Genomic DNA, 249,216 nt, shown 5'->3' on the forward strand with positions numbered 1-249,216 from the left:
CCCAGCTTTGCAACCCACTGCAACAGCCTGGGCTGGTTCACCCACTCGCCAGAGTCCAAAGATGGGACAGGGGTCCCCAGAGCTCAGGGATAAACAATAATCTTCCCTCTTCTCTTAATCCAAAGATGGGGTGGTGCTCTCTGTAGGCAAGCTGCAGTCGCTCAGTCCTGTCTGACTCTTTGTGACCCCGTGGACTGCAGCACGCCAGGCCTCCCTGTCCTTCACCATCTCCTGGATCTGTAGGCAAGTAACGCCCTTTAAAAGGATTAGCCCATGAGGAAGTGTGAAGGGCAAGGACAGGGAGGGACAGAAAAAGAAAAAAAAAAAAAAAGATCAACCCACAAAACACCTGGAATCAGTTCTTCTTTACAAGTGGTTTTAAAATCAGTAACAAGACTCAGTTCTCTAGGTATTTTCACCAGAGCAAATCTCAAGACAGATGGTCCCCCTGGCTGACTGGAGAGTAAATAGGTCCAAGGCTACGTTGTAAGTGAAATACTCAGTTCTACAGGAAGACTCGAAAAATACCTCTGAGTGAAGTAAGAGGTTATGCTGAGGCTGTGATTTAGAGTGTGTTTAGTGCCAAGATTTGAGAGGGTGCTCCCCTAGAAAGAAGACATCACTGCCTCCAGGAGGGAAGAGAAGGCTCCTGGAGGCAGGGGCTCCTTTGGGTTGACCCATGTGTGAGCTGCGATTCATGGGGTTGCAAAGAGTTGGACACGATTGAGTGACTGAACTGAACTGAACTGAATGTGTGAGATGAGAAACAAACCCCCAGGCTCAGAATTGCAGGATTCCTGGACCAGCAAAGACTCACAGTGAAGAGGAAAATTGCATATATATGGAATCTATAAAGATGGTACTGATGAACTTATTTGCAGGGTGGGAATGGAGATGCAGACACAGAGAACAGACTCATGGATCTGGGGTGGAGGAGAGGGGAAAGAGAGAGGGGGACAAATGGAGAGAGTAGCATGGAAACGTATACACTACCACATGTGAAATAGCCAGTGGGAATTTGCTGTATGACCCAGGGAACTCAAACCAGAGCTCTGTGACAACCTAGAGGGATGGGACGGGGTGGGAAGTGGGAGGGAGGGGACATACGTATACCTGTGGCTGATTCATGTTGCTGTATGCCAGAAAAACAACACAATATTGTTGGATAATAAAGCTATTATCTTTCAATTAAAAACAATGTTTTAGAAAAAGAGAGAGGGAGAGAGAGCTCACAGATAAATGTTGATAAGACCAGTGACGAGGTCCAGTTTCTCTACTTTATCCCCTCTGAGGTGGTCTCCATCCTTCCTGAGTCCATGCTAGACAAGCACAGCCAGCTTCTGCCCAGATAAACAGGAAGGAGAAAGGAGAGAGAGAAGACAGCTATGGGAGGAAATTAGTACTTACACAGATGAAAATAGCTGGTGATTCCACATTTTCACTGCAGGAGGAAGAACAGCTACTCTTCCCACCCGAGAGCCCAGTGACTTGTGAAAAGCTAAATACAGTGCTGGTTCAGAATCGAGTCTGTGCTGACCTCAGCATGAGCCCCAGAGCCAAGAATTAGACTATTTTTTAATGCAGTTGCCAAAAAACAAAAAAGGTGTAGCTAAAATGGGTGATTTATTCAACAAGGACCTACTATGTATCACAGGGAACTCTACTCAATATTCTGTAGTAATAACCTATATGGGAAAAGAATCTAAAAAGAGTGGATGTATATGTGTAACTGAATCCCTTACTGTAAACCCTAAACCTAGCGCAATGTTGTAAATCGTCTATGCTCTAATATAAAATAAAAACCATATTTCAAAAAGACACTAAAAATAAAATAAAATGGGTGATTTGCATTTTTTATTCCTAACTACAAAATTAAGATATGGTCAAGTGCAGGGAAACATAGAAGAAAAGGCTTAAGATTTTAAATGTTTATGAAAATAAAGTGTATGCATGGAAATAATGCAAACGATACAGAACTACAAACACGGAAAATGAAAGTTCCCTGATAGCCTTCCTGGAACCAACCAGAGCAAATGCTTTAGTGGACAGTTTTCCAGATTTTTCTCTGTATATGTGTAACCAAATATATATATATATTTATGTGGTTTAGTTGCTAAGTCTTCTCCAACTCTTGTGACACCATGGCCTGTAGCCCACGAAGTTCCTCTGCCCATGAGATTTCTTTCCCAGGACAAGAATACTGGAGTGGGTTGCCGTTTCCTTCTCCAGGGGATCTTCCTGACTCAGGGATTGAACCCAGGTCTCCTGCATTGCAGGCAGATTCTTTACCAACTGAGCCACCAGGGAGGGTATACATTTGTGCAGTGGGGGGAGTTTTACAAAAATCTGATCATGATTTAATACTTTCTTTTGGGAGTTCACTTTCTTTTTTCTCATAACTATATCTTGGACATCCTTCCATGCTACTTCTTTATAGACAAACTGTATACTACATAACTGTTACACAAGGCTTCACTGAGTAGGTATGATTGCAGGTGAATACTTTCACTTTAAATTTATCTAATAGCTTTATAGTCACACCAAAAGGCAATTTCAGGGGCTTCAATGTCATCGTACTCTCATTGCACAAATACAGTGTTTGCCCTTTATTCATGTTTCCTGCCTGCCTTTGTCCATCTGCACACTCTTCTCATCACTTGTTCATTTAACCCAGAACTTCCCATGGAATCCCTGCTACTGAGGGCTGCTGGGGGCTGCCAGGTCCTAGGAAATGGGCATGACTAAACAGCAAATGTGTCAAGACAACCTGTCATTGCAAAACCCTCTGGTCGCTTTGTCATTTACAGTTAAATGTAAGTAGGCCTTTTGTACACATTTTAAATACCTTCCTGAAAAAGCAAAAGGCTTTCATTCTGTCAGATACTTTTATAAAGGGCAGAATTCCCTGTCCCTGTCCCGGGTCTGTTTTGCCACAGCATCTGGGAATCCCAGGGGCAGGGTGTGGAGGGCTCTGCTGGGTGTGGTGTCCATTGGTTTGTGACAGCATTTAGCCAACTGGTAACTTTACTTCAGGGCTTCTTGGTGGCTCACTGGTAAAGATTTTGCCTGCAAATGCAGGAGACATAAATTCAGTCCCTGGATTGGGAAGATCCCCTGGAGAAGAGCATGACAACCCACTCCAGTATTCTTGCCTGGAGAATGGACTCCATGGACAGAGGAGCCTGGTGGGGTACAGTCCATGGGGCTGCAAAGCGTTGGACACAATTGAGCAACTAAACATTACCTCACTGTGCTCTCAATTCCTCTGGGGCCCGACAGGAAGTGGACTGTTTTTTCCTGCAGGTCATCCGGGATACTGCTACCCTACAAGACTTGTCTGGTGTATATGCTACAAACACATCACTATTTAAAAATAAAGATGGAGTGAAGAATTGGAAGACTGGGATCAACACACATATGCTACTGATACTATGTATAAAATAGATAACTGGTGAGAACCTACTGAACAGCACAGGAAACTCTGCTCAGTGCTCTGTGATGACCTAGATGGGAAAGAAATCCCCAAAGGAGGTGATATATGTACACATAGCTGATTCACTTTGCTAAATGCAGTAGAAACAAATACAATATTATAAAGCACCTATGTTGTTGTTGTTTGCTCACTAATTTGTGCCTGACTCTCTGTGACCCCATGGACTGTAGCCTGCCAGGCTCCTCTGTCCATGTGATTTCCCAGAACAAGAATACTGGAGTGGGTTGCCATTCCCTTCTCCAGGGAATCTGCCCAACCCAGAGATCAAACCTGTGTCTCCTGCATTGGCAGGCAGATTCTTGCCTGCTGAGGCATCAGGGAAGCCCCCAAAGCAACTATACCCCAGTAAAAATTAATTTAAAAAATAAATAAATAAAAATAAAGATAGAATCAGGAACTTGGAGTATTATGAGAGCAGAGATGTGAAACTCCTAGCAGGTAATAAGTTTCATTCTTTTGTGGGAAAGTATGTGTCCTATGTTAAGGAATTAAATAGTTTATATATTTAGAAAACTCAAGAACAGATTGATAAAAGAAATGTTCATCTGCTGGGGTATGGGGAAGTCATTCTGGCTTATCCCTGAATTAACTCAAATTTTATGCTAACTAAAATAGCCTGCGTATGGCCTATCAAACATACATTGTACATCTGCTTTAGTTATTAAAGAAAAGAACGCACTGATCAGAAGTAAAGACAACCCATGATAAAAATAATGATTAAATGCCCATCTTCCTGGGACTAATGCTGGCCCTTCTTTGATGTTAAGACTCCCTTCTCCGGTGCCATGGCTATCCCGAATCGCTGAGTACCTGCTGGTCTGTTCTTTTTTTTTCCTGAAACCTCCTCCCCATAGAAAATACACACCCAAATACCTCCCATCTCTCTGCAAACACACTGTTGCTACTGCAAAAATCTCATTTTTACTCTGTTGAGACATTATGTCATTTAGGAGGGTCATTTCTCATTATATGACATTATATGTCACTTAATGATGTTATACGTCATTTCTTCAATAACTGGTTTATAGGAGCGGGCAGTTTATTAACATTAAATTTAGACCCAGCAGATCTGAGCGAGGGGGTGTGGAGGCAGCAAGGCAGGAGGGAATGAAGAGCCCTCTGGTCAAGCTCGCTGTTTCCAGACACGGTTGCTGGCCAAAGGAGGCCCCACTGGTCCTTCTTAGAATCCTTCACCGAGCCTTCATCATCCTGTGTGACACCCGGGCCATGGTCCTCCACTTCGTCTCCATCCGTGGCGGCAATGGCTCCTGGCCGATGACCTCCTCTTTAGACTGTGGTACTTCTGCACTGGCTCCAACTAGACTGGGCTGCATTTCCTCTGAGACTCAAGTCAGGCCCATGTGCCCCAGGCATGCTGGTGGCTTGCAGCATGGCCACCTTGGCAGTGGTGGTCATCATCACTATGAGGAGCCTGGAGCTCCTCATAGTGTCCCAGGTGTGCAGGGACCCCCCCCTCACAGCACAAGTGGGCCGTGGGCTCCACCCTCTTTCTCGTCTCGTTCGCCCACTCCTTCATGGGGCTCCTGAGTTTCCTGACCTTCTCAGGAGCCAGGTCACACTCATGGGCCTCACCCTGATGTTCTGGAGTGACTCCATGGCCTCCTTCCTCCTCTTCCTGAGCCCTTGCATGTCAATAGCATCACCCACATCAACAGCATCATGCATCCCTGGGGCCTGCCTGCAAAAGTTTAGGGTCCCCTCCAAGGACATCAAGTTCTACGAGAAAGTGTGGTCAAGATGAGATTTTCCCAGACTTTCCTGCTGGTCCAGGGGTTAAGACTCTCTGTGCTTTCAATGCAGGGGGCATGGGTTCAATCCGTGGTTGGGGAACTTAGATCCCACATGCCACATGGTGCAGGAAAAAAGATTAGACTTTGCCAACATGTGACATTCAAATCGCTGCCTCTTGGCCTTGGGGTGGTTGGGCCAGTGGCCCATGGGCCTTTGTAGTTGGTCTGCAGCCCAGAGGTTAGGTGGTACCTCCAGCAGCACCAGCTTAGTCATGGCCATGTTACTAGGGTGTTGATTTTATTTAACATGTATTAAAATCTAAAAAATAAATAAATTTAAAGTATGGAGCCTTTGACTGTATAGATCACAACAAACTGTGGAAAATTCTTCAAGAGATGGGAATACCAGACCATCTGACTTTCCTCCTGAGAAATCTGTGTGCAGGTCAAGAAGCAACAGTTAGAACTGGACATGGAACAACAGACTGGTTCCAAATCAGGAAAGGAGTACGTCAAGGCTATATATCATCACCCAGCTTATTTAACTTATATTCAAAGTACATCATTCTAAATGCCAGGCTGGGTGAAGCAGAAGCTAGAATCAAGATTGCCAGGAGAAATATCAATAACCTCAGATACCCAGATGACATCACCCTTATGGCAGAAAGCAAAGAAGAACTAAAGAGCCTCCTGATGAAAGTGAAAGAGGAGAGTGAAAAAGTTGGCTTGAAACTCAACTTTCAAAATACTAAGATCATGGCATCCAGTCCCATCACTTCATGGCAAATACATGGGGAAACAATGGAAACAGTGAGAGACTTTATTTTGGGGGGCTCCAAAATCACTGCAGATGGTGACTGTAGCCATGAAATTAAAAGACACTTACTCCTTGGAAGAAAAGCTATGACCAACCTAGACAGCATATTGAAAAGCAGATGTTACTTTACCAAAAAAGGTCCATCTAGTCAAAGCTATGGTTTTTCCAGTATAGTTTATATATAGTTTTTCTTGAACTATAAAGAAAGCTGAGCACCAAAGAATTGATGCTTTTGAACTGTGGTGTTGGAGAAGACTCTTGAGAGTCCCCTGGACAACAGGGAGATCCAACCAGTCCATCCTAAAGGAAATCAGTTCTGAATATTCACTGGAGCTGAAACTCCAATACTTTGGCTACGTGATGGAAAGAACTGACTCATTGGAAAAGACCCTGATGCTGGGAAAGATTGAAGGCAGGAGGAGAAAGGGACGACAGAGGATGAGGTGGTTGGATGGCATCACCGACTCGATGGACATGAGTTTGAGTAAGTTCCTGGAGTTGGTGATGAACAGGGAGGCCTGGCGTGCTGCAGTCCATGGGGTTGCAAAGAGTCAGACACAACTGAGTGGCTGTACTGAATTGAACTGATGAATCCTATCCTGTCACTAACCAGGTGTTTACCTTGGCCAAATACCAATCTCCCTGAGTCTATTTCCTTATTGGTACAGCAGACCTAGTAATTCCTGCGTTATGTAGTAATTATGAGAGCTAAATGGATCAGCTTATGGTGAGTACGGAGAAGGCGATGGCACCCCACTCCAGTACTCTTGCTTGGAAAATCCCATGGACGGAGGAGCCCGGTAGGCTGCAGTCCATGGGGTCGCTCAGAGTTGGACAGGACTGAGTGACCTCACTTTCACTTTTCACCTTCATGCATTGGAGAAAGAAATGGCAACCCACTCCAGTATTCTTGCCTGGAGAATCCCAGGGACAGGGGATCCTGGTGGGCTGCCGTCTATGGGGTCGCAAAGAGTCGGACATGACTGAAGCGACTTAGCAGCAGTAGCAGCAGCATGGTGAGTATTGGCCAGTGCCCAGCCAAAACAGAAGCACAAAGCAGTGGCTTGAATCTTTGTCAGACACCTTGAAAGAATGGACAGGTGGAAGAGGATTCATGGGGAAGAGAAGCAGGGGTCTGCTATTAATTAAAGGAAAGATCTGGTTGGCATGGGGGCTTCTCCAATGGTTCAGCGGGAAAAGAATCTGCATGCAATGCAGGAGACACAGGCGATGTGGGTTCAATTCCTGGGTCGGAAAGATCCCCTGTAGCAGTAAATGGCAACCCAGTCCAGTATTCTTGCCTGGAGAATCCCATGGACAGAGGAGCCTGGCAGGCTGAAGTCCATGAGCATATGGCACTGCTTGGCCTCAGAAAGGGTCTTTAATGGGTAGGAAAGCCTAACACAAGGGGAAATGGGGGGGGTGCCGATGCCTTACCTTTTTGTAAGTGTTCTGAACCTTCATAGAGCACACCTGCGTTAACTCCTGGGCCACACCTGCCATCAAGTTCTGCTTGATTCCATTGTCAGGGACATCCAGGGAGCAGCCCCTCGCCTCCCCCGTCTCCACCCTCCACAGTGCTCAGCCCAGGCCTGATGGGCAGGACTGCCCAGGGACCCTCAGACACAAAATGAGGTGCTCTGTTCAATGGATAGAAACCTCGTGCCTTATAGGGTGGCAGTTCACCCCCAGAGGAGAATGTACTTTGTACACTCTGCTTCACCCACACAAGGGTGGCTTTGTCCTGCCCAGGAATCGCACTGCCTCCCCTGATGCTGTGCAACCTCCCTGATGGGGCAGGGGACATGGGGTCCTTGGAGCACAGCCCCGCCTCCTGCCTCCAAACAAGCAAGCTCTAAACAACTCCAGCAACACGGCTGGCCCTGCAGTGAAGGCCTGTCTGCCTGGTGAGCAGCACTAGCCTTCTTGTAAACTGGAAGGAAATGGAACCATGGGTCCCTGCACACAGCTGTGCTCGGCTCCATTGCTCAGACAAAGCATTTATCTCCCCAGAGGAAATCTGTGCCCAGACGGCTCTCCAGACCCTACCTGGCACTTAATCACCCCTCCTCCTCCGCTGGCCTGACTTCTCTACGTGTTGTTTAACTTACCTACAATTTCATAGGCATTTTTGTTTTGTTTTTCACAGAGGTGAAATTCACATTATGTGAAATTAAGCATCTTATTTATTTATATATATTTATTTATTTGGCTGTGCCAGGTCTTAGTTGCAGCACATGGGATCTTTAGTTGCAGCAGATGAAACCTAGTTCCCTGACCAGGGATCAAACCCGGGAGCAGAATTGCTGGGTTTACATTTTGAGGACCTGCCAAGCTGTTTTCCACAGTGGGTGCACCATCTAACATTTCTGCCAGTGACACATGAGGGCTCCTGTGTCTCCACCGCCTTTGTTTCACTTTTCAATGCGGCAACCATCCTCATGGGTGTATTCTGGTATCTCATGATTTTGATTTGCATTGCCCTCATGACTAGTGATGCTGAGCATCTTTTCATGGGCTTGTTAGCCCCATGTATATCTTCTTTGGAAGAATGTCTATTCAAGTCCTTTGCTCATTTTTTAAAAACTGAGTCTTCTTTTTATTGTTGAGTGGAGAGAATTCTTTACACACCCTGGAGGCATTTGTATGTCTTTATTGCTGCTCTTAACACATTTCAATCTCTTACCTGTTTGCCTCCTCTGCCAGGTAGACAGAACCTGAAGAGGTTCTCTATAGGCAGGGCCTATGCCTTATAAAAAAAAAATCCTCTAATTCCCAGGCCTTAAATAAGCTACCATGAACATATAACATGAGTTTATGCCTGTATATATAGAGAATGTTTCTGGAAAGATGCACAAGAAAGTTAAGAGAGGGGCGTGGAGGTCTGGAGCAGAAAGAACAGATGCTACTTTCCACTGTATACTCAAGTCTTATATGACTATTTTTTAAACTATGTGTGTTATCTTTAAATCAAAAATTAATAAAAATATATACCACTGGCTTTTTAAGGGTGAACTGCAGTGTAAGTGTTCTGACACCATAGAAACTCTGGGCTCTAAGGTCCACACCCGAGGAGTTCTCCTGCCTACCAGCTGAGCTGCAGAGTTGGTCAAAGCCAGGTCCACGTGTCATAGGAAGAGAGGGACAGTCCTTATGCAACACAGGGTCCCCACACGCCTCCTACCTGGGGACTGGTGCCTGTGACCTCAATGTGCACATAAAGCTATCTGACCAACATGCTCATCTTCAGAGCAGTTTTCCAGGATGCAGCTGGGTGAGCAACAGGAAGGGGGTCCCTCGCTGTGTCCATGGCCTCTTTCCACATCCCAGGCCCTGGTACTCTGCATCTTGAAGTGAACGAAGACCCCAAAGAGAAAGAGCCCTGAGAAACCCACCACCTGATAGTGCTAGGAGTACAGAGACAGAGCGAGAAACAGAGAGACAGAGAGATAGAGAAAGAAATAGAAATATAAACAGGGAGACACAGAGAGACAGTTAATCATAGTTCAAAAAAAGAAAAACTTAAAACACACAGATCCCCTGTAGGCCAAGCACTGCCTCTCTAGTTTGCCTTAACCTTCATCATTCCCTATTTTTAATATCCCAACACACTTCGCTTATTACTTGCAGCTCTACAAACTTCCACCATGTTACTCCTGAAATCTGAAAAACAATAAACTTGGAGATACACATCAATATTCATAAGCTAAGAAAATAATACTATTTTTGTTTCATGGGAAAAAATTTAACACACACACATACAATGTTAATGGGATTCCACTGCCAGAGAAATTTAACTTAACTAACTGACAGATGGTGGTTAGAGGTGCAAGCTACCTAGACTTTCTTAGGCGTGGGTTTCTTCATCCATAAAATGGGGAGCTTTCGTGGGCCCTCCCAAGTCTTTTCCCATCTGTTCTAGAAGGCAGAGACTCTATAATGTTTGAAGAAGGTGGGGCCATCAGCATCAGAGACCTGAAAGCTTTATGGCTGAACAGAAATGAGATAAACATGATGACAAGCTCATCTGAGTGTGAAAGATGGCAAGGATGAAATGACTTCAGCTCAGATCCACAGATAGACACATCAACACAGACCCCTGTCCTTGTCTGGAAGCTGCTTTTATTTCCACAGAAGAGGAAAGGTCCAGTTTTTTTTTTTGATGTGCACGCATAGCCAGTAAACCCCTGTGGCCATAAAAACCAGAGGAACCAGTGAGACCACTGTAGGCCCCATTGCTGCCAGGACGTGTAACCAGGGGTCACTTAGAACCAGCAGTGTGTGTGGAGAAGGGGAGGGGCCCAGGAAGCGTCTACCATCCCCCCAGAGCATCAGCCAAGAGACAGTCCTCCCTGAATCGCAGTTTTCTCAGCCGACAAATGCCATTCAAATTCTATGTTCTAAAGTGAAAATGCTACATTTTATTTTTGTAAAATGATACTCTATCCCAAAGCACTTGAAAAACTTTTTATTTACTATTATTACTATTGTTTTTAGTGTACTTTATGTTTTAGAGCAGTTTCAGGTTCACAGCAAAACTGGGTGGAAGAGGACTTCCCTGATTGTCCGGTGGCTAAGACTCCACACTCCCAGTGCAGGGGGCTCAGGTTTGATTCCTGGTCAAGGGACTAGATCCCACATGCCACAGCTAAGACCCAGAACAGCCAAATAAATAAAATAATTAATTTTAAAAAATTGGGTGGAAGATACAGGGATTTCCCATACACCCCTCACCTCCGCCACTCTGGGCACCCTGCCCAGAATCCCTTTTGTTTGATTGTGGCATGTTTGTATGCCTGGTGTGCCAGAATCAGGGCCTTTCTGACTCAACTGCCTGCCTTTGTGCAACAGAGCGGGGAGACCTCCAGCCAGCTCTGTTTTCACCCCTGCTCACAACCTGGCCTTTGAGGTTCCCCTAACTTCTTGTCTTTTCTGGAGTCTTCTAGCCTGAATGAATTTGCTTCTTAATGCCTTACCTCTGTGCAGGCTCTGACATTTTGGCTTCCTCTGGTCTGTTAAGTCAGTCAGGTTTGCCCATCTGCTTTCCATTCTTCAAAATTCCATCAGCTTCTTTCAACGGCTGATCTATTTTTCTATTCTCTTTGAACTTATGGGTTTATATCCTTTTTTATTCCTTTAATGCCCTTTTAGCAAACTTTGAGGAAGGAGTCAAATTAAAGGCATGTGTTCAATCTGTGAAATCTCATCTCAGGTTCCTCCTTCTATTTTATTATTGTGTCCCCCACTCTGCTCCCCTGTAACAGAGAACAAACCTGACTCCATATTGGATCTATTCCTTTAGCTCCAGCTCTGTGCTTTGTTGCCTGAACTTAGTCATGTTAGCTCTGCATCTTGGTAAAAGAACATTGCCTGTTGTTGCTCATTTGCTAAGTCTGTCTGACTCTGCAACTCCATGGACTGCAGCATGCCAGGCTCCTCTGTCCTCCACTGTCTCCCAGGATTTGCTCAAAATTCATGTCCATTGAGTCCCTGATGCTAAGAGGATGTTGCCTGTAGCCAGAAATTTATAGGATAGCTCATTCTCAAGGTCCTAACATTTAAAAGTGTAACACTTTCCTTTCATAGATAAGAAGTTGCAGAACAGACAATAACATTTGTCTTGTTGGAGGTTTATAGCAACATTGTGACCAAGACCATACATGGACAGCTGCAAGAACAAAGGATTCTGCCACTAAGATGTTAGCAACAACCAGTCACAGCAACTCCCCTGCCCTTTTTAGTATAAAAGGAGCCCTGTGACTGCAGCCATGAAATTAAAAGAAGCTTGCTCCTTGGAAGGAAAGTTATGACCAACCTAGACAGCATATGGCACCCCACTCCAGTACTCTTGCCTGGAAAATCCCATGGACGGAGGAGCCTGGTAGGCTGCAGTCCATGGGGTCGCTAAGAGTCGGACATGACTGAGCGACTTCACTTTCACTTTTCACCTTCATGCATTGGAGAAGGAAATGGCAACCTACTCCAGTGTTCTTGCCTGGAGAATCCCAGGGACGGGGGAGCCTGGTAGGCGGCTGTCTATGGGGTCACACAGAGTCAGACACGACTGAAGTGACTTAGCAGCAGCAGACAGCATATTAAAAAGCAGAGACATTACTTTGCCAACAAAGTTTCGTCTAGTCAAGGAAATGGCAACCCACTCCAGTGTTCTTGCCTGGAGAATCCCAGGGATGTGGGAGCCTGGTGGGCTGCCGTCTATGGGGTCGCACAGAGTCGGACATGACTGAAGCGACTTAGCAGCAGCAGCAGCAGCACTCAAGGCTATGGTTTTTCCAGTAGTCGTGTATGGATGTGAGAGTTGGACTATAAACTTGACCGTTGAAGAATTGATGCTTTTGAACTGTGGTGTTGGAGAAGACGCATAAGAATCCCTTGGACTGCAAGGAGATCCAACCAGTCCATCCTAAAGGAGATCAATCCTGGGTGTTCATTGGAGGGACTGATGCTGAAGCTGAAACTCCAATACTTTGGCCACCTGATGCGGAGAGCTGACTCATTTGAAAAGACTCTGATGCTGGGAAAGATCTTGAGGGCAGGAGGAGACGGGGACGACAGAGGATGAGACGGTTTGATGGCATCACCGACACAATGGACATAGGCTTGGGTGGACTCCAGGAGTTGGTGATGGACAGGGAAGCCTGGCGTGCTGCGGTTCATGGGGTTGCAAAGAGTCAGACACAACTTAGCGACTGAAAAACAACAAGAAGATGATTCTTTGGGATGCTAGCCTACCATTTTCTCTGTCAGCTGGCTTTCCGAATAAAGTCGCTGTTCCTCGCCCCAAAACGTTGTCTCTCTTGTCTTGGCTTCTTATGTGGTGAGAAGCGTGAGATTGGATTGGGTGACATCTCTGACATGTACCTGCTCTCCAATGAATGCAATTGCAACTCAAGTATTTAAACCCAAGTATATTTGGAACAATGTATAAGATGCATGTGTTCTACAATTTTACAATACAGTCATGGGATGCTCATTCTGTCTTCAGCCTCCCTGGCTTGGCTACATTGTAGTTTAATCCTTCCGATTGCTGCTGGGAGCTTACTTTTAGCTCTTTGTTGCCACATATTAGAATCCAAGGAACATTTTGACACATACACCAGAAGATTTCTTTTTGATATCTACTCAGGAGTAGAGAGGGAGAAGGCAATGGCACCCCACTCCAGTACTCTTGCCTGGAAAATCCCATGGACGGAGGAGCCTGGAAGGCTGCAGTCCATGGGGTCGCTGAGGGTCGGACACGACTGAGCGACTTCACTTTCACTTTTCACTTGCATGCATTGGAGAAGGAAATGGCAACCCACTCCAGTGTTCTTGCCTGGAGAATCCCAGGGACAGCGGAGCCTGATGGGCTCCTGTCCATGGGGCCGCACAGAGTCGGACATGACTGAAGCGACTTAGCAGCAGCAGCAACAGGAGCAGAGAGCTGGGACATAGGGTTTCCGCATGTTGAATTTATTAAGTACTGTTGTATTCTCTCCTAAATGGCTATGGCAGTGAGAACTTCTCAGAGCCCTCCTGAAAGAGGGTATGAAGGCAGTGCTTCTCTAACTTACAAGGACCTCTCTCCGGGGAAGGCATCTTGAGTTGCCAGCATCACTGGGAGATGCTGATGTAGATTGGGAGGGACTGGGGGAGCAGTACACTGTTTGGGAGATGGGGAGAGATTAATAACTGTAAGCTCAGCTCACTTTCGGAGAAGGCAATGGCACCCCACTCCAATACTCTTGCCTGGAGAATCCCATGGATGGAGGAGCCTGGTGGGCTGCGGTCCATGGAGTCACTGGGAGTCGGACACAACCGAGCAACTTCACTTTCACTTTTCAATTTCATGCATTGGAGAAGGAAATGGCAACCCACTCCAGTGTTCTTGCCTGGAGAATCCCAGGGACGGAGGAGCCTGGTAGTCTGCCGTCTATGGGGTCACACAGAGTCGGACACGACTGAAGCGACTTAGCAGCAGCAGCAGCTCACTTTTAATCTTAACAGAGTTACTCTACATAGCTATCACTGCATAGTGGATGTTTATTTCCTAGATAACCCAATAATTTCTTTTTCTGTTATTTAAGAAAAAACAAGATGTTCTTCCTAACAGTTTTTTTAATTTTTTCCTTTTGGTAGCAGTCAAGACTGACTTCACAATTTTTTCCCAGGACCATGGGCATCTGAGGGTCAGTGATCAATCTGTGACAAACTGTGAGTATTCCAGTAAAACATAGGCATCTGCTCGTGAATGCCTGGTGAGAAGACCCAGTCCATTGTTCCGGTCTGACATACAGATAACCCTTAGTCATACAAAGAAGAGAAGTGATTTTAAAACATTAACATTTAAAATCATTAGATATCAAAGGTTAAATGGCTTTGAAAACAAAGCAATACTAATCCAAAGTAGGACTATACTATTACTATTATAACTATTACATCAGCCTGGAATTAAAATATACCTCTGTGTAGACAGGACCAATCTAAGCTTACTGAGGCCTCACACAGCGCCTGCCTCAGAGGAGAAAATTGAAAACAATTAAGGTATTTTTATTTCAAAGGCCTTCTAGTAGAAGATTTGGGGTTAATATGAAAGGTATAGAGATATCATAAACATATCCCTGAGAAAAATTCCCCCTAAACCTCCTACAAATACAGTACAGAGAGTCAGACCAGGACAGCTCACTGGGGTTAAGGAAGTGGAAGGGCCCTCCTAGAATATCTGTCCATCCCTCTTCTCTGGGAGCAGGATGTGCCCCCTCCTTCTGGCAGCCAGATTCTGCCATGTGACCTGAAGCCCTGGCTATAGTTAATTGGATCGAATTGGACCCAGACCCAAGCTGAGCCAACTAGATTCTCTCCTCTGGAAATCTGATACTGAGTTATGAGAAACTAGATGGTCTGGTTTGGAGGTTCTCACTCACATCGGTTTTTTGCCCCCTGGGAACAATGACAATATCTGGAGACATTCTAATGTCACAGCTGGGGTGGGGGGAGAGGGTGGGTCTTGCCAGCATCAAGGGCATAGAGGCCAGGGATGCAGCTAAACATGCCCAGAACCACCCCCAACGCAAAGAATCAGCTGCCTACAGTCCGCACCGTGTGGCGGAGAACTCTTGCTGCTGTGACCCCTGAACAGGCAGCAGGTAACTGAGGAGACCGGGGCTGCCAGCCAGCATCTCTCTTGCACATCCCAGGGGAGAGGTGACCCACCAGGAGAGGACAGCAGAGAGGCTGGACAGAGAGCAGCTGAGCTCAGAGACAGCCTTCCAGTTACTGATTCCTGCTCCTTCCAGACCCCTAACTACATTTTTGTCCCTTTGTCCTTCTAACATATTCTCCTTAAAAAAAAAAAAAAAAAAAAAAAAAAAATATATATATATATATATATATATATATATATATATATATATATATATTTGGCCATGCTGCGTGGCATGTGGGATCATAATTCCCTGAGCAGGGACTGAACCTGAATCCCCTTTCATTGGAAACTCGGTCTTAATCACTGGACCACCATAGAAGTCCCAATATATTCTCCTTTTATATGTAAGGTAGCCTGACATGGTTTTTGATACTTGAAGTCAAAGTAACTTAATACAAGAAACATTCAAGTGAATGGTTTTATTTATTTATTTATTTTAATGGCCAGAAAAATTGACAATATATTTTTCATTGATTGAATTTTGTATGTATAAAACATGTCAGTAAAATAAATAACAAAACAAAGATTACATACCCACAAATATAATGAATTCATCCTGTTTAACTACATTAATTTTAAGGGAAAAAATTACACCAACATGTTGGCCTTTCATAGTAATGAATGATAACATTATGTTACTCAAAACCTAGATTCATTTCTTGGTGGGTGTCAGGCCAAAAGACACAACCAAGCCAAAGGTCAGGAAAAAGAAGGACGGGGCTTCTCCAAGGGGTTCAGGCAGTCTACAGAGTCCAAGCTTTAATGAATTGAAATCCAAAGGGTCAGAAAAGATCAAAATTGTCACCCCTTAGGTTGCAGTTGATGTGATTCAGCACTTCAAGCTAATCTTTACCATTGAATAGAACTGGGAACCTTTACAACTAACAATATTGTTTTTACTGTTGTTACTTCTCTTGCCTTATAACAGAAGCTTGTTTCTTCACTCTTTTATCCCCTTAAGATCATTAACTACTGAGACGTGTTCAAGGGCAAGCATTGCAGCTAGACTTAGTCACAGAATGATTTAGGCCCAAAATAGCTTCACTTATGTCAAGAAAGCCATGCCTGGTTTTCTTTCCCCAGGAACCTCCTACCTTATCCACTTACAATTAGAATTTAATTGCATTTAAACAAGAATAATTCCAACTAAAATAAAGGTATTATACAAGGTAACTGAGATATTTCATGTATGAATTAAAACTTGTCAGCTGTCTGCTCAGGGATTCCAACCTGCTCCAAGTCACAGGTTTTAGTGTTTGTCCCAAATCCTGGTAAGTCTTTATGAAATCAGGTCTAGCTCATATCTGAAGTCTGTCCACAAAACTAAAAGTTGTTTTGGCATTAGAAAATGTAAAACTATCAAACAAAAATATTTCACCTTGCATTCAAACTGTTTCACTGTTTTAAATTTTAAACCCAAATAACAAATCCAAGTGGTCACACAGAATAATGGAATTGAAGTATTCAAGTTCTCTTTACCTTGACCATTATTATGCCATCATTGTTCATCTATTGTCTAGATGCAGGAGTATTAGTACCCTTGGGGCCTCAAATACAAACGGTGTCTCTGTAACCTCCCATCCAACCAATGTAGTTCAACAATGCAAAACCTTTAGGAACTTAAGAAATGAATGTTTGTAGTTCAGCCCAGATGCTTATAAGTTCAGGGCCAATTGTGTCACAAGAATTCTCTGCCATTAGAATATAGTGTTTATTTAAATACAAGCAGTAAGAGGTGCTAATTTGAAGTCTATGTATTATTCAATACTATGCTGCCGCTGCTAAGTCGCTTCAGTCGTGTCTGACTGTGCGACCCCATAGATGGCAGCCCACCAGGCTCCCCCGCCCCTGGGATTCTCCAGGCAAGAACACTGGAGTGGGTTGCCATTTCCTTCTCCAATGCATGAAAGTGAAAACTGAAAGTGAAGTCGCTCAGTCATGTCCGACTCTTAGCGACCCCATGGACTGCAGCCCACCAGGCTCCTGCGTCCATGGGATTCTCCAGGCAAGAGTACTGGAGTGGGTTGCCATTGCCTTCTCCAAAGTGAATGGTTTTAAAGTGCTCTAAGCAACACTGAAGCTTGGGCAGCTTAGACATCTTTTTAGTCTTTTAGAATGAAACAAATATGTAAAATGAAATGGCTAACTGTCGTTACTTCATCCCACGAGGTTTCTACAATTAGATGCTAGAATGAGTCTTTCTGAAGGGCGATGGTGTCTAGAACATGCCTTCCCTGTGCTTGTGAGTCTTTTGAGAACCAGGACACCTGGCTTACCTGCTCTGCCACCACACCTGAGCCCCACCCTGAGCCCCACCCAGTTCCACCAACTCCCAGTCACTGTACCCGAAGCAGCTCCATAGAGCTGCTACTGATTACACTCGCTAATGAGCTCTATTTTGCATATTATTTTGTTATCTCCATGCCCATCATCAGTCTTGGGACTTACTTTTACTTCTCTATCTACAGAAATTCAATAACAATTGTGATTTAGGTTAAATCACTGAAATGGTCTTTGAAACTTTCTTCCTGGAAGCTGTATTTTTCTTTATGTTTTAGGAAAGCTGTGAATTCATTCATTTATCCACATATACAGTTTCTTAGGAGTCACTGACCCCTGTGGAAATCTGATGGTGGATCCTCTTTCTGGAGGAGACCTGGGTTCGATCCCTGGGTTGGGAAGATCCCCTGGAGAAGGGAAAGGCTATCCACTCCAGTATTCTGGCCTGGAGAATTCCATGGATTATACAGTCCATGGGGTCGCAAAGAGTCAGACACGACTGAGTGACTTCCACTATGATACCATCCATGAGGTTGCAAAGAGTTGGACATGACTGAGCGACTAACACACACACACGCACACACACACGATTCAGTTGTAAGGAATCAAAGGATGAAAAGAGAGAGTTGTACTCTTGAGAGGAACACAACGTGGACCACAGAGCAGTAAACACCCATCTATGACCAGGTGACAAGTGCCAAGAGAAAGCGATAACACCATGGTAGCTCAGATAAAGGAGTTTAACCCAGAGGAGCATTAAGAAAGGATTCCTGGAGCAGGTGACATCAAGTAGGAGAAGGGAGGAACATTCTAGACAGGGGGAATGTCTGGATGTGTGTCCAGAAGGGAAAAAGCCTGATGAGCTCACAAAACGCAGAAGTGTTTAGAGCAGCTCTGATGCCTATCTCTCAGCTCCGGGCTGTATGTCTGTTTTTCTCTGTGTTGCCAAAGGCTGAGTCAGCTGATCACACCAACCAGATCCCTGTGCCAGCTCACTTCTGGTGCTTCTGGGGAGGTGCTTGGGGAAGACTGGAGGCAAGAGGAGGGAGGAGCCATGCTCCCTGCCCTTAGAGCCTCTCTGGCTGCAGGGAGGGCAGCAGCAGCACCAGCCAGTGGAGAGGACTCCTGGGCTCCTGGGGCAGAGGGGACAAAGTGGCTCTGCAGTGGCTGTAACCAGTAACTGCGGCGGGTCAGCCAGACGGCCTGGCCACTGTAAGCCAGGCTCAGGTGACACGTTCTCCTCCTGCTCCCGCCTGGAGCTCCAGGCGCTTCTTCACCTCTGGGTAACCCTTTTTTGCCCCTTCAGTCTGTATACGTTTTGAAACTAGTTCTCTATATTTAACTGCCTCTGTTCAAAATACCTAGAGCAACTCTGTTTTTGTGACTGGAAACTGACCTATACAGCCGTGGGTCAGAAAAGATGGTGGAGGAGGGCTGGGGTGATGACTTGGTTGACCAGGTAATTGAGGGCCAGGTTATTCAGGCTCCTCTTAAGAAATGACCAGGCGTTTGAACTTTATGCTAAGAGCCATGGAGACTTGTGAGAGATTTTAAAGTCATGGTTGACTCAGTCACTTTCTATGAGGATCACTTGGGTTATAACATAGAAACCACTAAACTGAAGGAAGCTTTTGCAGTTATCTAGGAGAGAATTTGATGGTGGCTCGTACTAACGTAGTGGCCCTGAGGATGAAGAGAAGGGACTGGAAGGCTTTGTTTTTTCTAAAAATTTATTTGGGGGGCTTCCCTGGTGGCTTGGTGGTAAAGAATCTGCCTGCCAAAGTAGGAGACAGGGGTTCGATCCCTGATCTGGGAAGATCTCACAGGCCATGGAGAAACTAAGCCCATGCATCATAACTATTGAGCCTGTGCTCTAGAGCCTACATGTCACAACTACTGAAGCCTGTGTGCCCAGAGCCTGTGTTCTGCAACAAAAGAAGCCGCTGCAATGAGAAGTCCATGAACTACAACTAGAGAGGAGCCTCTGCTTGCCACAACTAGAGTAAAGCCCGTGCAGCAAGGAAGACCCAGCACAGCTAAAATAAATAAATTACTTTAAACAATTATTTGGCTGTGCCGGGTCTCAGATGCCAAGGGCAGGTTCTTGGTTACAGCACGTGGGATCTGGCTCCCTTATCAGGGATTGAACCCAGGTCCTCTGCAATGGGAGCAGGGAGTCTTAACCACTAAGACACCACGGAAGTTCCTGGAAGGCTCTTTATGAGGCGGAATGGCCAGAACATAATGGGGCACTGTGCCAACTAAAGGTGGCTGCAGATTCATTGACACTTACAGCTGGGTTCTAGCTGCTCCTCTTGAATTTGGGTGTGCTCCGTAACAGCTGTGACCAAAGAATTCAGCAGAAGGAACACGGTGGCAGCTTCCAAGTCCAGATCTTATGAGGCCGGCAGCTTCTACTTTAAAATTTCTAGCTTCTTGGAATTTCTACTCTTGGAATGCAACTGCCATACTTTGAGACATGCAAGCCAAATGGAGAAGTCACACATACGATGCTCCTCTGGTTGACAGCTCCAGCTAAGCCCCCAGCCAGCAGCTGGCGTCAACAGTCAGTCACACATGTGCCATCATGGATGTCCAGGACGCTCGAGCCTTCAGATGACCCCAGCCCCAGGCCCAAACAACTCCCACACATCTGAGCCCATTCAACCCACAGAACCATAAGAGATAACAGTATCAATACATTGCTGCTTTAAGCCACTAGGTTTATTCGTTTATAGCCACTGAATTTTAGGGTGGTTTGTTACACAGCCAAAGAAAAGAGGAGTAGATGTGGAAGCAGAGAAAGAAGACAGAATGAGGATAAAATCTAGAATTCTGGTTTGGGGCCAAGCTGGAGGCATCACTGCTGAGATGGAGACCAGGGGCAGATGAACAGTTTGGGGGTAGGGGAGTAAAGGATCTCTCATATACTAGAAAATATATATTTTAGGAAATTCTTTTTTTCTAGACCCTGACGTGTTTTATCTTCACCATTAGCCATCCAGACTTCAAACAGATTTATATTTTATTGATCCCTGCCTTTAAGACCCTCCAAAACATGAATTGCAGTATCTTCTGCTGCAAGAAAAGCTGTGCTTCTCAGAAGTCTCAAGAGGAACTCGTACCTATTTCATCACACTTAGTCCTTGTAGATGTAGTAATCGACTTCCAGGTCTCTATTCATTCACCAAATATTTACCTATCACCTGCCAGGGACTCAGCACTATTCTCTTGCGCATGAGACAGATAACGTCCCCATCCTCATGGAGTTTACATTCTGAGCGACAGGCAGACAAAAAACAAGAAAATGGTCACCAATTTGATTTTTAAAAAGGAATGAAAGAAATAAGCAGGGTGACAATAGAGAATAAAAGTTGAGGGGAACCTGCTTTAAATAAAGTGGTGAGGGAAGATTTTGAAGCTGAAACTTAAGGAAGTGGGAAGAATGAGCCGTGGGAAGAGGTGCAGGAGGGGGAAGCCAGGGTCGGTAGCCGCAGGACCGCCGAGGGTGCAAGGCCCTCGGGTGGTTAAAAGCTACTCCAGGTTCTAGGAACTGAAAGACAAGTGTGTTTGGAGTGAAGTGAGCCTGAAGTACAGCAACATGCAGTGGGGCAGAGGTGAGAGGCAGATTAAAGGATACCTTTTAGTCCGATTCAAGGATGTGCATTTTATTCTAAGTACAAAAGACAGGCAGAAATATGGACACGCTCTGACTCATGTCTTAAGAAGGTAAAGGTCAGAATATGCGGGAGCGGGAAAAGTGAGTGAGAAACTGTTGTGGTTTTGGACAGAACCTGGACTAAGGTTCATCCTATAATTTTCTTTTCCTCGGACTCTTGTCTCTTCCTTTGCGAAGTGCAGGCAGGGGCTTGGAGAAACAGATGATGAAAATGTTTCTGTTTCTTGGAGAAACAGAACCAGAAATCAGCAAACAATGATTCCCAAGCACCAAGTATAAATAAGACTCTCTCTGGACTCCTCTTGCTTTGGGTAAAGATTTGAAAACAACTTTCAAGGTTGATGGTGTTTTCCACTCCTCTCCACCAACCTGCTTCTCCCAACCTAAGGTTTCCTGCCATCAGGAACTGCAAACTGTGGTCTCTGAGACACTGAACCAATTAGTGGCTTTTAAGCCACTTCACCATTTCAAGATCTTTCTGTGTTGTTGGGTGTTGTCATTATAGACATGCCTGAACCGGCTAAGTCTGCTCCTGCCCCTAAAAAGGGCTCTAAAAAAAGCTGTGACCAAGGCCCAGAAGAAGGACGGCAAGAAGCGCAAGTGCAGCCGCAAGGAGAGCTACTCTGTGTACGTGTACAGGTGCTGAAGCAAGTCCATCTGGACACTGGCATCTTGTACAAGGCCTTGGGAATCATGAACTTCTTCGTCAACGACATTTTCGAGCGCATCAGTGGCGAGGCATTGCACCTGGCGCATTACAACAAGCGCTCGACTATCACATCCAGGGAGATCCAGACCGCCTTGCGCTTGCTGCTACCTGGGGAGCTGGCCAAGCACACCGTGTCCGAGGGCACTAAGGCTGTCACCAAGTATACCAGCTCCAAGTAAATATAATATGCCTAGCCGCTGTTAACGGAGAAGGCAATGGCACCCCACTCCAGTATTCTTGCCTGGAAAATCCCATGGACGGAGGGCCTGGTGGGCTGTAGTCCATGGGGTTGCTAAGAGTCGGACACGACTGAGTGACTTCACTCACTTAAGCCACTTCACCATAGGTATTTGTTGTCTTCCAAATTCCTCGGCAACTGGATTAGGTGGGGTGGAATCTGAATGGACTTAGTCTGTTGAAGGTTAGCATTTTTTTCTTTTTCTTTTTGTCTGGGCCACAGAACTTATCTGCCAACAAAACTAAAGTGTAAGGGATCAGACTGAGGAACTATATTAGCCTTAAATACTGTTTCCTTCGCCAATACCTTTGAGTCTTTCAATAACTCCACATGAATATCAATAAACTTTCCTTCACATAAGGCATGGCAACATAAGTCAGCAGATGTATGTAAAATCTTCTTCAATATGCAGAGGCTGATGGCAATATGTGAAAAAGGTTCCAGGGGGCTTCCCTGGTGGCTCAGAGGATAAAGCATCTGCCTGCAATGCAGGAGACCAGGGGTTCGATCCCTGGGTTGGGAAGATGCCCTGGAGAAGGAAATGGCAACCTACTCCAGTATTCTTGCCTGGTGAATCCCATGGACAGAGGAGCCTGGCGGGCTACAGTCCACGGGGTCACAGAGTCAGACACGATTGAGCGACTTCACTTTCTTTTATTATTATTATTATTATTATTTTTTCACTTTCTTTTTTTAAAATGAGTTTTTTAATGAGTCAGTATTTTTGGTCAGTTCAAAAACATGGTGGCGGTGGTGGTTTAGTCACTCAGTTGTGTCCGACTCTTGCGACCGCATGGACTGGTGTCCCTCAGCTTTCTCTGAACATGGGCTTCTCCAGATGAGAATACTGGAGTGGGTTGCCATTTCCTTCTCCAGAGGATCTTCCTAACTCAGGAATCCAACTCAGGTCTCCTGCATTGCAGGCAAATTCTTTACAGACTGATAAAAGCAGCCCCAGAGAGATCCCTGTCTCCTTCCCAATGTGAGGGCACAGTGAAAAGACAGGGTGAACCAGGAAGTTTGTCCTCAACAGACAAATTTGACCTTATGTTTTCTAGATTCCAGAACTGTAAGACACATATTTCTGTTGTTTGTAAACATGTTAGATATATATGGCACTGGATTACTCAGCAACAGCAGGACTTTCTTAAGGCATCACCTGTTTAGCCAAAGTCAGTTAACATGGTTATACAATCTGTTCAATAGTCTAGTAACTTTGCACTTGACTTTTGTCTACTTGTAAAAATTCATTCTGGAGATGAATTTAAGCAAACTCTAGGAGATAGTGGAAGACACAGGAGCCTGGAGTGCTGCAGTCCCTGGGGTCACAAAAAGACCTAGGCAACTTACCCACTGAACAACAGAAATTCATTTAGCCACTAATGTATACAAATCCAGTTAAGACTGATGTACATTCAAAGAGTTTTCTTCTCCCCTCCCCACAAAAGGCCCATTGTCTTATATAATATACCCTCTTAAACTCTACGTAGGGATGAAGAAACATTGTAAAAAACTTGCATTCTGTCATGAATCAGAGTAATTTAAACGTGAAGGAAGGTAGGTCTGTCTCCCAAGATTCACTTTAAACAGCTCTTATTTGAGAATAAATCTTCAAGGAAACACCAACTCTTTTGTCTGCATACTCAGGCTGAAAACACCAGATCTGCTCTCTTCGGTTGAGAACATAAGCCACCAGGGCTGGAGATGCCAAATAGAAACCTGAAAAAGCGTGTGTTTGCAGGGCTGGGCCGGCTCGGATATGGAAGACAAAAAACAGGGAATCTTTTTCTTTTCCTACACTCTGTGGCCTAAATCCATTCACGTGCTGGTCAGCTATCTTTACAGCTGGTTTAGATTATAGCTCTCAGTAGGCGCAGACCTGCTTTCCATCAAATCTGCCCTTCCCCTTTATGCTAAAGTTTCCTTTTCAAAAGTAGAGTGTTTTTTTTTTTTTAATTCTTATTTCCTAAGGCTGCACATGGGGCAATGCATCAAGCAAGAATGACATTGGGAGGGAAGTTTAAAAAAAAAAGTGATTTCTGAACTCCTTAAAATTCATTGGGTCCTTGTTTCCTTCAGGAAATGGAGGTAGGATAAAAAGAAAAGCAAGACAAGTTGCAGAGGACCAGCTAGGCGCGCAGAGGGCCGAATCGCAGCCGGAATCGGGCCGCATGGCGTCAGTTCCCGGTGTGCTGGGCTGCGGGAGGCCGCCCGCGGTCCCGGGGGCGGGGGCTGCCAGCCCCAGCCACGTGGTCGCGGCGGGCCCAAAGTCCAAGGGCAGCTGCGGGCGCGGGGCCGAGTGCGCCCCGGCGCCCGATGGGGAGCGAGCGTGAAGAACCGGACAGCTGCCCCCCGGCCACAGGCTCATCCCCGCCCCGCCCTCGAAGGCCCGCGCGCGGCCGCCCCCGCCGCCCCCGACCAAGGCGGCAGCGCTTTGGGAATGGATCCGAAATCCACCAGGGCCTCGGCCCGCCCTTTTCTCGCGAGAGGTGGGAGAGGAAGCGGGTCGGGTGGGCGACGGAGACGTAGCCAATGAGCGAGCGGGAAGGGCGTGATCGACGGCTTCCTCCCGGCCTCGCCCCGGCTGCGGAGGCCGCGGTCGCAGCCCGCCTCTCTCTCCCTCGCAGCCTTCCCTACCCTCCCCGCCCCGTTCTTCTCTTCCCGTCTGAGGTGGCGGCCGGCTCCCCGCTCCCCAGCTCCGTGTAGTCTCTGCCTCCGCTTCCCTTTTCCCTCGGGCCCCGTCCGGCTTGAGTGCTCGTCCCCCCCGTCCGCCGCCTCCTCGGGGCAGCCGCAGCCCCAGACCCCTAGAGCTCTGAGCCTTCTCTGGGTCTCCGTCCGCGCCCGGCCCCGCCATGAATGAGGAGTACGACGTGATCGTGCTGGGCACTGGCCTGACGGTGAGAAGGGGCGGCGGCCCGGGGCCGGCCGCAAGCCCTGCTCAGCCCTGTTCTCCCCGCCTCCCGCGCCGCGAGGCCGGGGGTCTCTTACCGGGGCGGGGGGGATCTCTCCGGGCGGGCCGGGCCTGCAGCGGGGCATGCGGGGAGGGGACACCGCGGTGTGCAAAAGCCCGGCCCGGGCAGGTGCCTGGACGGGTTGGGGCGGTCGAGCAAGGGTCTCTGGGGAGGGCAAGGCCGAGAAAGCCCCGGTTGCGGCGTCGCTGCGCCTCCCTTGCTGGTCGAGGGCCTCTCGCTCCTGGAGACGGAAAGGAGTGGGGGAGGGTGAAGCCTAGCCCGGTGGCGTTTCCTCCTCAGCTTCCAGGCCCCGCTGCTAGTCAGTTTCGGTGAACAGTCACAGGTAACCGCTGTTGGGTAGATAATTCAGGTCCGTGAACTTACTTTTTTTTTTTTTTTTTGAGAAAACTGGTTTTTTTAGCCTCCTCTCCCACCCCAGCTGAGAAGCATTGTCCATTCCTGTGTAACCACCCTCCCAATCTCACTTGAACGACCATGGGATTGGAAATGATTTTTCCTTCAAATGGGTCTCACTTGGCTTTCGCCAGCCTTATGTGTGGTCTGTCCTTGACCGCCTCAACGCTGCTGAACCTTTTCCCCTGAGAAAAGGAATTGATGATGAGTTGGTTGGTTGCTAGAGGCCAGGTGTTCCTGTCACCGTGGTAAATGTATTTTCCTAGCTGTCTGCTCAGAGGACTTCAGGTGATATTCCGCAGATAACGCAGGCAGGAGTTGTACTTCTTTTCTGTGCTTTTAAAAAGAAAATGAAGACAGCTCATCTTGCAAAAGAATTCTGTTTGAAGATAGGACCGTTTCCATTTATCAAAAGTTTTTTGGAAATTTGAAATTCTGACATGGGGCCGGCTGCTTCGTTTTAGAGGATGAACCCTGATTTTGATCTTGTGTTTTCCATATGAACTGATCTCAAAGTCCTGAGTCATTTGATGTAAATGTGTTGAAATGCATTGTAATCTCTCAAGATTTAAAATTTTTTTTTCAAGTAGCATTCCAGAATAACTATTTTAGATTTCTCTGGACAAGAGAAAACTGAAACTTGCATTTGGCTAATATTCTTAGGAAAAAATTGTTGGAAACTTACAGTGTTACTTTGCTGGCATGTTGTTTTCTGTTTATGGTGATTTATGATGATTGTTGGGTAATACTCATTTCTGAATGTTTCACTATGTTTGACCAGTCCAGAAAAAGACGGGACTGGCTGGGAAATTGTACAAAATAGATGAGAATGATGGAATGTGAGAGATTGGGTTGAATTTCTTTGGTGGGCTGGTGGATGATGAGTAGGCCTACCCACTGCAGGGTTGGTTTTTTTTTTTTTTTTCTTTCCATTTCCTAAATGCTTAATTGGGATTCTGAGCTGAGCTTAGTAGTTTAGTTTGCCCATTGGAATGGGCACTGTTGCCACCAGCCTTTTGTTAGAGCCAGTTAGTTCCACTGTGTTTCTGCCGTTATTGCTGGTCTTTCAGATTTGCTCTTGATTAGGTCAGTTAAACATGGGCAAATGAGTGCATATCCTTCCTCACGCAGGTTTCTTTTTTTTTTCCCCTCTTTCCTTTTTTCCCTCTCATGCTGGTTTCTACATGCCTAGCTCAGAAGGATCACTTTGTATCAAAGCGGGCAGTCTTAACTGTATAACAACCAAGTTGCACCTTATTTACATTTTCATTTGGATTAATTGTGACCTTTTTGATGAATGGTAGGTGCATACTTAGAAATCAGAGCAATTTCTGCTGTCATTTGTATAGTTGTGATAACTGTTTGCTGTGAACCTTCCTAGAGTGTTGTTGCGAGATATTCTTTAAGAATTATATCAATTCGGAGCAGTCATATTATTACTGTTGTATTACAGTCGTTGGTAGTAGTGATGATGGGATGCTTTTAATAATGGTAAATCTTTTACCCTCATTTTTATTGATAGGAGAACTTTGATTACTTAAGACCACCAACGTTAAAAACCCTCAATTTATAATTTGAGTATTTGATGTGAACATACCATTTACTTAATTTTTAACTTACAAATATTTAGTGCCTGAGATTTAAGAACCTGAAAACAGGCATATGTTGTCAGTTATGGATACCAAACATTACGTGATTCTTGTGTGTTAATTTTAGTGCAATTAACTTGTTATTTTTAAAGTGTAAGGAAGTTTTGGGGTTTCTCTGTTTTCTAATGTGGCCATTGTTTTTTATGGATTATTATGTCTAAAATACGGTCATATTAGTGCACCAATATTGATAGTAACTTTAAAGAAGGATTAAAACAGTTTGCTATAAACTAGAGCAAAATATTCATTCTGTCTATGAGAAGTGCAATGTTCTATATAGTTGAATATTTTAAGGAATTGATGGTTTTCCCTTTAAAGACCTCTAACATTTTTTTGAGGTATAGTAAGGGAGGAATGTATTTTTAAATGTACTGAATCATAGAAGCGCCTTTTCAGAACCAGAGTCCATAAAACATAGTTGGGAAATACCACTTTCCCCAGTCCGCCGAAGCAGTTTAAAGACAGCACCGTGGAAAAGTTGAATTGATCTGTGGATTAAAGATTAATCAAAAGAATCATAATTTTTAGAAAAAAGCTTTCAAATGGTATCACAGCTTCCTTAACGGACTAAGGAATGTTATGAACACCTGATAACAAGATTTCACAAAGGAAGGGTTAATTACTGAGTACTGCTGTAACACAATGGAGCCATTGAGGCCTCCTGAGCTCTGTGGGAACTTTGGCCTTCTTACTAAGTCCTCTTAGACGCCTGGGCTTTGGTAGGTAGTTCTACAGTCTACTTTTCCTTTTTTCCCTCTTTGCTGACTTTGATGAGTAGACTGGGGACCATGGACATCCTCTGACCACTAATTTACTGTATCTGATTGACTTTGGCCTTGGCAGTGAATTCATGAATCTTAGAAATTGTGTGCTTAGTCTTGGAAATAGTAATACATAATAAAACAAGGGCAGCTAGCTCCACAGCTGCTTGTGCTTCCCAGCGGTATTTTGTGTTTTTTTCTGCATGGTAATTTTCGTAAGGAGCTGTGAATCAAAAAAGACACTTTAGTGATCTCTAACCAGGTTATTCTCAGCATTATTTGTTTAAAACGTTGTTTTACATCCCAGACATACTTTTCCTCTTTTCTCTGTATTAAAACTTGTGACGCCGAAGAGGTTTTGTACCTGATTTTAAAAAAATCTTGAATTGCCTTTTGTATTTGCTCCTTGAAAATCTTTGCCATTGCTGTTAGAGTTCTGTGGACAAAGGACATTTTGTCCAGTGTAGTAGTGATCACAGGACCAATATATACAGTTGTCTTATTTTTGAAAGGTATAAATACTGTGTAGGCAGTCTGTATTTTAAATCAGCCTCAAGTATACTGGTCCAGTAGAGTAGAAGTAAATCAGACATACATCAGCATTTCAAGGCAGTAGTGAGACATTGGTTGGAAAGACCACAAGGTAAACCTGTGGCTCACATGTCTATGGCCATTGTGCTCGTTTATGGTCGGTATAAAGGCAAACACACCTGTCTGTGAGTAGCTTCTTGTCATACGAGGGGTAGCTATAATACGAGTTAATGTGAGAAAGTGCTGTTAAGAGAGAGTTCAATTCTCAGGGGGAATTCTGATACTGGAATCAAAAACTTTCATAAAGAAGGAGGTATTTAAGTTGGCTTTAAAACATAATAAGCAGGGTAGGGGAGGGGGTTTAGATGAAGGTAATCATAAGGTACAAACTTAAGTTATAAGATAATTAAGTACTAGGGATGTAATGTGTAACATGATAAAGAGACCACTGCTGTACATTATAAGTGAAAGCTGTTAGAGTAAATCTTTAAGTATTCTAATCACAAGGAAACATTTTTTCTATTTGATGTTGTATCTTCATGAGGTGATGGATGTTCACTAAACTACTGTGATATTCAAGATGTTTATAATTCAAAGCATTATGCTTTACATCTTTACAGTGCTATAAATCAATGAGATCAATACTGGAAAAGATTAAAAAATACTGGTAAGCTTTGAATGCAAGGAATGATTTTTCTAGGCAGAGAGAGCAGTGTAAGTCAGTATTAGAAGAGAACCTATGTTTAGGGGATGAGGGAGTTGGGAAGAAGGCATGTCACCAAGGATGTTGACGACAGTAGGCTCAGAAGTTTGAATTTCATCTTCTAGCCAGTAAGAGAGGATTTGAGCAGGAATGATATAATTAGAACCAAATTTCAAGATAAATTGACTTTTGACAAACATTTGAAGAAACATTCTGTTGAACACTGGCATTCATTTTTGTTATGTTATTGCTGTAAGATACGTACCGCTGAGATGAACTGATTTAAGTTTTCTGGTTAGTATATTTTTCTCATATTTCTAGACAAGTAGCTTTCAAAAGGCACTTTTCTTTAACATGAATTGTTAGGTACCTTGTTTTCTGGATCACATTTTTGTGTGGTTTTACTTGCTGTTTTTTTTTTCCGCTTTAATTATACCAGAAATTTAAAATGCAGGAGAATTTAGAGTGTCTGGCTCTCTTCAAGCCTATGTTGCCCTTAAGTAGGAAGCGGCCGGGGTCAGGGGTTGGGTGGAGTATAGCTCATTGGTTCTTCCTGACCATTACCACACCCACACATCTACAGAGACTAGAATTTTGCTGCAGCTGAACTTTAACCATTTTGTTTAATCTGGTTACTTCTTTTTGTAGGACAGCATGAAGATGCCATTATCATAAAGAACTTGGATTCTGGGCCTGAGCCCAGTTTGGTGAATGACCCACCTGAGATTGCTTGAGATTACCTAGTGCATCTCATTAGTGCATGCATGCATTCATTCATTCACTTATGCATACATTCATTCATTCACTTATGCATATTGAGTACCTGACATGCTCTCAGCCCTAAAAGTAAAAGATAAACAAGGCATAATAGCAAAAAATAAATAAACCGAAAAAACAAAAACTTGGATTCTGAAGATAGTTTTTAGTTCTGATTATTTTGGTTGAGTCTCTGTATATTCTCCTGGTTCAATCCCTGAGTGGGGAAGATCCCCTGGAGAAGGGAAAGGCTACCCACTCCAGTATTCTGGCCTGGAGAATTTCATGGACTGTATAGTTCATGGGGTCGCAAAGAGTTGGACACGACTGAGCAACTTTCACGTTCACTTTTCAGGTCACTTTTGGGTGAGTTTGAAATTAAATGTGGAGCATTTTAGTTTTAAAACTGTGTTGGTTAACATCCATTCATATATGTTTCCTGGTAAAAGTTATCAGTATTCTTGACATAGATGTTGAATGGTCTTGGTTTTCTAGTGTGAAAAAAGGAAATTCATTTGGAGTAGTTTCTCTGACTTTGTACTTTGCTTGTTATTCTGTATTCACCAGGTGGTAGTAGTGAATTTTAATTTTGAATTGTTAACTTGCTGCTGCTGCTAAGTCGCTTCAGTCATGTCCGACTCTGGCGACCCCATAGACGGCAGCCCACGAGGCTCCCCCGTCCCTGGGATTCTCCAGGCAAGAACACTGGAGTGGGTTGCCATTTCCTTCTCCACCGCATGAAAGTGAAAAGTGAAAGTGAAGTTGCTCAGTCGTGTCCGACTCTTAGCGACCCCATGGACTGCAGCCTACCAGGCCCCTCAGTCCATGGGATTCTCCAGGCAAGAGGACTGGAGTGGGGTATTAAAATTTTGGGATCATTAATATATACCCTATACTCAGATATGATTCATGTTTTATCAGTGAGTTAATGACTTCATGTTGTAAAATTTAAAGTATTACATTTGTGCTACTATGTATTCTCTTGGCAGTGTAAAGCAATCTTTTATTGATAGTTTAGTAGAATCAGTGAACCTGCAAATTTATTAATTAGCTTTTATCGTGTTTGCTCCAAGGCTCTTTAAAGGTAATTAGTATCAGCTCTTTGGACTGCGGAATCTTTATATTATTGGGTCCTTTATTAGGCCTCAGTCTCCGGAGGTTGTTTTAGAGCCGTGGTCCAGGGAGTGGGTCATGCTTACTTGCAGTGGAGTGTGAAAAGTTATATATAGAAGTTCTGTAACACTCAAAGTTGCTGCTGTGATCTTGCTTCTGAAAGTTGAACCATGAAGTCTGCTTTTGTCAACTGGAAATACGACTGTTTGGTTTTCCTCTGTTGATGCTATTATCTGTTTCTGAGATTGTAAATATTACATCTACTTTCATATAATACGTTGAATCACATGTTAATGCTTCTTTTGATTTTTAAGCAAGGGATTTGCTTTGGATAATACTGGAGTTAAATTTTACAGTTAAAATACCTTCAGTTCTGTTTATCAAGTTAAAAGTCAATCTGTGGATGAAGATACCTGCAGTACATGTAGCCACTAAAGCATTTAAAAATATCTAGAGTATATAAGGAATTTTTATATAACAGTAAAAAAGAGCCCATTTTAAAAATGAGCAAATAATATGAATAGACACTTAACACAAGTGTTGGGCAAGATATGAAACAACAGGAACTTTCATGTGTTGTTTGCACAAGTATAAATTGGTAGAACCATTTTGAAAAACTGGCAGTATTTTTACTCTCCTTGATACATATCCAACAAGTGCATGCATAAGAAAGACACACTGAGAATGTTGATAGAGCATTATTTGTAAGAGCCCCAAACGGGAAACTGTCCCAGTGTCCATCAGTAGTAGCATGGATGAGTAAGTGTGGCATATCTGTAAGGAGTAGTCATTCAGTAGATTCCTATGACTTTGTTACCGTAGTGTGGTCCATGCTGCAACCCCTGAGAACTTACTAGAAATGCAGAAGGTTAGGCCTCACCTGAGATACATGGATTCAAAGTCTATAGTTTAACATGATCCCTGGGTGTTTGATAATAAAGTTTGAGCAGCACTGCTTTCCTCGGGATTCTTGAAATTGATCCTGGAGCAGCGGTATTAATGTTACCTGGGAGCTGGTGAGAAATGCAGATTCTCAGGCTCCATGAGGACCTGCTGGCTCAGGAGCTATGTGGGAGTGGGGGGCCTTGCTGTCTTTAAACAAGTGTCAGGGTGATGTGGGTGCAAAGTGAACTTTTAGAATCTACTTTAAATTTACATTTGTAACAAATTCAGGGGTGATGACCAAGCCAGGAGCTCGCTGTGAGATCCTCTGTTGGTGGAGTTAGGCAAACCTGTGTAAGTCCACAAAGTCAGATTGTAGGTTATCAGGCCCTGTGGTTTTTGACAGTACAGTGCTGTTGTGGTACACTGAAAGCAACCGGTGTGTAACGGAATGGCCGCGGGTGTAAGGAAGACTTCACTTATAAATACAGCCTGCAGACTGGATTTGGCTCCTATACTTGGGGACCCCTGCTGTATAGCAAGAGTAAGAAAATTTAGACTGCAGGTAAATCATGGATGTTGACTAAAAGTTGTATACTACAAGATTCCATTTATTCAGAGTTCAGAAACTCTGGAAAAACAAATCTTTGCTCTTAAAAGTCATGAGCGTGGCTGAGGCTGAGAAGTGATTGTGGCTAGAGGTGGCCTACTGGGGTACTCAAAATGTGTTGTTTCTTGATCCAAATATAAAAAGATGCACCCTCCTGGAGTAAAATTTGAACCTGATAGTAACTAATTTAAAATATTTAAAAATATTAAAATGAATAGTACATTATGGAGGAAAATTTGAAATGTGTATGAATTTTTTAAGATAAAGATTTCAGAGTCAGGCTTTTAGGGGGAAGAGATTGTTCCCTGTGTGTGGAGTCTTGGATAAATTTGAGAAGCACTAGGATTTATAAAGTCACAGGGGATTACCTTTGTCCTTTAAAAAAAAAAAAAAAAGCTATTATCACCTAAACTCTGGTATAGTGGTTTTGAGTGAATGTGTATCCCATCTCTGTTTCTTTTCATTAATTCATTAATTGGATTCTTTCTTAACCTCTCTCCCCATCTTGATTTAATATGTCTCAGTATACTCATTCTTTATTTACCTTTTTTTCTGAGAGTGATCGTTTAATCAATTGGATGGTTCCTGGATGCTTCATTTAGGGCTCTAGTTTTCAAACTCTTGGTCTCAGGATCTACTTCCTGTTAAAAATTGAGGACCCTGATGAGCTTTTGTTTGTAAGAGTATCTCTCAATATTTATCCTATTAGAAATCAGCGCTGAGAAGTTAAAAATTTTTTATTAATTCACTTAAAGGTAACAAAGATAAACTCATTATATATTAATGTGAAAAACAATATTTTGAAGTATGTTTTCTAAAACAAAAAAATGCCTTACCTGCTTCAGCGTTCAGTCTTTCATGGTTTTTGTCTTAGCTAAAGTATATGAAGAAAATTTGGCCTCCCCAGTGGCTCAGTGGTAAAGAATCTGCCTGCAGTGCAGGGAGACACAGGTTCAGTCCCTGGGTCAGGAAGATCCCCTGGAGGAGGGCATGGCAACCCACTTCAGTATTCTTGCCTGGAGAATCCCATGGACAGAGGAGCCTGGTGGGCTATAGTCCATGGGGTCACAAAGAGTCTGACACAACAGAAGTGACTTAAGCATTCACACACATGAACAAAATCAGGCTTTAAACAGATGTGTAGTTGGAAGGAGGAGGAGTATTTTAATAGCCTTTCAGATTGTTGTGCCTATGCTTTGATTTATACCAAAACACAAGTGGCAAGTTTTCTTAAAGATTAATTTGCAATATGAAATTTGAAACCACATCACTGAACATTGTATACTCTATTAGATTAAAATACATTAATCTAGCTTGAACTTTGAATTCCACTTTTAGCCCACTGTATGATTTTGTAGCATCATTGGTCATTTGGAAAGTACTAGTTTACTAAGTTGCAGATCTTCTGAATTGTTGACACATTTCATTATGCAATATCAAAAACTCATATTTGTTAATGTCACTGACCCTGAAGAAGGGCATGGCAACCCACTCCAGTATTCTTGCTTGGAGAATCCCATGGACAGAGGAGCTTTGTGGGCTACAGTCCGTGGGGTCGCAAAGAGTCAGACGTGGTTGAAGTGACTTAGCATGGATGCATGCAGTATCACTGATGTTGTCTGAAAGGATCTGACGTGCGCGTGGTATGGATATAAGTTTCCTCAAATTCAGATTTTCAATAAAGATTTTTGACTTTTGTTATTGGCAGCAAACACTATCAGTTAATTTTCCTTGACATTCATTTTTTGTGAAAATGTCTGCCCAGTACTTAAGTCTGAGTAAGCATAGTTTGTCTGTCATTACTTGTCCAAGTAAAAATGGTGATCCATGAAAAACACAGCTAGTTCAGCTTATTAGTTAGTCACCCAAAAGGCTTTTCTAGACCCAGCATTGCTTTATATATACTTCCCATTTTGCTACACAGGATATTTAAAAGATGGGTGTTTGAGGGTGTTGTTTAAGAGAGGTGACTTTTTATGCTTCATCAAGGACAGTTTTAAGTGAAACAGACCTTGTTTTTTTTAAACTATGAGTGTCTTGTGGTGAAGAATATAATGACTAGTGCAGTTGGAGCCACTGCCTTCGTTTTATCCACCATTGCTCTTGCAAATGTAACACAGTGGGAAAAAATGAATAATGTCTTAGTGTTGTTAAGAAAATAGTTTTAACCTTGGGACCCAGAGGAGTCCACTGACCACACTTTGAACTCTGGTTGTTTTAGGGGTTTGTCCTTAAAGTTACATCATACATTGCCTGTACAAAAAGCATTAATTACTAAAAGAATGTTTAATGACAGGCTTATTAAAAAATATGGGTTTGAAACATGCTACAGCACTTTTCCTTCCTTTGAAGATGTTTATCCTTTCCCTGTAGGAATGTATCCTGTCAGGTATAATGTCAGTGAATGGGAAGAAAGTTCTTCACATGGATAGAAACCCGTATTATGGAGGAGAGAGTGCATCTATAACACCGCTGGAAGATGTAAGTACTGGAGGGGATGAAGGTGCCTTTTGTGCTTTGAGTCTTTTCCTTGTGAATCTCTACTTTTTACGGATGGTTTCAGTTCTGTTTTTTTAAATAGATTATCAGTAGCATCTTAATTTTTGGGACCTCCTCCTTTAGAGCTTTTAGAAGAAATGTTCCATAGTCACCTCTGTTGCCATTCGGAGCAGGTACCTGTTGTCTCTTGGAGGTAATAGAGTGTAGACTGGATGGGTGCTTGGGGGCCACACCAGTGCTGATCACAGCCACTCAAAGATTTTATCCCTGTTTTTTTCAGATGGCAAATAGTTTCTGTGGGCTTTCAATCACAGAGATGGGCTAAGAGAACACAGGTTATATGACTCCAAAGCTTAGTGCCCTTTTATTTTATTGAAATATAGTTGATTTACAATGTTGTGTTAAGTTATGCTGTACAGCAGAGTGATTCAGTTACACATATGTATATATCCATGTGCAGACATTCTTTTTTGTATTTTCTTTATTTTTTGGCTGATCCCATATTGTTGCAAATTTCATTAAATTTCAGCTGAGCTATTTAAAATCCTAAAAGATGATGCTGTTAAAATGCTGCACTCCGTATGCCAGCAATTTGGAAAACTTAGCAGTGGCCGCGGGACTGGAAAACGTCAGTTTTCAGTCCAGTCCCAGTGAAAGGCAATGACAAAGAATATTCAAACTACTGTATAATTGCCCTCATTTCACATGCTAGCAAGGTAATGCTCAAAATCCTTCAAGCTATGCTTCAATAGTATGAGAATCAAGAGCTTCCAGATGTACAAGCTAGATTTAGAAAAGGCAAAGAAACCAGAGATCAAATCGCAAACATCCATTGGATCATAGAAAAAGCACGAGAATTCCAGAAAAATATCTATTTCTGCTTCCTTGACTATGCTAAAACCTTTGACTGTGTGCTTTGCAACAAACTGTGGAAAATTCTTAAGAGATGGGAATACCAGACCACTTTACCTGCCTCCTGAGAAACCTGTATGCAGGACAAGAAACAACAGTTAGAACTGGACACAGAACAACATTCCAAATTGGGAAAGGAGTACATCAAGGCTGTATGTTATTACCCGCCTTATTTAACTTATGTACAGAGTATATCATGCAAAATGCGGGGCTAGATGAAGCACAAGCTGGAATCAAGATTTCTGGGAGAAATATCAATAACCTTAGATTACGCAGATGACATCACTTTGATGGCAGAAAGCAAAGAGGCCCTAAAGAACCTCTTGATGAAGGTGAAAGAGGAGAATGAAAATGCTGACTTAATACTCAACATGCAGAAACTGAGGTCATGGCATCTGGTCCCAACTTCATGGCAAATAGATGGGGAAAAAGTGGAAATAATGACCGATTTTATTTTCTTGAGCTCCAAAATCACTGGGGACGGTGACTGCAGCCACAAAATTAAGATGCTTGCTCCTTGGAAGAAAAGCTGTGATGAACCTAGACAGCATATTAAAATCAGAGCCATCACTTTGCTGATAAAGGACCCTATAGTCAAAGCTATAGTTTTTCCAGTAGTCATGTATGGATGTGAGAGTTGGACCGTAAAGAAGGCTGAGTGCCAAAGAATTGATGCTTTTTGAATTGTGATGCTATAGAGTCCTTTGGACAGCAGGGAGATCAAACCAGTAATCCTAAAGGAAATCAACTCTGAAAGAACGGATGCTGAAGCTGAAGCTCCTGATGAAGCCACTTTGGCCACCTGATGAAGAGCTGACTCGTTGGAAAAGACCCTGATGCTGGAAAAGATTGAGGGCAAGAGCAGAAGCAGGTGGCAGAATATGAGATGGTTCAGTAGCATCTCTTACTCATTGGACATGAGTTTGAGCAAACTCTGGGAGATAGTGAAGAACAGGGAAGCCTGGCTTACTGCAGTTCATAGGGTTGCAAAGAGTCAGATATGACTTAAGGACTGAACAATTAACAACAACATTTTTTATGGCTGCATAATACTCCATCATGTATATGTAAAGCATCTTCTTTATCCTTTCCTCTGTCGATGGACATTTGTTTCCATGTCCTGGCTGTTGTAAGTCATGGTATAAGGAACTTTGGGGTGAATGTTTTCTTTCTAACCGCGTTTTTCTGTGCTTCAATAGTATGAGAATCTAGAACTTCAGATGTACAAGCTGTATTTAGAAAAAGCAGGAATGGGATTGCTGAACTTTATGGTAGTTATTTTTAGTTTTTTAAGGAACTTCCATACTGTTCTCCATAGTGGCCTTACCAATTTACATTCCCACCAGCAGTGTAGGAGGAATCCCTTTTCTCCACACCCTCTCCAGCATTTATTGTTTGTAGACTTACTGATAATGGCTATTCTGACCAGTGTGAGATGGTACCTCATGTAGTTTTGATTTGCATTTCTCTGGTTGTTGAACATCTTATCATGTGCATTTTGGCCATCTGTATGTCTTTGGAGAAATGTCTGTTCATATCCTCTGTCCATTTTTTGATTGAGTTGTCCTCTTTTGTAATACATGTGAGAACTTGGGTCCCCCCCGCCCCCTCCACCACCCTCGATTGGTGTTTTTATTGAATGAATATATGCAAACTTTGTTTATTTTGTTCCACCTTAGCAATAGGATTCATGAGTTTGAGTGAATATTAAATTTTAAGTTGCAAGCTGCTTTTTATCTAGAGTCTCAAACTTTGCAGAATTAGTACTTCAGTAACAGTTTGTTCTGCATTCTTGCTAGTAAAGAGCAGACACGCACCACCTCTGCGATGTTTATTTTACCATTTATTAGTTGAGTAATGTATTTAATTTGTGGATGTGTTAGAATATTGCTAAGTGGCCTGATTAAAAATGAAATGCCCTTATTGTCCTTTACCTCATGTTGGTGGTATTTTGCTATATCAGAATCACTTCATCAAAAGTAGTTGCATAATGAAAGTTAAATTTTGACACATTATGGGTGTTTTTGTTTTGGTTTTAGTTATACAAAAGATTTAAGATACCTGGAGCTCCACCAGCATCCATGGGCAGAGGAAGAGACTGGAATGTTGACTTAATCCCCAAGTTCCTTATGGCAAATGGTAAAGAATTCCAACTTAACTTTGTAACAGGACATTGACTCTGATTTGAAAGTAGAAAGTAGCTGTTGACTCTTAATAGAGTATTATTCCATGTAGGTGGAAGTGGATTTTGTTGAATGGAACAGTATGGTGAGTAATAGGGTCCGTTAAAGGCTTCAAGGGTCAGTACGTTAAGAATGGAGGGAGGAGGCACTGACTTACCACTAATTTGTTTTGGAGAAACAAAATTATGCTCTGGCATCATACACGTCAAAATTGTGTTTGTAACAGACTTCCTCTTGATACTTGGTGACAATCTTAGATAACTGGGCCTTCAGAAACATCCATTTTAATATTTTTCTAGTTTGTAGGCTTTCACTGTTATTTTTTCATTTTGATTGTTGATATTTTCAATTAGAGCAGCTAAGTATCTATAAATTGCTGTGATTTTAGCATCTTTTTCTAAGAGGTTGAAAAACTAAATTGTAGTCTATGTCCCATGAAAATGTTTGTGCCACCCCTTCCCCCTTGGAATTTGTGTTCTATAGTTTGTTTCGGTGGAAAGATCTTATTTGAATTTAATCCTGGATTTAAATAAGTGAATTTTCTTGAGGTTAATTGTAAATACAAAAAGTTTATTACTTAAATAATTAAAATTAGAAAACACAGATAAGCAGAAAGGAAATAAAATTTGCATAACCAAAATCTTATCATCTTGAAACATGGTTAATATTTTGGTGTATAGTCTACCAGTTCCCCCCCCCACCTCCCAGTTAACATCTTTTTCAATCATTATACTGTGAATGTTTGAGAGAGAGGGAGGGAGGGAGGGAGGGATGGAAGTGGGGTGGGGTGGTGGGGGATGGAAGAGATAAGTTTCATTGTCCACTCCAAGAAGTATAGTATGGGGATTCAGGCCGGGCTCTTTAAGACATTTCCTTTATATTGCCAGATTTTACTTTTGCCAGTAAACTGTGTCGCTTCCCCAATACCTTTACCATGCCCAGATATGATTCATTTTAGGTTTTGTGAATTTTGTCATACTAAAAGATGGAATAATGGATTTTTAATATATATATCTGCTTACTGGAGGGTGAAATTTCTAGAGTTCATTGGCTTTCATGCCCTTTATTGCTTTCTGCTTTTCACATTTTTCTGTAGACATTTTTGTGTTTTTCTTTATTAATGTAAAATAGCTCATTATAAAGGCTGTTAAATGCCCTTTTAAAGTATGTTGAAAGTATCTTCAGAAAAGGCAGTGGCATCCCACTCCAGTACTCTTGCCTGGAAAATCCCATGGATCGAGGAGCCTGGTAGGCTGCAGTCCATGGGGTCACGAAGAGTCAGACACGACTGAGCGACTTCACTTTCACTTTTCGCTTTCATGCATTGGAAGGAAATGGCAACCCACTCCAGTGTTCTTGCCTGGAGAATCCCAGGGACGGGGGAGCCTGGTAGGCTGCCGTCTATGGGGTCACACAGAGTCGGACACGACTGAAGCGACTTAGCAGAAGCAGCAGAAAGTATCTTTTCCAGTTTGTCATTGGCCTTACATGTAATTCTTGTGTTTTATTTCTGTACAAAAGCGTTTAGTTTTCATGAAGTCATTGGTTGATCATTCTGTTACTGGTTTTGATTTGAAAGGCTATCTTTAAAATTTCAAATTCTGATAGCTACTTCTAATGGTATTATGGTTTCTTTTTTCCACTGTATAAATAAGTTCATCTATTTTACCAAATGAATAAATTTATTTTATTACCCCGTTATTTGAGAAGTAGGGATAGAAATTTATTTTCAAATTAATCAGTTGTCCCTCAGCATCATAAAATCTTTTCTACTCTGATTAGGAAACTTTCATCATATATTAAATTCTTATATGTGTGTCTCTGTTTTACACTGATTTATGGACTAATTAATTTGCAGTATATTGAAACATCTGACTGCATAAAGGTTTCCTCATTACTTTTTTATTCTCAAAAAGTTTTTTTGGATTGTCCTTATATGTTTATCCTTTCAAATGAGTTTTAAAATAATTTTGTTTGGTTTCTCAAAGAAGTTTCTAGTATACTAAAATTTCTTTTGGTTTATCCTAGATTTTTCTTGATCCAAAACTAGTGTTCATTTTAATAAATATAAATTGACTTAGAAACTGAAAAACACAAATTCCTGGAAAACTTTGCCTGAGTTGCCTCTCTTTAATATGCAGTAGGAACCTTAAAGAAACCCAGACCTATTTGTAATAGTACTGTAATTCTAAACCTCATACTTCTAATAATTATTGTATAATTTTTACAAAAGCAAGTTGATAAAGTTATTCACCTTGAAGTTGTAACATTTGAAAAAAAGGCTAAATTTGCCAAACAATACGTCTGCATTCTGATTGTCCTATTAGAAATGGCTTTGGGGACTTTTGTAGGAGCTAATGGATGATGCGAAGAAAAAATTGGAAAGCCATTAGTATCAGTAAACTACTTTTCTTCTAACTTTTGAAAGTAGTAAGATGTAAGTAACAGTTTGAATTATGTGACTCCTACAGGTCAGCTGGTTAAGATGCTGCTTTTTACAGAGGTTACTCGCTATCTGGATTTCAAAGTGACTGAAGGGAGCTTTGTTTATAAGGGAGGAAAGATCTACAAGGTTCCTTCCACTGAAGCAGAAGCCCTGGCATCTAGTAAGTAATTTTATATTCACAGAATATTAAAACTTTATAATGGAAAGGGATCTTAGGGATAAAATTCAAAGTCCCCTGCATTGGCCACGCCCCCACTCACCCCCTCAACATAGTCATTGGATGTCTGTTATGTGCCAGACGTTATTCTCTGCAGTTGACAATATGTCCGTAAACAAGATGTTCAAAAGTGCCTCCCCCTCTGACGCCTGGAGAGCTTTTATCTGGGATCTTGTTGCTGGTGAAGCTGGGCCTTCCTGGGTCTAGTGTCTCTTTTCAGATGAATAATTCATACGCATTGCTGTCTCGTGGAGTGTTTCCCGGGTGCTAGGTTCTGTGGGAGATGCTTCACGTTCTTACTGATTTGCGAAGCCTTCGTGAGGTAGGGTTTCCAGTTTATAGGTGAGAAATCTCAGGCCTGAAATGATGTAGGAAGTGAGAGGCACGAAGGCACAGGAACCCTGGTAGGCTGCTGCAGAGCCCGTGAGCTGATCGCCGTCTGCGCTAACTGCCAGTGCCTCTGTCCCGCCTGCTGTCCTGGGGCCATGTCCGGTCCCTGGTACTGTGCCCACTCTCCAGCATCTCTGTTCCTAGGAGTTCCCAATGAGGATGGAGTGATTTTATTTCGAGTTAATGTCTTCTGTTCTGAGTCTTACTAAATAGCAAACACCCCTAGAAAGGACCTTCCTTCCGTTTAAGGTGATTTTGTTGCCATGAGGAATGAGCAGTTTGAGGAAGGATCAATGTGTATAACTGAAGGCAGATAAATTTTCTCCGCTTCCTCCGGCGCAAGTGGCTGCGCTCGCCACTGTCCTTGGTCGTGGGGTCGTTGTTGGCTCCGAGGCCGCAGCATTCATGATGAACTTACTTCAGGTTGTGCGTGACCACTGGTTACATGTACTTGTCCCTGTGGGATTTGTCTTTGGATATTATCTAGATAGGAAGAATGATGAAGAGCTAACTGCCTTCTGGAGCAAGAGTCTTATATAAAAGGGAATTGAAACCTAATGAAGAAGTCACCTGGAAGTAATGGCTACAGCTGAATTACAGAATGTTCACGTTTTTTAAATTATAAGAGAAATAACACTCATCATTTAATTTGAAAAAAAAATTTAAAAAAAAAGCAAATGTATTTAATCTATATATTTTTAAGGTTAGATTTATTGAGGTTTAATTTACATACAAGTAGGATTTACCTGTTTTAACATACATTATTATGAATTTTTGCTAAATTGCTGCCTTGTTGTCAACTGTACTGATGGGTAGGATTTTGAAGGTGGAATGACAGGCAGGACAGTTCAGGGCAGAATGAATAAACAGGATAGGAAATGTGTAGAGGGTGGGAAGTTCAAGAGAAAGATAAAACCATTGTTTTATACTTAAATAATAGCCAACATTATGTACAGGCATTTGTGCACAATTATTTGTGTGTATTGTCTAAGTTGATTTTACATAGCCTTTCACAACAGCCCTCTGAGATGGGCTATTCTTGGCATGTACATGAGGGAACATTGAGGTATACAGGTATGAAAGAGCCCATGAATCTCATAGCTCATGACTAGTGAGAATAGTTTGAAGCCACATTTGTCTGACTCAAGAACCCCACACTTAACCACTGAACTATGTAGTATGTAAATATATAGCTTCTCAGATATTTTAACAGCTGCCACTCAGCCTCTAATTCTTTTTTTCCTCTGTGTTGCACCCCATGGACTGTACGACCCCATGGACTGTAGCACTCCAGGCTCCTCTGTCCATGGAATTCTCCAGGCCAGAATACTGGAGTAGGTAGCCATGTCCTTTTCCAGGGGATCTTCTTGATCCAGGGATTGAACCTAGGTCTCCCACATTGCAGGCAGATTCTTTACCATCTGAGCCACCAGGGAAGTCCATGTAGTATATAAATATATAGTTCCTCAGATATTTTAATGACTGGCACACACCCTTGAATTCTTTTTTTCTCTGTGCTGCACATTTCCAGTGCCTGTGGTTGTTTCTCATATAATATGTTGTCTAGGTCTCTTGGCCACTTTTCTTTGAAAATTCTGACTTGCCAAGATTACCATAGATAAGATAGAATTCAGCCAGACCAGACCTGATGCTTCAAATGTTGTATTCCGACTCAGTTTCAGTGGAACTTTTACTTTCCTTGGCCAATATATTTTTATTAACATAGCCTAAGTGGAGATAATGGAGGACGGAGTCTCGTGTGCTGTAGTCCATGGGGTTGCAGAGAGTCAGGCAGGACTGAGCAACTGAACAATGACAAGAAGCCTAAGTTTTTGTTGGGTTTTTAAGGAGCTGTATATAATGTTGGTTCTTGTGGTAGGTCATAATGCCAACTAAAACCTCAAGGTTTCAATAAGTATTTGTTCATTGGTCAAATGTTATTTTAGTCAAGTAAACGAGAAAGATATTTGGCCTCTAGAGTAATGTTGAACACAGATACTTAGAAAAGTTTGAGACATTTTCCTGAATAGCTTTGAAATGTGCCCAGCAAAATCTTGTGTCCTCAGTTGAATCTTTAGCTTGCTTGTTCTCACTCTTCTGCTGTGAGGCATCTGTTTGTCGGGGGCACCTTTGACAGTGCAGAGCCGAGTGACTGGGGGCTCCTGGTGGTGGTAGGTATGCCCGCTGCGGGGCCAGCTGCAACCTGGGGTGAGGCTGTTGAGGTCCACCATTGGAATGCCGCATTGCGTGCCGTGTCTCTGCTTTTCCTGTGACATTCCTTCTGCTTCATTTTTTAATTCTCTTCTCAAATCTTACACCTGTTAATTGGAATGCTTTTTCCTTTTCTCTTACTGAAACTGCTCTAGATTTTTGTAGCTTTTGTCTTGACATAGGTGTCTGTTTTGGCAAATAAATCTCAATGTGCAAGTGCATGAAAGAAGGTAAAGCTATTTGAAATGAAGTGAAGGCACAACTCAATGGACTAATTGTGAAAAAGAGTTTTTGTAGTCCCTTTATCATATAATTTGAGTATTTTCTTTGTATATTGTGTGTCCAGTATATGAATGTCAACTTCTTTTATATTCACTCCCATTGGATATTAATTAGTTGGAGTGGATATTTATTGGGCACTTGTTATATGGCAGGGACCCATCTAAGAAGGTCTGGGGTAGGGAGGGTGCAGCAGAGGAGAAAAAAGTAAACAGAAGTGCTTTTCCTGTTTGTGCTTCCATTAGTGGGAGGCTGGCTGTGCATGATAAGGAAAAGCATTTCAGCTGGTAATATAATCAGATATAAAAGTGTATCAGATGGTGGTGGAGATGAAAGGAGAGGGTGTGGGCGGCGCTGCTGTTTTAAATAGGGTGACCAGCAAAGGCGTCATCATATAGAAGTAGCTGTTATAAAAATTACACTGTAGAAAATCGTACATGAATCTTTTAAATTACGACCTTTTCAGAGCCTCAGGTCTCAGATGTTGGTGATCACACAGGGATTTGGTTCTGACATAAGGACTGGAGGAGCAGCTTAGAGAGTCTCCTTTGTGTTGGGAGAGGCTCCTGTCAGTCTCAAGGCTTGGAGGAGGCGGGGAGAGGAATCAAGAGGAAAGAAGAGAAAAGAAAAGAATGGGGAACTGAAGGAAACACAGTAGATTTTCATTTTTATTTTAAAAGATGCTATGCGTTAACTCCATAGCTATTGGTAAGAGCTCTAGGTTCCAACAGACGCGTCCACCAGAGTGACTCCTGAGTTGTAAGTGCGTTGGTGTGGTGACTTGTGTTTTCTTTGGCTCTCACGCCTTCCCCTGACGGCTGTACTTGTGTCTTAAGTAGCATAATAGAATATTTCTTTTTAGCCTTATGCTTTTTATTGTGTATGCATTCTGTCCATTTTTTTTTAATTTAAAAGCTAAGTTATATAAGTATTGATTTAAAAGGTTAAATGTAGTCAGGTGTCATGAATCGTCTCATCATTTTAATTTTCAGTTTTGTTGATTTCAGCTGTTGTCTTGGGGGGAAAATGTTTAAAGTATCAAAATATTCAACTGTCAATGGATGTAAAAGAAATGGTTAAGAATTTTTATGTAAAGCTCCAGTTGTTTTTTAAAGTAGCTGTATGGTTTAAGAAAGGGGCAGCAGGAGAGGGACCCAGGAAACTTTCTTCTGTTTTGACCTTGTCTTTCTACCTGCTGTTCACAGCAGTGGGAATCCTGACTGGTAGGAGGAGCTGAGAGCTTCTTACATGGTGGTTCATAGCTTTCTCCTCACCTCTTTTTGAGTGTAAAAAGCAGTGAGCTGCCTATCTATCTAGGACTTCATTAAAGTGACTGGAAGCGTAACCAGCATCTAAATTTCTTTGAGGACACTTTGTTCTTGGTATCTAAGCTGCTTTTCCATTAAATGCTAGAGTGTATCTTAGCATACAGAAAAAGAAAAAAAATGAGCATTTCGAATTTTAGGCAGTTGGAATACAGATCAGAGTTGTGGAAAGAACATTCAGATAGATGCCTTCATGAGTAATAGTTTTTCACAGTTGTATTTGTACCTAATATAATTAAACTTGTTATATTTAATTAATTATTGGTTATAATTACTTGTAATTGTATTGTAGAATTGAAGACTTAATAGCTGATCTGTTGTAATTATGGGAAGCCCAGTTGTCTCAGTGGTGGAGTCCACCCACCGATGTAGGAGACTCTAGTTCTATCCCTGGGTCGGGAAGATTCCCTAGAGGAGGAAATGGCTACCCACTCCAGTATTCTTTCCTGAAGAATCCCTTGGACAGAGGAGCCCAGGGGGCTACAGTCAATGGGGTCACAAAAGAGTTGGACAGTTTAGGGACTACATAATTATGACAGTGTATTTCAAAATGTTACGAAACTCAGTTTATTTTAAAGAAATGGTTAAGAAAGAAAGAAATTTCATTTATTTTAAAACTCCTGTATTTTAAATTGCACATTGCATTGTAAGAGCCTAAGATAGCAACATGGGATATTTAGACTTTGCTCTCACACTTAGGTTTCCTCAGTGTCCTTTTGTGAGTGTGTCTTTTTGAAAAATTCTTTTTTTTAGGCCTAATGGGGTTGTTTGAAAAACGTCGATTCAGAAAATTCCTGGTATATGTCGCCAACTTTGATGAGAACGATCCTCGAACTTTTGAGGGCATTGATCCTAAGAAGACATCAATGCGAGAGGTGTATAAGAAATTTGACTTGGGCCAAGATGTTATAGATTTTACTGGTCATGCCCTGGCACTTTACAGAACTGATGAGTAAGTCTTCTGGTTTTTAGATTTGTATTTTTCTTGGAATTGTCACTGAATTTCCCAATTCTGCAGAGTGGAAATTCTAACAAAACAAATACATAGCTATATTATACTATGAAAAAGAAGTTCTAGCTTCAGTTTAGTGTTAGAGCCTTGTAAGTAAAATATGGAAGGATTGAATTGAAATCCTTTCAGAAAACAATTTTAAATTGAGCAGAGGAATGCAAACCAGAGTGCTTTTCTAATGTTCATTTCCTTTTGTCTAGCTATTTAGATCAGCCATGTTGTGAAACCATTAATAGGATTAAACTTTACAGCGAATCTTTGGCAAGATATGGCAAAAGCCCATACCTTTATCCACTCTACGGCCTTGGAGAACTGCCACAGGGATTTGCACGGTGAGAGCCCATCTTTAACCTTGTCCTGAAACCCCTCTGATCCTGAGCTGCATCTTAAATGGTAGCTTATGAGACGTGGTTGTGAATAATGAGACAAGGTGTCTGGGTAGGGAGGTGCCTTTTATTTTTAGTGCAGTAAAACTTATATATACAATGAAACCACAGATCTATAGTTTTAAAAAAATGAGTTGGACATATATGTAGACCTGTGTAACCAAAACTCCCGTCAAGGTGTGGGACTCCAGGAAGTTCCTTTGTATCTCCTCACAGTCACCCCAACCCCCACTGTAACAGCTGCATTTGTAATTTTTATCACCAAGGATCACTTTTGTCTCCTTTTAGTTTATGTAAAAGGAATATGTGCTCACTTTTGCTTAACAGTATTTTTGAGATTCCTCCATATTAATGCACGTGCTGGTAGTTTAAAAAACAGTAGTATTCCACCGTGTAAACCGTGTGAATGTGCCACATTGTCCTGTCCATGGGCATTTGTGTAGTTTTCAAAAAGTTTTGGGGTGTTACGAATGAAACTACTATGAACTTTTGTGTAACAGTGTGTATGGACCTCAGTTGCCACTTCTTCTGGGCACATACATGTCCAGGTGTGGAATTGCTGGTGATAATGGCATGTATATGTTTCATTTGATGAGACGCTGCTCAACAACTTTCCAGAGGGGTCGTAGCATTTTGCTTACACTTAGCAGTGTGAGAGTCCTGGTTGCTCCACACCCCTGCCAGCATTCATTATTGTCGGTCTTTTTCAGCAGGTGTGAAATGCTATCTTATTATAATTTTAATTTCCATTTTCTGAGGACTAATGTTGATCACCTTTTCATGAGCTTGTTTTGTGAAATTTTGTGGTGTGTTTATTTGTTGTGCACATTTTGTTATTTCCGATTAGCTGTTAATCACATTCAGTGAGTTTTAAAATTTTTTAAAAAGTTTTTCCAATAGATCTAGAATTTCCATGTTTAAAATATAGCTTTCATTTTTATGGTGAGGTTTTCTGTTTATTAATTTTGACTCTTATGAATATGTAATATTCTTGAACATAGATCTTTGAACAAGCATATTTATCCCTGTACATTTTTATAGTAGCTGCATTTAACTCCTCGCATGTTTTAACATCAGTAATTGGGACATCTGCTTTTCTTTTTTCCCTGTGTATAGTAATCTTTATATAAAAAAGTTATATTTTATAACATGTATATTGCATACTGATTGGTATACATTGTAGAGATGCTGGATTCTTTCTGCGATGAGTGTTGATTTTGAGTTGCAGTTAAATTATTGACCATTCATCTTGAACTTTTGGAGGCTTGATTTTATGCTTTGGTGGTGGGGGGATCTTTTGTCTGGCTGAATCCTTAGTCCTAACATAGTTAGGTATGGTCCTTTCGTGATGTCATTGCAAAGTGCAAGAAATGGACCAAGTTCCTCTAATATGGCATTATCAAACTCATTTATCCTTATGGCCTGTGGTCTCCGCTTAGGTCTTTTTGCTTTTCAGTTGTTGCTTTTAATGGATTCCTTGGGAGTCTCTCATGTGAATAAGCATTTCTGGATTTACTTAAGGATTTGAAGAGATTTTGTAATTTGGCTGCTTCCCATTTTGGAAGATTTTTTTTCCCACAATTTTTATCTCCTTGTGCAGGCCACGTTCTGTCTATGGCAACTTAAATCTTAAGCCTGTGGACTGGGAGGTTGGTTCTTTTAGGGGAAGAGCCATGCAGACCACATGAAGATCTCATGAAGTTGCTTCAAGTCTCTTGTCTAGTTTCTGCCTGTTCTTAGTCAGTATCCATTGCTTCCTGATCGTTTTTTTGGTTGTTCAGAGTTTTATTTATATGCAAGAAGAATAGACTTATAAAGCTGTTCTTTTGTTACTGGTCAGATATTCATAACTGAATGTGAGACGACATTTACATGGTTTTGACTGTTTTAGAATTGATGCTTTAATGACTTAAACTAATGCCGTTTGGAAGGAAATTGAACAAATGTTCTCCACTATTCATGAAAGTCTAAGAAAGGAGACTAGTAGCTTAAACAGTTATAAATTACTAATTGTAAATATTTTTTTTTCCCCCTAGGCTAAGTGCTATATATGGAGGTACCTACATGCTGAATAAACCAATTGAAGAAATCATTATGCAAAATGGAAAGGTGATTGGTGTAAAATCTGAAGGAGAGGTAAGGACCTTTTACAACTTAAAAAAATTATATTCTTGTAAAGAAAACTTTATTGTCTAATAAGTACTTAACTTGGTATGGATGTTGATCCCGGATTTCAGATCAGACATGTTTTCTTTATGGTAACTGGGTGTTCATAATGACTGAAATCTAGTTACAGGTGTGCTTTTGTTTAAAAATTTTTTTTTTCTATTGTGTTGGTTGTTGCTTAATACTAAAACAGAAATTACGAATGCGCTCTAAATGGTAAGTTTTATTTATATGGTCCAAATTTTCATTTAAATTTAGCTTTATTTGTGCCACTTACAATTTATTGGTTGAAATGGGGCTTGGGCAATACCGTTTTATTGTTTTATTATTAATACAGTTAATAATGTCAATAATAATAACCATGAACATTTATTATTTGGGGTTTAGCCATGGAACTGGCCAGGAGTTTTGAACAGTGTTTCTCAAATTTGAATATAAATTGTTAATTTTGTTAAAGTACATTTTTTTTTTCAGTAGTTCTGTGGTGGGTTTTCATTTTCTTCCAAGTTCTCAGGGGGTGCCATTGGTGTTGATCTGCAAACCAGACCATATTTCACGAACCCATCAACTTTTACAAATAGAACTGTTAAAAAAACTCAAAAACTATGTTAAAAAAAATATTTTGGGATTCCTGATTGCATTCCATGGGTTCAGACCGTATAATCGACACTCAGTAGTTGACCCTCTTACCCTTTATTGTTGTAGATCTTTTGTAACTATCTTGTGCTTTCAGCATACACATAATAGATGTTTAGGAAATAGGGGTGAATATTTTAATCTGATATCTCAAGGTTCTTTTTATTCATTCTTTGTTTTAGGCAACTGCTTCCTCTTAGGACATTTCAGTGCTTTGATATAAAGAGGAAAACTATAATAATACATAAGTTATCTTGCAGCTTAAATTTTGCTTAGGAAGTACAGACTTAAAATGAGAGTGATTATGGTCTATTTGTAATATTAGTACCATTTATAAAGCGTTTATTTCTCACTGGGTCCATTCACATATAATGACATTTCTTGAACAGTTTCATTTAATTCTAGCAGTATGTGAGCTCTCTTCTGCCCAGTTCTAAAGCTTATACATCTAAACACCATGCAACACATTTTCTCTATTTGAATAAGATTTAAAATTCATAGATTTGCTCCAGGAGAACTTACAGGGATTGTTGGCAAAGCTAGTTTTAATAGTTATCTCTAATTCACTAATTATCTGTGGTTAACTTGATGAAGATAACAGATGATGATCAGGGAACAGTGGCATCATTATACCTTCTAAAAACATTGTGATGAACACTGAGTATTAGAAAGTCTTCAATGTTTTGTTGCAGATTGCTCGCTGTAAGCAGCTCATCTGCGATCCCAGCTATGTGAAAGATCGAGTAGAAAAAGTGGGCCAGGTGATCAGAGTCATCTGTATCCTCAGCCACCCCATCAAAAACACCAACGACGCCAACTCCTGCCAGATCATTATTCCACAGAACCAAGTCAACCGGAAGTCAGGTATGTTACGGAGGTCAGGCAATGTCTGCATAAATTGCAGCTTTTATCTGTTCTATTAGAGTGAAGAAACTTTAGTTTTACACATGGAAAATGTGATGGATCCCTTTTAGCTCATAGAACTCCTAAATCATCACTTTGAAATGGACACGTTAGGCCAGGAGCCCCGCCTTGACTTCGACACACCTCTTGGGGCCTCCCTGCCCTCCTCTGTAGAACCGAGAGCTGGACCCTATGAGTCCGCTGTCTCTCTCGTCTGAACGTTGTATGCTTGTGGGAGTTTATGCTTATTAGTTGACCTGATTACAGTGTAACTTTTAGGCTGATGACAGCACTACTTTTATGTCATGATTTGTCAATATCTATACTTGTGTTTGCCTTTAGCAGTGTGCTAGAAAACAACTTTGATTTCTCTGATTAAGATCACAACTTATCTCTGAAATCATAATTCTGTTTGCTTTAACCATTTGTTTTCATCTAGTAGCGTTTCCCATCTTCCTGTTTCAGTTAGAGCCCTGAAGGTTTTATTTATAAAAACTTCAACTTAAAAGGAACTATTAATCTTTAAATGGCCAACTGTGTATTTTTTTCCATATAAGAAATCATTTCACAGAAGGTTATTACTAAAACAAGGGGACTTTGACTAAAGTAATCTTTCAAGGGTTCCCAGTAGATCTCAGGGTCTGGGAGAGTCAAGGGGAGGCCTTCCCTGGTGGTGGTTCAGTGGTTAAGAATCCCCCTGCCAATGTAGGGGCATGGGTTTGATCCCTGGTCTGGGAATATTCCACATACTGCAGAGCAACTGAGCCCATGCTCAGAAACAAGAGAAGCCTCTGAGAAGGCTGAGCACAGCATTGAAGATCCAGCACAGCCAAAAGAATAAATAAGAAAATAGAGTAAGGGGAGCCTAGTAATTGTTTTCTGTATTGGAAATTATGTAGTTACTTTAGTGTTACACAGACAAGTATGGAATTATTATGAGCTTATGTCAACATAAGAGTAGCTTCTGCTGTTTGCAATTTTATATTGCTTAAAAAAATGAGAAATCAGTAGTTAGTTAAACCCCATCTTAGGTAGTCAGAACCTTTCTAAGTGCAGGGTTCAGAGAGGAGAGACAGGTTTCCACATTTAGCTGTGGCAGCCGGGCAGATGTGGCAGCCGGGCAGACTCATGTCCACGTCCACCACTCACCGCCACGTGACCCCTTCCTTCATCTCCAGTGGGCTCAAAGTGGCTGAGTATTTGCAACTCTTATGTATGACTGACTGTGTTTGCCTCCATATAGAACTTGTCTCAGAAGATAGTCTGTTCCAAGTAATGTTAACTCATAGCTCCCTGAAGTTGGGGTGAAACCAAGTGCGCACCTAGGCCCCATGTCCACAAGGCCTGGCAGTAGTGGCTTTGCTTGCTTCCAGATATCTACGTCTGCATGATCTCCTCTGCACACAATGTGGCCGCACAAGGCAAGTACATCGCCATCGCCAGCACAACGGTGGAGACCAAGGAGCCCGAGAAGGAAATCAGACCAGCCCTGGAGCTCTTGGAACCAATTGAGCAGAAGTAAGTGCTGGGTTTGTTTATGCCAGCTCATACCCAGGACCGACTGACTCCGTGGTGAACTGAACCCTTGAGAACAGTGAGCGCAGCCATCGGCTCTTCCCAGCCTCCTTGCCTGGGATTTGAGTATCAGGCCCAGCAGTGAGGGGCATGTCAGCTCCCTTGCTGACTGAGTTCTCTCTCTCCTCCAGATTCGTTAGCATCAGTGACCTCCTTGTACCAAAAGACTTGGGAACAGAAAGCCAGGTGAGTGGCTGTCTGAAAAGGGTAATTACCAGGCTTCATTGGGCGATGTCACCAGATAAGTTTCAAGTCTTTGTGATTTTCATTTCCAGATCTTTATATCCCGTACCTATGATGCAACAACTCACTTTGAGACGACCTGTGATGACATTAAGGACATCTATAAGAGGATGATGGGATCCGAGTTTGACTTTGAGGAAATGAAGCGCAAGAAAAATGACATCTATGGGGAAGACTAACAGCAGTACATGTTATCATCTAATTAGGACAAACTTAAAATTTGGCAAATGATGCATATTGTATGAAATCAGTATTGTAAGGCCTGCTTTTGTAATCAAAATTGAGAGATTGCAGAGCACTGTACCAGTAAATATTCCTCCCCTTTCTAATATCATGTATTAACTTGTTTTCATGGAGTGGCTCTTCCGAATTGGCAGGTTCCCACATTCTGTTCAATTTAACCAATACTGGCTTGTGTTTTCTAGTGAAGGATGAGTTTTAAAACCTTGTGATACTGATACAGAGAACTTGATACAGTATTTGTATCTTTTAATCAGTGTAGCCTTTGCAGTTATGAGCTTCCGCTGTTCAAGAGCTGGGTCAGTGCAGCTTGCGTGCCATCTTGTCCTCTTGACGGTGAGGAGGTTCAGAACTGAATGTCTGTAGCCGGGGACAGCGTCCCTTACTCCTCCCCACCCCTTTCCGTTCATGTCATGTGTCAGGACAGTGCCCACCCATCCCAGCCACAAGCTTGGTTTACATGGGCCTCCAGTTCTAACCAAACTCCAGACTTGGATAGTCTTTTGGAGGAAGCCTGTATGCGGTGTTTTAACCTATTAAAACTGATGAGCGCAGAGGGGAAAGAAACCCATCATAAAGCAGGTAAACGTAGGAGCTTCTTCTGTATCCCAGATGTGGCTTCTTCAACGGACCAAGCTGCAGCACAGTATTGATTTGACAGAACCTCTGCTTCAGTGATGTCTCCAAATGATTTCTGTACTGCAAATAAAGCCAAACTCTGGAAACCAGCTCCCTCTTGTCAGTCTTTTGTGTCCTGACAACTCAGAGCTAGCGAGTACTGCACTGGCCTGACAAGCTGCTCATCTCCTTCACTAGAACTGGAATCAGACATGGGGATGAGCGCTGAAGACCCCCATGGACGGTGGAGCACCGCCATCAGGCTGCACTGTGAGTAGACCCTGAATTACGTCCTGACACAATGTTTATTAGACCCTCCTAGGAATCCCGAGTAGTGGTTTAGAAACAGACTCTTTCATGAGAGAGTAGAGGACCCTGCCAAGTGGAGTAGGTGCTTTAATATTTCCATTTATTTCAGATTGTAGCTGCACATAGTTTCAATGGTACCCGCTTTCCCCTGGATAGTTTGAGCCTCACTTTATGCTGTTACTACATCAGAGGAATGAGGACATTGTGACTATTCTCTTGGTCTGAGTGTTGATTCTTACAGATGAAGGACATAGACTAAGGTAGGTGCTCTGCTGTTAAAGGATTTAGGGTAATAACAACTTAGATTACCCAGGTGGTTACTTTAGCTCAGTTTTTCAGTCTCACACTACCCACTTTTGGGGGGCTTGTCTTGCACATAGTATGCACCTCCCTGGATGACATCCCCGATCACCCCAGTTGAAACCTCTGCCCTTTCTAAACAGTTACCTAAAATTCCCACAGGCTGCCCCCTCGTCATACAGTAATTCACACCAAACTGTTAACGCAGCAGAGGTGCCCGCAGGCCTAGTGATAAGACAGAGAGCACCAGCATGTCTTCATGTTATGCATTCAGCATATTTATTGAACAGTAATATGTTTGTGCCAGGCCAGTGGGTACAGGGTTGCCGAGGGCAGAGTCCATACCGGAGCTCAGCCTGGTGTGCCCACCCTCTCGGCGTGACTCTGCCCTCAGTCATAGGACAGATGGCTTGGCAGGCGCCTGCAGGCGGCTCTCCGTCTTCAGCAGAGGTGGCAGGGCAGGTGCCATGCTGGGCAGGTGGCAGGTGTGTCGGCCATGTGCTCTCCTTTTCTGTAGTGATTTCTGATTAATTCAGGGTACCTAATTCACTTATGGTTCTCTTACTAGATTCTTGTCCCTGGGGTAAAAATGAACTGGTTGGTTTTCTAAGAGCTAGGGTAAAGACAGTTAAAATTCAACTGTATTCCTCCTCCTAGGAAGACAACAAGTGAAGTTATTAGCACGTTGGGTTCAGTACGGGCAGGATATGAAGCAGGTAAATGACTTCCTGAGGGACAGGCCTAGCGTGACCCCAAGAAGGCCAGGCCTGGGGGTGGGGGGTGGTCCCGAGCTGTCCCCTGCTGGATCCTGCTGCTCTGGCCGGCTACATCTGGGATAGGGGAGCACCAGGCAGGTCTGTGGGGACAAGGCCAAAGGAGTGAGGCTACAGTGAGGTAAGTGGGAGCATTCCTCTGGAACCAGTTTATTCTAAGTGGCCTGAAAAATTCAAACTGCTATAAATCTTCCCTAACATTTAATTTTTACTATAAAGTCATTGCAGAAGCAATTGAATGATTTTTAGTTGTCTTTATTAAAAAAAAAAATTAGTTACAAAAATCTTTGTTCCAAATAGATACCATGTATCGTACAAATGTTTTTTTGCTTGGTTTTGAGTTTTAAGGATTATTGTAGAAATTATTTCTAACATAAATAAATGATTATTTCTTCCTCAGGATTGATTTTGTAGTGCAGTATTTACATAAACTGAGTAAGTGAAAAATGATGGTTCATAAATTTGTACCATTTAGGAGGAAAATAATTTCATGTAGTGTAGCATGAATAATAGGAAATATAACCACTTAAGATTCTACGTGGTAAAACCTTTAAAACAGACTGTCACATGCATTACAGATGCATTTTTGACCCTAACATGCAAAAACAGAGCTACTGGTTAAAATAGGTGTATTTTTTGCTACAATTCAGTATACTTGTAAAATTCTTATTTTTAATGTTAAGGTCAATTAATAGCTCTGAAAACATTCTGTTCAAAATGAAAATATTATTGAACACTGCAGTCCAAAGCTAATGAAAAAGTACAGTGCTGCTGTGAACAAAGTCATTCTAGCAATGTGTAAAACATGAAGGAAAACATTTCCCCAGGTTGCAAAACACTGATTTGAGATTTCAAAGATTTTCAAAGAAAAGGGAAAATACTAATTCATTGTTGGCATCATTGATGTCTAGGTAAGCTGTAGTTGAGCCACCTGGATAAATACAAAATTGATAATTCTGTCTTTAAAACAAAATAACCAAGAACTGTTGCATAAGTAGGATGATATCTACTGGGGAAAATATCCAGGAGTCTACGTTACATTGTCTTCTGTCTGCAAGTGAAAACGTTTATCATTCAGAAAGTAGTTATTCATTAGTGATACTTGAGAAAGTCCCCTTTATGCCAAACCAGCAGCAATTCCACCCCTAAATAAACACTTTAAATTTACAGCATGATGTGTAACATACAAAACAGTTGCCGAGCAACTTGGTTTCTCATAGACACAGATGTCGGTATCTACCCGTCAATTCCAGCTCATATGGGAGTGTTTGGGAAGTGTTCTTACCAGTAGCTACCCCGAAATGGAGCCGCTACTTTCTGTATATTTTCAATAAAGTCATTTACATCTGTCACAAGGATGCCACTATTTTCAAAGACTTCTCTGGAGACCACAGGCTTTTCTGTAAAAAGAAAAATAACTATTTTGGTGAATAATTCATTATTTGTATACAGCTTTTAAAAGGTGTATACACCTTTTATTACTACATTACATTACTACCTTTTAAAACTACATTACATATGAGGGGAAGAAGGAGCCTGTGTCAAATGAAGAACAAGACTGGAAACTTTGGGGTCAGCTGCCTCAGGGATGGGGTGCTGAAACCACTGATGGGCCTTCATTCCTTAAGTCTTGTTTAAAACCGTGGATGGTTTCACTTAACAGACCTTTATCTAAGGAAATAAAATCTGCTCTACTCGCCCCAGCCTTGTGTGTGTGCAGGCTGCCAATGATTCCACCTGGAAGGCCATTTCCTGGCTGATGACAATCAGGTAGCACTAAGGGTGTGAATTACCTGTCAGGAAGACGGCAAACCTGGCGTGGATGTGCTGAACCTGCAGGTTCACCAGACATTTCAGATGCTCAGCTTTGGTTGATGGTCGAGAGTCACACTGGTGATAGTGAAGCAGCTCAATGATGTTTGCACTCTGATATGATTTCAATATTAAGTTCTTTTTATGTGCAATTGAATCCACTCTGAAAAATACAATATTAAATTTAGATTAGTCTAAGTTTGTGAAAGGTATTATTTTCCTGTATCTTAATTTTCAGTTTTATTCCAAGACTTTTTGTCTTCACTAGAGTCAGTCATACTCCTTCCCCTTTCATCTGGTCTCCACTTACTCCTGATCTTGAACCTTCCTCACCTCCCCTCTGAAGTGCTCTGGTAATGAAGCCCTGTGAGGGCTCTGCCCCTCCCTGGCAGTGCTGGCTCTCAGGTCTGCTCCCTTGGTTCCTCTCCTAAGTACACACCTTTCCCCAGCCTCCGTGCTCAGCCATTTCCCCTCAAGATCTTATGTAAGTCCATGACCTTGGGGCAGCACTTGACCGATGCTGGTCTAGAGCTCAGGGAGCACTTCCAGGTGAACTTGGGGGTTCCCCACCCCTCCCAGGCCTCACCTTCCATGAAGGTCTTACCTTACATCTTCCTTTAGCTTTTTATTTTCCCTGTAGTGAAGCAACCACTTCCATCTTCCATTTTCATTTAGTTTCTCGAGGATTTTGACAATTTCCTTCAGTTGAACTAGGGATAGAACAAGTTTAACAAGAGAAGATGTGTTTTAGGATTGCTGGCTCATCAAAGCCCAGTGATTACCTGTGAGAAACAAGGCCCCGTGCTTGTGTGTGCACCATCACTGCCCCCTCTTTTGCAGGGCGGGCTTCTCAACCCAGCCCTGCCCACTCATGCTCCCGCAGGGGAGGAGTGAGTAGAGGCAGCGCTGCAGTCATATAGACCATGGACATGGAGAAGTGGGTCCTGCTGCAGCAGGCTTAACACAGAATCTATAAATACTTGCAACATTCATGATACAAGTTAAAGTTCAGTGCAGAAGTGGTATCCATATTTCTCATGAGGCATCGGAGCTGCAGAGACTTCGACTATATAAAGGTGCTGCCCTGTGATCTGACATCCTTCTGTGTCAGTCACTGCTCCGAGAGAAAGCAGATATGAGTGTTCAAGCAGGTAACTGAGCCGACTGAGTAGTGGTTTTTAGATTTCTGTGGTATTGATGGGAGCATTGATATGGCAACAGAAATGGAGGAAAGAGGGCTGATGCTAAACAAATACGTAGCTGACGATTTGCCAAAGGGAGAAATTGAATATAACAATCTAATGCATATGAATAGTTTAGCTGCATTACTGAGCGGTCTGATGGGGGAGGTGACTGGTTAATGCAAAAGACGTTAAGAGCACAGTGCTTAGCGCAGCATATGGCAGAAATTAAGCCCTCAGTATATGGTGACTGATGTGTAAGTTGACAGTTTCTATTTGATTAAATATTTGGGTCACTGGGCAAGGAGAAACTGATTTGACTATATAAGAAAGGAAAATAAGAGACCAACCTAATGTTAAGATCTCTAGTAGTTTGTCATCTGATACCACAAAGCCTCCTGTCCGAAAAAGCTCTTGGTAGGTGTTATTGAGGACATCTTCAGGGCTGTCGACTCCGGCAAAGACGACCCTGGGAAAGTGCTTCAGCTTCAGCAGAGAAGGGATCTGTAACATAAGAGGTTCCCAGTGAAGACAGGGTCATGGGGTCACTTCTGTCACTTTTACCCAAGGGCGTCCGGACTCAAGAACAGCTGGAAATACCTTTAACCCTGACGACTGACCCGTTAATTACACAGTGGTCTCAACTCCAGAGGTGGGGGATGGAGTTTGGGATTCCTGAGGTTTGGGACGTGAATCAGGTGGCAGGCTCACCACTGTCTCCAGCTCAGTGCAGTCTGCTGTGGGTTCAGTTAGCGTCCTGATGCAGGACTGTGCTTGTCCCCAAAAGGGGCTTGACCTGGCACAATTATTCAGTTAAAAGGTAACCATGGTAACAAAGAGTTAAGAAAATTTTCACAAGTCCTTTTAAAGCAAGACTTGTTTCTGTTAGATAGCCAGAGGTACAGATTGATATTTCAGGTGGAAAAACGGTGTCTTTTCGTTGAAGTTCTCCCTTAGTTACTGTGAAGAGATTCTTAACTCGCAGACATAATCTGCAGATCAATACCTTGGTAAATGACAACATTAGTATCGGCAGCACAGTATCTCAAACCCATTATCTTCCCACTTAGGTTCAACCGTATTGGGTTTTAACCTCTCCCCTAAATAAAAAGGCAGTGATGAGGCTAATTTCAGAACAACATAAAAAATGCTCAGAATACGTTTCTCTGTAAGAAGGTGATCTCCAAACCTACCTGATGCAGGTGGGATGCTATATCTTCATTTCTGATGATGACTAAGAGTGCACCTTTCTCTCTGTGAAATACTTGACAGAAATGCTGAGGTTCGATTTCTGTGTGGCCTCCTTTCCTCAGGATATTCTGAAAGATTTACAGAAAGCTATTATTTAAGAAAGGATACTTGCACAGAACTGTTATAAAACTGCTGACAGAAGATATATAAGAAAGCACATTTACTAAATTATGTCCTAATAAGGCACATAAATGGCAGTTTGTCTTTACTACTAGATGAGCTCTTTATAATGAATCTTTTATGTCCATATCAAAGGCTGATTCTTCGGAAACATCAAACACACATACTCCCTCTGAAGGGAGTCACCCTGGGGATGAAGATATTTACTTTAAAACTGCCGCCTCGGTCAGTTTTTCCAGGACTTTGACCATCCCCGATGCCTGTGCACTGCTCTGAGTATGACTAGCGAGGGTGAATGATGGAGAAGCTGGCAGAAGTTGGACAGTGTAGGCTCTGGGGTGTGGCAGGTGCTGGGGTTATACTGGGCCTGGTTACCAGGGGTGAGGGGCACGGCTGTATCCCACAGAATGGCACTGCAGTAAGCTTTGTTGGGAGGATAAGCTCGTGTAGTTAAAGAAGTTCCTCAACCTTGTCCTCTGATTTTGATGCTGTTCCGGTATGGAGGATTCTGGAGGGTTGCCAGTAACACTGTCCATCATTTGTTATTTCTTTTATAAAAATAAGGTTACTTTGGTCAATCTCCCTTGGATCACAAGTCAACCTGAATTCTGACTTTCAGTTCTTCATTCAAAATGTATGGTGATGCTAATACAACACTGTAAATCAACCACGTGCTAAGTCACTCAGTTGTGTCTGACTCTGCGACCCGATGAACTGTAGCATGCCAGGCTCCTCTGTTCATGGGATTCTCCAGGCAAGGATAACTGGAGTGGGTTGCCATGCCCTCCCTCCAGGTAAATCAACTATACACCAATAAAAATCTAAAATGAAAAAAGTATGGTGATGTATTTTCAAAAATACTCCTACTGGGGAAATTTCTTGTAATAAAGAGCTCACTAAAATATCTAATATCGTTCATCACTTCATGAGTAAACGGGGCTTGACACCCGATCAGCACTCTTGGACAGACAAATTTCCCAGGAGAACTTTCAGAGCTACAAACACTGCTCCTGATTGCACTTTATTCTCCAATGTATTTTACAAGGTGTCCACTTGCTCACTTGAGTAACACACAATTTGTTATTTTCTGTTGTAAATAGAGGTCATCTGACAAAGTATTACCATGAAACAATAGTCACTGTTGAAACGTGTGTGTTATCTACAAATAAATAAATGCGTGTGTTTTAAATCCAGATTACTTTTGGAGGCAAAGCACCTTCCAAAAAAGACTGAAGGCCATTTCATGCTGTATTTTTTTCAACAAAACTGCTTCCCAAAATGGCGTGAAATGGGAGCAATGATGGTGGTGGAGGAGACCACATCTGGCAGCCATCTGTGAAAAACCATGGACAGCAAAAGAAACCTTGGTTGGGAAAAACACCAGTTAACACAGAACAGATTTCACAAATTTGGAAAAAGTAAATACTTAGAAATCATATTTAAATGATACAAAATTGGAGCCCTCAGCGTCTCCCAGGAGACCATCTCTGGCTCAGCCACCTGGGGAGCTTCGTGAGGCTGCTCTTCCTCACTTAGCCACCCTCCGGGCGGTGGCGGTGGGAAAATGCTCTCTACAGCACAGCTGCTCTTTCAGAAGCACTTTTCAGCGCCTTCCAGGGGCCTAGGGTGGTCGTCTCAGTGCTGCTGTGTGATCCTTTGACCCGATGGTGACCACTATGCTCTGGGAGGCCCTCTCTACTCTTTGGGGAGCCTCCTCAGGTCTGGAGCTGCTCAGTGACCAGGGCAACACGGGGAGGACCCCCAAGAGGCAGGCACATAGGACCTTGCCCTGCTCTGTAGCGGCCTCGGGGACAGGGAAAGACTGAGCTGAGAAGGTATACCACCATATCGTGGCTTCTTTCTGAAGCTGAGAATGCTGTATTATTATTAAAAAAAAAAAACTTGGACCTGCAATCAAAGTAATAAAAACTGTAGGAAAAATCTGGCACCTTACCTTTGTTCTGACAAAGAAGGACTTGTCTTCAGTCTCCATGAGGTAGAAGAGGAAGGTGCTGGAACACGCCTCCCTCACCACTCGCTCCAGCTTGAGGCGCAGGCTGGAGCACAGGTCGGCCACCAGGTCCTCGTAGGAGGCGGGCTGTGGGCCGCAGACACACAGCTCGTGGGTCATGGCCGCTCCCAAAGCCACAGGTGGTTCCGTGTCCTGGACCACCTGGCGGCTGCTCAGCATCACCTTGTTGAACTCGGCATACTCGCTGAGAATGACAGCGATGTCATTGCGCGAGTCTTTCAATGTACTGTTGTATTTCAGCTTGTGGAGGTGGAAGGAGGCGGTCTGATTCTGGTCTGAGTTTGTGAGGTGATTTCTACCGTGGCCACACCTCTTTTTCCAGGAGGAGGAGCGGTCCACATGGTTGGGCATCTGATGCACGACTGTCACCACAAGAGGACTCCTGCTTCGGGAGGTGGAAGGCAGCCCCGGGCATGCGGGCATTGGGGTCCCAGGAAAAGCCCCGGTGGTGACCTGGGATGGGGGCTGCTTTGGAAAGGCACCAGGGAAAAGGGCAGAATGCTGAGCAGCGCCCATCTTCACAATTTGTTTCAGTTTGTGTGCAAAACGCAGGTGCTCCAAGTCTAAAGTGTTCTGGGTGAGGTCGTCGGTTCTCTGCCAGGTGTCCACCCAGGAGCTGAGCAAGCCACATGGGGCCATGCCCCTGGGGCGCCGCCTCAAGCCATGCAGGGTTCTTGGGGTGTCTCTGAGCTCTCTGGTCACGGTGAAGTTGGCGTAGCTCCTGGGGACCCCGCAGACATCTCGGATTTGGACGTAACAGGGCACACACGTAGCTTCCTTCTTCAGTCCACCCAGCCAACTTCTGGGAAGAGTGCTGGTCTCCAGCCCTGGAACCTGGCTCGCATAGCCCCAGTCGTGGTGATCACTGGTGTTCAGGCTCAGGAAAGAGTCGTGACTGTCTTTGGATGCACCTTCTCTTTTCCCAGTGTGGCCATATTGTGAAGCACGGGACTCTTCTGTGTTGTATCTGGGGTGTCCATATTCACCCAGAGAGTCCTGATCTGAGTCTCCAGAAAGGGGTTCATAGTATATGTCAGAAAGCACGCCCACACCCATGCCTCTGCCTGTGCTTGCCTCACCCGCACTCACACCTTGCAGCTGCTCTTCAGAGACCCCACCAGTGGAAGGTGTACCAGATTGGGGAGCAAAGGACGCATTGGGCTCTGGACTGGCACTCTCGCCATGGGCTACAGTACCTGGGTGAGCATCATCAGCCTGCAGGTACGTGGGGAGAAGTCCGCCATGGAGCAGATCCCATACTGCACATGGCGACCCCTCCTGCAGCACACAGGCTGGCTCCTGTCTGCCTTGTGGGGAGGTGGTGAGCAGCTGGGGGCCGGCACCTCCTGGATCCACGGCTCTTCCCTGTAACTCGGCTCCACTATCCTCACTGTCGAGCAGATGGGTCATCCTGACAACCGGGACTTCCTGTGTCGGGAACCCTGTCCCTGTGTTGCTGGGGCCTGTGCTGTGGGCTGCGGTGGCCCCGCCTGAGGGGAGTGCAGGCTTGGGGAGCTCTGGGTGCCTGTGGGTCTGCACACCCTCAGCTCCAGCAACTGGGTCGGAGCGCAAGGACTTAACCAGGATGTAACAGCATTCGTGTGTTTTCACATCACTGCTCAAAACATCTTCAGGAAGGCTCTGAGTGCTGGTCACCACAGCACCTGGTGTGGCTGTAGAAGCAAACATGTCAGCAGACTTGTTTTCAGGGATCTCTGCAGGACTGAAAGGCTCACTGGTCTCCAGGACATGATGATGTGTGTGGGGGCTGCAAGTCTCCACACCTGTGGGCTGCAGTGGGTATCCTGACGATGCTAGGTTTTCAAGAGAACCTCCGTACGTGACAGTGCAGGCAGGCTGGGTTACTGTGCCATTGCAGTCTGGCTCCTTTCCTGAGAGGGAGAAGCCCTCCCCACATTTACTCTGGCCAGTTTCCTGAGTGACGTCACCAGGAAGGATTAAGAATCTACCTTTTCTTCCTGCGCGGTTCTGTAATTGTAGAGGTGTTTCAGCAGAAAGCTGCATCTGCTGTACCTGAGCTGAGTTATCCTGTTCCACTGGATGGGTGGCAGTAACAAGAGAACTTTCCTTTTCTGTTATGGCCAAATCTCCTGACTCGACCTTGGAGAGGCTGGTGCTTTTCTCACCAAGCGCGTCACACTGTTTCAGACCACATGGAGATGTGGCCTGAGCTGGTGGTGCTTCTTCCACTGGTGCCTGGGGGTCAGGGCTGGAAGCTGGTGACACTTCTTCAATCAAGGAACCAAATGGGAAGTCAGAGGCAAGGTGAACTTCCTCCGCAACCTCCAGGGTACACGTTTCTTTAGAAAGTATGAAAGCCACTGTCTGTAAATGATCACCTTTTCCCCCTTTGTTTTCTGCTGGTTTCACAGACATGTTAGCAGCAGAGTTCACGTCTCTGTTTTCTATGAAAGGAACCTCTTCGGGCACGAGTATTTCCTCTGCCATCTCCTGAAGGTCTATGCAGGGTAGCGGGGCCTCCCGCAGTTGCTCCACTTCACCAGTGGGCGCTTCTTCCCTAGGGCTCATGGGTGGTGATAGGGTGAGAGTGAGGTCAAGGTTGGAATCCTCCTCTGATACCTTGAGGCTGACCACCTCTCTATTCACAGACAGGCCTGCTTCTTTGGTAAATGTGGAATTAAATGATTGAATACTAATATTTTCACTGTTCAGACCACTCTTGTCCTTCTTTAGTTCTGAAGAGCCATACAGAGTATTCCTTATTGATGTGATGCAGTTAAGGGAATCCTTTTTTCCCAAGGGGGCAGAGGCTGACGATGGAACCACTTCAACCTGGGACGACTCTATTATTTCTTCCGAAGAGATGCTCAAGAGATTCTGTGTTGGGAGAAGGAATTCTTGAGAGAGTTTCATTTCTTCTCTGGGTAACAAGTAATTTGGACTTTTAGCCAATGGTAATGCTTCCATTACCATGGGATTATCAGATGGTGAAGGTGAGCCTGCCACAGCCTGTCCCTTCTGTAAGGAACATGTTTCTTCAGCAAGTGTCTCTCTACACACTGAGGAGGCATGGAGGTACTGAGTGCCCTTTGGTCCTGACACTGCCAGTGAGGGGTTTTCCCCAAGGCCCTGCATCTGTGACTTTTCAAATGTGGACACAGGATGTCTAAGGCTTGCAGCAGGTGACACCTGTTTAGTCAACTCCACGTTAAAGGCTGTTGGTTTGTCAGCTCTGTTGACAGCTTCTGTCTGTACTGGCATGTAGGCACTTTTTTCCAAAGTGAGTGTAACTGGTTCCAGATTAATCATCACATACCCCATATCACCCTTCCCCTCCAACAATGGCTGACATTCTTTGTTTATGGGGCTGCTACACTGGGTAAGGCCCTGCAGAGCATCTGCTTCTGTTTCTCTTTGTGCATGAAAAATATCAACTTTGCTCTCAAGGGTGCTGTACACAGACTTCTGACGAATCATTGATGGACTGTTGATCTCATCATAAGTCTTGGCAAATGTGGTTTGTGGGGCAGTATCATTATAAGAGGTCACTTGTGTGTTATCAAGAGGCTCAAAGGTTTCATCTTCACCAGGAATAGAAGGTCCGTTAGCTTGAGTGTTTCCAATGCTAGGAAGCACAAGATTGGAAGTCTCCAGTTTACCTGATGACTCTTGTTCAGCTTTCCCCCTAATTATCTGAAATGATTAAAGCAAAATAAATAAAAAAAAAAACACAAGAGTCTAAAATACATAATTTTTAAAAAATTTACATATGGGAAGAACAGACAACGATTTTAGCTAGCTCTGTCCTTTTGAATCTTCACAGGGCAGAGACCAAGCAAATCCCTCTCTTCTTACATAGGCTTAAAATACACCCAAGAGAGAGATTTTTTTAAAATACACACACAAAAGCTTCAATAAACAATATTCTAGGTAAGACACAATAAGTATTATTCAGCTCAGAGAGAATAAGTAATTGGCCCCAAATCACACTACTAAAAAGCTACATAATTATGGCTGGCTCCTAGATCATCTGACCCTTACGATTCTTTTCCTATTTTCATTTCTTCAATCAGGATGGTAGATAAGCTCCAACAGCAGACAATGTGGAGTTTGAAAACTTAAGTTTCTGGCATTTTAATCCTGTACAAAGAAAATCCACTTTCCTAATAGAAATCAGTGCCTTGTTTTGAAAGTGATTTTATGTACAAAAAAATTTCTTCAAAAGTAATACCAGCATTTTTAGTATTCAGCTTTACTGACCTCATTATTATAAGAACAGATGAAATTCTGGCTTTCTGGGCTTTCCTGGTGACCCACTGTTGCAAACATTTCTTTCTGTTCATTCTGCACCCAGAGCTCCAGGCCTCTCATAGGAGACGGCTTTGTGAAAGGACGCAGGGGGTCAGCGCCAGGGCAAGACACCTCAGCTACATGGCCTCCGGGAGCCTCATTGGCCTCCAGCAGAGGGTCTACGGAGTACCTCTCTACTCTGGAGGGCTCCTCGATTTCACCGAATTCAAATGACTCTAGTGTGCTATTTATGGACACGTATTTTGCTGGGTTGCTGTGTTCAACGACTTTCCGGGATGACCGCACAACTTTGTTCTGTCTGCTATAAAACAGAGCCACCCACATATGCAGCAGAAGCTTCACCTCTTCCACGTTATCCGGTAAATCAGTATTCCAGGGCCTGAGGGTTTAAAGAAGGAACAAATGAAAATAGTTGAAGATGACTCTTTTAGATGACTGTCATATCATAAAGCAAATGCCTTCATCATTAACCTTAGTTTTTATGTTCAGTTTTCTTTTAAAAATTACATGCTGCTGCTGCTAAATTGCTTCAGTTGTGTCCGACCTCTGCGACCCCATAGACAGCAGCCTACCAGGCTCCTCCGCCCATGGGATTTTCCAGGCAAGAGTATTGGAGTGGATTGCCATTGCCTTCTCCAAAAATTACATGAGCATGAAATAAAAATAAGACAAAAATGAAGTTAATTAACAAATAATTACAATGCATCTCATCCCTTCTTTTTACAGAGACAGAGCAAGGAGCTGGAAATCAGAGTTTTAAGTGACTTCTTTCCAAACACAAACTCTGTGAGTGGAAGAACCATGATCAGAACACAGGCCTTTCCGTTCTGAGCCTGGGGCTCTCCCCAAATTCAATGCGAGCTCTCCTGGGAGAAAACAGATACCTTATGTGAATAATGGCTTCAGTGACTTCCCAAATCCTCATCTCTTGGCTTCTGGAAAGTCTGGCCAACTCATTTCTTTTCTAATTCTACATGTCTAACAGTTGGGAAGTCTGAAGATGAAAGTAGTCAGGCAGTTCAACAGAACTGCACTATTTTCAGATCTGAGCTTTGAAGACTCTCCTGAAACCAGAAGGGAGACAGAACACACTTCTGGCCATGTGCCAGGCCAAAGAACAGCAGAGCAAGTGCAGTGAGTCAGAGGGGTTACAGAGTGGGGCTTCAGTGAAGCAGGGTTCAGGGGAAGGAAGTGACCCTCCTGAGCAAATGCAGGCTCTTAGGTGTGAGCTGGTCCTGGAGCGAGAGGAGTCTGAAGGAATTCAGGGCCGCACACAAGCATCATCCCTCTGCTAGGAGCTGAGGTCACAGGGCAATGATTACTGCTAACAGCGATAGTCATTGTTCAATACCAGCCTGTCACCATGCAAACCCTCATACATGGCTATTATTAAACTCATGTTAAAAACATTGCCCACAGACTGTCACCCTTCGCAGGTGTCATCTGGACACTGGTGAGAAATGTAGACTCTCAGGCCCTACCCCAAACAGAGTCAGAACCCACAGTTCAGTGAGCTCCCAGGTTGAGTATCAGGAACGGCCAGAAGTGCTGTTCTGAGAGCTGGGGGAGCCTTGACTCCACACCGAGGCTGGTCCATGCTCCAAAGCCAGTGCTCTTAGCTCTCCACTATTCTGCCTTAGTCCCTAAGGAAGATTTCTAGAAAAACTCCATGTAAACATGCTCACTCACAGCAATGTGACCAACTTGACAAGCTAAAAGTTTTGTTTTTTAAATTATTTACTTATGTGGCTGCACTGGGTCTTAGTTGAAGCACATGGGATCTAGTTCCCTGACTAGGGATTGAACCTAATCCTAATCCTGCTTGGGGAAGGAGGAGTCTCAGCCACTGGACCACCAGGGAAGTCCCCAGGTAATTCTTTAAATGTTTCTTCTGGGATTCAGTCTGCAAAGCATTATTCCTTTACCTCACTATTTTCCAAGATCTTATTTACAGATTACAATTCAAGGACCAGAAAGACTCATGAAGGAGCATCTCAATGATCCACTGCTCAGTATTACTCCCCATTTACTGGATTTTACACCCTTCTTTCTCCCTCCTCAGAATGAGCACAGCATCCCTTCTCCCTACATCGAGGTATCTACCCAATGTCGCCCGTACTCACCCATGCAGTGCTCTAACCACAGTCTTCTCCAGCGGGTTGTTGGTGTACTTGCTGTCTAAGCTGAAAGAGTAATCTGCTTCACACGTGAACGTGACCTTAAAGGAGCCGTCACAGCAGAATACGGTGTGTGAGGAGCAGCGGAAGTCCTGCGGGCCAGTGGGCACCAAACTGCCCCTGTGCCTGAAGGCCAGGGCCATGGAGAGCTTCTGTAGCGGGGACTTCATCTTCGTGCGCAGGAAGGGTATCACCTTTCCCACAGGGGTCCCCATGTCAGAGCCTTTGGTGCTGCTCTTGGCAAAGGCCAGGCCTGGGCTCCCCCTCTTTGAATGTTCTGCGAGGAGCAGGGCGTAGGAATGCTCTGCAGCCACGAAAGAGCTCTGGCTTGCATCGGAACTCTCGTGGGTCTCCTTGGGAAGTGCTGGCTGGGCTTCTGCAGGGGCCCAACTGCCAGGACCCATGCTCTCTTCCTCTGGGCTGACTGTGGGGTCTGAGGACGGCCTACTCTGGTCAGAGGACGGCTTGGGTGACGGCCCACCTTTCTGACTTTTAACTCCTCTGTGGTATTCGTGGTCTGATGTCCCACGCAAAGGCTGTTCTTTAGAAAGCAGAACACTGTTTTGCGGCGGCTCCAGGGAGCAGGAGAGGTTTCTGGGCTCGGGGGATGTCGTGCTGGAGGTAGCAGCACTCAGAGCCAGGTCGGCCAGCATGTTAAGGGCCTGGGAGTCACAGCCGACAACGGAGGTTTCAGTCGGGGCTTTTGGGGCCACCGTGACATGTTCTGGTTGGGCTGTATTTATGCTAATAACATCTTGACCACTGGAAATTTCTGATTGAAGCTGTAAAGCAGTTTCTCCTTTGGCTTCAGTGTAAAAGAAAAAAAGATATATAACATTTGATTTCCATAGAACTAATTCTTTGTTGTATTACTATGGCTCAATGAAAGTCAACAGTTAAGGGGATGTATTCAAGAAAAACCTCTTGGTATGTTGCAAAGTTTGTATTAAGTTTTTATTATCAGACTGAGGTCTTGTCCAGTTCCCTGAGGCTTTATAATGTGTTTACCAGAAGAACCAGTCCTAAGGAGTATGCATATTAATTAAAAAAAAAATCACCCTTTGAAACTGCGTGTACTGATCTACACACAAGGCATATTGCTCAGCTAGAGAAATAGACAAAGACCAAAAAAAAAAAAAAAAAAAAAAAAAACAACCACCCCCAAAACAAGAAAACAAGACTTCTGCCTTCAGAGGGCTTACAGTCTAGTGAGAATCTAAGAGTTTCTAAGTTTAAAGTGTATATTATAGAATGTTAATATACTTCCTTAGAAAACATTTTACAAGTTATTACAAAAATCACCTAAGTTCAAAATAGAGATGATTTTAACCATACTGATGTTAAAATATAATGTTATGATAAGAATAAAACATGAGAACTGTTTTAAGAATATTCTGAATGGCCAATTAACTTCAAGTTTTAAAACTTTAGTTTTTACTTTGAAAACATTTCCTCTCTACTCTGCAAAAAAGCAAATCTCCTCATCTACTGATAATTCTTTCAGCAGGTAGTCAAATCTCCCCATGTGCCTTTGGTCAGAAAACACACGCTCAGGTGGTTTACTTGCCTTCTCAGCCTTCTTAAAAGTGGTTACCACGAAGGACAAAGCTCACAACAGTACCAGGCAGTGAGTCCCTGTAGCAGGTGGCTAGATGGACAGAAAAGCCAACTGTGCCCCTCTTTATAATTAGAAATAGCAGGTCTGATATGAATTACCAACCTGTCTCCAAAGGCCAGTGACAATACGTTTATAGAGGAAACTCTGGCTTATGAGGTCATCAAACAAAAAGATGAGAGTGTGTGTATGGTAAGGAGGGTGGAATTAATCAAGCGCTGCCCAGTTTTTATTTAACATATAAAGCTCCAAGGGAGTGAGGTGGGAGAAAGTGACCCAGAGAGCTGTCTCATGAACCCCCTGGGTGTACTGGAAACACGAAATCCATTTTAGGATCAATGTATGTGCTGACAGTTCATTCTACCCTTTAATACCATGGCTCTTATACCGAGTGTCATTCTGGATAGAATCAAGCGAAAGAGTCCATTTTAATAAATATGTGTCATTTCAGGTAACAGAGAAGGCACTGGCAACCACTCCAGTACTCTTGCCTGGAAAATCCCATGGACGGAAGGCTGTAGTCCATGGGGTTGCTAAGAGTCATGTCACTTTCCCTTTTCCCTTTCATGCACTGGAGAAGGAAATGGCAACTCACTCCAGTGTTCTTGCCTGGAGAATCCCAGGGACGGGGGAGCCTGGTGGGCTGCCGTCTATGGGGTCGCACAGAGTCGGACACTACTGAAGCGACTTAGCAGCAGCATTTCAAGTAAATCACTTAAGTACTGACTTGTTAGAGGTTTTCAATTCATTAAAAATACAATACTGTTTAGCTCTTTTAAGAAATATAGATAAGAAGATGCCAAATGAATTATAAAAATAGAGATTTCAATAAATAAAAACTATATTGAAAACTTTAAAAAGGACAGAAAACTATTAGTTTCAGTAACAAAATGACTGAGCCTTCTTAAACTCTAATATTTCAAGTAAAAGAAATGAAGCAGATTAAGACATAAAAGAAAAATTAAGACATTATTTAAAAGGTGGTAATCTTAACAGTTTTAACTTGGAATATGGCTGCACAATGTATACAGACATTTGCAATACAAGTCAGCCTTTTCCTTATTGCACATTGTGAAAACTTTGGATTTTCTGCCAATGACATCATATACCTCCTCCCACTAATGGACTAGCCTGCAAATACTGGAGGCCAGTTCAGCACAAGGAATTCTAATGACATGGCAAAGAATACAATGCATTACGTATGTGTCTATGTTCATCCTGTTTACAAACTAATTGGAAAGACAGGACCAAGTCACACTAGATAACTGGAAGAGTATGAATGCAATTCTTTAATGTTCTCAAAAGCCCAAAAGGAACTGAAAGAACGGAGAGATGAGTGCAGATCAGAGCCCCAGAAAACGCCTCCATGTGACTGAGCCGAGCACAGGCGACGCACAGCAGTGACCCCAGGTGCGGAGTGTGGGAGCCCGGCACAGGGAAACAGCAGGGGAGAGACGTGGAGCCCTGGGGAGACTACCTTGTGACCGCCTGGGGCGACAAGCAGACTCTCTATAGGCTGTACAGTGATGAGATTTCAGAACATCTTCAGTCATAAACAACTTTGAACAAACTGAGGAAAGGGACTTCCCTATAGGTCCAGTGGTTAAGACTCTGTGCCTCCAATGTGGGGGGCATGGGTTTTGCTGCAGTGAGGTGCACTTGAAAACTAAAAGAAAAAAAAAAGAGGAAAGAAAAAACCAAGCTCATTGGTAATACCATCACATCAACAAAAGTTTCTTTCCCTGAATTCCACCTAAGATTTTTTAAAAATCTAAAGAGAGATAAGAGAGAAAGCAGAATCATGAGATTAGACAGAAAACTGATAGGATTACAAAGGTATGAGGAAATGAAGGTTTTTCTAAACAAGAAACAGCACCACGTAGCACAACAGACTCAAAACTGAAGACCCTGTAAATGGCGCAGGTCTTGCCAAGTGGTGGGGGCTGCACTGCACTCAGAGAGCATGGGCATGAGATCGGTGTGGAGCGAGGTGAAGAGCCAAGGCCACGGTGATTGAGAACTTTCCAGTGATGAGGAGCTTCCAGCAGGTGGAACACAGAAGCTCACATAAAGAGATTCCGTTATCCTCTTCCACAAATGCAGAACTAAATAAACTTAATGCCTTTTAAGACCAAATACAGCATTCTGGATTCCTGACTGCTTTGAACCACCTCTTTACAGTTCCCTCTGGGCAGACTTAAAACCGTCTCCTTTTGATAACTGATTATGGTCCAGGAAAGTACTGCCATATGCTACCTGCTTGTGAATTTAGTCACTTAAAAAGACCATTTATACTTTAACTCTGGTAAACCGTTCCTGTTCAGGCTTTCTGGAAACTGAAAAGTAGGTTTTACTTAGTAAAGGCAAGAATCTTCACACTTTCCTAATTTATTCACAATAGGAAACCAAGTTACTCATCCTGTCCGAGTCTGAACTACAGAAGACAGCAAGAACCTAACAGACTTCAGCTGATCTCATACTAGTCAATATACTATCTTGCAATCTTGATTAGTCTGTATTGTGGTGCTGAAATACATAGGAAGTGTGTTTCTTACCAGGTTGTGGCTGTTTTCTGAGTCTTGGATTCTGATTGCCTTTTACTATATTTACCCTCTGCTTCTGTGGAGGTTTCTTCATGGGTGGCTTAGCCGTTGGAACAGGTGTGTCTGGAGAGGTTGCTCGTTTCCTTGCCCTTTTAGCATTCGTTGCCACTGGAACATCTTTAGAACTAGGAGCTTCCTGGGCTTTCCTATCCAGTTTGGGTATCTGTACGAACTGTGTAGTCAGCACCTCAGCACCTTATGCAGAAAAGACACCATTTTTTAAGGGGTGGGGGCTCACATATTTATCAGCATAGCTTTCTCCTTTGATTTCTTTTGTTGTGTGGGGAATAACTTTAGTAATGGGGAATAAAATATAAAATTTGGGATAGTTCATTAATTTTTTTTAAACAAAGCAAGAGTTAAAAACCTCTCACATAAGTATAAAAATATGAACTTGTTAAGTCTGGTCTATCTATCCAGATTAGAAGAAAATATCAGAGTAATAACTTTATAAAAATAAAACAACAATTAAAAAAAATTCCATAATCTTTGCTGACTGATGTAACAGGTAAGGCTGAATATTCTAGTTCACAGCACTGGGACAAATAATTCAATTTATCCAAAAGCGACAGAGGTCCCATGAAGTGATGTGGTTGAAACCGTAAGCACACTGCAGAGATGAGACTGCAGATTCACAAAGACCTTACATGTTTTTCTTCACTACACCTAAATATTAATACCAAAGCCTTAACACCCGCCTGAAAAAAATCACCTCTTAAGAGAAGATGCAGGAAGGTACACTGAAAAAAATCCTCAACCTACTCCCCTTATGGCAGAAAGTGAAGAAAAACTAAAAAGCCTCTTGATGAAAGCAAAAGAGGAGAGTGAAAAAGTTGGCTTAAAACTGAACATTCAGAAAACTAAGATCATGGCATCCAGTCCCATCACTTCATGGCAAATAAATGGGGAAACAATGAAAACACTGAGAGACTTTATTTTTTTGGGCTCCCAACCACTGCAGATGGTGACTGCAGTCATGAAATTAAAAAACGCTTGCTCCTTGGAAGAAAAGCTATGGTTTTTCCAGTATTCGTGTATGGATGTGAGAGTTGGACTATAAAGAAAGCTGAGCACTGAAGAATTGATGCTTTTGAACTGTGGTGTAGGAGAAGAATTGAGAGTCCCTTGGACTGCAAGGAGATCCAACCAGTCCATCCTAAAGGAAATCAGTCCTGAATATTCATTGGAAGGACTGAAGCTGAAGCTCCAATACTTTGGTGGCCACCTGATGTGAAGAACTGAATCATTGGAAAAGACCCCAATGCTGGGAAAGATTGAAGGTGGGAGGAGAAGGGACGACAGAGGATGAGACAGTTGGATGGCATCACTGACTCAATGGATATAAGTTTAAGCAAGCTCCAGGAGTTGGTGATGGACAGGGAAGCCTGGCGTGTTGCAGTCCATGGGGTTGCAAAGAGTCGGACACAACTGAGCAACTAAACTGAACTGAACTTACAAAATGCTCAGCTTTACTTCTCAGGGAAAGAGCTAAAGGTGGAGGGAGATGAGAAAAAAACTATTTATGACCTGCTCGTATCACACATAGCAAGTGTTTCAATGCTTTAAGAGTTGAAAAAAATGTTAATAAATGTTCCCTGTGAAAACTGTTTTCCACATTGTTTCCTGTGAAAACTATTTTCCATACTGACTATATAAAATTATCATACCTGTGAATGTTTGTAAACATTTTAAATTCACATCATATAGAAAATACTATTTCTAATTGCAAACAGAAAAATGGTACTAAACAGTGTAAGAATGTGATAGTTATTAGTGAAATATAAAAAAGAGACCAATTTCATTTTATGTTTTTGAAAATTAGAGGAATAAGTGGTTTTTTAAAAAGCTTTTAGGGCTCTCTTAATGTTGGACATTTCCCTGGGTTCAATTATTTTCTTCCCTACTAAACTAATAAAGGCAACAGAGCAGCATAGTTTTGTTTGTTCCAGAATAAGACTTCTGATTCTACATCAGTTACAATTTTAAAAAATTTTGCCATTAAAAAAGGCAAAATATAAATCAAACAGGAAAATCAAAGTGAAACTGAAAGTCACTCAATCATGTCCGACTTTTTGCGACCCCATGGACTATACAGTCCATGGAATTCTCCAGGCCAGAATACTGGAGTGGGTAGCCTTACCTTTCTCCAGGGGATCTTCCCAACCCAGGGATCTAACCCAGGTCTCCTGCATAAAAGTGGAAAATGATTAATACTAAATTGAGAAGAGAAAGGAAACAAGATGATCAAGACGAGGGGACATTTAAGATCTGCACGGGCAGGAAGTGAACACCTCTCATGACCCAGGTCCTGGGAAGAAAAGGGGAAACATGACCCTGCAGGGACCACCCTGCTTATCTGCATCACTCAACAGCATGTTTCTCAAACTGCGCACAATAACCCATGGGTGGACTGTCAAATAAACCTAGTGGGCTGCAACCAGAATTCTTTATTAAATGAAACAGAATATATCAGATTATACTGCACAAAGTTAGGGTAAATGTTTTCTGAAATTTCTGTTTCAGTATGTATGCATTTGTGTATACTGGACTAAAACATAAAACACATTTCTTATAGTGGATGAAATTTAAAATGTTTTGAGAAATAGTGACAACATATATGTTGAATTACAGATAATGTATTTAATACCTTTAAGTAAATTCATATAGAGAAGAAAGCCAATACGGCCTGGAATATGTGCGGGAACAGTGTGTGTCTGCTTCATGCTGCCCTTCTTTCCACCACCTTCCTAAACACACACACCATTTCTCAAACTATAACTGGTCAGAAATAACTATTTGTTAAACCAAAGGGTAAAATCTTAATTATCTAGGATCCTAGGGGATCCACACATCTCCAGTATTTCTTCTTTAGGCATCAAAAGTGCTAAATTCACAACATTACAGACAGGGCCGGCTAAGACACATGCTCACAAGCAGCCTCCCGCTTTGCCTGCGATCAAGTACAGAGATGATGGGGAAATGCCTAAGGGGCTCTGGCCACAGTTTGCTCGCCCTTCTCAAAGAGAACATGGAGCGTAAGTTCCCTTAGTTCAGTTCAGTTCAGTCACTCACTCGTGTCTGACTCTTTGTGACCCCATGGACTGCAGCACGCTAGGACTCCCTGTCCATCACCAACTCCCGGAGCTTACTCAAACTCATGTCCATTGAGTCGGTGATGCCATCCAACCATCTCATCCTCTGTCATCCCCTTCTCCTCCCACCTTCAATCTTTCCCAGCATCAGAGTCTTTTCCAATGAGTCAGTTCTTTCCATCAAGTGGCCAAAGTATTAGAGTTTCAGCTTTGGCATCAGTCCTTCCAATGAATATTCAGGACTAATTTCCTTTAAGTTCCCTATTTTTAAACAAATACACTACACATATCTGAGGGGGCTCTAAGCCAGAGTTGTGCTGTCTGCTATGCTCTGCTGGCTAAAGTGCACTTGACTGACACTAAATGGCTCTGGATGCGGGCTCCTACTCAGTTTTCAGGGACAACAAAACCACTTGTGAAGTGTTTCTTTACATACGTCTCCAGGCCACTGGACACTGGTTTCAGTAGGTCCGTACCAGACAGCAGGTCCAGGTGACCACCTTTAGAACACACCAAGGGTTAGAACTCTGCCCCAGGGTGCTCTGGTTGTGGAGGCCCAGGTGGACCCTCTTTAGATGTGCTCCGGCTGTCACTCAAAACTTTCTACCAGTTGCTCTTAGTGTGCCTGATGTTAGGAGATCCTGTCCAATCTGTCCCAGGGCAGTTCAGAAGCTGAAAGACCTTATTTCTTAGAGAGGTAAGTAAATAACTAAGTGGCAACTGGAGCAGTTTTACAAGTGAATAAGAGCTTCTGGTGGGCAGGCTTTTGTCCTGTTGACTTTCACCTGTCACCTAGATCAGTGCTCCCCAGCTCTAGTGTGCATACAAGCCATCGGGAGAGAACTCCTCACAGATGCCACCAAGCTATGGCCCAGGACTGTCACACAGGGTGGGGACACAACGTTTGAAAACCCACATGATGTGCTTACCTCTTTTTCTCCTCTGAGGAAACTGTCCTTTGACTAGCTTGAGAGTCGTGGAAGAGGCGGGACCCTTGTTTTCTCTAGCAGGAGTCCTTTTGGGGAAGGGTCGGTACAAGCTCACCCTTTTACTCTGTACCATGGGCAGCTTGCTTGCCTTTCTCTTGGGCTGCACTCTCAGATTTGGTGCTAGGCTCAATGGGACCAGAGCTCCCTGTCTTGCTTGAAACACATCTTCAGAGTTATTTCCAGTTTCTGTATCTTTTCTTCCTTCTGCCTCTGAGTTGTGAAATTCAGGATCTGGAGTCATCACTAAAGAAAAGCCTGCATCGCATATCCCATCTGAAATAGATGGAGACTGAGGACGCTCTGCCAATAGACCTAACACAGTAGACACTCCCAAAATGTACCCGCTCGCATTTGAAAAGTAAGACTTCAGCTGAGTTAAAGACTGTAAAGGGCACTTTTCAGCTGGAGGAGTCAAGTCAAAACCACTGCACACTTGGCCAGAGAAGCCAGTTTCTTTAAATCCGTCCTGGGAAGCAGCAGTCAGTGGAGGGCTTTTGTTCACTTTGGACAAGTCTTGGAAATTATGCTTTACTAATGTGTTTAGAGAGATTCCTTTTTCAGAAAATGATTTCTTTGCTTCTAGCAGGGCACAATTGAGGGCAGGCAAAACGGGCACCACCTTCAATGAGATGTTGTCTTCAACTTTCAAGTCTGTAAGACCTAAAATATATATGCATGTATTAAAAACCTGAACTTTTTTTTTCCCAAAAATCATGCAGGAAAAAAAATGCTTTATATTACAAAATTATAGGATGGTTAAATATGATGAGTGTTTCAAATGGTAATCTAAATAGCAATTAATAGAAGGCTTATGAATGCACTTAATGAACATAAATATGAAAATACACACAGAATCAAAACAGAGTCATTCAGGAGGGATGACAAGGTGAGAATTAAGAAGGCAGGCCTGCCTCCAGCTCCGAAAAGTAGCACCGGCTCTTAGAGTTGGCGGAGTTGCTTTTCTGTTCTTATCTGTACCTTATATGACCTACTTCAAACTCTCTTAACAAGGTGTTCAAAGGTGAAAACGTCCTTTGGTTCACATTTTGACTTTCCTTTTTCTTCTAGCTTTATTGAGATATAATTGAAATACAGCACTGTGTACATTCAGAATTTACAGCATAATGATTTGACTTACATACATCATTAAACAGTTACCTCAGTAAGTCTAGTGAACAACCATCATACCATATAGATACAAAATTAAAGAAATAAAGTTTTTTTCCTTGTGATGGGAACCAACTGAACTCAAACAAAGTAAACCCCTAAGTAACCCTCAAGTTAATATTATGTAACTAGATTGACTGGAAAATCCCATGGACGGAGGAGCTTGGTAAGCTGCAGTCCATGGGGTCGCAAAGAGTCGGACACGACTGAGCGACTTTACTTTCACTTTTCACTTTCCTGCATTGGAGAAGGAAATGGCAACCCACTCCAATGTTCTTGCCTGGAGAATCCCAGGGATGGGGGAGCCTGGTGGGGTGCCATCTACGGGGTTGCACAGAGTTGGACACAACTGAAGCGACATAGCAGCAGCAGCAGCAGACTGACTAGTCTGTGTTCCTCAATGAAGGAAGAGTGGTGATGGACTCATTAAAGTGATAATCAGGCTTACATCTGACAGCTCTGTGTCAGAGGTTAGACCATGCTTACTCTCCAGTTTTATTCATTAGCTCCCCTGACCAGAGCCTTTCTGGACTTTGTTTTCTAACTACCCTCTGAAATTCTAATACCACCGATCTACTGTATATCTATTTATACTAGATAAATAGATGAGTAATACTTTTTGCCCCTAATAGACAATTCCTTGTCCTGGGGAAGGAGACTAGCAGTCCAGATAAAGGCAAGTGCTTCTGTGAAGACCTTAAGTCCTACTGACGGGGAGACTACAATGAAACTACTTCCTGGCTATTGCTCTTCAAGAACAAATGAATCCAGTTTTGGACATGCTGAATGTGAGGAATATCTGAGACACCTAAGTGAAAAGAGATGTCAATAGGCAGGTGGATACTGAGTGGGGAGTAGACAAGCCAAGGATAAGCCTGCAGAGATGAAGGACTGACCAGGCAGAGTAAAGGGGGTAAGTTATTTCAGAGAAGAAAACAGTTGCCAGAGTCATGTGCTGCTGGGGGTTTAAGATGAGGACTGAAACGTGGCCCACAGCTGTCATGGACTGCCTGTGCCCTTACCTGCTGCTGGTGGAGGTGAGTGGAATAAATGCAACCCATGTACACCTGTCTGCTCCTCTCTAAAACCTACACATAATGAGAATCAGAAGAAAATTAGGTTGCTGATTTGATACTAGTAAACATATTGGAAAACATTTTTTCAAAAAAGTTGTCCTTACCTGTTTCGGACATAAAGGCTGATGACGTAAGTAAAATGAAAAATTCTCGATCTTCTAAGCATTTGATGATTGCCTTAAACATAAAAAAGCAAGAAAGAAGATTCAATTCCCTTCTCCTTCTACCACATTCTTCAGTGATTTTTAACCTTATGAAAAGTTAAGGAAAAAGATTCTTGAAATGTTAGTATTTATGGGAAGCAGAACAATTTTGTCCCCTAGTATCAGAAATTTCAAGTCCCTTACTGCTCAAATAATCTTTGCCTTGTTAGGGCTACATATAATAAATAACTGGAATATCAAGGGTTAGTTTTTGCATAGTGTTCAACTATGTAACAAATCTATCAGAAACTTTTCTCACTGTCATGTTTGACATTTGCTGTGTAAGTATCTGCTTTGTTTCCCGTTAGCCACTACAAATTCAAGGTCATTCAGACCTATGATTAACATCAATAAGCTCAAGTTAACACAAAACATATCACAGAATCCTGGAACTAGAAAAACTGGAAGATATCATCCGTTAAAGGAATCCTTTCCACAGCATACTAGGAGACGGGGACAGGGAGGCCTGGTGTGCTGCGATTCATGGGGTTGTGAAGAGTCGGACATGACTGAGCGACTGAACTGAACTGAACTGAATAACAGGCAATAACATCATTAGGTCCCTGGTAATAAGAAATGCAGACAGAAAATGCAGCTCTTCTTTCCCATTATTCACCATTTCAAAAGCCTATATACATATAACAAAGACAAAATCCAATGTTCATATAATAATCATTGAGTTAAAAAAAAAGAATAAAATATACCACTTCATGAAGAGATAAAATACTGTATTTCAAAAATTGACAGGTCATAAGCCTACAAATCTGATACATTAATAAATCATTCACTAACAACTCAAGTATGAAAAAAAGACTTCTAATTCTTTACTAGAACGCTACCCACAGGAACCATCACTATGGTGCTTCTCCATATGTTTCTCCCACAGTCCCTGTGTATCAAGTTCTCAATTTCAGGGAAAATAATAATTATATGTTAAATGGATGACTCTTACCAACTGTTCCCTTTTAATGTATTCTATTAGTTTATCTACTTTCTCCCCCCGTTTGTTTGAGAGCTCCACTTCATACATATTGAAGCACATGTCTTGGCAACAGACTGTGGAAAAAAATCAGAAACACAGAACATTTCTTATTTTTAAATACTATGATGCTTTTTTTTTTTTTACAACCGGTTTATTCATTTTATATTTTAAAAGAAGAAATAGGAATACTATTCAAAAAACATGGATCATTCAATGTTCTTGGTTATAAAACCCCTTAATAAAAAGTGACTGTATACAGTATTTAAAAACAATGCTTTTATTTATACTACACTAATATAAAGTTAACAAGACAAATAAATATAAATAAAAACATCAATGTTGTCATGAATTAATCTAAATGACTAAGAACTTTCCTTCTCATGTTTTCTGCTTTATTTCATTTAAAAGTACAGGTGACCCTTGAATGCCTCTCCCTCAACCCCCTGTGCAGTCAGTATTTCCAATATATGATTACCCTGGGTAATCATGATTCCACATCCAAGGATTGGGTGGTACTGTAATATGTACTACTGAAAAAAAACTGTTTATAAGTGGACTTAAGCAATTCAAATCTGTGTTGTTCCAGAGTCAGTGGTAATAAATAAAAACAACCACAAAACCTCTGTTCTCCTTAAAAGTAATGATTATGAGTTACCAACTGTTTGTAAGCGTATCTCTGCTTAATTCCCTCAGTGTTCTATATTAAAGCTAGTCTCTGCCATATTAAATGAAGCTACCATTCATCACTTTGAGCTGGCCTCCCAGGAACTGAATCACATGGTTACTCTATCCCTTTCACAAAAGACCCTTTTAAGAATCACTTAAGGGAAAAACAGAAGTAAGGAGGGAGAGAAAGTGTGTCTGCACGCATGTGTGTGTATGAAAGAGTGGAAAACAACTGGAACAAAGCTCAGGACACACAGTGTACCATGACATCTGAACAGACCTTTGTGCTCCATGTAATTCTGTTTTTTAAAAGCAGCTTCTGGTAGTCTCTCTTTCAAAGATGACACTTTCATTACATACTTAAAATCTAGTTCATGTGGTCTAAAAAACAAAACAATATCATGTAATGTAATAAACACTAAAACTAGAGCTTCAAAACTTTCGATTTTCTAATATAAATGAAAACAAAACTATTAAAATCACAAAAATTTTTAAATCTATAAACTCTAAATCAAATAATGTATATACTCATAAATACTAGAGATTTTTGGGTATATGACCTTATAAATTGGCTTCCCTGGTGGCTCAGACAATAAAAAATCTGCCTGCAACGCAGGAGATCTGTGTTCAATCCCTGGGTCAGGAAGATACCCTGAAGAAGGGAATGGCAATCCACTCCAGTACTCTTGTCTGGAGAATCCTATGCACCAAGAAGCCTGGCAGGCTATAGTCCACGGGGTCACAAAGAGTCATGCATGACTGAGGACTAACACCTCATAAACCATGGTTTGCAAATATATTCACATTAACTGAATGCATGCATTTTCGTTATAACCAAAATATCCGTAAGTGTGGAATAATTATGTATTCTGGAATGGAGTGAGAATCTTCTAGAAATTATACCACATAAGAGTTGAAAGCTTTCGACAATACAGGACTGCCTACCATGCAGGGCCACATAAAGAACCACATCTAGACTAGCACCATTTCCTTCTTTAAAACTTAGTTCAAAATACTTGTACACTTACGGATACCTCCTTTTCCCCCTAAATACTTCTCTGTGTGCACTTTTAAGAAAAACATTTCCTTCTATAACCACACACACACACACACACACACACACACAAAAGATATACCCATCTGAATGCAGAGATCCAAAGAATAGCAAGGAGAGATAAGAAGGCCTTCCTAAGTGATCAATGCAAAGAAATAGAGGTAAACAATAGAATGGGAAAGACTAGAGATCTTTTCTAGAAAATTAGAGATACCAAGGGAACATTTCATGCAAAGATGGGCACATTAAAGGACAGAAATGGTATGGACCTAACAGAAGCAGAAGATATTAAGAAGGCGTGGCACTAATACACAGAAGAACTATACAAAAAAAGATCTTAATGACCCAGATAACCATGAGGGTTTGATCACTCACCTGGAGCCAGACATCCTGGAGTGCGAAGTCAAGTAGGCCTTAGGAAGCATCACTAGGAACAAAGCTAGTGGAGGTGATGGAATTCCAGCTGAGTTATTTCAAATCCTAAAAGATGATGCTGCACTCAATATGCCAGCAAATTTGGAAAACTTCAGCAGTGGCCACAAGACAAGGAAAGGCCAGATTTCATTCCAATCCCAAAGAAAGGCAATGCCAGAGAATGCTCAAACTACAGAACAATCACACTCATCTCACACGCTAGCAAGTAATGCTCAAAATTCTCCAAGCGAGATTGCTATGTGAATCATTCAATAGTATGTGAACTGAGAACTTCCAAATGTTCAAGTTGGATTTAGAAAAGGCAGAGGAACCAGAGAACAAATTGCCAACATCCATTGCATCATCGAAAAGCAAGAAAGTTTCAGAAAAAACATCTATTTCTGCTTTATCGACTACTCCAAAGCCTTTGACTGTGTGGAACACAACAAACTGTGGAAAATTCTTAAAGAGCTGGGAATACCAGACCACCTTACCTGCCTCCTGAGAAATCTGTATGCAGGTCAAGAAGCAACAGTTAGAACTGGACAAGGAACAATAGACTGGTTCCAAATTGGGAAAGGAGTATGTCAAGGCTGTATATTGTCACCCTGCTTATTTAACTTATATGCAGTGTTCATCATGCAAAATGCCAGGCTGAATGAATCCCAAGCTGAAATCAAGATTGCCAGGAGAATTATCAATAACCTCAGATACACAGATGACACCACCCTTATGGCAGAAAGCAAAGAAGAGCTAAAGAGCCTCTTGATGAAAGTATAAAGTAGAAAGTAGAAAGGAGAGTGAAAAAGTTGTCTTAAAACTTAACATTCAGAAAACTAAGATCATGGAATCTGGTCCCATCACTTCATGGCAAATAGATGGGGAAACAATGTCAGACTTTATTTTTTGGGGCTCCAAAATCACTGCAGATGTTGACTGCAGCCATGAAATTAAAAGATGCTTGCTCCTTGGAAGAAAAGCTATGACCAACCTAGACAACATATTAAAAAGCAGAGATATTACTTAGCCAACAAAGGTCCATCAAGTATGGTTTTTCCAGTAGTCATGTATGGATGTGAGAGTTGGACTATAAAGAAAGCTGAGCACCACCGAAAATTGATGCTTTTGAATTATGGTGCTGGAGAAGACTGTTGGGAATCCCTTGGACTGCAGAGATCCAACTAGTCCATCCTAAAGGAAGGACTGAAGCTGAAGCTCCAATATTTTGGCCACCTGATGCGAAGAACTTATTTACTGGGAAAGACCTTGATGCTGGGAAAGACTGAAGGCGGAGGGAGAAGGGGACAACAGAGGATGAGATGGTTGGGTGGCATCACCGACTCAATGGACCAGCTCTGGGAGTTGGTGATGGACAGGGAAGCCTTGCGTGCTGTAGTCCATGGAGTCGTGAAGAGTCAGACACGACTGAGCGAATTGAACTGACTGAACTGATATAACCACAAAACAATTAGCAAACTCAAGACATCAATGACACAGTACAGTTCTTTAATCTACAGCACTCACTAAGGTACCTGGTAACAAGAGAAGGCACTGCTTTTTTCTGGTTCAGAATTCAATCCAGCATGACACATGACACTTATGTCTCTCTCATCTCCTTCAACCTGCAACAGTCTTCATCTTCACTGACCTTGATATTTCTGAATAATACAGGCCATTTACTTTGCAGACTGTCCCTCAATCTGGGCATGTCTGATGTTTCCTCCTGATTAAAGACTGGCAGGAACACCACAGACATGATATCGTGTTATTCTCTGTGCATCGTGTCATTCTCTGTGCGTCATGTCAGGAAGCTCCTGATGTTTATTTCTTTCCTGGTGATGTTACCTTATCCACTGACTTAAAATGTGCCCGAGGTCAGGGGCGGCAGCCGAGAGGAGCAACCCCACGTCCAAGGAGCGGTGGCTGCGCAGGTGCAGGAGGGCCGAGAGGAGCTACTCCACGTTCAAGGTCAGGAGGGGCAGCCCTGAGTAGATACCCCACGTCCAAGGTAAGAGAAACCCAAGTAAGATGGTAGGTGTTGCAAGAGGGCATCAGAGGGCAGACACACTCAAACCATAATCACAGAAAACTAGCCAATCTGATCACACAGACCACAGCCTAACTCAATGAAACTAAGCCATGCCCTGTGGGGCCACCCAAGACGGACGGGTCTTGGTGGAAAGGTCTGACAGAATGTGGTCCACTGGAGAAGGGAATGGCAAACCACTTCAGTATTCTTGCCTTGAGAACCCCATGAACAGTATGAAAAGGCAAAATGGTAGGATACTGAAAGAGGAACTCCCCAGGTCAGTAGGTGCCCAATATGCTACTGGAGATCAGTGGAGAAATAACTCCAGAAAGAGTGAAGGGATGGAGCCAAAGCAAAAACAATACCCAGTTGTGGATGTGACTGGTGATAGAAGCAAAGTCTGATGCTGTAAAGAGCAATATTGCATAGGAACCTGGAATGTTAGGTCCATGAATCAAGGCAAATTGGAAGTGGTCAAACAAGAGATGGCAAGAGTGAACGTCGACATTCTAGGAATCAGTGAACTAAAATGGACTGGAATGGGTGAATTTAACTCAGATGACCATTATATCTACTACTGTGGGCAAGAATCCCTTAGAAGAAATGCAGTAGCCATCATAGTCAACAAGAGAGTCCGAAATGCAGTACTTGGATGCAATCTGAAAAACAGAATGATCTCTGTTCATTTCCAAGGCAAACCATTCAATATCACGGTAATCCAAGCTTATGCTCCAACCAGTAATGCTGAAGAAGCTGAAGTTGAATGGCTCTATGAAAACCTACAAGACCTTTTAGAACTAACATGCAAAAAACAGATGTCCTTTTCATCATAGGGGACTGGAATGCAAAAGTAGGAAGTCAAGAAACACCTGGAGTAACAGGCAAATTTGGCCTTGGAGTACGGAATGAAACAGGGCAAAGGCTAATAAGAGTTTTGCCAAGAGAACGCAATGGTCATAGCAAACACCCTCTTCCAACAACACAAGAGAATACACGTGGACATCACCAGATGGTCAACACCGAAATCAGATTGATTATATTCTTTGCAGCCAAAGATGGAGAAGCTCTTTACAGTCAGCAAAAACAAGACTGGGAGCTGACTGTGGCTCAGATCATGAACTCCTTATTGCCAAATTCAGACTTAAATTGAAGAAAGTGGGGAAAACCACTAGACCATTCAGGTATGACCTAAATCAAGTCCCTTATGATTATACAGTGGAAGTGAGAAATAGATTTAAGGGACTAGATCTGATACAGTGCCTGATGAACTATGGACGGAGGTTCGTGACATTGTACAGGAGACAGGGATCAAGACCATCCCTATGGAAAACAAATGCAAAAAAGCAAAATGGCTGTCTGAGGAGGCCTTACAAATAGGTGTAAAAAGAAGAGAAGTGAAAAGCAAAGGAGAAAAGGAAAGATATTCCCACTTGAATGCAGAGTTCCAAAGAATAGCAAGGAGAGATAAGAAAGCCTTCCTTAGTGATCAATGCAAAGAAACAGAGGAAAACAATAGAATGGGAAAGACTAGAGATCTCTTCAAGAAAATTAGAGATATCACGGGAACATTTCATGCAAAGATGGGCACATTAAAGGACAGAAATGGTATGGACCTAACAGAAGCAGAAGATATTAAGAAAAGGTGGCAAGAATACACAGAAGAACAGTACAAAAAAGATTCTCACGACCCAGATAATCATGATGGTGTGATCACTCACCTAGAGCCAGACATCCTGGAATGTAAAGTCAAGTGGGCCTTAGGAAGCATCACTAGAACAAAGCGAGTGAAGGTGATGGAATTCCAGTTGAGCTATTTCAAATCCTGAAAGATGATGCTGTGAAAGTGCTGCACTCAATATGCCAGCAGATTTGGAAAACTCAGCAGTGGTCACAGGACTAGAAAAGGTCAGTTTTCATTCCAATCCCAAAGAAAGGCAATGCCAAAGAATGCTCAAACTACCACACAATTGCACTCATCTCACACGCTAGTAAAGTAATGCTCAAAATTCTCCAAGCCAGGCTTTAGCAATACGTGAACCGTGAACTTCCAGATGTTCAAGCTGGTTTTAGAAAAGGCAGAGGAACCAGAGATCAAATTGCCAGCATCCGCTGGATCATCGAAAAAGCAAGAGAGTTTCAGAAAAACATCTATTTCTGCTTTATTGACTATGCCAAAGCCTTTAACTGTGTGGATCACAATAAACTGGAAAATTCTGGAAGAGATGGGAATACAGACCACCTGACCTGCCTCTTGAGAAACCTGTATGCAGGTCAGGAAGCAACAGTTAGAACAGGACATGGAACAACAGACTGGTTCCAAATAGGAAAAGGAGTATGTCAAGGCTGTATATTGTCACCCTCCTTATTTAGCTTATATGCAGAGTACATCATGAGAAAAGCTGGGCTGGAAGAAGCACAGGCTGGAATCAAGATTGCCTGGAGAAATATCAGTAACCTCAGATATGCAGATGACACCACCCTTATGGCAGAAAGTGAAGAGGAACTAAAAAGCCTCTTGATGAAAGTGAAAGAGGAGAGTGAAAAGTTGGCTTAAAGCTCAACATTCAGAACACTAAGATCAGGGCATCTGGTCCCATCACTTCATGGGAAATAGATGGGGAAACAGTGGAAACAGTGTCAGACTTTATTTTTTGGGGCTCCAAAATCACTGCAGATGGTGATTGCAGCCATGAAATTAAAAGACGCTTACTCCTTGGAAGGAAAGTTATGACCAACCTAGATAGCATATTAAAAAACAGAGATATTACTTTGCCAACAAAGGTCCATCTAGTCAAGGCTATGGTTTTTCCAGTGGTCATGTATAGACGTGAGAGTTGGACTGTGAAAAAAGCTCAGTGCTGAAGAATTGATGCTTTTGAACTGTGGTGTTGGAGAAGACTCTTGAGAGTCCCTTGGACTGCAAGGTGATCCAACCAGTCCATCCTAAAGGAGATCAGTCCTGGGTGTTCATTGGAAGGACTGATGCTAAAGCTGAAACTCCAATACTTTGGCCACCTCATGCGAATAGCTGACTCAGTGGAAAACACCCTGATGCTGGGAGGGATTGGGGGCAGGAGGAGAAGGGGACGACAGAGGATGAGATGGCTGGATGGCATCACCGACTTGATGCACATGAGTTTGAGTAGACTCCTGGAGTTGGTGATGGACAGGGCGGCCTGGCGTGCTGTAGTTCATGGGGTCGCAAAGAGTCGGACACGGCCGAGCAACTGAACTGAACTGAACTGAGTTAAAATGCTATGTGCAGCTTCTTCTATTATAAGGTCTGCGTTTTTTCCTTTGTGAAATATGTAAATTCCATCAAACTTCCACCTACTTTATCAAGCCTCCATTGATCATTATGATGTTGCCAAAATGTGATTTCCTAATTTCATCACTCTTTCTACACTTACTGCTGCTGCTGCTAACTCGCTTGTCGTGTCCGACTCTGTGCAACCCTATAGACAGCAGCCTACTAGGCTCCCCCGTCCTTGGGATTCTCCAGGCAAGAACACTGGAGTGGCTTCTACACTTACTAGTTGTACTCTGTACAACTACTGAGCCTGTGTGCTGCAGCTCCTGAAGCCTGCACTCCTAAAGCCTGTGCTCCTCAACAAGAGAAGCCACCACTATGAGATGTCCCAGTACTGCAACTAGAGAGTAGCCCCCTGCTCACCATAACTAGAGAAAGTTGCACAAAGCAATGAAGGCTCATGCAATCTAAATAAACAAACAAACATAAAACTTTTAAAAAGAGCCAATGAAAAGAAAATTATTTCTAATAGAACACTACCTTTCACTTTCTATTTCAGTTAAAGCATATCTAACTTTCAAGGGGTTTGGGGGCAAACTAAATAGATTAAACAAAAAAGTTTCACAAGATACCCAGGAAAAAAATACTGTAATTCATTATCATATAAATACATGTAACAGCTCCTCTAATACTACCTTAGGAAAATCATGTGAAAATTAGATTCTGCATATCTTAATAAAAACTATAATAGAATTAAGCGGCTATAATCTGTATCTGTTATCTAGGCAAGTACAATTTGTTTCTCACAGAAAGTCAAACTTCTAGCATTAAGTAAATTAATTTAGCCTGAGAGTTTATTTTTCCACAAATGGATTAAGATACTAAAAATTTAAAAGTGATTTATCAAAGTTTATAAAACTAAAAAGTAGGGACTTCACTTTGCCAACAAAGGTCCATATAGCCAAAGCTATGTTTTTTTTAGCAGTCATGTATAGACGTGAGAGCTGGACCGTAATGAAGGCTGAGCACCAAAGAACTGAAGCTTTTCAACTACGGTGTTGGAGAAGACTCTTGAGACTTCCTTGGATAGCAAGGAGATCAAACCAGTCAATCCTCAAGGAAATCAACCCTGAATATTCAATGGAAGGACTGATGCTGAAGCTCCAATACTGTGGCCACCTGATATAAAGAGCCAACTCATTGGAAAAGACCCTGATGCTGGGAAAGATTGAGGGCAGGAGGAGAAGGGGACGATAGAGGATGAGATGGTTGGATGGAATCACTGACTCAATGGACTTGAGTTTGAGCAAATTCCAGGAGATAGTGAAGGACAGGGAAGCCTGGCTTGCTACAGTCCATGGGGTTACAGAGTCAGACACAGCTTAGCAACTGAGCAACAATAAAACTAACTTATTCCAAAGCAAAGGTCAGATTTAAATTTGAATTTAGGTCTCTTGTGTCATGGCCCTGTACTCTATACATCTCCTGAAGAATAACCTAAAACCAAGTATAGCTGGTATATTTCATACCAGTGCCAACAAGCAGGACCTCAAAATGAGAACTGAAAACTTAGAGAAGCATTAGTAAAGGGCATTAATTCAACACTTACAGTTGTTTTGGAACTGCTGTACCATAGGAAGACCAAAGAGTTATATCACACAGCAGACAGCCTTGTATAATTAATTTCCCTTTCCATGGAGAGATGAGAACTGTAAGAAATGAGGTTAAGAAAGAAACTGATTATTTTATTTTTGAACAAAACATTTACTTAAAGAAAAAACTAAAAAAAAAATTAAATAATTTCTTACCATTTTCTCTGAGTTCAAGTCTGGGGGGGAAAAAGAAGCATTTTTATAAGAGCAAAGAAAACAAATCCAGTAAAACAAAGTATGCACATAATTACTTACATGCTTTTATGATCATGGGCTGGTGCTGCCATCTTTTTAGGTTCCCTGTACTGAAAAGCTACAATCAGGTAAGGACAGATCTGTCTGGGTCGCTCAGTAACAGTGCTGCCTGAAAGTTCATAGAGGTAATACTGAAAGAAGAGAAGTATTATGAGGATAGCACTACAGAATTTCTCATGTATCAAGTTTACTTCAACCCTACCCAACCTCCAAATTTAACTCATTAGATTCAGAAAAGTATCTTGCAAATGATTTTTTCCCAGGTGACTATACCTGACTCAGTTCAAAGGTGCGAAAATGACTTGTCTTGTGAGAAATCTTGTTAGTATTTGCAGCCACATGGCAATCATAGCCAGAAGATGGGCTAGTATAGTTAGCTGTATAATTCTCAGACACAAACTTGACTTTTCCCTAGAATGAAAATATTAAGACTAATCAAATATCTTCAAATAGGAATAATTTTACTCTAGGATTTATTTTAAAATAGTCTAAATAAAGATGGGGATGTGTTTTGACTAACAGTATACTGTGTTAAGAACTATGGCTCTTAAAAAATTATCTTAAGACCAACAATAGTTTTAATTTTCCATAAACCCCATTACATTTGTATTTAGCCCTTCAAGTTTTTTGTTTTTTCACAAACTCTGATATAATTTGGTATCTTTCTTAGGCAAACATCCACAGCTTTTTTCATAGTATTAAAGGAGTACATGAATTAGCCCAATTTAGGAGAACCATTCCTTTCAACTAGAGAAGGAAATGGCAACCCACTCCCGTATTCTTGCCTGGGAAATTCCATGGACGGAGGAGCCTGGTGGGTTATAGTCCATGGGGTCGCAAAGAGTTGGACACAATTGACTAACACTTTAACTTAACTTTATTTCTTTAAAAGAGAAATTACATAGTCCACCAAACAGACTCGCTATTCAATATATATTGAATATATATACTGAATATATTCAGACTATATCATAAAAGATGAAAAAAACTAAAATGTCAAAAGATGAGTCCCAAACTGAAGTATTAAATTAATAAACTGTAAATTGCTGCTGCTGCTGCTAAGTCACTTCAATCGTGTCTGACTCTGTGCGACCCCATAGACAGCAGCACACCAGGGTCCCCCGTCCCTGGGATTTTTTCAGGCAAAAACACTGGAGTGGGTTGCCATTTCCTTCTCTGATGCATGCAAATGAAAAGTGAAAGTGAAGTCGTTTAGTCGTGTCCGACTCTTCATGACCCCATGGACTGCAGCCCACCAGGCTCCTCCATCCATGGGATTTTTCCAGGCAAGACTACTGGAGTGGGGTGCTATTGCCTTCTCTGTAAACTGTAAATTAGAGACCAAGATACTCCTTTCCAGCAGCACCCAGTAAACCAGCAAGGAACAAAAGCCCAGTAAAGCACTTCACAGGCCAATAGCCCTGATTACTCAACAGCTGACAGTATTTTTCACTATGGAATCTCTTCATCAAGGGGTACCTATCTCCCAGAAAAAGGAAAAAGAGAACTGTTGAGTTAGTTTATCATGCAATAAAAGGTCATACAATGATTTTAAAAGCTATCTTGAATAACACAATGACATAACATGAAAAAAATGAAAATACACAAAATAGGTACCAAAATGAGGTACAAAATAATATGCAACTTTTATTTTTATGTTTACTAGATGCACTATTTAAATATATATATATGCTTGCTGTTAAGGTCCCTCCTCTTCAGCACTTGGACCACCAACGACAATCCTCAGAAGACTAATCACATGAGCGGTGCTCCAGTGAGCAGTCAGAACCTGCATCGTCTCCCCATCAAACTGGGCAGGGCTGGCTTCTGACCAGTGAAGTAAGGAGGACTGAGAGGACATAGCCAGAAACTCAAAACTAAACAGCAGGGTCCGCCAGACAGGGTAGGGGCATGAAACCAATGGCGAGGCACAATCTGACATAAAAACTTGATATCTGAGCTGACAGGCATGTGGGCTGCAGCAGAACTGCAGTACTTATCACAGAGCAGGAGGGGGAAACATTAAAGGGGGAAGCAGCGGCTGGGAGCCAATAAATGCTACCTTCCCTTCAGTTCTTGGGGACAAATTTTGGAATATGGAGAATTCACACTCTTAAAAAATCAGTAGTGTTAGGTTTATAACCGAAGAACTTAGTAGGAATGCTAAAACAAAAGCACAAACAAAACAAGACCACAGAATATGTCCTCAAAAAATCCCCCGACCTCTAAAATTAGTTTTCCTACTATTTGAGTGAAAATTCTAATTGTGTGATTCACTTATACTGCATTATTTAAGGGAACTAAAAAATTTCTGAGATTATTAGTTATAGGTATCACATGAAGCTATGAACAAGATCTCAATGTTTTAGGGATACAAAAATGCATAAAGATTTCTCATTTTGACAATTTAAACCAGAATGCTGCTTTCTAAATTCATCTCTTAGAGCTGTATTATTTTGAAGCTTTAAGAAAAAAAATTCACAGATTTTCTATTAAGAGAGTAAAAAAAAGCTTTGTCCTTAAAGGAAAGCAAAGGGAGCAGTTATTTTTTCTGATTCTGAACAGCTGTCTTTGGCTGCTAAGTCACGTCAGTTGTGTCCGACTCTGTGCGACCCCATAGATGGCAGCCCACCAGGCTGCCCCCTCCCTGGGATTCTCCAGGCAAGAACACTGGAGTGGGTTGTCATTTCCTTCTCCAATGCAGGAAAGTGAAAAGTGAAAGTGAAGTCGCTCAGTCGTGCCCGACCCTCAGTGACCCCATGGACTGCAGCCTTCCAGGCTCCTCCGTCCATGGGATTTTCCAGGCAAGAGTACTGGAGTGGTGTGCCATTGCCTTCTCCATAACTGTCTTTGGCAAGGACTATGTTTAGCAAATGATCTGCAAAAAACATGATCACAGACTGACAAACTTTCATTAAAAAAAAAATTACACAGAAGCAAATTTAGGCTTTACCTTAATTAGATTAAAAATTACAACATAACCAGACTTCCCATGATACCAAGGTCTTGCGTGAAGATAGTCTGAGTATTTGGAAATGTACACACCTATAAAAGTATAAAAATAGATTAATTTACACTTTAAAAAGACTGTTTACACATGGGTTACTTAAACTGAACAAGATGACACAAGGGACAAATAAAAGGTAACTTTAAAAAACTATTTTGAAAATGCTTACCTTTTAAAATCTATTTGAGATATTCTACAGGTATGGAAACATCAGAGCTAAGATAAAATATATCAGTTTGACAACCAATTTTCTATTTGGGTACAGTAACTGAAAAGGGATGAATGCATTACAATTTTGGAAAAGTCTGTTTTATTCTCCATGCAATCTTTCAGTGAAAAGGCCTGTGGTAATCTGATTCTCAAGTTATTTTTTCCAGAAAATCTCAGTAAATGTTCTTATTTAAGAATGTGTGCTGAGGTTTACTACACAGCAGGTCTGTGCCAGGCAGCAGTGATACAAAGGGAAACAGAACAAGATCCCTGTCTTTAAGCAGCATGCTCTACTGGACTGTGAATTCTAGTCAGCAGAGGTTAGATATTTTTTGTTCACCACTGCAGCCTCATTACAGACCATTGCTGCTTAAAAGAGAAGTTGAGTCTCAAGCAGGGAGAGACTCCTGTACGTTGAGGCAGGAGAGGATGATCCCTACACAGAAGCAGCAGTGAGAAAACAGAGGAAAGAACCCATTTCAGGGATATTCCTGAACTGAGGCATTGCTTGTGAAATAGAAAAGACAGCGGTGAGAACACAGATAGAATGAACCGAGTTACAGACATGTTGTCAGAAGACTGGATTCCAGTTCCAAGTTCTTCACTTACTACTACTCCTAAGCACATGACTGAGTAGTGAGAGGATGGGTGTGGGTCAGAAATCACAGGTTTTCAGGAAGATTTAAAAAGATCCATAAACCTTTAAAACTGTAATATACTATAGTAATATAAAGGCTTACTTTCATATATTTCATTATTTTACTTGAGCCAAAAACTATAAACATACATATCCAGTAGTGCTTTCTTATCATCACCCCCAGCATGTGAAGAAGAAAAATGTGTATTTGTAGGAACAATGCAGCCTCTACTCCACCTCCTACTGAAACCAGGCTCTCAAAACATCAACAATAAACTCATGCAACTCTCACATAGAAAAATGGCCTTGATTTTTAGAGGTATAAGCTGAGGCATTTGCTTGTAACTTACTTCCACATTTTTCAGGAAAAAAAAAATATTTTTAGACAAATGAAGAGAATTAATGCAAAACATTATCTGGTAAATGTAGGTGATGGGTATATCATGCCATGCTACTTTTTTCTACATTAGCATTTTTCATAATGAAAAGAAGGAGGTGTTAAGGAAGAATAAGGGAAAAGAAAAAAAGGTTTCACGTAAACTGTTATTTGAGTTGTGAACTTATCCTCTTTCATGTCCTTTAGGAGAGCTGAATAGAAGTTTAAAAACATTTCCTACACACAGAGTTACCATACAAGCCAGCAATTCCACTCCTAGGTATAACCCAGCAAAAATGAAAATACTTGTCCACATAAAGACCATATGTACAAGAATATACATACTAGCTTTTTTTAATAATAGCTAAAAAGTAGAAATGAAGTGTCTACCAACTGCTGAATGGATAAAGAAAAAGTGGTACAATGGAATATTATTCAGTCAAAAAGTGAATCAAGTACATGCAACAACATAGAGAATCTCAAAAACACTAAGTAAAAAAACAGTTACTCATAAAAGGTCAGATATGATTCCATTTATATGGAATGTCTGGAATAGGTCAATCCACAGGTGTAAAAAGGAAAGCAGTGGTTACCAAGGCTGGTGAGAGGGGAGGTAACTGATGAAAACGGTCTAAAACTGACCGTGCTGACTGTTGCACAACTCCGAATGCACTAAAAAAAACACTGAACTGTATACTTCAAATGGGTGAATTGTACGGTGAATTTTATCTCAATAAAGCTGTTATTACAAAGGGCCAGCAAGAACCTAGCCATGAAGCCCCATAGTCTTTCTCACCCCTGATCTCCAACTTCTACAGCATCTGACACTGCTAACACCCCTCCGGACACCTTCTGTTTCTTGTGAGACTCCACCTCCAGATTCTTCATTCACTGGACTGCTCTCAGCTCTTCCTCTTCCTGTCCTTGCCCCATGTCCCCATCCCTTGGTCCCATACCATCTAAAAAAAAGTTCCGTTCGTCACCATCTGCGCTGCCCCATGTAACAATATCTTTGGCTTCAACTAACATGCACACTCTGCCACCTTGAGCCCCAACCTCTAGTCCTCATCCCTCTTCCAACTGTTTTCGCCATCAGCAGGATAGCTTCTAGAACACTTATGATGACCTACTGTTTCTCAAACAGCTTACTGGAATAAATGTTCATTTACTGCGAGCTTACTAGGTGTAAGCTCCATGCTAAGCATTTTTCATAGTCTCATAATCCTCACAACAAATCTAGAAGATAGTTTTATTTATTTACAGATGAAGAAAGTGAGGCTTAAAGAAATGAGGGCTAAAGCACATTCTTAATGATAAGACTACCTTTCTCCTGTAACTCATCAGCCTATCTAAAATCTCTCCTCTATTGATGATATCAATGCAGTGTAAATTTAACACTTTATATTTGACTATTTCCTTTCTCTACTCCTCATATCCCACAGTTGCCATCTTTGGTCAGTACCATCTATTCTCTATTCCTACTGCCATAAAGATAGTTAGGAGGAAAGCCTCCTTAGCCCCAGATGATAGCACTGACCTCTTGGCACTGAAAGATATCTTCTAGTCCAATCATCTTTTAAAAGAGAGAACTCTATTAGAAAGCCTTAAGTTCTTAGATTCAAAGCTCATGTATATATCTAAAGTTCTGATTCCAAAGATTATTTATCATCAATGAAACTAGCTTTTAATACAGACTCTTATGTAACTAACTAAATTCCACTTCACCTTGTAAAAGAAATTCTCCTTCCTTATAGACCGTACCTTTCGCTGGGTCTCCCAGAGTGGTGATGGCACTGCTGCCCACACAGAGTCCATGCTGACATACCAACTTCGCCTTAAACAAAAGATTGGACTTTGCTTTTATCATGTTTTGGAGTCAATGAAATAACTATAATTTACATACAAACTTTCAATACAGAATCTGTACACTATATGCATTCATGGCACAAAGCAAGTTTCTATAAGGCAACTGTGTTTCAGTTAATATTAACAGTTTAAACTTTTTCATGAAATTTTACCATTTCTGCTAATGAAAATGTCACTGGCAAAACCAAATTAAACAAGCTCACAGATTAGTCCTCTCTTGAAGATTTCTTTTACGATTACAGCTTGGGAATCACGAAATCTGAAAATGCCTTACCCCCCAGATGACCTTTATTTTTTTTTAAAGTATGAATCCCTAACATATCTTATGTGGAAGTCAACAACTAAGTAAATAAACTCTCTGGTATTACTATGTAACCATAATGTACATGCTAATGTTAACTATCCTTTAGCAAATCTACCCCCATTCTTTAAAAATCATGATCCCAACCAAAATACTACCTGTGAATTACTTTAAGCTGGATCACAGATCTCTGGCACTGATGAAAGTGTATCTAGAAGTGTCTTTGGAGACATACCTGCACACAGCAGTTTCTTTCTCCACAATTTAGGTATAAGCAACAATATATATGTTCAATTTTCAAAACAGCATGAAACAATCCCAAGTAACTAGAATGCTGAAAGTGTTCATCTTATCCCCAAAACCATGTAATTTAAACTTGAAGAAACTTCCACGAGAAATAGAAGATATCTATGTAAACAATGATCCAGAATGGAAAAATATCCATTCACTCCATTAAAAGGCGTTATTAATATTAAGAAGTCTGTATTAATTGAAATCTCACTACAAGCTTACAAATGTATTTAAGATAAAACTAAAGAAAACCTTAAAAAGTTGTAGAAATTAAATCTCTTTCATGAGAAGCTTTCATTGTCATTTACACTGCTACCTAAAAAAGACTGATGAACTGGTAATGTTACAAATTTTATAGAATCAATGTTTAACTTTAATGACATAATTAATTTTGTACCTTAATATCATAAAATTAATTTTCTAAGACCAAATTTCCTTACCTGATTTTCAGTTTCAAACAGAAGAAACCCGTAAGTTTCTTGAAGTTCTTCGTGAGTATAGTTACTAGCTTTTTTTTCTTGGTAAAAAGCTTTGTACTGTATAAAGAGAATAATCAAATGTTATAAACATGTTATTTTGCCTTGCAAATTAATTTTTAAAAAATGCATCAACTGAATTCCTCCTGCTAAAAGACTAATGAAATTTATTATTTTTCTATTCCCTAGAATACATTACAATTACCTTTCAAGTGATTATTACCAAGGATCGTTTATCTTGCTAAAATGTGATAGCTAAAAAGAAGTAGGCTCAAATATAAAAAATGATAGGTCTATTTCTTTAAAACTAAAATAAAACTAACCACAGACACAGTGTGTACCAAGCACCTCACCTCATTTAAGAAAATGTCATTTTTCACCAAAGTCACTTGACTGTACTGAAAACCATGCTCAGATGCAGAGTCCAAGTAAGAAGTATGGAGAATTGAAACTGTCCTCTGGAAGAGAGAGTCTGAACTCAAGGATACTGTCTCAAAAACTGTAAAACACAAAAATAATGCAACTGTTTAAGATAACCAAAGGCTGGGGAAAGTGGCACACTAAATATCAGGGACCAAGTCATTCATTTCCTTCCTGCATAACAAAGACATTTCCATTATGTTCTGGCCACCATATCTGGACTATCTTCAAAGACCTCATACTAGATGAAAATAACCTAAATGGATTATAACAATGGATGAATTACTTTTAATGCAAGAGTAAATCCTTTTAGGTTTAAAGCTGGTGCTGTAATCAAGGCTGTAAAAGCAGATGCATCTATAGTGTCAAGCTGGAGGTCAGCGACTGCTTAAATCAATGCTTCTTGTTCCTAAGTTTTTGTAAATCTAGGCCACATTTTGGAGAAGTCAGTGGCAGCCCACTCCAGTACTCTTGCCTGGAAAATCCCATGGACGGAGGAGCCTGGTAGGCTGCAGTCCATGGGGTTGCTAGGAGTTGGATGCGACTGAGCGACTTCACTTTCACTTTTCACTTTCATGCACTGGAGAAGGAAATGGCCACTCACTCCAGTGTTCTTGCCTGGAGAATCCCAGGGACAGAGGAGCCTGGTGGGCTGCCGTCTATAGGGTCACACAGACTCGGACACAACTGAAGCGACTTTGCAGCAGCAGCAGGCCACATTTTGATAAACTTAACCTTCCCAGTGGCTCACCAAATCTAGAGAGAAGTCTGTGAGGTTCCATGGAAAGGGGCTACTACTGCATACTCATTTGACCCTGGAGTACAGAATGAAAGGAGCAAAGGCTATAAAGAGTTTTGCCAAGAGAGCACACAGGTCATAGCAAACACCCTCTTCCAACAACACAAGAGAAGACTCTACACATGGACATCACCAGATGGTCAATATGAAAATCAGATTTATTATATTCTTTGCAGCCAAAGATGGAGAAGCTCTATACAGTCAGCAAAAACAAGACTGGGAGCTGACTGTGGCTCAGATCATGAACTCCTTATTGCCAAATTCAGACTTAAATTGAGAAAAGTAGGGAAAAACCATTAGACCATTCAGGTATGACCTAAATCAAATCCCTTATGAGTATACAGTGGAAGTGACAAATAGATTCAAGGGATCAGATCTGATAGAGTGCCTGAAGAACTATGGATGGAGGTTCGTGACACTGTATAGAAGGCAGGGATCAAGACGATCCCCAAGAAAAAGAAATGCAAAAAGGCAAAATGGTTGTCTGAGGAGGTCTTACAAATAGCTATGAAAAGAAGAGAAGCAAAAGGCAAAAGAGAAAAAGAAAGATATACCCATCTGAAAGCAGAGTTCCAAGGAATAACAAGGAGAGATAAGAAAGGCTTCCTCAGAGATCAATGCAAAAAAATAGAGGAAAACAACAGAATGGAAAAGACTAGAGATCTCTTCAAGAAAATCAGAGACACCAAGGGAACATTTCATGCAAAGATGGGCGCTATAAAGTACAAAAATGGTATGAACATGACAGAAGCAGGAGGTATTAAGAGGTGGCAAGAATACACAGAAGAACTATACAAAAAAGATCTTCATGACCCAGATAATCACGATGGCATGATCACTCACCTAGAGCCAGACATCCTGGAATGTGAAGTCAAGTGGGCCTTAGGAAGCATCACTACGAAGAAAGCTAGTGGAGGTGAAGGAATTCCAACTGAGCTATTTCAAATCCTAAAAGATGATGCTGTGAAAGTGCTGCCCTCAATATGCCAGCAGATTTGGAAAACTCAGCAGTGGCCACAGGACTAGAAAAGGTCAGTTTTCATTCCAATCCCAAAGAAAGGCAATGCCAAAGAATGCTCAAACTACCACACAATTGCACTCATCTCACACACTAGTAAAGTAATACTCAAAATTCTCCAAGCCAGGCTTCAACAGAATGTGAACTGTGAACTTCCAGATGTTCAACCTGGATTTAGAAAAGGCCGAGGAACCAGAGATCAAATTGCCAACATCTGCTGGATCATCGAAAAAGCAAGAGAGGTCAGAAAAACATCTACTTCTGCTCTACTGACTACTCCAAAGCCTTTGACTGTGTGGACCACCATAAACTGTGGAAAATTCTTCGAGAGATGAGAATACCAGACCATCTGACCTGCCTTCTGAGAAATCTGTATGCAGGTCAAGAAGCAACAGATAGAACTGAACAAGGAACAACAGACTGGTTCCAAATTGGGAAAAGAGTATGTCAAGGCTGTGTATTGTCACCCTGCTTATTTAATTTATATGCAGAGTACATCATGAGAAATGCTGGACTGGATGAAGCACAAGCTGGAATCAAGATTGCTGGAGAAATATCAATAACCTCAGATACACAGATGATACCACACTTATGGCAGAAAGCAAAGAACTAAAGAGCCTCTGATGAAAGTAAAGGAGAGTGAAAAAGTTGGCTTAAAACTCGACATTCAGAAACTAAGATCACAGAATCCAATCCCATCACTTTATGGCAAATAGATGGGTAAACAGTGGAAACAGTGACAGACTTTATTTTTTTGGGCTCCAAAATCACTGCAGATGGTGACTGCAGCCATGAAATTAAAAGATGCTTGCTCCTTGGAAGAAAAGTTATGACCAAACTAGACAGTATATTAAAAAGCAGAGACATTACTTTGCCAACAAAGGTCCGTCTAGTCAAGGCTATGGTTTTTCCAGTAGTCATGTATGGCTATGAGAGTTGGACTATAAAGAAAGCTGAGCACAGAACAATTGATGCTTTCGAACTGTGGTGCTGGAGAAGACTCCTGAGAGTCCCTTGAGCAGCAAGGAGATCCAACAAGTCCATCCTAAAGGAAATCAGTCCTGAATATTCACTGGAAGGACTGATGCTGAAGCTGCAACTCCAATACTTTGGCCACCTGATGCGAAGAGCTGACTCATTTGAAAAGACCCTGATCCTGGGAAAGATTGAAGGCAGGAGGAGAAGGGGATGACAGAGGATAAGATGGCTGGATGCCATCACCGATTCAATGGACATGAGTTTGAGTAAACTCTGGGAGAGTTGGTGTTGGACAGGGAGGCCTGGCGTGCTGCAAACCATGGGGTCACAAAGAATCAGACATGACTGAGCAACTGAACTGAACTGCACACTCAGCAAACACATCAGAAATTGTTTTTCTCTGAGCCTTCCTCATCAGCCTGGAAATGTCTACTGAACTTTACTTCTTACGGATTATATTACAAAATTATCATTTTATGAAAATAAAAATTTATTACTTTTTTTGAAAGTGCTTTTTTCAAACCATACCCATGTACCATCTGAGAGATGCTAGGCTACCTCTCCTATGAAAGCCATGTTTCCTATAGTTGAGAATTAATGACCCAATCAAGCAATTTTCCTGGTTGGGCCTTTGTCCTTTTTACAAGTCCTCACTCAGCGAGAACTGAGACTAATGAAGTCTCATAACATTTAACTATTTGCTTTGTTTACTCCTTTCTATATGGATCCTCTATTCTCTTTAACCAAGGTGGGGAAAAGGATACACACAGATTACTTCTAAAGAGAACACAGTAATGTATATAACACTGGAAGTTTTGACCTTACAGTATAAATAAGTATGTTAATATGGTTTTCCTACTTTTATCAGAACTCAGCCAATTACATTAAAATTCAAAAGCTGAAGAGAATATAAGCTTTTTAAATAAAATTAATTTATGAACAACAGATTTAAAAAAAACCCTAAACTATTACATAAATTAAAACAAACATTTCAGTAAAATTAATTTGTACTAAACTGTCCTAACACTTTAATTCACAAGGTAATTTGAAAATGCTTTTAATAACAAAACTTCCTAGAATCAAAAAATAAAAGATTATAAATAGCAAGGAAGGAAGAAAAAGATGAAACATTTATTTTTATTTTTCCTCAGTTTCATCTTCTCTCTTTCAATATTAATATAATGAAGTGAAAGTGAAAGTCACTCAGTTGTGTCCGACTTGCTTTGTGACCCCATGGACTGTAGCCTGCCAGGCTCCTCTGTCCATGGAATTCTCCAGGCAAGAATACTGGATCAATATACCAATGCTATTAAAAAAAAAAGATATTCTAAAGTCCTTCAAATAGCAAAACACCAATGATAGTAATTAAAAATTTGGCTTTTTCAAATTTATTGAAATTTAACTTTTTCAAAGTTATTGACTTTGTTCAGCTAATAAGTCAAAACAAACTGGGAAGCCTACGTACTTCCAAGTTCATTTTACAAATAATCTGTACTGCTAGCTCAAATTAAAATCAAGATTCCCTTAAAAATCATAATTTTTGGAACCCAGTATTAATATTTAATATTTTTAAAAAGACTATATTTTAAAAATCTAAGTATACTCTTAGGCTCCATATCTGTGAAAGATTTTGCTTAAAAAAGTTCTTGTAGTTCTGGAAATGAACAAACTATGATTACCAACTATCTTAAATTGTACACAATGTTAACAGATAGGCACAGATTTTAAATTTCAGAAGTAGTAAAAACTACGTATTTCCCCAATTTTGAGTGTCAATGCACAATAATAAACTTCAAACATGGGAGAAATAATGCAATTAAAAAAAAAAAACCAAAAACCTGTCTAACACAGTGTGGGGAATACAGTTCCCAATAAAGCTATGACTAATGGTAATGATTTAAAATAAACAAGGCAGAACAAGTAAATCACTTATTTTGTACTTTCATATTGTAATTTCTAAGACTATTTACAGTTGAAAATGCTTCTCCTTTTAGGTTAGCACTCAATAGCCATACGTTATTAAAGTAATAATTTTACAGTTGGCAGAAGGAAAAGCATATAAAAATAAAACTTAATGGAAAAAACATGGTAAATTCTGAATCTTTTATGATTTCATAATAAATAACCTCGATTATACTCTCAAGAAAGTACATGTTTCCTGCTCTTTATGTAAGGAGATAGATGAGAATGTTTATTGAGAAGTCTCTGCCCACACAACGCACTCTCATTTAATCACCTAACAAGTGTACAAAACAAGGAGCACTGAATAAAAGGAAAGTTTTATCTTTTTTGCTGAGCAATACACATGCTTTATTTAAACCATTCAAGAGTATCAGAATATTAAGAGAAAGAAGAGGGGGCTATTCCACAAAGAAATTTAAACAACATCTAAGAGGGTAACTTGAAAAATATCTGATTATAAAGTGTAAAAAGTGTCCCCTAAGACTTAAGTGACAAACAGAGTGCACATGGAAAAAATTTAAGTTCAATCGAAATGGCTGTAAAAACTGAGTTAATGCTCTTTACTGTAGCACCTGGCTTTGGGTACATTTCTCTTGCCTGGAAAATCCCATGGACAGAGGAGCCTGGTAGGCTGCAGTCCATGGGGTCACTAAGAGTCAGACACGACTGCGTGACTTCACTTTCACTTTTCACTTTCATGCACTGGAGAAGGAAATGGCAACCCACTCCTTGTTCTTGCCTGGAGAATCCCAGGGACGGGGAGCCTGGTAGGCTGCCGTCTATGGGGTCGCACAGAGTCAGACACAACTGAAATGCCTTAACAGCAGCAGCAGCTCTGCTATTTGTGGATTTTATCTTAAAAGTTAGGTCAAGCTTGACATGAGAAGTTGGACTCTGCTCACAGTGCCCTGAATCATCTCCCCTATCTCAAACTCCATCAGGGATACTGAGTGACTTGACACAAGGGACACTTCTTTCTCTAACTTCTAATAAGAGAGACAAGGAAATTATAAACCAATTTCTCATGCTATGTCACAAGCATCTGTTTTCCATTTTATAAGCATCTGGTCTGTAAGCAAATAATGAGATGAACAAATGGCAACACCTTAGGTGTCACAATAATTCTAACAGAAACTAACCACTTCTACAACTCCCCTGGACATATGCTGCCTGTGATTAAGCAACAGCATTTCCACTCTAGATGCCTATATAGTTTATCTCCTCTAAGTAGGTTATTTGATAGTTGTTGAAGGAACAGCCCAGTCCTTAATCACCTAATCTGAAAAGGTATCTTTGATACCTTTAAGATATCAAAGGACTGCCAGTTTAAGATAAATACAACTTGTTCAGAACACAATTTGTCAGGAAGTAACAAAAACTTAAATGGGCATACTAAATAACCATTTCATTCCTGGGTATCTATTCCTCAAAAATATTAGCAAAGTGCAGAGGTGATACGTACAAGGATGTTCCACACACCAGCAACTATAACACGAAAAACAATGGAGATAACCTAAGTGAAAGTGAAAGTCGCTCAGTCCTGTTGGACTCTTTGTGACTCCATGGACTATACAGTCCATGGAATTCTCCAGGCCAGAATACTGGAGTGGGTAACCATTCCCTTCTCCAGGGGATCTTCCCAACCCGGGGATCAAACCAAGGTATCCCATATTGCAGGCAGGTTCTTTACCAATTAAGACACCAGGGAAGCCTTGGAGATAACCTAAACTGCCATCAACAGGGAAACACCTTGCAACTATTAAATGAAAACAAAGTAAATCTGTATATACTAATGTACGAAGATATCTACTGTATACTACTGAGTGAATAAATGCATTATATAATATTATTTTGGTAAAAAAAATTATGTGTTTGAAAGTATACAGAAAAAGATCTAGAAAGAGATAGGAAATCCAACAGTTATTAACAGTGTTTATGCCAATGGTGACTGGGGAGCAGACAAAAAGGAGACCTTGTACTTTTACCTTACATATGTTACTACAATTTAGATTTTTCTTATATAAGCATGTATTACTTCTACTATTTAACATATCTCAACTTAAAATCAAGTAAAATAAATAATTTCAAAGAAATACAGAGAGTGACAATTTCTCTTGAACAGATACATTTTCTGATGCAATTTGAAAACTTAATTACCTATCAATTTTGGACTAATAATTAAAAACATTTTGCAGCTACTGGAAATTATAATTTTTTTTAAAGTCCTTGCATTTACATGATCTAAATTAAAATTTTAAAAACTGCATTGTTCAACTCTGGATTCATCAGCAATAACTTAGACCATTTGTTTAATACCCACTCTTTTTTGAAATGAACCCTGTCTCAGTCTTCTCTAAGAGGGGATGCAGCTGGGAGGGTGGTCTTAATTCATTTTCACCAAGTATACCCCCAGAATTCTTGACATACTCCTGTTCCCTGTTAATGTCATAAATGCTAAAACAAAAAAAGAGAAAATTAAATCATAAAGTGAGTAGTTCTATTTTGGGCATATCTACTATATAAATAAATGTTTACTGAGCATTAGGTACAATTTTGTAATATTTACTTTGTCAAGTCTCCAGAGCTAAAGGCTAAAGCCCTACTGATTTGCTCTATAAGAAGTAATAACACACATAAACTGAAATGTTGTTTCTCCAATCCTTTAATTTTTAAAGGAAATTTTCTTCACAGAAATAAATAGAAATCACTTTTGCCTTATTGAAAAAAACCTTTCAGACAAGATCAGGGTGGTACAGTCTTAGATGAGGAAAAAAGCCTCTCAAAGTAAACAGATTATAGAACCACACTCATGTTCTACTGATTGGAAATAATAAAATCAAACAGAACACAAATAAAACCTCTCTCTACCCCTAAATTCAGTTCAGTTCAGTCGCTCAGTCGTGTCCGACTCTTTGCGACCCCATGAATCACAGCACGCCAGGCCTCCCTGTCCATCACCAACTCTTGGAGTTCACTCAAACTCATGTGCATCAAGTCGGTGATGCCATCCAGCCATATCATCCTCTGTCGTCCCCTTCTCCTCCTGCCCCCAATCCCTTCCAGCATCAGAGTCTTTTCCACTGAGTCAACTCTTCACATGAAGTAGCCACAGTATTGGAGTTTCAGCCTCAGCATCAGTCCTTCCAATGAACACCCAGGACTGATCTCCTTTAGGATGGACTGGTTGGATCTCCTTGCAGTCCAAGGGATTCGTAAAGGAATTTTCCAGCACCACAGTTCAAACGCATCAATTGTTTGGCGCTCAGCTTTCTTCACAGTCCAACTCTCACATCCATACGTGACTACTGGAAAAACCATAGCCTTGACTAGAGAGACCTTTGTTGGCAAAGTAATGTCTCTGCTTTTCAATATGCTATCTAGGTTGGTCATAACTTTCCTTCCAAGGAGTAAGCGTCTTTTAATTTCATGGCTGCAATCACCATCTGCAGTGATTTTGGAGCCCCAAAAAATAAAGTCTGACACTGTTTCCACTGTTTCCCCATCTATTTCCCATGAAGTGATGGGACCAGATGCCCTGATCTTAGTGTTCTGAATGTTGAGCTTTAAGCCAACTTTTCACTCCCCTCTTTCACTTTCAGCAAGAGGCTTTTTAGTTCCTCTTCACTTTCTGCCATAAGGGTGGTATCATCTGCATATCTGAGGTTACTGATATTTCTCCCGGCAATCTTGATTCCAGCTTGTGCTTCTTCCAGCCCAGCTTTTCTCATGATGTACTCTGCATATAAGCTAAATAGACAGGGTGACAATATACAGCCTTGACATACTCCTTTTCCTATTTGGAACCAGTCTGTTGTTCCATGTCCCGTTCTAACTGTTGCTTCCTGAACTGCATACAGGTTTCTCAAGAGGCAGGACAGGTGGTCTGATATTCCCATCTCTTTCAGAATTTTCCAGTTTATTGTGATCCACACAGTAAAAGGCTTTGGCATAGTCAATAAAGCAGAAATATATGATTTTCTGGAACTCTCTTGCTTTTTCGATGATCCAGCAGATGCTGGCAATTTGATCTCTGGTTCCTCTGCCTTTTCTAAAACAAGCTTGAACATCTGGAAGTTCACGGTTCACGTATTGCTGAAGCCTGGCTTGGAAAATTTTGAGCATTACTTTACTAGCGTGTGAGATGAGTGCAATTGTGTAGTATATGATTCAACCTTCATTAAACGAAACTGTTAGCGCTGACTATTATGTATCTAGTACTATGCTATACCTTGGATTTCATGAGACAAGTGAAACTATCTCATTGAAAAAGTGTTTACAATGAAAGTGCCTGTGAAGCCCAGGGATCTTATAATGTGATCACAAAATATTCCTAGAGTGACCTCTGGGAAGCAAGGGTTGTGTCTTCTGGTGACACTGGTCTCAAAGAGGAAACCAGTTGAGTTGGAAATCTCTTCCACCTCAAAGGAAGTCAAAACCCTCCAAAGCCAGATTACACTTGCAAGTTACAAGAGGAGTAGCAATAAAGGCACCATATTTTTAAAAAACAATCCTTGGATGAAGGAGCAAAGGAGGGAACCCTTAAGACTGAAAATGGCTCTGTTGCATCACTACACTGGACTCAAACACATCTTCAGAGCTAGAATAAGATGAAGGCGGAGAGAGCATCTTTTCCTTTGTCCTTTGTGAGAAAACTTTCTCAGAATTCTCTCTGCAGGTGGCCATTCTCACCTCACTGGCCAGAATTGAGTCACATGTTTTTACTAAAACAGCCACGAACCAAGGAGAGTAGAATTACTGTAATGAGCTTAGAGTAATATTCACATAGCCCCACCACTCTCATCCTCCCATGCCACTCCTGAAGCATGAGATTCTCCCCCAAATCTAGGCAAAATTGTGATCTGGGGGAAGGTAAGAAAAGGGGAGATAATTATTGGAAGGCGGTCATTGACATCATCACACTAAGGTCTTAGAACAAGTCAGTGGTAGGTCTGCACTAGAATCCTGGTTTCCTGACTCACAATTTAATTCTCCTCTCGACATAAATAATGAATGGATACCATCAATACTGCTACTTTTCTAAAGAATTTTAAATAAATCCACACAACTCCACCACAAATCCTTTTTGAAAAAAGGTATATATAACTATACATGTTATTTTTTTGTAAAGCATATTGAATTTCCCAAATAATGAACTGCTTGCAGTTTCTCATGTGTATCATGCTTCTATCTCTGCATTTGCTCCTACTTATATTGCCTTGAAATCGTATACACTAGTACTCCCCCTTTTTTGGCTTCCTTGTCATTTGAATACTTGCTCAGATTTCAAGTATCAGTGCCTCTCTGAAACATTTCATGACACATCCCATCTCAATGACAGTGGCTGTTTGTATCATTATGTATCCACTGTATGTTGTTGCAGATTCTAATAGGTGTGGCTGTTTTTAGGAGAGTTCTTCAGCTTTATTATCTAATCTCTTCCTGTTTTCTGAATAATTCCTCTTTTAAAAAATAGAATCTCTTCTTTCATGTAAGTTACATCTTCTTTTTTCTCTTTAAAGATACTACTGTTTCATTTTGTTAAAGTTTCTCCTCTGTTACCTGCAGTAAATCTAATTTCTATCAAGCTCCTTTTATTTTCTACTTGTTTATTCCTGCTTGGTCTCTTCTGTGTTACAGACTTACAGCAAATGACTGGTGATCCTTGGCTGTCTGTTTAGGTTTAACTGTGAGGCACTTAACGCTGACTGAAAGTCTAACGCATGAGCACCACTTCCTGACCAGCAGCTGCCACTCTTCCAGGAGATCTGATGGTGATGCAGCTGCTGATTTAATCAAGTGAACTCAAAAAGTCCTATCTGTTAAATATTTTGTTGTGGATTGATAAGTTTCCCCAGAAAAGAATCCTTTAATACCCTGTTGAGGGGAAGCATAAGTGGCTCATATGGTAAAGAATCTGCTGGAAATGCAGGAGACCCGGGTTTGATCCCTGGGTAGGGAAGATTCCCTGGAGAAGGAAATGGCTACACACTCCAGTATTCTTGCCTAGAGAATCCCATGGACAGAAAAGCCTGGTGGGCAACAGTCTATGGGGTCACAAAGAGTCTGACATGACTGAGCAATTAACACACTATAACACACAAAAGCTTGACTACTAGTTTTGAGAACTACACAAAAAAAGACAGCTCTGGTTTCACCATTCCATATGCTAACTTTCACTTAATCCTCATCTTTATTTAGGATCTTCACCCCAACCTCAGTTGTCTAGAGCCTGCCTAGTTCATGTCTCCTGACTATAAACCTTCAGTCTTCTGTCAGGGTAGAAGGAAGGTGGCTATCTGGGTGTGTGGAGTGAAGAAGATCAATCACTTCTATTTCTATTCCACCGGTATTTCTACCTTGAGAAAAGCTTGGTACCTCTACATCCCGATCCTTTCCCAGATTCTGTGAAGGAAATCAGCTTGCTTCTCTTGTTAGCTTATTCTCTTCAGCACTGTCTAATCCACTAAATCATTTAGTATTTAACTACCTTCTTTCCATGAGCTTCCCCACAGAAAGTGGCTCAGTGGTAAAGAATCTGCCTGCAATGCAGGAGATATAGGTTCCATCCCTGGGTCAGGAATATCCCCTGGAGGAGGAAATGGCAACTCACTCCAATATTCTTGTCTAGGAAATCCCATGGACAGGAGTACGTGGTGGGTTACAGTCATGGGGCCGCAAAACAGTTGGACACTACTGAGAGACTAAACAACAACATCTTCTTTCTAGTTTCCCAAATACTGATTTCATTTATCTTCTCCTTCCTCATTCTCTTGATCTTTGTGGATTTTTATCTTTATTCTTTTACTATAACCTTAGTGGGATTTCCAGAGGAGTGAACAATTGGACATGTCATATAACTGAAGTGTCTACTTAATATGTCTCAATAAAAATATGCAATATACCATCTATCACAGTGGCTACTACTACCATTATTTTTATTTCCACTTTTATAATTATGAAGACCTCATTTTATTTAAGTATTTACCACAGACCTAATTACATATCAAATCTTCAACAAATATTAATTTAAAAGAATTTTTAGTGCCTATGAACTCAATAACCATTTACTCAAATATACGAAAAGAACAAAGTAGATCATCAATGCTATTATTTTAAAGCACTCTATTTTTCCCCCAGAGTACTTATCATAGTTTATAATTACATAATCATAATTATTTCACCAATGTCTACTACCCTAATAAATCAAGCCCTATGAGGACAGGAATCATGTCTGTTTTATTTACTTCTGATTATCCAGCATCAGCCCAATGCCTGGCACATAGTGGATATTTAGTAAATATGCATTTGATAACTGAAAGGAAAAATTATACTTATGCAATTTAATCTGTTCTAAAATTCAGAAAAAGGAGCACAGCTTCCCAATTTGTTTTTATAAAGCAAACACTAAAATCTGACAAAGAAAATACATAAGAAAGGAAACTATAGATCTAGCTCTTATGAATTGTTGTTGTTTAGTCACTAAGTTGTGTCCAACTCTGTGTGACCCCATGGCTTCCCTGACCTTCACTGTCTCCCAGGATTTGCTCAAACTCATGTCCACTGAGTCAGTGATACCATCTAACCATCTCAACTTCTGCTGCCCTCTTCTCCTTTTGCCTTCAATCTTTCCCAGGATCGTGGACTTCCCTGGTAGCTCAGATGTTAAAGCGTATGCCTACAATGCAGAAGACCCGGGTTCAATCCCTGGGTCAGGAAGATCCTCTGGAGAAGAAAATGGCAACCCACTCCAGTACTCTTGCCTGGAAAATCCCATGGACGGAGGAGCGTGGTAGGCTACAGCCCATGGGGTCGCAAAGAGTTGGACATCGCTAAGAGTTGGACACAACTGAGTGATGTCACTTTCACTTTCATCACTTTCCCAGCATCAGGGTCTTTTTCAATGAGTGGCACTTTGCATCAGGTGGCCAAAGTATTGGAGCTTCAGCTTCAGCATCAGTCCTTCCAATGATGATTTAGGGTTAATTTCCTTTAGGATTGACTCCTTGCAGTCCAAGGGACTCTTAAGAGTCTTCTCCAGTACCACAGTTCAAAAATATCAATTCTTCAGCACTCAGTTTTCTTTATGGTCCAACTCTCAAATCCATATATGACTACTGGAAAAATCATAGCTTTGACTAGATGAACCTTTGTCAGCAAAGTAATGTATGTCTCCGCTTTTTAACCTGCTGTCTAGGTTTGTCACAGCTTTCCTTCCAAGGAGCAGGTATCTTTTAATGTCATGGGTACAGTTACTGTCCACAGTGATTCTGAAGCCCAAGAAAATAAAATCTGTCACTGTTCCAAACTTTTTCCCTATCCATTTGCCATGAAGTGATGGGACTGGATACCATGATCTTAGTTTTTTCAATGTTGAGTTTTAAGCCAGCTTCTTCACTCTCCTCTTTCGCCCTCATCCAGAGGCTCTTTAGTTCCTCTTCACTTTCTGCCATAAGGGTGGTGTCATCTGCATATCTGAGGCTGTTGATATTTCTCCTGGCAATCTTGATTCCAGCTTGGGATTCATCCAGCCTGGCATTTTGCATGATGTACCCTGCAAATCATGAGCACTAGGTCTTTCCTCATGACCCAGACGATAAAGAATCTGCCTGCAATGCAGGAGAGCCATGTTTAATCCCTGGGTTGGGAAGATCCCTTGGAGTAGGAAATGGCAACCCACTCCAGTATTCCTGCATCCAGAATTCCATGGAGAGAAGAACCTGGTGGGCTATAGTCCATGGGGTTAAAAAGAGTTGGACACGACTGAGCAACTAACACTTTCACCCTGCATATAAATTAAATAAGCAGGGTGACAAAATACAGCCTTGACATCCTCTTTTCCCAATTTTGAACCAGTCTGTTGTTCCATGTAAGGTTCTAACTGTTTCTTTCTGATCCACATCCAGGTTTCTAAGGAGACAGGTAAGGTGGTTTGGTATTCCCATCTCTTGAATAATTTTCCAGTTTGTTGTGATCCACATAGTCAAAGGCTTTTCCATAGTCAATGAAGTAGAAGCAGATGTTTTTTGGAATTCCCTTGCTTTTCTATGATCCAATGGATGCTGGCAATTTGATCTGATTCTTCTGTCTTTCTAAACCCAGCTCATACATCTGGAAGTTCTCAGTTCATGGACTGCTGAAGCCTAGCTTCAGGATTTTGAGCATAACCTTATTAGCATGTGAAATGAGTGCAATCATCCAGTAGTTTGAACATAATCTTTGGCACTGCCCTTCTTTGGGAGTGGAAGGAAAACTGACCTTTTCTGGTCCTGTGGCCACTGCTAAGTTTTTCAAATTTGCTGACATTGCTGAGTATAGCACTTTAACAGCATCATCTTTAAGGATTTGAAATAGCTCAGCTGGTATTCCATCACCTCCACTAGCTTTGTTCGTAGTGATGCTTCCTAAGGCCCACTTGACTTCACACTCTAGGATGTCTGACTCTAGGTGAGTGACCACACCATCATGTTTATTTGGGTCATTCAGACATTTTTTGTATAGTTCTCCTGTGTATTCTTGCTACTTCTCTTAATTGCTTCTGCCTCTGTTAGGTCCTTACCATCTCTGTACTTTATCATGCCCATCCTTGCATGAAATGTTGCCTTGGTGGTGGTGGTTTAGTTGCTAAGTTGTGTCCTACTCTTGTGATCCCATGGACCATAGCCTGCCAGGCTCCTCTGTCCATGAGATTTTCCAGGCAAGAATACTGGAGTGGGTTGCCATTTCCTTCTCCAATGTTCCCTTGGTATCTCTAATTTTTTTGAAGAGATCTCTGTCTTTCCCATTCTATTCTTTTCCTCTACTTCCTTGCATTCCTCTTATGAATACTAAAATCCTAAAATATATGTACCGGCAAAGAGAATCCATGAGGAACTAGAATGACAACAGAGGTTAATTAGGGTACATTCTTGAAGTGTATGACAAACCACACTAATAAGTCAAAATTATCACGAGGGGCTGCTGGAACACGGAATGAAGGTGGAGAGCCATAAGTCAGTGTGTCCAAAGGAAGTTACTCCATCAGTTCAGTTCAGTCACTCAGTCGTGTCCGACTCTTTGTGACCCCATGAATTGCAGCACGCAAGGCCTCCCTGTCCATCACCATCTCCCAGAGTTCACTCAAACTCACGTCCATCGAGTCGGTGATGCCATCCAGCCATCTCATCCTCTGTCGTCCCCTTCTCCTCCTGCCCCCAATCCCTCCCAGTATCAGGGTCTTTTCCAATGAGTCAACTCTTTGCATGAGGTGGCCAAAGTACTGGAGTTTCAGCTTTAGCATCAGTCCTTCCAAAGAATACCCAGGACTGATCTCCTTCAGAATGGACTGGTTGGATCTCCTTGCAGTCCAAGGGACTCTCAAGAGTCTTCTCCAACACCACAGTTCAAAAGCATCAATTCTTCGGCGCTCAGCTTTCTTCACAGTCCAACTCTCACATCCATACATGACTACTGGAAAAACCATAGCCTTGACTAGATGGACCTTTGTTGGCAAAGTAATGCCTCTGTTTTTTAATATGCTATCTAGGTTGGTCATAGGTTTCCTTCCAAGGAGTAAGAGTCTTTTAATTTCATGGCTGCAATCACCATCTGCGGTGATTTTGGAGCCCCAAAATATAAAGTCTGACACTGTTTCCACTGTTTCCCATGAAGTGATACTTCTTTCCAAATAGATGACGTACACAAGTTTTTGTTGATGCCCAGTATTTTTTTCATTTATGTAGTATTAATTTGGCCATACTTAGCCTAAAAAAAAAATTGACGCTCTTAAATAAATCTATTCATTTATTGTAACAGAGAAAAATGTCCTACCATAAACTGTTTAGAGGAAAGAAAAGCTGATTACAAAGAAGTACTAATATGTGTGTCACACACACAGATATATATAAAGGCCTTAAGAACATATACTATGAGTTAAATGGTGGTTATCATCTGTATAACACTTACCAATATCTGATCTTTTTCTTGTTTATTTGATTATGTTCCCACCACTAGATTATTATAATAGTTTCGTGAATACAGAGTATCTTTTTCCATGCTGTACCCCAGTGCCCAGAACAGTGCCTGGTACAGTTAGGTTTCAATAAACATTCACATAACCAGTGAATCAATCAGTATTCCAGATCACTTCATTTCCCTACTTAAGCCCTGAGACCCCCCTGCACACACTGCTCAGTGGCGATGTGAAATCCAGCCCTTGCTTACTCCCTCCACCTTACCCTGGCTTTCTACTAAGGTCCAGCTACCCTGGTCTTTGCATTCAAGCTCTTTGCTCTTCTCAGGCCTTTGCACTTGCTGTTATTTCTGACTGGAATGCTGGGTCTTCTTTTATGCCCATGACTTAGCTCCCTCTCTTCTTCTACTGAAATCTAGAAGTTATTTCCTCAGATAAACCTCTGATTATCCCCACCTAAAGTAGGCATTTTCTTTGAAGCATTCACTACTTCAACTATCTTGTCAATTTACTTTTGAGGTGTGTGTCCCTCTTCCCCACCAGAATGTAAGGTGCACACAGGTAGATACTGTCTTGCTCACAAAGTCCCCCAGTACCCAGGAGAGCTCCTGGACCATGGTACCCAATACTCTACCAAGTCAACTTTGAGTGCATCAAATACAGCTAATTTTTGTTTCATTTTTTTTTTTTTACAGCTTTATGTATTACCTGAAATTTTAATGTAAGCATAAATATAATCTGGGGAAATAAAGCTATTTTCATTTTGGAAGAAAAAGATCTCCCATTGCCCTAAGTAGTAGCAAATTAGTTTTAAAAAATGAAGACAAAGCAAACAAATGGATATAGCATTTCCCATAAGCCCAAACAGTAAGAGACCCATAAGACAAAGCTCCTGTATATAAAACAGAAAATACTATAGAATGAGAAACATATGATTTTCATAACAATCTTAAAATATATAAAAAAGTCTGCCATGCACAAAAGTTTAAATGTTTTCTAATGTCAAGATAATCATGCAGATATAGAATAAAAACCAAGGTATTCTTGCTATTATTTGGTATCACTGCTTTAAAGGATGCAGTTCAAAGGACGCCCTAAAATACTACATGTCTACACACACACACACACACACACACACACACACACACGAGATGTGAGGAGTGCTGCCATCTTCTATAGCAGCTTGGCAAGGGTCTCCCCTTTACCATGCTGGCAAAATTCCACCAGTTACAGCAAAGATGTTCCATAAACCTGACTTCCCAGATGGCTCAGTGGTAAAGAATCCACGTGCCTGCCAACGCAGGACACGTGGGTTCGATCCCTGAGTCGGGAAGAGCCCCTGGAGGAGGGAGATGGCAATCCACTCCAGTATTCTTGCCTGGAGAATCCCATGGACACACGAGCCTGGCGGGCTACAGTCCACGGGGGTGGCACAGAGTTGAACAGACTGAGCCCCTGAGCCCTAGCACCTCGGCGGCACCACCAAAGCTTCACTCCCTGAAGCCCCCCGAGGGTGGGACACCTAGAGTGACCCTTCTGCCAGTCCGCTAGGCACCGCAGGCAGGCAGTTCACCAGCCAGGTGGGCGTCGACCCCTCCTCCTCACCTCATGATGCGTGGGGGAGGGGGCTTCCCTCCGCCCCACCGGCCCCGCCTGCCCGCTCCCGCCAGCGAAAGCCAGTGTGGTGGGCGGCGCGCACCGCTCCGCGCCTTTAAAAGTCAACCCCGCGGGGCGGAACCGCCAACCCACACCCGCACAGGCCTCCGAGGAGCGGGTGGGAGTTGCGATCGGGGCCGAGTGCGGACAAGCAAGCAGGGCTCCCTCGGTCCTCTGTCTGACGTCTCCCAGGACTCCTAGGTGGACAGTTTTACTGTCATTTTACAATGATGGCTCCAAGCTTTAACTTCCTCGAAGGTGTCTCGCTCACAGGTTATTCAGTAACTATTCAGGACTGCAGATCGCAGACCTAACCCGAAATCCACATCTTTTCACTACAGTGACCCCAAGTTATTTTAACTCATCGCTGCTATAAAGCTTTCCCGTTACTGCCTACGTAAACTCCCTGATTATGGTTTCACTGGGCTTTGTTGCGTAGTCGATAAAAATAAACGGTCTACTGGATATGGTTTATGGATACTCCATATATGCCCAGGAGATGCTGATTTCAGCACCCAGGGTCGGGATTGGGGGTGCTTGTCCCTCCCACTAAGCCCTAACAACATGGACTAAAAGTAAAATTGGTGTATGTGTGTGTCAAGTGTCTGGCTGGTCTAAGGACACTTTTTACTTTTGGCTGATGTTTTAACCAAGTAATCTAACACAACCGTATGCATTTCCCGGACCATATCTGCATTTGCTAGAGGAAAAACTAACCAAGAGCTCCTAGAGAATCATTGCTGCTATGGTACTGTACAAATAGAAAGCATACAGGGAAACCTTAGCTCACAAAGCAAGTTACTTAAATTCATAAGGAATTATGTAGATTAATTACCATGTAAAATAGCAAAATAACTTTGGGCATTTAGTATATGCAATGAGAGTGCAAGTGCCTTCTTTGTAAAAAAAACTTAAATTATTCCCATTGCAAAAAATGAGTTATGGCTTGGCAATATGGTATTTTCATTTAACTGACTTACTTTTAGACTTAATATTCAATTTTTGAAGATTAGTTTAACCTTTTCAAAATTGAATCCCACAATAAAAAAAGCTTTCTGTGTATCACACAGATACTTATAATCTTATATTTTTCAAATTTTGTTCTCTTCCTTGCTATGCTATGTAAAGTCAACAGATTCTTTGGAGAACACTTTTCCATAGTCAAGATTGTGCACTTTTTATTGGAATCACTTCAAAATTTATATGGTGCCATTTTCAGACATCTGTATAAAGGAAACTGATCTTTGTTCTGGTTATCAAATTAGGCTAAATTTGTGCTTCAGTATTAAGCTATCATCTGCAATGAAATGACTGCATTAAACTCATTACTGTATTTACTACAAGGATACTGTTAAGGAGTTTTGTCCTGACAAGAAAATCCGAAGAATAAATTTCTTTCGGAGTCAATGACATTTTAAGACCCGCTTTGGATTATTTTGATTATTACTTCTAACAAAAGGGAAAGTGATACTTAATTTTGCCATAACAATGTTTTGTTTTGTTTTTTCCTTCCTTAATTGCCACCACCCCTAGATAAATCACATAAAAATGCCCTGGGCAAAGAACAGGACTATTCACTAATGATGTCTCACAGAGAAGTAGGGGATAACCAGAGAGTTGAGCAGGTGCTTTAACTGGTCTAAACAGGTCTCAGGAGTTGGGGTCGTGAACATTCTTTCTCTTAACTAGGGAACAGGTATACCCAAAGGGTTCTAAACAGGGTCTATCTCACCATACCAGGGAAGGCAGAGTCTTCAACACAGAATATTAACAAGGGATTTAGTTACCCAATTAAGTGTTAAAAATCTCATTAAAGAATCTCATTAAGAGAAAACAAAGTATGCACCAGACACTTCTTATAAAATTTGTAAATAAAAAAGAGAAACCAAATTCTAGAAACAAAAGGCCAACTGAGTTAATCAATAAAACCCAAAAGCTGACTCTTTTGGAATAGACAACCTTTAGCAAATATAATCAATGAAAAGAAAAAAAAAAAATCAACAAAAGGAGGCTAACCACAAACATAGGGGAAATGTCTAAAATTATAAATCATCACATGCTATTTACACCACTAAATTTGAAAATCATGAAAATATAATTTACTAACATTGGTCTAAATGGAAGAAACATCCGAATAAACCAATTATGATGAAAAAACAGAAAGAGTAGTTCCAGTCCTACTCCTCTCCAAAGACCAGTTTCCGAGTTTTATTGTCAAGTTCACTTTTCACTATTCAGATTAACAAAAATCCACGAGTGGCAATGCAGTCTGTTGGGGAAACTGTGGAAAACAAAGGGAAAAAGAAGTAAAAGGCCAGGAGAAAATTACTATGAAAGTTATAAAACGTTTATTTATACATTAGATAAATATACCAATAGAATATAAAAATGGAAACCCACAATCTAGAAATTATAAAGCCAATAAACATATTTCAAAACACCTCCAATACAAACTTAAGAAAGGCAAATAAGTCCAAACAAGATAAAATTACAATGAAACAGCAGAAAGCTAAAAAACAAAGAGAAAAATGTCAAAGTAGTCCGAGAAAAGCAACTAAGAGACTGACAGCTGACTTTTCAATAGCAATAAATGAAACCAAAAAACAGAGAAATGAGACCTTTAAAGCGCTAAAAGAAAACAACTGCCAACCTAAACTGCTATATTCAGCAAAGACATCTTAAGTGATGGTAAAACAAAGATATTTTCAGGTAAACACAAACTGAAAAAGTTTATCATCAACAGATTTTTAGTAAGTTATTCTAAAGCAAATAGTTTAAGCAGAAGGAAAAGGCCCTAGATGGATGGTCTAAAAGATAAAATAATCAATGAATAATAGAGAAAGTAGCAAAAATACACTGCCTGCAAAACACAACAATAATTCTAAATGGGTCCTCTTCTGTCTGGTGAGAATATTTTTTATTTTATTTATTTATTTTTTGGCTATACTGCATGGCATATGGGATCTTAGTTCCCTAAGCAGGGATTCAACCCATGCATCCTATATTGGGAGCATGAAGTCTTAACCAATGGACTTCCAGCGAAGTCCCTGGTAATATTTTTTAAAAAATAAAAATACATGATAAAAACATGTAAGTCATGAGGGGTTGAATTAAGTTAAACTTCTAAGATTCTTGTATTATCTAACAGGAAGGTAAAGATATTGGTCACTTTTAGATTTTGAAAAGCCAGGGATGCATATTTCTAGGATAACAATAAAAAAAATATAAAACTTCCAAATTAGTATATCGGAAAAATTAAGTGGTAAAAGATATTAAATAATTGAAATGGTAAAAGATATTAAATAATTATTTTAAAAAATAACAAAAACAGAGAAAAAAGAAATATAAAACAGTCAGGACAACTAGAACAAAGGGCAGCTAAGCAAATATAAATAGACTGTGTATCTCAGCTAAAAATGTTTTAAAATTGCATTAAAATTCCAACAGATGCTCTTTAAAAGAAACATGTCTGAAATACCTGTGTTTACAAATCTACAGTTACCTCAAAATAGTTTAATAAATGAAAAAATGGAAAATAAACAAAAATATATGATAGAGATAATCACAAAGCCATAAAAGGATTCCAGAAAAAGCTAATATAACTGAAAAACTACAGGCAACATGAATTATCAGAGAGGGAGGTGGGGAATTGGGAACAGATATATGCAATGTCCGAAGTAATCAGAGAAATGCAGTTTAAAACTATAGTAATAAATCATTTCCCTCCACCAGACCAGCAAAATTTTAAAATGCTGCACAATGCCAGATGTAGAGAGCCTTGAGAGTAAAGGGAGGTTTCATTCATGGTGGAGTATAAATCAGAGTCATCATTTAGGAAAAGTCTATCTAATGAAATTGAACTTGCACATATCCTCCCAACGGATCTAGCAATTCCACTACTAATATGCCTAAATCACACTACTGTATATATGCACTTGAAAAAATGACCAAGAATGTTTATGGTACCACTAATTATTGTAGCCCAGTGGTGGAACTAACCAGTATGTTCATAAAAAATAAAATGGATAAACATATATTATATTATTATAATAGATTATTATACTTCAACAAAAGTGAATGAATCACAGGAGTGATTCCCAAAGTGGTGATGATAATGTAGGTGATTTTTTTGATATTCTATATTGAAATGTGTCATCATTTGGGGAATCTACATAATTCAGTGAACTAATATCTTTTACACGACCAATGAATGGGTAAAACATCCCTTTAAAATGCAAGCTAGACTAACAGGTTTTACTGTCACAGAGTTTGAGAAGTTATTTGATTTCAAATTCCACACTGTGGCTAACCTTTCAGAAACTGTTAGGATTTGATGAGTATTAAATAATAATATGAGATGGTTGGATGGCATCACTGACTCGATGGACATGAGTTTGGGTAAACTCCAGAAGTTGGTGATGGACAGGGAGGCCTTGCGTGTTGCAGTTCATGGGGTCGCAAAGAATCGGACATGACTGAGCGACTGAACTGAACTGAAAGAATAATATAACTATTTAAAAGATTATCAACATATTCCTCCTTCTTCTCAATATATAGTTCGATGAGGCCAGATTTTCTGCATCTACTTCAACCAAAACAATATATTGCAAGAGATTGACTGTAGAAGCAAACATGAGATTCTGGTCATGAAAGATATTTGGGAAAACTGTAAAACAATGCCACTCTTGCCACTAACTTATTTTGGAAAAATTATTTTTCATTAAAAATGTTGTCTAAGATTTACTATTATTATTAGTATTTTTTAGAGCTATCAATATACCATATGCTTATTGGCATAAGCAAATGTACCAATGTCTATATTTAAAATTGGTTAGTTTTAATATCTAATATGATTTAATCCACATAAGCAAAAGATCTCTAAGATATTCAATACTTTCAATACTTGTAAAGGAGTTCTAAAGTTTCTGAACTGAACTACAGGTATACACTTCAGGGATGAATCTCAGAAACATAATGCTTAACAAAAGTAATTCAAAGAATATGCAATATGATTCTACTTAAAGTTCAAAAACATGTGAAAGTAAACAATATGTTGGGAAAAAATACATACACAGTTGCTAAAACTGTAAAGAAAAGCAAGGGAATAATTAACACCAAATTCAGGATGACCATGGTCATGGGGGCAGAGAATCCTGTTTCTGGGGAAAGGCACACATCAAAAGCTTCCAAGTACTTGTGATGTTCTATCAAGCAGAGTATACAGATACACTTTTCTTTTTAACAGTACATAAAAATGGCATATTTAATTACAAAAAAAATTTAATAGAAGAAATGAGGAGACATACCTATTATCCTAGAAGGAAAAACTCAAAAGAATGTCTCTTCTCAAATTAATCTACAAATTCAATGCAATCACAAACAATATCGCAACCAGATTTTCTAGAACTTGAAAAGATGGTTCTAAATTTCATCTGGAAGAAAAATGCAAAAGAAGAGCCCAAAGCTTTTCTTCAAAAGGAAGTACCAAAATATATCTTAAAGCTACAGTAATTAAAACACTGCAGTAACAGATAAACTGGTCAAATAAGAAAGTCAGAACTTAAAACAGCAAAGGATGTTTGTTGCCCCAAAATGTTTAATATTCTTATTACCCAAGAAAGATAAACACTTAAATGAGATGTTATTTTCAAGTATTAGAAAGTTAGTAAAATATTACCATCTGGCTAGTGGGGAGATAAAACACACCTTTTTAGAGAGTGAATATAAAAGGGTACAATCATTTGAGGGCAATTTAATAGCATTATTATCTATCATCCTCAGAAGGAATCAATTCTATGATTCATAAAAATACTTTGATGAGCACATGAAGCAGTGCTTGTAACTGCAGCATTTAAGTTATAGGGAAAACTTGAAAATAAATGTGCATTAATAGAGGAATGAAAGACTTACTGGATAAATAGATACCGTATCTATCGAATGATAAATAGATATACCACATTGCATTTATTTAACAAACCCTACATCTCAGGCAAACTTTTAGACACTTTGTAGATTTTAAATCGTTTAAGCAACTATTTCTGGGTTACAAGAGATGCCCCTGATATAGTTCTTTTTAAAAGAAAACACAAAATTTCAAATACTGCTCTTTATCTTCCTCAAAACAGTTGTGAACAATCACAGCTTTCTCCAAACTGGGTTAGTTATTTACTGGTGTACTGAACATATATAGAGAGCTATCTGGTTCTATTATAGAAAGCATCTTTTTCAACAAAAAAGTATTCTTATACTGTTAAGGAATAGCAGCTTTGCTATGAACCTCCTGAGTAGGCTTACTACCAATCTCAAAGCCCATAATATTAAATATCATATCTACACTCCTATCCCTTTCTAAAGTGAAGGGGAACACCACGGGCCTTTGGATCCCCAACGTTACTGCAACTAACACCATATGCTAGAGCAACCCTTAAATCTAGAATATATTCTGAAAAACCTTAAACGTTCTCCCTTTGAAGGACAAAAAGGGTAAGAGAGGTGCGTTTAAATTTTTAGATTTCAAATAGACAAGTGGTGATTAAGTGAAATGAGGCTTTTCGAAGGATCTTCCCCACAACCCACTCCAGGATTCTTGCCTGGAGAATCCACGGACAGGGGAGCCTGGCGGGCTACAGTCCACGGGGTCCCACAAAGTCGGACACGACTGAAGCGACTTGGCACGGCATGCCACGTCCCCCACAAATACTGCTTGGTGCCACCTTCAAACTGCTGGGTTGCATGGACCAACCTACGGTGACGCGATACTTCAGTTTTCAGCTAAAGGGGCCTCCCTGGAGAAAGACCTCTTCCTTCTTTTACGTCTACCTTAAAAAGAAGAGGTCACACAGGACCACCAACGGTCCACAGAAAGGAAGCGGGGGAGCGGACTTCACCAGGGTTCCTGAGGAAAGTGCTTCCCAGCCAGTCCCGGCCGGAAGATCAACGCCTCCACTCAGGGCTCTCACGGCGTCCGTGAGGATGCCTCGGTCCTCTGACAGGCAACTCCGAGGAGGCGCCGAAGCCGCCAGAGACGCCTCCTAAAGGGGCGGGAGGAAGTCTGAAGCGCCACACACCAGGGGGACGCCGAGCGCCTGGAGACAGGTGGAGACCCGAGTGTCGGCGGCCGGGAGTCCGCGCAGAGGCAGCCCAACAAAAGCGACTCTGAAACCACCGCCCGGCGCCCCGCTCACCCGAGGAACGCCAACAAGGCAAGAAGGCGTGTGTCAACCCAGCAGCCGCGAGAAACATGCAAAGTGGACAGCAGTTTAATTTTCCAAAAGAACAAAACAGAACGCGACAACGGCGAGCTCTCTTACTGCATATACCTCCACGACCCGAGCGGCCACGCCGGGCAACTCAGCCCCGAAGGGCCCGCACCTGCCGCGTCCCCCGGGGCGGGCGTCCACGAGGGGCGGCCTCACCTGTTCTCTGCGCCGCCGCCGCCCTTGCGGACCTGACCTCAGAGTTCAGTTTCCTCCTCATGCTGAGATGCTGTCCGCGCCTCCACGCGCGTTGCCTCCTCTCCCGGCCACGAGTGGCAGATCTCGTCGGACCCTGAGACCGAGCGGGGCTCAGGCCGCCTCCCGGGCTGGGAGCCGTCCGCCGCCCCTGGCTGGGACTCCCCTCCTCCCGGTTTCCACGCGGCCCGCGTCAGCAAAGGCTCGTCAGCTGCGCGCGGGACCCTCCACGTCGCAGCTCGTCCCGCTTCTCCGCCCCTGTCAGGAGCGCCGCCCGGGCGTCGCGGGGCGGCCGCGACACGCCGGCGGGAGGGACGCGGACCGGGCGTTCCAGGTTTGGAGCCTGCAGGCTCCTCGGCTCTGGTCAGCCAAGAGTCGTCCCTGTCCCCAGAGGGTCAAAAGAAGGCACGGACCCCGAGGCGCCCCACTCCCTGAGGGAACATGTCGACTTTCCCAGTGACGGACGCTGGAACCCGGAAGTAAAACCCCACGCCCACAGGAAGAGGTGATGTGGGGGGACAGAAAGTGAAAACTGAACTGTGGCTGCCCCCTAGGGGGGGCAGGAGCCAATCGCTGAGGAGAAGTCGACGCGCAGGCGCAGACTGCGGCCGGCATCCACGCGGCGCTCGCCTCTCTCTGAGCAGGCGCGAGGCCTCAGCACGGCCCGGGATTGGATGACGGATTCTGGCGGGTGCAGCGGCGTGGCGAGGCATCTTGCGAGGTGGGCGCGTCACCGGAAGCGGAAGGCGCGCAAGGGGAGCCGCGGCATTTTTGTGTCGATGACCCTGCACGCGTTGTGGGGTGTTCGTTCGCCTCAAGGTTGGGAGTCTTTACCTCCTTTAATCTCCCGCTGCAGCTGCCGCACCGACTGTTGTTTTGTCTTACCCTGAATTGACGTTTACGGAATCACACCTTTGTTGCAGTTTAAAAAACGCTGCTCCGTGGAATAGTTCTTTATGTGCTAATTCTCAGGGAAAGCACCTCTGAAAGTTTATAAATCAGTGCAGAGTTAAGGGGCAACAAATAGCGTTCTACCAATGAGAGATACTAAGTGCTGCACACACTTAACCGTGAACCAGGCACTGGACCTCGTGGTGGGAATGGAATGACTCACTCATTCAATAGCACCTTTTAAATTGTGCACTGTGGCCGGCTGCTAAATTAGGCACTAAGATTACAGTTGTAATCTAGGTAAGTAAGCTAGGCAAGGGCCTTGCACATTGTGGTGCTTATTCTAGAGGTGAATGACAAACAGTAACAAGTAAACCACTTCCATCTCAAAAACAGAATTTCGTTTACTAATACTGCTGTGAAAAGAAGCCAGAAATCCTGAGGATAGGGTTGGAGGCTGGAGGCTGGGGCGGAAGAGGGAGAGCTTCAACATTTCACTGTATAAGGGACATTTGGGGTCAAACCTCAATAATGAAAACAGACCAAATCAGTTTTTGGAAGATGAGGAGGAAGAACTTTCTAAGCAGAATACAAAGCAAGTACAAAAACCCTAAAAGTGAAATTATGTTCAAGAACTGAGGAAAGTTGGCTGTAGAAGCAATCAAATATAACTGATATTTTCAAAGTATACAAAATCAGTATGTACAATTCACTGGTTTATCACAAAGCAAATGTTCATGAATCCGGTCAAGAAATAGAACACTGCCAAAACCCCAGGAGCTCCCTCTTGTGATATCTCTGATCAATACCCACTCCCTTTACCTACCAGCAAACCTAACAAGCAATCTAATTTCCATGGTAATCTCTTCTTTCCCTTCTTAGTAGTTTCACTGCGTAAATATGCAACCCCTAAACTTTATCATTTAGTTTTGCTTGTGGTTTGAATTTTATATAAATTGAATGGTTTAGTGCCTGGTTTCTTTGGAGTAACATGGTGGAACTTACGTTTTTGTGTACACAATTTTTCGTTTTCATTGCTATATATGTAGGTCTGGATGTAGTACATTTTCTTTGATATGTAGATACATGTTTTCATTGTTTCCATTTCTTGGCTATTACGAATAGTACTGCTTGAACTTACTTATTCATGTCTCTTTGTACACATGGGCCTCGTTTATGCTAGGTATATAACATGCTGGAGATGCTGGACATGATAATTTGGATTTTTGCTTCAGCAGATACTTGCCCCTTCCCTCTTCTACTGTTGGTAAGGTTTACTTTTCTACCCATTTATATTGTTCTTGGTCATATGGATTCATTTGATTGATAGGATATCAGCAGCCATGACATATGCAGGAGTCTTAAGTGTGCTTGCGTAGTTTGATTTGGCTCCTGAGTGTAGGTGATGCACATGAGGAGACTGAAGTCTCTTGCTGCTGTTGCCCCTTCATTCTGGGCACTCAGAACAAGCATTTATGGAGCAGATGTGAATTCAACTTGTAGGCCAAGCCCATCTTAATTATCATAACCATAGACATCCCACATGCTTTTGAACTGTGGTGTTGGAGAAGACTCTTTAGAGTCCCTTGGACTGCAAGATCAAACCAGTCCATCCTAAAGGAAATCAGTCCTGAATATTCATTGGAAAGACTGATGCTGAAGCTGAAACTGCAAAACTTTGACCTCCTGATGCGAAGAACTGACTCATCGGAAAAGACCCTGATGCTGGGAAAGACTAAAGGCAGGAGGAGAAGGGGGTAACAGAGGATGAGATGGTTGGATGGCATCACTGACTGGATGGATGTGAGTTTGAACAAGCTCTGGGTGATAGACAGAGTTGGTGATAGACAGGGAGGTGCTGTAGTCCATGGGGTCACAAAGAGTTGGACACAACTGAGTGACTGAACTGAACTAGACAGCCCAAGCTTTCCAGGTAGCACAGTAGTAAAGAATCTGCCTGCCAGTGCAGGAGATGCAGGAGATGTGGGTTCGATCCCTGGGTTGGTGAGGAAGGTACTCTGGAGGAGAAAATGGCAACCCACTCCAGTATTCTTGCCTGGAAAATCCCATGGACAGAGGAGCCTTGTGGACTACAGTCCATGGGGTCACAAAGAGTTGGACACAGCTGAGCACACTCACAAAAGACATCAAAGATTGGTGAGTATGAGAATTAATGCTGTTGTCCTAAGTCACTGAGTTTGGGGTAGTCTGTTATATAGTGTTACTGTGGCAATAAAGAAGGCTTATGGTCAACTTTAATCAAGTCAAACTTTTGGCACATTGGTTTTACAAAGTTACATTTCCACAAGAAATGTATGAGAATTCTAGTTTCTCTACATCTTGGCCAATATTTTTAACTTTAGCTACTCTGAAGGGTATGATATTGTTTGAATTTGCATTGCCTCCCACTTTGTTCTTTTTCCAATATTTGAATAGTTTTGTCTATTTTAAGTTATTTGAATTTTTGTATAAATTTTAGAATCAGCTTATTTCCTACTTCAAAATAAAACAAACAGTCCTCCAAAAAACCCCACAGCTGCTAAGATCTTTCTTGGATTGTGTTTAGTATATAGATAAGTTTGGAGAGAATTAACATCCTAATATTGCATCTTTGAATCCGTGAACATGATATCTCTTATTTATTTAGGTCTTTCAGTTTTCTCTAAGCAACATCTATATTTTTCAGCATACTTGTCTTGTGCACATTTTCTTATATTTATCTGTTTATAGTTTTATGGTATTTTAAAATTTTAATTCACAGTGGCTATGTGCACTAGCACATATAGAAATACAGTTGATTTTCCCATAGTAACTTTATATCTTGAAACTTGCTGAACTCACTTATTAGAGCTAATAGCTATTTGTGTGTGTATGTATGATAAAATAAATAAAATAAAAATACTTTTCTTTGTTCCCAATCTGTATTTTTTCCCTATTGCATTGTTTAAGTCCTCAAATGCAATAAAGATACGAGGTGAAAGCAAACATCATTGATCTAGGGGGAGAAGCATTCATTATTTCACAAAGGTAAGTATAATATTAATTTTGGTGTTTTATGTCCTTTTTTAGGTTGAGGATTTTCCCTTTTGTTCCTAGTTTTTGAGAACTTTTATCATAAATGAATGTTGAATGTTATCTGCATCTATTGAGAGGATTGTGTAGTAAAAATATCTACTAATATGATAAATTACATTAATTTATTTTCAAACATTAAGCTAACCTTGAACTCCTGGGAGGAACAAAGTTTACTTAGGATGCATTATTTTTTCTGTGTTTCATTGGGCATGAATTGCTGTATTTTGTTAAGAATTTTGGTATGTATGTTCCTGAGAGATACTTGTCCACAGTTTACTTTTCTTGTAATATCTTAGTTTTGGTATCAGGGTAACTCTAGCCTCACAGAATGAGTTGGTTAAGTATTCCCTCATCTTTTAATTTCCAAAATACTCTGATTAAAATTGGTAGTAGCAGGAGAGGAGAGAAAAAATGGAGAAGAAAAATATTTCAAAAAATAATTAAAAAAAACACTCATCAAATTGGTTGAAAAATAATAATATCCACATCTAGGAAGCTCAGTGAACTCCATGTGATACAAATTCAGAGTCACAAATAGACACATCAGAGGGAAAAAATGCTCAAAGACAAAATACAAAATCTTGACAGCAGCAACAGCAAAATAACATCACTTACAAGAGAACCCTGGTAAAATTAACAGATGACTTCTCAGCAGAAACAATGGAATCTAAAAGACAGCGGGGTGACATATTCAAAGTACTCAGAGGAGAGAAAAACTGCCAACCAAGGGTCCTATATCTAGCAAATCTATCTTTCAAAATTGAAAGTGAATACAAGACTGTCCCAAATAAACAAAAACTGAAAGAAATTTTGCTAGCAGATTTGCTTTACAAGAGTCTTCAGATTGAAACTAAGTGACCACAGATGGTAATCTGAATCCACATGAAAAAGCAAAGAACACTGGTAAAATTAATTACATAAAGATAAAAAAACATATAAATGCTTATTGCTTATTTTTCTCCTTTATTCTCATGAAAGAAAAGTGAAAAAGTGAAAGTGAAGTCCATCAGTCGTGTCTGACTCTCTGTGACCCCATGGACTGTAGCCTATCAGGCTCCTCCGTCTATGGGATTTTCCAGGCAAGAGTGCTGAAGTGGATTGCCATTTCCTTCTCCAGGGGATCTTCCTGACCCAGGAATCGAACCTGGGTCTCCCACATTGCAGGCAGATGCTTTACCGTCTGAGCCACCTAGAGGCAGTTTTTAAAAAACATGGAATAATATTTAGATAATGTGATATTGGGCTTATTGGGGGTTTAACATGTAGACATGAAATATATGTATATTACATTTGCTAATAAAAGTACAAAGGAGGTAAGTGGGGGCAAAGCTCCATTTGGCTAAGGAAATGACAGCAGATGGTAAAGTAGTAATTATAAGAATGTATTGTTGAATTTGTAACATAAGTAGAATATGTATGACTATAACTGCAAAAAGAAAAGGATTAGAGCTTAATAGGTATAACATTTTTATATGTCACTAAATTGAGCTAGTATAAATCAGAAGCTTATTCTGATAAAATACATATGGTAAACCCTAGAGCAACACTAAATATAAACAAAATTAAAGAAATGAAAATGCTACAATAGAAAATATTCATTTAATGCAAATTAAAGCCATAAAGGAGGAACAGAGAACTAAATCAGACATGAAACATATAGAAAAAAAATAAAATGGCAGACATAAATCCAACTATATCAGGTCAGTTCAGCCACTCAGTCGTGTCCCATTCTTTGCGACCCCATGGACTGCAGCACACCAGGCCTCCCTGTCCAACACCAACTCCTGGAGTTTACTCAGACTCATGTCCATTGAGTCAGTGATGCCATCCAACCATCTCATCCTCTGTCATCGCCTTCTCCTCCTGCCTTCAGTGTTTCTCAGCATCAGGGTCTTTTCCAGTGAGTCAGTTTTTCGCATCATGGGGCCAAAGTATTAGAGTTTCAGCTTCAGCATCAGTCCTTCCAATGAATATTCAGGACTGATTTCCTTTGAATGGATCTCTTTGCAGTCCAAGGGACTCTCAAGAGTCTCCTCCAACACCACAGTTCAAAAGCATCAAGTCTTTGGTGCTCAGCTTTCTTTATAGTCCAACTCTCACATCCATACTTGACTACTGAAAAAACCATAGCTTTGACTAGATGGACCTTTGTTGGCAAAGTAACGTCTCTGCTTTTTAATATGCTGTCTAGGTTGGTCGTAACTTTTCTTCCAAGGAGCAAGCGTCTTTTAATTTCATGGTTGCAGGCACCATCTGCATCTGATTTTGGAGCCCCCCAAAAGTAAAGTCTGCCACTGTTTCCACTGTTTGCCCATCTATTTGCCATGAAGTGATGGGACCAGACAACCCAGACAGCATATTAAAAATCAGAGACATTACTTTGTCAACAAAGGTCCATTTAGTCAAGGCTATGGTTTTTCCAGTGGTCATGTATGGATGTGAGAGTTGGACTGTGAAGAAAGCTGAGTGCAGAAAATTGATGCTTTTGAACTGTGGTATTGGAGAAGACTATTGAGAGTCCCTTGGACTGCAAGGAGATCCAACCAGTCCATCCTAAAGGAGATCAGTCCTGGGTGTTCATTGGAAGGACTGATGTTGAAGCTGAAACTCCAATATTTTGGCCACCTGATGCGAAGAGCTGACTCATTTGAAAAGACCCTGATGCTGGGAAAGATTGATGGCAGGAGGAGAAGGGGATGACAGAGGATGAGATGGTTGGATGGCATCACCTACTGAACTGATTGGACCAGATGCCATGATCTTAGTTTTCTGAATGTTGAGCTTTAAACCAACTTTTTAATTCTCCTCTTTCACTTTCATCAAGAGGCTCTTTAGTTCTTTGCTTTCTGCCATAAGGGTGGTGGTATCTGCATATCTGAAGTTATTGATATTTCTCCCCGCAATCTTGATTCCAGCTTGTGCTTCATCCAGCCCAGTGTTTCTCATGATGTACTCTGCATATAAGTTAAATAAGCAGGGTGACAATATACAGCCTTGACATACTCCTTTTCCTATTTGGAACCAGTCTGTTGTTCCATGTCCAGTTCTAACTGTTGCTTCCTGACTTGCATACAGATTTCTCAAGAGGCAGGTCAGGTGGTCTGGTATTCCATCTCTTTAAGAATTTTCCACAGTTTGTTGTGATCCACACAGTCAAAGGCTTTGGAGTAGTCAATAAAACAGGAGTAGATGTTTTTCTGGAACTCTCTTGCTTTTTTGATGATCCAACAGATGTTGGCAGTTTGATCCCTGGTTCCTCTGCCTTTTCTAAATCCAACTTGAACATCTGGAAGTTCACGGTTCACGTACTGTTGAAGCCTGGCTTGGAGAATTTTGAGCATTACTTTGCCAGTGTGTGAGATGAGTGCAATTGTGCTGTAGTTTGAGCATTCTTGGATTGGAATGAAAACTGACCTTTTCCAGTCCTGTGGCCACTGCTGAGTTTTCAAGACCATCGTCAAGAAAGAGAAGTGCAAAAAGGCAAAATGGTTGTCTGAGGAGGCCTTACAAAATCCAACTATGTAAATATAGCTAAATGTGAATGGATTAAACAAACCAAAATGGAGATGAGCAGAAAAATCAATAGAATTGATTAAAAGATGATATAATGGGATTTCCCTTATGGTCCAGTGGCTAAGACTCCCAGCTCCCAATGCAGGGGGCCCAGGTTCCATCCTTGGTCAGGGAACTAGATCCCACATGCCTCAACTGAAAAAAGAAAATCCCGCATACCACAACTGAGGATTGCAAATGCCTCAAGGAAGATAGAAGATCCTAAGTGTTGCAGCTATAACCTGGCACAGCCAAATATTTTTTTAAAAGATGATATAACTATAATCTGCAGGAGACACACTTTAGATTCAAACATATAAATACATTTAAAAGTATAGAAGTATATTCACCCATAAGAAAACTGAAATGGCTATACTATTACTTTGGCCAAAAAGGTCATTTGGCTTTTTCCTTAACATCTTATGGAAATAGGCTTGAAATGTCACTCCCAGACCTGGGGCAAAGAATTTCCCCGATTTTGGAATTTGGACAGATGGGGATCAAACCCTTGCGGATACAGCTCCAGTGGTCCAGACTGGAGGTAAAGACTCAGTCTCAGGGGAGACCTCTCTCAGGTGTCCCAGCTGTGTGCTAGTCCTTATGTATTTCCAGGCAGGATCATTCCTGATATGTTTACTTTTCAGCTCAAACTAATTTCTGCATTTAGGCTCAGTGCAGATCTCAGTGATGTGACTGCAACAAACGTTGGCAAGGTTAAACCTCAACTTTGTAAGCTTGTTTGCAAACAAAACAAAACAAAACAGTTCAATTACTCCATTGCCTACTTGGAATCTGTAAACAGGTCCTTCATTTCTGTTAGGAGATTTCAAAAAGCATGGTGTCTGTGTGATGTGAACAATTTGGAATATATGATTTCTCTGGAAAGATGAAAGAAGCAGGAGCATGCCAGCTCTGGTAGGAAATACGTCTTCAAAATGAAAGCATGTGGGGGCGTAGGATGAGCTTTGCCTAGCTAGATCAATGCAAAGGAAGGTAGTGATTTGTGGCAGCTGGACACTTTTTACACAGGGACACAAGGACATGTTCTGCACATGGACATGTGGGCGCAATTTGCAAGCACAGACATATTTTGCTCACGGAGGCAGGTTTTGCCCGTGGACTCTTGGACATGTGGAAACACTTTGCACACAGACACGTTTTGCACACCGACAGGGACGCGATGTGCACATGGACAAACGGGCATATTTTGCATGTGGACATACATTGCACCTGGACACGTGTTTTTCAGGACACCTGTACAGGTTTGCACACTGATCCCTTCTGTACGTCAACACATGGCACGGTTTGCACACGAACAAATATTTTGCACACGAACATACGTTCGTCCAGAAAAGCCCGAGGTGGCGACCGCGGAGTTGGACGCAAGTGCCTGCGGTGTGGCTCTGGCCCGGGACCCGCCCGGGATCCGCACCGGCGGGGCGGGGAACTACAACTCCCGGCTCTAAGCCACCTCGGCCGGACGCGGGGCGACGCCGAACGGCCCCGCCCAGAGGGCGGTGCGTTCCCGGCCCAGGTTCCCGCGGCGGTGCGAGTGGCGGAGCCGTGGACCGGGACGCGGGAGCCGGTATCATGGAGCCTCGCGCCTCGGACGGCAGCTTCCTGGGCGACGTGGGTACGTGCGAGGCGCGGGGGGCGCGGGGTCGGCTCCGGGGACCGAGAGCTGCATCTGATGACATTCGCCCCCAGCGGGGACGCGTCCTGCTCTGAGGGGTGGCCAGGGGCGGCTGGCGGGGACTGGGTCGGTTCGGAGGGCCGTGCCGTTAAAGGAGCAGGTCCCGGGGGGTGCCGTGCAGCTCAGACGCGGTTTCTGCGTCCCGCTCCAGGTTCCCCCGTCGGCCCGCGCGTTGCAGGGCTGGTCATCCTTGTGACTTCAGAACCGCAGACCTCCCCCCGACTCCCCGAGCTCCCAGCAACCTGGGGAGGATGCGGGGCTGTGCATGGTCACTGCCAGGTTCCGAGGAGAACCTAGGAAAAGCCCGCGTGGGACCACTGGTAGGGTAGCCCTGGTACCAGGGTTGGAGCAGACTGCCTTCCAGGCACCCAGTGGGAGGGTCGTGCGCGGGGTCGTTAGCATCCTACCGAGACACCAGGAATCCGGTCAGGAAGGAGTGTGTGCCTGTGTGAGACATGCGACCTTGATTCTTCGTTGAGCCTTCCCTAGAATAAAATGGATGCTAGGGCAAAGGGCCATTCTCAGGCGAAGCAAGCCTCCCTGCTTACCGAGTAATTCTAGGGCAAATGACATGAGCAGTGAAAACACTTTGAAGGCCTGGAAAGAAAAAAATCTATATAGTACTTTTTATGCTCATAAAAAATGTAGTGCGAATAAAAGTGAGAAGTCTTAAGGGTAAATTTAGCTTAAGAGGAATTGCAGTCCTAGCAAAGCAAAGATATTTTAATGATGTTGCAAAACAGCCACCTTCAACAAGATCAAAGTCATTTAATAAGCATCTCTGTTTTTACTTGGCATTCTCATCCTAGGCAAGCACAGGACTTTGACCCTGCCAGTGTGAGCTGTGTTTGGTTGGTTCAATGAAACAGGCAATGAACAGCTGACCACGGACACCTATTTAAACACATTTTAGTATTTTTGTTCATGTACAAGGTTCAGTGGCTTCCCTGGTGGTTCAGTGGTAAAGAATCCTCCTGAAATGTAGGAAATGCAGGCTCCATCCCTGGGTGGGGAAGATACCCTGGAGGAGAAAATGGCAATCAGTTCCAGTATTGCCTGGAAAATTCCATGGACAGAGGAACCTGGTGGGCTACAGTCCATTGGGTCACAAGAGTCAGGCATGACTTAGTGACCAAACAACAAAAACAATAAGGTTCAATAGCACTATATCACTCCTGGGTATGTTTTTTTGTACAGTTTAAGGAATGTATCTTTTAGAGGATAATCAACTTTGAATATTCATTGGAAGGACTGATGCTGAAGCTCCAATATTTTGGCCACCTGATAGGAAGACTCAACTTATTGGAAAAGACCCTGTTGCTGGGAAAGATTGGGGGCAGGAGCAGAACGGGGCAACAGAGGATGAGATGGGTAGACAGAATCACTGACTCTGTGGACATGAATTTGAGGAAACTCTGGGAGATAGTGAAGGACAGGGAAGACTGGCATGCTGCAGTCCATGTGGTCGAAAAGAGTCAGACACGACTGAGTGACTGAACAACAACATTCTAAACTAATGGAGGATGCACAGTTTCTGGGGTTCATGGTTATTTTTACTTCACCAGTGTTTTATGTCATGTATTTCTTCCAAAATACATTTCATCCTGCTGACATTTTTATTCTCAACACAAATTAATAAACTCAATGTGTTGAATCCAAAACAGCGCTGCCATCCCAGCAGAAGCAGAGGATCATCGTAGGAACTTTAACTCATGTTAGCGTTCTGATCTCAAATTCTGTGTGTGTAGTATACTCTAACCAAACCATGTAGCTTTAATATAACCCTATAATACTTCACAGAAGTAAAGGCAGCAGTCCTATAATATGGGTTTACCAATAAGAACCAAGAATTTAGGGCAAATTGCATCCTAAAGTGAATCCAGTGTTTGTTCATTAGCAAATGTAATTCATTGTCTGTCTGCAAAGTTGGAAAAAGTGACTCCTGATTTCAGCATCTGTACTCACAGGCTTCTGACTTGGAAGCTAGAGGCTGGCAGAAGATGAAAGGGTTCTTGGCTTATCCTCAGCCTCTGGGGTGTTGGGAAGGTGGCACGGAGAGAGAAAGGGGGAGGCAGCCCTGGGACCAAGACACCCTGGGACCACGGTGAGAGCCACTGAGCTGTTCGGCTGTGTGCTGGGTGCTGACTATGAGCCTTGCAATGGCTGCAGGACACTCATCATTATCTATAAGTTAGAGGTGAAACAGTTTGCACAGCCAATAAGTCACAAAGCTGAGGGTTTTTTTTTTTTTTAATATTTATTTATTTGGCTGAGCTGGGTCTTAGTGGTGGCAAGCAGATTCTTCAGTTGCAGCATATGTGGTCTAGTTCCCTGACCAGGGATTGAACCTGGGACCCCCTGCATTAGGAGCGCAGAGTCTTAGCCACTGGACCACCAAGGGAGTCCCCAACGCTGAGGTTTTAATGCAAGCAGTTCTTTTTGATTTTGCCTGTTTTATGTTAAAAGGCTCATGTCTCTTCTGTCAGATAAGATCATCTATAATCGATGTGTAGTGCTGGGTGGGTTTGTGACTGGGATGGATGCGTGTTGTCTGCTGCAGGTTCTCAGGGGGCGGGGGAGCACCATTACCATTCATCACCTCTGCATGATGTCACTTTCAGGCTCTGAGAAATGTCTTTGCCTCCGGGTGTCCATGATCAGGGTGGTAGGTCAATCTGCATCCCCATTCGAGTCTCCAAGTTCATCCTTCTGTTGAGTCTGCAGAATCCGATGGGTTTTGTTTGTTTGTTTTTTCTCTCTTTTTTTTTGGCCTTGCTGGATGGCTGTGGGATCCTAGTTCCTCAACCAGGGGTTGAACCCGGGGCCCTGGCAGTGAGAACACTGAGACCTAGCTACTGGACTGCCAGGGAATTCCGGGATTTCATTTTCTAAAATAAGAATTGTAGTGAAAGTACTTTGAGAGATCTAGATAATTGGTGCCCTGGCTGGGAGATCAACTTCCTTAAAAATCTTCTCAAATTGCACGTCTTGTTTCTGCCTTAGAGAAGGCTGCATTCTAGAAGTGTCTAGTTAGTGGAGAATCCTCTGGGCTGTGCATTACACTACTAATGAAAATGTTTGAAGGAAATTAGGTTGATTTTAATACCAGTTGGTGTTCTGGGCACTCACTGTGGCCAGGAGTGGCTGTCAACTACAGCAGTACAAAGGAGTTTTGATTTTGGTATAACCGTACTCCCCAGCTCACACCCCTGGGTCCTAAGCACTGTAGGGGAGGGGTTGGGGCAGCAGATTATTGGATGAGCGGTCAGGAAGGTTGTGGAGGGAGGGCAAGCATCTGATTTGGGCGTTTCTCATAAAATGTGTTTAAGAAGCTCTTTCCCTCCCTTTCCCTGGCTGTCTTCCACTGCTTCCATAACCTCTTCCCACTTGTCTCTTTTGCTTTCACTTTTGCGCTTTCACTTTCTTTTTCCCTCTTAACTAAGCTTTGACTGTCTTGTTCCTGTAGAAAGGTAAACTTTTTCTCTTTAAAATTTTTACCCAATTTAACACATTTTAAAAACCACGTGGTGTGCCGCTTGACCTCAAGTTTACCGACAAACAGTATTTGGGGTATTGATCATGAAAACACTGAAAAAAGACCTTGCTCAAAAAATCTCTTCAAAAGCAGCAAAATACTCAGCCCCAAGTGCTAAATAAGGGTTTCTATTAATATATATAAAAATGAAGATTTCTATCTTCCCTTAGAGTCAAGGTGACTGGTAGTTTCAAGCACACTGAACTTGAATTCGGACAGCACTGTAAGACGGGTGGTCATGATCAAGCATTTAATAAGCACCACCTGTGCCCAGCTATCTGCATGCATGTGGCTTTGGTCCCTAAGGCATCTCATGGAGAGGTTTGCCATTCTCAGGCGCTGATCTCTCTGTCCTTATGGGTCTTTGGCCCTGTTTTTTTTTTTTTTCACTCCTTTACTATTAGATGGGTGGGTACAGTTTGCCATGATTTCTAGGTCCTTTTAGCTCTTCAATTCATCTTTTCTTTGTACCCACAAATCCTTGACCTTCTGGGACTTTGGGGGACAAGTCACTGGGGTCACCTGACTTTCCGGAGAGCCCGCTGAGAGCAGGCCTCGGAACACCAGCTCCACTGCAGCTTCAGTGACCGCTCACCCTGCTACATCCCCATAAAGGTGCCCTGCAGCTGTGTATGGGGTAAGGGAAAGCTTACCTGTCATCATTTCAAGAATATTTACTGGGATATTTGGGGAGAAGGCTTATTTCAATCTCTGCAGTGAGGGCCCCGGGCTGCCCTTCATGATAGACTTGGAGCCAGATACTGGCCCAAGTGACACTGAAGGGTGCCTGGTGGATGCTGAGCTGTTGGATCTGCTTGTGATGGAGGTGTTCTCTATGGCGTTTGGAAAACACTCTTTGTTACAATGAAGCTGCTGTGTGGAGGGGCTGCCTGGCTGGGGAGGAGTGGTCAGGGTCAGAGTCAGGGTCAGCACAGGGGCCGGGCTCTGGACTCTGGACAGTAGGGTAGGGCCGATGGGAGCTCTGCTCTGCATGTGGGCCAGAGGCCTGGCAGGCCATGCCCGCCGGAGGGACAGGCTCTCTGGGAGGGCTGCCTGGCCTGTGGCTGAGAGCTGCTGTTTGGGTTCAAAGAGCTGGATTCTGGGCTCTGGATGACTAAGCGGGATACTGGTAAATTGGCTCTCTGGAGAAAAAGGAAAAAAAAAAAAAAAGGAAAAGCCTATTCTGATTTGCTGCTTCCCCTGGTGTAAATATTCACCCGTGCTGACTGCGGCTCCCAGAGGTTTCCGCCCGGCCAGACTGCTGGCTATTTGGGTGGAGGGTCCCGAACAGCCACCCCTGGGCAGTGTGTAGAGGAGGCAGGCAGTGTCTTCTGGGCACTGTGGCCTTGGCTGTCTTGCAACAGACTCCCATCTGACTGATGCCCTGGCATGTGGCATGGCTTGAGTGGGCGAGGCCACAGGCGTGGCCCAGGTCAGTGTTTGGGCTGAGCAGGCCTGTGACGGGCCTGTCAAGGGGTGTACTCTGGCAGTGGGGGACTGACCCGGCTGCAGCGGGGCAAGTTCAGTCTGGCCAGTAGAACACGCTCCTGGAGAGAATGTGTGTGTTTGATACCTGTGTGTCAGTGTGGTGATGGAATGGAAGGTGGGTGGCTGAGGTCCTTCCATGAAGATGCTTGTGGAAGGGGAGGAGGGGAGTCAGGGGCAGGTGTGTGCACAGGGGCGGCCTAAAGGAGGCGCGGGTAGGGGGCTGCATGCCAGAAGGCTCCCTCAAGGAGCTTAGACCCAGCCTCAGTGGGGAGAAGGAGTGGGGCTGAGTGGGGCACAGCACACCTGGACCCTCTGTCAGCTACCTGAGGCTCCGTGCGATTGGTGACAAGGGTGTGTGTGGGGGAGTGGTGAGATGGGAGGATGTGGGCGGGTGGGGGGAGCCTGGAAAAAGGGGCTGGGGCTCCATCCTGGAGGGTCTGTATTCCTGGCGTGCAAAGGCATGTGGATTATGTGGATTATTCCAGAGAGAAGAGCAAGGGTCTGAAGCAGGCCCCCCCCCATGACCTGCTGATGACTTGGCTGCTAATGCTAAGTGGGGAGTGCTAAGTTCTAAGTGGGAAGTGGGGAGGGGAAGTCCAGAGCAGGTGTGATAGGAGGGAGGGGGTTGATGGGAATGGGGAGCCAGGAGACCGATTATGTGGCAGGGCTGGGATTCAGGGGAAGTCTCATCCCAGAGGGAGGGTCTCAGGTTTCCAGGGTGGCCCCTCTCCAGTACTTTGGCCACCCGATATGAAGAAACGACTCATTGGAAAAGACCCTGATGCTGGGAAAGATTGAAGGTGAGAGGCGAAGGGGATGACAGAGGATGAGATGGTTGGATGGCATCACTGATGTGACGGACATGAGTTTGAGCAAGCTCTGGGAGTTGGTGATGGACAGGGAGGCCTGGCGTGCTGCAATCCATGGGGTCGCAAAGGGTCGGACATGACTGAACAACTGAACTGACTGACTGACCCTCTCCCAGGGGAGTGGTCCAGGGGTGGGGGCACCTGGTCATACATGGGGTCCAGACACAGGGCTAGAAACAGCCTGAGCTCAGTGGGTCCACTAGCATGGGATCTTCGTGCCTCTCTTCCCTGCAGGCTCTTTGCTTTAAGGTTGAAAAGTATATTCCAACCCACCCAACCTTCTCACTGTGGTGAGGGAGGGCATGCAGTGGTGGAGGGGGGGCGGGGGCTGCCGAGCTTCCCACTGCCAGCAAGTGTGCCTTCTTGCAGCTGCACTTCCTTTCAGCCACAAGGCACCCTGTGTTCTTTATCTCTAGGGTTGCTCTCCCCTCCCCTTTGCTTCCAGGGGTCTTCAGGGACCACTGAAACTGCCACTTCCCCCCACCTCCCCCCTGCTGTAAAGCTTTCCCCTCTTGATGACACACTGTGGTTGGTACTAGCTGTGGTTAACACCTCCCCCACTCCATCTTTGTTACTCCCTTAAAAAAGAATTTTTAAAGTTTTCACTCTGGCTAAAAAAACCCATAGAAATGGTGAAGATGGTCAGTTTTCATTGTGCAGTTCAGTAGTATGAACTACATGCACATTTTGATATAACAGAGTTCTCGATTTTTCATCTTAAAACATGGAAACTGTGCACCTGTTCACCTCCCCATTGTTCCCCTTCCCCTTTCCCCCCGGCAGCCACTATTCTATTTTCTGTCTCTATGACTTTGACTCTGGGAACTTCATGTAAATGGAATCATACAGTATTTGTCTTTTTGTGACTTGCTTATTTCACTGAGTGTCATGTCCTCGAGGTTCATTTATGTTGCAGCCTGTGTCAGCATCTCTTTACTTTTTAAGGCTGAATAATATTCATGGTGTGTATATATCATATCTTCTTTATCCATTCATCTGTCCATGGGCACTCAGGTACTTTCTGTATCATGCTATTGTAAATGATGCTGCAGTGAACGTGGATACTATATCTTATCGAGTTAGTGTTTGCAGTTTCTTTGGAGAAAAATTGCTGGATTGTCTGGTAGTTCTGTTTTAATTTTTGAGGAACTGCAGTACTCCTGTCCAAAGTGCCTGCACCACTTTGCTTTCCCACCAACAGTGCATAAAGGTTCCAATTTCTCCACATCTTTGCCAACATCTATTTTCTGTTCTTTTGATAGTAGCCATCTTAATGGGTGTGTGGTGGTATCTCATTGTGGTTTTGATTTGCATGTCTCTGACGATTGGTGGTGAGCATCTTTTCATGTGCCTGTTGACCATCTGTATATCTTTAGAGAAATACCTCAGTCCCTTGTTACTTTTTTTTAACAGGTTATTTATGTTGTTGAGTTGTAGGCATTCTTTATTCTGATATATATGGTCCCCCTTCCCATCGGTGCCTTTCACTGTTGACTGTGGCCCACATAAATTCTCTCCTTTGTAATCATATCTGCTGCTTCTGATCTCTGCCCTCAGCTGCTGCTAAGACAAATGTAGCCGTTGTTTATTCATTAGAAAATATGGTTCTCGGTAAGCTGCACTTCCTCTGTAGACTGGTCAGAAAGAGATACAGTTAGATTTTCTTTAAAAAATTTTATGTCTAGGCTTTAGAATTCATATTAGTAATTCCTCCCATTCATTCATCCCTTATTCACACAACAAGCAAGTCGTGAGCACCTTTGCGGGGCCTCACACTGTGCCAGGCACTGGAAATAGAGCCAGCAGGTGACGCCCGGCAGGCTGGCCATAGCCCCACCTCCTCCGTGATGCCTTCCCGACAGGCCCTGGACACCCTGGACATGGGTCATCTTGCTTCTAAGTTCCTGTAACTTGACCTGTTCCTCCAGTACTGCAGTCATCCTGTGGTTTTGAATTGGTTGTTCACCCCCTGCCCATGACTGTGAACTGCTTGCTCACTGTCACGTCCTTCCATCTTTGTGCTCCATGGTGGGGGAGGCTGTGTCTACTTGCACAGGCTGCTCAGTGGATGCTCGGGTCTCCCCTGCACCCATCTTCCTGAGCTGCACTTTCCTCCTTCCTGCAAGACCCAGGGCCCCCCTGCTCTTCTCTTCTGAGGGTTGCAGCTGCTCAGTCTGCTCCCCTGAGATTGACCTGAAAGTGATCCACAGCCACTTTCCACTACCTACCCCCTCCAAAGACAGGCACTTGGTGGCCACTCATTCCAACTGGGAGACATACTGGGGTCTCCTTCTGAGGTCAGTAAGTACGAAGTTCCCCAAGCTTGGATTCTGCATTTGTGGGGCTCACATCTCCTGAGGTCTGTTTCCTGTGCTTGCAGATGCCTGCCTTCTTGCTATGTCCTCACGTGGTCTTTGCTTCATTCACCCAGATCCCTGGTATCTGTGTGTCCTAACCTCCTTTTCTTCTAAGGGCACCAGTCATACTGGATTAGGGCCCACACTAATAAGCCTGCTTTAACTTAATGACTTCTATAATTATGTCTCCAAATACCATCGCATTCTGAGGTGTTAGAAGTTAGGGCTTCAACATATGGATTTTGGGGACACAGTTCAGTCCATAACAAACTGTATGCCAACAAATTAGATAACATAGATGAAGTACACAAGTTCCTAAAAAGAGGCAAACTTCAAACTACCAAAACTGACTCAAAAAAAAAAATTCTAAATAAAAAACTTAAAGAAAGCCCAGACCCAGATGTCTTCACAGATGAATTTGACCTAATATTTAAAGATTTAATACCAGTTCTTCATAAACTCTTTCAAAATTTAAAGGGGGGAATACTTCCCAATTCATTCTCTGAGGCCAGTATTACTTTGACCCCCAAACCAGACAAATACACCAATCACAAGAAAAGTGACTCTTATGAACATAGACCCTCAAATCCTCAAAATATGTGTGAACCAACTCTATCTTATAAAAAGATTATACACCATGACCAAGTAGAATTTATCCCAAGAACGCACAGTTGGTTGAACATCTAAAAATCAATTAATGTATTACACCATTTTGATATAATTAAGAAAAAATAGCCAGCATGATCATTGCCATAGCTCCAGATAAAGTACTTGGCAAATCCAACACCCTCTCATGATAAAAACACTCAAAAAACTAGAAATAGAAGAGAATATCCTTGACCTGATAAAGGACATCCATGAAAACCCACAGCTTTTGTGGTGAAGGACAAAGCTATTTTTGGCCACACTGCACAGCATGCTGGATCTTAGTTTCCCAAACAGGGATCAAACCTACATCCTCTACAGTTGGAGCATGGAGTCTTAACAACTGGAGGACAAAGATTTTGCCCCAGGACCAGGAACAAGGCAGGAGTTGTCTTTTGGTACTTCTGTTCAATGTGCAGCTGCACATTCAAGCCAAAGCAATTAGGCAAGAAAAAGAAAAGGCATCTGGATTAGAGAGGGAGAAGCAAAGCTACCTCTGAATACAGATGACATGATTTACTGTAGGAAATCCTGAGGAATCTGATAAAACTGAATTAAAAGAAGGCTTTCTTTTAATTTTTTGCCTTTGAAGGCTCTCCCAGGCAAGGATAAGGGAAGTATAAATGCCATGTTATGAGTATATAGGTGCGAGGGTTGTGGAAGATGTGTTTCCTGGAGAAAGAGATATTTCAAATGGGTCCACATGGACGGCATAACATCTAAACTAAGGAGATTGCAGAATGGATGGCTGGGTAGGGGCAAAGGTGGGCTTCTCAAGCAGAGAGAATGTATGCAGAGACACAGGTGTGCCAGGGCAGGGAACCATGATGAGCCAGCAGTGTGGCTGGAGAACAGGCTTGTGGGGGTCAGTGGTAGGAGAGGGGTCAAGGAGGTGCCTCCCCAAAGACTTGGACTCTGCCCGCAGGCAGTGGGAATCACTCAAGGATTTTGAATAGGGGTATCTGGACCAATTACACTTTCGTGTGTATAGTGGCTTAGGTTTCATAAAGGGTCCTGGGGTCATACATGTGTTCATTTGACCTGGACAAAAGTGGCATGGTCTTAGCATTACCTGTTTTCCTTTCCAGGTTTCTGGGTGGAGCGCACTCCTGTGCATGAGGCAGCTCAGCAGGGGGAGACCCGACAGCTGCAGCAGCTGATAGAGAGTGGGGCCTGTGTCAATCAGGTCACAGTGGACTCCATCACACCCCTGCATGCGGCCAGTCTGCAGGGCCAGGTGCAGTGCGTGCAGCTGCTGCTGGCTGCTGGGGCCCAGGTAAGCCACCCTGTAGCACAGACCGCGCCCCCCCCCACCCTCCGCCAACCCCCGGAATGGGAGGACAAGCTCTAGAGGAAAAGAGGCTTGGGAATAGCATTCTGTGTGCTGTGAGCATACAGAAAGAAAGGAAACCACTGCAGGAGGCTGAGAAGGAAAGGAAGGAGGAAACCAGAATGGGCTGTAGATGGGGCTGATCTCTATGGCAACCACACCCTGAGATTGTGAGGAAGCCTTTGGACTAGCTGTTGGGAGGTCACTAGCAGTGGAAGAGAAGGGGTTTTAGCAAAGTGGTGGCCAGCTCTGCAGATGGGCCAGGCTGTGCACCTCTCAGAGGCCAGCTGCCTATGGGGCTGGAGGGGCCTTGGCTGCAGGAGCCATTTGGGTGCAGAGAGCAGGATGATTATGTGGGATGCTGGCAAACCAGCTTTGGAAAGGCCAAGTAGAAAGGAACAAAAGCAAGACTGACTCGCTGCTTTCCCTAGTTAAGGACTCATAGCCGTACCGGGTATTGGGCTGGCGGAATTGCTGGGTCTTTACCAGCGGGCTGGGCAGCCTGGTAGGAGCTGGCTTGGCTCCCACGGGACAGTGATGGGGGAGGTGAGGGAGAAGGGAAGGCTGTGCACTGCTCACTCTTCCCAGAATTTGGCCATGACAGCAGTTCCAGAGGAAATGGAACAAGCTTCAGCATGAATCCAAATAACAGCTGAATTCGGACAAATTCTAAGCAGAATCTGCCAGTTTGGGGAGTTGCCTTTTCCTGCTCTGTGATTTTCCAGCTAGAAGAGGCATGGTTAGACAGTTTGGGGCACCCGTCCTAGATGGGGCTCGAGTTAAAGCCGGTTTTCCTACCCTGCCTGTGTTAATGAGGTGTTGGGGTGGTGGCGGGAATGAGGCTGAGTTGAAAGAAAAGCCCTAAATCGCTTGCTGGCTGTACTTAGGCTCCCATAGGCACGCCCTGAGGTCTGTGAATGCACTCGCCTGGGACAGTGCCTCACCACGTACGTAATGGTATTCTTCACTCAGTTGTGTCCAACTTTTTTGTGACCCCATGGACTGTAGCCCGCCAGGCTCCTCTGTACATGGGATTCTCCAGGAATACTAGAGTGGGTTGCCATTCCCTTCTCCAGGGGACTTTCCCAACCCAGGGATTGAACCCGGGTCTCTTGCATTGCAGGCAGACTCTTGACCTTCTGAACCACTAGGGAAGATACGTAATAGAAAACCTAAGGACTTAGGAGAACCATGCAGTGTCTTTGCAGAGATGCACATGCATCAGAGCGTGAGTGGCCGGCACCCTCTCCTCCACCCTCTGACGCTTGTTACCCTCCCTCCAGGTGGATGCTCGCAACATCGATGGCAGCACCCCGCTCTGTGATGCCTGTGCCTCAGGCAGTGTTGAGTGCGTGAAGCTCCTGCTCTCCTATGGGGCCAAGGTCAACCCACCCCTGTACACAGCGTCCCCGCTGCACGAGGCCTGCATGAGTGGTGAGTTGGCAGAGGCCTAGATGCCAGGGAGGCTGTCTGATGGCTGGTGAAGCCATGGAGTCCGGTGCTTTTCCTCCTGGAGATGCAGTGCTCGCCCGGCCTGAAGGCAGGGTTCTAGTCAGTCAGCATCTTTCAGATGCTCACCCGGGAGTCAGGTGCCCCCTGCAGCCACTCACCTCATGGGCTGCCCTGAGAGTTCCTGATCTGGCAGGAAGAGGAGGCCCAGACGCATCCTCGAGGCAGGTGCTCTCAGAGGAGCTGAGCGCTTGTGGTTTTCAGCTGCCCCCAGATTTCAGAGGGTGGGAGGACATGGCTGCTCCAGTCTCACTGGGTCAGACATACCCAGGAGAGGAGCTATGACAGGCAGAACTGGAAATTTAGGGTGAGACCAGCGGGCCAGAAATATTTGAGAGGCTAGACTAGGCAGTTTGGATTCCACTGTTTAGAGCAAAGTTTGCACGCCTGTTCTGGGCTTTGGCAGGCTCAATGCTCTGGCTCGCTGTGCTTGTTGGGACCCGGGCTCTTCTACGGGTCCCCTGTCTCTGCTGTCTGCACCCCGAATCCCACTGCCAAGTCACCTTTGTCGATGGGGACCGCTTCAGGCAGCTCTGAAGGTTTTTGAGCGGATGCTGAATGCTAGGAACACATTTTTGAAAGATTTGTTTAGCAGCCATCCATCCATGCACAGCATGGGGAAGAGAAGTGTTTTTATTCCTTCATTCATCTTAGGTTCACTGGCAGCATCCTGCCAATAGAATGGACAAGGGACAAGGGATGGATTAAGAAGAGAAAACCAAGCAGAAGTTAGTGTGTGCATTGCACATACACACAGGAGAGCTCAGGCAGAGGGTGGTTAGATTTGATGTAGGGGAGAGGACACCCAAGGTCCAGGTCGGCTCAGGGTGAGGAGGATGCTGGCTGGGGAATGGAGAGGACTTGGTCATGGGGGACAAGTCCACATGAAAATGGCCACAGCCTGGTGGTGGAGGTGGAGTAGGCGTGTTCAAGAAATGAGAGAGGATGGAGTCTGGGATGGATGGAGCCCCATCTAAGCTCAACCCCAAACTTGAGTTAAAGATGCTGGAGAAAAGCCAGGAAAGAGGCCAGAAAGGTGTCAGCTGGGAGGGGCCAGGGAACCCCTGAGGTAGGAAAGTTTAGGGAAGTTCATCCAGGCAGCTTTGTGTTTCAGATACAGCTTGGGGAACAACCAGAGGTGGGGAGACCCTTCTCTCCACGAGGGCCGGGGAGCTTTGTGTCCACAGCTGGTGACCCAAACTTTGTGTTCTCCCAGTGCTGGGTATAGGTTCGTGCAGCTCTCCTCTTGTCCCCTTGCCTGGCGGGCTTTGGGGGATGGTGGGCGAGCTCCCCAGGGAAGGACGCCCACCCTGTGCTCCCGTGGGTTGCAGCCCACCTCCCCGTCTCCTGCTGCCGCCAAGCTCGCTCCAGCCACGCCTGTTACTTCAAATACACAAGGCTTTTTCCTCTGCCTCCGTTTCTTTTAAGGAAGTTCCGAGTGTGTGAGGCTTCTGATCGATGTTGGGGCCAACCTGGAAGCGCACGACTGCCACTTTGGGACCCCTCTGCACGTTGCCTGTGCCCGCGAGCATCTGGACTGCGTCAAAGTGCTGCTCAATGCGGGTGCGTAGTCTTTGTCCGCCCCCCACCCCTCCACCCCAGCCCCGGGCTCAGCACAACAGCGTTTCCACCTGCGCCGCCCGCTGCTGCAGAGGTTGACTCTGTTTCTGGGGAGAGGCTGATGCTTTCGTGTCCCGTGTTCCTTGGAGATTTTTGACCCTACTCCTGACCCCTGCAGGGGCCAACGTGAACGCGGCGAAGCTCCACGAGACGGCGCTGCACCACGCAGCCAAGGTGAAGAATGTGGACCTCATCGAGATGCTCATCCAGTTTGGGGGCAACATCTACGCACGCGACAACCGGGGGCGGAAGCCGTCGGACTACACGTGGGCCAGCAGTGCCCCCGCCAGGTGCCTGGAGCACTATGAGAGTGAGTGTGTGCGCAGTGGCTCCTGGTGCCGCGTATGCGCGCGCTGGGTTTGTGGGGACCGCTTGCGGGAGCCTCAGAGATGATCGCCATCAGTCATCCCTTTATTCAGACGGGTCCTGTGATGATGCAGATACAGGCCCGGATCTTCAGCTGACAGAGGACAAACCACCAGCTAAGAAAAGGCCTCGTCTCTGGCGACACATTTTTAAGAGTTTATATGGAATTGCACTCACAAGAGGCTTTCAAATACCAACTGGGAAAAAAAAAGCCCATTGATTAAACATTTTGCCAATCTGACCCAACCAAAATCCATCATGGATTGAGAGGCAAATACCATCTACATCTGTCCAGAAAACATTTTCTAGAAGGTGTTTTCTCTTGCTGCATCTAAATAATTTAGGAGAAAGTAACTGGGAAAAGGACTGTCACCAGTAATTCATTTTTTTTTTCAAAGAGGTTTTTCTTTCATAACATTTCTTAAGTAGAGAATACTCTCTTTGGTTAATATATATTGATATTTTGATCAAACACTCATGGTCCTAAAGGCAGCCGTTGGGGCCAGGCTCTGCTCTGTACACGTTCCTATGGCCCAACGGTCAGGGGCCTCCAGGCATGTTCCTTCTTTGGCCCTGATGTGTGTCCCTCATGAGCTGTAGCTCCAGGCTTCATCTTCAGGCCTGCGGTCCTGACCCTTTGTCCTGTGGGTCAGTTCTTCATGGGTCCCTGGGGCTTGGAACTGCAGGGGTGGGCAGCCAGCATTGGCTGCCTGAACCCTTGCCCAATCCTCATCTGTCTGGAAGTTTGACAAACAAGCCTACTGGCTGCAGATTTGTGCTTTGCTGATGAATCCATGTGCTCAGTTATAACATTATGGCGCCAAAAAAAAAAAAAAAATCACAAAAGCCAAAAAAAATCCCCCCAAAACCCAAAGCCCACAAAATGAAACCCCAGGGGCCATCAGCTGAATTCTATTTCCTGATCTTCTGTCCTGGGTCCCAGTCCCTGGCTGTCCTTCCTGGCCGCCTTCCGGAGAGGGTACACAGGGCTCATCATCTTTGCAGGACAGGGGAGGTGTCTGCAGTTCTGTCCTGGCTCTTGTTACACTGAAGGATGCTGCACTCCTTCCTCAAGCTGACTCATGTACATTCTGTCCCTTTCTGCAGAGACCCCTCTTAGCCTGTCTCAGCTCTGCAGGGTGAGCCTGAGGCGGGCAGCCGGCGTCAGGGGGCTGGAGAAGATCGCCCGACTGGACATCCCTCCCCGGCTCATCAACTTCCTCTCCTACAACTGAGCTTCAGGCGCGAGGTCCAGGCAGCCAGTGACTCAGGGCTGACGGGGGCTTTCTGCCCTCGACGTCAGAAACTGTGGTGCTGCTGTGGGAGCAGCACCCCGAGTCCCTCCGGACCATCCTGTTTCATCTTCTGTGCAGACCCTTGGCAGATATTTCTAAGGCCCTGGGAAAGGCCTGGGGCTGGCCCTCCCTGGACTTCGGTCCAGCTCGCTCCAGCTTCCTCCCAGCCGTGCCGGTTTCTCTCTTCATGACCTTCCTCGGAGGAATTTTCAGGACAGACTCTCCAGAAGCATGGGGGGGCCAGGTGGGGCTGGGGGGCCAGGGCTCTGATTCCGTTTCTACACACCTGGAAGGCACCACCCCTGATTCCTTCAGCGCCGGGTGGCCCTGGATGTGCAAAGGGAGGAGCCTGCACTGCAGGGGGTGGGCCCCTGGGAGTGGGTCCCGGCCAGGCCCAGGATGGCGCTTTGGGGACAGCCTGCCCCCTTGGGTGCTTTTTTCTGGAGCCACGGTTGGCACCTTGTGAGAATCACCTGTGCCCAGGTGTGCCCATCACTCAGGGAGCTTTATACAGGTCTCAGTGGGGAAGCATCAGGCTTCCTATTCCCATAATGTTTCTTAAGAAGTTTTTCTCCAGTCTGAGGTCTCAGCTCTTTTAAAAAGTGTATGCTGGTGATGAAAACTTTTAGACACATGCGCTGTAGCACTTAGGTTTCGTTAACAAGTCTGTAAAGCAACAGGTAACAGGAAGGCGTCTTAGCACATCCTCCCTGGGGTAGTGATTTCCAATGTGAAGCACCGCTGGGAAACTCTTCAGAGACTGTTTTTCATCTTTCTACAGCTGCTAAATGAATTCTTTGCCTACCCCAAGTTTTGCTAATTTCCTGAAGCTCTGCAGTTGGCAAAAGAGGTCGCATCACCCTCTGCCAGGTCGAGCGTGGATTCATGCATTTTTTGTGGATACTTAAGGAACATCTGAGCTTCAGGCACTGCCTTGGTGCTGTAAGCTGGCCAGGAATCAGACTCGTCATCCAGTCAGGGCGAGGAAGTGTTGCACAGTCTGTTTTTAGTAATAGAAAGAAGCAAGTAATTCTACCTTATAAACCATGAGGTGACATGACATAGTATGTTCAAACTGCATCTGCCTGCTTAAGATTCTGTATCATAATTTAAAATCTCAGGGGTTAAACTAGAGGACGTTTGTATAAGTAGTTGAGGTCTATATGGTTTGGGGGGCAATGGAGAAAGTACCCCTTGTGAACTCTCTTGTGGGTCAGGCCTCAAGCCAGTGTCCCCAGAAATGTTGACCTCACAAGGTTCCTCTGGAGACTGGGGGGGGAATGAGCCTGGTGGGTCAAGGTCACGCCAGCTGTGCTCACGACCAGGGGCGCCTCTTGGCAGGGCTACATGGGTGGGGCCCATACGTGGTGGAAAGTTCTGTGCTGGCAGCTGTGGGTATTTTCTGCTCCACTGCTCAGGCTGTTAGGATGGTGCTTCCTCGTACGAGGAGATAAGAGCCACTCCCATTTGCTGCAGGTGTAGATACGTGTTCCGGGTCAATCAGTGTATCCGTGTACACTAATCACACACAAACACAAAAAAGCGCCAGGTTCTGCCCTCATCTTTGTAACAGGAACTTGCCTCTGTCTGTGAAAGCTGCTAACGTTTCCACACGTGGGACACCAGGGGCAGAGTCTGGTTCCTGCATTCACTGCTCAATAAAATTGGTTGGGGTGAGTCCATCCTTTTGTGCACATGGCCCTTTTCTTATTGGGGGCGGGCAGAAGCACAGGGTGGGCTTCATCCAGGGAGAGCCAGAGGGGCTGCTGTCGCCTCCGCTGGGTCTTGGCCAGTCCTGGACGTGTGTCTCCCTCACCCCTCTTCCAGCTGCTCCTCTCCTGGTGCTGGTCTCCATACCCCCCCGCCTAAGGGATCAGATGGCTAACATTCCAGGGCTTTCTGTAGCTGCCCCCCACTTTATTGAGATGTAACTGATGAGCATAGATGCCTCCATAGGACTGGCCGAAGACACATCTCAGCCCTCTGAGCCTGGGTCTTCCCGGCTGTAGGAGAGGGATCAAGGTCATACTTTGATCATTGAAAGGATATGATGATCAACCACCAAATCTCACGGATGAGAATATAAGGCCAGTTAGGCTCAGATGTTTTCATGAAGCCAAAATTCGGTGATGAGACGTTGCCTTGAAAACGATGTGCTTTTCAAATATTAAAGTTGTATGCATGACTGTACTTTGTTGTATGTATGACTGTGGCTTTGTTGATGTGTAAACCTCTTCCTTGGTGATGCCAGTGGTAAAGAACCTGCCTGCTAATACAGGAGACATAAGAGACGTGGGTTCTATCCCTGGGTCAGGAAGATCCCCTGGAGGAGGGCATGGTAACCCACTCCAGTATTCTTGCCTGGAGAATGCCATGGACAGAGGAGCCTGGCGGGCTACAGTCCATACAGTTTCAAAGAATTGGATATGACTGAAGCGACTTAGCACATGCACACATCTTACAACCATGTAAACAATTCTCTTCTGACTTTGAGATAGGACCACCTATTTCAGGAGTAATCCACTCAGAATACCTCTCAGTTTACATTTTAAAACTCAATGTGCACATAAGAAACTATATTCAATATCTTGTGTTAAACCATAATGGAAAAGAGTGTGAAAAACAATATATATACAAACGGAGTCACTTTGCTGTACAGCAGAAATTAACACAACATTGTAAATCAACTCGACTTTAAAAAATTAAAAAAAACAACCCAATATGCAGCTGACAGGTTTGGAGAAGATATTTGTGATAAAGATAACAAATGACTACTGATCAAACTATGTAAGGATATTTTATAAATCATTCAGAAGAAGATTAATACCCCCTCCCCCCAAAAATAAAGCAGGCAAAGACTATGAAGAAGAAATTTACAGAAGAGGAAACCTCAAATGTCCCATGACATGAAAGGTTGGTCCTTTCCTGTCCAACCTGTCCAAAGTAGTGATGATGGAAATGCACATTAGTGAGTACACACTTCAATGAAATGATACTGTTAAGTACCATCATCTTAACAAAAACGAAAATGGATGTTGGGCAAATGACAACTCAGACGGCCAACAGGGGTATAAATTTGTATGTGTGTTTTGGAAAGCTGTTAGATGGTATTGCTAAAAGTGCTTATACCACAATTGTACAGTAGCTCTACTTTCTTTTTTTTTTCTTCTAGTTGCATTGTAATTGACATACAGCACTACATGAGTTTAAGGTATACAACACACAGTGAAATGATGACCACCTCAGATTTACTGAACATGGATCATCTCATATAGATCAACATGAAAGAAATAGAAAACAATTGTTTTCCTTGTGATGAGAACTCAATTTACTTTTTAAACAACTTTTATACAATGTATAGCAGTGTTATATTTATCATGTGTGTTACATCTCTAACACTTATTTATCTTGTAACAGGAAGTTTGTCCTTTCTTTTTTTTAAAAATTATTTTTGGCTGCACTGGGTCTTCATTGCTTTGCAAAGGCTTTCTCTAGTTGCAGCAAATGGGGGCTACTCTACGGTTTCTGTCCATGGGATTCTCACTGCAGTGGCTTCTCTCATTGTGGAGCATAGGCTCTTGGCATGCAGGCTTCAGTAGTTGCAGGGCATAGACTCAGTAGCTGAAGCTCATGGGCTCTAGAGGACAGGCTCAGTAGTTGTGGTGCCTAGTTGCACCATGGCATGTGAAATCTTCCTGGACCAGGGATTGAACCTGTGTCTCCTGCATTGGCAGGAGGATTCTATCCACTGTGCCACCAGGGAAGTCCTAGAAGTTGTCCTTTTTTGACTACCTTCATCTGATTATGCCTTCCCCCTAGCATTTCTATTTTGGCAAATGTACCTGAAGGAACCCTTACGTGTGTCATAAGCAGATGAGTGGCAATGATTAGTGCCACAATGCATGTCATAGTGAAAGACCTCAGCAGTGGAGAAGCTGTAGAATAAATTTGTACATTCACTTAATGTTTATGCACTGTGACTGTTAAGGTGAATTAGAGTTACATCAGTTCAGTTCAGTTGCTCAGTCGTTTTGTGTCCGACTATTTATGACCCCATGGACTGAAGCACACCAGGCTTCTCTGTCTATCACCAACTCCCAGAGTTTACTCAAACGCATGTCCATTGAGTCAGATATGGTTTACATGGTTTACCACTAATAGATCTAAAAATTACAACGGCCAATGAAAAAAAGCTGCCAACCTTATTGAAGTATAGTATGAATCTATTTGTATAAAGTGAAATACAAGACAGACTGAGCATCTAAGGATATGTGTGTGTTCAGTGACATCGCAGAACCCACATGATAACCTTCGAGTTAAGCGTTTGAGTTCCTTTATTCAGGAAAATGAGCCTAAGCCTGGCTCCCATCGCAGAGCTCACCGGCCCATGTTGTGAGCAGCTGTGCTGACCGTGGGAGTGCCAGCAGGCTGCCTGCTTCTCCACCCTGCAGCACTGACTGTCCTTTCCATGACGGCCTGGAAAAGGCTTCCAGACCCCTCAGACTTTGTTTTTCCTCTTTTCTCAGTGTGAGTACCATGTGGCATTGACAGCTAAGCCCATGTTATGCTGGCATCAAAAGTCTCGTGATCTCTGGCAGCTTGAATGCAAGTATGTCTTAAGTTGGTCCAATCTAAACAGGGAGCCTCCTAGAAGCCTAATGTCTCAAAACCACAAATAAAGGTGGAGAGACTAGTGACAAGTCTCTCTCTCATACACACATCTCCTTCTTCATATAGACTCTGACTTTCCAGCAGCTGGTCTCCAGGTGTGCGGTTCTCATGAACCACAAACTTCAGAGAAGAGAACTGGCAATGGAGCTCTGAGCTGGGTGTGCCAGTAGCATACCCCTCTGCATTCTGCACGATCCACAGAGAAAATTCCCCTTGCTTCTCGGTGTTCACCGGATCCAGAGGCTCATTCTGCTGTGGTGGAAACAGGACGCTGGATGAAGGAGACGAGGACTGTCCTGTTGGCCCTTGGTCCACTTTCCCTTTCATTCCTTCCTTCCATCCATCTACCCTTCTTTTATTTATTTTTGGCTGTGCTGGGTCTTCCTCTAGTTGCAGTGAGCAGGAGCTACTCTCTAGCTGTGTGTGGGTTTCTCATGGTGGTGGGTTCTCTTGTCATGGAGCATGGGCTCTAAGGTGTATGGGATCAGCAGTTGTTGCTTCAGGGCTCCGTAGTTGTGGTTCCTGGGCTCAGCTGCTTCATGGCACTTGGGATCTTCCCAGACCAGGGATCAAACCCGTGTCTCCTGCATTGGCAGGCAGATTCTTTACCACTGAGCCACCAAGGAAGCCCTGTTTTGTTTATTTTTTCAAACTGATTATTCTCTCTTAGGTTCTCCACTGGGCACTGAAGATACCAGTAACCCCACCAAAAGCAAAAGCCAACACCCCAAACAGAAGCATAAGTCCTGGCCCCGAAGGACCTGAATCTGTTGCTCAGGGAACAGACATAGGAAGTATATCTGGGAATGGGGGTGGGAAGGGGTCGTGAGCCCCAAACAGGAAGGAGGCCCAACTTTGCTCTTAGAAGAGAAGGGGAGAGATGACCTTGACTGTTTCTCACGTCTTGGGTAAATAAATATTTACAACTGCATTCATTTTTCTATCCATGGTGCTGTGTAGTTTACCAAGCTTTCTAAGGGCCTGTAGTATTGGCAGCACTTTTCCAGAGCAAGTGTGAAGATGCCAAAGACTGACTGATACAGCTTCTCTTTTGTTTCATTTCGTACACTCCTCCCAAACACAGAAACCAGAGAGTGAAGTTTAATCACGTAGGATTTTGCATGTGTAAAGCGTTCACTATAAACATTTCTTGGGCTTACTGCTTCCAAAGGCCTGGAGGAGACTTCTACAAAGGGACAAAATGGGAGAAGGGAGCCATACCTTCTGCCTATGAGTCACCACGCAGAACACAGGTGGGTAGTTTTAAAAATTGAAATTAACTGAGCCATAGGGGAAAGATCATCACAGGCTACCTTCAAATAGTCTAATCGTTAGTCTTTTTTTTTTTTTTTTTTTTTTTTTTTACTTTTTCTTTTGGAGAGTCAGAGGGGTCCTTTGGTTCTTTTAAAAAAAAAGCAGAGAGTGGGGAATTCCCTGGTGGTCCAGTGGTTAGGACTCTGCTTTCTCACTGTGGAAGGCCTGGGTTCAACCCCTGGTTGGGGAACTAAGATTTCACAAGCCATATGGCCCCCCCAAAAAGCTCACAGTGTATACAACAGAAAATAGGATTCAGTTCTGTTTAAGAGCCAACTGAGCAGGGGCTAAGGGCAGCACAGGGAGCAGCTGGAGGAGGGGAGGGGAGGGGAGCTGGTGGAAAACACGGGGCGCTGGGTCCAGCCGACTCTGCGGCCTCTTCCCAGGGAGACTGGCCAGAGCTCTCAGAACAGGCCAAGAGCAGGACGTCGTTTCTGACACGTACAGCACGGATCAGAGCAATGCTACCTGCAAGGCTGGAGGACACACCCCCACACCTGTAACCGGGGGCCTCACCTGGAAGGCAGCCCCAGGATCAGCTCACACGCCTCTAAAGCAAGGGCCGCCCAATCTGGGAGACTCGATAAAGCTGAAGGACGTTTCTAATCACAAGGGAACTGTGACCTGAGACGGGGGACTTGGCTTCTTACTTGAACACACTTCTTCATGGAAACAAAAGCAACAAGTTCCCAAACCAGCCTACAAAAACACATTCCTTTGTGTTCTAGAAACATGTAATCGGTTTGATCGATTGCTTTGTGATGATGGTTGCAGCATCCTGTGAGGGTCTGCCTGGGTTACAAAGGACTAAAACCCAAAGCCAGGCAGCCAGCTGACCACACACACAAAGGCTTGGCTCAGGGATGTGGGGGCCCTGCTTGGCAAGGGGTTGCCACCCCTGAATGGAGGCACGATGGACCTGAAGGCTGGATTGTGAAGGATGTGAATCCACTTGATACTAAACATGATCTCAAAGACAGTCTGGGGCTTCCCTGCTGGCTCAGCACACGGGTTCTATCCGGGAAGATCCCACATGTCGCACAGCAGCTAAGCCCGTGTGCCACAACTTCTGAGCCTGTGCTCTAGAGCCCGGGAGCTGCAAGCACTGAGCCCATGCGTCCTAGAGCACACGCTCTGAAACAAGCGAAGCCACAGCAACGAGAAGCCCCACAACTAGAGAGGAGGCCCTGCTCGCTGCAACTAGAGAAAAGCCGGAACACAACAACAAAGACCCAGTGCAGCCAAAAGTAAACACAGAAATAAAATCATTTTTTAGAAAAGACAGGTTTTTAGTTTATATTGAACTTGAGGGGAAGCAGGAGGAGGAAACTTTGACTGAGATGCCCAAGGCACCTTTGGTTTTAGAAGTTTGTAATATGGGTTGTCCCACTGACATGACTTTAAACCTTCACCTTGTCACAGGTGTGCTTCCAGGATTTCCACGCATCACAGAGGGACCAGTGTGACACCAAAAATGGGAGAAGAGAGGGAGAGAGATAAAATGAATAATGAGAGAGAGGAAAATGAATGTTAAGTTATCAGGCACAAGTTGGATGAGAAAAACAATTCAGGGGTGAAAGGGATGTTGGAAATTTGGCCCAGCAGAATTTGGTTTATTTTCCTAGGCTCCAAAATCACTGTAGATGGTGACTGCAGCCGTGAAATTAAAAGACACTTGCTCCTTGGAAGAAAAGCTATGACAAACCCAGACAGCATATTAAAAAGCAGAGACCAGAATTGAAAGAGACACGTGTACCCCACTGTTCATCACAGCACTGTTTATAATAGCCAGGACATGGAAGCAACCTAGATGTCCATCAGCAGATGAATGGATAAGAAAGCTGTGGTACATAATACACAATGGAGTATTACTCAGCCATTAAAAAGAATACATTTGAATCAGTTCTAATGAGGTGGATGAAACTGGAGCCTATTATACAGAATGAAGCAAGCCAGAAAGAAAAACACCAATACAGTATACTAACACATGTATATGGAATTTAGAAAGATGGTAACGATAATCCTGTATGCGAGACAGCAAAAGAGACACAGATGTATAGAGCAGTCTTTTGGACTCTGTGGGAGAGGGAGAGGGTGGGATGATTTGGGGGAATGGCATGGAAACATGTATAATATCATATAAGAAACGAATTGCCAGTCCAGGTTTGATACAGGATCCTTGGGGCTGGTGCCCTGGGATGACCTGGAGAGATGGTATGGGGAGGGAGGTAGGAGGGGGGTTCAGGATGGGGAACACGTGTATGCCAGTGGTGAATTCATGTTGATGTGTGGCAGAACCAATACAATATTGTAAAGTAATTAGCCTCCAATTAAAATAAATAAATCTAAATTAAAAAAAAAAAAGCAGAGACATTACTTTGTCAACAAAGGTCCGTCTAGTCAAAGCTATGGTTTTTCCAGTAGTCATGTATGGATGTGAGAGTTGGACCATAAAGAAGGCTGAGCCCTGAAGAACTGATTCTTTTGAACTGTGGTGTTGGAGAAGACTCTTGAAAGTCCCTTGGACTGCAAGGAGATCAGTCAGTCAGTCCTAAAGGAAATCAGTCCTGAATATTCACTGGAAGGACTGATGTTGAAGCTGAAGCTCCAGTAGTTTGGCCACCTGATGCGAAGAGCCGACTCATTTGAAAAGACCCTGATGCTGGAAAAGATTGAGGGCAGGAGGAGAAGGGGACGACAGAGGATGAGATGGTTGGATGGAGTTACCGACTCAATGGATATGCGTTTGAGCAAGCTCCAGGAGAGGGTGATGGACAGGGAAGCCTGGCGTGCTGCAATCCATGGGGTCGCAAAGAGTTGGACATGACTTAGCGACTGAAAAACAATAAGAGCTTGGTTACTACCTGGAGTAACATTCAGGGACAGGATGCCTCTGGGTGTGATGGGAGGAAGGGATGCTATGAAGTGAGTCATGGTTAATTTTATGGGTCAACTTGACTGGGCCAGGGGATGCCCAGGTAGCAGGTAAAACATTATTCTGGGGTGTCTCTAAGGGTCTGCTTGCAAGAGATAAGCATCTGAGTCAGCAGACTGAATAAAGAAGGTTGCCCTCATCAATGTGGAGGCACCATCCAGTCCCTCGAGGCTTGAAGAGAACAAAGATGGGGAGGAGGGGGTCTGCTCTCTGCCTGACCGCTGAGCTGGACATGGTGTTCTCCTGCCTCAGACTGGGACTGGCACTATGGCTTCCTCCCGTCCCCAGGCCTGCAGGTCTAGACTGAACTATACCACCAGGTGCCCAGGGCTCAGGGCTGCAGGTGGACAGAGGGACTTTGTGCCTCCATGACGGAGTGAATCCCGTGTGATAAATCCTCCCCTCTCTGTATGCATGGGAAAGCATATCCCACGGGGCCTGTTTCCCAGGAGAACCTTCACTAACACAAGAAAGGAGTATTTTGCAAATGTGACAGTCGTGATTCAACATGGTGGATGGCAGTGTCTACTGAACGTGAACCTAGGACCCACCATTTGCCAAGCAAAAATGCGGCTTAAAATTTGGCACTTATTAAAACCTGTAGCATACTCTGCTACCTCCTAAGCACTGTCTTCCATCAGGGGGTAGGGCAGGAAGGCAGGCAGGCTGGGATTTCCAGGGTCAGGGTAGATGGACCTGAAGCATCCAGGCCCATACCCTGATTTCCCTGGGAGGAGATGCAGGTGGACATGGGACTTTCCTCGGCTTCTCTTTCAGTGGTTCCCAAACTTTTGCCTGGAACAGAGTCACCTGGGGGGCTTGTTAAAACAGAGTGCTGGGCCTCCTCCCTTAAAAACACCTGATTCAGTGATTCTGGGCTGGGGCCTGTGAACCTGCATTTCTGTGAGTTCCATGGGACACAGCAGCTGCTGGAGGGGGTGTCGGGAAGACCCACCCTGGGGACCACTGCTCTGCCAGCTGCGGTTTCCTCTCCACCAGGCTCTCAAACTTTAGTTTCGAGGCCCAGTTCAGCGAAACGTCCTCAACGTGTAGTATTTTAGGGAGACGCATGGAGCCTTGAGACGCTCAGCATAGCCGAGGTCATTTCCCATCATGCTTCCCGGGGGTATCGCAGGGAGCCAGGCTTCTGGGGCTGGGGTCCTGGGAATCTTGCTTCAAAGGTTCCTGGCCACAAAGAACAGCGCTGTGTTTCTCTCTGCTGCTGTCAGCATCAATTTCCAGCTGCTGCCAATGCCTGAACTGCAGGAGTGAACACCGTAACCACCTGTACTTTGTGCGGACAGACGGCTCTGATCACAGCCCAGAGTGAATCATTACTTTCCTCGGGATGTTCCGACGGCTGAAGGAGGTGATGGATGACCGGAAGAGATCCAGAGATGTAGATAAATCTCTGTCTTACCAGTGAACCAGGGCAGGCCACTGTGGATTGGGTTTCCTTTGGTGGTTTTTTTTTTCCTTTAATATTTCCAAGTGAATCCAGGCACCTGGTAGAGTTCTGCCCTTGAGCAGCTTCAGGAGGTAAAGGAGAGGGTGTGCTGCCGTTTTCTGCTCTGAAAAGAGCAGAATAAAGGAGTAAAGATGGGGGAGGTTTATTCTGGAGGCAGAGGGGACCCTTTGAGGGATTTTAGTTGGGGGATAATGGGATGGGAGCTAGGAGACAGACAGCAGAGGCTGCAGGTGTGAGGTCCAGGGCCCTTTAGAGTTTCTCAGAGCAGGGGAGAGGGAAGGGAAGGGGGCTGCAAGGGAGAAAGTGGTGAAGGTCATGCCCACAGCTCAGAGGTAAGATCAACTGGACTGAGAGACTGACTGGATATTAAGAGATTGACTGGATTAAGTCTGGGTGGTGGTCTTGTGAATTTAGGCCTGAGCTCTGGGAAAAGAGTGGTCATTCCCTCTCTTTCTCACACACATACACTGAAGGGATCATTAGATGGGGCTGGCTGACCGCCCCCTTCACTCAGCTTAGGACCTGGTTCTCCCTGCAGTGTCTGCACAAGACCAGCTGACACGTGAACAAGACCCTCCACAGGTTTGGGGATAATGGGTGCCAAATGCAACCACCCTCCAGACACTGCCCCAGTCCGGCTGGCCGAGAAGATGCTCCCTGGTCTACGGCTTGGGCTGGTGCCCTTGGCCACTGCTGTGCAGGTGACACAGGAGCAGGTAAGGACCTCTCTTCCACGAGGGCCGAGGCTTGTCTGTGTCCTTCTCGGAGCCACGTGTTAAGTCCTTGCTCTCTCATCCTCTTTTGGAACAACCTAACCCAACACTCGGTCCTGGACCCAGAGGACACTGGACGTGTAGGAGGACCGGCCACTGGGCACAGCAGAGGCCACGCTTGCTCGGACACGGCCTCACGCCAACACTTAAGGGGCAGGGAGATAGGAGAGGAGGCAGAAGGAGTCCCCATCTGAGCCAAGGCAAAGAAAACACTCTTTTCCGAAATAACATATTCTCCAGAAATCACACACTCAAAGGAAGATGGAAGCTTAAAGACCAATATGCTTCGCCTGGAACAGTTCAGGCCCGCGGCCTAAGTGAGCCCAGAGCCCTGTCAGGGCTGATTGGCATTTTACTTCCCTGGATCAAAGAGGGCTTTCTGATGCGAGGCAAAGATAAGAAATCTTGTAACGGAATTCACATCTCCTGGGTCTGTTCCTGCTTCTCAAGCAGCATATCAGTCAAGGAGAGTCTCGGCTGGATGCACCCACCTGAACATAGGGAAGGCACTTGCCAAGTGGCCTGGCACATTCTTGTCCCCCAGGCTGTGAGCTAAGCTACTTGCTGAACTGTATTCGCCTCTCTAGGACACTTACCCTAAAGCCTACTTATCTCCCAATACAGTAACATGGGAGTTATACATTCAGCATGAACTTGCAGCGGGGGGGGGGGGGGGGGGGGGGGGGCGGGGAAGGGGGATATAATTCTGTCCTAAACGTATCAGTACTCAGTTTATTTCCTCTATTATGTGAGACTCTAAAGATCAGGGACTATACCTTCCTCAGCATCTGGCATAGAGATAATCCACACATAGTGACTGAATGAATAGGTGAAAGCAGGGCTACAGGGCTGCCATGGACAGCTGCCCAGGCTGTGTAATGCACAACTCCTCTATGGTGTGAACAGAGCCTCCTGGAGTTATGTAGGACTATGTCCAATTTGATCACTGTGCTCTTTCTTTTATAGAGAATTTGGGATGTGCTTTTTTTCTTAATCTCCCCAAAGTTGCTATGCTATGTTCCCATAGCTGTGAAAACTCTATGTACCTCAAGTGTAAGTATTATTGCATCAATTAGACTATGAGTAGCAAAAAGCTGACCCCATGTCTTCAACACAGGAGGATTCATTATTTTTACATGGTAAGTCTGGGGGTAGAGAGGTACTATCTGTGGTTTAGAGCAGAGGTTGGTAAACTTTCTGCAAAGACTGTAAACATTTTCAGCTTTTTGGAATGTATGGTCTCTGTCACAACTACTTTAGTTTATCATTACAGGGCAAGGTTGGCCACAGATGAACTGCATGGCTGTGTTCCAATAAAACTTACTTTACAAAAACGGGTGAGGCCAGATTTGGCTCATGGGCCATAGTCTGCCAACCCCGGTATCACGGAAAGTTGAAGATGCCAGGGAGGAAAGATTTGAGAAGCAAAGGGGCTGTGGTCAAGGTGGTCCTGTACTGCATTCAGTTCCTAAACTCGCAGACCATGCCAGCTGTCTCCCACAGCTGCCCCAAATTCTGCCACCCTTCAGGGTTTCCGATCTTCAAACCAACACTGATCAGGGTGTCCTGGCAAAGCAGCCTGGCCTCACGACCTGCCCACAGTGCCTGGAGGGTGAAAGAGGCTGCAACACCCTGTCCTCAAGCCAGAGACTCAGTAAAAACCAGTGATAAGGCCAGTGGCTTCCACATCAGCAGCCAGTCCCACCATGCTGGTGGTCAGTGATGGGCTGGCTCCCAGAAGAGCGCAGAGTAGACCCTTCGGACCCTCTGTGACTCCCTCTAAGACCAGTCCTCTCTCTCCTGCAAACGAGTCTGCTTCTCCCCCCACGGGGTACTTAGTCCTGCAAAGAATTACGATGGAGGTAATTCGTCTCCGCCAGCTTGGGCTGTCACAGCACAACACAACACTACAGCGCAGGCTGGGGTCATTTCTCATTGTCCTGGGGGCTGGGAGGCTTAGACCGGGGCAGCAGACCTGGCCCTGGTGAGAGCCCGCTTCCGGGTCTGCAGATGGTGGCCTTCTTCGTGGGTCCTCGTGGGGTGGACAGAGGCAGCTCCGGTCTCTTCCTTCTTGTTGACTGTTGTTGTTTAGTCGCTCAGTTCTGTCTGACTCTTGCAACCCCATCAGGCTCCTCTCCCATGGGATTTCCCAGGCAAGACTACTGGAGTGGGTTGCCATGTCCTTTTACAGGGATCTTCCTGGATTGGGAATTGAACCCATGTCTCCTGCATTGGCAGGTGGACTCTTTACCACTGAGCCACCAGGGAAGTCCCCTCTTCCTTCTTGTAAGGACAGTAATCCCATGACTCTCATGGCCTCATCTCACCTTAATCCTCTCCCCAGAGCCCCACCTCCATGACCATCACTATAAGGATTAGGGCATCAACACAGGACTTTCGGAGGGGGCCACAAACATCCGGTCTATGGCATTAGTATTAAGCTCCCATTTCTATGTGTCCCAGGAGCTGTATTGGGAATGTATTCCTTTCTTCTCTGCTTTTCAGATGAGAGACGTTTCTGAGAGGTTAAACCACTTGTTCAAGGTTGTCTGTCCATCTCAGAGCACAGACAAGCCAATCCACTCTATGTAAACAAATGAGGAGAGTCTCGTCGTGTTTCTTCTCTGGAAATAAATTTTTTTGTTTTTTGTTTCTTGCCTTAATAAGAACTCTCTGGAGGCACGGGGCCTCCAGGTGAAATGTTGACTGTCCTGGGCCCGAAGGACTTTAGCATTCATGCTCTCCTCCTCCATTTTAAAAAAACACACACAAAAAATTACATTTCATGGCTGTGTTGGCACAGAGGACTATAATCCAGCTGGATTCATTTTCATACATTTGTCATTATTATGTTCATTTTTTCCTTCGAATTTTAGAACTTTTGAGCTGAAATGTTTTCACAGACCCGTAGAAGCACCAGGGGCTGAGCACTGCAGCGTCTCTGCCTGGAAAGGTCGGCTGGGGATTTAGCCCCTGGGCGGGCTGCCGGGGCACTGCTCTGGGGGAAGTGCTGAGGCCAGAACTAGGGGAGACCCCTGAGCCAGCTTTTTAACCTCAGCAGGAATCTCCCTTAAGCTTGGAGTCCTCTATATATCTGCAGCTCTCCGGATGAGCTAAGCATTCACCCCCAAAATTCTGGCCAGCCACTGGTGGAGCCTCCATACACAGAGACCCCTAAGCCTCACTTGTGGGGTGAAAGGTACCATCAGGGCCGAGCCCAGGGGGAGGGTCCCCAGCCTGGCGTTCTGATGTTTGGCCACAAGGGGGAGCTGATGGTCCAGCCTACTGACCAGTTGCCCAAGCCCCGTCCAGGTTTGCTGAGATGTGCCAGGCCTGGGCAGGTGACAGGTATTCATTGAGAAAGCTGCTCTCTCCCTGCCACCCTCAGCGACCCCTGTAATTCTAGGGGGCACTGAAGGCAACTCAGTTCCAGGTGGGCTGCCACCTCCCTTGTCCCTGCTGAGCTGTGTGGCCCCAGGGGCAGGAATGTCACCTCCCCCATGGCTTTGGGTTCCTTACTGAAACACTTAGGGTGGACTGTGAGGATGTCTGAGATCACTTCTGCCCTCAGGTTTTACTTCTGTGGGAAATATAGCCAGGCCAAATCTTAGCTGCACAAACAGCTGTGGGCCCCAAAGCTAGTTTCCTATTTCTGCTATGCCGTTTCCTTGGCTGGGTGACCTGGGCCAGGTCACTTTCCCTCTCTGGTTCTCATTCACTGGCTGTAAGAAAGAGACCACTGGCCTGTCCGGAGTGTCCCAGTGACCTCTGACTTCTGAGAAAGGTCTGGATGCTGGGTCGGCTCAGATCAAGGCCCCCGGGCAGCCCACACCTGGAGACCAGAACCTCCGCCTTCTTCCTCTGAGGCCTGGAGGAAGTGTTGCTTCTAGGGGTGCAGAAGCAACCCCAGACCCTCCAAGAAGAGCTCTCACTGGCTCTGCCGAGACCCCATTGTGATGAGGGTGCTGAGTCGTTGCTTTTTGTGGGAAGCATCTCCACAGTGCTGTGAATTTGCTTGTATCTGAACACCCAGCATCCCCAGCCCCTGGCCCGGTGGCTGGCACAGTCCCCACGATGAGCAAAAGTGGTATGCAGGAGTCAGCTGGGTGCTGATTGAAAATTCAGGGTTCCAGGCCTGTGGTGGGTTCTATAGGTCTGGGTGGGGCCCCGAAATCAGCATTAGAAAGGTTGAAAGAAAGAATAATTTTCATAGTGGGGTATTTTTTTCCTCTACCCTCTTTTTTGGGTTTCTTTTTGTTTTAAATTGTATCTCAGCACCTTGGAATTTTGGGAAGGGGATGTAAAAATAGCCATTTTCAGAGCCAGGCTTTTCCATCTCATGTTTAGTCTGGGGCTGCGGTCACTCTGGAATGTGATGGTGGCCTCACACGCTGGGTGCCCTTTAAGTCCCCCATGCTCTCCACCCCCTGTGCCTGCCCAGGCCAGCTGGGCTGCCACCAGCGGCCTCTCCAGGCTGGCTGAGGGCACTCCTTGGGCTTTTCTCCTCCTGGTGGGCCTTGGCGGCCAGAGCCAAATTCTGCCCCTTGATTGCCCCAGCGGGTGAAAGAGTCCAAACCAGAGAGCGATCTACACAATCACAGAGCACTCTGCACCCAAGGGCTGTCTCCATGACCCCCTCCACCTCCCAAGCCCAGCCTCGGCCAGGTGGGGTGAACTTGCTGACCCTCCTTCTGCCTTGGGGTGTAGGCCTGCCCCCTGCAGGGGTGCCCAACCTCCAACCTCTGCAGGGCAGGGCCCCCCCTTATCAGGACCCTGCCACCCCCATGGCCTTCACCCCCGTGTCCCCGCTCAGTAAGCCAGGCTCTGAAATCAGTCATAACAAGCCCACCAAAGAGAAAAGGGGGGAATTAAAAAAAAAATGTTATCTTGGCCTCAAAACCCAGAAGTGGATTCCCTTCCAAACCACATAAAACAGCCAAATGACAAGGCTCCCACGTGCCGGCTGAGGGCTCTGCTTGGAGAGGGGGGGTGGAGGGGCGAGGGGGGGCGGTGAGGGAGGGGCGCGGGGGATGGGGCGCCGGGAAGTGCAGCCTCCTACAGGGGTCTGGAAGAAGAGGGCTGTGGTCAGACCTGCTCTCTCATTTACCCCCTGGGTGACCCCCGCCAACTCGGGCCTCTCATGAGCAGAATGTCTGGCTCCCAAGTTTCCTGCGAGACCTTTCCACGTGTTTCCGCCGCAGGCCACGTGCAGCTCAGCCGTCCCCCTTCCCTGGGAGGGGGCCCGACTCCTCCCCTCCCTGCTCACCTCCTCCAGGAGGTCCTCGGGTCTCCCAGTCTGGGCACCGAATTGCCTCTGCCGTTGGCGCAGGGCGCACCAGGGAAGCCCTGAGTATTCACTCGGGACTGATCCGGGCGGTCAGCCTGCTGCTGCTGCTACGACTGGTAAGGCTCGAGGCCCCTTTTCTCCGCGCAGGGCAGGGTGGGGACGTCAGCGTGGTACAGCTGGTGCCCGCGCCCACCCGCCCGCGCGTCTCCGCGATAGGCACGCACCTGTCCGGCTCTCTGCAGGTGGGCGAGCGGCAGTGCCAGACCTGGAGCAGGAGAGGCCTCGCTGCCAAACCGCAGAAGCGGGGCTGGAGCCTGGGCGGGGACCCACTACCTAGCTCAGAGAGCTCACCGCCTCCGGTCAGATGTCTTTCTTGCCTGGAAGAGGAGATGCAGGTGGCCCCACGCCCCGGAAAGCAGCGCGGGCCTGTGGGGTCTGATGGGGCCGGCCAGGGTCCGGCCTCCACTGCCGCCTCCTCTGGTCCTGTGCCCTTGAAACCCCTTTCAGGAGAGCCCCTCCAGGATAGGAGAGTCCCACATTTTGTGCCCCTGAACCAGACACTGTGGAGCTCAGGCCAGCACCACGCCTGCTCCCAGCCAGGCTGCGGGAGGTGGGAACAGCCTTCCAGCTGTGCTTTGCCCCTTGTTCACCTGTGGGATGCTGAACAGGATATAACCTTCTGAGCTTGGGCTTCCTTACCAGGAAACTGGGGAGAATCGTGGTTCCTACTTCCAAGATTCTAAAAAGACTCATTATTTAATCTTTCCAGGATGATTTCAAAGCAAAATGCTGGAGAAACGGTCCTCATAATGGTTCATTTTAAGGAAGCCTTCTAATACAGCAGTGTAGCCCAAGGGTTCGTGTGAATTATCCTGTGACATCCCCAGACTATGTCTATGGCGTGCCTAGCACTGTGGTCCCTGGTTTGCTAAAGAAGGGTGACTGCCCAGAGGAGTTAGGGATCGTGTACAAGGTCGCTCACCTGCTGGTGGAGCTGAGGTTCCAGCCTGGGCATTGGAGTCCAGAACCCACACAGTTTGTTTTCCGGCTTTATTATGGCATGGTGGAAGTTTGAGGTGTACCTCCTGTGAACCCACACCTGTAGTCACCACACTGGCCCACCTTCCAGCATGGAAGGATGGTCAACCCATGCCTCCTCTGCTTTTATTTTTGATACTTATTTTTTTAAAATATTTTAATATTTTTCATAGTTGCAGCATGTTAGCCCTTAGTTGCAGCATGTGGGATCTAGCTTCCTGTCCAGGGATTGATCACGGGCCCCCTGCATTGTGGGCAGAGAGTCTTAATCATTGGACCACTAGGGAAGTTCCCCTGCCCTGCTTTTAGAGAACTCAGAGCTCACATGCCCATCTGCCCTGTAAACTCCTTTAGCCTCTGTCTCCACTTAAGCATCCATCCCATGTTCCCACGGAAAACTGTGGATGCCAGACAGCAAGGGCCATCCCAGAGACGAGAGGATCAGAACCTGGGATGAGGGAGAGTTTCTGTCTGTCCCTCCTCAAAAAATCAATAGGAGAAGCAGAACCAGAACCTAGATCTGTGGTGTCCCAGGTGGAGCCTTTTACGGAGGGACAGGGCCTCCTCACCTGCCTCACCTCAGGCACTGAAAAGGAACTAATGGCAGGGGCGGGGGGAGTCATCACACACAAGCCGGGGGCTGGCTGAGCACCCTCCAAGCATAAATGACTGTTTCCAACAGGTGAGCATCTCCTACCTAGAAAACCTACTCCCGAGATTCCTTCCTCCCCAGACTTCAGTACCCAGAGTGAGAGAATGCATCAAAATGAAATGACAAAGTGAAACATGTTCTCTCCCCCAAACACCTTGCATTAGAGAGATCTGAAGGGTTAAATAGCTGGTGGAGACCACAGGAGTTTAAACTCAGGCTGCTGTGGTCAGACGGGCACCTGGTCTTGGCAGGAGAGCCTGGAGAGAAGAGGAGAGGGTGGGAGGGCATGCAAATGGAAACCTGGCAAGAGCAGAGAGCTCCTGTGAGTGGCGGCCAGAGGAGGTAACCTGAGCTGGTGTGAGCAGAAACCGCGGGAAGGAGCAGGCTTTTCCAAGAAATTAGAGTGGTATCACTTTCCAAGGGGCTGGGGGCCTCTGTAGACATGATGTCATTGCCCCTCCCCCCTGGGCCTCTGGGGGGAGCTGGGGCCTGGGTCTCTGGCCCATACTGAGTTCAGAGAAGACTCTACTTGCCGACTCTCCCAGAGATGTTAGGGAGAAAGGGAGTAAAACAAAAACAAGAACTAAGATACTTAAACCAAAAAGAATGAAAACCAACTGCTAATCAGGCTCCTATTTGAGTCTCAGTTGTGATGAATTAGTTGCGGGCTTCATGAAGATCCCATATCTCAAGTGGGATTGTTATAGGAAGGTCCTGATTGCATCTGAACTGTGACTATGAAGTCTGAGAGCTGTGACATCTCAGCCCTTCATCCTCTGTGGATGCAGGGAAAGAAGAACCTGTATCCAAGGCAACCAAAGGCCACACCCACGAGTGTGGGTTGTGCCTTCTCCTTTTTTCCCAGGCCATGGGGGCAGAGGTACCCATACTGGGGACGGGTGGGGGAAAGAAGAAATCAGTTTCTCTATGTGTGTGGTCCTGGGGCTGTGGTCTGAGGCAGATGTAAGAACACAATGTCCTCCCTGGCAGCAGCGGTGTCCAGTTCCCTTTGCTGCTGCCTACTTAAAAAATATTCACAACCTAAAAGTTGGGAGTTATTTTTTATTCAGTGGGAAGCTTTAGGACTTAAGCCTGGGTGGTATCGTCTCAAGGGACCCTGAGAGAACTGCTCTGAGGAGGCAAGGGGGAAGCTAGGTTATGTTGAAGTTTTGCAACAAAGGGCAGGTAGTCTGAACATCAAAATATTATTGTTCATTAAAGGAAAGCAGATATCCCAGGTGGCGCTAGTGGTAAAGAACCCACCTGCCAATGCAGATAGACTTAAGTGATGCGGATTTGATCCCTGGGTCAGGAAGATTCCCCTGGAGAAGGAAATGGCAACCCACTGTAGTATTCTTGCCTGGAGAATCCCATGGACAGAGGAACCTGGTGGGCTACAGTCCATAGGGTCGCAAAGAGTCGGACACGACTGAAGAGACTTAGCATGCAAAGATATCCCAAGTTAAGGAATTTAGTGCTTTTCTGTGTATGGAAAGATGCGAGAGTCTGGGCTCACTGAAATCATTCCTTTTGTATGAATCTCAGTGATCTGGGGACAGTATCTTGTGTTTTTACATCCTGAGCTTCCTTGGGGCTCACCGGGGCTAGTGGCTGTAATCTGATGGCTGGCAGATGGCAGGTATTCTTCTCTTTCCTGAGTGTCCTTGGGGCTGACACATTCACATTGGAGGGCTGACTGTGACATCCTTGTTACTACTATGGCAGGAAATACTCCATTTCTTACCGCCAACCTGAAGAAACTCGTGGAGTTCCAGCAGCTAGGGCAGGATGGGCTGCAGGCAGCGTGGCATGCAGCTGAAATGCAGGTGGGGTGGGGTGTAGACCCTACAGAGACTCCCGGGAGCCACTGCCTTTCAACCCTCCTCTTTTCTAACTCCCACTGTCTATTCTGGCTCTGGGCAGCACGCCCCTGTGGGGACCAAGGGACCTCCGGCAGGGAGGAGGGCTTTGAACGCCACAGGGTTAGTGATGAGACAGGGCAAAGCAAACACAACCAAAACATGGAGCTTAGGGTGGGCCGGGCATGGCAGATTTCAGGATGATTCCATGACTGTCAAGGGCAGGGTGTGGACCTCAACACGCCCAGGTTCCTGGCAGACCTTGATTTCCTGAAAAAGCTCCACAAAGCAATCCCGAAGCCACGATGCACTGCCCTCTGCTCTACAATCACAAGCAACAGTTTTGGGGTTGATGGATTCACCTGCGATCCTCCTAAAGACCACTGAGGTTTCTGGTCCCCTTCCCTGCCCCATGCGGCTCCCTGGGCTGAGGGAGCCCAGCAGCTCCTGGCCCTGGCACAGACTGGATGGATCCCTGAGGATGCCACCCCAGCTCCCAATTGGCTGGGGCCGCAGGTCCATCCCCTCCAGCTACAAAGCATCCTCAAGTTGAGGGTGGGGTGTTCACCTGGAGCTCTAGGATGGAGCAGACCGTGTGGTCCTAACCACCCCCAGTACAGCTTCCAACCTTGTTTGTCCTCATTCATCCCGCTTGCAGGAGTGAGGGAGGTGGAGTCCAGAACCTGACAGGTCTCGGGTGCTGTCTCGGGGTTGGGGGGCCACTGAAGAGGCAACTTCTGGATGGGGGACCTGGAAATGATGAAAGGCTCTCCCAACCTCCCACCCCCTCTCTGCTAGGACTGGAGACCTCAGCCTGCAACATGCATTTCAAGGATGTCATGGATTGCTTGTTTGTCTATATTTGTTCCCTGGTCAGTGGAGCTGGGGTTGGGGTCTGCCTGTCCCTGGCTCTCTGGCCCCTCCACTGCCTGTTCACATGTTGGGTGTTGGGCCCTTAGGACCTTAACTGTGAAAGGTCAACAGTCCCCTTGATTGTTTCCAGGCTGCCTCCCCTCCCCCTCCCATCGTACAAACAAAACACAGCAGCAGACAGATCCTATTGATGGCCCAGACCTGACCCGTATGGGAGGAACAGTGCATCCCGGCCAGTGGGTCCAAGGGGATTGTGAACACAGGCCTTGTCTCTGCTTCGTGACTGTGCAGGTCACCCCGTGAGATGGCTGGGCTCGCGGACTTTAATAAGAATGAAGGGAGACTGGGTTCAGGATGCCTCCAGACCTCCACTTTTTCCCCCCTGCTTCTGCCCAGAGGCATCAGATCTTTCCAGGCCCATCCTGGCCTGGTTTCACCATCTTTACCCTGTCTGGTTGTTCATGACCAATTGCAGAGGCCATGTCTTTGATTCTACGCTGAAGAGAGTATTTCCTGGGGACCAGGGGTGCGGAGTCAGGAAAAGGAGCCATTACACACCGTTCACAGGGCAGAACTGTTTGGGAATGCGGATACCCACACCAGCCCCGCCTTCCGGTTTCTGAGGATGACCCAAAGCGGTGAAGACATTCCTCTCTGAACTGCTCACCCGCAAGGAGAAGTTGTCCAGGACTCAGTTTCTCTTCTTCCTCCTCCCAACACTCACACACAACACATGGGGCAAGCTTTTTCTCCTGGCTGATCTCAGTTTTTACCTTTGGGGCAGGGGTGCTGCCTGATCCATCCTTGTATCCTCGGGGCCAGACATAAAATCTAGCATGGAGTGGGTTCCTGAAGTGTTGAGTGAATAATGAGTAAGAGTCAGGAAATGCCAGGAAGAGAGGAAGGAGGACAGGGAGGTTACCTGCAGAGACGGAGGTGGGGGAACTCCGGAGGACATGGGGGATTGGTGAGCTGGATGAGAAGGTTTATGGGACCATTTTCTCTTTTTGTTGTTATCTGGAGACCTGACTGATTCCCCTTCTGGAATGTTTACTTGAGAAACTGAAGAGAGAGGGAATTACCCAGAGAGATAGCAGGTTTCTCTTCTCAGTGGCCCAAAGCCAAACAGATGGTTGAGGGCAGGGGCCAGGGCATGGCCCTGCAGTGAGCCGAACATCCTTCACCATGAGAGCCTGGCTCTGGGCGGCTCTAGACAGGCCTGTGAGCTGGTGAGGGCTGGTGCGGGGCGATGAGTCACCTATTCTTCATGGCATAGCTGTGGCCTTCCAGGAAATGGTGTTGGACACGTATGCATAGACACACACATGCAACTTGTACACCTGAGGGCATAGACCAGCCACACCGAGCTGATACAACAAGGCTTTCCCCCAACCCCATGGTTCCTCCAGCTTGCTGGTTTAGCAGAGTCTGGGGCATCCAGAAGGGTGGGACCAGGTGGACAGGAGATTCGCTGAGATGCTTCTTCTCTTTGGTGATGCTAAGGTGACTGGGATAAAGACCCTGGTCACCTGGGGCTCCTGCATGGTGAGCAGAACTGAAGAATATGGAGGCCCATAAATGTGTCAATTAATGGCAAGAGTGCGAACAAAACTCTGAGGATGTGAGACTCCAGTGGGTCTGCTTGGCAGTCACAGAAGTTATATGTGTTAAAAATCACCAGTCACTTACTGAGGAATGATCAGTCTGGTACAGTGGACGTCAGCTTCCTTCTACACCCACATCAGTCTTCCAGCGTTTCCCCAAAGCTTGTCCATTTTGAGTTTTCCCACAAATAATGTTTTCATGTACCCAAATCAAAGGAATTCCCTGGTGGCTCAGCAGTAACGATTCCACCTGCCAATGCAGGAAATGTGGGTTTGATCCCTGGGTTGGGAAGATCCCCTGGGGAAGGAAATGACAGCCCTCTCCAGTACTCTTGCCTGGAGAATCCCATGGACAGAGAAGCCTGGTGGGGTCACAAATAAAGGCCCCAGAAAGGAAAGGAAGGGTACTTCAGACTGAATGCTTGTCCCCCACCAAATTCATATGCTGCTGCTGCTGCTAAGTCGCTTCAGTCTTCTCCGACTCTGTGCGACCCCATAGACGGCAGCCCACCAGGCTCCCCCGTCCCTGGGATTCTCCAGGCAAGAACACTGGAGTGGATTGCCATTTCCTTCTCCAATGCATGAAGTGAAAAGTGAAAGTGAAGTCGCTCAGTCGTATCCGACTCTTCGCGACCCCATGGACTGCAGCCCACCAGGCTCCTCCATCCATGGGATTTTCCAGGCAAGAGTCCTGGAGTGGGTCGCCAGTGCCTTCTCCACCAAATTCATATACTGAAGCAGTAACCTCCAAGGTGATGGTGTCAGGAGGTGGAGCCTTTGGGTGGTGATGAGGTCATGGGGGTGGAGCCTTGAGGATGGGATTAGTGTCCTTATAAAGAGACCCTAGAGAGTGCCCTCCAGGTGAGGATGCACTGAGAAGACACTCTGAGAACCAGGAGGCAGGTCCTCATCAGACGCAAATCCTGGCCACACCTTGATCTTGACCTTCAGCCCACAGAACTGTAAGAAATGGACTTTGTTGTTTATCAGCCACCCGGTCTGGTGTGGTGTTACAGCAGCTGAGCTCACTAAGACAAAGCGGTAACAGTAAACTTCCCCCAGTCCTGCTACCCACACTGGGGCCACTGGAGAGAGGTGGATGGGTTCTGGAGGTCACGTGGAGATGCCTCTTTGGGTCTAAGACAGTGTAATGACTGTGCTGTGAACAGTGGGGCATCACTGCCTTTCCAAGCATCTGGGGTCAAATCTCAGCTCTGCCTCTGCCTAACTCTGTGACCTGAGCCAGAATAGTTCACATCTCTGGGCCTCAATTTTTTCCACTGTTTACTGGGGATAATAATAGAACTGACTGGTGGAGCCCAATACCCAGCTTTCATGGTGACTCTTGACAATTCACACACATTTTAGTAGGGGGCTCATAAGATCGTTGAAGGTCCATTTGCTCTTAGACCCCTCCCTCCACATTGCCAGGGTTACAGCACAGGGGTGCACGTGGAGAACTCAGATCTGCCCCATCCTGCTGCTGGGAAGCTGCCCACAACGGCACACAGCCTGGACGCCAAGATGAATGTCTTCAGACGTGAGAAGAGGGACCAAGTGTGGCAAGCCTTGCGGCCTCAACAGGCAGTGAGAGAGGTCCTAACACAGAATGTTGGGCCTGATCTTTAGCTCTGGGCCTGATGGACTGTTTGGGGAGGAATCACTGGTTTTCTCCTGTCTGGAAAGGATGCACCAGTCTTGCTACACCCCTCCTCTCATCAGGGACATGAGGACAAGGAGCTGACTGCCCAGCTGCTCGGAAGAAAAACGAGGCTGCGATGGGACCCTGTCCCTGGTCTGTGGCCATGTCCCTTTGACCGTGAACCACACAGTTCATGCCTTCTGCCTCCTCCTCAGCTGTGCATCCTGACCGGCAAACAGCAGTGACCACAGGCAGCCACCGCCGGCCTAGGCTGGCTCCCCAAAACTCCAAGGACTTGGGAGCCTGTGGACACTGAGCGTGTGCTGTGAGAGCTCAGTGTGTAAACAAGTGTGTGTGGACGGTGGGGAGGGCGCAGATGCCCTCGGCTGCCCGTGGTCCCCACAGCGACGGGGGGGCCAGGTGTTCAAAAGTGAACCAGGAGGTTGTTGGGAGGAGACCGCTGGGGGATCTGGCATTCAGGTGATTCACAGACCACAGACGCAAAGAGAGAAGTTCAAACTGCATCCCCGAAGAGGGGGCGACTCCCTTCCCAGCCCCGACACAGAGTCCCCTGGGCAACCGGCAGAAAATGCAGTCCTCAAACCCAGAGTTGCCTCCATTCAGTTCCAGTCTCCCTCTAGGCTCTCATGGTGACTAAGGACAGGACTCGCTGTCTCTGCACCCAGACTCTTCCATCCTGGAGGTAGTGGACCAAATAATCCATGGTCCACATCTGGCCCTTTTCAGAGTGAAAGGGTTAACACAGCACTGACGCAGAACATGAATGGACCCCAGACTCTAGTGCAGCGACCAGGAGACCTGATTGCAGTCCAGCCCGGCCGTTCATCTGTCCGGGCTGTTTCCTCATGGTAAAACATTATTTTACTGGGATATTTTCTGTATCTAGTTACCCAACAAACGTCAGCCGCTTTATAAGAGTTTATCTCATTGTGTGTGTGGCGGGCAATCTACTCCACTTATTCTAAAATATCTCCCAGGAGGAAGGACCTTCTTAGCTGAACTTACCTTTTAAGGAACCAAGCAGGATGTCCAGCATGCCAGCCTTGGCGATGCTTGCCCCACAGCCAATGGGGTTTTAACAGTGAAACCCAAGTTTTGTTTCCCCTCATCCCTGTCTCTGCTTCTGTCTAGAAGGAGCAGTGGTTTCTCATGCTCTCATTTCCATAAATCTCCCACCCACCCCGCCAAGCCAAACAAAAACAAAACTGTAAATGATCTGAGACCAAAATAGGTGCTTCCTGATTCCACTTCTGCAGGCATTGTGGTTCATTTAACCAAATCGCTAAACACATCTTCCCAGCAGCCCCCACTCCCGCCGTGTCCTGCTGTCTGTCAGACTCTGCGCACCTCAGGGCCCCCGCTGGCCCCTGGCCCCTCTAACCCCATTGGCCCTTCCTCCTCAGTCGTGTCTCTCACTCTCCTCCCTTCCATGTCCCCATCACTGCTGCTGCCTTATAGCAGACTTTTCTGCTTCTCCATTTCACCGGACACTCCTCCTGGAATCTCTTGGTTCATCATGTTGCTCATTCTGCTTGAGGATCTACAACCTCAACATGTTGTGGGGACAAGTTGGGATGTCACGATGGGAGATTTGAGAGGTTCCTTCCCAGTGGCACCTGAATACCTGCACAGGGGGACTTGGTGGAGCAGTTGGCTAGAGGGGTGGGATTAGAACTTGCCTTGGAGTGACCTGGAGTAAGCATGATGCGTTTATAACTGATGTAATAATTGATGCAGGCAAATAGCAAAGATTTCTAAAGATGGTTTCACCAGAGTGCTTCATGGATCAAGAAAAGCCGCATCATGGGAAAAACAAAAGCTGCCCGGGCGGTCTTATCACTTCTGATTCCTGGCGGTCCAATCGCGTTGTGATGTACTCTCACCTGTCCGTGTGGCCCGAAGTCAGAAGGTGGGGGGATGTGGGGTGTGTCCAGATTTCTGGATTCTGAGACCTGATTTGTCACACTGTCTGGTAAAGAGCTTGGAGCTCATGGGCTGCTGGACAGGAAGTAATTGTCACGGGAAGGGATATCATGGTCCCTTTCCACTGCGTCCCGGTGGGCTAGCTGGTGTTGGGATCCCTGGCCCTGAGCCCACAGCCTGTCCACTGTGGGAGAATCCATCTTAAGATGCTTTAAGAAGGTGGGGACGTCCTTGGCCATCCAGTGGTTAAGACTTCACCTTCCAATGCAGGAGCTGTGGATTTGATCCCACAAGCCTTGTGGCCAAAAAACGGAAACATAAAACAGAAATGATACGGTAGCCAATTCAATAAAGATTATTTAAAAAGTGCCCTAAGAAGGTGAGAGAAGCAGAGGTATGACAATTTTAACTTGAGGGGGTGAAGCATGTTCTGATATAACTGTCAGGGCTCGTACTGGGGACATCAGGATGCCTGACAGGACCTCTGCAGGGCCTGCCTGCAAGGGCCGTGCCCGCTCGTCAGCATGATTTTGGTTTTGAGGGCAGAGCTGATTCCCTGCTCCTGCTCCTTGTATAGGCCCGTGGGCTAGTTTTGAAGCCAGATTGTATTTTCAGGTGGAGACAGACATGACTTATTAGGTCTTAGAGGCAGTGGCACTCAGTTCGGCTGATGCCTCTCCTAGGACTTACTGGGCTGCTTCTGACCGTGTTCTGGGGGTGAGGCCACCTCAGGAACAGTTTGTGGATCCCATGCCCGCTCCAGGCACCCCACTCCCTGGGCCTCGGTTTCCCACTCACCTTCAGGTCTTCCCCAGAGGAGTCCTGAGTGAAGCGGGCCCTGAGGGAGGATCTGTCCAGGCTTCTATCCCCCCTCTGGAGGCAGGGTGGTGCTTGGCTGGACTCTGCCCTCGTGCTGGGTCTGTGGTGTGGGCACTGGGCAGAGGGCTGGGGCATCTTCAAGCCTGACAGACGCCGGGGCCCCTCCTTGAGGGCTCCTCTGCCATCCAGAGGGAACGGATGGGAAAGGCAGATGGCTGCACTGTGGTGGATAGGCTGTGTCCTCAGGCTCAGGGATCCTGACACCCACCAGACCATGGAGAACTGAGAGCTGAGGCCACTTGGTCTGTGTAGGGAGCAAAGGCTTGCTGCTAAGTCACTTCAGTCATGTCGGACTCTGTGCGACCCCAGAGACAGCAGCCCACCAGGCTCCCCCAACCCTGGGATTCTCCAGGCAAGAACACTGGAGTGGGTTGCCATTTCCTTCTCCAGTGTATGAAAGGGAAAAGTGAAAGTGAAGTCGCTCAGTCGTGTCTGGCTCTTTGTGACCCCATGGACTGCAGCCTACCAGGCTCCTCCGTCCATGGTATTTTCCAGGCAAGAGTACTGGAGTGGGTTGCCACTGCCTTCTCCGGAGCAAAGGCTTACTGATGATTAAATGAGACGATGAATGGAGAAAATGCTGGCAGATCACAGGTGCTTAATAAATCCTAGTTATTTTATGGGATTTTGTTGTTGTTGTTCAGTTACTCAGTTGTGTCCAAGTCTTTGTGACTCCATGGAATGTAGCACGCCAGGCTTCCCTGTCCTTCACTATTTCCTGGAGCTTGCTCAAACTCATGTCCATTGAATTGCTGATGCCATCCAACCATCTCATCTTCTGTCACCCCCTTCCTTTTTTGCCCTCAATCTTCCCCAGCATCAGGGTCTTTTCCAATGAGTCAGCTCTTCAAATCAGGTGGCCAAAGTATTGGAGTTTCAGCTTCAGCATCAGCCTTCCAGTGAATATTCAGGGTTGATTCCCTTTGGGATTGACTGGTTTGATCTCCTTGCAGTCCAAGGTATTCTCAAGAGTCTTCTCCAGCACCGTAGTTTGAAAACATAGATTCTTTGGGGCTCAGTCTTCTTTATGGCCCAACTCTCACATCCATATGTGACTACTGGTGACTTATGTTTAAACTCCTTTTCTGGTGCCTCAAGTCACATCGGTTGTTATAGTGGCCTTTCTTTTTCTCCCAGATTTCTGTCTGTTTTCTGTCTCTTTTGGGATCTGGAAGTTGATACCATCCTTCATGACTCACTTGTCATCTTGTGTCTTTATCATTCATGCCTGCCAGGGTCAAAGAAGCATGGAAACCTAGACTCTGCTTTTTTGAAAATTATTTTTGGCTACACTGGATCTTCACTGCTGTGAGGGCTTTCTCTAGCTGCGATGAGCAAGGGCTGCTCTTCACTGTGGTGCGTGGGCTTCTCACCATTGTGGCTTCTCCTGTTGAGGAGCACAGGCTCTAGAGTGTGGGCTCAGCGGTTGTGCCATGTGGGCACAATAGCTGTGGCGCACACCTTAGTTGCCCCATGGCACGTGGGATCTTCCCGGATTAGGGATTGAACCCCCATCACCTGCATTGGGAGGCAGATTCTTGTCCGCTGGATGGCCAGGGAAGTCCTAGACTATTTTGTTTTTCTGAATGTTTTGGAAAGAGCTGAAAGAGATGAGTAGAATCTTCCTTGCCTATTTGTTTTTCTTTCTTCTTTATTGTTTTCCCTTCTCTTTCCCCTCCTCTCTCTTGCCCCAAGTTATAAGATGATAAGATAAAAAAGCAATGGAAACAGAAACCTAAAATTAGGCATGTATGCACAATGCTTCTGCTTTGGGCCATGGAAAAAGAAACCATGCCCATATTTCTATTTTTCCCAGGATCTGAAGAACAACCTTGGCTACTTGGGCAGTTGGCTATTCCTGGGCACACTTCAGAAATAACCCATGTTTATTTATTAGTGGGTATTTATAACAGTGTTTTGGAGCATTTCTCCAATAACCCTGCAAAGGAGCATGAGTTCCAGCCCTGGTGAGGGACGTGGCAGAAAGGAAGGGGTGTCATGGCTGCCGGGGCCACCCCACAGCGACCCTCAGTAATTCTGCTTCCTGGGGCCCCAACATGGGGAGGGGCATGGGCGACTGAGGAACGAGGCTGTAAGCTTTTTCCTCCACAGATGCTTCCCTGAAAGGACGTCAGAGCCAGAATTGGACTACTTCTAGCATTTGATGGTGTGCACGGGCACACACACACGGCATACTCGTGCACACACACATGGCATACATGTGCACACACACACAACATGGCATACAGGTGTATACACATGGCACACATGTGTACACACATGGCACACACGCACACACATTTACACACAGACACAGACATGACATGGCATACATGTGCACGCACACACACACACACATACACACTCTGGGCTCAGAGATTCTGGAACCACAGAAGGATGGTGGATTCCTGAGCCATCACCCACAGACCTGAGTGACCAGGAATGTTGCCGGCCCCTGGGCGCTGACATCATCCCCACTTCTGGCTCTGGGAGGAGCCCTCTGACCCCCAGGTCTTAGGGCAAGTATTTTTGGCCTCTAACCCATCCCGTGGCATTCCCATGGCTCACTGGAGGGAGTCAGAATTTCAGGGAGGGCCCCATTGACTTTTTCCAGTGTCCATCTCTGCCTCTGCCTGTAAAATTAGAGGCTGTTAAGATGAAGCCCATCGGTCCAGCAACTTCGTTTGGTGGGTGAGCTTGGAGAGGCTGACGTTCCGCTACAGATCCGCCCTCCTGTTGGCCCCCCTCCCCTGCCGACCTCATCCCTCCTGCTTTAAGTCTATTATAGCCGTTCCCAAAGACCCTGGTCTCGGGACCACCCTCACTCTCAAAAATTACTAAGGATACCCAAGAGCTTTTGTTTATTTATGTCGTAAACAAATTCTCGATGGGTGCCTATATTAACAGTTAAAGCTGTGAAAGTTTAAAAGTGTATGATTCAGCCTCAGTTTGGTGCTCTGTGATGACCTAGAGAGGTGGGATGGGGGTGGGGTGGGAGGGCCTATATGTATATGTGGGGCTGTTGTGCAGCAGAAACTAGCACAACATTATAAAGCAATTATCCTCCAATTAAAAAATAAAAAAGTATATGATTAATTCATTAAAATGCATGAATAAACTCATTGCTTGTTAAGACAGCATATTTTATAACCAATAACTATGTTTTCACAAACAAAAAAATTAGTGAGGGACTTCCCTAGTGGTCCAGTGGTGTCCAGTGGTTAAGCCTCTGTGCCCCCAATGCAGGGGGCCCAGATTCAATCTCTAGTAGGGAACTAGGTCCCACATGCTACAACTAAGACCCAGCACAGTCAAATAAAAATAAATATAAATAAAATATTAAAAAAAAATAAGTGAAAAGAGCGGTGTGATTCTACATTTTGCAAATGGTTTTCATGCCTGGCTTTGAAGAAGACCATGGGACTGTTGTATTTTGCGTATGCTTAGTTGTTCAGTCATGTCTGGCTCTTTGTAACTCCATGGACTGTAGCCCTCCAGGCTCCTCTGTCCATGGGGATTCTCCAGGCAAGAATACTGGAGTGGGATTTCATGCCCTTGTCCAGGGGATCATCCCAACCCAGGGATCGAACCTGGGTCTCCCACATTGTAGGCGGACCCTTTACATCTGAGCCACCAAGGAGGGAAGCTCTCCTCCATCCAAAGACTGGGGCATACTCCCAGGGTCTTGCTTAGTGCAAAGGCTGTAGGGGGCAGTCCTGAGGCCTGACACCCAGTCTACACCAGAGCCGTGGAGATGTTCACTGTCTAGTCCAATGACCCATTGGCCCTGCGCCTCCACTTCAGGCTTGAGGCAGGAGGGGGGTCTGCCCCTATTCCCACTGCCCCCTCCCCTCCAGAGGAGCAAAGGCTGTGGGCTCAAGGCCACACTGGCTTTTTCCCAGGAACCATGATCCTCTCTCTCATTCCTTTTTTCTCTCCTTGGTTCCTTCCTTATAGGCCAGATCCTTCTCCCTATAAGTTTCTTTAAGACCTTGTCTCCTTCCCATCCTTTGCTCAAAGCCAGAGAAAGGCAGAGGCTATTTCTGCTTCCCACTGACCTTGTGCCTCCCTTGGGACTGTTGCTGCTGTTTAATCGTTAAGTCATGACTGACTCTTTGTGACCCCCATGGACCCTAGCCCACAAGGCTCCTCTGTCCCTGGGATTCTCCAGGTAAGAATACTGGAGCAGGTTGCCATTTCCTTCTCCAGGGGATCTTCCCAACCCAGGAATTGAACCCATGTCTCCTGCATTGGCAGGCAGATTCTATACCACTGAGCCACCAGGGAAGCCACCACCTTGGGATTAAGAGAGTTAATAAGTGTGCCTGACATTCACGGAGTACTCAATGCATGTTGTTATTCTCATTCTGGCTGCTTTTACTCGGGAAGTGTTGAGACACAGAGGCTGAATTGGAGAGGGGAAAATTCAGGAAGAGAAACCCTCTAGGGTTCACATTTCCATGTGTCCCATGAGGATGACACCATGCACCTCCCTGTCACCAGCTGCTTCTGTGACCCAAGTGCAGGGCTGAGGTGTGACCCCCTTAGTCCCCTTCTTCTCCGCTGCCACTCCTCTGTCTCATATCACACCCTGTATTTTATCTATGGAGCAGCCTGCTCCTGGGTCATCCACAGATTGTGAGAATCAGCGAGGTCTCTGGAAGCTTCTGCACAGCCCCTAGGTCCCCCATCCTGCCTGTGCTCAGCCCCCCAGAGACAAACCTGCGGAGACACCCGCTCCTCCCCAGCCCCTGTCCTCCTTCAGGTGACCACCTGCCCCACCTGATTCCAGTGGCGTCAGCTATGAGCTCAGTGCCTCTGGGAAGCACCCATTGCAGTCTGATGGAGCTACTGCCAGGCCCAAGCTGTTGCCATATGGCTAGTCCATCTTGTAGAGTTGGTGATGATTCATGGATGGATAGCTGTGAATGGGCAGAGGCTGCTCACCTCCGTGCAGGCTGAGAGCGTCCTCTATGGGATGCAGGTGGAATTGCCCCTTCCTCTCCCACCACGGGGTGGCTCTGTCTTAGCCAAGCCCCATTCTATTCGTCCATCCCTTTGCCCATCCTGATGGGGCTACTAATGCATGGTCCCGACTAGCTGTACATGTATGTACATGCATGTGTCCCTGGGCACATGACAGACAGAAGAGGGGAGCAGTATGAAGTCTCATTTTTTTCTCCTAGGCTGTCAGCTGAAGGTCCCACCAGGCCTTGGGGTTAAGTCTGGAAGAAATGTGGCTGGTGGACAATTAGTCGAAGAATTGATGCTTTTGAACTGTGGTGTTTGAGAAAACTCTTTAGAGTCCCTTGAACTGCAAGGAGATCAAACCAGTCCATCCTAAAGGAAATACCCGAATACTCATTGGAAGGACTGATGCTGAAGCTGAACCTCTAATACTTTGGCCACCTGATGTGAAGAACTGACTCATTTGAAAAGACCCTGATGCCAGGAAAGATTGAAGGCGGGAGAAGGGGATGACAGAGGATGAGATGGTTAGATGGCATCATCGACTCAATGGACATGAGTTTGAGCAAGCTCCAGGAGATGGTGAAGGACAGGGAAGCCTGGTGTGCTGCAGTCCATGGGGTTGCAAAGAGTCAGACATGACTAAGCGACTGAACAGCAACAAAGTGGAAAATAGTCTCTGCATTTTTCTTAGAGCATGACCTCCATGGATGTTAAGCCTGGTGAAAGCTGCTGCTGGACTCCTTTGTAAGGCCACGCTGGTGACTGCCAAGGGCCCCTCGTCTCCTGTGTTCTTAGGGCAAGGGGAGCCTGGTCCCGACTGTGGCTGGACCTAGATCCCCTGCGTCTGACAGCCTCATCCTCCTGATCCCCTGGTCCGGAAGCTGGAGATGGGAAGGACACCTTCCAAGCAGGTTCAGGGCAGAGAAGCAGGGTTAGCACTCAGCCCCACCAGCCACAGATCCTGGCTTCTTGCACAAGCTACATGGTGTGGAAGGATGGGGGCTCGAGTCAAGAACCACAACAGATCAGAGCTCAGGAAAAATCCATGGTGTGGTGTGTCTGGTTCTGAGCAGATTCACTCGAGGTGAATCAGAGGTGAGTGAAATGCCTTTGAGAGGAAATGACTTCCCCTGTGGCCCCCTCCTTGCCAGGGCACCATCAGTCACTCTCAGGAAAGGGAAGAGAGCGAAAGAGGAGACAGTCTGCAAGTTCCTGGTTGCAAATGTCCCTTTTCTTCCAGGATTTAGTGGAACTGTTATGGCCATTGAGCCTCCTGGAGAGCTGGGGTGTCTTTGACCAAGTCAGGCCCATCCTGTGAGGGGTGGGAGTTCCCTAAAGACTAACCTCCCTACACTTTCCAGGGTCCCTTGTCCCTCAGCATAATTTTGCCTCTTCTGGGGGACAGGGTTTCTGGGAAGCCAGGACATGGTTGCCAAGAGGCTGGAGAGCCTGCCGTTAGTGGCCCCAGGGCGCAGGGCTTTGTAGTGTAGACCCAGGTTCCTGTGGCTGCGATTTTGTCTTCTTGGACTGTGGACTCTGAGAAGGTACCAGCTCTTCTGTCTAATATGCTTTGGGGCCCCCCGTCCAGCAGCCCTCATGGCTACTATACGATGACTTCTCGTATTGGGCGTGACTTTTTCTGCCAATGATTTATTTCCATACCTCCTAAAGGCACTGAGAATCTGAGTTCTAGTTAGAGATGGAGGGAAATTTGGATTATTCAAACCCTTCATCTGACAAGAGGAAACCGAGGCTCCACGCCTGTGATGTGCCCAAGGCCATGGAGAAGTTCATGGAGGAACTGGGACAAAGCCCAGGTGTCTTCTCTGCCTGGTCCACTGTGTGTTTCATAGTTTCCAAGAGGCTAGTTAATAGCAACTCTATTTTTTCATATGCTTTAAATAATAATAATAATAATGGCCTATTGTTTCCATAACTCTGAAAATTACTCCTTAAATTTGGGTCCTAGGTCTCTGTTGCCTGACCCTCGTAAAGTTAGGTTTGAATGCAGCCTAAATGCCCTGATGCAAAGCTTTGTGGATTAGGCATCATATTTGGGGGGTTGATTTGCCTAAAATCTAGATTTTTGTTTTCCCTCCTGTGTTCTGTGAACACAGGATTCCGTCTCTCTACACATCTGTGAACTGTTCCCGGCAAGACTGTCCTCATTTCATCTCACACCCCTCCCCCGTAACCCCATTGGCAGCACCAAGGTCTATAATTGATGTGGTTCGAAGACCCAAGTCCAAGTAATAAAGACAATTCCCTGGTGATGGTCTGGACGACGCAAGCGGATCCAGCGTCTGGCTTTAATGGGAGCGGGAAATCGCTAACAGATGACGGTCGGGCTCGCAGGCTTGTCTCAGGCCTCCAGCAAGAACCCTTCCTGACAGCGGGCTCATCCCCCACATGTTCCCCAGACACGGGTTATTTACAGGACGCCCGGACAGCGATGCTAAATGCATAGCAGCAGGGGCTGCGTGTGTGATGGCTGAGGTCATGGTTATTCATTTCAGCTGTGAAGACATTTGGTTTATAAAACCCCAGTGACTCCACTGGGAGGGACTTTCGGAGAAGAGAAACAGCCCCTGAGTTCTCTTCCTGTCTCAGCACCGGTGGGATCAGCACTTACATCACTGGCCCCTGTGCAGCGAGTGGTCTGGGGGCCAGGGAAGGCCATGGGCTCCCTCTGGGCGAGTCTGTCTCTGCAGGAAGATGGCGTGAGTTACGGTGATTTACTGCAGGCCCCCCAAAACTGTGTCTGATGGGTATGTGCCCCAACCAGAAGCACAGGAACTGCTAAGAAACTACATGACAGCTCAGAAACAGACATTCTGGGGGCTTTGCAAGAGGCTTTTGGACAAGTCGGTTTCCAGTTTCCTCTGTGGTATCAAAGTGGGTGGGGGAGGACCAGGCTATTTCTCAATCCCTCTCCAACCCTTACATTCATTGTGCAAGCCCTTGGGTGTGTTCAGTCGTGTACCACGTGGGTGTTTTAACTTACTTATTTATTGGCACACTGTGAGGCATGTGGGATCTAAGTTCTGTGACTAGGGATTGAACCTGAACCCACTGCCATGGAAGCACGAATTCTTAACCATTGGACTGCCAGGGAAGTCCTCCTATGTGGGTATTTTTTAATCCACTTGCTGCCTCTCCCACGGTAGACCCTTCCTGGAGGTCAGGGGCGACATCTGGGGGTACACGACTCTTTTCCTACATTTTCTTACCCCTGTGGGTTCAGTACTCTGGAACCAAAGAGGTTAAGTGAGAGGCAGGAACGTTATTTAGACGAGTTTGAAATCAGCCTCGCTCCCCTCGCCATGTCACAGACGCCATGGAAAACCAAGCAGAAAAGGGTGGTAACAGGCTGTCCTACTTGGCAGGTAGAAAGCTTGCGTTTCTTTACCCAAAGCCATCCAGGTCGATGGGTGACAAATATTGGCCATCACTTCCAAAGAGGAGCTCTTTGTAGCCCTCTGCACACAAAAAGAGGAATCACCATCCATGAGCCCCTTGTGAACACACCCAGTAACTCGCAGACTAAGATATGTCCTGAATCAGTGCTTTCTTTAGCAAAGTGCAATTTAGCAAAATTGTGTTTGTGCAGAGAAAAAAGACTCGTGGGACGAAGTGGTGAGAATACCCAGAACTTATCTTTCCTTCTGCCTGTTCATTTGTATTTTCTATATTTTAACCACAAACACAGGTGAATTATGTCAAGAAAAAAATCTCAACCCATTTAATCAGTAATTTAGGAATGATGGGGTGGGCATCCTGCTCCCTTCCCCCAGGACAATGGGTTTCCTGCCGCCCCCAGGGGCAGAAGCTCCTCTCTCTCCCTCCCTCTTGGTTGGGGTCGGGCAATTCTACACACTCCTCTTAAATCAACACTCACATAGGATCATATGACTCCATCCTTTGAAACAGTGGGTCGTGTAGGATCTGCCTGGCCTGGGTGCATTCTTCCCCCTTCCACAGCAATTTCAGTTCAATTCTGCATCATGTCTGTGCACCCTGAACTCTATTCTTTCTTGTGCTGTCCTTGTAATATTTCAGGTCCATTTGTGAGCTCATCTCTCCATATCTTTTTTTTTTAAGATTTTATTTTTAACATGGACCATTTTTAAAGTCTTTGTTGGATTTGTTACAGTATTGTTTGTATTTTATATATATATATATATTTTTTTTTTTTTGGCATGTGGGATCTTAGCTCCTCCACCAGGGATTGAACCCACACCCCCTGTGTTGGAAGGCGAGTTCTTAACCATTGGATCACCAGGGAAGTCCCTCAGCTCTCCAAATCTCCAACCAGGCCTCTTGAGAGTGGTACCTGTGTCATCTTCCTCTCAAGTTTTCCTTCTTCCTCCCTCCTGCATTCCCTCCCTTTCTCCTTTCCTCTCTTTCTTCCTCTCTTCCTTCTCTCTTTTGTTTTCTGGCTTTATTGAGTTATAATTGACCACAACACTGGGTAAATTTAAGGTGTACCAAGTAGCGACTTTATGTATGTGTAGCAAAATCATGACGACAGTAAGTTCAGTTTCAAACAGGCATGGAATGCCTCGTGAATTTGTGTGTCTTCTTTGCTTGCTTAGGGTCATGCTAATTGTCCATGGACGGCTCCAATTTTAGCACTCACGTTATTTCTAGTGATCTAGCTTGGGGCTTCCTTTCTATGAAACCTCGAGAAATAAATGCAAAATGCAATTGGGTTTGAACTGCACTGCTAGCATCCTGTCTGAATTCTGAGAATCTGTCAGTCGAGGACTTTAAGGCATCCGGAAGAAGTTTGCTGAATATGCCAGAGAAGGGGATGAGTTCCGAACATCAGGCCCTAACACTATGAGAAGGCAAGGCATGCAGAGAAAGGCTATGAAGCCTTGGTGGTCACGGGTCACTGCCTTGGCTCTTGGGTGGTCGAGGGGCAGCTGTGGCAGGTGTGGCCTGGAGGGGCTCCCAGAGTAGACCCTGATGGAAAGCACAGCCCTGGAACTGCCACATTCTCACCCAGTGGGGACTTGGGTCACACCCTGCGACAAGCACAGCTGTGGGCCGTGGAGGTGTTGGGCTCGGCAGCTGTGGGTCCTGCCCCAGCCGAGAGGCCGCAGCCTGAGTCTCGGGCGCATTCCAGGGGCCACACTGGCAGCGCTCTGTGTGGGCAGCTCTCTGTGCGGGCACTGGGCACACAGAGGCCAGGCTGGCCTCCCATTCGCCCTCCGCTGGCCCAGCCCTGGCTCATTCATCTCCCACAGCTGTCGGCCAAGAACAACAGGTGAAAGCAGGCCAGCTCATTGTCCCAGGAAGCCTTTAGCTACGCCTGTCACCCGCTCGCCTGGCGCAGACCTCCAGCTTAGAGCGGCTCGCATTGGGAGGCCAGCTCTCTTCACGACCGTGACCCGGAAAGACCTCCCTCCAGACCCAGCCTTGAAAGTTACCCACGTCTGGGCCTGGGAAGCTGCCCTGGGGCCTCCTGAGGGGCCGGGTGAAAGGGGGGACAGGTGCGGGCCCTGATGACCGCAGGTCAAGGGGTGCATTCTGCCTCCAGACCAGGGATCCTGTCACCAGCAGGGCACCTGGGGCTTCAGGTCCCTCTGTCTGTCCACCTCCCCGCCACCAAATCTTCAAGTGGGCCACTTGGGAGTGGTCGTTGTGTGTCTTCCTCTTCTTTTCAGCAGTTTGTTGGTACTTTATGTACATATGAAGCCTTGAGAAATAAAAGCAAAACGCAATTGTGTTTGGACCACACTGCTCACATCCTGTCTGAATTCTAAGAAACTGTGAGATGAAGACTTCAGGGCATCAGGATAAATTTGCTGCACATGACTGAAAGCCAACCAGGGAGACTGAAGTTCAGGCTAATGAGGGAAGCTGTGTGGGGGAGGTGCAGGGGTGTGATGGATTGGAGGGACCCTTAAGCCTGGGGTGGGGTGGGGTGGGGAGAGTGGGGTCTAACCTTGACCTCAGTCACTGTTCAGTCCTCCTGCACCCCCAGCTTCCCCCTTTCCCCTTGAGAAGGATGGCCAGCCATGCCACCGGCCTCCTCAGCCTGCTTTGATGGCTCAGACACACGTCACCTCTTTTTCACCTTATTACTTTTTTTCCTTCATCTTTCGGGAAAGGGGCAGGGAGCAGTGATTATGAGAAGAAATAGAGTCACAATGAGCAGGAGACTGGGAACAAGTTTTGGAGACAGGAAGCCCTGCCCCCCAGATCATGAACAGAAGGATGGAAAGAAAGCACAGACGGTTGGTGGGGTTATGCACGGCACCAGGTCAAACTTTAAGTGAAAGTTGTGCTTGTGAGCAGCCTGGGGTCGGCTCTGCAGAGGGTCTGCGGGTCCGTCCTGGATGCACACAGGGTGGGCGAAGGGAAATTGGGCACTGGAGGGTGAGTACAGGGCTGGGGTCTGCCTGCTGGGTGGGGGGCCTTCTTCCACCCCTCGGGCTCCTTCTGCCATCATCCTTGGTCTCTGCAGGCAGCACCCTGGCCAGTCACATTCACAGAAGGAGGGCGTCAAGCTGCGGCAGTCTCGCCCAACCCTGTTCCTCCTGTCCAGGCACCAGCCTTGCTCTTCATGGACTCGCTTACAAAGTTGTCGTTTAATAGGCTGCTAAGTCACGGCAGCCCACTCTCGTATCCTGGCCTGAGAAATCCCGGGACAAAGGAGGCTGGCAGGCTACAGTCCATAGTGTCGCAAGAGAGTCAGACACGACTGAGTGACTAAACAGCAACAAGAAGTCATGGAGAGGCCATCAGCAAAATCCCACGCAGTCCTGGCCAAACTTGGGCACGTGGAGTCCCCTCTGCTCTCATAGCCACTTTTATCGTACGTACATACGTGTGTGCTAAGTCACTTCAGCTGTGTCTGACTCTTTGTGACCCCCACAGATTGTAGCCCACAGGGCTTCTCTGTCCATGGGATTCTCCAGGCAAAAATAGTAAAGCAGGTTGCCATTCCCTTCTCCATGGGATCTTCCCAGCCCAGGGATCGAACCTGCATCTCCTGCATCACAGGCAGATTCTTTACCATCTGAGCCACCCGGGGAAGCCCTGCCTTTATGATATAGAGGCTTTTTTGTTTCTCACCATTGGTTGTGCTATAACACCATTCACATTTTTGCTCCCGTATTCTATCCAGCTAGATGATAATTCTGTTTGCTCAGAGACTGTGTCTTGTGCGATTGAAGCTCTGGGATGTCCTGTAGCCATTTCTCATGGAGTCAGTAGACTCTGAGTTGTCATTGCAAAACATCTCAGGGTGGGCGCTGGGCCAGCAGGGATCAGGCTAAGCACAAGAACCTTCAGACCTGCATTGTTCTCGTGGAAAACTCTGCCAAAGGACCTCCATGCCCCCAGAGCGCTGGGGTGGGGTGGGGTGGGTGCGGAGGTGTCTGGTCAGTCAGAGGCTTCAGCCACTGGGTGGGAACCGCCCACAGCTGGGGTGCCGGCCCCCCAGGACAGACTTGCGGTGGCCACTCGCTAGAAACATCTCAGACTTGCCTGCGTGGAGGAACCCACCCCGCCCCCCCAGCCCAGCCCTTGCAGCAGCCAGAGGTGGTCAGCTGGCCTGCAGCCTGGTGAAAGGCCCCTGAGGTCCCATGGACACCCGTTTCCCGGACCTCGGTGTCACCCCTCCAGGTGCCCCTCCTTCTTCCTTCTGCCCCCATGGCTGACCCAGCTTCCCTGAGCTGTCCTCCCCTTCATCTCCTGGGACCCAGTGCCCCGGGTCACCACACCACCATGGGGGAGCCGTCCTGGCAGCCCCACTAACTGGCTGCAAAATAGCTTCACTAAGCCCACTGGGGACACCCAGCCTCCTGGCCCCTGCTCCCCACTCTTCCATTACCCAGTCTCCACTGTGCCCGCAAGGGGCTGTCACTCAGCGCCCTGGAGTGCAGGCAGCCCCCTCTCTAGGGCCCCTCTCGAGGTCCCTCAGGTCCCCCTCAGTCCAACTGTGGCTGCGTGTCCCCGGGTCAGGGCCGCCCCTGAGCTGAGGCTCCAGCGGGGACTCTAGGGCATCTGGGGACTCTCGCCGGGTGAGACTCCAGCGAGGGGGGGCCTGGAAGGCAGGCTGTCTGTGCTACTGCCAGACTTCCTCAGAGAACAATGGAAGAGAAGCTGCTATCTTCCCTTTGGGGAAGCTGGAGGGGGTGCAGTAGCTACAGGTCTCTGGGGGTCAGCCAGGGGCCTCCTCCCTGCTCCCATCCTTACCCCCCAGGGCACTTGGGCAGCTCCTGTGGGAGGGGTTACTTCCCTGGCTTCCTGGGCTAATGTTGCTCATGGGTAGGTGGGTGGATGGGAAACCCTCCAGTAAAAGTCACTTCTGAGTCATCACAGGTCATCTCTGGGTGCCTTCACTGTAAGATCCTTTGATGAAGACACTGTCTCTGCTTCTAGAAGATCCCAGGCTACTTGCAGACAGTGTAGACCCATGTGGCATGTTGTGCCATGAGACAGCGCGAGGCCAGGGACCCTGGAGTTCATGACCCTGGTCTGAATCCTGACCCGGCTGCTCACTGTCTGTGCACCTGTGATGTTTGGGGGAGTGCTCCAGGCTGAGGTCCCCCTCACCCGCCCCAGCACATGGGGATGAAGACTGAGCATCTACATTCCGGAGCTGTTGTGAGGGTTCATGGAGTGACTGTCAGCAAAGCCCTTAGAAGGGCGCCCGCATCCCACACTCAGTGTTGTGAAGAAGGAATTCATAGGGCCTGGACCCCATCTTAGGCCTGTTCATGCTGATCATGCTTGGCCACATTTCCAATGGACTCTGAACTCTGTGTTTAGTGCCTGTGAAAACAACAACAGAAGGATAAGACCCCTCCAAACAGGGGAACCTTGAAGATCGTATCTAGGTTACTCATTGCCTAAGAGAAAACATACACTAATCACCCCTTCCTCCAGACAGGCCATAAATTTTTCTGTATCAATCAGAGTGTAACCTTGGGTTTATTGATTATTGGCTAATTGTTTGACTGTTTGAGCACATGAGGACATAGCACGTGAATGAAGGGGTTATTGGGATTGTATTTTCCTTGGTTTATGTAAGTCTCAAGGAATTTGGAGTGGTGGATTCAGACATGTACACATGGAGTATAAAAGATTTTCACAAATGCTGGTTGGGGTCCTTGGCTGAGAGGAGACTCTGCCTTGGGCCCGCCGGTGTAATAAACTGCACTCCACTATCTGCATTGTCCTTCTGAATGAGTTTGTTTCCGGAAACGCGTGGCTACAACATTGGCAAAATAAATAACCTGTTACTGAATAAATAGCATAGGCGGCCACGACGAACAGAGGGGAGACGGAGTTCTGGCTTTAAGACACAGCCTAGTTTCAGTGGCTTCGAATCTGGTTTGGGTTTGTGGAGAGGCCCATAGGCAGGAAGGCGGTTCCCAGACAGGGAACTTGAGTGTGTGCTTGGTTGCTCAGTCACGTCCGACTCTTGCAGTCCCCACAGGGACTGCAGCCCGCCAGGCTGCTCTGTCCACGGGATTCTCCAGGCAAGAATACTGGAGTGTGTTGCCATTTCCTCCTCCAGGAGATCTTATAGACCTGGGGATTGAACCTTGTGATAAGCGTTTAGAGACACGGCCTCCCGGCCTAGAAGCTGGCCTTGGGGACAGAGGCCTAAACCCTCGAAAGGCGCTGTATAAACTGCTTACTTCTCTCACAAGTGATGGTTCCCGAAATCAACACCAATGAGACAGGAGGGAAGAAGGCCAGGCACCAACTTCAAAAGAATGACACAGCCGTTGAGTTCATGACAGAGACTGGTTAGAACTGGTTAGGCCCAAGAGGGCAGAAGGTTCACCTTCTGGACATGGCGCCTTGTTACACGCTCACTGTAACACATTAGCACATTAACGACACACCCGTGGACACCAGGACCTGTCCCAGGCCCACCCACAAAAGGCCAAAACGTGGGCTATGGCCCAATGCCTGGAAATCCACACCTCTTCCCCCAGTTAGTTGGAGTCATCCTCCCCCGCATTAGCCTATGACATTGCCCAGCCCGTAAAAGCTGTCCACCCCATATCTCAGGGCCTCTCACCCTCTGAGACGGCCCCTGCTCTGTCTGTGGAGTGTGTGTCTCTCTCAGTAAATCTGCTTCTTACCTATCAGCCTCTGGATCAGTTCTTTCTGCAACAAGACATAAAGAACCTAAGTGTCACTAAGTCTTGAGACGGGTGTGTGAGCTCAATGAAAAGATGGTGGGTTGGAGTTCCAGCCCAGGGGTTTAGGTCCCACTCTGAGTTTTGGTTGGGTTCGAGTCCCATGTGAGGTGCGACTAGGTTCAGGCCTTGGAGAATGATGGAGGCAGGGTGTGGGCGGATTACAGGTGAGTCTTCCAGGGACTGGGCAAGACCTAGGGAGTGGACGAGCAGATGTAATGTTCCATCTGCACCGGCTCTGATACCTTCCCATCCTCCTGAGGTGCTGTGGGAAGGGGACAGCCCCACTGGCTAGAGAACGAAGAGAGAGAGAAAGCCAGCTTCCCTCTGCTCCAGCACAGGTTGGCTGTGGCTGTGTGTGGAAAATGGGATTTCCTGGCACCCACTGTCCCTGTGGACCAGCCACAGGAGGGATAGCCCTCTTGTCAGTGGGTCTAGCCAAGGGCAACATCGTGGGCCGGGGGCTCACAGCCTCAGGCTGTCTTGGGGAGAGGAGTCACTGGTTTCTCTCACTGACTCATTCCCAGGGGCTACCTGGGTGTCCACCTCACTGCTATCAGGAGGGACCAGGCACAGCCTGACGGCATCAGGGGCAACCAGGGTTTGGGGGTTGAGTTGCCCAAGCATTGAGGCCGGCCAAGCACTCAGAGTCTAGGGCCCTCCAGGCAGAAGCAACTCGTCAACCCTTTAACAGCACGGGGCAGCTGAGTAACCGACACCAGCAGCAACCACTTAGAAAAAACTACCAGGCGCTTCCTCCGGAGCTACTTGCTCAAACTGCGCTGAAATCCTAGGATTGTTATCGCCATCGTGTGGATGAGACCACTGCCACACAGAGAGGTGAATAACTTCCTCAAGGACACACAGCTTATAAATGTTAGAGTGAATGTCCCAACCCAGCTAGTTTAACCACACCATTCAACAGTTCCTGGGTTGCACAATTACTTACATTCTAAACACAACACTGGGGCCTGCATTCACATTGCATTAGTCACCTTAACTTCCGAGATCTGCACACAGTACCAGGGGGAGTCCCAGCTTCTAGGCAGCATGGGGTCGGGGTGATGGGCAAGCACACAGGTATGCTCTGGTCACCTCTGCTTTCCAAGGTGTCCTGTTCCTACCTGCTCACATGGGGTTTGCCAGCAATCAGAACCCTCCAGACAGTTTCTGGACAGCCAGACTCCCCCCATAAGTTATCGCTTAGAATGACTGGTTTCAGCCCATAACTCTAATGTAAGAAAGCCTCTTTTACCAGTTCAGTCCTCTGAAGCCTGTTAGCCCTGCCTTGCTGCTCACCGTCCTCTGGATCTGAGCAGTGTGATTTTATTGCAGTCTCTGATTAAGACAGCGAAGGAAGACAGGCTGGGCCCAAGACAGTCTTTGACCACAGACGGGCCCCTGTGGACCCTTCTGTTCACGAATCCGAAGGCAGAACTCAGGAAGGTCCTCACCTCCTGCCCTGCCTCGGGGGACTCCTCTCCCAGCTGTCCCCCTCTTCACCTTCCCTCCCAGGTCCTGTTCCCTTACTTGGGGGGTGTCCTCCGGGCAGGTTCTGAAACCAGAGCTGCAGCATTCTCTCTTCAAAGCCAGCAGAGTGGAACAAGCCTGCCTGAGATTCGGATTACAGCCCTGGGACTTTGGAAGGCCAGGGGCCAGCAGCAGTCATTGCCTAGGCAACCTCGGGTGCAGAAAAGAGTGGGCCCTGGCCTCCAGAGGTCAAGGAGTGGAGGTGGAGGGCCAAGCGTCAGGCCAGGTCTGCTGTTTAGAGGTGACCATCCCAAACATCAATGTCGAGTCCCTCGGCCTTCTCCTGACAGCCAGCACCCTGCACAGCACCCGGCTGCATCCCACTGACAGGTGTCCCTGAGTGTCTGCACATCAGGGGTCCACCTGGCCCTGCGGAGCCCTTTCTTTAGTCCACATCCTCCCTCCCGCCTGGCTGTCTTCAGTCCCATCAGCCCCTGCTTTCTTCCTCTGCTGGGACTCTTTTTTTTTTAACTAGTTAATTAATTTTTGGCTGCACTGGGTCTTGGTTGCTGCGTGTGGGCTTTCTCTAGTTGTAGTGAGCGGGGGTTACTCTCTAGTTGTGCTTGGGCTTCTCATTGCTGTGGCTTCTCTTGTGGAACACAGGCTCTAGAGCACATGGGCTTCAGAAGTTGCGGCTCGCAAGCTCAGTAGTTGTGGCACACAGGCTTAGTTGCTCCGTGCCATGTGGGAGCTTCCTGGATTAGAGCTCGAACCCATGTTCTCTGCACTGGCAGGCAGATTCTTAACCACTGGACCACCAGGGAAGTCCCTCTGGTGGGACTTTTTCCCACTCCTTTCCCAAGTATGAGAACATTAGCATGAAAAGACTGAAACAGTAAGACATAAATTAAACATCAGATGAGAATGAGGCCTCGGGAGGGGCTGATGGTGGCCACCTGCTCAGGTTTACTTTGCAACCTCAGCACCTTGACCTCCAGAGGGCCTGTCCCAACAGCATCTGACCCAGGTCAGTGATTGGTGGGACACCTCTGAGGACCCCTGGAGAGTGTCCTCCCTGGGGAAACAGAGGGGCTTTGCTCTTTGAAGATCTTGAAAGACATGGCCCTTCTCTGCTCTGCGGGCCCCTCCACCCATCCCCAGCAGCTGTATCTCAGGAGGCAGCCTTCATGCCTGTCCAGCTCCAGCTCTTTTTTCTTTCAGGAGAGGAAAACCCTGTACGTCTAGGTACTCACAGAGCCCTTTGCCTGAGCACAGGCTTAAACTAGGGCTCACTTCTTTTTTTTTTTGTGGTTGTGCCTTATGGAGTGTAGAATCTTAGTTCTCCCACCAGGAATTGAACTTGTGCCCACTGCTGCAGAAGCATGGAGTCCTAACCACTGGACTGCTAGGGAAATCCCCATGGCTCAGTTCTTTAGGTGCCCTCTGCTTTGTTCCCATCACCTTGTAGGCTTGTTTCTAATCCCTTGATTTTGCAATACTGTTTGGGTTGACTTTGTCATTCTTATGATAACTTGATCAGAGGAGTCACTTGGAAGTGGACGTGGAGGGTCAGAGAAGGCTTTTCAGGAGCAGGGGCAGCCCGGGGTGGCCTGCAGTGGTGGATGCTGTGCAGGAGGCCAGTGTGGGTGGCGGGGATGGTGAATCACCCACCTGCAGCCAGAGGCATGTGGGTTGACACCTGGCACGAGGAGGAAGTGTCCGAGCGTCCACCTGGTTGGGTGTGTGACTGGAGAGTGCTTGAGAGTCTACAAACCACTGTCCTTATGGTCATAGGACGTTTACAACAGTCTATGGAATGGCGGGGGCTGGTGAGCTGGTTGCTGGCCTTGTTCTCCGCATACTTTGGACCCAAGATGGTGTCAGTCATTAAGCAGGTGGTCCTCCTGGTGAGAGACATAGGGGGTGTGATGGGCAAGAACTTAACCAGCGGTGTGGCCTTGGACCAGCCTCCCATCCGTTGGCTCCCCATCTGCAGAGGTGTGGGCAGCCAGGAGCTGTCCTCATTAGATAACATGAGAGCATGAAGCTCCAGTGGGTTTGTCAGGCCCAGGGATGCTGTGTGCTGCCCACTCCCAAGGGAGCAGCTGTGTTTTGTCCCTGGCCTCCTCTGGGCGGGCCTCGGAGCTGGGAGGAGCAGGAGGATGATGACCTGGGCTGAGCGGTGCAGATCAGGTGCTGCAGTAAGTCCAGAGGCGGGATGTTCTGGAAGAGGTGCAGTGGCTGGGCCTCCGAGGCCCAGTGGAGGCCAGATGTGCTTCTGGGGGCCGTTAACGGCCGCTGTACCACCCAGAGCCAGTCTCCAGGAGCCCCCGGGTCCTCAACCACACCATCTCCTGGGGCCCCTGTGAACACCTGGCACAGGTCCTGACAGGTCGAATGATCACTCAACAGCGCCCCATCTTTCCAACCAGAAGACCCAATCGCACTGACTTAAATATACACGGATGTATTCCACCGGCATCCAAGCCCTCTCCCTCCCCTGCTGGCCTCTCAAAAGTCCCTGCTGCACGTGGAAATGTCTCAGATGCAGTGAGTTCCAGGGGCCTGAGGTGGTGCTGTGAGTCCCAGTTTGTTGTTGTTGTTCTGTCGCTCAGTTGTGTCTGACTCTTTGCAACCCCATGGACTGCTGCATACCAGGCTTCCCTGTCCATCACCAACTCCTGGAGCTTGCTCAAACTCATGTCCATCAGGTCGATGATGCCACCCAACCATCTTGTCCTCTGTCATCCTCTTCTCCTCCTGCCCTCAATCTTTTCCAGCATCAGGGTCTTTTCCAATGAATCAGTTCTTCGCATCAGTATGGCCAAAGTATGGGAGCTTCAGCTTCAGCATCAGTCCTTCCAATGAATATTCAGGATTAATTCCCTTTAGGATGGGCTGGTTTGATCTCCTTGCTGTCCTAGGGACTCTTACTTTATTCTTTGGCTTTTAAACCAGCCTCTTGAATGTCGCAGGGTTTCTTTCTCCCTCCATCTCATTTCCGTCGGGGGCCTGGCCTTGGGCTCTGCCCTTGTTGAAACCATGTTTGTAAGGTCTCCGAGTGACTCAGAAGCCTATCATCCGCTTGTGTTTAATCTCTGTGAACTTTGGGTTCCTCATGCTGTAATGCCGGCTGGTGTGGCCAAGGTCACCAGGGGAGGCTGGGGAACCCTGGGGTGCGGGCTTGGTTCCTTCTCCTTAGGGAGGCCCAGAGCCACCCTCCCTGGGGTCAGGGCTGCCAAGAGCTTGGGGCTCCGAATCCTGGTCCCTCTGGGCCTGGCTCAGCCAGGAAGGGTAGTCACCCGTTCAGAGGCCTGCAAAGTGCAAAGGTGGCTGAGACAGAATGAGGAGAGGGTGAACATGGCCCCTTGGGCCTGGGAGTGCTGGGGGCCCCACACACACTTCAAACCTCCTGCCAGGATGAAGCCGAGGCTGCTGGGCAGCAATCCAGTGGGAGTGAGTCCTTCCCCTGGGGAGGCCACAGGGAAGCCCTGTCATTACCAAGTCCACGGCCAGAGGCAGGAGGAAGGGGACAAGCAGACAGGACCCCTTTCGGCTCTGTGGTCACTCTCCTGCCCCCTCATGCAGAATCTACTGTCTCTTGTTGCAAGGTCTCCTCCCCCTACCCCTGGACCCCAGGTGTGAGCATGTGTGCCCACCCGCACAGGTGTGTGGGCAGGAGCTGGTGGGAACTCAGCCCCAGTCATACCCATGGCTGGATTTCCTCTCCCTCTGCTTTCAAAATCCCAGAAAGAGCAAGCTTTCAATACGTTGTGTGAATAGATATCACATTTATAAAAAGGAAATCTTGCTTCAATAAATTTGGCTTCTTGACTTTGTCCGCATCTACCTGAAGAAGATCCTAAATCCCATGCATGGCACACACTAAGTGCTCAATAAATACTTGTTGAACAATTCCTGCTGTGAGAATTCTTCCTTCCAGCCCGGCCACCTCAGGAGTGACAGCGGCACAACCCATTTCCCTAGAGGTCTCGAGAACAGAGCTGTGACTCAGGAACACAGGTTCCCCAGGAACATGGGTCTGGGCAGTGTCCATGTGGGAGGGCTCACGTTCCCACACACCACTCGCAGGCATGATGGTGTATTTGGGTAAACGGGTGATGAGTGAGCCATGTCCTTATTGGTAAATAGAACTTTATCACAGAGCAATGAGCTCCGAGCAAGCCCTTCACCTGCTGAGCCTCCGCCCCGCCATCCAGAGAGGTTGAGTAGCTTGTCCAGATGACACAGCTGGTAGAATTGAGATGTCCCACGCCCCCACCCCAGGTGAGAGGCCAGAGCATCAAAGTCTTCTCCGCTGTTCACATGGAGAGTAGGAACTGCAGAATGGGGTTGTCCCCTGGTGACAAAGGCAAGTAAGTCCACAGACACATGGAATGGATCCAACCCCAGACGAAAGGGACTTAAGGATACTTGTTTCCATTCTAGGAGTCCAGCTCACAATGAGGACATGTGATCATGGTTACACATTACGATCAGACGTCCCATTTCAGCAGATAACTATCATTTCAAAAATGAATAAACATGCTCATTGGAGGGGCAGTCAGCCTCACAACAGGTTTTCTGGAGCTCTTTTGGAAGCTCTACTTCAGACCTTCCCTGACTTCTTCCCTCTTTCCCATCAGAGTACACCCACCGTGTACCTCTCCTTGGGTAGAACTGAAGAAGGACTAGAGAAAGGAGTGCTGGGTAATCAGAGTACACCCACCATGTGCCTGGCCTTGGATGGAAGTGATGAAGGACTAGAGAAAGGAGTTCTGGGTAACCATGAGCTGTTACCAGGCTCTGCCTTCCCTGCCAAAATCATCTGTAATCCTGTTAAAATACTTATATTTCCATCAAACTTTGAACTGGCGATCTTGACATTGGAAACATCAGGCTGTGAGGCTGCTGGAGAAGGGACTTGGGGAAGGTGGATTTCTGAGATGACATTTGTTACTTCATTTAACCAGCCAGCCAACCGATCAACCCCAGGGCTGACTGAATGTATCCTGTGTGTACAGATATCTGCAAGGCAAAGCTCAAGGCCCCCACAGCAAAGAACAACCAGTCAACGAGAAATGGGGCCTCCTGGTCCACCCACTCATGAAGAGCTGCCCCCTGCCTAACATTGCTGAGCTGAGCTTAGAGTCTGATCCCCTACCAGCTGAGTCTTCACAAGGAACCATAGTCCTATCTGACACCCATTTCCAGCCTTGAGAGAGGCCCTGAGCCTGGAGGACCCAGCTCAGCCACATCCGTATTCCTGACCCACAGAAACTGTGAGATCGTAAATGTCCTTTCAGGCTGCTAAGCCTTAGAGCAATCTGTTATAGAGCAATAGATCACATACACAGGGTGATCTAACAGCCATTTGGGACTTACTCTTCTAATTGCAGCTGCCATTAGCGCCATCCTAGCCCTCTATGGGCCATGCCTAATAAATTTTGGTCAAGCAAAGATCACAGGCTTTCAACCAGAGCTGAGCATTGTCATCACCTGGGGAAATTGAAGCAATAACACTGCAAAGACTGACGCCTGGCTTCAACCCCAGAGATTCTTCATTATTTGGCTGGGAGTGTGGTCTATCCATTAAGGGTTTTAAAAGATCCCCAGGAGATTCTAACTGGAGTAAACTTGGGTAACCACTGTTATAGACAATAGTTTTTCCCCTTAGTTCCTCTTGTGTGCTCAGTTGTATCCAACTCTTTGTGACCCCATTGACTGTAGCCTGCCAGGCTCCTCTGTCCATGGCATTCTCCAAGCAAGAATACTGGAGTGGGTTGCTATTTCTTACTCCAGGAAATCTTCCTAACCTAGGACTTGAACCTTTGTCTCTTGTGTCTCCCTGCATTGGCAGGTGGGTTCTTTACCACTAGTTCCACCTAATCAATACAGTGGGTCCTCGTGACACATGATTCTGTATTTGTGAATTCACCTACTTGCTAACATCTATTAGTAACCTTATCAATACTTGCAGCACTTTGCAGTACTTTGTCTGATACCAAGTGAGCAATAAAGGACATACATGGAGAGAATTCAAAACACATAAATCAGCTGACAAAGTCCGAGCGAAGCTAGCCTATGTCTGCTTTTCCCTGGCCTATGTCCACTTACTTACACATGCATCTCCCTGTGCATCTCCTCACAGGTTTTTTGACACTTCGCAGGTGTGCGGTCTGGGCCCTTTCTCCTCGCTTCTAGCTTCTTCCACAGGTCGGGGGTGGGGGTGGTATTTTGGCACCTCTGTGGTCGAAGCCAAGAGAACTGAGATGCTCTCAGTTTGCCTTCTGAGCACTTATTCTGTTTTTCTACAGGGATGTGATATGGTGTGACATGTCCACAGTTACACAGGTTGATGAACTTTTACATGTGGACACCCCTGTGAAGTCACCACTGGATCAAGCTTTAAAGATCACTTTAGATCTCGGATCCCTTGATCATTTTCGGTCTGAGCTACCTACCTCCTTTTTCCTGGTGAGGGACATTAAGTATGACCTCATCTGCTGGAGAGCCTGCACCTACTACACCCACAGCCAGGTGTGGCTTTTCTGTTTAGGTTCAATAAATGGCCATAAATTAATAAAATTCATGTGATAGTCTTCCTATCGCCAAACCAAACAGAACGCACACAGGGATTGGAAAAGGAGGGTTACTCCCTTCAATCGCCATGAAAAATGTCGGTATTACTTAATTAGCTGAGTCTTTGAAGATGAGTCTTGGAGGAATACAAGTCTTGAGCAAGGGAATGTTCCCCCTTAGCACTAAGCAAACAGTCATGGATGGTTACTTTAACAAAATTTATTTACATCTGCACCTTCTGAATGTTTTGGCCTCATAAACACGCTGATAATATCTTGAGACATAATGTGCACAGTATGCTTGCTTCCCACAGGTTACAGCAAGGTTTGTGAGAGGGTTTTCATTCTTGCCCATCTTTTGTGGATTTATGGCTGGCTTGATTTTTGAGCAAAGTCACCCAGCAAAGCAGTTTCTGATCATATGTGTGAGAAAAACTTCCAAATAGTTATTATCAAATATATTGTGTGTGTTGTTGTTCAGTCATGTCTGACTTGGCAACCGCATGGACTGTAACCCACCAGGCTCCTCTGCCATGGGATTTCCCAGGCAAGAATACTGTAGGGGTTTGCCATTCCATTCTCCAGGGGATCTTCCTGATCCAGGGATTGAACCCATGTCTCCTGCTTTGGCAGACAGATTCGTTACTGCTGAGCCACCAGGGTGTGTGTGTGTGTATATATATATTTAAAATATATGAATTTATGGGGACTTCCTTGGTGGTTCAGTGGCTAAGACTGCACTCCCAGTGAAGGGACCCAGGATTCGATCCCTGATAAGGAACTAAGATCCCACATGCTGCAACATGGCACAAATAAATAAAAATAAATATTAAAAAAATTAAAAATATTTACTTAAAATGTATATTTAATATGGCTTATGGTCTTGCCTTGTAGATTCTGTGGTGTGCAGGGACCCAGAATAACCCCCACTTGGTCCCTGGAGGATCTGACTCCAAAGGCAAATAACCTATTTCCTGCCCTCCAGGGAAGGGTTCCCTGCCCTAAGCTAAGCTCCCCAGTGCTGGAGTCCTCCTGGCATCAAGGAAATAAATGGAAGGAGCGCTCCTGGCTGATCCTGGGCGGGAGCTGAGTTTTGACACACTTTGACTAACTCAGGACAAGGACAAGCCCCTGCCTGTGGGCCCATTCCTGAGAGGAGGTGGGTGGGTGGGAGGATTGTCATGGTGATGGCTGGTCAACAAAATGAAAGAGAAAAGGGAAATCTGGTTTAGGATGAAACATGAGTCTTAAAAGGAGGCAGAGCTCGGATGTGGGAGGAGGAGGGGAGGAAAGGCAGGGGGTGTATCTGTCGGCTGGAGGAGGGCCCGTCACATGGTTATGGACTCTAGCCTCTGAAAGAACTGGCTGCGGGCCAGAACCAGAGCCAGGTGCAGTGACTATCAGAGTGAGTCAGGAGGTGGTGCCCTGAGCTAGGTGAGGAGTCTGCTGGCACGTCCCCAGCTTCTGTGCTAGAGTCCTGGACGGTTTGGTCCAGATTGACTTTGAATGTGTGTGTGTTTGCATTCTGCGGCTTTTCTGGAGACGCGAAAGGAAGATGACCTGCAGGAAATGAGTTTTCCCCACCCCTGGCACTCAGGTTCTGCCTCTTAGGTAGAAGATTGTGGGCACACCTCACTCTCTGAACCCCCACGAGACAAAGGGAAAGCCATCATCCCAAAGGAGGACAGATTCTCAGGGCACTGTTTTCCCCACCCTTCTCCTGGAGGGGACTGGGAGTGAACAGCAGGTGTGGGAGGAAGGAGCCCGAGGGGTTCGGAGGCTCCATGGGTGCAGCCACTGAGAGGCCCAGGGACCCGGGGATGAGCGGGTGGTGTGTCCCCAGGGAGTGGGGGCTACAGGAGGGAGGTCGGCTGCCTGAGGGGGTCAGCCATCACTTGACAGCTGGAGTCTGACATTGCCATAACCAATAGCAATGGGATGACCCAAACCAAGATGTGGGAGCACTGGAGCATCTCCAGTGAATCTCACAAAAAAGGTCCCTCAGCCTGGCGGGAAGACTCTCAGAGATGACGAACCGCGGGCCATGGTGGGGGTGTGACCCCTGCCCGCCCCGCCCCAACCGTGTCATGTGGCTTCTCTTTTTGTGCAGCTGATGGTCTGCCGATGCTGAGCTCTGTTTGCTTCCTGGAGGCAGGTCGGAGTCCTTGTAGCCCAGCCATCCTCACCAGCGTCTTGTCTCTGCCCCCAAGACACAGGGTCATTGGCCAGCAGCCCCTTCTGTCCCCTCCCCCAGTCCATCAGCAAGCCACAGGTGAGGGCAGGAAGTGATGAAGAGGAGGTCAGAGAAGAGTCTCAGTCTCATCCCGCCTGCCTCCCCACACATGGGGGGACAGCTGATTCCACCCTGAGTCACACCTTCCCAGCCAGAGACACCTCATTCCTTGGCTTTATCCGTACAGACAGACTCCTTAAGCCTCTTTTATCTGTGCTGAGGAAATTCAGAATCCAGTCACCTGAATCTCCATTTCCTTCTGGAGCAGGACAGACAGTCTGTGGCTGATGAATGTGGGTGGAGGCATTGGGGGGCACACATTGGCATGGACCTCAGTGCACAGCTTTCCAAATGTTCTGGAAAATCTGTGTGAGCCCTTTGCTCCCTGCCTGGACACCCCTGGACCTCTGATGATTGGCTAGTGCCCCCGAAAGTCTCATTAGTGGTGGCTTAGAAAAAGACCTAGGGCTCTTTATATACAGAGATCATTCTAGAAAACTTGCAGCCCTAACCAGCCACCAAAGGCAACAGAAGAAGGAAATTTATTAAGTTGGCATCAACCACACATGGGCCAGGATGCTGTTCAGTGCCTTTTGGTGTGGTTCTGATAAACACAGCTCTGCCAGGGAAATGACACAGAAGCAGTGTGGGTGTTTTCCAGACCATTTCGTGGTCCACATTTCCTGCCTCTCCTCCCCCTGGTCCTAGATGGGGGATGTGGCTGAAGAGATGGACGCCTCTTCCAGGCTGGCCCCCAGGCCTCGGGCTACTCTCTGCCCTCCTCTCTTTGCTTCAGTGAGAAGGGCTAGCTTCACTGCATTTAGTCCCCAAGGCCTGGGGCTGCTTGTTACAGCAGCTGGTGGTTCCTTGGCCTAACACAGCAGGAATCACACCCATTTTATACACAACACAAATGGCCCAAAAGAAGACGCAGTAAGAGCTCAGATCTCCCCAAAGCCCCCTCTCTTTGGTGAGCTCCCGGCTGCTGCCTCTGGTGGTCGTTGCACTGAGGTTCCAGTAATGCCTGTGTGCTCTCCTGAAATGCCTGTGTCCTCTCCTCCCAGGAGCCAGCCTTGGTCTGTGGGGTCACAGGATGGTGATGCGCAGCCTTCCTGCTACTGGGGGCTGCCCCTTCAAGGCCTCCTTGTTCCTTTACAGAAACATCCCAGGTGGGGAGGAGGTTCGGGGGCCTGACTCTGGGTATAGAGGTACAGAGAAAGCACAGGAACGTGACTGCCGTCACGCAAGGGTTTCAGAGAGGAAAGAGTCAGGATCCCTGAGGAACTGTTTAGGGGCTGGGACGCCCCAAGGGCACCGGCTCTTCACCAGGACTCTTCGGGGTCTGTGCTGAGTGCCCCCTCCCCACCCTACCCCTCTGTGTCCAGGCAACACAGTGCGAAGTAAACACAGACCGGGCTTCGAGTTTAGTCTAGGGGACCATTCATTCCGACTACTGTATGTAACACAGCACCACAGGCTAGGGCTTATAAACAAGAGACGTTCATTTCTCCCAGCTCTGGAGGCTGGACGTCTTAGATCGTGGACCAGCAGGTTCAGTGTCTGGTGAGAATTCTCTTCCTGGTTCATAGACAGCATATTCTTGCTTTGTCTTCACCTGGAGGAGGGTCGGGGGGCTCTCTAGGGTCCCTTTATAAGGACGCTAATCCTGTCCTGGGGCTTCCACCCTTAAGACCTCATCGCCTCCCAGGGACCCCATCTCCAAACACGATCCCCTTTTGGGCTAGGAGCTGACACCTGGATTTTTGGTGGACACACGTCAGTCTGTAGCAGCAGGGAGGTAAACTGGCAATGACCACACCATGTGATAAACGCTGCGTGGGCCACCTTGGAAGCATTGGCAGAGAGATGGCCCTTAACCAGCCCCGGTGGTCAGGACACGAGAACTGATGGGATAGCTGGTGCTGGGGGGCAGGGAGGGAGGGGGCGCCCTGGGCAGAGGCCAGAGCGGGGCCGCCATCTGGCCAGAGCAGAGGCTCTCTGGGGTCCTTGTGTGCTGGGCCTGGTGGAGGAGGGCTTTTGGGAGGATGGGGAGGGGGCCCCCACTGGGAGCTGAGACTGTAGGACACCCCGAGGGCCTGGGAACGGGGGCCCGTGTCACCGACTTGCACTCTAACTGGCTCCCTTTGCTTCCTGAGGGCTGGGAGCCAGGTCAGGATGGAGCCTGGGGACCAGGTGGAGGCTGCTGCCAAGGTCCCGGAAGGAGACACGATGAGGACAAGGGAAGATGAGGGAAGACAAGGGGAGACAAATTGGAAGCGCCGCCCCCTACTGCTTTCCAACCAAGAGCAGCTTCGGTGAAGGTGGACCTGGCGTGGAGGTGAACTCCCCCAGAGGGTCAGGGAGCACAGGGCGGTGGTCACAGTCCGGAGCAAGGAGGGGGCCATGGAGGCACCGTGAACTTGGGAGGGGACCATCAAGAGAGGTAGGATGCCTGGGCCGGGACCCTTGCTCTGCCACATGGAGCTTTTGCCCCTCGGAAGTGTCCTTCACCTTCCTGCACCCCATTTCTTCATTTGTGAAGTGGAAATCTCTCCCCATGGAGTGTGGTGAGGGCTGAAGTAGTGCTTCAAGTTGTAGCGCTTCTCGCTTTGCGCCCAGGCAGTGAGAGGTATTGCTACTATTTTTATTACTATTATCACCGATGGGATGCTGATGTGACAAGCAGCCAGAGAGGGCATTTTCCACCGAGTAAAGTCCAGCGCCCGGGGCCCCTGTGTGCTCTGACTCACCTTTCCCATCATCCCCTAAGGACTGGATGACCTGTCAGCAGATGCTCAACCAGTGCTTGAATAAAGGAGAGAATAAACCCAATGCACACCGCTCTCCCTGACCCTCCCCCTGACCCTCCCTCAGACCTCTGTGTGCCATGGCCCTTGGCCAGCCCTTCCTCCAGGAGTCACATGACATGCAGGGTCCACATGCGTCCTTCCCCAGGCCATCCATCACTGTGGGGATGGCTGGGTCTGATGGATTCTAACTGCAGGCATAGACGGATCTTTTCACTCTGCCACCACCCCTCATCCTTCCGAGTCCTTCTCGTGGGTGGGAAAGGAAGCTGGTGGTCATCTAACTGTAAGACCACCAAAGACACTCCCCAGTCCTGCCCTGGGGGCACCCTGAGGACCGCCCCCTCCCATCTCAAACCCCTCATGGGATGTGGTGTCCAGGGTGGGAGGGGCGGCCGGCAGAACAGAAGCAGATGGCCCTGGAGTCCCACTCTTTACAGGACAGCCATTCCATTTGGTCAAGACAGGAATAAACCAGACCTAAGGAGCACTGAAGGTCAAGGTGGGGAAGTTCGGTGACCAGACCTTTGAAGCTGTAGTCACGGCTAAACATTTTCTCTGTGGGCCTCCTCCTGCCTCTTGACGTCTCCACCTCTGAGCTTCCGTGAATCAAATGACGATGCCACTTATTTGCTACGTCACCTGGTGCCTTGGGGGGTTATTTATGGGTGACAGTAATAACCCACCTTTAGAGAGAAGTGGTACCTGCCAGGGCCCTGGGCACCTCCTCACCTAACCTTCCCAACAAACCTTATCCCCATTTTACAGATGAGGAAACTGGATCTTAGTAACTTGGCAGTGAGGCCCAGACTCCAATACATGGCAGAGTTGGACTCCGACCCCTCTTGGGGTCGGGCCAGTAAACTCAGCTCCTCGCCTCTGGAAACCATAGCCTAGGCTCTGGGAGAGCCAATGTCAGCCAGTCATTTTCCTGCTATTCTCAACGAACAGCCACGGATGGATTGCTTGACCTGAAAGACTGTTTTAAATGAAACAGAATATGTTTCTCTTAAGGCATCCAATCATTTAAAAGATCACTTCCAACTCATTTCCAAAAAGCCTTTGGCCAAGATTAGTCCATTACCCCCAGCCTTGCAGTCACGAACCCGCCCCCCCCCTTCCCCATCCATGCATGCTGTCTGGATACCAAGCCAAGAGCAAGAGGCAGAGACTCAAATCTATTCCAGGCAAGGACTGAAGGGACTTGAGGTGAAGTTCTGCAAACAACACTGCATTTAATTTTAGATGAGAATTCGACTGGCCCTTGCCTGTTTGGTGATGCGTCATTGTTTAAAGCTGAAATATTTTTTGCATTCCCCTCCCGAAGCTGCAGTTATATTAGAGGCTGGCTTGACAGACCAGATGTTTATGATCGTGCGTGTCTACAGATCAGGACCCTCTGCCTGGCGTTTTCCAAGCCACCCAGGAAGGTGTGTTTTGTCCAGAGTGAGAGGGTATCTGTAAAATGTCCTTTGCATAAGGACTGTGAGGTGCTCAGAGAAGTCTTGACTTTATTTAGACATTCTGTTTCTTCACAGTTTCCTCCCCAGAGGGCCCTTGGCTCTCTCTCCAGACTGTGTGTATGTTAAGAAAAAGGCACCTTGTGGGGGTCTGCAGGGCTTTGTGTGGGGCTTCATGACTGCAAATCAGAGAAACACAGATTTTTCTTACGAGGCAGATTGCATCATTCATACTTGAAAACCCCACGTGGAGCCACTTGATTAAATATTTATATGGTCCAGGTTACCCAGAGGTATTGTGGATCTTGGAGAAGAGTACAGAAAAAAAAAAAGAAAGCCCAGTTAATCAAAGCTCATAAGTTCACCGATAGCTGTGGTCAGTGCAAAACTGAACTGAGGGTAGACACTCCAAAATGTTTGCTGACATGCTGGTCTCAGTTTATTAAGCACTTCACTGAGCCATTCTCTGTGGAGGGGAAGACCCATAAAAGAGTTCATGCACTTACCGCACCCCCCTCCCCCAACCAAAAAAAAGTGAATCTATGTAAAACTGAGTTACGGCTGTAGGACAAACCTCCCATACAGGACCTTTGGGAGAGGATTTCGGGTTGTATCATCTGATTTATCAGGGCCCCATTCACCGAAGCTTGCCACGATCTGGAGTTGGAGCCACACCTCCATTCTCTAAAATCTCTCCCACTTCCAAGACAGTGATTTCAGGCAGGATGCCCTGGTCCCTTGTAAAAGACCAGACAGCAGGCCAATTCTGTGATGCTGAAAATACCAGACTGTCCGCAGATGCTGGGCTCGATCCAATAAACCATCTTGGAAAGCACTTTCCTTGTGCCAGACGTTCTGTTTTACAGGAACTTTGGGAATTAAAGGTGAAGTCGACCCCCCACACACCGAGTTTAAAGTTCCCCTGGGGAGGAGCCCAGGGGGTGGAGATGGACGATCAGGATGGTGTCTCCTTCCTGTGTCCAGGAGGAGACTGTTGCCTTGTCCCTGTTTCTGCCCAGTAGCCTGCTCCTGGGGGCACTGTGCCCATCCCCACGCTGGGACGGGGCCTGGGGCTCCAGTCCTGGATGGGGCTTGTGTGCCCAGAGTGTAGGAGTGAGGTCTAGCCCTGTCTATTCTTGGCCTCTGCCCTCCCAGCTTCTGACTGGAGCCTCCTGCCTCGGCCCTGGGCTCCTCGAGGTTGGGATGAAGAAGAGAGATGCAGGGGGCAGTGGTGCTGTGGTCCCGAAGGGCCTTTTTGCCTAGGTACCATCGCGGGCCTTCTCTGGGGGTGCATTTGTTTTCTGGTGAGTGCCCAGCACAGCAGCCAGGCTCCTCTCTCCTCCCCCAGCTCTGTTCCTGCCATGCACCCCACCCCCCGCACCCCTGCTCCCCACGGGCGCTGCCTCCCTTCTGGGTGGGTCTGTCCTTCCGCCTCATCTGCTCAGCTCCTGGGAAACCTCGGGCCACCCTCCCAGGCCACGATGCAGAAGTACCACCCGAATGTGCTAGCTGGCTTCTGGTCCTGCGGGGAGGCCCCCCCAGGCAGGCGCTGAGTTCTGTCGTCTCCCAGGCTTGGGTGCTCCCAATACCACACTGCAGTGGTGGCCCCGTGAAGGTATCCAGGGTGTGACCCTTTGGCCAGACAACTTGGTGAGGGGTTCTCTGTGACCCCTCACTTTGCTTGGGAACACAATGTGGGGCTGGGGAAGAAGAAACGCTCTGTGTGCTCAGACTCTCTCCAAGAGGAAAGACTCCCGCAAAGAGCACGTGATGAAGCGCTGGCTGGATGGGGCGGGCAGGGACGTGAGCACGGAAGATCTTGGGGAGGGAGAGGTCAGTGGGGCTTTCCTCCTGGAACACTAGGTTGAATTTGTCCGGGATTGTAATAGGACAATTGCTGCTTTCTGCAGGAGCCGCCTTTGATGTATTGTTTGCTCCATGAGCGAGATCAGAGGTGCCTACAGCTTCCTCTGCTGCTCTAACAGGACATGAGCTGAGATGAAACACTTGGCCTGGCTGAACTCAGGGAAGGTCTGGTTATCAGGGGAGTAAAATCCAGCCTGAAGGACGCCGGGTGACTCATAACACCAAAGTTTCTCTGATGGGCATTTTTTATTTGGTGAGGTGTCAGCATTACAGCGTGGGGACTCCCACATGTGGGGAGTCCAGCATATGCCTCAGGGGGTGTGTACAGCCCAGGGGGAGGATCTGGGCTCCCTGTGGGGGAGGACATCCTGATTACCAGGACCTTCTCCCAGCTCATGGTGGAAAGCTCCCTGCCCCAGAAGTGTTCAAACAGAGTCTGCACAACTCAATGTTTCTTACAAGTACTGCTAAATTCAAAGCTCCAGGAAGCACAGGTCTATAGAGACATCAGAGCTGCCTGATGGTTTGGCAGCTCTGATGGTTATTCAACCTGATGCTCTGGTTTTCATGAGCTGGACCATCATTTCTTCACCAGGGGATGACTGATGCTCTTATGGCTCTATTCTCTCCCTGTGAGGTCAGATAAAGGTCAAGCCTTTATCGCAGGAAGGCAACAGGAGCAAGCGACAGGCTGCTGCTTGTGCAGGGAGCAAGGGTTGGAATTCACACACCCCTGTGTTTTTCGAGCCCCCGGAAAAGGGAGTCGGAAAAGACTCCCTCAGCAGCAGCTGCACCAGCCAGAGCCCCCAGGGGTGGGGGTACCCAGCCCTCCCAGCACAAATCGTGGGGCCTACCAAGGCTGCAGGATGTTCGTCACAAGGACTGCTTTATCCCAAGGCCTTGGCTTTAGAGGGGGAGGATGGGAAGTTTTCACTTCTCTTGCAGTGGATTTTTTTTAAACTTGCTTTTTTAGAAAAATTTTTAAAATTTTATTTCTTTATTTATCTTTGACTGTGTCGGGTCTTCGTTGCTGCTTGCGCTTTCTCTAGTTGTGGTGAGTGAGGGCTACTTTGCATTGTGGTGGTTGGGCTTCTCATTGCGGGGGCTTCTTGTGTTGGGGAGCACAGGCTCAAGAGTTGAAGCACCCAGGCTTAGCTGCTCCGTAGCATGCTGGAATCATCCTGGATTAGGGATCAAAGCTGTGTCTCCTGCATTGGCAGATGGATTCTTTACCACTGAGCCGCCCTGCAGTGGATTTCTGCAGGATAGCAGTTGCTTATAACATTTTAAAAAATGAAAAAAGTGTATTTCAACATATAAAATAAAGTTTAATATTTCTCACTTGGAGCAAAGTGATCTCCATTACTGTGCGGCTCCCTCAAGGACTGGATTGGGTCATTAACCTAATAACAGCCCTTTGAGTCCTGAAGCCTTCTGTCATCCTGAGAAGGGGACAACAGAGGATGAAATGGTTGGATGGCATCGCTGACTCGATGGACATGAGTTTGAGCAAGCTCCCGGAGTTGGTGATGGACAGGGAGGCCTGGCGTGCTGCAGTCCATGGGGTCCCAAAGAGTCAGACATGACTGAGTGACTGAACTGAACTGAGTCCTGAAGCATGCCTAGTTCATCGGATCTGTGTAATGGAATGATCTGGAAAGGACTGCATAACTAGTCAAGCGAGTGTTGGTTTTATGGGTGACCGGTGGTGGGATGGTGGGGAGGGGTGTTTTAGATCCAGGGTCTCTGAGGAAACCCAGGATCATATTTTTCCCGGGCTGCAGGGCATTAGGAATCTGCTAGTCCAGCATTTTCTTTTAAAAAAATAGTAATTGAAATAAAAATTTAGTTCTTATTCTTTTTTTAAAAAAGTTATTTTTATTTATTTTTTGGCCTTGCTGCGTAGCATGTGGGATCTTAGTTCCCTGACCAGGGATTGAACCTGCATGCCCTGCATTGGAAGCACAGAGCCTTAACCAATTGACCGCCAGGGAAGTCCCCTAGTCCAGCATTTTCTGACTGTGTTTCCTGGAGACCTTGGCGGGGGGTGTCAATGGGGGTTTTCTCCCACCTCCTCTTCAACTGGAGTGCTTTTGCTTTGCTGTGCTGTATAGACCTGGCCTGCAAGGGCTCCTTGTGCATCATGTTCTAAACTCTGGAGTTCAAGAGAGGAAAATGTCCACAGGCTTCTCTCCCTCAGAGCAGTCAGGCTTGGCTGGTCTCTGTGGGGATGGGACAGTGTGGTGCCCAGGCTTTTCTGACAGAAGCCAGGGGTCCCAAGTATAAAGGCAGTCGGGGTGTGTGAGGACACGGCAGTGGGGGACCCCGGGGAGCTGGACGCTTCCAGTCAGGGTCTCAGATACAGAAAGAGGACGCTTCCCAGTCAGGGACCGACCGCTCCAGCCCTGGGATTCTAGACCTGCCATCAGCAAGTCCTCTCTTGTCCGGCCTCAGAGTCCTGCACTTCCCGACCTTGTGCGGAAACGTGATGTGTGTGGACAGTTCTCTGGGTTGCGGGGGCTGCCGGTGACAGGAAGTGGGTGGTGACCGTGATAATTATGCTCTCAAAGGCGTAGAACCCCTGCTGATGTTGGCTACACGGAGACCTTGAACCACATTTCCTTGTTCCTTTCTCCGCACAACTTCTCCAGCTGCCCGCGTGCTTCCTTCAGGATGGGGACAAGGTGCCCTCGAACCTTGGAACTTGGAATCCTTATTCTACACTAGATGGTTTATTTGTGTGTTGGGGGGGTTAGAGGGGGGCGGCGGGGGTTCAGGGAGGGAGGGAAACCAGGCATTCTGTCAGCGTGTGTGTGTTTGGTATGTGTGGGGTGTGTGTGTATGTGGTGTGCGAGGCATGTGTGTGTTTGGTATGTGTGGGGTGTATGTGTGTGTATATGTGTGTGTGTGTGTATGTATGTGGTGTGCGTGTGTTTGGTATGTATGTGTGGTGTGTGTGTGTATGTCTGTGTATGTGGTGTGTCTGTATATGTGGTGTGTATATAGGATGTGTGTGTGGTGTGTGTGTATCTCTGTATATGGTGTGTGTGTATGTCTGTGTGTCTGGTGTGTGTGTATGTATGTGGTGTGTATGTATGTGTGTGTGTGTGTACGTTTGGTATGTGTGTGTGGGGTGTGTGTATGTATGTGGTGTGTGTGTGTTTGGTATGTGTATGTGGTGTGTGTGTGTGGTGTTTGCAGTGTGTGTGTGTTTGGTATGTATGTGTGTGGGGTGTGTGTGTGTCTCTGTGTGTGCTGTGTGTGGTGTGTCTGTGTATGTGGTATGTATGTGGTGTGTGTGTGGTGTGTGTTTGTGTATATGGTGTGTGGGGGTGTGTGTGTATGTCTGTGTGTGTGGTGTGTTTGTGTATGTGGTATGTATGTGGTGTGTGTGTGGTGTGTGTCTGTGTATATGGTGTATGTGGTGTGTGTGTGTATGTCCGTGTATGTGGTGTGTGTGTGTGGTGTGCTGTGTATGTGGTGTGTGTGTGGTGTGTGTGTCTGTGTATATGGTGTGTGTGGTGCGTCTGTGTCTGTGGTGTGTGTGTGTGGTGTGTGTGTGTGTGTGTGTGTGTATGTGGGGTGTGTGTCATGTGTATGTGGTGTGTCTGTGTGTCTGTGTGTGGTGTGTGTAGTGTATGTGTCTGTATATGTGATGCGTGTATGTGGGGTGTGTGTGTGTGTCTGTGTGTGTGGTGTGTGTCTCTGTGTGTGTGTGGTGTGTGTCTCTGTGTGTATGTGGTGTGTGTGGGGTGTGTGTGTGTGTATGGCGTGTGTGGTGTATGTCTCTCTGTGTGTGTGGTGTATGTGGATGTGTGTGTATGTGTCTGTATGTGTGCGTGGTGTTTGTGCATGTGTGTGTGGGGGGTGTGTGTGTGTCTGTGTATATGGTGTGTGTGGTATATGAGTCTGTGTGTCTTTGTATGTCTGTGTGTGTGTGTACAAGCTGGCGGTTGTGAGCTGGCTGTGGCTTGGGGTTGGGCACCGGTGCTTCCTCCGTCTCCCTCCCTTCTGTCTGGACTCCGACTCGGCTCTAAAGACATCTTGTCTGTCCTCCCCCGGCCCCGTCTGTCCTGTGATCCATGCTGCCCCCCAGGGCACGGTTCCGGTGGCGTGCCAGCAGCCAGGGCTGCCGGCAGCAGCGGAAACCAAGACGGGCTGGAAAAACATTTGTTTAATTAGCAGAAATGATCTGTGTGAGCCTCCAAGGGATCAGTGTTCGCAGGCCGGCCCGGAGCCGAGCCTAATGACTTTTCCTGCACGACTGTTTTGGGTTCTGAACTGAGTCATGGGTGTTGGGCTCCAGTCTGAATGCAGATGGGGTTGGGGGTTGAGATGCGGCCCCACTGGGGCCCTGTGCTTGCCCTGGACAGGCGGTGCTGAGCACACTTGGGGAGCCCTGAGGGACACGTGGGGGCGCTGGCTAACATAGCCCAGGGGGGTGGGCAGGGCCACACAGACCTCCCCTCTCTGGCGAGGGGCGCTGCTCTGCGGGTGTGGACTGCCAGCTGAGAGGAAGGTGTCTCCAGGAGGATGACCTGCGGGGAGCTGACCCCCATCAATCACGGGACCCATGTTTCCTCAGCAGCTGTGGGTGTGAGGGAGGGCAGGAGCCTCAGGTGCTCAGAGGGAAGTCCATGGGGGTCACTGAGGAACACAGAGCAAGGAAAGTGGTGGGCCCACCAGGTCATCTCAGAGCTGGCTTTAAATCAAAGCAGCCTGGTGGCTCATTTGGTAAAGAATCTACCTGTAATGCAGGAAATCCAGATTTGATCTCTGGGTCAGGAAGATCTCCTGGAGAAGGAAATGGCAACCCACTCCAGGTATTCGGACACAACTGAGCAACTAACACAACATCGAAATCCCAAGGTTCCACAGAGAATGTGCTGGAAAGAGAGGGACGATAAGGCCAGGAAAACCTACCGGATCTCAACACTGAGGTCTGGCTCTCTGGGGACCCTTGGGTCCCTATAGAATGGGACACGTCATTCTCAGACCCTAAGACTACACTTGTCACCCTAGGACCCCTCTCGGGACTCTGGGCTGTCCTGTGTCCAGCAGGGCTCTTGGGGTGAGAGCCCTTGAGGTCACCTGGGAGCAGCATTGCCATCTTCCAAGGGGAATTTTTACAGAAAGGTAGATTTTTCTCCAGGGCACCTGGGTGTCATCTGGTCACTCCTCCGTGTCCATCCTGCGTCCTCCCCAGCCCTGGCCTCAGTGAACCCCTTACTCTTGGGCTCTGGTTGGAGAGGATAGTGAGTGACCTGTGTTTATGAGCCATGTACACCATGTACAAAACTAAACTCGAATGGATTAAAGACCAAATCTAGGACCTGAAACTATAAACTCCTAGAAGAAAACAGCAGAGTACTCTTTGACACAAATCATAGCAACATTTTAAAAATCTATCATCCAAGGTGAAAGAAACAAAAGCAAAAATAAGCAAATGAGACCTAATTAAAATTAAAAGCTTTTGTACAGCAAAGGAAGCCATCAGCAAAGCAAAAAAAGCAGTCTACTGAATGAGAGAAAATATTTGAAAATGATATGATCCACAAGAGGTAAATATCAAAAATACATAAACAGCTCATACACTCAACACACACACAAAATAATCTGATTAAAAATGGGCAGAAGATCTTTTATCTTTCTAAGAAGATACACCGATAGCCAACAGGCACAAGAAAAAAATGCTCTCAGAGAAATGCAAATCAAAACCACAATAATATATCACCTCACACCTATCAAAATGGCTACCATCAGAAAGTTTACAAACAACAAACACCGGAGAGGTTGTGGAGAAAAGGGAACCCTCTTACACTGTTGGTGGGACTATAAATTGGTGCAGCCATTGTGGAAAATAGTATGGCGGCTTCTCAAAAACCTAAAAATAGAACTACCATATGACCTGGCAATTCCACTCCTAGGTATATATCCAAAAAACCAAACCCCAAAGCACTAATTTGAAAAGATACATGCACCCCAATGTTCATAGCATCATTATTTACAATAGTCAATGTATGGAAGCAAATACGTTTCCATCAACAGAAGAATGGATCAAGAAGATATGGTACATATATACACGATAGAATATTACTCAGCTGTAAAAAGGAATGAAGTGCTGCCATTGGCAACAACATGGATGGACCTAGAAGGTATTAGGCTTAGTAAAATAAGTCAGAGAAAGACAAATACTCTGTTATCACTTATATATGAAATCTAGAAAAATAAACAAATGAGTGTATGTAACAAAACAGACTCAGTGCTATAGGCAACACGCTAGGGGTCACCAGTGGGGAGAAGGAAGATGGGAGAGGCACAATAAGGGTAGGGAATTAAGAGATACAAACTATTATTTATAAAATAAATAATAAGCTATGAAGATATATTAAACAGCACAGGGAATATAGCCATTGTCTTATAACTATAAATGGAGTATAATCTATACACATATTGAGTCATTATGTTATATACCTGAAACTGATATTATAAATCAACTATACTTCAATTTAAAAATAAAATAAATGTCATCAAGACAAAGAGAGACCCTGCTGGCATATTAGCCAGGGTTCTCCAACAGGATACAGAAGGGATTCATGCTAGGAATTTCCTCAAGTGATTATGCAGACTGAGAAGTCCCATATGGGAGGCCCAGGAGATCTGGGGGTGTGATTCAGTGCAAGTCCAAGGGCAGGAGGACCAGGAGTCCCTGAGCCTGAGGACAGGAGCCCACGGACTCCCCTGCTCAATACCGGGAGTCAGTTCCCGTCCCCCACCTTTCCGTTCCATGGAGGTCCGCAGAGGATCGGAAGGGGCCCACCACACTTGCGGGGCTGGGGGCCTGCTCCCCTCACCGCCGACTCAATGCAAGTCTCTTCTAGAAAACACCCTCACACCACAGGCAGAAATCAAGCTTGCCAGCCACCGGGGCATCCCACGGCCCGTTCGGGGATACCTGAAACCAACCACGAGCCCAAGTGGAGAGAGAGAAAAAGGGCCAGGGCTGGGCCCCGTGGCCACCCTAGCAGATTCCCTCACGCCACCCCTGGCAGAGCCTCAGGCCGAGCTGACAAGGGAGGAAGGAGTGGGAAGGATGTGGTTCTTTCCGTGTGAATGCGAGTCGTGCTTTTATGAAGAAGCGGTAGAAATACCCCGAGTCTCAGAGGCAGAAGGGAGGGGAGCAGAATTCATTCGTGGCTTTTCCGACACGTGTAAAAACGACTTCATGGCACCTCAGACCTCCAAGGTTGGGGTCTTGGGTCCACGTTTTCACATTCCCAGCTGTTCCCTTTGCTGCCTCACCCTCGGAGGTGTTTCTGTAAAATTCTCTTTTGACCTTTTCAGTCACCGGCTTTGCAATTTTACACCTTAGGCAAGTATCCATATTGAATCTTCTCTATTCAAGTACCTGGCCCGGGCTGTCTTCTGTCTGAGCCCTGCCCTGCACCTTGGCAGTTTGGGGAGTGAGTGAGTCCATGTTGGCCCGGAGGAGGGGGCGGGGGAGGGGAGGTGATGGGAGAGATGCTGCCGGGGCCCAAGAGGAGGCAGGAGGACTCAGGTCAGCGAGCAGGCAGGGAGAAGGGAATCACGCCCACTGTCCGAGGTCCTGGGGCCAGGTGTGGTCAGGGGCCTTGGTCCTGCTGGGAAGGGAGGAATCAGGAAACCTCTCCTGTCTCTGTTTCAGGCTGTAGGTGGGGGCGGCCGATGTTAAGTGTGGGTACCATAGGCTTTGGGCCCTCCTGGTCTTCCTTTGTCCACCTCCCTGCAGAGAGCCAGATCCACAGAGACTAACTCCTGACCCCACTGCCGACTGCCCACTGTCACTGCCTGGCCCCCGGTGCCTTCAGGGGCCCCATTAGGACTGAGAGAGGAGCTGCAGGGTCCGGCCTGGCAGAGACTGAGTTATTCCACACCCAACTTAGGAGCCCAGGCACCAGGTCCTGTCCTCACCACTGGTCCTCAGGGATCCCCTGGTCCCTTGTGCAAACCCACACCCCCCTGGCCTGTCCTGATCAACAGGTTCTCCTGGCAGCTCCAACTGGTTCTACGGCTGTGTGGGCTCATGCTGGGCCCTAAAATGAGGGCCTCGTGGGCCTGAGGCAGGCATGGAGGATTCCTGTTATGCGCCCCCAAATTCCCATGCTAAAGCCCCACCTCCCGCCCCCAGCACCTCAGAACCTGACTGTATTTGGGAACAAGGTCTTCACAGAAGTGACATGTTAAAACAAGCCCTGTAAATCTGGCTGGTGTTCCTCCAGAAGAAGAGGAGGTGAGGACACAGAGAGATGCCAGGAGTGCGTGCACCCAGAGAGGTGGCCGGGTGAAGAGGGCGGCCGTCTACACAGCAAGGAGAGGGGCCCCCCAGGGGGCCGGCCCCCACACTGTAGAGGGCGGCTGTGTGCTGTCTCAGACCCGTGTGCTGTTCCGTCGCGGCAGGAGCAGACTAGCCCAGTCCCAGCCTCTTCTCTGAATGCTTGTTCTGGCTTCCCTCTGTGTTAGATTCCCGGGAATTAGGCAATTCCTGTGATGAACTACTACAAGCCCAGTGGCTTGAGGCTTCCCTGGTGGCTCCATAGGTAAAGAAACTGCTGCAATGTAGGAGACCCAGGTTCGATCCCTGGGTCGGGAAGATCCCCTGGAGAAGGGAATGGCAACCCACTCCAGTATTCTTGCCTGGAGAATCCCCATGGACAGAGGAGCCTTGGCGGGGTGGGGGGTACAGTCCTTGGGGTTGCAAAGAGTTGGACATGACTGAGTGACTAAAACTTTCACTTTCTTTCAGTAGTTTGAACAACACAAATGTGTCCTCCTACAGTTCCGGGTCAGGAGTCTAGAACCAAGGCTTCGGCGTGGCTGGTTCTTTGTGGGAGTGCCCAGGGAGATGGAGAAGGAAATGGCAACCCACTCCAGTATTCTTGCCTAGAGAATCCTGTGGACAGAGGAGCCTGGGGGCTGCTGTCCATAGCGTCGCATGGAGTCGGACATGACTGAAGTGACTTAGCATGCATGCATGCATTGGAGAAGGAAATGGCAACCCACTCCAGTATCCTTGCCTGGAGAATCCCTGGGACGGAGGAGCCTGGTGGGCTTCCATCTATGGGGTCGCACAGAGTTGGACATGACTAAAGCGACTTAGCAGCAGCAGCCAGGTAGAATCGTTTCCTTGCCTTTTTCTAAAGGCTGCACAGTCCATGGGTTGGGGCCCCTTCCTCATCTCCTTCACGCCCTGAGAGCTCCTACTGCTGATCTGACCTTCCTGCCCCCCTCTTGGAGAGATAAGTGTAGTTTCAGTCCAAACCAGAGTCAAGGGAGCTGCTGACCGAGGGCGGGGAGGACGGTGGCTGGCGTGTGAAGACCCTGTGGTTATTACTGTCATGTCCAACTCTTTGCAATCCCATGGACTGTAGCCTGCCAGGCTCCTCTGTCCATGGAACTGCCCAGGCAAATATACTGGAGTGGGTTGCCATTTCCTTCTCCAGGGATCTTCCCAACCTAAGGATTGAACCCGCATCTCCTGCATTGGCAGGCAGATTCTTTACCACTGAGCCACGAGGGAAGCCTGACCCTGTGTTTACACTGAATGTAATCCAATTGCATAACCTGGGTCTCTATCTCAAGATTTCTAGTTCAGTCACAGCTGCAAAATCCCTTTTGTCTTGTGAGTAGGTCCCAGGCCCTGGGATCAAGATGACACCTTGGGGTAGGGGGATGAGGGGTTCATCTCCAATCCCTCATCACTTAGACTCCCTAACTCCCTCCTTCTTGCAAATCTCCAGGAGCTGCTGGAGAAGCAAAAGCTAGGATGTCTCCTGGCCTCCTACACCCTTGGCCTCTACTCCCACATTTTCCCCACCTGGACTGCCCAGTGCGGGGCTAGTGAGAAGAAAGGCCCAGTTCTGCTCTGTAAGTCCCCCTGAGAACAGGTGCTCAGCCAGGAGGGCTTCCATGGTGTCTGAGAGACCCCACCAGGGAGAGTCAAGTGAGCTGGTTACTAAGTGACTCATCTGCTCCTGATCAGCAGCAGGGGCCTGAAGGAGTTTCGCCAGCTCTAAAACCTCAAGTGTTCTCACCTGGAAAATGGGAACAGTGGTGCCTACCTCGTTGGGTTATGGTGCGAATTAATCGGAAATTTCTTTTTTGCATGGAAAGAGCTCAGCAGAAAGTTCGGCACTTCCTCGGGGTTCAGAGAATGCTGGTTGTAGTGATGACAGTCAGAATTTCTACTCTCTTTGTCTGTTCAGCCCCACAGAGTTTGGGGAGCTGTCCAGGCTGTCCTGTTGCCTGTGCATGAGTTTACAGGGCTGGGCGCTGTGATGCTGGTGGCCCGGGGCGGTGGTTCAGTGAATCTCCCAGTAGGGCCCTGATTCCTCCGAGGGCCCCTCCCAGACTCCTGCTCCAAACGTGGGCTCCCAAAGGGCCTCTGCTACCCTCCCTTAGTTCAGGTTCTCCACTCAGGTGAGGGGGAATTGCATGAGACTGACTTCATACCTCCCAGGAGCACCTTGCGTGCTCAGGGAAGGGGCCTGAGTGCCACCTTCCCGAGGTATGCTGGGAGGGGGGTGTGTGTGTAACTGTGGGTGAATGTTGGGGGGCTGTGTGTGAATATGTGTGAGGGTGTGGGTGTGGGTGTGGGTGGGTGTGTGAGAGTGCAGGGTGCAGGTCCGTCTGGCCCCACCCTCCCACCCCTGGGGATACACTCCTGAGGCTGGAGGCAAGTGTGCAGAGCTCACGGGCACAGGGGTCTGAGAGTGAGCCTCCTCTCCTCTCGGAGGCTGGGGAACTGACCTTCCCCCCCAGTTATGGAGCCATCATTTCAGGCTTGGCTAGTCTGCTGCCTCCGTGGAGGCCCTGGTCCTGGGTCTGGGAAGGACGAGGGGAGCTGGGCTGTCCGGGGAGCGGGCGGTGCAAGAGGGAGCAAAGACCAAGGCTTGGGCTCACCTGGTCCCAGTGGCCTCCGGCCAAGGCATGCCACCTTGTGGGTTTCCGTTTCTGATGTGGGCCATGGGCCGTGGGCCCAGATGCCCCTGAGCACACGGGAAGGGTCAGTGAGCCAATGTGCGTGGCTTCCAACCAGACAAGAAGGGGCTCAGTGCCCTGCCTGCTGAGTACCTGGTGCTTAGAAACCTCAGAACTACTGGGTACCTCGCCTGGCAGGGTGCCCACTACCTGGCTCTACCCACACCCCAGCCCAGGCTCCTGTCCTCCCACCCATCTGCAGTCTCTGCCCCAGGACGCCTCCAGAAAGTCCTGCCAAAAGCTCCCTTAGCAGGGCGAGGCGGCCCCGGCCAGGTTCCTGTTTGCCTAAAGCAAAGCCACAGGCCCTTCAAAGGAACCTAGCAAACCCGGATGGAAGGCTTGTTTTTTTTCTCACACAGAAGGAGAAGGAGACAGAAAAGTGTGCTAAGTCAGGCTCCACTAAACTCACAAAAGCCTCTTTGTTCCAGCTGAGATGGGTGAAAAAAATCACAGAACTGGGAGAGGGTGTGTGCTTGTTTCTCCGTTCCTGGTGTTTAGGTAAGACCAGCCCCACCTAGCTTCCCTCCCCATCCTGACCCGAATCCTCTATCCGTCAACCCTCTTGTCTGTCTTAGGGATGGTCCCCCAGCCAGCAGGGACTTCTGGGGTCTTTAGTGTTGGATTTTCATTTTGCAAATAATGATACATGATACTTATGAATTGATAAAGGTATGCAGTACCTATGGCTGTTTTGTGTTGTTGGTAGAGATGCAACTAAAGCTCCCACCAAAGGTTAGCCAGCTGGTCCCTGGCTGAGCTGGGGCTGGAAGCTGGTCACTTGGGACTTGGCCTGGACTTAGCTTGTGGTCCTCCACTGTCATTCCTGGCTCTGATGTGAACAAGTCTGCTTGTTCCTTTTTTTTTTTGGTCGATAGTAGAGAGAGATTTATATTAAGATTTGTTCATTTCCATGAAGTCATAAATGCCTCCAGGCAGGTCACCGTGTGCCTGGCACCCCCTACAGTTGTTCAGTGAGCAACCTGGGAGACGGAACAGGGCAGGTGTGCTTCCAGAGTTGATCCAGTAGTGTTAACTCATCCCTCTGGCATGTGGAACAATGCCCTTGGAGGGAAATTATGCCTCTGTTCCTGAGATTGGGACTCCTAAGGCCCACCGCTGGGCTCATTAAGGGCTTCTAAGGCCTGGACACCCCAGCTGAGGCTGTGGGAGGCCCCTGTGCACTCAGCCAGCTTGGGCTGAGCTGGGTGAGCAGGAGAACACCCCTTGTGGAGCAGACAGGAGGGCGTTTCCAGGGTGCTCTGATGAGGCAGACAGCTGGGAAGCTGGACACAGAAGAATATGTGTAGTTCCTGTCTTGACTCACAGGGGACGCTGTGAGTTTATGGGCTGCCTTCCCATTAGAAGCTCCATTTTCTCACCTGTTTAAAACCAGGCAGAGCTCCTTGTGGGCTCATGTGCGGGCCCACTGATTGCTGGGCCATGGAAGAAGGCCCTGGGCTTGTGGGAAGACTCTCAGAACGGCTGCCTTGCCCTGGCCATGCTGCAGGACTAAAGGCAGAGTAAGGACTAATGGTGAGGATTTCTGGTGGGCACATTTTATCCCAGAGGAGGGAAGGACTTTCCATTAGTAAAAATAAAATGCTACAATCGGGGTACAGACTCCTTGGCACCTCAGTCCTCTCTGTCCCTCTGTAACTGAGGCACTGTTGGGAGTGTGTGTGTGCACGTGTGTGCGTTTAGCTTAATGACACATTAGAAGTGTGCTGTGCTATTTCATTCATGGTTTTTTAAAAGAAGCTTTATTTATCCTCAACTTCTGTTAAAGTATAAACATATGTCTTGAGCCAAACAACTACTGACCCCCGACCAACAAGTTACCCTCAAAACTCATGGCTCAGAGGACAACCCAGTTAAGGAATTCTTCTCAAAAGGTGACCCCTTGGCCAGACTCATTTGTGTCTGGGTGTGTCCATATTACAGAAGCATTCCTACACTGATTTCCTACACTGATCCGCCAAGCTGGGTGGGGTAGGCAGGCGAGTATTAACTTTCTTTTGCAAGAGAGGAAATAAACACCTGCTGGACGTCGCATGGCCAGCAAGCAGCTGGCCTGGGAGAGGCAGCCAGGACCTCTGGTTCCTTCTACTAAGCCATGCCCAAGAGAGGAGTGGGCTGCCTTGAAAGTCCCTGCAGCTCCAGACAGATCAGAGGATGGTGGGACCAATCCATCAAGGGCCCCCGGAGCACAGATTTGTACCGTCCAAGCCTCCTCCTGCCCTGCTGGTGGGGGCAGAGGTTAGCACAGTTTTTAGGAGTTTAATTTGGCAATATGCATCAGAAACTTTAAAGATGTGCTATGATCTGACCAATTATTTTCATGGCTAGGAATGCGCCTTCAAGAAATAATCAGAAATGGGCACCAGATTAAAAAATTAGACACAGGATCACCATAGGATACAGCAATGCCTCTCCTAGGAAACAAAAACATGCGTCCATTGGAAAAAAAAAAGTTGTATGGGACTGTTTATGGAAGCACTATGTATATCAGCCTGAAAAATGAAAACAAGCCAATGTTTATCAACTGTTGAATGAAAAAATAGAACATGACATATTCATACAATGGAATATTATTCAGCAACAAAAAGGAATGAAGGGCTTCCCTGGGCTCAGTGGTAAAGAATCTGCCTGTCAATGCAGGAGACCCAGGTTTGATCCCTGGTGTGGCAGGATCCCATACCCCACAGAGCAATTAAGCCCGTGTACCACAAATACAGAGCCTGTACTCTGGAGCCTGGGAGCCGCAACTACTGAGCCCAGGTGCTGCAAATACAGAAGCCGGAGGGCCTAGAGCCCGTGTTTCACAAGAAAAGCCACCAGAATGAGAAGTCCTCACACCGCAACTAGAGAGAAAGCCTATGCAGTTAGACAGACTCAGCACAGCCAAATATAAGTAAATAACTAAGAACTGAAAAAAAATAAAAATAAAAAGGAATGAAGCCCTGACACTTGCCACAACACAGATGACCCCTGAAAACATTTTAAGTGAAAGAAGCCTCTCAAGAAATTCCACATGTTGTATGATTCCATTTATATGAAATGTCCAGAACTTGTCTCTACAGGGAAATTGATAGAGACGAAAGTGGATTAGTGGTTGCTGAAGGCTGGGGCAGGCAATCGAGGAGGAACAGAGATTCACTACTACTGATATAGGGCTAATTCTAGGGGGAACACAAACTTTCCAAAATGAGATTGTGGTGATGATTGTGCAACACGGAAAACACTAAAAAACATTAAATTGTACACTCTAAATGGCTCACTTGTATGGTATGTTATTTATATCTCATTAGAGCTGTTTTTACAATAAACTGTGGAAAATTCTGAACGAGATGGGAATACCAGACCACCTGATCTGCCTCTTGAGAAATTTGTATGCAGGTCAGGAAGGAACAGTTAGAACTGGACATGGAACAACAGACGGGTTCCAAATAGGAAAAGGAGTTCGTCAAGGCTGTATATTGTCACCCTGTTTATTTAACTTATATGCAGAGTACATCATGAGAAACGCTGGACTGGAAGAAACAAACTGGAATCAAAATTGCCGGGAGAAATATCAATAACCTCAGATATGCAGATGACACCACCCTTATGGCAGAAAGTGAAGAGGAACTCAAAAGCCTCTTGATGAAAGTGAAAGAGGAGAGTGAAAAAGTTGGCTTAAAGCTCAACATTCAGAAAACGAAGATCATGGCATCCGGTCTCACCACTTCATGGGAAATAGATGGGGAAACAGTGGAAACAGTGTCAGACTTTATTTTTCTGGGCTCCAAAATCACTACAGATGGTGACTGCAGCCATGAAATTAAAAGACACTTACTCCTTGGAAGGAAAGTTATGACCAACCTAGATAGCATATTCAAAAGCAGAGACATTAATTTGCCAACAAAGGTTCGTCTAATCAAGGCTATGGTTTTTCCAGTGGTCATATATGGATGTGAGAGTTGGACTGTGAAGAAGGCTGAGCGCCCAAGAATTGATGCTTTTGAACTGTGGTGTTGGAGAAGACTCTTGAGAGTCCCTTGGACTACAAGGAGATCCAACCAGTCCATTCTGAAGGAGATCAGCCCTGGGATTTCTTTGGAAGGAATGATGCTAAAGCTGAAACTCCAGTACTTTGGCCACCTCATTTGAAGAGTTGACTCATTGGAAAAGACTCTGATGCTGGGAGGGATTGGGGGCAGGAGGAGAAGGGGATGACAGAGGATGAGATGGCTGGATGGCATCACCAACTCGATGGATGTGAGTCTGAGTGAACTCCAGGAGTTTGTGATGGACAGGGAGGCCTGGTGTGCTGCGGTTCATGGGGTCGCAAAGAGTCTGACACAACTGAGCAACTGATCTGATCTGATCTGAGAGCTGTTTTTTAAAAATGGACACCCGGATGCTGTTCTCAGAATTTTAAAATAATAATAGCAAAATATTTAAAAATAATCCCTAGGAAAAACAAATAATTAAAAAATTATAATCTATCCATGAAACAGTGAAAATGTCAGTTGCTCAGTCATGTCCTACTCTTTGCGACCCCATGGACTATAGCCCACCAGGCTCCTCTGTCCATGGAATTCTCCAGGCAAGAATATTAGAGTGGGTTGCCATGCCCTTCTCCAGGGGATCTTCGCAACCCAGGGATCAAACCCAGGTCTCCTTCATTACAGGCGGATTCTTTACTGTCTGAGCCACCAGGGAAGCCCCAATCTATCCATAGATGAAATATAAGCAGTCAATAAATATGTAAGACTCTTTTAGATAAAATACTCATGATAGATTATTAAAAATAAAATATAAAACATGTAAAGTGTGATTCCCATTTTTTTCTAATTTAAAAAATTAAATGTTTTAATTGTAGGTTTACACTGAATTTTAAGAAATAATCCAGAAAGGTGCTGTGTACCCTTTTCTAGTTTTCCCTATGGTAATATTTTGCAAAACTATAGACAATACAATACCACAACCAGCATCCTGAGATTAACACATGAGGCATGGAATGGCTCCATCACTACCAGGATCCCTTGGTATACCCTCTTGGGGCTAAACCCACTTTCTGTGCCCATTCCCATCTTAACTCCTAGCAACCCCTAATCTGTTCTCTGCATCTATTTATCTGTCATTTCAAATTATATATGGAAGTGTATAGTATACAACCTTTGGGGATTCAATTTTTTTTCTCTCAAAACATATTTCTCTGCAGATTCATCTAGGTTGTGGCATGTACCAATCATTCATTCCTTTTCAGTACTGAGTAATAGTCCATGTGTGAGGAGCGATGCATTCACCCAGTGAAGGACATTGGGCTGTATACAGTTTTAGGGCGTAATGAAGCTACTATAAACATGCTGTTTAGTTGCTCAGTCACGTCTGACTCTTGCGACCCATGGACTGTAGACCGCCAGGCTCCTCTGTCCACAGGATTTTCCAGGCAAGAATACTGGAGTGGGTTGCCATGTCCTTCTCCAGATTATAAACATATGTGTACTGAAATCTTAAATATATGTTTTTTTCCCCCTGGGATAATGCCCAGGTGTGCAATTACAGGGTTGTGTGGTAGTTGCAGGTTTAGGTTTTTAGTTTTTACCTTTAGAAACTGCCAACCTGTTCTCCAGAGTGGCTGCACGCTCTACACCCTGCTTGCAATGCGTGTGTGATCTAGTTTCTCGGCATCACTGCCAACGGCTCCTGCGGTTGCTGGCCTGGCTCCGTTCCTGCAGCCTGAAGGGAAGGGCTGCTGAGGGCTTCAGGCCTCAGGAAGGAAGGACAGGCTGCAGGAAGGCTGAGTCCTGAGAACAAGTTCTTAACTAGCGGACAGAGAGGAGAAGACAGGCCAGGATGGTGGAGTTTGGTTGTATTTGCAAAGTAGTGGAAGCTCCAGGGAAAGCTGGGGGTGTGGTGGGGAGTCCAGAGTGGGATGTGAAGACCAGAGATGGTAGCACCTGAGGTAAAATACAGAGTAAAAGTGAGAAGGGACGGAGCGGGTAGAGATCTCCATGTAGAGAGAGGCCTGTGACAACAGGTGAGAGGAGGAGAGAGAAAGAGACCAGGAGAGAAGACAGCATGGTACAGGTCTAAAAAAGGGAAGAATGGAAGGAAAGTGATGGACAATGGGAAGATTTACAAAGAGAGTTCAACACAGTGAGGACCAGAAGCAGAGAACAACATGAAAGGTCTGGCAGACAGAAGTCCACACATGGTGGTGGGGGGAGGGGGGGGAGAGGAGGTCAGAGCTAAAAATAGGCACAGAGTTGGCGTCACCATGCCTTTTCTTGGCATTTATGAAGAGCCTGACTGAAGTGTTTGTGACTCTTGGGCACAGACCTGAGGGGCCGAGAACCTCGACTGCATAGATGACTTATCCTTACATATGTAGCTTCCCCAGGACCTGCACTGACCCTGGGGAGAAGGAGACTCAAGCTTCTGCTTCTGGGCCCTCAGGTGGGACCCCCTCCACAGCCCGGGAGGGGCCCTGGGAGGTGTTCACATGGCCATGTGTGTGTGTGGACAATTTGTCAGCGGGCCCAGTCACAGCCATGCTCACTTTCCTCCCTGACTTAGGCAGGTTGCGGTCACTCCATGTACAGTTACACCATCCACACACGTTCTGGTACAGACACGGCCTCGAGGACACACCTCCCACCAGAGGCCTGTGGTCCTACAGCCACACGAAGGCTGCCGGTGATGCCAGGGCTCTGGGAGGACGGAGCAGTGAACAGAAGTGAAGTTCCACATTTACGAAGCCTGAGACTGGGCTGCAAAAAATTCTTCCAACCATCAGATGCAACACAGTAAGGATTTGGTTCCTCTCAAGGCCTAATCTGGAGAAGGCAATAGCACCCCACTCCAGTACTCTTGCCTGGAAAATCCCATGAATGGGGGAGCCTGGTAGGCTGCAGTCCATGGGGTTGCTAAGGGTCGGACACTACTGAGCGACTTCACTTTCACTTTTCACTTTCATGCATTGGAGAAGGAAATGGCAACCCACTCCAGTGTTCTTGCCTGGAGAATCCCAGGGACAGGGGAGCCTGGTGGGCTACCGTCTATGGGGTCGCACAGAGTAAGACACGACTGAAGCGACTTAGCAGCACCAGCAGCAGCAAGGCCTAATCAACACTGAGGTTCTCGTCTGTCAGGGACATACATGGTGATGTAGCTTGTGTGGTTGTGGTGCAGCCACATCCCCTGGGGGACACAGGGTCTCTGGTCCTGGAGATGGGTTAGTTCTGCAGCCCACCTGTGGGTGCTTTCGCTAAAGAGTAGCTACATGAAGGCAGGTGTTTCTTATCTCTAGTAAACAACATAGTGCCGGGCACGGAGCAGGCAGTCAACAAATAGTTGTAAGATTTATAAATGAATGAATGAAACACACACTGAAATCAGTATCTGATAGTTCCTTCTCCAGACTCTTGAAAGTCCCTTGGACAGCAAGGAGATGAAACCAGTCAATCCTGAAGGAAATCAACCCTGAATATTCATTGGGAGGAATTGATGCTGAAGCTCCAATACTTCGGCCACCTGATGTGAAGAGCTGACTCATTCGAAAAGACCCTGATGCTGGGAAAGATTGAAGGCAGGAGGAGAAGGGGATGACATAGGATGAGATGGTTGGATGGCATCACCAACTCAATGGACATGAGTTTGAGCAAGCTCTGGGAGACGGTGAAGGACAGGGAAGCCTGGTGTGCTGCAGTCCGTGGGGTCTCGAAGAGTTGGACACAACTTGGTAACTGAACAAAAAGTTCCTTCTCCAGGCACTGTGAGTGGAGCTTTATCTGCAGGACACCGTGGTTCTGGATGAGGGTCCTGATCTGTCCCCCTCCTACCACCCCACTTCCAGCAGGTTGATGGAGATTAGACATGAGAATGTTGACGGGACTAGATTCCAACACCCGGTTTCATTTGCCTTGAAGTCCCTAGGTTCTAGATTAAAGAAACCTTGGTTTTAGCTGATTCTTTGGAGTCTCCTGATTCCCCGCAGTTTTTTAAACACAGGACTTGCTTGTTGCAAAACCTCCTTGCCTGTTTTTGTTCCCTTTCAATAGAGACCTCGCCTTGGCGCCAGAACTGAAGTTTCCTCACAGGTTTTGGATTACAGAGAGTCCTCCTCCAGCCCCGAAGCGTTCCCGCTGGGAACATGGTATTATTTTTTGAAGCTGTGACTGTGCAGAATCTGAGGCTTGGGTAAGGCCGCAAAGACTCCAGATCCAAGGACCAAAAATCCACTTTTAAAATTAAGTAGAGGACTTTGGACCCAGATTTTTATTTGGAGAGCCTGGTTCTTGGAAATGTAGCTGGTCTCTCTTGGGATGTCTTAGAAATGCTCTCATGAATAGCTTCAGGCGTCTACTCTCCACCCCCTGTTGCAAAGCCTGCTATAGGGGCTTCTTGGGGTACAGGGATAGCCCCCCTTCCCATGTAGGTGGTGCTTCTGAACTGGTGGGTTTTCTCATTTGGGGTCCTCTGTAGGCCTCTCAGAATCTGTGCTATTGTGAAACTCTGATTCACCCAGATCAAAATGTTCCCTGAGGATGTTTAAAACCATTTCTTGTGGCTCAGTTCTTCCTGGAAAGGAAGATCATCTTTGTTTTTTGGCCACACTGCGAGGTTTGGGGGTTTTAGTTCCCCGACCAGGGATTGAACTCAGGCTCCCTACAGTGGAAACGTGGAATCTTAACCACTAGAATACCAAGGAGGTCCTAGAAGACCATCTCTTTACCAGCTTCTACCTAACCTCCTCTCTTTCTTTCTTTTTTTAAAAAATAATCTTATTTTTTATTTTTGGCTGCGCTGGGCCTTCATTGCTAAGAAGGCTTTTCTCTGGCTGCAGAGAGCAGGGGCTACTCTCAAGTTGCAGCTCCCGGGCTCCAGAGCACAGGCTCAGTAGTTGTGGCCCATGGGCTTGGTTGCTCTGCGACATATGGGATCCTCCAGGGTCAGAGATCAAGCCCATGTCTCCTGCACTGGCAGGCAGAGTCTTTACCCCTCAGTCACCAAGGAAGCCCCCTAACTGCCTCTCCCACCCCTTTCTGAATTGAAAGACATTAATCCAATCCTTCTGGGGTATTTTCTTTCTCTCTTTTGGTGGTGCTGATAGTGAAGGGAGACCCCACGCTGATCACACTTTCTGGGGTGTTAGCACTTCTTTTCCAACCAGGTCTATTGCCCTAGCTGAGATGGCCCAAGGAGAAGTTCTGAGGCTTCCAACCCACTGTGGAAGGGGGAACTGAGGATGGGGCCTGAGGGCAGTCCCCTGGCCTGTCCAGTGATCCCCACTGAGGGAGCAAGGAAGTGGGGTCATTCATGTCTGGGTCCTCTCCAGTCCCCAGGGACCGATACCTTTAGGGTAGTCATCTCCCCCATTCAGTAATGTGAGTTTCAGTGGTGCTTTCTGGGGAAAGAATCTCCCAGATCAGAAGAAATCTGACCCAGCCTGGAAGTCAGGGATTGGAGAGACAGGCTTTCTGGAGAACTGAGCATCTGATAAGAAGGATGGACAGGAGGTGGTCGCTCCTTTGTGCCTCTGTGGCTTTTCCCATGCTGTTCCCAACACCTAGGAATGGCCAAGCCAGTCCTGCCCACCTGCCTCATCCCACTGCCTGTCTGTCTTCACCTCTGCACCCCGCCCCCCACTTGCTGGAAGGCAAGGCATCTCCTCCTCCACTCGCCCACTTCCCTCCCGCCACCTCCCAGGCTCTGTCTTGTAACCACTTGCTTGCTTATCTTTCCTCCATCCATCGTGAGGTCCTGAGTCTTAATCATCTGTGTCCCCTGAAGCCAAGCACGCACACACACGCAGGCACAGGCACAGGCATGCACACACTCAACAACACTAGTTGAATGAGAAGCGTATTATTTGCACGCAAGTCTGGTTTGGCCCCCGAGCTTCATTTTTAGAGAAGCCATTTTCAGCACAGGGGGGCTTCCCTGGTGGCTTAGTCAGTAAAGAATCTGCCTGCAAGTTAGGAGACCCGGGTTCGACCCCTGGGTCCAGAAGATCCCCTGCAGGGGGGCATGGCAACCCACTCCAATATTCTTGCCTGGAAAATCGTCATGGACAAAAGAGCCTGGTGGGCTACAGTCCATGGGGTCGCAAAGAGTCAGATACAACTGAGTGACTAAACCACCACCACTATTCGGCACCGGGGGATGTGGCCCCACTTTCAATGGCATTGGTCACCCCTGGTCATCCCTGGGGTCCAGTGAGGCATCACCAAGGACTTTGAAAAGCTGAAGTGTGTCAAGGGGTGTGGTGGCCTGAACACACATCACACAGATCCTGCTGGGAGTGAGAGGTGCTTTGGAGAGGAGAGGGTGAAGGGTAGAAGTGATGGGCTCCACAGCTATGCAGAGAACTGACACAGAGAGAAGGCAGGGCTCTGGAGTCAATGCAGGGTGTGTGTGCGCGTGTGCTAAATCGATTCGGTCATGTCTGACTCTTTGGGGCCCCATGGACTGCAGCACACTGGGCTGCTCTATCCATGGGTTTCTCCAGGCAACAATAATGGAGTGGGATGCTGTGCTCTCTTCACCCAGGATGTAGGCAGAAGGAAGAAATGCACATTTCAGACCCATGTAAGGAAACGCTTTCTAAGGAAAAGAATTATCCAGCTGTTGGCCAACTGGTCTGGAACTCTCTCATGGACACGTTCAAGGAGATGCAAACCAGCCCTCTCTCCAGACGCTGTCAGGTCTGGGCCTTTCATTCTGGATGGGAAACTGGCTCAGATGAGTCCCTAGGTGGTGTGCAGACCTAGGATTCTTCAAGTCTAACACGTAGCTTCTGGATGCCCCCTTCCTTCTGAACCGAGTGCCTGGCTCCTTCCCCTCCCTGGAAACTCCGAGGCTGCTAGAAAGATTGGAAGCCTTGAGAAGGTGTTGAGGGAACCATATGAAACTCCTTCACTGATTGATTGTCCCCATGGGTGCTGTCTCCTTTGGGCATGGACACCCTCCCGGCCTTTCCGAATTAATTCAAGTACATCTCCTAGGACCAGCCCCTGACATTTCTGTCCCCTGTACTTAGAAGGAGGTGCCCCAGCCCCCTAGCTCCTGGCACCTGGTCAGAAGGCCAGGGGAGGCCTCTGACAACTTGCTTCCCCTCTCTGGGTGGGTCCAGGCACCTGTCTGAGACCCCAGTCACTATAGAAACAAAGAAGATGGTGGGGAGGTTAGCAGGTGAGTTGGGCCCAGACCTTTCTCAGAGATAGTTTTTTTTTTTTTGCTTTGTTTTCTGGTGGAGAAACACACCTCATATTCCCCATTCATATTCATTGTGGGCAGTCTCCACCCTACATGTGAGTTTTAATTTTAAATTTCTCTAGTGGAACAATGGAGTCATTTTTAGCCAGCCAGTTTGGGGCGCCTTTGAAGGGCCCCTGGAATCTGCAAGGATCCACAGGAGCCGGCGGGGCTGGGCTGCGTTTGATTTAAAATTGGAAACAGGAGGCAGAGGAAAAGCTTTATATAGCCTGGGAGGTCCAGGAGCCCGGCGCTGATTTATGACCAGCCTGCTGAAAGCCCATGGAAGCCGAGGTAATATTTATAAATTCCTTCTCCAAGGATGGATGGAATGTTCTGAGCTGCAGCAGAAAGCACCTTTTTGGGATGAAGGGAGGTGGTTTAAGTGCAGCTATTCAGTGATCCAAAGGAAAAGGAAACGAGGGTGTGGAGGGGCTGCTCCACGTCTCTTCTGGCAGCACAGGCTGGTCCACAGGCCTGGGCTCCTTGCTCACATCTCCGGGACCTCCCTCCCATCCAGGAGGGCTTGGGGCCTCCTTTCTGATGCTCTGGACCACCCCCCACCCCATCCTACTCAAAGAGGCCAGGGTCCCATGCCTGACAAATGCGGTGACTGCATTTTACTAGTGAAATGAATAGCTGGGCATCTGGGGACAGGACAGGTCCTGGAGCTGTGGGGAGGGAGGAGGGAAAAGAAGATGGGGTCGGGGAGGCTGAAGACAGACACGGGTGCAGTCCAAGAGCCTGAGTCCTAGGCGAGAACCAGAATGGGAGTGGTTGGTGCCCGGCATGCAGGTGGGCGCCTTGAGGGGTCCCCACCTGTAAGCCATTGTGAGGGACTTGTGGCCACTGCAGTGTGGACGCACCAGCCAGGGCAGGGGACCCCCGGCCTCAGACAGCATTGCCCTCTGTGTGCCCCTCTGGCCGGCATCCCTGTTCCAACCCCGGCAGGTGGGGAGAGTGGCCAGCAGGCGGCCAAGCTGGCTGATGACCCTCCTGGAATGAGACAGGACCATGGAAAACATTTTTAAACATTGTGTCAAGAAAGCAAAACCCAGGGAGGCACAATCCCTATTGACCTTGATGCTGGATTCGCACCTGCTGGCAGAAGGGAGGCCCATGCATCACCAACCCACGTGTGCTGGTTCCCTGAGGCTTAAGGTCATGAGAGGTGAGCTGAAAACAGAAGGGCTCTGCTGTCTCTGGGGAGGGGGCAGTGGTTCCAGCCCGTCTGGACCCCTCCCCTGCCGCCCAGCCTCTGGGCATCACCGGCACACCCATGGGAGGACCAGGAGGTCTTTCCAACACCAGCCGTGTCCCTGCCCTGCCCCATGGGTCTCCACGAAGGGCTCTAAAACCTGTTAAATGCAGGCACAGAAAGATACCCCAGCCCTTCCAGCTGAGGTGTGGGTAGGCACACAACCCCTGTACTTCAGGGCACCCCATGGGATGGGGGGCACTGAATGCCAGCTCCCCAGCCAGCTCCACGCTGGTGCCTACAGACCCATGGACACTGGGCAGGGAGACTTGGGACCCATGCCCTCACTCACCCCTCTTCTCTCCCTCCTGCAGCGCTGAGGGCACATGCCATGGAAGGCATAATGCCCCTGGGGGGGACGTCAGTGCTGCTTTTGGCAGGGGGGGCCTTGGTGCCCAAATGAGCCTCTGAGGTGATGGGCACTGGACTCTGCCCATGGCACTGCGGGCGCTGCATCCGTGGCATCTGGATGTGCCGTCCTCTTTTACAGGCTTGTTCCCAAGTCTGTGCCTGGAGGTGCTCAGCCACCCCTGACTGTTGAGGCGGGAGGAGGCTGAGCCCACGAGATCCCATGGTCAGAGCCCTGGCTCCCCTTCCTGCATGAAGGGATCTCTGTGGTTGCCCTGCCTGGACCACTTCCCATTCCAGACTCCGACTCTTCCCTTGGACCATTTCAAGGGAGGGACATGCAGTGCTGGGGCTGGAAGGATAATAGCAATGGTAGCTGCCATTTATTAAGCACCTACTGCATGCCAGGCATGTTAAGAAGATGGTATCTAATCCTCACAAGTGCTGGGGGAGGCATGGTTCTCATCAGGTCACGTGGAGGCCCCAGGGGTGATGGGTGCGAGGTTGGGGTACAGACATGTCTCTACCCCCAGCTCTGCCCCTTCCGCTGCTTTCTTAAGCTCTCAGTGTCTCGGCTTCCTCCTTTGTAGACGGGGAAGTGATGAAGGGCAGCTGCTTGTAGGGCGGCTGTGAGTTACTGTGCAGGCAGTGTGCTCACAGGGGGATCCGGTGCCCAGTTCAGCTTCCCCATGGGGAGGACAAGTGACTTGGCCAGTTGGTGGGGGCAGCAACAACCACCAGAAGGCCAGAAATGCCAGTCTGACGAGGCCCAGAGCCCATGCACACCCCTCTACATATGAAGACCCATGCATGTGGGGAGGGTGTCAGGAAAGGACTCATGGAGATGGCCCAGCTGCTCTGTGACCGTACCAGGGCTGGCAGCCCTTCCTGATGAGTCCCGGGGTAGCGTCCACCCCTTGAAACACTGATGTCATCTCTGACAAGCCCCTTGGCCTCTGGGTCATCTGATGCCACCTCTGGGAGCCAGAGTTTAATGCAGGAGGTGCGTCTCTTACTGCACTGGCATCATGGTGGCCTCTCCAGTGCTGGCGTCTTCACTCTATACTTCCCAGCAACTCCATCGTGAATGCAGGGAGACCACGGACACAGACCACTGTTCCTTCCACCCCACAATCCGCTCAGATCTTAGAGCTCTACGTGGATTTCTAACGACCCTTTGATGCCAACTCATCCATTTTATTTGAAATAAAAATTCAAGATTCACTTTGCTGAGACCCCTCTCTTTGCTCTGCCCACCAGTGCAAGATTTCATCACATTTCCAAATGATGAGAGAGATTGCTGCCTCTTGGGGCTAACAAGGATCATTTCTGTCCGAACCAGGGAAAAAGAAACAGAGCAGGAAAGCAAGCGTCTTCTTTATTCCCCTGCAGACTCTTTCTCCCTTACATTCAAATTTCCTTCCAAGAAGGTGAATATAAACCCGTTAGAACTGACTCCTGGCTTCAAGAGATGAATCACCATGGTTTGGCGGAGACAGAAAGGAATCAGGGGGCATGTGGGGAAAAGAGGCCCAGACCCCCGTTGTCAGCCCCAGTCAGCGCCCCTTGCCCAGGGCCTGGGCTACCCCCTCCTCCTGAATCAGAGTGGATTGATGGGGGTGCCAGTTAGGGGTTCTGGGTGGAGGGCCCTCCCCGGGGACATGCAGCTGTGACTGTCTTCCTCTGATCCCTGCCCAGGGCCCCTCTCGAGCGTCTGCTCCCGAGGCACTGAGCATTTGAGCTTTGCTGGTCTTGGCAGTGGTCTGGGTCGTCCTGAACGAGGAGAGTGTTGGGAGGTGGGCAGGAGCAAGGAAAGGAAGTGAGGGCAGAAATCTGGATCGGTCAGCCAACCAGAGAAGGAGCAGTGCCTGGAGGGGTGGGGATAACAGAGATGGGACACCCGGGCAGGGGTGGGCTGGGAGAGTGGCTTCACTTGAGACCAGCAGGTGCATGAACTCCTTGCAGTTCACCTGCCCATCTGCGTCCATGTGTACCTCCTGGATCATCTCCTCCACCTCCTGGTTGTTAAGCTGCTTTCCCAGCCAGGTCATTGCATGCCGCCACTTGGCGGTGCTGACCAGAACTTTGCTGTCCTTGCCAAAGACATGGAAGGCCTCCCAGATGTGGTCCTCGCTGTCCCCAGCCTTCACCTTCCAGGCCATCAGGCCCAGGAGCTCGGGGAAGCCCACAGGGCCCCTGCCGTCGCAGTCCAGTTCACCCACTACTTTCTGGAGCTCGGCCTTGGTAGAGCTCGGGCCCAGTGACCACAGGACAGTGCCAAGCTCCTGCATGGGGATGGTGCTGTTGCTGTCTGAGTGGAACAGGGAGAAGGCCTCCTAGAACTCAGCTACTTGCTCCTTGCTCAGTTGCTTGGCCATGACCATTGCTAGGAGGTGGCTGGGCATGCAGGGAAGTGGCTGTGTGTGTGTGGAGATGGCCTTGTGCATGTGCAGGCGGCCAGGTGCGTGGAGAGGTGGCCGAGAGCACATGGAGGTGGCTGTGCTGCACGAGCCCCATCTTTCACCAGCACTTAAAAGCAGCCGGGTTGTCCCTCCCCTTGCACGCTCCCCACCCTGCGGTTGCCTAGAGCCCAGGTTCTGCTGGGACAGGAGTCCAGGACAGGCAGCAGGCTGGCCAGCTGGTTGCACTGATGCCAGCAGCTCTGGGAATGGCCAGACCCTCGTCCCCACTGGCCGGAGCTGCGGGGACAGCTTCAGGGAGGTGAGTGGACAGCCTCGAGAGGGATGAATTCTGGGTTTGTCTACTGGACTCGCCTAGTTCCCACTCTTTCTCCTCCAGTCTTCACACCTTCCACACTTAGTAAAAGCACCAGCCCTGAGCCCTCTCCTCCCTGTGAGTTTGGGTTGGGTTTAGAGGATGACCTGTGAAAGGAAGACTTGATAAACTAAGTGCTATAGCTGGACGGTGTGTCCCCACAAGATCATATGTTGGGGGGACGTGTCCACGAAAGACCATGAGGGCAGGAGCAGGAGAAGCGCTGGCCGTGGGTGTGAAGCTGACACGGTGTTTGGGGGGACCAGAGGCCAGCATGCCTGGGTCACATTGCCTGACACGGTCTGGTGGATGGGCTGCCATATTCTGTGTCCTGCCCTCCTCACCTGCAAGGCGTAAGTGGCCAACAGGAGTCTGCAGGTTTCTGGGTCAGAGCCTGAGTGGACTCTTCATAAAGCAAGTTGAAAGGGAGCTCAGGAAGGGTTTTAGAGTTGCGCCTGACTCATAGGACACAGTGCTGTGACGACTGAATTGTTGCAACCTGCTGGTTAGGAAACTATGACAGAGGGAATGTTTTTAATTTCCTGAGCTGTGTGTTTTTCCCCCTGTGGCCTCTTAGGGCGGTGATTCCCTTCCCTGCAGGATCTATTTGTGGTCTTCAGTCCCATTTATACATTTAAAGATTACTGGAGACTGTAAAGAGCCTTTAAAAATGTCTATCAATATTTTCTGTGTTTGACATGAGAACTAATAAAATTTTAATATATGTAAATGTATTTTATGTATTCATAACTTTTTGTAAGGAATGTAGAATTTTATTAAAATTTTTTTTTTTACTGGAGTGTAATTGTTTTACAAGGTTGCTTTAGTTTCTTCTATACAACCCTGTGAATCAGCTATAAGTATACATATATCCCCTCCCCCTGAGCCTCCCTCCCACCCCAGCACTCCTCATTGTACCCCTCTAGGTTACCATGGAGCACTGAGCTGAGCTCCCTGTCTTACAGAAGCTTCCTACTAGCTATCTGTTTTATGCACGGCAGTGTGCGTATGTCCAGCCTACTCTCCCAATTCATCGCACTCTCCCCTTCCCACCCTGTGTCCACAAGTCCCTTCTTCATGTGTGCCTCTCTATTCCTGCCCTGCAAACAAGCAAAGAAGAAATGAAAACACAAAAATAGCGTAGTTTTATAAAAAATAATTAGGTACTTCCCTGGTGGCTCAGCAGTAAAGAATCTACTTGCCAATGCAGGAGATGCGGGCTTGATCCCTGAGTCAGAAAGATCCCCTGGAGAAGGATATGGCAACCCACTCCAGTATCCTTGCCTGGGAAATCCCATGGACAGAGGAGCCTGGTGGGCTACAGTCCATGGGGTCGAAAACAGTCAGACATAACTTAGCAAGTAAACGACAACATAAAAAAATAATTACATTTCCAAAACAAAAAACAAGAATCACAGTACCTAAAAAAAATAATTTTTCAAATCTCCTTAATGCCTGGCTTTATAAAAGCTTGTCTGCTTCTGCACTCAGTCTGTGGGCAGGGGCTTTGATTTGAAGTATATGATAATTCAGCATCACATGATAGGCACACCTGGCAAAGGAGAGAATGTTCAATGACCCTTCCAGAGAACTGTGGTTCTTCTTGTTGGATACCATATCAAAAATTGACAGGTGGCAGCTTCTTAAAAGTTCACTGTGGTATGGACTCGGAAACCATGTCAACGAACTTTCATCCTGTTCCGTTGAAATCCGCTGGTTGCTCCTGTGCTCCGAGTGACCTTTCACCCGCTCGTGATTCGGTGATGCCATGTATCAGCCAATTGGAAACCACTAGTTTACTGAGTTCCGCAGATCTTCTGAATGCTGAATCACTTTATTCATAGTTTAAAAAAATTATAAAGGCCTCTTGTGTCTCCGGCATTGGCAGGCAGATTCTTTACCACTAGTGCCGCCGGGGAAGCCCCCACGTTCATCAATATCATCACCAATTCTGTTAGAAGAGGATCTAAGTATTGGGATCTAAGTATTGGGAAGTCTCAGGGCTGTTTTCTGATTTCCCCCCACCGACCAGCACTGGTGACTCAGACAGTAAAGAATCTGCCTACAACGCAGGAGAGCCCTGTTGGGAAGATCCCCTGGGGAAGGGAATGGCAGCCCACTCCAGTATTCTTGCCTGGAGAAGCCCAGGGACAGAGGAGCCTGGTGGGCTACAGTCCATGGAGTCACAAAGAGTCAGACACGACAGAAGCGGCTGACACACACATAGACAGAAGCCCTCGATGACAGGACGGGCCCTGCGCTCGGGAGACATCATTTGCTGAATGAGTGGAGGGCCGGGTCGTCACTCAGGCAGACTTCTTCCACCTGCAGGAGCCTGGACCTGTGTCATCCCTTCCAGCCCTTCCCTCTGGGTCAGACCCCATGGGGTGCCCCCAGGTGCTCCCTCCCAGGTGCCAGCTTCACCCACGGTGTGGTCTGTCATCTCTTTTCACTGTTCACAGGTTTGCCATGTGGCTCTGTGGGGGCGGGTGACCTCTGTGTTGACCCCTGGGAGCAGCTGCTGAGGTTTCACTCTCTGGCCTTCCAGCCCTGGCTTCTCCGTGGCTTCACATCCCCACATTAATGCTAGAAAAGTCCACTCCCGCCCACACAGCATTCTTGCTGTTCAGGCCTCAGGAGGACAGACTCACCTCCCAGCTTCCTGCAAGCCGTCTGATCACCTGGGGCACTTTGATCCAACTCTGTCTTTGTTGTGGAATGCTGGCTTGGCTTCATAGAGAGGCCCGAACACAGTCGGGGTGATGGGGGCCAGCAGATCTGGGGAAGGTGGATTTCTCTCCTCCAGGCCAAATGTCTGGACGTGAACCCAGCAGGACCAGGCAGGAGGTGCAGGGAGGCTCAGGACAGAGGTGGGGGAGAGTCCTGGGAAGGGGAGTGTGGTCCCAGGACCCCGGGGTAGGGCATCCACCTTCTCCCCTTGTGGCTTTAGGGCCAACAGCCCCTCAGAGTCTCCTTGGTTCCAGGGCATGCGTCCAAGGGCCAGTGCAGGGCTGTCCCCGTCTCGGGCTGTCTCTGGGGTGTTTGGTCTGCGCGGATCAATTTCCTACCTGTGACTTTCCATCACTCAGTCTCCAAGAAATGAGCAGACACACCTGGGTTTGCAGGGAGCACACAGCATGCACTATTGTTGTGGGATCTTTGCAGTTCACACACAGTCTAAGAGTAACAACACTGACACAGACAAACACGGGATGTGGTGGTGGGATACCAAGAGTTGAGTTCAAGCCCATCTGGGGACAGCAAGTAGCCTCTACCAAGCACGTGGTCTGGACCAGTGCTTTCTGGGGCTTCTTGCTTTCCAAGGCTGGGAGGAGCCAGTGACATAAGCGCATTTTTGCTCAACTTCCTGAGACCTCGGGAAAAGCAACACTTTCTTAGTCGCCCTTATTGCCAGGAGAGGGTCTTTGCAGCTAGTTGGGGCCTTCTGTGGGAACTTGTGGGGATCTGGGATGTCCTTTCTCACCTCCCCCTGAAGACAGTTGCAGCCCAGAGCCTGACCAGCTTGGGAAGGATGTTTGCTTGGTCTTGGTCTTGTGTGAATCATCAGGACTCCTCCAGGCCTGTCCTGGGCTGTGCCTTCAGTTCAGGGAGGAGACCATCGATCTAGATCAGAGCTGTGCAATGTTTAATTAAAACCTGATAAGTAGCCAGGTGCGTCACCCTCCAGGACATGGGCGCTGCTTCCCGCCTCCTGCTTGGGGTCATAGGCCACCCAGGTGATTCATGTTTATGATCTGAGGCCTCACCTGCGGAATGAAGTCCACCGAGTGTGGAGGAAGCCCAGCACTCGGGTTGCTCTGAGGGTTCCCTGTGTCTTCCTGGGCTGCCGTGTCCTCCAGGCAGGTCCTGCTGCTTTCTTCAGGTGGCTGGTCTATGAGTCCACCTCCAGGGTGCTCCCCTGGGCCACCCCTGCCTCTAATCCTTCCAGCTCCTCATCAGTTTATCTGCATCCACAGTGTCTCTGGGAGCCTCACCCTACTTTCCACCCAAGGTGACATATTGTGCAGTCACTTGGTTGTGTCCGACTCTTCGACCCCATGGACTGCAGCATGCCAGGCTTCCCTGTCCTTCACTATTTTCTGGAGTTTGCTCAAACTCATGTCCATTGAATTGGTGATGCCATCCAACCATCTCATCATCTGTCACCCTCTTCTGCCCTCAATCTTTCCCAGCATCAGGGTCTTTTCCAATGAGTTGGCTCTTCGCATCAGGTGGCCAAAGTATTGGAGTTTCAGCTTCAGCATCAGTTTTTCCATAGTTGCTTTCTTTTAGGATTAACTGGTTTGATCTCCTTGCAGTCTAAGGGACTCTCAAGAGTCTTCTCCAACACCACAATTCAAAAGCTTCAATTCTTCAGTGGTCAGCCTTCTTTATGGTCCAACTCTCACATCTGTACATGACTACTGGAAAAATCATAGCTTGACTATATGGCCCTTTGTTGGCAAAGTGATATCTCTGCTTTTTGATATACTGTCCAGGCCCTAACATATAGGCGCCTGTGTTTAGTTGCTAAGAGTCACTTTGATTAACTCAGGATTAAACATTCACCCAAATCAAAACACATCAGTGCTACAGCTCACAAAAAAAGTAGCCAAACAAGACAGAATCTCTTCTTGGACTTCCTGCTTTCCTGGGGAAATGATAGTTTCTGTGATTCCTGTGGGCTTGGTAACTTTTCCCAAGTAGCTCACCCTGCAGTCACTTACTGCCTCTGCTGTGCTGTGGGCAGGCGAAGGGGTTCTGGGCTGGCCTTGGGGTGGAGGCCAGTGGAGAGCAGGCTGGGGGTGGGCAGGGCTCATGTGTGTGACTGTCCCGCCTTTCAAACTTGCATTTGATGGTTTGAGAAAAAATGGACAAAGTATTATAGGGACTAATGTGGCTGAGGGGCTAGAACGCCACGCTACGAATCTTTTGATACCGAGATGCACTTGATGAGTGGCTAAGGAGGCCCATCTGTTCCTTTGAGCCCTCGTCACCACCGGGATGTGGTAATTATGTTCAAGAGAACAAGCTGCTTTCCCCCAAGGGTCTGGGACTCACTAAGAGGCCAGAAAGGTGTTGGTTCCAAGTTCCCAGGCTTTGAAGTTTATGGGGTACGTGCTCAGTCACTCAGTCACGTTCGACTCTTTTCGACCTACTGTAACCCCCCAGGCTCCTCTGTCCATGGGATTCTCCAGGCAGGGATACTGGAGTGGGTTGCCATTTCCTCCTCCAGGGGACCTTCGTGATCCCAGGTATTAAACCCACATCTCCTGTGTCTCCTACTTTGGCAGGTGGATTCTTTACCCATGAACCACCTGGGAAGCCCAAAGTTTATGGGTGATGAAAACCTTTGCGTTTAACACAGGAAAACATGTGTGTGTGCAGGTTCAAGCATCTATGGGTGGACACATGTGCCCGCTGGTGAGCAAGTGAGGTGTGGTTGAGGCAGGAGGCTTGGGGCATGCATGGTATCTGGACAGGGCATCAGAAGAGCAAAGTAGTTTAACTCCCTTTAAGATCATTCATCCCCTGGATTTGAACTTGCTCTTGGAGACACCTGGACTCTGCAGAAGTCCTTCCAGAGATGCCGAGGGAGCAGGAAGAAGCAGATGGGAGCTACTCTGCTTCCTTCCTTTCCCCCCACCAACCAGGAAAGCCTGCTTTTAGCCACTTCACTCATGTTGGACAAGTCAGACTCTCCTGACCCCTGGGCCTCACTGGTCAGCTGATCACAGTGAGGCCCAGAGCACCATGCAGTCACACTTGGAAGGGTCAGAGAGCAGCTGGAACATAAGAGCTCAATGAAGATGAACTGCTCTCTCTCAGACCAATAAGGCTTCATTTGAAATGTGGCGCCCCTGCTAATAAAATTCTGAGAGCCATCCTCTAGTGCAATGCCCTCATTTTCCAGACCTGGTAACCCATCAAAACTAAGTGGTTATCCAGCACTGTGCAACTGGTGAGTGAGGGACAAAAATGTGCCTCATAGGAGGGTCTCCTGGCTCCGGGGCAAGTGCTCTCTATGCCTCCCAGGCCGGCTGTCCTTGGAGAATAGACCCAAGGGTGTTTCTGGCCTCTGAGGGGTCCTTTCGCCAGCCTCAGCCCCTCGAGGCGGGGACAGCATCTGGTCACTGGAGGCTCTCAAGGTCAAGCTCAGCCCTGGCAATGGGCATCTGTTGAATGGACGAAGAAGGCTATGCTTGAGGTCACGAGGCTGGATGGAGGCCCCACTGGGATAGAACTCAAGTCTCCTGGAGCGAATGATGGAGTGATGGAGGGGGGGACGAGGTGGGGGAAGGGCTTGTGACTTCAACCTCCCAGCACCCTAGGGAGAATCAGTGCAGTCCCGGCTCTAAAAGCACCAGCAGAAAGTCCTCCGTGTGCACCCCCAACCCCGGATGTGGATACAGGAGGGGTGAGCGCACCTCAGGGTCTGACATCCCACCCCCTCCATCCCCTCCACCCTCTACTTCCTCGCCTAGACCAAAGGCTTCGCGCCTGGACTGAGTTCTTGGGAGCGATGGGGCTGAGAGCCAGAATGTCTGTTTTCACTAATGAGATGCCGGCAGAATCAGCACTGTAAGTACAGATGGAGGAGAGACGCTGTCCTCCTGGCACCTGGGCTAGCTGTCTGCTTTGCGCTCCTCTCTGGACAGATGCCATGAGAGGTAGAAGGGTTTGGGTTTCGTGGTCTGGCAAGCCCAGATCCAAAACCCTGGCTTGTCCATGACCCCGGTTTGTGACTTCTCTTGAGCCTCAGTTGCTTCATCTGGGAGCAGGAGTGAACAGCGAGGACGAGATGAGGTCACCCTCAGAACCCTTCTCAAGGCACCTGGCACACGGGAGCACAGGTGTGAGGAAGACTATCACCCTCTCCCCCAGGTAAATGGGGGAACACAGGTGTGGGCGTGGCTTTACCAGGTCAGGCAAGTAGGCGCTGGCAGGTGTGGAGGGACAGCTGGTGACAGGGGAAAGCTGGGGCCGCCACCCCTGCTGACCACAGATATAAAAGGTTCTCATCAGACCATCACTGAGGGCGCCCAGAGTCCTGGGGCCGTACGGAATCAGGTGCAGAAGGGAGCAGAAATATGCTTCCTCACTGTTGACCGGTGACAGTGGGTCTGTAGGAGACTCCAGAGCAGGAAAGAGCAATTTCCCCGAAGAAGGAAGCAGCCTTAGAGACAGATTCTGTTTCTAGGAATCTTGGTTGGCTGGATGGGATTGTGGGAAAGAGAGACCCCAGCTCTGGTGGCAGAGAAAGGGCTTCCGGGATCTCATGATGAGGGAGGAGGGGGCAGGGACGCTGACCCAGATCCTGGGCACCGAGCTGAGCCATCCTGGCCGTGGGCAAGAGGTGACCTGCCAGGTTGTGCTGTGTGCTTGTGTGGCTGGAGCGGAGCTGCCCCCACTCCCCAGGTGTCAGCCCTGCCCTGGTCTAAACCAGCACCCCTGCGCGGCTCAGCCAGGGTTCCCCAGACAAGCACAGGGAGACGAGTGCCCCCTGCTCAGGACTGGGTCCCTGTCTTCTTTTTTTAAAAAAAAGGATTTATTTTTTACAGCACCGAGTCTTCCTTGCTGTATGGGTTTTTCTCTAGTTGCTGAGCGTGGAGGCTACTCTCTAGTTGTGTCTTCTCTAGCGTGGAGCAGGGGCTCTAGGGCACCTGGGCTCAGTAGTTGCAGGCTCCTGGGCTCGAGAGCACACACTCAGTAGTAGTGGGACATGGGCTTAGTTGCTCCGCAGCACATGGGATCCTCCTGGATCAGGGATTGAACCCATGTCTCCTGCATTGGCATGTAGATTCTTCACCCCTGAGCCACCAGGGAAGTCCCCCATCTTCTGTTTTGTCAGGCCCACAGTGCTGAAGGCAACTCTGGGCTTTTCCTCAAGTGATGTCACCAACAGAGATGAAGAGGACGCTGTGGGACACTGGGCGAGAAGTGGGGAGGCCAAGTAGAAAAACAGCAAGCCAGGACTGTGTATCGAGTAGCCAGCACTCCTGCCGGAGTTCCAGTGGGCAGTAGGGCATTGCGACATAGCTGATGGCCACGCTCATCTCCTCTGACCACCGGAGGGACGTTCCAGCCAGTTCTAAAGTGATGGGAAATAAAACATGTGAGACCTTAGGAAGATTTCCACCTGGGATGATTAAAGTGAAAGTGCCTGGTGTTCTGGGATAAGTCTCAGCCCTCTGGAAGCACTTGATGGAAGCACTTCTTACAGAAAGTGCTGGAAGACCAGTCCACTGTTACCGGGTCAGGCGTGTGCATGGATGGTGAGTGGAGTGTGACATGTCTCCTGCCAAGTTCCCCTAAAGAGAGGAGAGGACAGTCCTGCCAGCCTGCCTTGTGCAGGTGAGTTGTGGGCCCTGAAAACCCAGCAGCCCTGGCTGGCGAAGAGTCGTGGGTGCAGAGCAATCAGACACATGCACGTGATGTGATGTTTACCTCCTGGAAGCCCCAGAATCACACATCTGCTGCAACAGAGACCTGGAAAGGTGGCCTCCAGCCTCTGATCATGTCCTGAGAACATGCTCATCCAGCGAATCTGCTCCTCTACCAGGAGCACCGGCCATGTGAGGGCAAGTAGGAACAGGAAACAATAGAAGCGCTAGGAGTGAAGTGGGACAGACACTGTCCCCCGCACCTGGGAGCCCAGGTGTTTAGTTCAGATTAAGACTTTCTGAGACCTTAGAACAGCCACCCTGGTCCCCTTCAAGGATGCTTGTCCTTTGGCCTGGAAGCAAATGCTGGGAGGAAGCGTGGAGGTGCCGGGCGGACAGCAGCACTTGGGCAATGGGGCAGCGAGGGACAGTGGAATCCCTATTATTGAGTGCCTTCTGTATGCCAGGCTCTAAGCGACTGCCTCCTGTCCGCTCATGTCACCCTGACATCCCCGACATCCCATAAAGCCCGCGCTGTGTCATCTCCTTTAAAGGGAGGCCCCTGGAGCTGGGGAGGTGAAGTCACCCACCCCAGGCTGGTGGAGAGGCCAGCCCCACACCCCCTGCTGCCCGGACCCTGCCGTGTGGCCCAAGTGGGAATGTTGTGTTCAGGTTGGGGGCCTGGTGGGGGCAGCAGGCTGGAGCAGGGGAAGGGGGCTTGCCTTGTGGGCGGCAGTGACCCCCACACGGTGTCTTTTCCCTTTTCTTGGAGTGGGTCTCCTGGGTAAGATCGTGGCAGGGCCGTTCCTGCGGAGACTGGCTCAGATGGATGGAGAGGCAGGTCCCTGCAGGTCTGGGAGGCGGAGGAGCCTTAAGACCCGTCCTGCTGGTTCCTGGTGTTTCACCCACAGAACCCAGACAGCAGTGGGGTGCCGTGTCAAGTCCCTGGGAAGCGGAGCCACCCTTGACCTGGCTCTGCACACCTCCCCCGCACACTCAGCCACACACATTCACGTGCACGTGCGCACACGCGCACACACACACACTTATGGCTACTGAGTGTGCGGGTTCCCTACCCCGAGGGCCTCAGGACTCACCCGGCCAGCCTGGAAGAGGTCACCTTCCTGTCCCAGCCTCCTCCATCACCCTTCCTCCTGTAGGACTGGGGCTGGGAGAAGTCGAGTGTCCCTGGGAGATAGAGGTGGGGTCAGGAGCAGATGAAGCCTGGCAGGGCAGGCTTGCTGGCCCACCTGCCAGAGTCTCCTCTGCCTCCCCCTTCCCTCTGCTCCAGGCTCTCCTTCCTCTGCAGACCAAGCACCCCAGCGGGCAGCAGGCACAGACATCCTGCGCCCCTGCGGGGACCACAGCCTCCCTGCTGGGTCTGCAGCCCTTCCTCCCTCCTCCTGTGCCTGAGGGCTGCCCAGGGAGTGGCAGCCCCCAGTCTCCTCATGCTCAGCCCCCAGCCTCCCAGGTGGCCATCCTTGTCCCCTTACCCACTGGCCTTGAGAGCAAAGTCCTCTTCCAGTGAATACTTCTAGGAGTGTTGGTTCACACCAAATGCAAACATGAGGACTGCATAGTCAAAGCTATGGTTTTTCCAGTAGTTATGTATGGCTGTGAGAGTTGGACCATAAAGAAGGCTAAGCACCAAAGAATTGATATTTTTGAATCAATTGGTGTTGGAGAAGACTCTTGAGAGTCCCTTTGATTGCAAGGAGATCAAACCAGTCAATCCTAAAAGAAATCAACCCTGAATATTCATTGGAAGGACTGATGCTGAAGCTAACGTTCTAATCTTTGGCCAACTGGACTCATTGGAAAAGACCCTGATGCTGGAAAAGATTGAAGGCAGGAGGAGAAGGGGACAACAGAGGATGAGATGGTTGGATGGCATCACCCACTCAATGGACATGAGTTTGAGCAAACTCCAGGAGATAGTGAAGGACAAAGAAGCCTGGCGTGCTGCAGTCCATGTGATTGCAGAGTCAGACATGACTGAGTGACTGAACAGCAACAACCAAACACAAGGTGGTCATGGAATAACAGCACCTTCCGTTGATCAAAGAAGCTTCGAGCTTTGATCCTAAGAGGTCTGATCAGATACGGGGACTTATTATCCTGTCTCATAGCTTTGTGTGTCTGTCATACAGACACGCAAATTAAGTCCCCAAATCAAAGGTGGAATTAGAACCTAGAGTTAAAGTCTCCTGACAGTGTCTGCAAAGCTCTCCACTTACAGTGCAGAATCAGTGATGAGAGTAAATGAGATGAGAAGAAAAGGAAATTTAAAGCACAGATTTATATCTTCAAATATTCTTTAAAAATAAGCAAGGGAGCTGGGCTGGTCCCAGTAATCAGTGGCCCCACCCTCCCCACTTGGCTTATGAAGCTGGTCTCCCAGGAGAATCCACACCCTCCACCCAAGACAATTGTCAGTTTCATTGAGAAACTGATTGCTCATTATGTATTGGCCTCTGCACTCTTCTGCTCTGAGATGAGATAGTGATCGTCTTCATGATGTTTGTGTGCGCTCAGTCATGTTCGACTCTTTGCAATCCCGCCAGGGTCCTCTGACTATGGGATTCTCCAGGCAAGAATATTGAAGAGGGTTGCCATTTCTCCTCCAGTGGATCTTCCTGACCCAAGGACTGAATCCTGGTCTCTTGTGTCTCCTGCCTTGGCAGGCAGGTTCCTTACTACTGAGTCACCAGGAAAACCCTTCATGTGAGGAGATGGGCAAACAGAAGATTTCCCATCTCTCTGCATCTGGGTCCCCTGGACTCAGGGTGGCCGGGGGTGGATGTGCACGGTCAAGAAGTGGAGAGGTATTTGCCCACTGCCCTCTAGGGAAGGACAGAATGCTGTCAGATGGCTGAACCAGGAGTGGAACTTACTAATTTCTCAGGAGGACAGAAGCAGTCTGCTCCTCCCCTGGAGGCATAGCTGGGGCAAGTCAGGGGATTTATAGGGATCATGAGGGAATTTGCTTGAGAAAGTCACCATGGGGGCCCCAGGGCAAATGTCCCTTTACAGCCTTAGATCTCAGGGCTAAGGACTTGGGTATGGTCCCCAGGGCCTGAGCTCTTGGTCTAAACTCTGCTTCAGAGCAGTGGGCAGAGGTGAAACAGGTAAGACTATGCAGCCCGGGAATTTGTCTGCTTAGGGCTGACTTAGTAAACCCATAAGGCAGACCAAGTACCAGTCACCCACTTCTACATCCTCCCACCCCTGGCATCTTTGGGGGCTGCCCGATCCAGCCCAGCGCTCTCAGGCAGGGCCCCTCTGGAGTTATAAGTGAAGGGTCCCCGCATTCCTGGGGTCTCTGTAGAGAACCCGGGACTTGGGACAGAATCAGAGAAACTAGAGGGGAGCTAGAGGAGAGGACCTTGCGGGATACTGGAGGCTTCCTCTCGCCTCTGAAATCACACTTCGAATATTCACTTCATGAATGAACCTCAGCAGTAGTTGCGGCAGGCTCTGCCCACCTCCACCCCCTGGATCCCCCTTTCTCCAAGCCAAAGGCAGGCAGATGTGCCCCACCTGAGGACCTGCCGGCCACTGTGGTCTGGAGAGTGATGAAGCCCGCAGTGCATCCTGGGAGAATCCCACTCAGCTCTACCATCACAGCCCATCCTGCAGGACGGGGGCTGGACAGCCCCAGAGAGAACAGGAACGTTGGCCACAGCCCTCCCGGTTCTCAGGGCTATGGGAGGCTCCCCTCCCCTTTCCACACTGGTCTCTAAATTTGGAGAAGTTGTCTTGAGCCCCCCATCTTGAGCTTGGCTGGACTGTGAGAGTGCCATGGGCACTGTGCTCTGCTGTTGGGGTGGGTGAGGCCCGGTCACGTTGGTTCTCTGCAGCCTTTCCTGGGGCGGGCCCGCCTCTCCAGTTCCTGTATTTCTTGTCTGTCTGCAGTCCGCTGTCCCTCCCTGGGAGGAGGATCTCGCCCCGGGACATGGGGTGGGTGGGGAGTGTCCTCCTCCCTTTGCTGGGATGCACAGAAAAGGAGGGGGTTCCCAGCAGTGGCAAGGCTGCCGCCTGAGCTGTGTTCTCAGACACACACAGCCTTGGTCCCGAGCTGGTCCCAGCTCTGACGTGAGCCCTTCCGGTGGGTTGGCAGTGAGCTGGCAAGCTCCGTAGCAGGTGCGAGCGACATGGCAGAAAAGCTGTCCAAAGAGCAGGTGGCGGAGTTCAAGGAGGCCTTCGACAGGTTCGACAAGAACAAGGATGGCACCATCAGTGTGCAGGAGCTGGGCACCGTGATGCAGGAGGTGGGCCTGAAGCCATCAGAGGCTGATCTGAAGGTGGTCATCTCCCGGCTGGACACGGAAGAGAATGGCAGCATCAGCTTCCAGGAGTTCCTGGAGGCCATGGCCGCATGGCTTCAGACCTCAGACATGGAGGGCCTGAGGGAAATCTTCCGTGCCTTCGACCAGGATGACGATGGCTACATCAGCGTGGACGAGCTCAGACAGGCCACGTCCCAGCTGGGGGAGAAGGTGTCTCAGGACAAGCTGGACGCCATGATCCGGGAGGTGGATGTGGACCAAGACGGTCGGGTGAACTATGAGGAATTCGTGCGCATCCTCACCCAGAACTGAGGTCCCCCCACCCCCCGCCTGCTCTGCTGCCCCCTGCCTCCGCCCGACTCTGGTCCCACTGCCCGGTCAGGCCCTGCTTCCATGTGGGGACAGTCGGTGGTGGGCAGGAGGGGCTTCCTCGTGGCCTGGGGTCTGATCTGCCCGGCCAGACGGAGAGTGCTTGAGAGACGGGGGTGCTCGTTACCTTGCAGAGCTGTTGTGAGGAGACCCAAAGCGATGCGCTGGTTGGAATAAAGGAATGTGAGCTCCAAGGTGTATGATTGTGCTTGAATGGGGGTAGAGGGGGGCTGGGGAGGGTGGGGTTTGGGTGGGGTCGTTGAAGAGCCCCAGCAGGGGCATGTGGGGTTCCCTTGAGCCTCTCCCCGTTCCACTCAGCCCTAATGGGGGACCCTAGGACTCCAGGGGGAGAAGGCAATGGCACCCCACTCCAGTACTCTTGCCTGGAAAATCCCATGGACGGAGGAGCCTGGTAGGCTGCAGTCCATGGGGTCGAGAAGAGTCGGACACGACTGAGCGACTTCACTTTCACTTTTCACTTTCATGCATTGGAGAAGGAAATGGCAACCCACTCCACTGTTCTTGCCTGGAGAATCCCAGGGATGGGGGAGACTGGTGGGCTGCCGTTTATGGGGTCACACAGAGTCGGAGATGACTGAAGCGACTTAGCAGCAGCAGCAGCAGGACTCCAGGAGGCCCCCCTCTGATGCCTGTGGTTGAGGAGGTTGGGGGGAGCGCTATGAGTGGGATGGCGCAGACGGGACTCGAGTGTCTGCCTGAGCTCCAGTCAGAACCTGGGGCCAGAGTCTGGACCAGGGGTGGGACACGCCTGCCCCTCTGGTGATATTTATTGCCCTTTGCATGTAGCCATCTGAAAGAAAACTCTGTGTGTGTGTGTATGTCCTGCATTTGAGATATGGAGACTAATAGAGCCAAGTAGGGAGCCCTGGAGGACCAGCCCTGCCTTACCTGAAGGAGGGCGGGATGGTCAAGAAGTGGGAAGGACCACAGATGCTGTGATGGGGTAATGGGAGGGGATCACACTTGAGGGGTGGGGGGTGTTTCCCATCAGATCCTAGCTCAGGCTCACGGAGGAAGGTGCCCCTAAACCCTTCGGCTCCAGCCCTTTGGGGCCCCTTTGGGGTTGGGGCTCTGAAGCAGCTCCCTGGGTGTGCGTGTGCCCACAGAGGAGCTGGGGGGAGGCCAGAAGTCAGAGATGGGAGGAGCATCCCCCCTTCCACCCCCTGATGTCAAGCTGAGGTGCCATTGGAACCTGGGTTTGTGCAGTGTTGCTGTGTAGTTTCTAAAAACCATTCTGGCCAGAGCCAAGGCAGAGGTTCTCAGTGCAGGGTGGGGACGGACAGAGTCTGCTTACCTGGAGGGCTATAGCAAAACACCTGCCCAGCCCTTTACCCTCCCTTATTCCTGTTCGAGGGCGAATGACAGAGCAGTGTACCCGTGCAGAGGGGGTGGGGCCAGACCATCCGGGTGTGCTGTAGCACCGAAGAAGTGTTTCCATTTGGGGATATTTTCAGTGGGTCACTGGGCCCCGTGACATCACATCTGCTGCACGGTCCATCCTAGCCCTGTCCTCGGGGTCTCCCTGAAGCCCCCTGCTCAGGCCTGGGCTAGAGGGGGAGGAAGACAGAGAAGACAGGCAGGAGCTCTGGTCCCTGAGGGTTCCCAGGGTGGGATCGGGTGTGGCGTCTGGTGGAGATAAGAGGGAGATGAGGAAGGGGGCAGAGGCTGCTCCCTCCTCCTGAGATTTCAGGGGTGGGGCGTCCAGGATGGGGGTGCACCCCCCCAGAAAGTCCCCATTCTCTTAGGGACGCAGGCCACAGAAGGTGAGTTTCTAAATGAGCGATTCTTAAATGCCAAGCTGGTCCAAGGCTAAGGGCTCCAGGCTCTGCATGGAAACAAGGAAAATAAAGATGTTTGGATGAACTTGATGTATTCAGTTTTTAAAGTTCTGAGAACATGCTCTTTCTATAGTTCAAATGTCCTTTCTTTAATGAAATGACTCTGATGGCAGATGGTTTTTTTTTTCCCCCTTTCACGTACTTCCTTTGAAACATGGGGAATCCCATGTTAATTTTGACATCTTACTGTCCTGTGAGGCCCCAACCTCTGAGAAGAACAGCTCCAGCCTTTGGCACATAAAACTGATCTTCTTCCCTTAAAAAAAAAAAAGAAAAAAACGATTCTTCTGACTTTGAAGAAGTATGAGGCTCATACTTGGGAAGAGCAGACTCCAGGATGGGGGAGGGGGGAGGGGGGGGAGGTGTGGGGAGGAGGGGAGGAGGAGAAGGGTAGGGAGGAGGAGGGGAGGAAAGAGGAGGAGATGGAGGAGGGAACCCGGAAGCGCTTGGTTCCCTTACTGGCTGGTGCTAGGATGCTAATGTACGTGTGTGTTTAGTCACTTCAGTTGTGTCAGACTCTGTGACCCCATGGACTGTTGCCTGCCCAGTCTCCTCTGTCCAAGGGATTCTCCAGGCAAGAATACTGTTGCCATGCCCTCCTCCAGGAGATCTTCCTGACCCAGGGATTGAACCCCGGTCTCCTGCATTTTCTGTGTTGGCAGGCAGATTCTTAACTGCTGAGTCACAGGGCAAGCCCAGGATACTAATACATGGATGCTATTTTACTCTCCATATCCGTGTGTGTAAAGATGTTATACTGAGAACAGTGCAAGCAGTTCATGAATAGTTAGAGCTCGCAGAGGGAAAGAGAGAGATGAAGCCACCAGCAGCCTCTGGCTGGTGTGAGAACTTTGAGGCTCATCCCTGTTGAGCTGTTGCTGAAGAGGGCTTGCTGGGGCCACAAGGCAGGAAGAAAGCTGCAGCAGTTTCTCTTCATCTGTTGTCCCGGGAACAGAGAGGGAATCGTGAGTCTGGGAGAGGAACTGACTTGTTTCAGGGCTCTGATGAGAGAAGGACATGGAGGGACCTCAGGGCTCCATCGGCACAGTTGATTTCCATGGAGATTCCTGCAGCCCCGCCCCTGGAGGAAGTAGCCCTGGGGAGGGGTCTTCTGGGTGGGCTGGTGGGGACCAAGGCTGGACCAGCCTCTCGAAGCTGTGGGCCTGCATTTGAGTGCCTTTCTCCTTCCACCTGACACTGCAGGGAGCACAGAAATGGCTTCACATCGGCTCCAGGGGGCCTGAATGACCTTGGAGTGGGGATCCCAGGTTACCCACTCCCCTCAGAAGCAGCCCCACCCAGTCTCGATCCCAGGGGAACTGCAGAGCCAGCTGGAAGGTCCTGGCTCTAGGTCAGATCAGGAAACCTGGGCCTCCAAAAGCCATTTCTCTGAAAGTCCACTTGCTAAGACTAGTTCTTCGAACCGTCAACTTGCTGTTTATCTCCAATTTACCAAACAATTATCTCTAAGGACACTAAGGATTACAGAGATTCACACTGGATAAGATGCTCTGAGCAGTTTCTGAATATTTCTCTGGTTTTCTTTGTTCAGTTGGATATTTTAGTTTTTAGTTTGTGGCTTGGAAATTGGTTTTGTTGCTGTCAGTTCATGTCAACATTGAACCATAACCTGACAGAGATGAACAGTCTCTGAGTCTTTCTTTCTTTTTTAGTATATTGGGGAAGGGAACCTATTCCTTTCAAGGTGGAGTAGCTAAACCCTTGGCCTTAAGAATTGTAGATGGATGGGGTAGGTTTCTCTCGAATAGATTTTCAAAACAGACTGCTGCTTCAATACTCCTTTCAATTTACAGATTTGTTAACTGCCTCCATCAAAGCGCTATTTTGCGTACGTTTTAAGTATTTGATAATTGCTCATGTCTGAAATGTGTCACGCACAAAACTGACATTTGGCTGAGCAGAACTAAACTGACACATCTATGGAAACTGGCTGGGGTGAAACCACTTTGGCAAAAACAAAACTAATTTCAACTAAAGCAAAAATTCCCCCATATCCTTCAAGGTAATAGTTTTAATGAATTATGCTTTTTGTTGTTGTTCAGTCACTAAGTCATGTCTGTGAAGGACAGGGGAGCCTGATGTGCTGCAGTGCATTGAAGTCACAAAGAGTGGGACAGACAACGAAAGCAAAAATTCCCCCAAATCCTTCGAAGTATTAATTTTAACGAATTAAGCTTTTTGTTGTTGTTCAGTCGCTAAGTTGTGTCTGTGAAGGACAGGGGAGCCTGGTGTGCTGCAGTCCATGGGGTCACAAAGAGTCGGACACAACTGAGCGACTGAACAACAGGGTCTGTAGAGACACAGAGAGGTTTGTTATGGGAACTGGCTCATGCATTATGGAGGCAAGGCCCCAGGACCTGCTCCCTGTGGGTGGAGGCCCAGGAGAGTTGAGTCCAAACCTGAAGGCTAGGCTTCAGGGGGCTGACGGGGTACACCCTGACGTCAGCCTGAAGGCTCAAACCAGGAGACCCCTGTCCAAGGGCGGGGGAAGGTGGAGGTCTTGGCTCAAAGCAGGGAGTGAACTCGCCCTTCCCCTGCCTTTTCGTTCTGCTTGGACCCTCAATGGATTGGGCGATGCCCCCCCTTGCCTCCCGGCACTGGGGAGGGAAATCTGCTGAACCAGGTCGAATTCCTATCACTGCTGTACACACCCCTCCCACCTGCACCCAGAAACACGGCTCCTGCAGCTCTTGGGGCATCTCTTAGCCCCACCAAGATGACACACAGAATTAACCATCACTCGGTGGAGGAGGGAAGTAGGAGATCCCAGCACAGGTAACTGGCAAGACAGATGATGATCTGGACATCAGGCCACCGGTTCCAGCTGATAAGACTTCAGATCGATGCTCCTCTCTTCCCCCTCAAAGTTGGGAAGAACAGGTTCTCAACAGATTCAGCTGTGCTCCAGGTCCTCAGGAACCCTCTAGATTAATTATCCAGCCCCATTTGTTCTGTCACCCCACCCAGGTTCTGAGCTTTGAGGTCATGAACATGGCCCCTTCACCCAGATTTTGCTAGATGGTCACAGTCCAGAGGGCACAGCCCTGCATCTGAGAAGCCAGGGCCTGCCTCCTCCCTCCTGGCATCACCCAGCATAGATGACCTCATCCGCTCCTCCCATGCTCCGCTCCACGTTACCGCAACCTGGGAAAGGGCCCGTGCCCCTGCAAGCTTCTTCTTGCTCACCTGCATCTGTTTGCTATCTCTGGCACTTGGGTCTCTTTCCCGCCTAGACGGCCCCACCCCAGGGCACGGCAGGAACTTTCCACATCATCCCTGCCGGTCCAGCCTGAGCCCGCCTTTGCTATAAGCCATGATTCCTTTTAATTTTTTTTAAAAAATTTAACCTTTTTATTTTGTATTGCAGAATAGCCAGTTAACGATGTTGTGATAGTTTCAGGTGAACAGAGAGGGACTCAGACATACATACACATGTATCTATTCTACCCCAAACTCCCCTCCCATCCAGGCTGCTACCTAACACTGAGCAGAGTTCCCTGAGCTGTACAGCAGGTCCTTGCTGGTTATCCATCTTAAATATAGCAGAGTGTACTATAAGCTGTGATATATTGAGTGCTGGCTGCCAATTAAAGTACCTGGAGAGCTTCGGAAAAGGTCACATGTGGCCCCCCCCAATGTTCTGAACCCACAGTTGGTCGGGGGGTCCTTGATGTTCTGGGGTACCTGGCTTTGCCCTCTGCTTCATGCTCCCAGGTGCTTGGTGGCCGAGGTGAGAAAGTGAGAAGAGAAAGAAGCACTTACCTGCCTCCAAAGCCACAGTTCTGCCTGATGACCCTGCCCTGGGCCTCCTCCGCCCCACTGGTCGGGGGCAGCGCGCTGGGAGAATTGGGGTGGTGAGCACGGCCCAGGCTAGAGGCTGCTGTCGCCCAAGTCAAGTCTGAGTCACTTTGGGAGCCGATGGTGCTCTCCCAGTCAACTCGCAGCCCCCTGCGCCTGCTTTGCCCCCCAGAGCCAAGCCTGGAGCCCTGGTCTTTCTGCCTGGCTGACCTGGGACCCAGATGGGAGTCAGATCTGGGGAGGGGGTTGCAGGTGCTCTTGGCAAACTGAGTTTTCCTGCATCCAGAGCCGTGGGTACCCACGTGGGTGCCGATGATGCTTACCTGCTCATTCCTTCTTTCCACAGCGTTTCCTTGAGCCGTACACCTGCCGTGGGTCTGAGGACGGGAGGGGGCGGTCACAGGAGCCGCAGGAGGAGACGGAGCTGCCCCGAGTGTGCAAACAGGAGCCAGTTCTCCCCGGGAGAGCCGGGCTCTTGCTGAAGCTCAGATTCCTTTCTTGCCTCATCTTCCCATCCTTCCCTCCCTTCAACGTATTTCTGGGTAGAGTGCTGTCCAGCCCTGGTGACGCAAGAGAGTGCCCACTTTGAAAGCTCCCTGTGCTGGGGACAAACCTGGGCACAGATGAGAGCTGGAAGAGGGGGTGCCCACTGGAGCACTA

The 249,216-nt window shown here is 46.5% G+C and overlaps 4 protein-coding genes, 2 long non-coding RNA genes and 2 pseudogenes across 12 annotated transcripts; 7 read left to right on the forward strand and 1 right to left on the reverse strand.

The window, feature by feature from the left end:
- Window positions 1–2,485: 2,485 nt before the first annotated feature.
- On the forward strand, window positions 2,486–5,206 carry LOC129625171 (voltage-dependent calcium channel gamma-like subunit; annotated as a pseudogene).
- Window positions 5,207–24,717: 19,511 nt separating this feature from the next.
- GDI2 (GDP dissociation inhibitor 2) lies at window positions 24,718–52,890 on the forward strand. The gene is made up of 11 exons (XM_055544151.1): window positions 24,718–25,066; window positions 34,913–35,020; window positions 37,990–38,089; window positions 40,605–40,739; window positions 45,755–45,953; window positions 46,214–46,345; window positions 48,436–48,535; window positions 49,894–50,065; window positions 51,478–51,622; window positions 51,811–51,865; window positions 51,955–52,890. Exons 1-11 carry the CDS (start codon window positions 25,022–25,024, stop codon window positions 52,099–52,101), a joined length of 1,338 nt encoding a protein of 445 aa, XP_055400126.1. The 5' UTR covers window positions 24,718–25,021; the 3' UTR covers window positions 52,102–52,890.
- LOC129625604 (NADH dehydrogenase [ubiquinone] 1 beta subcomplex subunit 1-like) lies at window positions 40,748–44,323 on the forward strand (annotated as a pseudogene).
- A 1,507-nt stretch (window positions 52,891–54,397) lies between the features above and the next one.
- Window positions 54,398–120,999, reverse strand: TASOR2 (transcription activation suppressor family member 2). 7 transcript variants are annotated; one of them, XM_055544144.1, is made up of 27 exons: window positions 120,436–120,995; window positions 118,327–118,452; window positions 115,128–115,301; window positions 102,737–102,870; window positions 95,593–95,738; window positions 95,204–95,299; window positions 94,067–94,139; window positions 91,029–91,120; window positions 88,349–88,486; window positions 88,076–88,206; window positions 87,977–87,996; window positions 87,778–87,877; window positions 79,702–79,802; window positions 78,726–78,829; window positions 77,675–77,747; window positions 77,517–77,582; window positions 75,268–75,987; window positions 71,199–71,441; window positions 70,121–70,309; window positions 66,975–67,833; window positions 64,801–65,230; window positions 60,481–64,233; window positions 58,349–58,474; window positions 57,506–57,659; window positions 56,579–56,684; window positions 55,956–56,137; window positions 54,398–55,562 (listed from the first exon to the last, which is right to left on the reverse strand). In XM_055544144.1, exons 3-27 carry the CDS (start codon window positions 115,148–115,150, stop codon window positions 55,444–55,446), a joined length of 8,178 nt encoding a protein of 2,725 aa, XP_055400119.1. In that variant the 5' UTR covers window positions 115,151–115,301; window positions 118,327–118,452; window positions 120,436–120,995; the 3' UTR covers window positions 54,398–55,443. The 7 variants fall into 7 exon arrangements, with proteins under 7 accessions (XP_055400119.1, XP_055400120.1, XP_055400121.1 ...); XM_055544145.1 differs by lacking the exon at window positions 120,436–120,995 and adding an exon at window positions 120,205–120,342; XM_055544146.1 differs by lacking the exon at window positions 118,327–118,452.
- Window positions 121,000–129,522: 8,523 nt separating this feature from the next.
- Window positions 129,523–146,882, forward strand: ASB13 (ankyrin repeat and SOCS box containing 13). The gene is made up of 6 exons (XM_055544153.1): window positions 129,523–129,622; window positions 139,665–139,852; window positions 141,190–141,340; window positions 142,844–142,978; window positions 143,154–143,345; window positions 144,509–146,882. The coding sequence occupies exons 1-6, from the start codon at window positions 129,580–129,582 to the stop codon at window positions 144,634–144,636; spliced, it is 837 nt and encodes a 278-aa protein (XP_055400128.1). The 5' UTR covers window positions 129,523–129,579; the 3' UTR covers window positions 144,637–146,882.
- Window positions 146,883–179,023: 32,141 nt separating this feature from the next.
- LOC129625606 (uncharacterized) lies at window positions 179,024–182,344 on the forward strand. Its single transcript, XR_008701552.1, has 2 exons — window positions 179,024–179,326; window positions 181,859–182,344. It is a non-coding gene; the product is annotated as an uncharacterized LOC129625606 (long non-coding RNA).
- Window positions 182,345–225,685: 43,341 nt separating this feature from the next.
- LOC129624943 (uncharacterized) lies at window positions 225,686–228,276 on the forward strand. Its single transcript, XR_008701203.1, has 3 exons — window positions 225,686–225,749; window positions 226,407–226,626; window positions 228,135–228,276. It is a non-coding gene; the product is annotated as an uncharacterized LOC129624943 (long non-coding RNA).
- A 13,947-nt stretch (window positions 228,277–242,223) lies between these two features.
- On the forward strand, window positions 242,224–243,076 carry LOC129624944 (calmodulin-like). The gene has a single exon (XM_055543139.1). It carries the CDS (start codon window positions 242,375–242,377, stop codon window positions 242,819–242,821), a length of 447 nt encoding a protein of 148 aa, XP_055399114.1. The 5' UTR covers window positions 242,224–242,374; the 3' UTR covers window positions 242,822–243,076.
- The last annotated feature ends 6,140 nt before the right edge of the window (window positions 243,077–249,216 follow it).

This window comes from Bubalus kerabau, chromosome 13 (assembly GCF_029407905.1).
Source record: "Bubalus kerabau isolate K-KA32 ecotype Philippines breed swamp buffalo chromosome 13, PCC_UOA_SB_1v2, whole genome shotgun sequence".
Classification (NCBI taxonomy): domain Eukaryota; kingdom Metazoa; phylum Chordata; class Mammalia; order Artiodactyla; family Bovidae; genus Bubalus; species Bubalus kerabau.

Coding starts and splice junctions, on each gene's coding strand:
- LOC129624944 (XM_055543139.1), top strand. CDS start 242,375: ATGGCAGAAAAGCTGTCCAAAGAGCAGGTGGCGGAGTTCAAGGAGGCC.
- ASB13 (XM_055544153.1), top strand. CDS start 129,580: ATGGAGCCTCGCGCCTCGGACGGCAGCTTCCTGGGCGACGTGG. Junction 142,979..143,153: donor CAAAGTGCTGCTCAATGCGG/GTGCGTAGTCTT, acceptor TGACCCCTGCAG/GGGCCAACGTGAACGCGGCG. Junction 143,346..144,508: donor GTGCCTGGAGCACTATGAGA/GTGAGTGTGTGC, acceptor CCCTTTCTGCAG/AGACCCCTCTTAGCCTGTCT.
- GDI2 (XM_055544151.1), top strand. CDS start 25,022: ATGAATGAGGAGTACGACGTGATCGTGCTGGGCACTGGCCTGACG. Junction 48,536..49,893: donor GTGTAAAATCTGAAGGAGAG/GTAAGGACCTTT, acceptor GTTTTGTTGCAG/ATTGCTCGCTGTAAGCAGCT. Junction 51,623..51,810: donor TTGGAACCAATTGAGCAGAA/GTAAGTGCTGGG, acceptor TCTCTCCTCCAG/ATTCGTTAGCATCAGTGACC.
- TASOR2 (XM_055544146.1), bottom strand. CDS start 115,150: ATGTTTCTTCCATTTAGACCAAT. Junction 87,878..87,976: donor ACTTGAACTCAGAGAAAATG/GTAAGAAATTAT, acceptor CATTTCTTACAG/TTCTCATCTCTCCATGGAAA. Junction 58,475..60,480: donor CCTTCTTTGTCAGAACAAAG/GTAAGGTGCCAG, acceptor TAAATCTTTCAG/AATATCCTGAGGAAAGGAGG.